The sequence below is a fragment of the Tachypleus tridentatus genome, chromosome 7 (assembly GCF_004210375.1).
Source record: "Tachypleus tridentatus isolate NWPU-2018 chromosome 7, ASM421037v1, whole genome shotgun sequence".
NCBI classification, from domain to species: Eukaryota; Metazoa; Arthropoda; class Merostomata; order Xiphosura; family Limulidae; genus Tachypleus; species Tachypleus tridentatus.
In genome coordinates, this window is record NC_134831.1 from 11,119,395 (window position 1) to 11,363,949 (window position 244,555).

Genomic DNA, 244,555 nt, shown 5'->3' on the forward strand with positions numbered 1-244,555 from the left:
AAAATGTTTTTATCCCGTGACCCACAGATTGAAGGCCATGACCATAAGGCTACATCAGGCCCTATTTGTTAAAATACTTGACTGAAATAAAAATAAATCACTGAAGATAGTATGTGTAAAAGAAATGTGAAAATATCCCTATCTAGTTGTTTGAAATAAAGGCTGCTGAAGGTTGTAGATGATGAAATAAAATACACGTTGAGTTCACATTAAAACTTATACAGTTGCCACAGTGAACTGCCAAGTGCAATATTACCACAACTAACATACTTCCCTTAATTAAAATTAAAACACCACTTGATTTAATGAAATTGTTTAATGGTACATTATTCAATGTGGAGTATATATAATGAAATTTAATTTAAAAAAATGTTATTTAAGTAACTTTTTAAAAATACGTCTTAATGAATTTAGTAACAATCTTGACCCATAGAGGTATCTGTCTATCGGGCTTCTCGAACGTCTGCTGGTCAACCAAGGAGGTATATTGATAAAGGTTTTGTTGTTCCTATCAACCATAAAAAAATTAGATAAAGAAAAGAACAGGGCCTCTAACACTAAAATAAAAACACTAGGTTAAATAGTAACATAGAATACAAGTTAGGTTGTTATGGTGTAGGATTTATTAAAATTATTGAAACAATACTTTTGCTTCCCAGTTTAGACTGTTATGATTTAGGATTTATTAAAATTATTGAAACAATACTTTTACTTCCTAGGTTAGATTGTCATAGTGTAGAATTTATTAAAATTATTGAAACAATACTTTTACTTCCTAGTTTAGACTGTTATGATGTAGGATTTATTAAAATTATTGAAACAATACTTTTACTTCCTAGTTTAGATTGTTTCATATATTCACATACAATTACACCAGTACTAACTCTGTGCAGCCCTAATTTAGAATTGAGAGTTCAAAGGGAAGGTAACAGTCTAACAGGATCCACCTTCAGTTCTTGGGCTTCAAAGAGTAGAATGTGACCATTAATCTTATAATACACATACTACTATAAAGTGTTTGTTTGGCAACATGATGCAGACAATCAACTTAGGATCACAGTCTGGCATATTAACCACTAGTTGGTAATTAGTATTTTGTAATATATATAACAGTTACTAATTATGAATTAGATTTAGATTATCCTATAGACTACTAATCATAATAGCATGAATGGCATTCTTCAAGTCAACTTTAGGAAGACAATGACAAACAATATTTTCTGACTCGATCATTTTATAAAATATTACCTTGTGGAGTTGTTTCCTTAGGTTTTCATTACGTGTGATAATAGCTACTTGTGCTTCGAGGTCTCTATAGACTGATCGGTATCCTTCACAAACACATGAAAAAGTCTATTAACACCAATGTACTTGTCAGCACTTAACTTCTCCATTACTGATTATTATAAATATGTTAAATTAAGAAAACCAACAAAAAACTTTTACAACAAAAACATCATGTATATAAAAATTACAGCACAGCATGAATTTTAATGATTCTTGAAAATAATTATTATAGAAAACATGACATATTGAAATTACATTCACTTAAGGACCACAATGAGATATTATTTCACCAAGAGAAAGAATTGTGGAAATATTTTAATATGGAAATCTACTTAGTATCACACATAGGGCATTCTTATAATTTATGTTTCAACCCAGAATCACTTGATGTGAGTAATGTAAGTGGAGAATGTTACAAGTGCTTAATTGTTGTATTTTTAGCTACAATTTTAAACATGCAATTTAAAACAAAATAAGTTTCCATTTAATTTTATTTGTCAAACTTAAAATAAAAATTCTGTAATAACAAACTAAAAAAGCCTGTTTTAAAATAACACTTATGTATAAAAATTAACAAGATTTGTAGAAGCCCCCCCCATCAATAATTTTAATATATAAAATCATGAATAAATTTGATCTCTAGATTTCTTAACGTGTAACTATGTAACCAGAATCCGAGTGCCTACCAAAGTTCGGAGATCCAATCAACGTGACTGAAGGCAAACTTTCACCAGGATAATACACCCACAGACCTTTCACGTGAAATGTCCAGTTTTCTTGTTCGTATTCATGTAGTCGTATTCTTCTCTCTTGATGTTCGTGACGCACACGTTCATAAAATTTCTTAGCAATGTATGTATATGCATCAGGAATGGCTCCAGATATTCCTTTAGCTCCATAGAATCCATTAACCTATAGATCACCAATAAAACTGAAGAAATTCTAAGTGTCGACTGTAGCCCTGAAAACTAATTTCATCATATTAAAACTAACACATTCACATGAGTAACCTTATTTACTACTTTACTATAGAATATCATGAATATATTTATTAGGATGATACCATAAATAAATACAGATTTAGGGTACCACAATACCAAGCTGATGAACAGCATGTGGCATTACATATTTGTCTGCTAGATGGAAAAAGAAACATACTAATCTATTACATTACATTATTTTATCTGGGTTGAAAAAAGTTGTGCACATTCAACCAAGATGGATTATGTAACACAACCAAAAAAATCCTAGTCAAGGATTATGTAACATGACAAGGCATTTCTACTACAGATTGTTTAACACAGCTAAGAATGGTAGTAATCTACACTACTCAATAATTTAAGCTTCTCTTCAGAGATGGTTGTCTGAACTGTAGTTTAATTTAAGTATGATTATTTTAAAACATAACTCATATGTTATCACATAAAATATTTCAAATGTTCTTTATAAATTTAATGAATGATTTAACAATACATGTGATATTAAAAAAAAAACAACTAATTAAACTTAACGTTGTAACAATTATTTTACAAAAAAAATCCAACAATGATAAATAATACAATATAATAATTTTACAATCATTCTCTATTTAAAACATAATAACAATGACTTCAAAAGATGAACCTTTGGTGAAGCAACAAGAAGATCAAATTCTGCTGGTGAAGACTGAAGAATAATCTCTTCATATTTCTCTGTTAAATTAAAGTAACCAGAGGCTAATTTGATGATGGAACCAGAAGGTACTGTAACTAGTAAACGTTCTGTAACACACTCATCTTGATATACACCTAACGGATACATCTGTAGAAGAGGGTAAACAACTGTGTCTGATTCATAATTGGTTGCAAAATGTGATGAGGTATTTGTGACTAAACTGTAACTTTTGTTACAGAGAAATTTTGATAAACGTTGGTACGCCTCCTGTGAAAACTGACATGGGTCACCTAAAATAAAAACAAATCTTGTAAAAAAGTAAACAGGTTAAAACCAGTAAACCATTCCTCTGTTTTAAATGTATCATTCTCGAGAAATGAAGTATTAATAACACGAAACAGTGTACAATTTTTTAAGTTTATGACATGAAAAATATTGAGGTTTAAAAACTGTAGTCAAGAATGAACTGAAGTTTAACCTGTTTATGACAGAGATACAGTGTTTTAACCTCAAAGTCTTTTTCACATTTGCAGTAAAAACAATATTTTCTATTGTCCAACATTAGCCTTAGCAAAATTTCAATTGCAAATACCAGAGGAAATATAAAAAACATGTATCATCTGTTACATTTGTGTTTTTACAAACAAATTTTAGTGAATACACAAACACCAACAGCTAACCTTATATTCAGGCTTAATTAATGTTGTTAAAATGTTCTACCATATATGCCATTTAGTGAAGAAGAATCCATTGTTAAAATAACACTAACACTATACATCCCAACATCAACTTCACATGTGAACAAGAAGCAATTAAATATAATTTCTTGACCTCAAAATTACAAGAACTGATTCACGATTTAAAACAGGAATCCACCAAAAAATCACCCATACTGGAGTATACATTCCTTGGGACTCAGCACATGAAACAAAATAAAAACTCAACATACTAAGAAACTATATAAACACAGCCATAAAACTATGCTCACCAGTTAAAATTAAGGATGAATTAGACAAAATAAGACAATACTTCATCAACATCAATAAGTTTCCTCCACAAAGCGTAGAAAACATTATACGCACATACCTAGACAGTAAGCAAAATCAACCAACAAATGTAAATATATCTCACGAATCAAAAAATCACGAAACCATATATTCCCAACATCAACAGAAAAATAACCAACATTTGGCAAAAACAAGTAACAAAATATGACATTCCAGTTAATACCAAATGTATTCAAAAACCAGGCACAAAACTAAAATCTATACTATGTAAAAACTACACTGACAAATACCACACCAACATTATTTATAAAATACAATGTGATAACTGCCACAATTTCTATATTGGAGAAACAAGTAGAAAAATGGAAACCAGATTCAAAGAACATAAAAAGTCACCTTCACACGTTTTCGAACACTGCAAGTCAAATAAACACAACATAACACTCAAATACTAAGTAAAGAAACAAACATAAACAAATGCAAAATTAAAGAAGCCTTACTTATACAACTCCAGCCCAAAATAAAGCAATACAAAGGAACACCTTTATACGTATATTAAAAATAATATAATAAATAATATAAAATTATATATTCAAACATCTAAGCATGCCTTCTACATTCCGAAACACTCAGTTACACAAATCTGTAACATTAAGTTGTTACTACTTTATAGTAACTCCTCTACTTAAATATTTTCTCAACCCAAATGAGCCGTTTTTACATATATAATTTTCTAGACATCACTAATAACTAGAAGTATATCCTTTAGTTGAAAGACCTATTCAAAAATGCCTACTCCTGAACTGAATTTCTACAATAATTAATGAGCTCTGATTAATGAACTTCTGCACTTTAGTTGGAAATTATTTGAAATTAAATACATCTTATTGTTCACTATAGAAGTTACAAAAGTCAAATTTAAACAATCAAAAACAGAATTTGGAAATGCTGAAAACTGAAGAACATAATAATTAGACAGTGATTAATATGTAATTTCTTTGCATACTCTAATCCTACATTATATGTATTTAATACATATCTGTAATGTTTATAAAACAAAGGAAAATGATTTTTTTCTTTAAAGATTTTATTTTCCAGTTACTGAAAAAAAGAAAGAAAAGAGTACATCCACTTACCTTTTTCAGGATGAACACTCCAGTTTGGATGAAGGGATAAAGTATCATCCGGCATCAGCTGAAGAGAGAAAGAGGACACTGTTTGGATTAAGTTGTGAAAATAGTCTGCTAATGCATCACAGTTGTGGAATACAACATATCTATCCTGCCTCATTGTGAAGTAGTTGTCACTGAGGTTGGCCCTAGAATCTCACACCAGAAAAATTATTATTACTCATTCTTCTTACCAAATTCTTCAGAGCTACAATAGACAAATCAAATAGAACTCAAATGACACAGGAAGAAATTATTTAATTTTTACACTACAATTTGTTTTAAAAACATTTTTTTGTTTACACTAACTAACACAAATATATATTCCTTACATAATTATTAGATCAGTGTGTTTATTTCAAGACTGGAATCTTCAAACAGTATTAATATGAAATGTTCTTTGGTGCAAGTATTTTTCTCTATCATATGAATAACTGTTTATTCAAACAATAATTTAAATCCTTCCATCATTCACATTTATTTACGTGGAATATACACATTTTCTTATAAAGTGAGAGTTAATTCATATAAAAGAATTACCCACTGAGTACCAAGGTGTTGTCAAAAAGATAAATCTTAAGATGTGTTAAACTGATGACTTCATTCCATCTTTCTGGTAACATCTTCTTTATCCAGCCTCGCAAAGCCGGTGAATGATAGAGAGACACTTGCACTTGACCTGGAAAATCTTGGATTAAGGGCAACAACAACATCCTGGAGTTTTTTACACCTCTTGACCCTCGAGTCACATCAAGTAATACTTGTATTTTTACTTCACAGCCTGTGTTGGTAAGAGCTGTTTGTAAGCTGGATACCTAGAGTTTAAAGAAAAGCTGAATAACAATAGTAATGACAAAACTCTTCAAATATTACATTTCAAGTTACATAAATGTATATCACACACAACAATATGATGACCTGTTCGTGGTTTTTAAATCACATAAATTTGTTTCATTTCACAAACGTTTTTCTTAACTCCCTTCCATAATTAAGAACATTTTAAGAATGTTACACTATATAAAGGTAGCTGTGACAGGTTCGTCCACAAAGGGTAAAATAAAACATTGCAACTATAAAAAATTGATTTTAAATTTAAAAGTTTGAGAATTTATAAAACAAAACACTAAGGTATCAAAAAGGATATATGAAAAATATATATGGTTAAAAATGTAAAATTTAACAGTAAGAATTTCCTTATACACATTAAGGGTAAACAAAATGTTAGGATGGAAAGGATCTTTGAATATGACAAGGAAGGCTAGTATCTGATTATCACAAGATGGCTGTGCAATTAATTTTTTTCTTAAAAATATACTAATTAAGATTTAAGCAACTTCACCCTAAACAGATGGAAAAGATCAAACAAGATGATTACATTACTTTTGAACTTTTTGAGAAAAATATAAAAGTTAAAAGAATGATAAGGCTCCTTATAATACTTTATTTGTTTACATCATTATTTGTTTACATACACATGTACTTTCATTGTAGCAAAAGTATGTGCAACTATCATATTTATCTGTTGTATGTAGTTCTGAGTGTGCGAGTTGTGACAGAAATCATTAACTGGAATTTGTGGATTGTAGTTATCCAGAATTAGTTTATGTAACCACAGTTAAGTCAATAATAGAGGTTCTCATTGGACAAAATTTTATTTCCTCTTTAGAATGACAGTTGGCTTGAAGAGATTTTTTTCATGCATTTTGTTAGCCAGTGTGAACTCGTATTCATGTTTACAATTTGTGCTACACTGAAGGTACTATGAATACAACAGAGCACACATTAGCTACAAATCAACACTGCAACCAGTTACTAATGAATATTACTAATTAATTTACACCCAATATTCTAATAGTTGTGATATGTTGCTAACTATTTTCCATATTTCCAAGAAAGTATGACATCACAACGTTCACACACCAGGCACCACCCATAGTCTTTATTATGCAAGTAGAATTGATTTTTATTATGTTTTAATTTACTAAGCTATTAGTATTTGAAAATGGTAACTTTCATCAAAAACATAACACAAGCAGTTGAATTTAACAAGTTCTACATTTATACAGTGTGCTCATAAATGTACACCTGATTATGGTAACATGAACTTACCAAATATGGAGTCTTTTTGTTTTGTCCTTCCATGAATATATTTTTGTCTTTGCCATTTAAACATTGGTTCTATCTTTTAACTTTAACACGTTACCTTGATTTAAATTTAAGCCAGAGTTGGTTTTGGATTCACTTGAAAATAAAACAAAGCATTCTAGAATTTATATAGCATTCAAAAAAGTATGGATAAAAAACTGAAGCCATAAATAAACTTGGTTAATTTAAAAAAATAAATGACAAAAAGTTTTGTTAAACTAACAACTGAAAATTATATTAATAAAAAAAACTTACATTGAGTGAAACATACCAATTTTTCTTCAAGGATTCCTGTTCCTATGTATAAAGAGGCAATGGTAACTCTTTCTTTGGCTTTTCTGGCTAATTCCTAAGAAAAATTAAGGTTGAATGTATCTATGCATTCTTAGTACTTTCATTTTAACAAAAAGATGTTCATCTTGCTTTCTTAAACAAGAAATACATTTACCAGCCTTTTTTTATGTTTCATTAATCACATAATTTAAAACAACACTAAAATTGTTTTTATAATACTTACAAGTTACCATATGATACGTTTTACACTTTGGTAAGAAATTCAAAGGAATATTCAGGAGATTGAATCACATAGTGAAGGAACAACTACAATAATTTATTCTACACAACTAGGTAACAAGTCTGTCTGCTGGCATAACTGTAAGAATACAAAATGTTTAACACAGAATGCACACCTAATAAAAGTAAGACAGCAATAACAACAGTTTGTTAAAATATTTCACACAGTTGAAATCTGTTACATTATAAGTAACTAACTGTCTACCAAGATTTATATCTGGTACACAATGATAAGACTTAATGTTTAGCTAAATAATAATCTTTATAGACTGTATGATACAAACTGTGACAGAGTAGGTGTTTAGCTAGGCAATGATCTTTATACACTGTATGATCCAAACTGTGACAGAGCAGGTGTTTAGCTAAGTAATGACCTTTATGTGTTGTACGATCCAAACTGTAACAGAGCAGGTGCTTAACTAAATAATAACCTTAATACACTGTATGATCCAAACTGTGACAGAGCAGGTGTTTAGCTAGATAACAACTTCTGAAAAGTTGTAAGATTATCAGGATTCTGTTTATTAAGTACAAAAAATGGTAATGCTACTCAGGAAAAGTAAAAAAAAATAATCCACAATTACGATATACTAACTTTGAGTCTTTCATAGAATTCTGATGGTTGGCAGAGTACCTCCACATTGTCTCCAGATATATGGAAGCTTGGTCCAAAGTCTGACATCCACTTACAACCTGTAGGCAAACCATCTTTCTGCTTATGAAGTGGGTTGCTGGTTGTTGTGAAGAAAACTGGGAGATGAATGCTGCATAATGTGATACTACTGCAAAAAAAATACACACCAGTACAGATAAATAAATATCTATGCAGATAACTCATGGTACAGTTACATAAATGATTCCTAAAACACCTAAACCCCTTTTCAAGTAGTTGCAATTTAATTTATATTTTACATGGGTAGTTCAAACCTGAAGAAGAAAAAGCAAAAACCAGTCACATTTTTGTAAGTTATGAAGGTAGGTATATAGGCATGGATCCATTGAAACATTGAAGTGTCTCATTTTTCCTCAAGTCTGTAATTATGGAGTTTCACCAAGTACTGACAGTTTTAATTACCAATTATATGTGGCTTGATTACCTTATGCTTTTACCAAACCATTTACATTTGATCTTCAGTGTTACCTTTTTCCTTGTTTTGCAAAATATCTTGAAAATGTTTCACATCATCATTTAACTCATTATCTGAACCAAACAATTATAATCATTAGTTTGTTGTCTCAAAATTAGATTTCTCAAAGTTATGAATTAAAATTTTCTTTTTTACCAAACAGGAGCAGTGCCAGGTCTTCCATTATGGAGCCCTTACATCTTAGTTTACTTATGTAAAAAAGAACAGTATCTAATAAAACAAATTAAATAAATAACTGACCAAAAGCAATATTCTATAATACATCAAAAATAAAAATACTGAATGTCTTTCTTTAAGAGTCTTGCAAATGGAAACCATGGTGCAATGCAAACCATCCACCACATCACCCCATGTACTTCAGTCAAACATCAAGCCTACGTATGTAATGACCACTTCTTTCATTGTTTTTACAAATGAACTCTTAACAACCACATACCCCTCAGCAGGTAACAATAAATCTATAAAAGTTAAAGCACAAAACAAAAGTTAAAATTATAATTTTAACTCGTACATGTTTAAAAGGCAACTATCATCTTTTTCTTCAAATCAAATAGGCTTAGTTAATCTCACACCCTCTCTTTCAAAAATTCTACTTTTATTACATACATTGTCACCTGTCTTCTCAAAACAATTCTATTATTAAGTGCTCTCCAAATCTAACTACGTTTCAGTAACTTCTATTTCATCATAGGCTTGCATTTAAACTAGAGCCATAAACTCATCCATTTTATTTCAAATACTCCCAATGTTAGAATAATAGCAACTAAACTTATTCTTAAAGTTTCTCCATTTATCTCTGAACCAGACATACTTATTTTTAAAACTATTTAATTTTTATGCTCCAAACCTCCAATAACACAAGTGGAAATGAGAATCTGAAAATCAAGAGTCATGTGTATAAGACTTGTATTTTGGTTGTTTTTCAAAAGTACATCTTTTTAGTTACAAATTAATTTGGCACAATATTATCTTGGTGATATACATGACAGTTTTACCTTTCTTTGGATGGGTTTGTACATTGTAGATGTAACCACACATAATACATATTACAATGTGATTTTACTAGTTGCTTTGGAAGATGAAAGGATGATTTCAATAAGGAGATGAATCACATACTCTTTTACTTGTAATTAACTTTGTAAAAACGTCTTTACGAATTCTGTAAAAGTAAAAATATCTGTCTTCTCGATAATTATATTTTTTAAAAGAAGACATAATAACTCACTTTAGAAACCCTGTTTTTTGTAATTATACAGTTACTGGGACATAAAATTAAAAACTTTCTTTTCCTTCAGTATCATCAATGTCGTTATAATTGTACTAAAAATTCGTAATCACGTGTAACATTAACATTTCATGTTATTAAAATCCACAAACACTGAAGCAGTAACATTACATTATAGTGAAAACGTATTGCTTTTACTGTGTTACACCGTTCGTTGATAAAATTACAATGTACAGTTACAACCTGCAACACAGGGTATATCTAATACTAAACACAAAGAGTAACCATATCTTAAGTTACTTTTTAATTTATAACAGGATGCTTACCTAAGAGTAAATCTGTATTTAAAGCGAAAAGTTTGAAAACAATTAAAAACCAAAGGCTGCAAAATTCGACTATGTAACATCTCTTTTTTTTTTCATTAGATTCATCTTACCACGTGACCGATAGATTCAGCAACACTATTTTTCACGGAAGTATATATACTCGCAAATTTGCGAAATTGTATTATAATTTTTATGTGTGAACCTTTCAAAAAACAAATCTCGCAAGCATTGTTAGGACAAATTTTGATAATATACAAGGAAATAAATATGTTATAAATTGTTTCCAATTTAGCAGTTTTACGTTTAACCCAAAAATTTGCTTTCGAGAAACAAACTAGTTTGGGGCCTGGCATGGCCTAGCGCGTAAGGCGTGCGACTAGTAATCCAAGGGTCGCGGGTTCGCCCCCGCGTCGCGCCAGACATGCTATCCCTCCCAGCCGTGGGGGCGTTGTAATATGACGATTAATCCCACTTTTCGTTGGTAAAAGAGTAGCCCAAGAGTTGGCGGTGGGTGGTGATGACTAGCTGCCTTCCCTCTTGTCTTACACTGCTAAATTAGGGACGGCTAACACAGATAGCCCTCGAGTAGGTGGGTGGTGATGACTAGCTGCCTTCCCTCTTGTCTTACACTGCTAAATTAGGGACGGCGAGCACAGATAGCCCTCGAGTAGCTTTGTGCGAAATTCCAAAACAAACCAAAATAATTATATTTTTTTCTTTACTAAGGTCCACCCATACAAGAGTAGCAAGTTCACAGACTCATCATGCTAAAACCCGGGATTCAATTCACCGCAAGCTATTTGGGTGGAGACTTTCACTTCCAGACGCCTAACAGTGGCACAGCGGTATATCTGTGAACTTACAACGCTAAAAACTGGGTTTCGACACCCGTGGTGGGCAGAGCACAGATAGCTCTTTGCGTAGCTTTGTGCTTAATCACAAACAACAACATTTCTAGATACGGCTACGGGTTTAATTGAGACAGCAAATAGTTAAATGTGGCTTTTATTTAAAACAAACAAAACTATTTATTCAACAATATATATTTATAAATCTAGTAAATGAAAAGGATAAAATTTTGTGCATTTTGTACGTCTGTTTGTTATTTAGTACAAAGTTACATAATGGGGTGGCTTTATTTTGCCCCCGCTAGTACAGCGGTATGTCTCCGGATTTACAACGCTAAAATCAGGGGTTCGATTCCCCTCGGTGGGCTGAGCAGATAGCCCTTTGTGGCTTTGCTATATGAAAAACACACACACACGTCTTTACTTTGCCCACGTTGGGTATAAAAACCTGATTTTTACTGTTATAAGACCTCAGACTTGCTCCTGAGACAACGGGAAGTTACGTTTTAGTAAGAGGAAGTTCTTTATAATAAAGTAATGTATGACAAACACGAAATCTGTTTTTGGTGAAATATTTTGACATTCGCTTTTCTTCTTTGTTTTTACTGAGTGGACAACAATATTTATTTCATTATCTTTTATGATACAGAAATAAACTTTATTCTAATATCTTAAGAGCGAAAACAAAGAAAACAACGTAATAACAAGTCAACCACACACATATATATTTATTATATTCACTTCCAACGAGGCCTTTTGCTCGATGCCAGGGCTCATCAGGCTATTTTATACTACTTCGATACAAAATAGCATCCTTTCCTTTCTTGTCTCTGATGTAATATATATATATATATGTAACTACTCAGTTATTTGTCCAATTCAGTTTAAACACAGAAATTCACCTAAGTAAATACACCTACCTTTTCCTCATTCTAGCTCTGCCCGGGCCTTAGTTTACTAGTTGATAAATAGCCACATTTTCATGCATGGCACATCACTCATAATTTTCCAAAATTGAAGAATGTTTTTTCTGTCGGCAAATTGAATAATGATTTAGGGTTCTCCTCCCCTTGACTACAATCAAAATGGATGAAGGTCAAGTAGTTGACCTGGTTTTATGTGATATTATTGTATTTTGTATTTAAAACCAAGTTATCTTTTGTTTGATAATTTTTTCTTTGAACAGACTTTGAATTTTCGCTGAAGCTTTAGTTCAATATTTTGATTTAAACTTTGTATTGAATGTAACTTAAGTAAGGTTCTCACAAATATTTCCTTTTAACTGGCAAAACAAGACACACTTTTTCCTGTGTTGTTTTATGTTAGTAACTGTGTTTGTGGTTGCATTAATGTCTTAATAAAGACTGTTGTGCACATTGAATATTTTGACTCTTTCTTCCTGACAAATTCAGTCAGAGTTTGCAGAGATATACATTCTATAACTTGGTATTCTTCAAATCTCACGTTAATAGACCTTAATGACTGTTACAAGGGAAATTCTTTTGTCAAACAATACTATAGAATAGTACGAAGGAAGAATTTTGATGTCATGAGTAAGAAATTGGTGGAATTGCATAATTGTGGAGCTCTTTGTTCTCTATGATCGAACTTATGAATGCTTCATTAACTAGTAACCCTAAATCTACACAGGATGATAGGTATACAACCTGGAGGGGGATGAATAAGGAGTCAAGGCAGACGGCTAGAACTGAGAGAAGCCTCCTCCTGGACTTCAGACTTTGTCTGACACAATGGACGTCCCTGACAGCCGTGAACTTGCAGATGTGATCTTAGGATAGGGAATAAGGACTTTCTAGAGCGCCCAACATGCTCTAGAAAGTCTTTGCCAAGACTCAAGGCAATAGTAGATTCAAGATGTATGAAAAGTACTGGGAGATAGAAATTAAGTGAATCAGTCTCTACAGAACCTCTGAATATTTACCATCCAGTGAAGACAAGCCCAAGATCAGGTCGAGGCCATCCACCTAAGTTCAGTTGGTGGTCAAGCTCCACCATTACAAACTTAGTTATCAGCAGACAAGATGGCTGGTATTGGCAGAGAATGCCACCAGTGATTGGCGGAATTGAAAGAGACAGGCGATTAATGAACGTGGAATCAGAGGTGACGTTGAATTAGTCAGGGAAATTCACAAACATGAGATTTTTTTGCCATGTGGCTGCCATGGGTCGCGTAATAATGCAGGAGACGGCTAACATCTCATCATTCTTTAACCCTGTGGTCGGGAGCCGACACAAAAAGAAAGTAGGATTTCTAAAACCTGGATACGCAGTGGCTTTCCGTCACAGTCTGACACAGATTCCAAGTCTGTCAGAGAGACCCATGTCAAAAACATGTTGTGGAAAAGGGGCAGATCTCTTCCCTTAGCGTATAAGGGGATAGCAGAGAAAGAACTAGACCATTCTTTGCAATATTTAAGACCAAAAATTAGCAGAATGAGTGACAGGTGTTGCTATGCCTGATTGTGATTCTGCAAGACTCAGTATTTGATTTGATCAAGTGTTCAGTAATCAACTGAGATCCACTGCTGATTTCTTGACGCATTGGTTGAAATAATTATCCATCTAGGATTGTTATAAGGTCGAGAAACCAGTAACTGAAAGACCTTATGGTACTTTCTTTCTAAAATAAAACGTATAGATGGCATTTTGCAACAATCACTCAATTATCACAAGCTAGAATTGTCATTGTTTAAAAGAAACAAGTCGTGATCCTCACTTTTGAAACAAGACATGATCATTACTTTTCAAACTTTAAGTGATATTTTGTCTTATAATATATGCATTACGTTGAGTAATGTTATGCTCAATTATCAAAGCTTGGAAAGATCGAGAAACCAATGAGTGAAAGAACCTTTCTACACTTGCTTTTCAAGTTGTTGAAAATTTTTTTCATTGTAAAATGGCAGCTTAGTGTTTCATGAAGATCATTCATATTTATCAGAGTTGCAGTGCTTTTCTCCAATTGATCGTTGGGTCCTCTAGAAGAAAATTCACATGTATACTTGATTGTGCACGTTTTTTTTTTATATACACTGAGAAATTTTTGTTTATTTACTGTTGCAGACTATGAATTTCAGTGGAATATTGGAATGTATTTTATTTTTCTGAGGTTACCGATATTCAATTTTATGTGATGCTAACTGATATGAGTAGATCAATTTATGTAACATCTTGCGCTACAACTCTCAACATTCCACAAGTGGAGGCCATTCCGCATAGGAAAACAAATTAACTATAGATAGCTGAAATATATATGCAAAAACGGCTCGTTTGGGTTGAGAACATATTTTACATAGAAGAGCGAACAACGTTTCGACCTTCTTCGGTCATCGTCAGGTTCAATTAATTTACCTATCTTTATATATGTAAATATATAAATGTATATAAAGCCGCTTAGTACACACTCGGTAAATGCTCAGTTTTTCTCAGTGCACCCGATCTTTATGTGATGTAAAAGTATTGCATTCAAATCCCAGTCTACTTGGGACAAATAATAATTCTGGTGAGAAGAATATTGTCTGGATAATTTAGTTTAGCTAAATTATGTTCATAATTATTTATTTTGTGAGGCCTATTAAATACTGATAAATTGTACCACATGGATCAGGTGTCACGTTACCAAACTAACTGACAATGTGTACTTTATGAAATTTTTTAGTGTATTTACGTAGCAGTATGAGTAAGTTGAAAATATATGTATGTGATATGCATTTGTGATTACATATGTGTGTAACGTTTTGCATAAAGCTGCACGACATTCTACACCAAGCCATTCGTAGGTGTTGTCCAACACAAAATGAATAAATTACTGAGAAAATAAGCAGTAGGCAGCCATGCATTGAATGGGAATGCAAAAACGTGATCAGGATACTAGGACGTCGCGTTATGAAGTTAAATATGGTTACTGACCTCCAAAGCATTATTTGAAGAAAAAGCTCACAGATTGTTTTCACTGAGAACGTTTAAGTTCCGACAATTAAACATTTTCCAGGTAGTGGATTTAATGAAAATGAATAAGAGCAACAGTTGAGGCCATTTCAAATTTTTAAGAAAACAAAATTTGTCTTGCGTTTTACGAATTTTGGCTTTGCTAGCATCCTACAAGATGGCATATAGAGTTACAAAATGTAAAAAGCTTCACACCATCGCAGAAGAACTTATTTCACCGGCTGCAGTGGATATGGTACACTTTATGGTTGGTGAATCTGTGGGAAGACTGCTATCAAAGGTGCCTTTATCCAACAATACTATTAGTCGTAGAATCCAACACATGACCAAAGACCTTAACGATCAGCTAATTAAAAAATGAAAGGGAAGGAATTCGGGTTACAGCTAGATGAGGCAATTGGTGATAACAAGGTTGCTCCTTTGATTTGCTACACACGGTTCGTGAGTGATGACAAAATTGTGGAAGACTTTCTCTTTTGTAGAAGTATCACTTCAGGTACAAAGGCTCAATACTTGTTTGAGATCCTTGACACTTTTATGTGTAAAAACAACTTAGATTGAACTAAGTGCGTGGCGTCTATACCGATGATGGTAGGCCAGGCATGGCCAGGTGGGTTAAGGCGTTCAACTCGTAATTCGAGGATCGCGGGTTCGAATCCCGGTTGCACCAAACATGCTCGTCCTTTCAGCTATGGAAGCATTATAATGTGACGGTCAATCCCATTATTCATTGGTAAAAGAGTAGTCCAAGAGTTTGTGGTGGGTTGTGATGACTAGCTGCCTTCTCTCTAGTCTTACACTGCCAAATTAGCTAGCGCAGATAGCTCTCGAATAGCTTTGCGCGAAATTCAAAAACAAGCAAACAAACCGATGGTGGTCGCTCTGTGTCCGGCTGTTATTAAGAATTGCAGGCACTTTACGAAGCAAAGCTCTTGATTCACTGTGGACCAATTGCATAATCCACAGGGAAGTCCTTGTGTTAAAGCACCTAAGTCCTCCACTGCACCTAGTCCTGGAGAGTGTGTTGAAAGTGGTGAACCTTATAAAAACTCGGCCACAGAAGGGGAGTTTTTTAAAAAAACTATGTAAGGATATGGGATCTGACCACGCATCTTTGTTGTACTACTATAGCTCGCGATAGCTCTCCCGTGAGAATGTACTGTCCCGAGTGTTCAAATTACGACAGGAACTCTACTTTTATCTTGAAGAAAAAAACGTGAGTGTGCTAAAAACTTCTTGGACACTGATTTTTTTTGTCAAAATTAGCATATCTGTGCGATCTCTTCGAAAAACTCAATGCGTTGAATCTCTCTCTGCAGGGAGGCAACACGCACATTCCTAAACTCGCAGAGAAGGTTTTTAGTTTTCAGAAAACAGTTACTACTATGGAAAAGAAAAATGAATGAAGAGGGTGGAAAATACTGTTTCTCCCGTAGCAGCAGTTTATTACATCCAATGAAATTGGTTTGACCCGTGAACTGAAATTTGTTGTTGAGAAGCACCTACACAGCTCAGTGAATGGTTCGAAATTACTTTCCATTCAAGGTTAAGACCCCCTCTGAATTTACCTCTGCAGAAGAAAAAAAATTTATTGAGCTGTCTTGTGACAAGATTTTAAAAACAAAATTTGGCAACATGGAACTAATTGAGTTTTGGATATCAGTAAAAGATGAATATCTTCTGTTAAGTGTTCAAGCTCAGCGAATCCTAACTCCATTTACGACGTTATACCTCTGCGAAGCTGGGTTTTCGGCGGTTGCTGTTGATAAAAAGCAAAAATAACGCGAAAATCTATATGGAACAGGAAACATGAGTGGCCGTGTCTAATCTGATTCCAAGGTTCGAGAAGCTGAGCAGTGCCCAACAGTTGCACACATCCCATTACTAATTGTGGTTATTTAAAAATGAAATAAAAGTATTGTTTTTGCTTTCAATTTACGTGTATTATTTTTTCAAACGGCTACTAAGTTGTTAGGACATAAATACATATTAAGTTGTTTGAACCTAACTACTTAATAATCGGAACTGTTAGGTTTTTCTTTTTGCCTTGGGTCGCCGTGAAAAATTGCTGAGACGCTAAGAGCGCCGTGAACCGAGAAAGTTTGTGATACGCTGGTCTATGCGATCAATTTAGATATTATTCGAAGTTCTAGACATCCTAACGAACCTCTAGTGGAAATAGAAGGAATTGCACCTGAGATACAAAATGGCGTTAGCTTCAGCTAAAGCTTTGTTGGATGAGTTAATGGGAAGAGATCGTAATTTAGCTCCTACTGATCAAAAGAAAGAAGCAAGTTGGAGTAGCTCACAGGTATTAAATAACTTATTATGTGTGTAACATAATTAATAAAAACTCCACGTTATAACAGCAAGAGCAATTTGTTTTTTAACTGGTTATGTTGGTAATATTAACTAATAGTGCTAATGGCTAATGACGTACTGGTAATAAAATGTAAAGGTATTATTAATATATGTAATTAGTAATCCTACGCTACGCCTAGAATGTAATAATGCTAACGGTAGGACTGTCGGGCTAGGAAGAGTAGGAGTAAATATCAGTGTTAAACCATGTTAGGCTTAACTTTTGTACATATTACTTTATTAATATTGTATAATTGACATGTATGTATACACCTTGTAAATTACGAAATTTATACGGTAATTTAGTGACTTATCTGTTATTTAATCTATGTTAACAATTCACTTTTGAGGTTACACTGTTATTGGACTGAGTGAGCAACGTGTTATATTACACTTCCACATTTCATCTTGAAAGTGTTAAATGTTTTTGGAAAATGCAGCTTGAAGTGCTACGTGGTGTTTTGTTCATTGTAATATAAATCATGATAGCATTATTTTGATGCTTGTGTATATATAAACATCATTGTAAAATAGTTTTAATAAAGAACAGAAAGATGGCCTTTTTTTTTTGCCCTTAAGAGACAATTTTAAAATGTCACCTGTTTCCATAAAGTTCTACTATCTGTGTAAGGCTGTGGGTACCTATTCCATATTTTTTTCTTTCTACATACACTACACAAATCATTGAATAAAGAATTTATGTGCCTGTTTTATAAAGGAAAAAATGTAACATTTACTGTATAGCCTCATGAATTAAAAATTTGAATATATACCATTGAGGTATTTACACACAATAAAGTTTTATTTGTACTTACTAAGTTTTTGCCATGTGTGATAATTTTTAATATATGTTTATTTCTTTTTTTCATATATTCTTATTTTAGGTTTGCAAACATTTTCTAGTGAAATTCTGCCCAAATGACCTGTTTGTTAATACAAAAGCAGACTTAGGAATATGCAGTAAAATTCATGATGAAAAGTTGAAAAGAGAGTAAGTATTTATTTTGAATGGAGAAAATAAACCTGTATTTATATATATATGTTCTGTTCTTAACTATCTCAGACTTTAAAATGAGCATATTACATACTTGTAAGATTTACTGTTTTCTATAAAGTGGCTTAGGTTTCAGCATTACTTGTATTAAAGCATAAGATAGGTATCTTTGAAGTTACCATACAAGTTCATGCTGAGTGCATGCAAGTTATATCTTAGATTAACTGGAACCATCTATTTATTATTTATTAATAAACCAGTTGTCTGCTGTTTTACCTAGCCTGTAACAAATACAGTTTTGTGTGAAATCTTTCTGTAACTTTTGCCTTTTGTTTTTGAAGTTTCTTTACTAAGGTATAATTGTAATACTTTTATGAACTTTGTAATTATATGTGATTTACTTGTGTGTTTCTTTTACATTATTGGAAGAGGTCAAGATTTTACTATATTTTTGATGTAACCTAGTAGATGAGATTGCATAAGGTTAGCCCTATTAGATTGTTGCATGAGTTTTGTATGTTAGAAGTTTGATGATGTCGTGTTTTATTGAACAATGGTACAGTCATTGGGGTTTTTCTGATAAATGTTACTAGAATCACATACATTTACATTTAATGTGCGTATTCGTGGGTGCCATACTTTGAAGGCTGTCCTGAAAAAAAAAAAAAATGTGATTCCCAGGATTGTGTTAGTTTAGGTAATTGAAGCAATAAGGAAATTATGCTATGTAGCAAGTGGAGAAAGAAAGGAAGTGGATTAAAGAAACAGGAAAGTGTAGAAAAATGGAGAATGAATGGAGAGCATGATAAAAAACACTTTGGAAATTGATAACAAAATAAGTTGTAGCAAAAATGAAATAAACAGTTGGAAAAAGATTACAGTTAATTAAACTGAAAATACTTTAGTATGTTATTGAAGTAGACTTAAATACAAACAAGTTTAGTTCAGTATCAAACGCTGTAAACACGGGAAGTGTTGAGACATAAATTAATTCCATTAAAGGTGACCATATTTAGTGATTGTACCAGTTTGGTTAAGGTCATCAGTTGAATTAAAGTTTAAAACTTTAAATTAAACTGAAAATTGTGCTGTTTTTAGCTATGTTTTTGATTTTTTATATAATAATTTTTCTCTGGTTTTTCAAAAAATTCTTTTTTTGACTTTATTATAACCAGAAGTCCAGTAAATATTCTTCAAATGAAGTGTTAGTTCTACCAAGTTTATAATTAGTTCCTAACGATTTTCTTATTATGGTAACAGTTTGGCTTTAAACACAAAAATTGTGTACTTTGTTTAAAGGGTTTGAAAAAGTATAAAATAATTGACTCAAGCTCAATGTATCAGGACAGTTGTTTTACTTTCACAACAAGAAATTAACTTTTTTGTTACCATGAAAAGTAATGAAAATTTTTAGGTGTTGAAATTTCTTAAAGTCTATTTTGTTGCTAAGTTTTCTTTTTTGTTTCAATTATGAGAACAATCATAACAAACAAACAACTTTGTCTGCCATCAGTTTTATAAGCATATTCAGCAGTGTAGCAGCTAGAAACAATTCATATAGATAAATAATTATGGATATGTAAAATAGGTTCATATTTATTTGTTGTTAGGAGGTTATGATGATGAACCAGCTGTGTGTTCAAATATTATAATGTATTAAATAGCAAAAACGACGTTCCTCATTAATTGAAAGTATTTTCGATAACAAATAAGACTATTCTCATTATTAATATAGTTTTTAGAGTTAACAGTATTATTTAAGTGATAAAAAGTTCATTAGATCCTGTAAAATTAATTAGATTTCATCCATAGCTTATATTATGATTAGGCATGTTCCTAATCTATCCTATAAAACCATTATTTGAAGCAAAATTTTTGTATAGATATGAAAAAAGAAGTTTACAACTCTGGGACTTTTTTAAAAACTGGTGATTGTGATATTAAAATCAAGTTAGAAAATTTCCTGCTCATTTTCTTGGGTGACATTAACATTGTTTTGTCCTTGTGTTAGAAAGAAGCATCCAGAAACTGCTGTTTCAGTTTGTACATGTTCCAACATAACTTTTATAACAAAGTACTTGTCTGTAAATTACATTAGGTTTTTATATTTTGCCAGTGTGGAAGTGAATTTTAGTCAGATAACAGTCTGTTTGGCAACTTAATAAAAATTAGCTATATGAACTACAAATTTACAAACAATGTATATAAAGAAAACTTTACAATTACAGTGGTTTTAGATGAAACTTTCAAGTTTGTAGTATGAAAATATGGAATCTTTGCTTATATTCAGAGAACATTCTGAAAATTACATAATACAAGACAATTATTGTTGTATATATTATTAATCAGACATCTTTTTATACTCTTACATGTATGACATTATTTTTAGTCATGTTTCACACTGGGCATGTGTTAATTTTGTGTGCTGGTTAACATTTTACATATTACAGACCCTGTTTTCATAAAGACTAATACTTGAAACTGTTTCAATATTTAGAACACTGTACAAGTGTTCAGAAATTGTAGATCATGTTTCATTTTCAAGGTATAACAAGGGGACATTTGACCCATCTTGGTCAGTTAAAGTAAAAAAATGAAACAGTTTGAAACTTTCTGTAAACTGACCTGTTAAACTTTTATCTCCTGAGAATTTTCTAAAGCTCTAGTAATAGTTAACTTGGGATGGAATTAATATAAGTTTAAGTTTTGAGCCTTGTGTGTGTGTATTCTGATAGTTGGTTACTAGTATGAAAAAGATACTGTCTTTCTGTAAATGTTGGTTTCCTGATGAGGACATTGTAGACAAGTATATACATTGAAGCAGGTTAACATGTTTGAATTTAACTTTATATTTCAAGTCTCGGTTATAATAAAGATATAAGGTTCTGGAAGTTGACTGATTTTTTTTACAAATACACATGTTACACATAGTGTGAACATGCTGTTAGATGAGAAATAATACTGTATGTTAAAGTGATGAGAGTTTGGAAGACTTATTTTGTGTCATTGGTTGTTAGTTAGAAATGATATGTCTTTGAAAATAAACATATAAGGAAACAGTATTATTTGTTTCACTGAATATTCATATGCTGTAGTATTCTACTGTGATGATTTGATTGAAATGTTGGGACTGAAGTATACGGTTCTTGGTCTTGTAAATAGGATTTATTATTTAATGTGTTTATCTAAATTGTTTGTTTTTTCTGTTTTTTAAATATGTTCTTTTACACACATACACACCAGCAATGCCAGTGTTGGATGTAACACATTTTCTAATTGTAAAGATGAACCACATAAACGATGTGTTAATAAGTCACTGATGCAGGAAAATATGTTTGGTATTATGATTATAAGCAGAATATAAGTTACATGAAACGGTTAACCTAGGCAACTGCAATCCTTTGCTGTTTATATTTAGGAAATTTTAATGAAAGTATTTGAACATACATATGATGTACAGCAAGAAAAATCATATCTATACAGGTTTTCTGTCATTTGTAGATCATGAAGTATAGTAGTTTGACAAATGATGAATTAAAATGCTGGGTGGTTTTGTTTTTATTATTTTCTTGGGTCTGAATTGAACCCAAGAGCTGAAGGTTTAAATTACTTAAAGTTGATAATAGGGCACTTTTTAATAATTTTTGCTTCTGTTTTTTCTTCTTTCACAAACAAGACTTGTCCTCAATGGTTATTACCTAATGTTTATGGGATGGCCAATAGATGGGCACCAGTTTTGTGATATTTTCATCTTTTCCTATGATACAATTTGAAACCTAAACTTCTTTAACATGAGGTGGTTGCTCTCCAACTGATTTGAAGGCCTAATCTACTAATTTGTAACTTTCCAACAACTTAAACTAACAAAATGGACTGATATTGAGATAGAAAGTGAATACTTGGGGTTACTTGTGGAATGAAACATCTGACCTTAAATTATTAATTTTTGAAGATGCGAGTAAAATGAAGTATATAAATTAACATTAATTAATTAAATTAATTCTATAGGAATGTGTTTTTACAAAACTTGTAGTAGTGTTTGATTAATTGACAAAGTTTATAACATACGGGCAAACTTGTTGATCAAGTGAAGACTTCTGAGTGATAATCACTTTAAAATGAAAGAAATACAGGATGATCATAAGGACAGTTCAACATGTCACATCTCACAAACAATATGGCAAAGGGAGATGAAATGCACAGTGATATGAAGAGCATTATATAGACACAAATACCATAGTTGTCATGTTGGCAACAAAGGCATCAGTGTGACCTGATGTTTCATCACTCACAGCAACTGTTCAAAATATGCAAATTTTATCTGGTATGCTGGACACATCTGTACTGTTGCATCTGTGTGACATCAGGTATTATAGCAATGACACACCTCATCTGTTATGCTGAACACTTCTAGATTGTTGCATCTGTATGACAACAGATATTATTGTAATTATACATCTCATCTGTTATGCTGAATGCTTCTAGACTGGCCAACTTCAGATAACTGATGGTGGTTCTTGTACTTACCTGTTAGTCTTCCTGGTTGGTTATGATAATTACCATTATGCTACAGAAAGTCCTTTACAACTTCTCTTACTGTAGTTTCTCTCTTAATGGTGTAGACTAGATGTCAACATTGGTTTTATGCTATTTATTTTTTATTTTTATTTTTTTAAGCTCTTTTGTTTTACCTCATTTCCTTTTATGAATTTTACTACATTGACTTTTACCTTTTTACTGGATGTTTGGTGCAGTTAGCCTAGCTGCTTTGTGCTATAAAACACTAAATCAACCAACCAACCAACTTCTAGACTGTTGCATCTGTGTGACAACAGATATTACAGCAATGACACATATCATGTTATGTTAGACACATCCCTGAGACATCCTACAGTATGAATGGCTACCTCATTCACTAGAAAATTGATATGAAGTTATTTTTTCCTGTAAGATGCATCTCACCTGTTTGCCAACATGTGGAGTGGCACTGTACTGTCACTTTTTTCTGCTTCGACATGGGAGTGATATTGGTTAAGAGTACTGCATGGTAATATGCAAGTTTGAAGTACATGTGATGATGATTTATCGAAACACAAAAGTAAACTCCAATAAAGAAGTTAGCTATGAAATACGACTTACTGAAATGTGAAATTTGCTAATTACCTTGTATTTAATATGTATTCATATAAGAAACATAAGGATAAAAGTAGTTTTTAAAAAAGAGCAGTTAGTAAACCATTGAAAGTTGTTTTTGAAGAGGGTGATCAGTTTGGTGAACTAATGAGTAGATGGTGGCCAGAGATATTTTGAAATATAACTTTTTAAAAACTCATAACCTGGCGTCAGTGATAATATCAGATGTAGTTTGTAGAATTGTATGTTGGTTGTAGATTAGAAATAATTGCAGTCCACATTACTACAAAATATTTCTGAAACTTCTAATGTTTGGTATTTTTTTTAAAGATTAATAAAGTGCAGTGTTAATTCAACCTGGTTTAAAACCCATTCCTTTCTTATGTCATGTGGACTGATGTTTGTAATAATTAAAGTGTAGTCTCCTTCTCGGAAACACACCTCATTTTATTCTTGTCATATACTCAGAGAACTAAGAAGTCTTAAAAAAAGTTAAAATTGCTCATAAAAATTGACCACTACATAGGCATTGTTTTCATTGTATTGCTATAATAATGGATAGTTCCACAAAAATAAAATTCATATCCATTTTATTAGGTATGAGGATAGTGCCTCTTTTCAACAAATGGGGTATGAAGATGAATTTATAAGGTTCTGCCAAGGGATGCTTTCAGATGTAGAGAGAAGAATCCAGAGAGCAAGAAGAAGGCTTGCACTTGGACATCAAGAAGGAGGGGTTAGTTGTACGTTATTTATTCCACACTTGTGTAGTTTTCTGGAAATAAATACATATCCTAATGATTAATTCTAGATTAAATATAATTTATTTAGTGTCAATAACTTCAGCTAGACAAGAAAAACTTTATGGTTATATTGTAAATAATCTATACTTTCTCTGTTATAATTTAATGCCAGTTTTTGTAAATCAATGAGTATATATATATATATATATATATATCTCTTTTAATTATGGTTATGCTATCTACTGATTTTAATGTTTGACAGTATAGGTGTCTGTTTAAATGTACACTTAAACTGTATATTTTCATTCTTATCCTGCTTTTGCATCATTTTCAGTGACTCCTCTTGTGATGTAACAAACCAATTAATAATATGTAATATGAACTTTGTGTCATGTTATTAATGAAGTGCATCTTTCTGGGCCTGGATAAAAACACAGTTGGATGACTTAGTCATCCTAACTTTATTGTGCCAGTAGTAAATTGATAAACAAGGACTACTAGCCTAGTCATTCTAACTGTATTGTGTTAATAGTAAATTGACAAACAAGGACTACTAACCTAGTCATTCTAACTGTATTGTGTTAATAGTAAATTGACAAACAAAGACTACTAACCTAGTCATTCTAACTTTATTATATTAATAGTAAATTGACAAACAAGGACTGATAAGTGAAGGGAAGAATATTAACCAGTGTTCTGTTGAAACATGCTGTATGTTCTTGAAATAAAAACAGTTCATTGTGTATAAATTGTTGTTTGTCAGTTTAATTCTACCCTAGTCATATAACTATATGTGAATGTAATTCACTTCTTGCAGATAGCTGCCGTGCCATTATCAAAAAACAGCGAAGAGAAAGTTCAGGTGTTAAGTGATCGTATCAATGAATTATTGATACAGGTAATGATATTGGTTATTTTAAAGCCTAACTATTGTCATTAAATACTGTGGTGGAAACATAAAGGCACCAAAATATTGTTTTTTATAATTGATCTTTATGCTTATAATGATATTAGATAACAGAAAACACCTGGTGTCCAAAATGTGTTTCTAAATTTTCCTGAGGAGTTTTCATAAAATGAGAAACATGATATATTTTGTTATTTTCTTATTTTGTTGTACTTTTCAGTATTCAATATCTATCAGTTTGTGTCAAAAGCTTGAGACTAGAGTTAATTTAATAAGAAAGTTATGTGTGCTTAGGGAAACTGAGAAGCCCTTATTATTAACAATTGATTTGAAGTATGTATCCATCACTTTCTGTGACATATAACCAATATTTCTCTTGCTACTTTTTAATGTTAGATTTTAGTCTTTACTGATTAAAACATATTCTAAGATAGTTGGTTAAAAGTGGATATTTTTAAGGATTTTTCTTGATGCAGTAAGTAAATAGACTTTTGCTTGAATGTGTCTCTAGGTGGAAGAACTTGGATGTGAAGGTAAAGTGGAGGAAGCACAAGGAATAATGAAATTGGTAGATCAGCTGAAGGAAGAGAGAGAAGCCATGAGGAAAGGTTCTGAACCAAGCCATTGGCTACAGGTTAGTTTGTGTTTCAGGTAATCAGTGGTAATTAAATGTTTTGTCTTGGAATCAGCATCTCTTTGTGGGTTTAAAAAAACATATTCACATTGTTGTTATAACATGATATGGTGCTTATTTATATGCAAAATCGGCTCGTTTGGGCTGAAAACACTTTACATAGAAGCGAACAAGCGTTTGACCTTCTGGTGGTGAATGTGTGCTCTCAACAAGTTGTCTTCACTGATGATATGGTGCTCTTCTTGTCAACTGTGTGGTAAACTTTAAAACTTTTACAAGTTTCTTTAAGCTATAACATTAACATATTATACATTGATTTCAGCTAACAGCAGAAATCGCTGCAGCCCAAGAAAAACAGATGGAAGTGTGTGAAGTCTGTGGGGCTTTCCTGATTGTTGGTGATGCTCAGCAGAGAGTGGACGATCACTTGATGGGTAAACAGCACGTGGGATATGCTAGACTGAAGTCTGCTGTAGAAGAAATCTTGGTAAGTCATTAGTTAGAAAGTTAAATTCAAGAGATGTTCTCAGTTATGTAAGATTATTAAAAGTAGAATGTAAATTTATTAATGCCATTTAATGTTGAGGTTAATGTTTAACATTCTTTGCTATTAATAGAAACAGAATCTTTGCAGAAATGTCTCTAAAAATTGATGTATTGTAATAGTTTCCAAACATTGATTTTATACATAAATGTCATATAAACTGCAAACATTTTTTTTCTCTCTTGTTCCTCTTAAGATATTTTATATTTCTGTTTCTAATGTTTCTCTGTCTTCCCTCATTTAAACTGTAACTTTTTAAAGTTTATTTTATTATGTTGGATAATGTGTGAACTTTCATTTGATAAGTAGCTGTTTTTAAAACTAGGTTCCATCCATGCTTTGTAATCAGTTTCCAAACATAAAATGTCTTCTTGATATAACAAACACCACTTTTAAGTCCATGTACAGGTTATGTTTATTTCAAAGGAACGTAGTTGATAAGATTTTTAAGTTTATTTTATAAACTGTACATTAATAATTAGATTTCCCATCTTGCAGCCAGACAATGTAGCAGTAACTTATTACAAAAGAAAGATTATGAACATAGATTTTGGAAATACAAAAGTTAATGTTTCTTGTTTACCGTTGTGTAACATTAATCAGAGGTAAGTAAGTGAGGTATGTGGTTGGTTAGTGTTACATACTAGTTCAGAGTAAGAAAACCAAAATTTTTTTTTGTTATTAAAGACAATTTAAATCAGAAGTTAGTGGTTTTTAATAATTGAAAGTGTTTAGTTGATATCCTGTTGTAAGGTGTCTGTACAGACACTGAGTTATTGTTTTATGAATATCCTATTGTAAGGTGTTTGTGCAGACACTGAGTTATTATATAATGGATGTCCTATTGTAAGACGTCTCTCCAAACATAGTTATTGTTTAATGGATGTCCTATTGTAAGGTGTCTGTGCAGACACTGAGTTATTGTTTAATGGATGTCCTATTGTAAGACGTCTCTACAAACATAGTTATTGTTTAATTGATGTCCTATTGTAAGGTGTCTGTGCAGACATTGTTTAATTGATGTCCTATTGTAAGGTGTCTATGCAGACACTGAGTTACTCAACAAATTGATTTTTCTTCAACTTTTTAAGTCATTCTCAAACAATACAACAATAGTAGGAAATTTAATTCAGAAATCTAGTAAAAATCCACTGTTATATAAGGGAACTTCAGTGACTGTGCTGTACTCAGCATAGTGCTGATCAAAGGGAGCAAAGTGCTAGAATAGTTACACAATAAATAATTTATTAAAAACAGAACCACTCTAAACAAATTACATATTTCGGGGTTCTAATGTGTTGCATGAGTGCCATTTTAAATTATTGTTATAAGTATTACATTTGTAGTTTGGGTGTTAGACTTTTTTTTTAGAGCTATTCTTTCATATTATGATATTTTCATAAATATTTGATGCAAGCTGTTTTTGTAGGTGTAGAATCCAATTCAGTTTATTTGCAACAAACAACTTTGGTCTAAGATGTGTACATAGAACTGTATAACTTTCGTTGTAGTATGTATTGTTATTTGTTTTAAAGAGGTTAGGGTAACATTGTGTTGTTTTAAGCTGTTAGGTAATAAAAAGTTACTGCATGTCAATTGACTTAGAATTATTTTGAAAACAAGATAAAGCAAACTTGTCTGATTTTAAGTGTTGCAAATTTCTCATGAAGTTGAATATTAGCTAACAGATTTTGAATACATTTCACTTTGTGTAAATCCAAAATTAGAAAACTTGTTTTTGTAGCCTGAAAGTAACATATACCCATCAAAAAATTGTTCATCTGTTTAATTAGCATGTACATTTTTAATGTTTTCATGAATCATCTTCCTGAGGTTTAAATGCTTTACATGTGTTTTTACATGAAATTCTGGGCATTTGATGTGTTTCAAGTAAAGTAACTTTTGTAATCATGTTCTAATTGGAATCTCTTGTTTCTCTGTCAGTGATTGATAGCTTGTGGTAATTTTAAAAATTGATAGTATATTTGGAAACTTCTCAAATGGTAACTTAATTATTTTATTTCTTTGTAAAAAAATTTCAGTTTGTGGCTCTGGGAGTGTTTTCTTTATAAAATTCTGAAATCAACTGTTCTGAAATCAATTTACTGTAGCATTAAGAAGTTTTTCTGTTTATTGTTTAAGAAAAGAAACATACGAACAACCTATCCATATAAAAATACACATTTCTCTGATCAACTAGAAAACTTGGTTTAAACTTTCTAGAATATTGGACTATAATTGAAATTACACCATTACATTTATAGTTTATTAAATGTTTCTAAGTTTATATCAGTTACTATGGTTTGAAAAAACAACTTGAAATTATATTTACAATGTCAATTGCAGTTTTTTAGTATTTTAATTATTTATAATAATTTTGATCTATAATTACATTTTTATTCTCTGATTTAATTTAAAGAACAGCTTCCAGGAGTAGATATTTTCTTTTAAAAAAACATTATTCTGAATCAGGCAAACATTACTCGAGTTTTGTGAAAACTGAGCTCTAGTCTTGTTTTTTCAAACACTTCTCAGTCTCTGACCATGACTGTAATCTCTTCATATAAGTGTGCTTATCTTTTGGTCCATTTTTTACGTTATGTCTACTTAGAAGATGTTTGGGCATAGTATTGTTTTAGAGCTTGAATCTGTTGGTTTTCAACTTTCCGTAGTTCCTGTTCTGTTACATGGCTGATATATCATTTCTATTGTTATTTCTGTAGCTCTGAAATTTCTGCAACTTCATAATACCCCTTGGATTGCTAGAACAGCAACTAGAAGTTACTTTGGTTATCTTTTACAGTAGACATGTTGTTATGGTAACTGTGTATTCTAGATTTTAAATATTCTGTTAGACTTGGTAGTTCTCCTGTCAACAACAGCTATTCTTGCTGCACAAACTTTTATTACTTTACCAGATTTTTTTTTTTAGATATAATGCAAATTATACATACCATTACATGAATGTTTGACTATTAAGTGAATCATTTTTATGATTTTTAATGGTATGATTTCAGCACCAAAGAGAAAAAGAAAGAGAGGAACGAGAAAATCAGCGAGAAAAAGAAAGACAGGAACGTCGCAGGAAACAGGAGGAGGAGGAGAAACGGAGAGAAAAGGAAAGAAGGAAAAAATTAGAAGAAGAAGAAAAAAAACGTAAGGAAAAAGAACACGAACGATACAAGCGTCATTCTCGGAGTCGAGAGTGGGAAGGGAGAAGAAGTCGTGATAGAAGAAGTAGAAGTCGAGAACACAGACGTTCGCATAGCAGTAAGGAGAAAACAAAGCAGAACAGAGAAGATAAAGAAAGGTTTGTCATGTTTGTTGTCATTATCTTGAAATAAAAAGAAATGTGGGACATTTGTAATTTAAGATAGTGGTTTTAAGAATACCATTTAAATATTTTTACTAATGTTTTGATTGGAAATGTATAAAGTAAGAGTGTTGACTGCTCCTAGTGCAAAGTGGTTTTCATCTTTAAATAAAATACTTTTCTTCATCTGAACATCTTCCAGTTTTATTTTTGTAACCTCTAAAAACCTCCTAAATATATAATGAACACTTTTTCAGTTAAACTTTAATTTATGTTTTCTAGAATATTTAGTGTCTTTCTTGTTAATGGAGCAAAGTACTGCTACATTCTGTCATCACTTGTGTAGTTTATAGAAAGTTTGAGGCTTCAATGAACAAGTAGTATATATAGTTGACAGAGTATGGTTACATTATAGTGTTGCTGTGTTGTTTTTAGAAAGTTCGAGGCTTCAGTGAACAAAGTATAAATATGTAGGTGACAACGTGAAATATGTAGCAACTTAAGTGAAGTCATAAAGGTTAGAAAACATGAAGTTAGCAGGCATGTGAGTGTTTAGCCATAATGGGCAGTATTTTAAAATGAGCTTCACAGTTTGAAATAAGGAGAATAATTTGTCTTGTTAAAGAGTGTTATAAAGTAACTGAACCCATTTGTGTGGACTTTGATGAAAAGGAGACAATCATTTAAAGCTCGGGATACAACTGTGGTAACCCATGGGGTAATGTAAGTGAATTTTATCACTGACACTACTATGATGTGAGTAGAGAAGAAATAATTTATTGTGTCATTTGGGTTCTCAGGTAACTGAACCTGTCTTTGTGGACTCTCTAAGAGAAAAGAGAAATATTTAATGCTTCAGATATAATTGTGATATCCTGTAGTGTAACAAATGTTTGACTTGTTTTGAATATGTTATTTTAAAACAAGTGGATTTTGTGCTGTCTGTCAATTGTTCATATTTATTGTCAAGAAGTCACAGGTACATACTGTAAAAGAATCCTGGCATTATATGCGTAAAATCCTGACAACTGGCTTTCTAATTGGCATAAGAACCTTAAAATAATTACATTAGCTTTTTTGGTAAGGACTCTGCAAGATCGACATTCAAATTGAAAATAAAATAGACAGTACTGTGTACTGAAAACAGTATAATGTAATATGTTGTTTGGTTTATTGAAACTTTGTATTGGTTATGCGTGATGTATTATAATATGTGACTGGTGTGTGTGTGTGTGTGGCAAGTGGGTCTAGAGAACAAATGCCACAATTTTCATAAAAAGGGAGATTGGAGTTTTATTTGAATAAATTCCTTTAATAAAATTAAAACTTGTATAATATATTAATTTGGATTATTAACTACATTTTGATTCCAAGCATATTTGTGTTGGTTAATAAAATTTTGAATATAGTTTTGTAAAAGGTTATGACATGCTGACTTTGACCTATCTGTGTTGAGAGCATTTAAATGGTTTAAATTCAGTTTGTATATTTTTTAAGGTTAAATTGTTGGTGATATTGGCTTTGATTGTTTCATGAATCTGTACATACATGTCAGAAAGATTTTAATATTTCAACTGTCATATAGGTAACTAAGAGAGAGCACAAGTATAAACATGGTTATGAGTTCTCTGTAAAAAATAATGAAACAAATATTGGGAAAAACTAAGTTTTCAATGCAATGCTGAGTGCACTCTGCAAAAACTTGCTTTATCATTTTTTGTCTGTTCAATTGTCATATTTCAGTATGACAGGAAAAGAAATGTTTCTTGTGAAACAAAAGCAGTTTGAGAGTTCTTGAATCCTGATATAGTCAAGTACAAAATTAGCTTAAGTTACAAAATTTGTGTTCATGATCATATGCAGTTTTATTTGCTGACATTGGTGATTGAAAAATAAACTGGAAATAAGTGCTGAAAAAAAAGACAATTTATGGTTTTATAAAATAAAACATTATGGAAGCTTTAGAAGAATCTAAGAAGGTAAAAAAATAAGTGATTGAAATATTGAAATTTTAAGCAAAAAAATCTTTTAGTATTTCCAAAGCTAAAAATTATAAATGCTATATAAAAATGAGAATTTATTTTCTCTTAATCTGTAGAAAGTTTGTATGGATTTTCAAACAGTTTCTTAAAATGTTGTTTAAAAGCATAAGAGAAAGCAAATAATGGGTGTACATCAGATTGAGGTACCTTGGCAACTTAGAATTAAATTTTCTTACATATTTTTCTAAATTCAGTTTTCGTTTGTGTACCAGTATGGAAATATTTTTACTGTCTAACAGAATGTTTTGAATTATTCTTGTGATAATGGAACTTAGTTTGTGTTTTATTTCAATATTTTACTTTTAAAGCATGATTTTGTATTAACCACACACAGAATAACATCAACTCGTATCTTACTTTGTGTTATACTTTAATGTTTCATAAAGCAAATCACGACAACGTTCTAGAAGCAGATCTCGGGAACATAAGCACTCCCATCATTCTAATGCTCAGTCTAAGGACAAGAAAATAGAGTCTAAACATAGGGGAAGATCGGACAGAGACTCAAAGTACCAGAGACATAGCAGAGAGAGTCCTGAATGTTATAGAAGTGATTCATGTAATGATACTGGTAAGTCTGAGTTAGTGTATTTAACTCTGGCTACTGGAACTCATCAAATTAATTACCGTGTGACTACTTTGAACTTAAAATCATTATAGTCTTGATTCTACTAACTTTTGATGTAGTATGTATATTTTTACAAACTTCTCCATGAGTGTATTAAGTCTTTTTTTTTTTTCTAAGTGTGAAGGGATTTTCATGGTAACAGGAAAAAACTATCTCAAAAATCTGATTTCATTTGCATAATCTCTTAAACCTCCTAAATACATTTCAAACGTTTTTTTTTTTAATTAAAACGTTATATTTTATCTGTTATTTTCTCTAACCTAACCTTATAGAAGGCTGGTCTATTTGACTGACCTTGTAACAGCTATAGAGAAAATCAAAATATTTCTTTCTTTCTGGAATGACAACAATTTGAAACATGAAACTTCATTTATTTATCCTAAGTAGCTTTAAACTTGTAACAATATACATATATTTATGTATAAAGTTTATTGTTTTATGGCCTTTTAAACCATGTTTAACTACTGCTTGCACCATTATAAGTTGTAAGTGTTGTGGGGGAAACATTCAGCTCATGTTACAATATGAAATTAGGCTACACATGAGCTAATCTGAGCTGCTTGCATGTGTGACTAGTGAAACATTATATTATTATTATGTACTTTAATTAAACTAAAGACATTCCTCTTTTTACATTTTAGATGTATATTCTGTATTTATTATAATAAACATATGAAAAACAGTAGTTAATGGTTTTTTTCTGTGAATAACACTTGACACTACTTTTTTATACTTACGGTGGTAATAATGCACTAAATAATTTTTATTTAATTAAATAATGTGCCAAAGAATGTTGAATAATAACACATAAACAGACTTTGTCTCATAACTATAACAATTTTTCTGGTTTTCAATCTACATGATAAAAGCTAGTCAGTATATTTTCGATAGGAACAAAGCTTATACTAAAGGAGGAACTAACAATTGTCTCTGTAGAAAACAACATAATACATCATTTGATAGCTAAAAACCTCAGCTTTATGTTGGTTATAAATCATATTAAGAGAAAACTATTAATAAATCCTGAACAAGAGGATGTGACAGGTGGTTTTCTGTTGTTGGCTCTGTAACAAAACAGGCTATAAAAATTATCATTTGTCTGAGCAGTTATAAGTTTTATACTTAATGGATTGGTGGTAAATAAATTAGAGAAGAGAGATGCTCAGAGAAAAAATGTTACATTATGGGAAATTCATGATTTTTTAAAAATATTTCCTTATAAAATTAAGAACTTAATACTTATATTGATTATTAGTTATGATTGTATGCTATATTAATTGGTATAACATAGACAAAAATAGTTTATTTGAATTTTGAATATGAGTCACAAAACATCTTGTGATGTTCTTTATAAATGATATTCATACTGAGTGGGTTAAGGTCAACAAGGAATCTTGAGGTAGGAATAAATAAAACTAAAATGGTTCCAAGTACAAAAAAGAATAAAATATGATTTGGTTTAGCCATTACAGTATTTAAAATATAATACCTAATTTTTTTTGTAATCTTCTGGATACTAAGTAGCATGTTCATATCCAGTTTGTTATAATTTCCAGGTTATGCCAAATATTGTGGGTTAAACTATCAAAACTTTATAAAAGGAGTGTATGTATATAAGTTTCAACTAATGAACAACTGTTAAGAAACTTATGTTGTTATTGTTGTTTTGTTTGTTTTAGTTGAAAATGGAGATGTGCGAGTTTCTGACAATGATGTAAGTTTGACAGCAGAAAGATAAGATTCCTCATTAGTGACGTGTAGTGACTTTTATTTTTAAAAAGGTACGTAAATTCAATTTTTCTTTGACATCTGTATTTGAAAGAAGAATTATTCTAGTATGTAGTTCTCTTGCAGGTCTCCAGGACTCAGAAGGTAGGTCACTTGAGTTATGTACTCTGTAAGTTGGTTTAAACAGTTGTATGATTATAAAGTATGGTGTCTTATCTTTTATTTGTTTCATTTTTATCACTGCTTAACTTGCTGTTTATTTCTGTTCATTCTACATAACACTAATTTCTGTGAAAATTGTAGTTTATTATAAATAAATGAAGGGAGAATCTTTGAGTTGTAATATTTTATAAGAGTATCAGTATGTGTTGTTTTACTTTATTATTAAGTTAATGTTGGTCAAATATGTACTTGTTGCAGTCAGTGTTTTCATTGTCTCTTTCAGTCATTTATTTATTATACAAGTATTTCTGCTATTTCTAACTTGAATGTAGAAAAGAAAGTAGAGGATTAAACTTTGTTTGGACTACAATTTAATAAATTGAACAAGACAACTTGATAAGGGACATCATTTGGGAAATTCCTGAAATAGTTTATTTGTCAAAAGATATGAGTGTAAAAATACACATGTACAGATGTTAGCCATACATCCAAATGAAACGTGGTCTCCTTTTAAATTATGGATTTAACAATGAAAATCTTGTATTTATTCAATAAAATTCAGGTTCGTCCATTTACTTTCATCGTGAAATAGTTTCTCTTTTTTAGCAGTGCTACAAAATTAGTAGCTCTGCAAACTATAAATATTTCTGTTGTATGACATCAACTGAACAACTGTGTGACCAGGTTAAGTTTGAACATTAATAACAACATCCTAACACAAAAGTGTTTGTTTTATATCTTCAGTAAGTTGGAGTTGAATATAAAAATAACTGGTGCATAACATTTATAATCAAATTAAAGTGTCGTATTAGGTGTTTGTGAAGTGCTCTGGGCTTTTGTTATTCCATAGACAATACTACTATATATTAAATGTGCATATATCTAAACAGATATTAGTAAAATGATATTCTCAGTGACATATGTACACAAGATAAATATTTCTTCGTATACCTTCATACAATTTGGCAACTTTTCAGTAAACATGGAAAGTGTTGCACATAAAAAATTAAACTTTTAATAAAGTTTTTAACGTGAAACTCTGAAGTGTTTACTGAGTATACATGTGGTAAAGATCTGTCTGTGAAACTACAAATTCTTTACTGAGTATACATGTAGTAAAGATTTGTCTGTGAAACTATAAATTCTTTACTGAGTATACATGTAGTAAAGATTTGTCTGTGAAACTATAAATTCTTTACTGAGTATACATGTAGTAAAGATTTGTCTGTGAAACTATAAATTCTTTACTGAGTATACATGTAGTAAAGATTTGTCTGTGAAACTATAAATTCTTTACTGAGTATACATGTAGTAAAGATTTGTCTGTGAAACTAAATTCTTTACTGAGTATACATGTAGTAAAGATTTGTCTGTGAAACTGTTTAGGGTACATACGTGTAGTAACGATTTGTCTGTGAAAGTGTTAAGGGTTTATACGTGTAGTAAAGATTTGTCTGTGAAACTGTTCAGGGTTTATACGTGAAGTAAAGATTTGTCTGTGAAACGGTTCAGGGTTTATACGTGAAGTAAAGATTTGTCTGTGAAACTGTTTAGGGTTTATATGTGAAGTAAAGATTTGTCTGTGAAACTGTTTAGGGTTTATAAGTGAAGTAAAGATTTGTCTGTGAAACTGTTTAGGGTTTATACGTGAAGCAAAGATTTGTCTGTGAAACTGTTTAGGGTTTATACGTGAAGCAAAGATTTGTCTGTGAAACTGTTTAGGGTTTATACGTGAAGTAAAGATTTGTCTGTGAAACTGTTTAGGGTTTATACGTGAAGTAAAGATTTGTCTGTGAAACTGTTTAGGGTTCATACGTGAAGTAAAGATTTGTCTGTGAAACTGTTTAGGGTTTATACGTGAAGTAAAGATTTGTCTGTGAAACTGTTTAGGGTTTATACGTGAAGTAAAGATTTGTCTGTGAAACTGTTTAGGGTTCATACGTGTAGTAAAGATTTGTCTGTGAAACTGTTTAGGGTTCATACGTGTAGTAAAGATTTGTCTGTGAAAGTGTTTAGGGTTCATACGTAAAGTAAAGATTTGTCTGTGAAACTGTTTAGGGTTTATACGTGAAGTAAAGATTTGTCTGTGAAACTGTTTAGGGTTTATACGTGAAGTAACGATTTGTCTGTGAAACTGTTTAGGGTTTATACGTGAAGTAAAGATTTGTCTGTGAAACTGTTTAGGGTTTATACGTGTAGTAAAGATTTGTCTGTGAAACTGTTTAGGGTTTATACGTGTAGTAAAGATTTGTCTGTGAAACTGTTTAGGGTTTATAATTGAAGTAAAGATTTGTCTGTGAAACTGTTTAGGGTTTATGAAACTGTTTAGGGTTTATACGTGAAGTAAAGATTTGTCTGTGAAACTGTTTAGGGTTTATACGTGAAGTAAAGATTTGTCTGTGAAACTGTTTAGGGTTTATACGTGAAGTAAAGATTTGTCTGTGAAACTGTTAAGGGTTTACTGAGTCCGTCTGAGCTAAATGGCAGTTTTTTGCTAAATATTTAAAATTGTTCTTTGATCTTCAAGTTTTTCTAACTATTTTTCTTATTAGCCTTTAAAATCTCCTAAATGAATTTGTTTTGACAAACTCTTTTCCTTATCTCTTATTTTCTCTACCCTAACACTAACTGTAGCACATTCATCAGTAGCAAAATTTGAAAATATCAAATAAAACTTTTTTTATTTTAATGACTGTAGGTTGTAACAGATAATTATAATTATTTATCTTAAGAATGTTAGGCTTTTATCTTTTTACAGTTGCTTTCTTTTCATAATTTTTGGTTTGTTGAACTCTGTCTTTCTACCGCAGTACATCACCCATCAGGTGTGTGAAGATTTTAGAGTAATTAAAGTTTTAGGTTACATCACATGACACTTAACTATGCACATTCTACTTGTAGTTATTAGGAAACATTTTTCATTCATATTTTCTTGTATAACTTTGTATGTTTTTAATTTTTATATTTTAGTTAATTTTGTTAAAAATATATAATAGTAAGTAAAAAAAATGGAAAAAAAAACAGAGTTTAGGACTTGATTTAGCTTTAGACAAATTTATATTTTTTTACATGACTTTTTTTATTTGAACTACTTGGTTTATAGTCCAAAATGTAATTTGCGTGGCTTTCTGAATGAATGTTAATAAACCAGGAATGTGTCACTTATTTGATTATATTATACAGAAACAACTGTTAATTTATTTAGTTTTCTAACAGGATTTATAATTAAGTTAAAAAACTTGGATTAGTGTCTTCAGTCCAAAACTGCAAAGACGTAATAACATACTATTTAGCAACTGAAACAAAAGAGACTATTGTGTAGTATATTTAATATACAATTTGCTCTTTTTCTTGTTTATAAATATCACCAATAACCATGTTGGAGAGAATTAAAAACTAGGCATGATAGGAGGGTTATGACATGTGGGAGTGACTTTTTGTCTCAGTAAGCAAGAAGATTTGAGGCTATAAATGTGCTTTATAGTTTAGAAGGATTTGTACTATAAATGTGTAATCTGTATCAGCTAAGAAGGTCATAATAGGAGAGAATCTAAAATATGCAATTTGAAGTGTTGTGTGACAAAAAGAAATGAAGGTTAAGAATTACTTTAGATATATTCTTTCGAAATTTTGAAATTATAGAACTAAAAGCAGAATTATAAACAACATACTAATGCCAGTCTGGTTGATTGTATATTGATTATAAAGTTGTTTTGACTATTCGGTAACATTTCATAATGTCTACTTTAAACCTAACCCTTACTCATAGGGTTAAGTACAAGTTGTTCAAATAACAACTTGAGTGAGTTAGAACTCCATATTCATTCTCTCTTTTGGGGGTTAATAACGTTTATATTCTGTTTGAAAAGGAAAAGTCTGTTTGTGTGGAATGATAACAGTTATTAATCTTGTAATAAATAATGCTTGTCAGTAACTTTTAAATGTATATTGAAAGTAATATTGTACTGAAAATGGACTGACACATTTGAAGATGCAGAAATTATGGTGAAATATTCCAGAACATGTGACAAAACTGATCCAAATTCTGTTGCATGCAACAACACTATTTCACATTTGATGGCATGCAGCAACACTTAACCTGTTTCACATTCCAGACCATGCAAGAACACTGTTTCAGATCACATAATTCCACTGTTTAACATGGTTATATCTTATTGCACTAAATTACTGTTCAATGTTCTTCAATGATACAAGCAATAAAATATACATTGAGTTATTCTATGTTCTATGACACAGGATATTACTGTTTTCTGATATAAAGAATCATTCAGTTCCACATTTTATTATTTTCCTAAGTTCCAGAAGAAATTATAATGTTATCTCAAAATTTAGACCATGCAACAAAATTTTAAAGCATGTAGCAACACTTTTAGAACACATAAAACTACTGTTATTAAATTCTGGAAGAGCATTATTGGATTACAAAAATATGCAAATATTATCAAAAATGAATGTTTGTGGTAAGCTCTGTTACAGTTTAACAGAATTGTTAAGATAAAACAGTGTATTATTCTGTTTATATTTGACAACATTTCAGTGTAATAATTCATAAATTATACACATTTTCATAAATAAACTTTGTATATCTGGAAGATGGTTATAGACTTTAACAGAATGTGTTCCTATACTAGATGACTGTAGATTTTGATAGACTGTGTGTGTATGTTAGATGACTGTAGCCTGTGTTTGTATGTTAGTTAATCTCATTTCACACACACACAAAAAAAGTTAAACACTAATCAATAGCTTCTTGTGAAGGTATTCAGAATACAGATTCCTTGACTATTATATTTATTATATTATGTTTAGTATAATTAAAGTAGTATCTTTCAGATTTTACATTTCATTGTAGACAATTTCCAATACTTTAAAAAGTAACACAAATATTTTGTATAATTAAAGTGGTAACTTTCAGATTTTACCACAGTTCATTGTAGACAATTTATAACACCTTCAAAGTAATACACATGTTTATAGTGTAATGAAAGTCCAACTAATACTGATATTCCTATTATTATCATCTGTAAAATATATATAGCTTTTAGCAGATGCATTGTTTTGAGAAATGTGAAATATGACAGCAGTGAATCATTTTAGAAATTTAAATTTTGTTTACATTTAGTAATTATTATATCCTTTATATGGCTACTTGAAGTTTTCTTTTTAAGGTGTGAAATATAAAACAAATTTCAATATTTTAGGATATATAAAATAGACACATTAAGGAATAACTGTCAATTATTTTTCACCACGTGATAAATTATCTGGTATAGGCTTAGCTTGTCTGTTGTAGGTTTATTTTACTTGCTTATACAGTTAGTCTAAGCTACAGTTAAGGAACGGTTGTGCAAACTATCAGGTGTGTAACAGTCGAATCATTAGACTTGCAGTACGTAGCATACAAAAGATATTAGTTCCTTTAAACTGTAAGATATGCAAAAGCGTCATGTGGTAGTTAACCCTTAAACAGCAGTCATCATCACTTGATGCTGCTCCCCACAACATTCCTGCTGTTTAAAGGTTAATCAAGAATAAAAGTATGCTTTATTCAAAACTAGGGAAACACACTATATAAGTTCTTTATAAAATAAATTATAAGTAACTGCTACAGGTAAACAGTGGTATCCACTGCCCAAGAATTTCTTTTTGTTAACTCAAGTTTTCCGGTACACTCGCCTCACATGTAGCAGGTGTGTTGAGGTCGTTGGTGGCGACCACGATGTGAAGAAACATGCATCCGACCTTGAATTGCTTTCCAGGAGTCCAAGTCTCATCAGGTGACAGTAACTTAAGTCTTTTAATTACTGACCATGGATGGCTGTTGTCAGAAGTTTGTAGGAAGGTTTATACAAAAATTAATACTTTGGCTGCTGAAATTATTAATTGTAAATGAATTTCTATATAATTGGCTGATGGCTAACATATTTTTTTATCAGTGCAAGTCTAGTTCGTTAAGTTTCAGTAGTATGCTGTTGAAGTATTAATTTCACTTGTTATTTTTGTGTAGTTAAATACAAAGCTTAAAATATAACTATAGTACTACAGTGCCTTGTTAAGATTGTAGAAAATGAATCTGTTTTCTTTTTTTCCTATCCTGGCAAATATCTGTTTTTAGCATCAGTTCTTATACTAGCAGGGTGTGATAGTTTTGTTTCTTTGAAGCCAGCCTGTCGTAGAGAGTGATAGAAATAAATTGGAGTGAAGCAGGAGTACCAGCCTGGCCATACTCAAGAGGTGGGGTTGATTGATATATTTCTTACGTCATGGGAATGTAGTGCACGTTGTAAAACAGTTTCTGAAGATTGCTTTTCAGCTGCTCGCTGTGGTCAAAATTTAAATTGTCCTCATATTAGACATTTTCAGAAACAGCTGGTCCTGTTGTTATCAAGGAAATAGTAGTAAGAACAGAATAACTGATTTTATTTCAGCAAGGTGACTAACTAGTTTCATCTCAATAACGGAAGTATTCTTTTATGGGAATTTGATATGTTCTAATATGATTTACTGTTTGTTACCTTGCAGTGAAGTTTCATGTGACTGAACCAGGGAGGGGAGATCTGCACATGCTGTGCCTGAGGATTTTGCTCCTTCAGTATTGTTTTAAATAGAATAAGGTATGGATAAGAATGTAATAAACCTGAATTTTACTTAATCTCTCCAAAAGATACAAGTGATTTTTGAATATGTATGTGTTTAATTTAGTTTGTTGATGTAAAAGAAAACATTTTAACCTTAAGTTCCATTACCTGAAATGATAAAACATTTTGTAACAATATAAATATAGTAAAGTGTTACCACTGCTCTACTGAACTGTCAAGCTGTTGTTATTAAAGGTTTTTTTTTTGAATGTTCATTTTCTGTATGCTGATTTTTTTTCTTTTGACAAACAAAATGTTAAGTAACTGCCAACTAAAGATTATGTTGTAATAGAGTACTTGAACAGTAAAAGTTTGACAATAGTATATTATACAAAATTTTCCCAAGAATTTATCATCTATTGGAAAAAAGATGAATAAAAACACACCATGCTTTGTGGTGGTGTTAATTACAACACACAGCTTATTTCATCATGGAAATTCATTCACCAGACATGTGGTTACAACAGCTGATTACACACTAGCCCACCTGCTATTTCGGGCAGATGAAGATGAAAAGTGATGAACAAAGAGGAATAGTTTTTCTAACAAGTTACTTAGGGGTGGACTCTTAGCTTTTCATTTATTAACTTCAGGGAATTCACTGTACATAAAAAAACCAACAATTTCTAAACAGTGTTCGGGGTTTGAAACTGTACCTGATACTAAGAAATAAGACCACTATTTGATATGCGTGTCTTACTTACATCTCTGTAAAAATGGTTTATTGTATTTCATATGTGGGTAGAAAGTAACACTGCTATTTAGACCAGGAGTGTTTTTATAATTATTTTAGGAATGTTCATGTCAAAAGTAACAAACCTTATATATATCTAGCTTTTCATTGAATGCTTTCTATCTTACCCCCCTCAACAGTGGTGTTTTACTTACTTCACAACTTATGCTGTCTTATAAAAGAATTAAGTTTTAAGCCTTGAAGATCATACAAATATTTTTGAAAACAGTGTTGTCGTGGGACAGTTTGTAACACTGAAGAATTTCCTAATGATTATCATTCAAAAGATTCATACTGTAGTCGTCAACAACAACAACAAATTGAAATGGAATATTCTGCGAGTAGCCCTACTGGTGGTAATTATAAATAATTTTATTAAAATTTACATTAAACATTTGTTATATAATTTTAAGAAATGTAACAATTTTTGTGTTTATTAAAGAAAATTCATGGCCTTTTTCCTAACATTTCATTGAGAATTAACTAAACTTTATAAAAAATAATCCAAACACTGCTTCAGCAACATGCAATCAGGGTATGAAAAAAGTAAAACCTTAAATATAACTTTATTGTTTCTGTTTATAAAACTGAAATTTGGACAACAGTCTACATAATTTACTTTTTGCACAAACTACCCTTTTTATCATATACTTTAAAACATGACTGAAGTATTGAAAATGTGTGGTCTCAAACACTTTTATAATCGGTTTAATGTTTAGATTTCATTAAAAAAAAAAAACTGTCAACCTTAATTTCAGATAAACATGTATTTACATTTTAACGAGTTTTAACTTCAAGGTCTTTCAGTGAAATCTTCCAAAAGTTTAAGTATCCCTTTTAACACTTTGATGTAATTTATTCCTAAACTTAATGTATCAGTTTCACAGAAGAACCAATTTGGCCAAGCATCTTGTGCATTGATCAGATCCTCTTCCAAATGCAGCTGGAAAAAAAATTACTTATTTATCTGACTGGCTTGGTTAATCCAAATCTTCAGACTGTATGCTGTCCTTTGGTGCACGTGATGGTCCAGGTAATGCTAATTTATCATCTTCTGGATCTTCCAAGAAAGACTGTACTAAATTACCTAGTGAAAAACAACATCCGAAGTAATTTCTTACACTGTTTTCTGTTAATATATTCATTTTAATGAAAATAACAATCTGTTTATAAATTTGAAGCAAATTAAGGAATACGTGTGAAGAATTCCACACAACCAAGCACGTGTTTAATTTCATTAAGTACTGTAACCCTTTCTCCACTCAGCAGATATGGGCCAGGTGTCCTTAACGTGACCATTAAGTTTTTCATGCACAAATGAAATTCAGAGTTGTAGTATCTTCACAACAGCTTTCAATGAACATTGCTGGTCTTTGTATTTAAGGAAGAGGAGGAAAAAAAAAGTTTTTACTAAACATTAGTGTGAATGTATACAAGCAGAGGGTTGACTATAATTAAAAATACTTCTTAGCTGGAAATTTTTCAGATTTCATAAGTCTCTAATACCTCCTAAATAACATTCTTGTTATGTTCAGTATCTGAACTCTTTACTGTTGGTTTAATTTCACTCTTAATGACTATAAAATGGGAAACAATCCTCTTTAGTACTAATTCTAAGAACTTTTCACAAGAGTTTCTACATCTTCACAGGTGAATTATGAGAACATTCCCTTAGTTTATCATAATTACAACTCAAAGAAGGATTTATAGCTTGTTTACGGTACAGAGGTTACAACAAGAATCATGTAAGGTAATAAAAGTGCAAGGATATATTTATGATGTGGGTTTGTAGAAAGTCCAGACTAATTAAATAAACTTGGTAAACACAATTATCCTCTGAGGGTGGTTAGAATTTACTAGTGTTGGTGTACAAGTTATGTACACATCAATATTCAGTTTGTAGTTTTCTTAAAACACTATGAATTCATGTGCAGAAAGACAATGACTTCTTGTATTTGCAATGTTTCAAAACTAACTTATACTTGCTAAGCCTTCTTTATTCTCTCAAGTGGAGGGGAAAAGAATGTAAGAGATTTTAGTAACTCGTTTTAGAAAAACAAAAACAGTTATGACGCTAGTATACATACATAAAATCATTATTGTACCTAACTTTTATGTGGGCGAATGAAATCCAATTTGTATTCAGAGCAACAAGTTACTTAAGAGATTTCAATATCCTAATCAAAGTACAGGTTTCCGTCACCAGCTAATTACAAACAATTGTCAGATTTAGATAGTTTGGAATTCGCTGTTTCTTGTTTATAAACATAAATGGGTACAAGCAAACAAAAATTTTCAAAAGAATGTAGTAGTAGGTGGGGCTACCAGCATAGCAAAAATGTATAGGTATCTTAGCAAATCAAAGTTGGAAGGTTCTTATTTAAGTTTTAACTTGTGAAAGTCTTAAGTCTTCCTTTCTAATTCCTTAACCTCATAGACTGTATGGTAGACATAAGATGTGTCATGTGATGCACAAAGAAGCATTATTTTTAAATATTTTATTTCAAATTAAAATATAATATATGTATTATAAAGTATGCTGTGATGCCAATTTTGTTCACATGAAATGACAAAATTTGTTTAAATTATGAATACATCTATAACATTCTGACATGCACACTTTGACGTAACTTTAACAAGCAGCTTAAAACAGCTATATTATCAAAATGTAGTTTATAATTAACATTTTGTAGGAAGGGAAATATTTACATCTTCAATCTTTGCTTGTTAGCACATGTATTTTCATTCTTCGTAATATGGGTTTTAATGTGTCCAATGAATTAGAAACAAACTATACATAATGAGAGGCTAGCATAGAGATTAACTTCTCCATTTGCTGAGATAAATAAATTTATCACACCTACCCAAGAGGCTCTTCCAATCTTAACTTTAAGTGGTAACTGTCTACACTGCTTATATTCATTTGAGGGATGTGTTTATAACCAACAGAACGTATTGTGCAGAACTCTATGTTGGTTTGTTTACTTTCAGCAGTACACAAGAAAAGATTATTTGCTGAGTAGTCATTTACTCCAAGCAATAAATGGAATTTGTTTTATCCTATTTGTAGCTTAGAAAACAAGATAAATTGTAGTAGTTTTTGGATGTTTACTGTTTCTGGATGTTTAAATAAAAATTATGTTTGGTACTTCCAATTAATAGTAAATTCAAGAGATCATAAACCTATACATCAGTAAGTTGTATCTGGAGCTCTAACTATTAACTAAATAAATAATTTAAAATAGTATAATCAACTCACTCAAAAATCCTTGCTGTTTGGGAGGTGGTGGAGGTAAACCAAAAAATATTTGTCCAATCTTGGAGAGATACTACAACATACCAATGAACAGGAATATAAAAATGTGAATACATCACCAACATAACAATACACAAGCTCAAAGCTACATGGAAATCGTAACAGACAGCTTTAGTTATCATCAATAAACAAGTTTTTGAATGTATGCAGAAATTAGTAAACGAAAGGGAGGGGGGAATTAACTTTTACTTTTAGAACTCGTGAGTTGTAGTTAATGATTAAAATTCTTGAAACAATTTATAAAATGCACATCATATTTATAAGGACATTTTATAAGTAATTCAGATACACCAAACAAAAGGCATGTTTATAAGTAACAAACTTACTTCGGGATAAGTTGGATCTCTACTTATTGAAGGCTGGTATTTTTCACATAAAACATTAAAAACTGCTAACTTCCCACTACAAAAGAAACAATACAGTAAAAACCGTTAACTTTTTATGTGTCAGAGAAACAAGGTAAACATTCCTAACTTTCCTAACAGTACAGTAAAAACTGTTAGCTTTTGTGTATTAAAGAAGCAATACAGTAAATGTTACATTTCATTATATCATAGAACACAATACACTAAAAATCCTAGTCCAATATGAGCCTAACCTTGAATAAGAGTAATCTAGTACTAGCTAAACATAACTCAGTTTTAATAGGATAGTTAGTCCCATTTTATAACCAGCTTATACTTTCAGTCTGATGCAGATTAATAGATAAACATTCATTAATTTAAAAGTTACTGTGAATGTATATTTATTCTAAATAGAGCATAATTTTAATGGGAACATTTTCTTTTTTAATATTATTCTATCATTATCAAGTGCCAGTTATTGCTTCAACTCCTATTATATACTCTTCAAAAAAAGAAATGCAAAAGGGATATTTTTGTTAAAGAGAAATATATGTAATAACGTTACAAGCTCAGAGTATGTGATGTTACACGTGTTAAGGCACTGACTGTCAGACCAAAATTACAATAAAAGTTGTGCACTTTGAAAACGAAGTAAAACATCTGATTTTTCGCCAAAATGCATGCGTGTCCAATAAATTTGTTTGAGAGTTTTGCAAGTGCAACATGTGCAAAATCACTATAAAAGTGACGGGTTCTCGGTTTCCATAGCTCAGTGTTAAACCACCGACACGCAATACAGTTACGCCAAGACTGACTGAAGCACAAAGCAACAACACCATTAGTCGCTTGGAAGCAGGCAAATCTCGATCAGATGTTGCCAGAGCTGTGAATGTCCACCCAAGCACCATCACAAGGCTATGGAATCGTCACCAACAACATGGATCAACTCGTGACCATCCACGATCTGGCAGACCTCGTGTGACCATGCCCGCACAATGTCGCAACATCCGGTTACGTCACCTTCGGGATAGGACCACCACTGCCTCAACCATACCAGGGCTGCGTAGGATTTCCGATCAAACCGTACGCAACCGTCGACGAGATTCTTAGGCCCCATGTGCAACCCATCATGGTGAATGTCAACGAAGTTTTACAACATGACAACGCCCATCCTCACACAGCCCGACTCACCACTGTCTTCTTGAGACACCACAACATCAACGTTTTTCCCTGGCCCTCCAGATCACTAGATTTAAGCCCCATCAAACATCTTTGGGATGAGTTGGACCGACGTCTGCGACGGCGACAACCTCAACCGCAGACTCTACCTCAGTTTGCAGCAGCTTTGCAAGCTGAGTGGACAGCCATTCCACAGGATGTGATTTGTCATCTCATTGCTTCCATGGGCAGGAGATGCCAAGCAGTTATTGATGCTCACGGGGGGCATACTAATTATTGACGTTGAGTGACGTTAAACTACACCTAGTGAGCGTGGACTTTGCACATTCACTGCTGAACATCCAAAGTCTGCAAAGGCGAAGTTTCACACATGTCATACAGAAATACCCTGAAGAAAAACTTGTTAACAATATGTCTCAAATTTTGCCTTTTGTGTTTCTTTTTTTGAAGAGTATACTTATTATACACTTTATTTTTATTATACATGAGATATTTTATGGTGATGATAAATAAAACTAATATAATAAACAGAAATATGTTGGCAATGTTTAAGAAAATCTTACCTTTCTACTGCTAAAAGTAAAAACCAGACAAAATTTAATAAAGGTAACAAATATGGAGGGCCTTGATGGACACTAGGGTGCTTTTCAGTATATGAGTAAAAGACTACCGACGCTGTTGACTTGTTTTTAAGGCACAGGAATCTACAATAAAGTTCAATTTACACAGTCTAAGTACTTAGAAATGTTTTAACATTTAGAGTAACAGAATACAAAAATTACTAACAAATACATTTAAATCATTCTATTTCATTCTACAGCATCTGGAAACACAAGACTGAACATACCACTATGGTAACTCAAATGTCACAAATGTATATTACATCAAAATGCATCTTTACCTTGACAGTTCTGAATAAAACTTATACAGTGCAGAATCTCCGAACCTTTGGAATGTTTTATTTTAAAATATTTAACATTTTAGTTTACTTAAAATCACATTTTGAAGTGAAACAATCCATAGCAGACATGAATACACTACAAGCAATCTACTGCTAAAGAGGTTTGTCCTACAAACACTGAAAGACTGGTGTTGCTCAAACTATGATATTTTATAATAAAAGACTGTCACAGTAAAACCTTAAAAGAGGAAGAAAATTATGTGAAAAATAAAGCAAGGATATGTATATCCTGAATAGAAGATAGATTCATAGAAAATATAAGCCTATGCTTTAAGATTGTAAGAAGGTTCTACAAAAACAAACATACATAACAGTACAGCAGGACTTTTGTTGTTTGTTTTGGAATTTCACACAAAGCTGAATGAGGGCTATTTGTTTTAGCAATCCCTAATTTAATAAAAGACTAGAGAGAAAACAGCCAGTCATCACCACCCAACACCAACTTTTGACCTACTCTTTCACCAACAAATAGTGAGATTGATCATAACATTATGATGCCCCTATGGCTGAAAGAGTGAGAATCTATGGTAGGATGAGGATTTGAACCCACAATTCTCACAGTGCAAGTTGAGATCTATACCCAGCTTTTTGTTAATTATGTGAATATTACACATGAATACCAACTTTTAAATGTTTTAAACTGCAAATAAAAATTTAGTTTACAATTTTAATTAAAAGTTTGCACCCTCCACATCTGAACAGTGCTCTGTTATCACAACAGGGTTAAAGCACATATGATGATTGATTACAGATTGGTCTGTAGATGGCTAATACTGCAGTTATCATGGTTAGTAATAAGTAATATCCATTAAAGATTTATATGCACTGTAATGTGGGAACACAGAAGTGTGTGTATCAAGTCAGACGAATACACTAAAACTACACCAATATAGTTTTTCACCTAAGCATACGAAGCACTAGAGTTCCAAGTTCTTTCAAACAGATCATATACAATTTTACTTCTACAGGTTCTGCAGTTTTTCCTTGAGATATGGAAAAAAAAAGTGTAGTATTCACATCTGTGTACATCAAAAAAACTTAATACAGACAACCTAAAAAGAAAAATATAGATGAAACAAACATTACAATAACAGATAAAACTCACTGAAGAACAGCCTGGGTTATAAAGAGATCTGCTTCACTGGGATACCCCTTGTTGACATGGTACTCTACCAGCATGGAAGCACATCCATCACCATCTGACGAATGGATGAAGTGATAGCGAGATTGTGCATAGTTTTTTTCTGTAAGAAATGTGCTTCAAATGAAAACAAACCAGACTACACTATAAGCACTTCAGCCAAGAGCTTTGTTATCTAGTTACATCTGCTTATGTCAAATTCTAAACTTGTATCACAAGGAAAAACAAAAGAAATCCTGTATGAAGAATCTGTAAAAATGCTTCTATCTTACCTTAAGTAAATGTTTCTTTGTAGTATTATTGTAACTTGTACTAGATTTTTTTTTTTTAATAGGTTTTTGTAATTTGTTCTTGCATGTGAAAAATAAATGTTCATTCTACTTTTGGCTGAAAAAAGCAGAAGTATCCTGAGCAAGCAGTTACGTGTTCTAATCCCTCTTACTGAATCTACAGTTAATAGTTACAATGCCCTTTCATGTTAACTATGTGTATGCAAAAAAACAAATTTGTGTAACATGCATTACCAAGTCCACACAAGGATAAAAAGAAATACAATCCACCACAGGACCCAAAGTTTCATTGTACAGAAGTAACATTCAATGAGAAAAGGATTTCTATAGTTAAAACTACAGCAAGTGTGACATGAACATCAATAACAGTTTTAAACTTAAAGTACTGTGAAAACTTCTAACAGATTTACAATACAGTCTTTTTGAAGAACAAACAACAAAGCTATCATTTTATTCTGTCGTGGAAAGGTTCATACAGCACTTGCCTTTCCATAGTATCAAGGCTATGTGTTGATGTAGGTACGGGTGACCCCTACGATGGGAATCTTCACCTTGAGATGACCACTTTAAGGCTCCAGTAAGAAATTTAAATCTCTCAGGGGACTCTGGCAGCATTAGTGAAAAAAGTCTTGCTAGTTTATCTAGATTTTCAGAAAAGAATGCTCATATCAAAACACATACACTGTTTAGAATGTATCCCTTATTACTTCAATTAAGAAAATGAACAAAATACTTATTTGTGACGTGTCTTTTAATCCCAGAATTACTTGATTTGTTAACTCGCTAAACATTGGTCATTTTGGCCAACCTTGTAACCATGAATTTACACATTCTATAATTTTTAAATGTTCTAAAAGAATCTTCACAAAAATTAGCAAGCTATTAATAAATATAACAAGGATGTTGTACACATACACACAAAATCAGTATTTTAAAAACATTATTTGTAATAAAGAATTACCTGTAAATTTACAAATCCTCTACAGAGTTAATTCAAGTGTAAAGTTATATTTTCTAAAAATTACTTTTGTCTCATATTACATTTTTCAAAATAATTTGTACAGATCTTCTAACTGAATAAAGTTATGTTTCTTTGGGGTAAAACTATATTGTATTTTTTATTTTTTTCTTACCTAACACAAACTGCTTTGGTCTTGGTCAACTTGTAACCACCTTGTAACAAACAAATAAAAAATTAATCTGAATTAACCTTTCCCCTTTTAACAGTGACTGCACATTGTAACAGAAAATTACACAAAGATTTATTTCTTTATAGTTGCACAGACACTCTACATGAGCAGCAGTAACTCTTCACGTAGATCAGACAATGTGTGAAAAATAGAGGTTATGTCAATCTCCATGTCTAACATTAAGTAATGATGGAACAGTCTCGGACTTAAATTCAGACAAACAACTTCATTAGTTGGTTGGCACACAAAAACTACACTATCTGTACCATACAACAGGTAAAACAAATTAAAATATGTAAAAAGGAATCATGTTAAAACAAAGTCCAACTTCCAAATTAAAAACTTGAGAGTTAAACATTTAAAAAAAACAACTGAGGTGGACAGTGTCACCATCACCAATGACATTATCTGATGTCAAGGGTGAACCCATGATAAAAATATGTATAAAATGGTGTTTCTCATGATCATAACAACAGTAATATGTGGGCTATTGTGACCCAAGTGTCAGAAAAACCACACATTGGTGCATCAGTCCCAGATAAAAGAAAACAATGAGTTAAAAAACTGTGACCAATGCATGGTCTAGTTAGGAAACTTCCTCTTTCTGATCCTTACAGAAGCAAGATGGCCAAAGTCCAACAAGGGTTTGATCTGCAAAAGCTTGGAATTATGTTTCTCACTCCAAGGCAACTGCCAACTGGCACAGAGATGAGCCTTGAATACAGGACAATAGTCCATATGTATGGGACAAGAACAGCCATGATAGCACCAGAACAGGCATACCCAGACGTGGTGTCAGTGAGCTCATTCACACGAATACTGATATGACCCGGTATTCAAAGGAACTGGATAGAAATGGATGGTAAAGACAAATGGGCCAATCAGTTTTGAATATCAACAAGAACAGGGTGAGAACTAATGCAAAGTGATTCCAGGGCCAGTAAAGAGCTAAGTGAATTGGTATACATAGTACAGTTCATGTATTACATAGCTTCTGTGGGATCTAGGGCAAGAGAAATGGCATACAGTTTGGCAGTGAACACAGATACTGTGAAGAGGATCCTGTGTGCAACCATCAGACTACAACAAACCATGGCAGAGCCCAGTGAGTCAACTGATTTCGAACCATTCGTATAAATTGGAATGGAAGGATGGTTTGAAAGATGTTCAACAAATAGAAAATGGTACTTACAACTGGAAGTATCCACCTTCTTTAGATGACTCAAAGTAAGGTTACACGTGGGGATGCTAATAACATGTGGTGAGATGGGCTGACCTATGGAGAGAGCAACACCATCCAAGGAAAGACCCAGTTCAACCAAATGCACCTGGATATGAAGGCAAAAAGGGACAATGGCAGACTGTGTATTCTGAAAAAATATGATCTACTGAGGAAGAAAAATACAAGCCCAGGTGGGATGCTGTGGTAAGGATTAAAGTTTTGCAGCATACAGTGAAAACAGTTGCAAACAGCAGAGGTGTAGAGGAGATTCACAAGACTCAGTGTACAAATGCTGGACTGAAGAAGTGCAGAAAGTCCCCATGCAGAACAAAAGCCCCTGATGGTGAACAATGTCCAACATCTTCAAGACCAATATCCTGGTAACACCATAGACTCACAGACCACTTTTAATAAAATAAGGTTACAACAGAAAAGTCTACTCCCAAGAGGTGGAAGAGAGGACACGGAGGACGTTCAGTGCTCTTTTACACTTCACACATTACTGTTTGATGTGTGGAATGAAAATCAGCTTACGGTCAAAGATAAGCCCTGAGAAATGCATGCAGACTGATACATAATGTGGAAGTCATTGACATAGGGACCATTTACAACTGTAGGGGGGGGGTGACAATTAAGACAGCCCTGAGGGACTCCAAGTTCCTGTAAGAAAAAAAAAACAACAGAAAAGTGTTGAACCCACAGGAACTTGGAATCACCTGCCCATTAAAAAATGTTTAATACAAATGGACAAATGGCCATGCAACACATGCGAGTAGAGGTCTCGTGGGATGCTATACCTCCAAGTAGTATCATAAGCTTCAAGGTCAAAAGATACAGAAACAAGTTGTCGCTTCAATGACTGACATTTCAAGTCGAATCAGGTGGCTATAGTGGTTTTTTGTCGTCAGAGAGACAGAGAGATGGCACAGTATCTCATAGTGAATATCATCAGGTCTGATTGATATACTCCAAGACCAATCAAGAGTAAGCTTTAGTTCCACCAGTGAAAAGGGAGCAATTATACTCAGAGAGAGATGATCAGCCTGAAAGAAAAGAGGTGATCACTCTGCTCCAAGTCTTGATGGCTAAGAAGGTGGGAAATGAAGCATAAGTACTAATTGCATGAGAAAAGCTTTTGCTGAGAGTACTGGCAATGCTCTTGGCATCAGCAACTTCTTGGGCACTGGAAAGCAAGATTAAAAGTGGGGAGCAGAAGTATACTGCCCTTCTGAATCTTGTCTCATATGATTTTGGAATTGGTAGTAGAAGAGATGCAATATGTGTATTTATTACAAGATTTCTTCTGGCTTTGATGTCTCACCTGCTGAGCATGTACATGGGTCTGCTGGAAAACAATGCAGTTTGAAAGTGCAGGATAACTATGAAAGGCATCCCAGGGCCATTTTTGAGACCTCTGTGCCACGAGACAGGTGGGACTCTACCATGGATAATGTGTTGAGGTTTTAGGAATAGACTGAGCAGTTTCTTGAACAATACAATCAAACAGTTACTGCTACTACACAGTCATCTATTGATGGCTTACAGACAACAGCAGGATCAAGTTCAGAGAAGGCAGTGAAAGAGAGCTAATTGGCCTGGTCCAGCTTCCACCACAGCACATGGGTCAAGTAGCATTGACCACAGCCAAACTACCTCAACATGACATTATCACTGCCCTCTTGGTTACTGTCAATCCCCTAGGAGAAATGAAAGAAAAGTGAAGGTGAGGAAATAAAGAGATAAATCGCAGTAAAATACTGCCTAGGTGCATGAAAATATGTACAAGTACCAGTACTGAAGAGAGAAAGGTTATGATCCAAGAACATACTCTACAAACGACCCTTCCCATCAACATTAGCACCACCCCAGAGGGGATAATGTCCCTTAAAGTCCCCCAGGGTTAAAAAGGATACAGCAAGTGTTCAAAATAAGAGCATCAAGGTCTGATTTATCATAGATTTCTCCAAGAGCTGGGTAGAGAGAACAAACAGTGATGGTATGGCCCAAGGAAATATGGATGGCTGTGGCTTCCAAGGGTGTATCAAGTGACAATGCAGGCACATGCTGACCAGCCAGCTGTCCCACCAATCCATGCACTCATCTATCACATGACCTGTCATTTATGTACAAAGAAAACATGAAAGGTGACTGTTTTTCAGCAGCTTTTACAAATGTTTCCTGTAAGAAAAGACACACAGGATAGTAAGAATCAGTGCTTTGATGTCATTCAAATTAGAACACAAACATTGATGGTACTGTTTTATTAAAGTGGTCATTTTTACTTATGTGAAGCATAACTGGGTGGAGAGCCCTTCCATTTTTGGACCACTTTGTTTCTCTTTATAAGAAGGTCTATCAACCTCCATTAATCTTACCCTGGGTGGAGAGGATATGTCTTTCAGTAGATCAAAATTCTGGTGACTGAAGGCATAAACAAATAATTGTTCTGCAACTCAGAGCTGAAAAAGAAAATGAACCTGAGGAAATGCCAGAAGCCAAAGGATGTGAATCCAGGGAGGCACCAAAAGGAATGATGGGGATAGAGATAAGTGGTAACATTGATTTGTCAACTCCCTTAATGACAAAGGGCAAAAGATCGTCGTGTAGTTTGAAAACAACTCTGTCAGAGACAGAGTTCTGTCTGCACTTCCACTGTAACAGTGGAACAGAGTAGAGCAGCACATGTTCAAGATGAAGTGGTGGACAATAACTTGTGAGCCTTAGGGTAAAAAATATTGTGAAATGGTTTCAGATGCTGTCTGTACTTATTTTTCTTCCATCCACCTAGGACAAAAATTAAAATAAGAGGGATGACAACCACTACAATTAACACAATGAGGGTCCATTTAGCACTCATAGGCATTATGGTCCTTGCCATTGTAACAAACACATGTCAAGAAATCACAATATGATGAGTTCGAGTGATGAAAGCACCAACAGTGGAAACATCTGAGAGGGTTTGGAATATGTGGCCATATCTTGCAATTTAGATAACCTGCCTTGATGGTGACAGGTGGATTTGGTGACATAAACATCAGAATTTGGATACTTGTGAGCATCATAATTCCATCTTTGTGAGTGGAGAAACTCCTTGGGTGGAGAAAGCAGCAAAGATCTCCGACTCAGAAACATTCTTCAAATACCTCTCAACAGTAACTCATTTTGACAAATTCAAAATAGCATGGGGAGAAACCTCAAAGGGTATATCCCAAATGGCCTTCAAATACAAGAGGAGTTCACTGTTTTGGAGTGGATGTTTCCACCAAGGTGTCCCCAGAACGTAGCTCTTAACCAACTTAGGAGAGCTAGCAAACCCCTCTTGTCTCTTCTAAATAAGAAAGGGGAGACATCTGCCCTAAAGATTTGTCCGATAAAGAATTTAATATCATAAACTGAGGTACAGGTGTTGAAGAAATTAAAGATTGCTGTTCAGAATCTTCAAGATGTGGTTGTTTACTCATGATCTGTTTTCATTATTATTTTACTTTGAGTTGGGAATCCATACTAAAGAAAGAATATTTTGGTACTCACTGGCCCTAACCACCATAGAGCCCCCACAAGAAGATGCAACACAATGCCAAAAAAGGACAGTGTAGCAATGCCAGGGTTTTGTGAGCACTATACCCAAACACCAGCATCAGATTTCATGTCCACAACACCTGTTGAGAACATCCAACACTGGTACTTGGTTGACCCTAGCCCAAATGGATCAGCCAATTGACCCAAGGGAGGGGGGCACTCAAAGGGTGCCTATCTACAGGAATTCAAGGTCAAAGTGGTGTGTTTGGGTTAGACCCCTCAAACACCAGGATCATCTCCTTCCCTTTACAGGTCACCATGCATGGCAAACATGTGGGTGGATGTTTAGATCCCAAAGGAGGTGAACTCAAAGAACAGAACTTTCCCTGGGAGATCCCCTCACCACGTTCAAGAATCCACACCAAAGGGTTTGTTGCAAGTAAAGTTTATGACACGACTGTTTGAGACCTTTTTTTTCTGACTACTGATTTCTAACACTTTTCACCAAGTTAGCCTTTAAGAGTTGGTTGATCCAAGCTAATTAAAACCAGCTGTCCAAGTGAGAGGACATCTCCATACACTACTAAGTGCACTTTTTAGATTTCAATTTCCAAAACCAGTTTATAGTCTAATTACCATCAACAGTGTGTGTCTTCTAGATAACTAAAAACAAATGTTGTTTTGTATACTTTAGAGCGAGAGCGCGCGCGTGTGTGTGTGTGTGTGTGTGTGTGTAAGTTTAATTGGGAAATTATTGAATATTATAGTAAAGAGCATAGTTCTTAGTACAGAGTAATTAACAGAAACCATTGACTCACCAATATCTTCTGAAGTAACAATTGAACCTGCTTTGATTAAAACATCCACCACTAAACTTGCTAAGTCTGCTCCACTATTATGCTGGAAACAAACAAAAGATAACAGAATTAGAAGTAACAAATATTTAACTGAAAAGTCAAGGCGATTGATATGTCACCATTTTTTAAAAAACTTATTAAATGGTCTTAAACTTTTACTGTATATTTTATGAATGTTGTCCTCACACATCCACCCTTGATAAATGTAAAATTTGGAACTTAAACCAACTCTGCTTTTCAGGAGATCAACAGTTTCCCAGTAATGTACTAATCCACTATAACTAATGGCAAGTCATTATGCAAATGAACCATCATTTTAAAAAAACAACCAAACTGCTTTAATTTAAGCGTAGCTTTTTTTTTTTCAAATCTTAGATTTGCGTCTTTTCATCTTATTATCTTCGATACACAGCAGACAGTAACATACACCTTTATTCTAGAAGTTACTCAAACAGTGTTGTACACTTGATCACCCCTCATATTTATGACAGAATATGTTGTATCTCTGGAATCCTCCTAACAATCTTCTTCTGAAACTTTCCTAGCAAGTAAGTCAATATTCTTTCTCATATAGAGGTCAAAACTGTATTTTTTGAAATACATCTATAAATAAAAACCTAAAATTATATTAGCTTTGTCACTAGTAACATTTCCTCACAGTCTTCAATAGTTTGTCAATAGATATACAAAGATTCTTTTATACAGCATTGCTATTTAGTGCTTTCTCACTGTGTAAAATGTATCATCCAAATTATTTTAAGTGTATATCTAATAATTTACAAGATTAAATGATATTATACTTGTAAAGTCTACCAGCTAATTTAAATCATTTTATAATACATCAATACCCTAAACACAGAAATACCTTAGAGATTAAGTAATCCACTGGTTACAAGGGTCCTCTCATATATATATTTATTTGGTTTCTTATAAAATTAAATATTTATTCCTAACCCAAAGACAACCTTATTTGACAGTTCACAGATCTAAGTATTACACCTAATGACAAATGATTACAAGTGTGACTATAATACCCACAGTGGTCAAAACATTGGAGTTAAACAACCAAGCTGAAATCATTTAACTGTTAAAAGAATATTATACTTAGAACTATGTAGTTTTAAACCAACACTTGTGAACTTCTCAGATTTTCATTTCTGCAATTATTTGTAATACCTGATGGAGCTTCAGAAGAGTACATGACCCTTCATACAGCAGATCTAACAATTCCTTGTAATTCTTCTGTGATAGATACCTACATGGAATTTCATGAAAAAAAAAAACAGTAGTTAAACATGCCTAAAAATGGACACTAAGGTTTCACAATTCACACTACAATAACTAAATTGTAAAATCTACATCAATGACCATACTACTAAATAAAGATTCCTCAAATCCAACACAAATGAATAATAGCAGCATACACTCTAGGCCTGTTGCTTTGAAGACTCTCCTAATATAACATAGTTATCTGATAATTCATAAATTATAGAAGTTTTTGATTCAAATATTTCAACATTTCTATAATTGCCTTTCATTACTTTAATATAAACTTTTATTCTTTACTTTATGGTAAATACAAAAAAAAAAGTAATAATAATAATGACTATACACAGATTAGTTTAATGCTTTACAGTAAACACCATCTGTTTGGCAACAAATTATGTTGTAGTAACATTCACTTAAAATAAACACATTTTAAATTAACACTTAATTGTCTTCTTCATTTATGTTCCTAAATGTTAAAAAATTAACAAGTACAGAAATATTACAGTAGAAACTTCAATCTTATTGTGTACACCTTTAGACAAGTCACAAGTGTAAAATATAGATTATCTGATATAGGATATTCCACATTCAAACAGTAGTGATTTTTAACTGCCATTTTCACAGGTATAGTTCTTAATAAACACTAATGTTTTAGGAAATCATGCAATATTCTAGGTAATAGGTACAGGACTTTAGTGTTTTATGTAATTACAAAACAACAACAAAGTAATAAGGAAGAACACAGGTTTTGGTTGTCATTCATACAACCAACAATCCAATTCCAACTGTCATGTTATTTCATATATTTGATCAAGGAAATCACAAGTTGACAACATTTGGAATAGCTGTAACCTGTTTCAAATTTAGGAAGTGACAATAACAGCTGGTTAAATGATAACAGGAGAAATATTGCTTTATATAAAGAGCACGTTTGAAACCTAATTCAACTAGATCATCATAATTCATTAATGTAATTTATGATTTTTTTGATTTTTTTTTTATTGACAGTTGAAGAGATCATGTGTTCATAAAAATTGTTTTTATTTTAAACAGTTCATATGGATTCAAAGTAAGCAATAATTAAACTAATTCTACCAAACAAACAGAGAACATTATATTTCTAGTACACTTTAAAACTATCAATTTGTATAAACTCAACTACTGTTCCACATAACACACAACAATATTCCTTCCATATCTAAACCAAATATGAAAAGTCATGCTGAATACATGAATGTCCAATCATACTAATATGTTCATGGATGACAAAGCACAATCTATGTAATACACACATACACAAACCTTAATTTGGATTTTGAAAAGAAATATGCCAGGTCATAACACCATCTCCCACAATATGTCTCCTCCTAAGAGGTACTCAATATTCAAGATATTATACACATATCAGGCCACAAATCTTTTAAACCTGTCTTGTGTGTCCTCATGGCATTTGTAGTGTTTGTTGTTGTTTTTTTGTTTGTTTTTGAATTTCACACAAAGCTACTCGAGGGCTATCTGTGCTAGCCGTCCCTAATTTAGCAGTGTAAGACAAGAGGGAAGGCAGCTAGTCATCACCACCCACTGCAAACTCTTGGGCTACTCTTTTACCAACGAATAGTGGGATTGACCGTCACAGAATAACACCCCCACGGCTGAAAGGGTGAGCATGTTTGGCACGACGGGGATGTGAACCCGCGACCCTCAGATTACGAGTCGCATGCCTTAACACGCTTGGCCATGCCGGGGCCACATTTGTAGTAAAAAGCATTTACACCAGTATATTCCAATATTAAAATTGTTTGAAGTTTCTGAAGCACAAATACAAGAAGTTTTATCAAATAACAACTACAAACATCTAAAGATTCTGATAATCAGTCAATACTCAAAACGATTACTGGCTTTAAAACTATATATATATATATGGATAACAAACTGTAGAAGACCAGTTTCTAAAATAAACCTAATAAAGCATTAGCCACAACTGTGTAGACCTCAGTTACGACGAAATTCATAAGGGACCAGAGCCTTAACATAGAAGAAATGTACGATATAGATATTATATACTATTGTTACCAAGATTAATAATTAATGCTGTTGGGCTAATGTCAGCATTCGTTTGTTGACTAATGCCAGTTACTGCTTTCATATTCCTTCTTCAAAGTTTACGATTTCCTTTTTTTTTTTTTTTTAATACTAAATGGCAAATATTTAACATTGAGTGTAATGAGTAACCGACAGCTAGCTAAACAAACCCCATGGTACTAGTAATAATATTAATAAAAGTAACAAGTTTAATTAGGCTTAAGTCAGTTATACAATAATCGGTAACTTACAATAATGTGCAGAATAATTATAAAACCAATAAGAAGCAGAACTCTTACCGAAAATATATAGTTCTGTACATTTGATGGGCTTCGTAATAATTACCTGCCTCAATATTAGACTGTAATTTACTCAAAATCCTATCCACGCCACCCGCTCGTTCTCTACTTCTGGCTGCCATATTGACGAGGTAAAACTAAAAGCTCAAAACGGGAATTTAAATAGATTAATATCAATCATACTGAAATCGATACTGTAAATGTAATATAGGTATGTCATACAGTTGATCATGCATATATTTATATATGTATTATGAATTTTATAGGTAAACCCCTTTTGACAGTTATAAACTGTCATAAAGAAAAAATTAAAATTAATTAGCTCTTTGATTTTTTCTTGTTGTTAGACGCAAAGCTAGCTTCACGATACGTTAACAATAGTCTTTCCACCGCAAGTATCTAAACTAGAATTTTAGAGTCATAAGCATGCAGAATTTTTGCTGAACTACCGATTAAGGGGGGGGGGCTCGTGTATAATCTGTATTATATTGTTTACAGTTCCATCATCGAGAGCATATTGTCACACTTCAAAAAGAATGTTTCACAACAAAAAGAAAATGTTAAAGAAACCAGTTATAAAACTCCCAATATTGTTATTTGAATTAAATGAATTCATACTTCAAGTGCCTTCACACCTGTGCATGAAACAACAAAAAGGCCAAAAGTTGTGCATAAGTTTCTTGTAAAGTATTACGATCTAAGACTAGTAATCTCTGATGAAAGTGGCACAACAGTATGTCTGCGGTCTGAAGACTGCGGACATACAACGCTTGAAATCAAATCTCAATATCAGTGGTGAGCAAAGCACAGGTGACCCATTATATGGCTTAGCGCTTAACTTCAAAGAAACTGATAAGAAATATCTACAATATATCTATTGTGCAACGTTTTCACTTATGTATATTGTTTCATATGAATGGTTAATAACAGTAACAATATTTTATCCTATAAAAAGAAATATACATTAGTGCTAATATACTATATTTATTCTACACTAATTGACTCAGGCATAATTTAATTACTGGTATCAAAATTTTGTAATTATGTTTTTGTAAAATCCATAATTTTCTGAAATTACGATACTGTTTCTAGTACTAGATTTTTTCATGACGTTAAACAAGTCATAAAAGTATTGTTTTACATTTTTTACAGTTCTTCCCTTAGAACACCAAATATAACATAACATACGGATAACGAGATACCATTAATCCTTCAAGGCTATCCTTGTATATCACATTTGAGAAAAGTAAAAATTTAAAAAGAACTCTTGTGATATTCTGTCCTGGAGGATAGTTCAGATAGTTTATTACAAAGTGAATCCAAATTCTAAGTCGTCAGAAAACTTATAACAAACAGACGACAGGAGTTCACTTGAGTGTCGTATCTTAGTATATGGCCCGGCATGACCAGATGGTTAAGGACTCGTCTCTTAATCCGAGGGTCGTGGGTTCGAGTCCATGTCACACTAAACATGCTCGCCCTTTCAGCCGTGGGTTCGTTATAATGTACGGTCAATTCCACTTTCCATTGGTAAAATAGTGGTACAAGAGTTGACGGTGGGTGGTGATGACTAGTTGCCTTTCCTCTAATCTTACGCTGCAAAATTAGGGAATGCTAGCGCAGATAGCTCTCGTGTAACTGCGCGAAATTCAAAACAGACCAAAGGAGTAATGCTATAGCATTACACAGAGGTCTTGTTGTGCCTTCCTTTTCAGAGCGCATATACTACTCATGTGACCGAGGGTCATTCAGATATAAAAATAACTGAGAATACATACATTCAAGGCATCATCCGACTTGCTGGTAGAAAATAGCGCTGTCCCTTTTTTATACAATTTATCCTAGGTTACAGAAATATTTGCTACAAAAAAGAACAAATAATACCATAGGGGAATGACCCAAAACAATAGACAATTAAACTAAAAGAAACTTAGCAACATTCCTTGACCACCATTTTATTGTAAAATATACAGATAAGCACAGGAACTTGCGTGTGGGAATTTTATTGTATGAATTTATTAACTAAAACAGGTAATAAATATGAGGCACACATTTTTATATTACACATATCAACTTTCGTTTTATCTTCAGGCCACTCTGGCCATTCCTGAATTTAAAATTTAAGGTCCAATGAAATAACCTTACACATTGGCTAAGAAACTGATGTAGCAAACTCTAAGTCTGGTAACACGCTTAAAAATGACTTCACAGGACAAACAACACAAGCCTTTAACATCGTTATAATTCCTATATTTAGACTGATTCACATTAAAGAAGAAAATCATTTATCAATGAACAAAATAAAATACAGTATAAAAGCAACTAACTTTTTACACAAAAATGGAAAATTTTTTTCATTTGACCTTGTTCACAATCTTGAGACAGAATATAAGTTTTTGCAATTTTCACCTTATAGAATACACAAAAGAAACCTTTCAACATAGGTGAACACAATATGAAACAACTAATTTCTTTTTACTCATTCTAAACATAAGTAGCCAGATTTATAATTGGTAAGTTATAAATGAGAATGGTAATGCCACACGTAATTCTTTCCCATAGACTAGGATACAAAGAAGATAACAATTTTGTTATCATTACGAATAGTCTTAGCTGTATAAAGAAGAAGAAAGCTCCTCAAAGGTGGCAACGAATTTACAATTGTGGTAATTATTTAGTAGATGATTTATTTTGTCCTTTTAATGTTCTTGTATATCTGGCCCAATTGAAAACAAAGTCATTACACCTCCATCTTCGATGGTTGATCCTGGTACTTCAACTAGTGATTATTTCCTTGTTGTAAATGGTCCACGCCTTCATCTATCTTGTAGCATAAGTCTAGAAATTTAGCTTCAAAATGAAAATACATTGAAATTTTAGTCGTCAAGTTAGACTTTTGTGGTGGTGTTGGTAGATGCTAACTGTTGAATCAATTTAAACTCTCCGAAAAGTGGTATTGGATGTACATATCCATACATTCACGTCAGTTAATGTTGAGGGCCACGTCATTGGTGGCTATCTAGATGACATTGAAGTCGTTGGTGCCAATAGAGTTTGACCCTCTCAATGCTTACATTATTTCCTACTAGACTAGAGCTTTGTATAGGTATTTTATGGTGTTTGGATGTAGTTATCCTGTCAAAGATAGAGACAATTAAATGCCAGCCTTATTTCTTCACAGCGCATTCTATGATAGCGCATCTTATAACTTTTGTAAAGATTATAAGATTTGTAAATGACAGGTAGGCTCCAGGTATATCTAGTTAGATATTATTAAAACTACATTTCACTTATGGAATAGGTTGTCATTGATACTAGTAAAAGCTGGCACTTTCAAGTGTTTAAGATTGTAATCGATTTTTTTTTTTTTGAAAAAAAAAGGACGGGTTTTAATTTTTACTTTTTTCGAATTGGGTGAAAAAGGATAACATTAAAGGACTAAATCCTTCTTTGTCACCTGTATTTTATATTAGAGCACAGTTTTGTCTAATTTTTCTACATAATCAGACTAATGAAACAACTGGATTATTCGCATTACCACCTATTACATTTTTTTTATTTTATAGCTGAGGAAAGGAAAATGTTTTTTTTTGAAATTCACACAAAGCTACTCGAGGGCTATTTGTGCTAGCCGTCCCTAATTTAGCAGTGTAAGACTAGAGGGAAGGCAGCTAGTCATCACCACCCACCGCCAACTCTTGGTCTACTCTTTTACCAACGAATAGTAAGATTGATCGTAACATTATAACGTCCCAAAGTCTAAAAGGGGCGAGCATGTTTGGCGCGATGGGGATGCGAACCCGCGACCCTCAGATGACAAGTCGCACGCCTTAACACGCTTGGCCAAGGAAAGGAAAAAGTGTCTCGTCATAACGCTATAATCTTATATTATATTGGATGTAAGTTTAAGGTGAGCTGATAAGATAAGTTTAAAAAATAATATAATATTTTATTGAAGACAAAAATATATTTGAAATCACAAAGCTATTACAAAAGTATGCTAAAAGTAAGAAAAACATCAATTACATGTACACTGAAAAATACACGAAGAAGAAAAGGCGTGTCCCAGTAGTTTGCATTCGGAACTGCGAATCTGAGGACTCACGTTTCGGTTGCCGCAAAATCGTGATTAGCAGTTTCACGTCGTGAATCCTACTAATTGATTAGAGTAACCCCAGTAGTGGAGATGGATACTATTGACTAGTACTTTTACCTTCATTAAATAAAAAATATGGACAGCTAGCATCCTTGTAGAGTTTTGCACCAATGTCCCGTTTAAACTTTTAATTTTTTTATTACAGGCTACAGCTTTTACACTAAGGAGCCCCCCTCCCCAGTGGCATGACTGCTGATTCGCAGCTCTAATAACCGGCTTTTGATACTCGTGGTGGGTAGATCACATATTGTGTAGCTTTGTACAAACAAACAAATACAGTAAGGAAAAATTGATTTTTTTTTTTTTAAACAGCTACTTAAACTTAACACTCAACAATTTAACAGTGTATTTAAATTATAGAATCGACAATGATAATGATGCATATACATATCAATTCGCGGGAATTGACATATTATTTATTTATAGCTGAACAGAAAAGGAAAACAAATAGATATGAATATCTGGAATTAAGCTATTTTCTGTTATATCACCGACGTTTTTAGTAAAACCTAAACCAATTTAATGAACGAAGACTCTAAATTAAGAAATTAATAATTTTTATTTTTAGTTTTATTGACTGTGTATTTGATTTTATACATTCTGTACATAGACTAACAACAATACTAGTTTATATATTGTTGCTAAGCAACATTACATAAAAACCATAGTTTGAAAGCTTTGTTAACAAAACACAGTGGCTTTTCTATATATTATAATTTTTTATTTAACTGATTTTAACCAGCAATTACTATATGAATATACCAGGAGTTAATTTTATTAATGATCTTTTTTTTTATTGGCTCACAAAAGTATTTACCGATGGTTTATTGTCTCGACTGCACTTTTCTATCTCTTTGTTGGTCAAGCTTGATTTAGCAAAATTTGTTTATTTCAGTTAGCAATAAAATCTGAGGTTAGGGTATATATACTATGGGGTGGGGGTGGTTGTACTTGCCCCGTCATTTTCGAAAGGTTACATGCTATAATAATTGGCCTGGCATGGCCTAGCGCGTAAGGCGTGCGACTCGTAATCCGAGGGTGGCGGGTTCGTGCCCGCGTCGCGCCAAACATGCTCGCTCTCCCAGCCGTGGGGGCGTTATTCTGTGACGGTCAATCCCACTGTTCGTTGGTAAAAGAATAGCCCAAGAGTTGGCGGTGGGTGGTGATGACTAGCTGCCTTCCCTCTAGTCTTACACTGCAAAATTAGGGACGGCTAGCACAGATAGCCCTCGAGTAGCTTTGTGCGAAATTCCAAAAAAAAACAAACAATTTAAGCTATAATAATTATGAAACAGTAAATTTTTAAAATTACGTCATCGAAGAGTTTAAACAATCAACTGTCTTCGTTTGTCGCTATTTCATTTAATTTTCTTTTTCATTCTATAATAGTTTCAACAACTTTTTTCTTTGTTTTTTTTACACTCCTCCTAACGTATGCATTAATCATTTGGTCCGTTACCATCACCAACAGAAATAGTGAAATTTTTTATTCCCCTAGCGGGTAAACTCGAGCTTTACGTATAAAGAGTATTTAAACTTTAGGCCTCACTTCTCTTTTTATGCGGGCTTTTAGAATTTGTATTGAGATGTAATGGTATTTTGTGATTTATAACCCACGGAAAGGTAAATAATTAATGCATTTTTTGTGGGTATGTTTTTGAAGTAATCGTCTTGACATTTGATGTTACAAACGTCGTACTTTTATACTCATGTACAATAATGTACATTAAACGTCTCCTTTTGTGTTCGTATAAACGAAAAAGATCCATTGTAAAATTAGCCAATGGAAATACTGAGTTTCCAGGTGAGCAAACATGCATGCATGTACACTGAGTAACCCACATTACAGTTTTAATTATATTGATAGCGATAAATGAAGAACAAAAACAAAATCAGGAAGCTCTGATGGAAGAAAAGAAAAACGAAAAACAACGAAACCAAATGTCTGATGAAAAGAAACGGGAATTACGAGAACAAAAAAGAATTTGTGAAGCTAAACGAAGAAAACAAATGTCTGATGAAAAGAAATGGGAACTACGGGAGAAAAAAAGGATTTACGATGCAAACCGAAGACGAGGAATTTCTGATGAAAAGAAACAAGAATTGCGGGAGAAAAAAAGGATTTCTTATGCAAAACGAAAAGCAGCCATGTCCGAAGAACAGAAAGAGAAAGTTCGGGAATTTCATCGAATATCTGAAAGATTTCGGAGGCAGGCAATGTCCGAAGAAGAAAGAGAGAGAATTCGAGAATGCCATCGGATATCTGAAATGTATAGAAGGCAGGCAATGTCTGAAGAACAAAGGGAAAAAGTTCGCGAGATCAATCGTATATCTCAAGCAGAGCGAAGGCAGGCAATGTCCCAAGAACACAAAAGAAGTTTGGGAACGCCATTAGATATTATCTGAAACATACAGAATGTGGGTAATGCCTACGTAATTGACCTCTTACGTAAGTAGTTGCGCAAGTGCCTTAAATGTATAAATTGTAATACACGGCACTGCGTTTTTATTATACTGTATACACTTTGTGCGTTTTAGTATAATATTCTACAAAGTAACAAACGTTGTGTATGCTAAGCTCGAATTTCCCACTTAGTGTTATAGTTTGATACGTTTTGTGTTTTCGATTATGAAGACTGTAACCGAAATGTTTGGCAGCTGACTATTTTACACAGTTATTTATATGCATTAACCCTCTTGAGCTACAATCTCGCACGCAAGTTTAAGTTAAAATTCATTATGGATTACCCCGTCTTAAGAACTAGCACTGACAAGCAGTAGCAATTACGCTTACAAGTTAGTCTAAATGACTGTTTACGTCATATTAGTTTCAAAGTCTTTGTTAGGACTAATTCGTTTGTACCATTAAAGAGGATTTTATGTCTTTACTTATAAAAACCATGAGGTTAAATGTAGACCAATAGTAATATTACTAATAGGGTGATGCCATGTGAGCAGTGTTACTTATTTTATATATGCATGCTGTAACAATATAACTTATGAGTAATAATGTTACTGATTGTTGCAATACTAAAGTAAGAAGGTACCATAACTGATTATTATGTATTGTATTTCCAATTAGATTCGACGGTTAAAACTTGCATAATAGTTTTATATTTATAGAAAAAGATATTTTTCTTTTATTACTGATATTAGTTTGATTTGTTTATAGTGCAAAATATACTTTATTGTTAATTTGTTCTTGCTTGAGAGAAGGTTGGACAAATCAGAAAAGAATGTACTTTAAAGGCGTTTTTAATACAGTTTTTCTATGTTTCAATTTGCTAGTTTAGATATTCAACAGTACTAGTTGCTTGAAATATCACACGGAAGATTCCAAGACGTGCAAACTGATAAAAAGTATGTTGTTATTCTTGAACTTTTGTTTTATACAAATTGAAATATGTTGAGACATTTATATTAAGATAAATAAAAATAATCTGTATTTCCAGAATGTATCTTTATTAGCTTAGTATTTCCATGTTATATTTAAGGTTCATCAAGACGTTTTGATATTATAGAAGTCCACAGATATTAATATATGTGTCTGAAGCGTTCAGATGTGTTAAAATATTTTAACGTTATTTAACTTACAATGGTAACTTAATAATGTTTAAATCAACAAACGTTTTAAAATGGTAATAGTGGAATAGGTTGTTATGTATATACCTCCTCATACTTCTTTTTATAAGTATTACTTGGTTCTATTACATCAAAAATAAAACGTTTAAAAATATATTTAAACCATTATGAAAGTGTATGAACTTTGTGAAAGTTTAAACATCTTAAAATCTTAAAAATACCATCAGTATTTCTACAGTTGAAATAAACTTTTATATTTGTTCATCTTTAAAGTTTTGGATTCTTTTTCTAGATTAAAACAGATATTTGAACTTTTGGTCAAAAAACTGTGGCAGATATCTTGACATCTAATAAGATGTTACGTGCTTGTGATATACCACGTACATGTCAAGTTTCTCCTAGTTACATCAGTATTGTTGTGTGGTGCATAAAGATAGAGAGAGGTGTTAATATTACTTTTAAATAATTGTTCAAGTAATAATAAATTTTAGTGTTTTGTAAAGTTAATAAAAATTACCTATAACGTTTTTGCTCATAGCTCTATTATTTGATCAATTTGAAATGTAATTACACCCATGACCATCTTGTTTAAGTCCTAGAAGACTAAAATTTCTGGACTGTAGATGTGACTATCACTCTGTAGTATAATAATTTGGATGTATAATCTAAATTTAAACAAAAATCAATAAAAACTGAACTAGCCAAAAGTTTGACTTGAGTCTGTTAATTATTTATTACTTTGTTTTTCTACTCCTTGTGAAGTCCATATATTACAAAGTGTAATACTGGTTACTCCTTAATTTATTAAACAGTTAACCTTAATATGAAAAGATTCAAGTTATAATCAAAGTGTTATCTAGAAAATTTATCAGCACATGCATGGTGACAAGACAATTTACACACAAGTGTTTCTAGTTCCCATTGTAGTTTAACTCTGAATTTGTACTAGTGCAGTTAATACTAATGTAACCACAGGAGTTTTTTGTAGAATTAGCACTGTAACAGTCTGTCATCTTAAATTTGTTTTAAAAGATAAACAATTTCATTAATGTTTAGAGAACACTTAGTTATATGGTGAGGAGTTATTTATATTGTATGATACAGTGGGTTTTGTATGTCCAAGTTTGTGTCCTTATGGGGAAAGTGAAAACTGGAAACAAAGTCCCAGTTTTCTGGATACTTACTTGTACAAATACAGAAGTGTTTTATGTGCTTTATAATAATAATAATAATAATTACTAAGAATTTAGTTACTTTCACATTATTTTATTAATGTTTTTTGTTTGTTTTAAAAGAAACGTACAAGTAACTTTTACAGAAATAATTCTTTATATACTTGCATTACCATGTTGTGTTATGTATGTTATTTTTAACAGTATATCAAATTTTGTGATGTATTTGAGCTGTAGTAGACTGCTGTCATGCTATCTTGTTTAAAATTAAAGGGTTCCTTTAACATAATTAACTAAACACAATCTCAACATTAATCTGTAGCATTAATTTCTCTGTGTGTGTCTGTTTTATAATCAGTTTTTAAATAGGGTTAACCATTTGAAAGAACTAAGAGATTCTTCAAGTTTAGAATAGAGAATATTCCATTATAATTCTACACTGTACAATTTTGTACATAGCTCTAAACTTAAAATGGACTTGTAACTGGGAGGAGATAATGTTACTCCAGTCCACCAGCCAGGTGTGTGTCCTGGCTTTTTATCACCAGAATATGGTAACACTAAACAGTCATTTGTTAGAGGTTTTGAACAACAATGTGTACTTTTTTGGTATGGTAGGGCAATAGCATATATTAAATTAATAATATATTACTGTTAGATAACTATAGTTTTGTATAAATTTTAGGACTTTTCAACCAGGATGGATGAAGAATCAATGTCCATTGATTCTCCAGTACAGATCAATTTAGGCACCTCCCAAGTTAGTTTTTCTGCTACTCCTAGAAATGATATTGCAGTTGTATCATCTTCATCGTTTGGCTTGAGTCAACAGCTCGGGACAGTGCCAGTTTCGAGTAGTAGCTTGGTGACACGACAGCCTCCTTCGAAATATACACAGTTACTTGCAGTGATTGAAGAACTAGGAAAAGATATCCATCCAACTTATGCTGGAAGTAAAAGTTCTGCTGAGCGTTTGAAACGTGGAATTGTTCACGCTCGCATCTTGGTGAGAGAGTGCCTGATGGAAACAGAAAGAAATGCTAGGACTTAAATAATTAGTTTCATACTTTTATCTTTTTGATTTGCTGTTACTAGGTATTTAGCTCATGTAGTAGTGTCAGGGTATATCTTTGTGAGGAAATATTGTACCTCTTTTTTATCATTTAAAAAAAAGCAAACCTTTTTACAAATTTGAATTTTTTAAGAAACTAAAGTGTTCAATCTGATGTACTAAAATTATGGTATATATGAATTGTAAATGTATTCTTCAAGAAAAATTGCTATTTGTAATAGATTGACTTTGGATGTATGTTTTGTATAAATATTCTGATGCAACATTTGGCTCATCTATTTTTATTGAACTTTTATGTAGATTCCTTCTGTCTGCTAAGAAAATATGCCCATTTTGGCTATTGTTTTGTCCGTATTGATTTAACAACATATTAGTGAAAACGCAGAGGTAGTGAATTGCTTCTTTGCCCCATCTGATTTCTAGATGAGAAAAAGCATGTGATAACATTAAGATAAACCATAAGTATATTAAATGAGTTAAGTCTTGCTTTTGATTATTTTAAATGTTTCATAAAGCATAATGTTCTGAATATTGCTCACACATCTCTGACTGAACATTTTGTGCATTGTTTCAAGTAGTAATTCCTTCTAATTATTTCATTATTTATGTTTTAGTTTGTTTATTACATGTTTTATTTATTATTACATGTAGTAGATAAATGTGTAAAATGATCTAGTATTAAATCTGTAGTGATTTAGAACTTGAAACATTTAAACTTGTAAATTTAATCTTCAAACCAGTTTTCTGGATCTGTAAAGGAAATATTATATGTCGGTACTCTTTCACTAACAATTTATAGTTGTCTACATTGAAGTCTGTAACTTTGTTATGAAGTGCTTTATTATTGTACAGTTTCTCACTCTTAAGTGTGAATAATTCATTGTTGTCACAGGTGATTAACTGTCAGAACTGTTATTAGTATCCTACTGTTTATGATCTTGTGTTTTCTTTCCCATTTAATTTTTACTTTTCTCTTGTACATTCAGGGTACAAAATAGTATAGTGGATTTGATTAGCAAGTATTAGTTAGCATCTTTTTAACTTTCATTTTAACATGTTATGGAAACATAAAAGGTTTTAACTCTTTGTAAAGACAGCCACTAATGACAAGGGGTAAATGGTATGTTTTTACTTCAATAACATTTTTAACCTTCAAACCCTAATACTCAATAGTCCCATGCATAGAATTTCTTAAATAGTTCCTAGTTTATTAAGTAATACTTAAAACTACAAGACATAAACACTTTGGCTGTAACAAAGTAATGCAACAGTCAGTTAACCAGAAAAAGAAGTGATTTGAAAATATAACAACTGATCAAAGTTGTCACTTAATTGATCAACTTGGATGAATTTGTAACCACTCTTACCACATAGTTATAAAGTAAAAGAACAAAAGTGATAATTATGGCACATTACTTGCTTCATCCATGTTGTTGTTATATATTTTTGGTGCATTATTTAATTAAAGACAGATTTATTGCACAACTATCATTAATATAAAAATGTTGTGTTGGGTGTCAGTGATGGCAAATAAAAATAAAACCTGCATAAGTACTTTATTTTTTTGTTTTTAATGTGTATTATTTATATATTATAAAAGTAATTAAATATGAAATAGGAAACTCTTTATGTTAAAGTTTGATTAGGTAAGACAATATAATAAACATTTTCAGGAGGCTGTAAACCAGCAACTTCTTGTATCTCCTGCATAATGTAATTTGATAGTGTAATGTGGGGTGCATGTTTCCCAAATGATTTACAACTTCTGTTATAAAATCTCACAAATAGTTCTAGTAGTTACATTTCAAAGTACAATAAAACAGATTCTATGTTAAATAAATATATACTGTTACAAGTTTAAAGCTACTTAGGATAAACAAATGTAGTTTCATATCACAATTTGAAGTCATTATAGAAAGATGAAAAGATTTGTCATTTTTTTTGTTATTATTTTATGGTTACAAGATTGGTCAAAGTGACTGGCATTTTAGAGTTAGTGTAGAGAAAATTATAATGATAAAATAAGTTTTACTGCCAAAATAATGTTTGAAATGTATGTGGAAGATTTTAGAGATTACACAAATGACTTTTGAGATGAACAAAATATGTTTAATCTTGGGATGATCAAGAAAAGAGTATGTATTCATGGACAAATCTTCAGTAAAATATTTCATTAAAAACCTAACTGTGTGTGTAGAAGTAATTTGTAATCTTTACTAAAGTCTGCCAGATTTTATGAAGATAGGCATATTGTATTAAAAGTTTATAGCATATTACTGTATACAAGTAAAATGGTTATGTGGTCAGTCCTTGGACATGACCATATTTGAAAGAGTTTATGATCTGCTCAATATGCAGCTCATGTATTCTAGATAGATACTGTGCTCTAGTTGGTTGTGGGTAACAACCAGGCACGTTCCAAACTTGATGAATGGACTACTACAAGGTGTATGTGATACACACATTACAAGGTTTGTTCATATGCTGTTTGTCATGAATTTTGGAGAAACGAAGTTCTTCTTTGGTATACTAAACTGAAATGTTATGAAACTTTCACTGTGTTGTAGGAGGTCTTCAACAGAAGACAGAGGAAAAAGGAATAATTCATACATTATAGCTAGGTAAAGAGGGTTGATCAGTGATTCAAAGCCAGGTGTTTTGTCCACTATATATATTGTACAATATTACTCCCCATTCAAGTTTAAGATATCTAATGAAATGTCATCCACTGTGTTTTATTTTTAATATAAAAGTATATTAGTGATTAGAAGATGTGTCTAAATGTTGTTGTTGATGTAAGTCATTGAGTAGGAGGTAAAAGACAATAGTACCAATCATTTTGTTCATGGAAGAGTATGCATTTCAATGTGTTAGATAATATACAATATTGATTTCAAATTTTGAATTACAACTTGTGATATAGAATGCTTAATTTTTATATTCATCTAACTGTCCCACTGTATTTAAAGACTTCAAAAGATACCTGACATTTGTGATGAAAATCATATGAACTGTGTTTCTGTAATTGCTAAAAGTGAAAATGAAGTTTGTATTCTAATGAACCAGTATGATCTTAACCCTAAATCAACATACCTCATCATATTCTAATATTATAGAGCAAGAATATATATTTTTATTTATATTTTGAGTAAGTTAGACACTTTAGATTTTGAATTTCATTTCAATGTATACCATACATTGTTTTCATCTCCTTTCGATAATGAAACTGTTATTATGGTTTTCACGTGTATCTGTTGAGCAACATTTTTTAATTAGTTACCAGCTGTATAAAAAGTTTTCGAAAAGCTATTTAAACCTTAAATCTGCATGGTGGTTTAACAGTAAATACAAGGAGCCACTTAGCTGTTTTAATCTGAAATCATTGGTGTTACAGCAAATTTCATGCCTTCTGTTTCAATACATAAATACCAATGCTACTAAGTACTGATGCTAAAACTGTTTTAAGCTATGGTAATCGGAACAAATGTTTAATACTGATAAAAGTTAACACACACTTTAAATAATATTGAGTAAACTTACCCAAAACAATAGAAGGAAAAGATACTTAAATTCTAAAATTGGTAGATTGGTAGATGTTTACTGTTAGTAAACTTATTTCCTTCATCTCTAATTTTGTCTTAATATAATAAAGAAAAATGGTATTTAGTTATAGAAGTAAGGTAACAATGAAATAGTGTCTGAAACATAATTTTGATAGAGAACAGAAACAAGCTAAATGTCAGGAAACTAGTTTTTCTCAAAATGTCTTACATTCATATAGTTGTTGACACATTCATTCAATATAAGGGGATCTCCCAGAGTATCAAATCTGAATGCTGACTTCCTCTGTGTAACTCTTAGATGGCCCAAGGGGTACATGCCAGTTTTTCTGTTGTAAACAAACAAAATTTTTTTTATACAATATTGGACGAATACCAGAGGTATGTGGTCATGAAGTGCAGTGTTATGTTTTGAAAACTTCCAATAAATGTTTCCTTTATGTACTGAAATTTTTATAACAGCATATAATAATAAGCCTTGATTGTTAAGACAGATACCCATTTCCCTGTAATGTAACTTGTTTGCTGGTCAGTTATTATTGTAATACATGCATTTGATGAAAACAGAGATAGGAATATCAAAACAGTCCTGTCTCCTTAGCCAGTTTGTTGGATTTCTCATTTGTTTTAAGTGACAGGTTCAGGTTGGTGTTTAATCAAGAAGTTAGTTGTCGAAATATTAAACAATATCAGAAGTTATTGACAAAGGTTTGAATCTTGTGCCATTTTACAGGTGTTTTTATTGGTAGATGTCAATTTTTGCTATGCATTTGTCTTCTGAAAATACTGTTCTCCTAAATAATTTTGAATAAAACTTTTATACCCAACTTAATAAAGAAAAGAGGAATGAATTGCTTGGTTATTTCATCAGTGTTCTGTCAGTTGTGAACATCAGTGCATATGAATAATTATCAGTAATAATAATAGTCTTAGGTGGTTTGAATCAAATTATAATAACCAATTTTTATGATTATCTGACCCATAATGTATAAATATCTTTTCCTTTGTTATAATTTTGGAACATAAATTCCATTTGACATCATTCTAAGTTTGAACTTTGATGTTGCAGTTTTTCTTTTTTAGCCTCCCAGTTTGAGGAGCTGTGTGACTGTTTTTGTGATTGGTCAGTTTTGGCCTTTTCCAGAGGTTTGCTCTGACGTTTGATGAGTTCATTTCCTTGTCTGATTCTATTCTTGTGTTACTTGGCTTTCATCTTCATCATTGTTTTGTAGTTTCTTACTACAAGTGATCTTTGTTTCATAATTTAGTTAATAAAATCCTTTCTTTTGATGACAAGACTTAGTTTTTGTAAATTTCAGTTTCACCAACAATATAGAATTAAAAATGACATGAAAACACACTAACAAAAATCTGTGGAGATCATAACTGTGTTAATTCAAGACTTTAATTCATATTTTACTACAAAATGTCCACACCATTACGTAATATAAATGTACTTTAATTGAATGCTACATTCTGCCGCTTAGATTAGCAGTAACAAACTTATTATTAACCAAATAATCCACCATCTTTGGAACTATTATAGCTGTCCATTTTACTTTATTATAAACAATTAAAGAGAGCAGACTTAGTAATATTACTGAGACTATTGGCTTGATGGTGTTAAGGATATATAACTGATAGTTTATTATAATACTTACTATAATTTGTAAAATAATTTTACACCGGGCGTGATGTGCTTCCAATGTTTCTTTATCCTCAGGGGTTAGAAATTATCTAAAATTCTGAATGCTAAATGTTTGTTGGTTTAGGATCCAATCCAGATGGTATTGCTATGGTAACTAGGGTATTACGTGTAAATATGATTTGTGATGATTGGGGTGAGTCTTCGCAGAATGTCATCAATATTATCTCTCAGTAAAAACAAGAGACATGGTTATCACGCTGTTTTGTACAATTTCAGTTGAAATTTGGAAAGTTGTATAGAAACTCTTACCATTACTTAGTCATGATATATTGATTGTTGTCCTTGCCTAACAACTGACGTTGTAGATGACAAAAGAAGGTAGTGTAGTCTGGTGATTGGACAGTCTGACATCTCGTACTTTCCCTTCTTACATAGAATAAATTTGTCCCAGTGTGTCACACCTTAAAAACCAACATGGGTAATCAGGAAGAAAGAGTAAAATGTTTGGGCATTACGTTTGATAGAAAACTAACGTGACAAGAACATGTAAATAGTTTAAAAAGGACGGTGTGGTAGTAGAATAATAATAAAAATGTATAGCGATTACGTAAGATCATAATTTGAATATGCAGCTCGTTCGTGGTCGTCGTCATCATTTTTTAAAGTTTTTACTAAAGTTATAATGCTATATGTATTGCTAAAAACTTCTTTGAACATAACCGACATTTTTACTCCGATAATTTTCAATCCCAATCTGAAATCAAATATTAAATATCTCACTCAAGAATTTTAGTTTACAAATATGAATTACTACTTCTTAAAAGAAATTCAAAATAAAACTGTGTTCAGAAAATTTAAAAAATACAACTTTCCAAATATTAATTTTGTTATGAACTAACGAGTTAGGCTTACAATTTGAATTATAAAGCAATAAAGTGAAAATAAATTAAATTATTGGATTTTAAATCGATATATCTTCTATATTAAATTATTAATACAATATTCTAAATATACATCTAATTTATATATTGACATCAGATTTTAATAACGATTCGTTTTAATGTAATTTTAGTCTATTTACTTTCATTGTTTCATACATTTTATTTTTTAGTGTAATGCGTGTTAATACAAGATGGGGCGGAGGTAATTTAATTCCAAATTTATTTAAATTTTGGAATAAAAAAAACAAAAGTAATAACAAGAACAAAGTTATTGTTTATGATGGTGGTGGTGGTTTTATAAGTTAGCTTCACCCATCCACAGGAGTAGAGATAAATCGGTCACCCTCATAAGTACTGAGTCTAGGTGTACTGGTCTATACAGTCGTGAATACCAACAGGATAGTACTCCAGGTATTACTAAGCACAGCCAACAACGATAAATACTCCTAGTTGTTTGTCTGTGTATGCTGGTCCATATGGAAAAAGTTCGTAAGTGTGATTTGGTGGACACTGTTCTAACATGGATTACGTCTTTCGTGTAAGTGGGTGAAGAATATTACGGCTGTTATGAGAAATAAAATATGTTATTACTGTAAAATATTTTTGTTTGTCTCAGTTCAACGGTGATCTTTTCATTAATCCAGCATACGAAGAGAGTCTCATACCAAGCTGGCCACAGATAATGTTTCACTTCCAAATGAATGAGAATAGGGTAAGATAAAAAATTCTTCTGGAAGCTACACAGGTATGGCGTTGACCGATTGGCTGTGGTTTCAGAAGGAAGTGTAAATGCATTTAGGAAACAGTCAAGTACACTGTTTTCTAGAACCACAACCAGTGGGGCAATAATTTATACTTTTCATCTTTGTTTATGACCTAAGTAGTTGTTTAATAACAATGTATCTTAATAGCAAGGCTTAAAAGTTATGTTTTCAGAACTTGTTTAACATTTTATAGACATGTAAAATTTATTATTATTGCACGTAATTGTTATTGTAGAATTTTAGCAGGTCTTCTAGTAGTTTGTTGTTGTTTTTTTTAATTTCGCGCAAAGCTACTCGAGGATATCTGCGCTAGCCGTCCCTAATTTAGCAATGTAAGACTAGAGGGAAGGCAGCTAGTCATCACCATCCATCGCCAACTCTTGGGCTACTCTTTTACCAACAAATAGTGTGATTGACCGTGACATATCACCCTCTCGCTGAAAGAGCGAGCATGTTTGGTGCGACGGGGATTCGAACCCGCGACCTTCAGATTACAAAATAAAATGTAATCCCTACAAGATATTAAAAACAATGTCGGTTTTTTATTTATTAAATAACTTTAGATAATCTGTTTTAAAAATTGTTATCCGATTTAATTGCTATGAAATTTTGAAAAAAAAGGGTAATTAACAGAAAACTACAAATTACGAAAAAATGATATTTTATATATGACAAAACATTTTGTTGTTAGACAGAATGAACAACTCAAAAAGCATGTGAAGTAAAATAATTAGTAATTTAAAGACGAAAAAATTATATTTGGGTAGACGAAACAATTTTTATGAAGTAAAATGCTCAGTTCGTGTAATGATGGCCAGGCATGGCCGAGCGCGTAAGGCGTGCGACTCGTAATCCGAGGATCGCGGGTTCGCGCCCGCGTCGCGCTAAACATGCTCGCCCTCCCAGCCGTGGGGGTGTATAATGTGACGGTCAATCCCACTATTCGTTGGTAAAAGAGTAGCCCAAGAGTTGGCGGTGGGTGGTGATGACTAGCTGCCTTCCCTCTAGTCTTACACTGCTAAATTAGGGACGGCTAGCACAGATAGCCCTCGAGTAGCTTTGTGCGAAATTCCAAAACAAATCGTGTAATGACTAGACATGTTGTTGGATAGACGAAACAGTTCAAAATGTATGTGCAACAGAATGTTGTAAGGGTAAAAACAGACTTACAATACTTTAGAAAGATCAACCAATAAAGCTAAAGAAGATAAAGAAAATGAATCTTCTGTAAACATTAAAATATCTGAAAGATTTGTCATATTAAAATGACCATCTTCTCCTTAAATGTACTAAATTTATTCTCCCACCGAAGTACTTCTAATTATCGCAAAAACTATTATTAATATGATTTGATCTAACCCATTTACATTTTATTTTGTCGCTTTGGCTTAGCAAAATGTATATAAAAGTAACTGGGAATAAATTAATAAGGCTTTTTAACGATGTGAACATTTCAAATTTGCAGAAGACAAAATGCGTTGGAAAGTAGGGGGTGAAGAACATAAATAGGTCTAGACATGAATGTTGCGCACGCGTATTATCTAAAATACCAGTATTCCATTCTATTGTGAGTAGCACGCTGCACGAGATTTCGAAGCGAAGGCCTGATTTTCAAGTACAGCGTTAGAATAGGAGCATATATGTGAGTTATTGTGATGAATTTAAGTGAATGATTATAGAAAAAAAGAGTCGTGTACCTATATTTTATTATAAACCTTACAGTGTGCATATAGTTGGTATTAAAGAATCAGTGTTTTAAGTTCTGTAATTGTAGTTTTAACATCTTATTCAATTTCAAGGTTCACGTGTTTTAGCGGTAGGCCTAACATTTGTAACTACCAAACTAGTAACTTGGCTAGGATTTAAATTAAGAATAAAATTCGGCGAATAAGCCTGATTAAAAGATTTCATAACAGTTTACATTGTTTAAGTAAGTAACTATGGTTATTCCCACGTTAGAGCCCAGAGGTTTAACTTGTAATATTACGCAATAAAGAATGCGACCAAACGTAAATTCAAGACTGCTGATATGGGTATTAAATTTTTAATTAAAATTAAGTGCAGAACAACGTTTTGACCTTCTTAGGTCATTTTTAGGTTATTGTTCATACCTCTAGCATTATATGTTTGGCTGTAATATTATGCAATCAATACGTAAACTAAAATCTGGTAAAATAACAGCAGTTGTTTATGGTTATGGTGAAGGAGAATGCCCTAACTCTCCATTTAATATTTTACCTGTACAAGTAGCTTAAATAAACAGTATAAAATATGTGAAGAAAAGCTTATTTAAAAGAGCAATTGAGTAATAGTTCAAATGAAAAACCATAGAGGAAGTACAACTATGATACATAATGTGTATAATCTATATGATAAATTATGTAATGCTTGTTTTTAAATATGTAGTGTAATACATTTATCTTTTACAGTTATTTACTTTATCTAAGTCCAAAATTGACAACAAGAATTGAAGTGTTATACTTATTTGCTTAAAAATATTTGGAGAGTTTGTGTGTTTTACCAAAACCTTTATTTTCTAATATAAAATGATATTTGATATAATTGATGCAGTTACATCATCAGCAGTTTAACCACACTCTTTGGTGTTAAGACTTGACATTTACAGGTCAGTAGACTGGCTAGCAGGTACCATTTCTAAAGCAGCAAGAATCAAAGTGAAAAGTTATAAATCTAGAACACTGATTCATGATTGACTGTACTAAGTCTAGAATTTAAACTAATTATCCATTTATGTGTAACTTCTGCAAAAAGTGTTATAGCTGTGCAAGTTTATTAAATTAGCATCTCTGTAACTTATTGCAGAATATGCTAAAAAACACCATAGAAAATTAACTTTCTATAAATATTTACTTAGAATAAGGTACCTCCCTCATTTAATGTAGGTATTAGTTACTGTTGTATTCAGTAAAAAAACTAAAAACTTTTGAAAAGAAGTTTTCAATGTCAAGGACATTTTTTTTAACCCTGAATAGGTAAAGGTGTTTGGGTGTATGTATTCTAAAATGCTGGTTACAGAATGTAATTTTAATTTTACTTTTTGCTAAATGTAGAGGAATTTATTATAAACATTTTAGAAATAATTTTATGATAATGGTTTTTAAAATGCCTCTCTAAGACCCATTCTGTTCATAAAATTTTTTAAAATTTGCTGGTCCAGCATATTCAAACAAGGGGAGTGTATAACATAACATTTTCTAATCAATACACATCCAAAAAAAAAATGGATAAAAATTATAGCAAGAAAAAAGGCTAATTCAAAATAGATGTTTTAATATTTGCAATATTTTGGGCTGGGACACCTTTCATCTGGTAATTTTAAAACAAATGGAATACTGTTTACATTACAGTTATGAAAAGTGTCCCAGCCCAAAATATTGCAAATATTAAAACATCTATTTTGAATTAGCCTTTTTTTTTTTTTGTATCACAATGGATTTTTAATTCAATTTTCAACATATACAGTCACTGTTTCCAAATCTTGTGGTTAACATGCATACGTGTTGTAGTACCCACCTGAAAGCCACACTTCAGAAACCAGTATGACTGATGCCTGAATGTTGTGTCTCTCTGCAGTTGTGATGTTGAAACACTGAGCAGAGCTATTTGGTATTTCTTAACTATGACATAGTGGTTCTCTTGGTAATTTTGAATCGGCCATTAAATAAAATTAGCCAGGAATTCCATGTGATCCTCAGTTTAATATTTTCTCTGCTATGTGCAAGACATCATCTCTCTCTTTCTCTGGGTATATGAGAGAAGTGGGTTGTTTGTTACAGCTAGTGTGTGAACTTTGTTGTTGAATATATTTGCTATAAGCTTGGACATATTTTAAGTGTCCTTCTTGTCTAAACTACTGTACATCATGATTTTAGGTATGAAAATCATTGTTTTAATTAGTGTGCACATTTTTCAGTCTATAATGTTATTTATTTACATTGTATGCAAAGTAAGAACATGATTTAATATCTGGTTGTGTAAAATCTTTTACAGTGGATCGAGATGTCTCAACTGAATACCATTTATCATTTCTAAAGTTCATTACAAAATTCATATTATAATGTGGATATGAATTTTAAATTGTATATTTATTTTCTTTTGATTGTTTTTAGCTTAGTGTTGTCTTGTTGATTTTGTATTGTATCTACTGCACTTTTGTTTTGTTGATGTTTTGAATGTTGTAAGACACTGTAACCTGAAATAAATTTTCTTACCATTGTATTATTAATATTATGATAGTTTAGATATTTTCTATTCAAATATTGAAGGAACTAAAGTAATTACTATGTCATGCTTGTTATTAAAAGTTGCTCTTTCCCCATTAAGAATGGCGGACAGCGCTCCAGCCGTTGGCAGAGGAGGATTTCGAGGTGGTTTTGGAGCTGGTGGTCGTGGCAGGGGTCGTGGGCGAGTACGTGGTCGTGGCAGGGGAAGGGGACGTGGTCGTGGAAAGGAAGGAGACAAAGAATGGATACCTGTCACCAAGCTGGGAAGATTGGTTAAAGATGGGAAAATAAAATCACTCGAGGAAATATACTTGTTTTCTTTGCCCATTAAAGTAAGTGTGATATAACGTGTTATAGCAAATGTTCTTAATTGATGTATGATATACAAGTTTTATTTTTATTGATAAACAAATGAAATTTCTAATGTTTTTAAAAGTATGTATTGCTAAAAAATTTGAGATTTAAAATATAACAGAAGGACGGATAAATATTCATAAAAGCAGAGTTTAAAAACTAAATTGATATTAAAGAATAGTTAATTCTCAAACTGAACTTGTTTCTAATAAAAACTTTAACAAAATATTTAAATATAAACTAAGGCTAAGGTGTCTGTCATCTAATCCTATCATATTTAAATAGAATAACATTTTATAGTAGTAAATGTTGATATGCAGTTAATTTTGACACAAGGTTTTTTATTTCTTTTATATAACATCAAAATGTTGCTAGTTTGTCATTTGGCAGAGTAAGGATTGAACCAACTTAAAGGTTGGTGACCTTTCTTGGCAATGATTCTAACAACTGTTAAAACTATTGAAGGGCTAACAATAAACTTGGCAAATTTCTTGCTTCTACTTATATTGTAAATATCTTTAGTAAGCTGCCGGTTTTTTGTTTATAACATTTCTAAATATATTTATACCAGTTATTCTAATATTAAATTACTTACTTATGTAAAGAAGAAAACGGTGGTGTCCATAGATCTGATTTGCTAATGCTTTGGTTTGAAAACTTTGAGAATGGTTATCATTTGTTTATTTGTGAGCCATCTTTGTTACAGAGGTTGGTAGCAATGGACCACCAACAGTCTGTTTTGTACATTGTGAGATCAATACTTTGAATTTAACCTCTCATTACATTATTTATTTTTTTCATTGGTTTTTTTCCTGTTCTTGACATGTAGTCAAAGCATACTGTTTTCTTTGTTGTACTATGTCTAGGAGTTTTCTTAATCGTAATTGGTTTTTCTGTCCATGATCCCTTCGAAGTGGATTCCTGTACATGGTGAGGGGAGGGGGGGGAGTTCTGTACTTTCAGTTTACCTTCTCTGGGATCTAAACATCCACGTGCATGTTTGTCGTGTGTGGTGACCCATGAAGGGGAGGAGAGGATCCTGGTGGTTGAGGGGACCAACTTCAACACACCACTTTTGCCTACAATTCAAATGAGTGTCAGTGTAGGATGTCTTTAATAGGTGTAGTAGACATTGTCTAATACTGGTGTTCAGGTATAGTGCTCACGAAACCCTGGCGTCACTGCAGTGACCTTATATGGTGCTGTAGTGCATCCCATCTTAAAGCTCCATGGTGGGTGGGGTCAGTGGGCACCAAAATATTTATTATTATTATTATTATTATTATGGATATCCCTCAAATAAATGAAAACCAGCATGACAGCATAGAGAAAAATCCGACTACTGGCAAACGACCACTCGTTGATGACTGTACAGTCAAACTCGCAACTTGAATCTGTCCTGTGATTTTTAATTATACATTCTTTAACTGAAAAACACTTAGTGCAGATGTCTCCATTTTTTATTCAGAAGGGTTCAGAAGGGCTTGTGGGCTCTCCTAAATTGGTAAAAATATTACGGTCTGGGGACATTTTAGTGGAAACATCTTCATCACAACATTCCAAACTCCTCTTGAAATCAAAGGCCATTGGGGATATACCCATAGAGGTTACTTTGAATTCTTCCAGAAGAGGTATAGTTGAGAGGGCTTTAAAGACTATTCCAGAGTGAGAGATCCTTGCAGTTTTCACCAGCTAAGGTGTTACAGTCGTGCACTGAATTTTTACTCGTAGAGACAGCATTATAGAGCCTACAAATGTTCTAATATTAACATTTACAACATCACATCCTCCTACCACAATCAAGGCAGGATATCTGAATTGTTAGATACAGCCTTATATTCCTAACCCTGTTAGATGTTTTCATTGTCAACGATTTGGTCATTCGAAAACACCCTTTCATGGTTTCTTGACATGTGTCCATTGTGCTAGTAAAGACCATGATGCTTTTGAATGCCAACTAGAACTGCATTGTATTAACTGTAATGTCCACATCCTTTCTATTTTACTTCTTGCCCTAAATGGGTAGAAAAGAAAGAAATGTAACATCTAAAGACAATTCACAATATTACTTACCTTGAGGCTGGAAATTACTATTCACAATTCCATCTCGGACTTGTGCTGCTATAATCCATTCCACTACTACAATAGGAGTCCATACAGACCTTTCTGTGCCTTTTATAGAATCCTTAACAGAGTATCTTAATCTTGTACCTTCCAAAATCAACAAAGTTAACGAATCAGTATCTACTTTTATCTCTGTCTTTACCATTTCTTCCAGTCATTGCCCAGCTTCACCTTGTTTAAGCCCAGGTGTTTTCTTGGGGGTCTTCTCTTGACACCCTAAAAATTAAACCATTTGTTCATGTCCTCAATCTCTGGGATGTATGTATACAAAATCCCATTTGCCTGCTTGATCCAGAGCAGAGTCACTAAAGAGTGACCGACTCACATCCAGTAAAGGAAAAAAGTGCAGTTGCAAGCAGAAGGTCTGTGCCATATTCTCCTCCAAAATAAATAAAAATGGCCATGCTAATCCAATGGAACTGTTGAGGTTTTCAATCAAATGTGAATGACATTAAGGATTTGATTGATTTTTATCTTCCCAAATGTCTTTCTTTACAGAAAACATTTTTAAAACCTACTACTATAGTCACAATTCGACAATACTCCTTATACTGAAATGACAGGTCATGTGTAGGACAATGACATGGGGTAATAGCACTTCTGGTTGATCAGCATATGCCCACCCAGTCCTTATCATTGAATATGTCCTTGGAGGCTGTAGCCATCAGTAACTCCTTGGGTCATATCATCACTGCTTACTCTCTGTACCTTACCCCTGGGAAAAATTATCATCCATCAGATCATGATGCCCTCATTGAGCAACTGCCAATCCCCTTAATTTTTGGGGATTTTAATGGGCATAATCCCCTCTCGGGTGGTTCTAGTATTGATGTGAAGGGTCATGCTATAGAGCATATACTCCTGAATCACTATTGGCTCTTACACTTATTTTCATGCACCCATCAGTCATTTACTGCTATAGATCTTTCTATCTGCTCCCCTTCCCTGTTCACTTGCTTTTCTTGGGAGGTTGACATCAATTCACAGGGTAGTGATCATTTTCCTATCATATTAAGAGAGATTGGCCGTGATCAGTGCCACCTGACCTGTGTGCCTTAGTGGAAGTTGGACCAGGCCAACTGGCCTTCTTTCACTGCTCTCTCAGAACTTGTTCCTGCCATCTTATGTAAATCATTGATAGATGATTGTGTAGCAGCAGTAACTAACTGTATTGTCTTAGCAGCTGCTCAGTGCATCCCAGCCCTTAGTGGAATTCTGCTGTTCTATAACATAAAAAGCTGAGAAATGTGCTTTGGATAAATTTCTTGGATATCCGATACTTACAAACCATATTGAATTTCAGCAAGCCCATGCACAGACTCAGCGAGTTAGATGTAAAGGCCAGAAGGAATCTTGGATTAAATATAACTCCAGCATTTCTTCAACCACCAGTTCAAAGGTCATATGGGACAAGATCCAGAAGGTGAGTGGGTGGTATACTTCTGACCCTCCTCTCTATCTTAATATTCATTGGCTACAAAGTTGTTGATGCTCGGAGCATTGCCAATACTTTTGGTGAATGTTTCTCTCATGTATCTAGCTCTTCAAACTCATCTCCTTCCTTCTTAGCTATTAAAACAAGTTGAACATCTGCCTCTTTCCTTTTTGACTGATCATCCCTGTGATTACAATTGCCTTCTTACATTGGTGGAACTCAAACTTGTGCTTCATCGGTCTGGTAATACATCAGTTGGACCTGATGATATACATTATGAGATGCTATGCCACCTTTCTTCTTCTTCTCTTACTATTCTTCTGACTGTCTTTTTTTACCGGATATGACAGGAGAATGTCTTTCATGATGCTTAGCACCAAGCTATTGTACTCCCTATTCTTAAACCTGGGAAGGATCCAAAGATTCCTTCAAATTACTGTCCCATTGCTTTGACAAGTTATCTCAGTAAGACCTTAGAGAGGATGATTAATGCTCGTCTTGTTTGGTTCCTTGAATCAAGCAACCTTCTTTCACCCACTCAATAAGGGTTCCGAAGACAATATTTCATGATAGACCACTTAATTTGCCTTGAAACATCAGTTAAAGAAGCCTTTTTGAAGCAACATCTTGTTTCTATTTTTTTTATTTAGAGAACTTATGATACAACATGGAGATATGGTATCTTGCAAGACCTTCACTCATACTGATTGCATGGCAACTTACCCCTTTTTTTATTAAGCACTTTTTAGGGAACTGCTGATTCCAGGTCCGTGTGGTCTCAACACTTTCCCGGTTTTTTCCCATAGGAACTTGGAGGCACTTCAGGGCTGTGTTTTGAGTGTCACACTTTTCATTATAAAGATAAATGCCATCAGTGAATAGCTACCCCCTACAGTTGCAAACAGTCTTTTCATTGATGACTTTCACATCTCATGTCAGTCATCAAACATGAGGTTTATTGAGTGGCAGCTACAAACTGCAATCAGTCACATACTTAAGAGGACCACAGCAAATGGTTTTCAACTTTCTCTCTCTAAAACTGTTTGCGTACATTTTTGCTGCTGATGAGGTATTCATCCAGATCCAGAACTTTGTACTGATGACGGTGTACTTCCTGTCATCCCTGAGGCAAAGTTCTTAGGTCTTATATTTGACTGTAAATTAAACTTTATTTCCCATATTAAGCAACTTTGTGTCAAATCTATAAGAGCACTGAACATCCTCCATGTCATCTCTTCCACCTCTTGGGGAGTGGATCGATACTCCATGCTTAAAATTTATTGTGACCTTATCCAATCCAAACTTGACTATGAGTCTATGGTTTATGGTTCTGCCAGAACCTTAACACTGAAAATGCTGGATCCTATTCACCATAAGGGGCTTTGGCTTTGCACTGGGGCCTTTTGTACTTCTACAGTCTAAAGTTTGTATGTGGAGTCCAATGAACCCCCTCTGTATATTCACAGTTTGCAACTGTCTCTTATGTGTACTTCCAAACTTCACTCTTTACCACAGCATCCTACTTGGGGTTGTGTTTTCCATCCTCAGTGGGCCACACTTTTCCATAATAGAAAATCTATCATTGTTCCTTTTAGCCTTCATATTTGGGCACAATCAGAAAAATTGGATATATCTTTGAATAGCATAGCAGTATCAACAGTTCAGCCTCTTCCACCATGGTTAATTTCTATCCCCAACTGTGACCTATCTTTGAGTCATCTGAGGAAGGCTGGTACTCCCAATTGGAAATATTGTTCTTTATTTTCTGAACATCATTCAAACAATCCATCCATTTTCATATATACAGATGGTTCAAATTCAGGTGTCTCTGTAGGTTCTGCCATGGTTTGTTACAGTTTGGTTGTAGCACACACAATCCCCTCTACGGTTTATGTTCACTGCTGAATTGTATGCCATTTCTCTTACCCTGAATCATATGAAAACTATGCAATATACAAATTATATGATCTATACTGATTCACTCAGCTGTCTGTTGGCACTAACATCATTCCATGTTAGTTACCATCCCATTCTTATTAATATTCAAAACAAACTGGCTCATCTCTCTTTATCACCTATCTCTGTCCACTTTTTTTTGGATACCAGGTCGTGTTGGTATTCATGGGAATGAGCTAGCTGACAGAGCAGCAAAGTCCATCTGCTGTGGCTCTATCACCACTGTCCCTGTTCCATACATGGACTATGGCCCAGTTATCAAAACCTGACTGTACATCAGTTGGCAGTTGACCTGGAGTGAGCAATGAAATAATAAGCTTTTTCAAATCAAGCTTTCTCTAGCTCTTAGCTCTTTGGCCATCTTGTTTCTGTAAAGATCAAAGGGAGGAAGTTATTTTGGCTAGACTACACATTGATCACAGTTTTTTAATTCACCACTTTCTTTTATCTGGTACTGATGCACCAGTATGTGGTCTGTGTGGTGCTCAGGCCACAATCGTACATCATTATGATGCCGTCGTTACAACCAAGAACAATGACACCATTTTAGTCATATTTTTAAGGTAGGTTTGCCCTTAATGTTTACCATAGGTGATACTGACTGTCTCACTCATGTTTTTACATTTTTAAGAGCCATTGGTCTTTTTTAACTTAATTTGACGTTTTTATTGGACTATTTGCTGTCGTAGCATGATTTCTTTTACACATTTTAATTTTTATTTGGACCTGAACCCAGGACTGGAAAGGCCAACTTCAGGTGACTGACAGCAAGTGTGAACTTAATGCTTCAGTCTTTCTGGCAGGTCTTAATATTACATATTTTATGTATACTTACCTTAATTTTCATATATCATTATAGTATACTACATCTTGTTTGGCACAGATAGTCTAGTAGCTTTGTGCCAATAAACATGAAATACCTACCTACCTATACCTGTCCATGATATTCTGCCATGTTTTTGGTATATCCACATTTCAATTGCTTCTAACATGTTCACCACACTTTGATTGTCCAAGCCTGTACCATATGACAGTGTTGACTTTCTGTATTATTTGATTAATGTTTTTTTGTTTTTTTTCAATATGTTTTTGAATTTGTAAACATGTAGCAGAGCATAAAATTTATGTAAAAATGCATTTATTTCTCTATTAGGAGTGTGAGATAATTGATTTCTTCTTGGGTTCTGCCCTGAAAGATGAGGTCTTGAAGATAATGCCAGTTCAGAAGCAGACCCGAGCAGGACAACGTACCAGATTTAAGGTACTTTGTGGGGAGAGAGAACCTGAAATATGTTCTTTGTTTTTAGTTGTGCAGTTTAAAGTAAACTTCAATTTATACTAATATTCTGTTAAGCTTGGATCCATGTAGATGTTTATTGGGTTTCATGTGGATATAGATGATGCATTTTACACACTGTAATTGTATTTGTAACTTCTAATAATCTTCAGTTTTATAAAATTTGAAGTCCTATGGTAATTTATGACCATTCTGTATATTTGCTGCAGACAAACTATAAGGAATTTAAGATTTATCTCCAGAATTTTATTAACCATTGTTAAGAATTGTATCTGGTTAAGCAGAATGGTCTAGTGATAACATTACTTGCAAGTTAAAGGCTAATTAATACACACACAACTTTACAAACAAAGTAGACTAAGATTTTAAAATATTTCCTATCAAGAAAATTAAAATATTTGAAATAATTTATAGGCTTTTGTGGCCATTGGTGACTATAATGGCCATGTTGGGCTTGGGGTAAAATGTTCAAAAGAGGTGGCCACAGCAATTCGAGGAGCCATCATTTTGGCAAAGCTTTCTGTTATTCCTGTTCGTAGAGGTTATTGGGGGAATAAAATTGGTAAACCCCACACCGTACCATGTAAGGTATGTATGTACTCATCTCTAGCTGACAGTGTAAGGTATGTATGCATGTTCTGTTGGTTTATCTGTGAAAGTTTGACATTTGAATTGCATTTGTGTACCAGTTTTTGATGCTTGCATCTTGCATACAAATGTTATGTTAGAATACAGTTGATAGATTGTATTTGAAATTTATAAACAAGGTCTATTGTGAATTGTTTAAATCTGAATCTGTAATACATGGCATTTACCATTTCAGTCTTGAAAATAAGTATTTATGAAAGGTACAATAGGTAGTGTTCTTGATGTGTAATTGAAGAAGTTACATTTGTTTTGTTTAATTACAGTGTATGTTTGTACTGAACATTTTGTTACAAACCAAAAAAACAATCTCCTTATATTTCATTCAATGGTTAGTCTTAAAACAGGTGTTTGATGTACTGTGATATCAAAATTATACACTCAATGGCCACTTTATTAGGTACAGCTATCTAGTGCTGGGTAGGGATCCCCTTTTGTTTTCAGAATAGTCTGAATTCATTGTGGCATGGATTCAACAAGGTGCTGGAAATGCTACTTAGGAATTTTGGTCCATACAAACTCTAGCATCACGCATTTCCTGCAGATTTGTCAGCCACATGTTCGTACTACAAACCTCCCATTCCACCTCATCCCAAAGGTGTTCTCTTGGATTGAGATCTCTGCAGGCCATTGGAGTACACTGAAGTTACTGTTATGTTCATCTGGCTTGAGATGATGCATGCTTTGTGACATGGCACATTATCCAACTGGAAGTAGCCCTTGGGCAATTGGTAAACTGGCAATAAAAGGATGCACATAGTCAGCAACAATACTTGGTTATGCTGCAGCATTCAAATGATGCTTAGTTGGTATTAAAGGACCTAATACATGCCAAGAAAACATTCCTTCACACCTCCAGTCTGTATCATTGACACAATGCAGGATGGAATTCTGGATTCATGCTGTTTACATCAAATTCTTACCCCACCATCTGCATGTTGAAGCAGAAATTGAGATTTATCAAACCAGGTGATGTTTTTTCCAATTTTCAGTTGTCCAGTTTTGGTGATCCTGTGCTCACTGTAGCCTCATCTTCATGTTCTTAACTGACAGGAGTGGAATCCAGCATGGTCTTCTGCTGCTGTATTCCATCCACATTAAGGTTTGACACATGTTAAGATGCCCTTCTACACAACACTGTTGTAAATAATGGTTGAATAGGAGGTTTTCACCCACAGAACTGCTGATCACTGGATGTTTTTTTTGTTTTTTGTATCATTCTCTGTAAACTGTAGACTACTGTGAAAATCTCAGGAGGTCAACATTTTCTGAGATGCTGGCTCCAACAATCATTCCATGGTTAGTCTCTTAGATCATGCATTTCCTCATTCTGATGTTTGGTTGAACAGCAAGTGAACCTCATGACCCTGTCTGTATGCTTTATATATAGAGTTGTAGCCATGCAATTTGCTGTTTGGATATTTGTGTTAAAGAGCAAGTGTGCCTAATAAAGTGGCCACTGAGTGTATATTAGTATGTATTTTTTAATTTTTTTTTTAAATAAGACTTGGACAATATTTACAGAGCTATGTATCAACAGGTATGCTGCATGTGTTTTCTGTAAGCCTACTTGTAGTGTTTAATGTATGTAAACTCTAACAGTGACTTTGCTGTTTTCTTTCTAAGTTTACTGTTATTGTGTGTATTTGTTTTAAGTATTGCTTGGGATTACTTGTTTTCTGTCTCAATGTTTTTATTGAAAGTAAAGGTCATGATGATCTGACCTTTGACAGATAGAACATATATATCTTCTCAAGTTATTCACTGGACATAGGAATGGTTGTTACTGTATCTTTCTTACAGTCAACTGAATTTTATTTACTGCTTGAACTTGATAGGTTACAGGAAAATGTGGAAGTGTTCTCGTACGTTTAATTCCTGCTCCTAGAGGTACAGGAATTGTGTCTGCTCCTGTACCCAAAAAACTGTTGACTATGGCAGGCATTGAAGATTGCTACACATCAGCTCGTGGGTCCACTGCCACCCTTGGAAACTTTGGTAAATGTTTGAATTAAAAACTTGTAGAAATAAAAGCTAAATTCTGCTAGTTTTACATATAGTTTAAAATGACTGGTTATTACTGATTTTGTCTTTACAGTAACAAATGAAGTTAAATTATTGTTTGTTTACACTGCAAAACAGTTTTTAATCCCAGAATACTTCAGTTTTTATCCAAAAATCTGTATTATTCCACAAATAGAAAGTATGAGTCTGTCAAATAAAATATTTAATATATTCACATTTCTTTTATCTACCAGTAGTATCTATATTTGTAGATAAATTAATGGTGGTGTTTGAAGATAAATATTTTATCATGAAATAGTTGCTTTATCAAAATAAAGCATAATAACAGACACCCATTTGTTTCTCCAGCTAAAGCTACATACCTGGCCATCCAGCAGACCTACAGTTATCTAACACCTGACTTGTGGAAGGAGAACATTTTGACCAAGTCACCCTACCAGGAGTTCACGGACTACCTGATGGCATCACAGAAGGCTGTGGGTGCTGCCAGGCAGGAGCAACCAGCCTACTGAACTTTGGATATTTTATTTTTACTTTCAACAATAATGTAGCATTAAACCTCATGGTATTCCATTTATGTACTGGTCTTAAGGAAAGGAAAAATAAAAGTTTTTTTTTATGTAATATAATCTCAAATGTTCATTAGACTAAATTATATTTAGTGCACTGGTAGGAAGGATACAGTAAAATGTCTCGAAGTATGTGTTCGGAGAGATGGAAACAAGTGAGTGAAAGATATGTCAGAAAATGATCAAAACATCTCTTGTGGGGAAGAATTATTGGTCAAAAATGACTAAATACAAATTATATACCCTGTAATTAAAATAAGTAGGTTGTTTACTTTAAAAAGAGAGTTGTACTTCAGGTTACTATTGAATGGAAGATTTTTTTTATTCTGTTATGTCATTAGACTTTTAAAACATCCAAATCACACCAAATATTTTTATATGGTGTTTTCAGTTTTTGTAAAAATGTTATTACTTGCATGTTAAACTATTAACTTGAAATTACGTGATCTTGTAACTGAAAAATGAGGAAAATTATTGTTGAAGGTCTGAATGTCTGTAAGATGAAATCCACTGGTTCCATATTGAAAAACGAATTGACAGTAGGAAAATGAAACCAATTTAAGTAATTAGTATTATTACACTTAGTATAATTTAATGTGTAATAAACATTTTAACAATGGATGAGGTTGGACACAAAGTTGCATTACTTCAGACATATCTTGCCTTATTTAACAATGTCACAGAAACGTACGGTAAGGTTGGTTGTTGATAAAAATAAGTTCACAACTAAATACTAACTTGAAATTAAAAATATAAAACCACATCTTAATTTTTGGGGTGTGGAATAATTTGTATGATGACGTTGTTTTTTATCGTTAAAAAATGTTTCCTCGTACAAAAACTGCCTTGGTGGGAAGGGTTAGCAGTTTGCTTCTTACAGTGCTTGTTTACCATGTGAGAAGTGAAGCTCCAGTTTGTGAAAGAATTACTTCAATTGTAATTATCACTGCCGTTTGATTTATACTTTTTCACTGCAGATACATGTTTTATTATATTTAGTGAGTAAGATAATCATATTAATGTCTATATAAACTGCCATTTGTTCTCTTATGAACTCAACTCGAGATTAAATTATTTTGGTTTTTACCACTAGGTTTACTTGTAATTGTTGGAATAACTCATCCAAACTATGTATTCGACGTTTGTAAAATTTAAGTACATTTTATAAAGACAGCTTTGAAAAGTTCGTGGAAACGAACAGAAACAGTGCCTTTTTCTCTAAGTTATCAATAACAATTAATTTGAATAAATACAAAGTCCAGCAGCTTAAGGTACCTGTATATTTTCTTCACCTATATAATTTTCTGTTGATTTAAAACTGAGAATAAATTGTATAAAATTTAACTTGGAAGTTAAAAATATAAACTGGTTTAAGTTTGTTAACATTATTCAAAATGTGAATGTTTTCATTTATCTGATCTATATAAAAGCCAGTGTGTCACGTCACACTTGATTTTTCGTAACAGGAGTTATGAAAGCCAAAATGATTTTATCCAGATAGTTCATTTACTGTCCGCCCATTACGATTTTTGGTGATGGGGTGCAAGAGGTTTGTGAAACCTTAAGTGTAGTGAGTGTTATTGTAATAAGCGTGAAGACGTAGTGTGGTATCGCCTATCTTGGAGCCAGGTGCCTAAAATTTATCACGGAAGTAAGAACGTTTAAGTTAATTTTAGACTTAAATTCTTTCTTATTTAAGCTATTTTCCATTATATCACCAACGTTTTAAATAATAAAAACAGATTTCACTTTCAAAAATCAACAAATATGTTTTGTTGTCCATGCATTTCATTTTATACTTTCAGTACACAGACTGACAACAATATGGAGTTGTAGTTTTATTGTTAAGCAACATGACACTTTGAGCGTAGCCTTATATAAACCCACTGGCTTTTTTCATATATTAGAAGTTGTTACTCTGATTCCTACCATTAATTATTCTATAAATATGCCACGAATTCACTTCATTAATCTTGATTTTGATTTGCTCACAAAGAAATGTAACGACGTTTTGGCTCGATAGGTTTATCTTGATTTCACAATATTTATTTCAGTTAGCTATTAAAGGTGAGGTTATGGTATGCCATGGGGTGGGTGATATTTGCTTCATAATATATGACGGGCTATACGCTAGTATTATAAATACATTATTATAAGTTTGTCATATTTAGTTTTCTTTTACAAAATACGATGCGATTAGGAAGGTTAACGTGTGCTATCACATACAAACGCCTGAAAATTTCAAATGTATCATTTTTGAACTTATAATTATTTTGATACGAATTCAATAGAATTCAGAAGACCCTGTATAGATATCTTCACTGTGAATGCTAAGGGCAACGCAAAAAAGTTTGTTCAGCGTATTTTATTTTCTAATACAAGTATTTCTTCTTTCTGTACTGATAAATTAAACCCATTAAAAACTAAAAGCATCAATTCTCTTTAACATCTAAAAGTCTCATGAAATCTTTAAGTCTTCCAGGTAGAGGTAGTAGTTCTATATTCGAGTCGTCTAATTGTTTCCATCTTAAAGCTAACCAGCGTCTGATACAGTTTCTACTTAGCCAACTTAACCTTGGTGGAGTTATTCGAACTTGTTCTATCCATGCACAAAACTTTCTATCGTTCTGCCACGACAACGGTAAGTTTGACTGAATCAACCAGTCGGGATTTTTTATTTTAGCTCCACTATAAATTAATAATGTGAAAATTCTTCGGTCCGAATGTTGAATGGTCCAAAATAAAGGAGTCCTGTCGTCAGAGTCCGCAACATTTACTCTACATCCTCTACGTATAAGCATTTCCGCAATATCACGACGACCCCTGTATTTTGTTGCCAAATGAAGAGGGCATTCACTCCAAATTTCTCCCACATTCACGTCAGCTTTGTTTGCTAACAACAAGTTCACTAAGTCAGATCGTTTTTCTTTAACAGCTGTCCAAAGAGGCGTTTTATTAAAAAAGTCACGCTTGTTTACATCGATGCAAGGATTTTGAAGTAAAATTTTCACCACAGCCAAATTGCCAAGACGACATGCACTGCACAAGGGCGGCTCAATTCTCTCCAAATGATCTTGACTTCGCTGGTTGACGTCAGCCCCAGCCTGAACGAGTACCTTCACCACATCATCGTAACGTCGATAGATGGCTAGGCCTAGTGGGGTTGTTCCCCGGATGGAAGAATTCAGGTTAACACCGGATGCCACAATACTTTCTACCTCAACCATATTTCTCTGCGCTACAGCGAGATGTAGATCTGAAGCAGTTGGCTTGTTGGTAAATTTAGGACACATGATTAAAGTATGTAAACTTACCGCCATTCCCTTTTGAATCCTTTGTTTTTGGATTTTAACTTTATACGACCTTACTCGAATGAAATATATCTTATGCGATATACCAGCTCCCCTAAAAGCAGTTACGAAAATATCTATAAACTTGATTACCGAACGAACTCCTAGAGAGCTAGATTTCTCTTACGCAGTATCTGTGACGTCAACTATATCGCCTCTCCTGCATGCTGGGATTAACGTATTGTCACACTTCTCGTACTGATCAAAATGATGTGGTATCTGTGAATAAAACCTCTGCAAAGAACGAGAAAGAATAATAAATAAATTCCAGCTGTTTAAATACAAATTTACATGTTCTTGGATAAAAATATATAGCAGAGCTGTCCAAAAATAACGTATCAGCGGCAAACAAACTAGCTTCTATTTTAAACTCGACCAAGCTAGGGAAATATCCCGCATTCTGGTAAACGTAGCTTATAGACGTGTGGATTGGATAAAAATATTTAGAAAACAACTATAATTACGAAACTCCACCGGTACAGAATACAAGCTAAAAAATAAAAAAAACGTTGCAACAGCTACATGACGAATAAATTCACTATAGTTTCAAACTGAATCCTAAAATTTCATAAACGGGTATATTAATATTTTGTTATATATTAGAGCAGCGTCTCCAAATCTTTCTCGGTTCACGGCGCTCTTAGTATCTCAAAAATATTTTTGACGGCGCCCCTATGCAAAAAGAAAAACATAACAGTTCTGTTTATTAAGTAGTTAGGTCTAAACAACTTAATACTAACAACTTAGTAGCCGCTTGAAAGAATAATAGACGTAAATTAAAAGTTAAAAACAATATTTTTATTTCATTTATAAATAACCACAATTACTAATGGGATGTATGCGCCTGCAGGGCACTGCACAGTTTCTTAAACCTTGGAATCAGATTGGACACCGCCACCCGCATTTCCTGTTCCATTTTGATTTTCGCGTGGTACTTGCTTTTTATTACAACATCCGTCGAAAGCCTAATTTCGCAGAGCTATGACGTCGCTGAGCTTTAGCACTTAGCAGCGGATATTCATCTTTTACTGATATCCAAAACTCAATTAGTCCCGTGCTGCCAAATTTTGTTTTTAAAGTCTTGTCACAAGACAACTGAATATGATTTTCTTCTTCTGCAGAGGTAAATTCAGATAGGGCCTTAGCCTTGAATGGGTCTAGAATACATGTAAACTTCTCCATATCTTCTAGAAAGTAATTTTCAAACCAGTCAATGAGCTGTGTTAGGTGCTTCTCAAAAACAGATTTTAGTGCGTGGGTCAAATCAACTTCATTGGATGTAACAAACTGCTGCAACATGGGAAACAGTCTTTTCCACCATTTTGCTTCTCCACAGTAGTAACTTTTTTCTGAATGCTGAAACCGTCTCTGCGAGCTTCAGTGTGTGTGTTGCTTCCCTGCAGAGAGATTTAACGTATCCAGTTTTTCGAAAATATCTTGGAATAAACAATCTGTTTAGACCTTCTTTTAATAGAAGGTTCGTGCAGCTAGTGATAAGTTTATGACACCAGAAAACAAGGGGGTGTCATAGCTTGTGAGTCTATTCTTCAATGTTTTGGAAATGTTGACTCTTAATAATATAATTTGAAAGATGGAACTAGTTACTTCAAAACGATATATTATTGGTTCACATACGGTAAAGTACCACCACAGAAGCTTCTAGAAGAAAACACTAAAATATTACTGTTTTGTGCTAAATCACAACTTTAACCATTAAACATATGTACGTTCTTAGTTAGAATTAATGCTTTATTCCAAAAGAAAAAAACAAACAAGTCTATTTTGTGCACAAAACATACACAACAATTCTGAGGTCAATGTCAAAGCTTTATTTGTGGTACTGTGTCTACATGTACCGGTAATAACTTATAAAGCTTCGCTACGACTGAGTTTCTCCTGCACAAGGAATATCAACAAATACCGCAAGTTTGGAAAATGTTTCTATATTCTTGTTTCTACAAAGTGTGTGTTTTGTGTACAACACAACAAGTGTATATACGTACTTTACTGTTTCACGTTGGAATTACTTAGTTTTTTTTTTTTTAAATTTCAGGTCACTGTTAGCTCCCTTTCATCAACAATTTATGACAAAATTATTATGAAACAGTCAGTACATTAGACAGGCTAATTACCAGGTTGGCATGTGGAAGTCTGCCAATGTTCCTAAACCAGATATGTCAAGGCCAACAGAAGATCATGGTTGGAAGTCAGAAAATGTCCTTCAACCAGCTATACCAAAGTCAACAGAAGAGCATGATTGTACGGTTGTCACGGGTAAGCTAGAATGTCTGTGGTTTGAATGAATAGTAACAGATTTATTGATGTACATTTATTTTAATGCCTACACTTCTTTCTTTATAGTTCTCTTTTGCATGTGAAATAAGTATATTACAGTCTTACAGACTATGTATTGAGCAAGTCCTGTCTGTTCTCGAAATTTTTAAAACGTTCGTCTGCATAAGAATCAACAGTGTGCTAGATGAGTATGTAATACTACTGGACTGATAGTATTGTCGCGAGCTTTCGTGAAGATTCTAGAATCTTGCGTGATTTGTACAAAAAAGCAGTCAGCCGAGAGACAGAAGGAGAATATTATCGGACAGCTATAGGCCTAGGAAGTTATAACTGTGATTACAGCCTATCAATCGAAAAACTAAAAAACATGACCAGGAACGTTATAGATATCGAACGTCACAAATCTTTCAATTTCAGTGAATTATTTTTGACGTTATTATCAGTTAGAAGGGAGCTTAACTGTTGTAAGGCCTTGAGTGAGGTGCGACAACATCAGCTCAGAATTAATTTGTTCGTCGTGGAATTGGATTATCAATAAAATATTCAGTTCCAGACTGGATAAAAAACTTAGTATTGTCTGTAAATTTGTTAAACTGTTGTATATAAACCATCATTTGTAATAACTATTACACAATGTAACAAAAGTTTTACTTTTCATTGTTCCTGGGCAGAAGTGTTATTTCCCAATTGCTTATGCCTAAAGTAAATGGAAAAGACCTATTTTTATCTTAAAACTTTGCTTTTGTGACCTTGGTAACGAAATTTTCAAATTTACCCATTTTCCAGAACATTGCAGGTAGATTCAGTGCTGAGTAGCTGATAGAAAATTTTCTCGAACTTACAAGAATTTTCAAGAACTTTCTAGAATGTTATAGAACTTACGAAAATTTTCAACAACCTTTTAGAATTTTCTAAAACTTTCCATGTTAATATATATGCAGGGGCTCACCACTTCAATTTAGTTCTTGCTGCCTAAGTGAACAAATAGACCTATCTGATTTCATCAAAGATGGCATCAAGAAGCTGCAAGCAGATGTATTCTGCTATGTATGTGGCCAATTTATCAAAACAAGAGCAAAATAGTACTCTGACAGCATCTGCTAAAATGTGCGAATCCTACGAGGCATATTTCGGCATGTCTGTCGGGGATCAAGACAAACCCTGGGTACTTCATTTTACCTGTGAGCACTGTAAAAAAAGCTATAGAATGTAAGACGGACAATTTTTGTTTGCTTGAATAGTAAGATTTGGTATTATACAAATTTTAGATCTTTTAAAATGTAAATATATTTTTATTTTTTTGATTTCTAATAGTATAGAAAAATATCACATATAAAATATTTTGCATGAACCTCTCACACATTAGTTGTGGATGAAATAAATTTGTACACTGTACAACAAAGTTTTTGTTTCTTGCACACTGTTGGTTGTTCCTCATAGATTTTTGGCTAATCACAAAAATCACATCCAAGTTTGCCCATCACGTACCGTTTCATCGAAATCTTTAGTTTTGTCATGTTTTTTCTTATATTTGTGTCCAAAACTTTTAGTTTCGACCTGTGAACAATGTTTTGTGCAGTTTGGGCATGTCCAGGCATGAAATCAGGCCAGGTTGGAAGCTGTTCTGTGGAAGTATGCAGCTCTGGCAGGCCGGAGCCAGCTTTACACTGTCTCAGTAGGCTATAAAAGTGGTTTGCATACACAAATGCTGCTCATTGGATTAATATAGACCTTATAGTGTGTACGTATTGTTTCAGAATATAGCATTGCCTCAGTAGCACTATAACAAGTAAGTTAGATGCTATAGACGTTTTACAGGACGATTGGCGTCGGTCAATATGTCTCGTCAACGTTGTAACAGCCGCGATACATTCTGCTATATTTGTGACGAGTATACGCTTGTTCATCAGAGACGCTCAACGACTGCTCTTGTGAAGAAAGCATATCATCTGTACTTCGGCTGTAAAATTGGTGATCAAGACCAAGAATGGGCGCCTCACATTTGTTGTGCGACATGTGCTGTCTGTCTGAGAGCTTGGCTCAGAGGCACTCGAAAGACAATGCCATTTGCTGTCCCGATGATATGGCGAGAACAGAAAGACCATGTGACGGACTGTTACTTCTGTTTGACTAGTGTGTCTGGTTTCTCTGCCAAAAACAAGAAGTCAATTGAATACCCTAACCTGCCTTCAGCAATGAGACCCGTGCCACATGACGACAGTCTTCCAATTCTGAAACCACCAGAGGAATGGATCTTAGACGAACCAGATGAAGAAACTACAATGCAGGGAACTGGCAGTGACATTGATCCAGATTTTGAACCGTGCTCCTCAGGCGATCCACTTCTCATAACACAGTCAGAATTAAACGATCTGGTTAGAGATTTGGGTCTGTCAAAAGCAAAAGCCGAGTTGCTGGGTTCGAGACTGCAGGAATGGTGTTTGCTATCACCAGGTATGTTAAACCTCAAAGCTGTTCTGTTACAGAATGACAACGTTTACACTTCAATACCTGTTGGCTATGCAGCACACATGAAAGAAACCTACGAGAACATGGAAATGTTGCTGAAGCACATCCAGTACAGCAAGTACAACTGGAATATCTGTGGTGATCTGAAAGTCGTTGCTCTGTTACTGGGACTGCAGCTCGGCTATACAAAGTACTGTTATTTCATCTGTGAATGGGGCAGTCGTGCCAAAGAGTCACACTATTCTAGACAGAGCTGGCCACTTCGTAAAAAGTTAGTTCCAGGACAGAAAAATGTGGCGCATGAACCGCTTGTTGACCCGGCAAATATTTTGTTGCCTCCTCTTCACATAAAATTGGGACTTATGAAGAATTTCGTGAAAGCAATGAACAAAGAAGGCAAAGGTTTTCGTTATTTAAGACAGATATTTCCAAGAATAACTGAGGCCAAGATCAAAGAGGGCATTTTTGTTGGCCCTCAGATCAGATATGTTATGAGTGACAAGCGGTTCGAAGATCTGTTAGTTGGGCCAGAAAAGATTGCCAGGAAAGCCTTCAAAGACGTTGTTGACAATTTTCTTGGCAATTACAGAGCCCCACATTACATTCAGCTGGTAGACAAACTTCTCAAAGCATGCAAAACAATGAAGTGCAACATGTCACTCAAGATTCATTTCCTCCACTCACACTTGGACTTCTCCGCAAATCTCGGTGCTGTCAGTGACGAACACGGTGAAAGGTTTCACCAGGACATTGCTACAATGGAAAAACAATATCAGGGCAACTGGAATCCGTCAATGCTTACTGACTACTGTTGGACACTGCAACGTCATGCACCGGACATTGAATACAAACGAAAATCAGGAGCAAAACACTTAATTACGTTGAACTTAATAGCGTATTAGAAACATAAACGGAATTAAATACGTTATTGCCGGTAAACTGTTAACTGTCTATTTCTTAGAGTTTCTACGTGATGAAGCAAAACCAACACTATATTTGTGCATACCCACCAGGTACCTGTCACAATCAGCAAAAACTTTTCAAAAAAATTGTTGTGCAGTGTAATCAACAGTTTTATACCCTTGTAATGCACCAGAAATAAAAATAAAATACTTTCAATCTAAGTTTGTTTAAATTTTCATTTTTTTGTAATCTTTTTAAATGATATGGAAGACACGTTAAGGGTTCAAATAGATTTCAAATGTAAAAAAAAAAAAAACTGCACAAAATACATTTTAAAAAAGATATTACAGTAACACAGCCACTTGAACGATTGAAGTAGGCTTAAAAATCGTCATAGTATTTAAATCCTTCACATAAGGGTTTGTAAAAATTTCAACTTTCTTCTTGCTCACGTGCGAAAACTTCAGACAACGATAAAGCCAATACTCTTCCCAAAACCAAAGGTAATCAAATAATAAACCACAAAACACACAAAAAACAACAACAAAATAACCACAAGTACAATAATCCCGAAACAAAACATTATTACTGTTTACCATGTTATTCGGGATTTCTAATTCTTCAAGTCACTTACAGAATAAGTTGTGACGTGACTTGTGCTGCTCCTAATCTAAGTTTGAGTATATGTGCCATCCATTCTTCAACCGGTAGGTTACGCTAGTTGAGTGTATGTAATATACTCGGTGTTCTTGTTATCAGTAGCTGTAGGTTACACTAGTTGAGCTTGTGTTATATACTCGGTGTTCTTGTTATCAGTAGCTGTAGGTTACACTAGTTGAGTTTATGTTATATACTCGGTGTTCTTGTTATCAGTAGCTGTAGGTTACACTAGTTGAGTTTATGTTATATACTCGGTGTTCTTGTTATCAGTAGCTGTAGGTTACACTAGTTGAGTTTATGTTATATACTCGGTGTTGTTGTTATCAGTAGCTGTAGGTTACACTTGTTGAGTTTATGTTATATACTCGGTGTTCTTGTTATCAGTAGCTGTAGGTTACACTAGTTGAGTTTATGTAATATACTCGGTGTTGTTGTTATCAGTAGCTGTAGGTTACGCTAGTTGAGTTTATGTAATATACTCGGTGTTCTTGTTATCAGTAGCTGTATGTTACGCTAGTTGAGTTTATGTTATATACTCGGTGTTCTTGTTATCAGTAACTGTAGGTTACGCTAGTTGAGTGTATGTAATATACTCGGTGTTCTTGTTATCAGTAGCTGTAGGTTACACTAGTTGAGCTTATGTTATATACTCGGTGTTCTTGTTATCAGTAGCTGTAGGTTACACTTGTTGAGTTTATGTTATATACTCGGTGTTCTTGTTATCAGTAGCTGTTGGTTATACTAGTTGAGTTTATGTAATATACTCGGTGTTCTTGTTATCAGTAGCTGTAGATTACACTAGTTGAGTTTATATTATATACTCGGTGTTCTTGTTATCAGTAGCTGTAGGTTACACTAGTTGAGTTTATGTTATATACTCGGTGTTCTTGTTATCAGTAGCTGTAGGTTACACTAGTTGAGCTTATGTTATATACTCGGTGTTCTTGTTATCAGTAGCTGTAGGTTACACTTGTTGAGTTTATGTTATATACTCGGTGTTCTTGTTATCAGTAACTGTAGGTTACGCTAGTTGAGTGTATGTAATATACTCGGTGTTCTTGTTATCAGTAGCTGTAGGTTACACTAGTTGAGCTTGTGTTATATACTCGGTGTTCTTGTTATCAGTAGCTGTAGGTTACACTAGTTGAGTTTATGGTATATACTCGGTGTTGTTGTTATCAGTAGCTGTAGGTTACACTTGTTGAGTTTATGTTATATACTCGGTGTTCTTGTTATCAGTAGCTGTAGGTTACACTAGTTGAGTTTATGTAATATACTCGGTGTTGTTGTTATCAGTAGCTGTAGGTTACGCTAGTTGAGTTTATGTAATATACTCGGTGTTCTTGTTATCAGTAGCTGTATGTTACGCTAGTTGAGTTTATGTTATATACTCGGTGTTCTTGTTATCAGTAACTGTAGGTTACGCTAGTTGAGTGTATGTAATATACTCGGTGTTCTTGTTATCAGTAGCTGTAGGTTACACTAGTTGAGCTTGTGTTATATACTCGGTGTTCTTGTTATCAGTAGCTGTAGGTTACACTAGTTGAGTTTATGTTATATACTCGGTGTTGTTGTTATCAGTAGCTGTAGGTTACACTAGTTGAGTTTATGTTATATACTCGGTGTTCTTGTTATCAGTAACTGTAGGTTACGCTAGTTGAGTGTATGTAATATACTCGGTGTTCTTGTTATCAGTAGCTGTAGGTTACACTAGTTGAGCTTATGTTATATACTTGGTGTTCTTGTTATCAGTAACTGTAGGTTACACTAGTTGAGTTTATGTTATATACTTGGTGTTCTTGTTATCAGTAACTGTAGGTTACACTAGTTGAGTTTATGTTGTATACTCGGTGTTCTTGTTATCAGTAACTGTAGGTTATGCTAGTTGAGTTTATGTAATATACTCGGTGTTCTTGTTAGCAGTAGCTGTAGGTTACGCTAGTTGAGTTTATGTTATATACTCTGTGTTCTTGTTATCAGTAGCTGTAGGTTACGCTAGTTGAGTTTATGTAATATACTCGGTGTTCTTGTTATCAGTAACTGTAGGTTACACTAGTTGAGTCAATGTTATATACTCTGTGTTCTTGTTATCAGTAGCTGTAGGTTACACTAGTTGAGTTTATGTTATATACTCGGTGTTCTTGTTATCAGTAAGTGTAGGTTACGCTAGTTGAGTGTATGTAATATACTCGGTGTTCTTGTTATCAGTAGCTGTAGGTTACACTAGTTGAGCTTATGTTATATACTCGGTGTTCTTGTTATCAGTAGCTGTAGGTTACACTTGTTGAGTTTATGTTATATACTCGGTGTTCTTGTTATCAGTAGCTGTTGGTTACACTAGTTGAGTTTATGTAATATACTCGGTGTTCTTGTTATCAGTAGCTGTAGATTACACTAGTTGAGTTTATATTATATACTCGGTGTTCTTGTTATCAGTAGCTGTAGGTTACACTTGTTGAGTTTATTTTATATACTCGGTGTTCTTGTTATCAGTAACTGTAGGTTACGCTAGTTGAGTGTATGTAATATACTCGGTGTTCTTGTTATCAGTAGCTGTAGGTTACACTTGTTGAGTTTATGTTATATACTCGGTGTTCTTGTTATCAGTAGCTGTAGGTTACACTAGTTGAGTTTATGTAATATACTCGGTGTTCTTGTTATCAGTAGCTGTAGGTTACACTAGTTGAGTTTATGTAATATACTCGGTGTTCTTGTTATCAGTAGCTGTATGTTACGCTAGTTGAGTTTATGTTATATACTCGGTGTTCTTGTTATCAGTAACTGTAGGTTACACTAGTTGAGTTTATGTTATATACTCGGTGTTCTTGTTATCAGTAGCTGTAGGTTACACTAGTTGAGCTTATGTTATATACTCGGTGTTCTTGTTATCAGTAGCTGTAGGTTACACTTGTTGAGTTTATGTTATATACTCGGTGTTCTTGTTATCAGTAACTGTAGGTTACGCTAGTTGAGTGTATGTAATATACTCGGTGTTCTTGTTATCAGTAGCTGTAGGTTACACTTGTTGAGTTTATGTTATATACTCGGTGTTCTTGTTATCAGTAGCTGTTGGTTACACTAGTTGAGTTTATGTAATATACTCGGTGTTCTTGTTATCAGTAGCTGTAGATTACACTAGTTGAGTTTATATTATATACTCGGTGTTCTTGTTATCAGTAGCTGTAGGTTACACTTGTTGAGTTTATGTTATATACCTCGGTGTTCTTGTTATCAGTAACTGTAGGTTACGCTAGTTGAGTTTATGTAATATACTCGGTGTTCTTGTTATCAGTAGCTGTAGGTTACACTTGTTGAGTTTATGTTATATACTTCGGTGTTCTTGTTATCAGTAGCTGTAGGTTACACTAGTTGAGTTTATGTAATATACTCGGTGTTCTTGTTATCAGTAGCTGTAGGTTACACTAGTTGAGTTTATGTTATATACTCGGTGTTCTTGTTATCAGTAGCTGTAGGTTACGCTAGTTGAGTTTATGTTATATACCGGTGTTCTTGTTATCAGTAACTGTAGGTTACACTAGTTGAGTTTATGTTATATACTCGGTGTTCTTGTTATCAGTAGCTGTAGGTTACACTAGTTGAGTTTATGTTATATACTCGGTGTTCTTGTTATCAGTAGCTGTAGGTTACACTAGTTGAGTTTGTGTTATATACTCGGTGTTCTTGTTATCAGTAGCTGTAGGTTACACTAGTTGAGTTTATGTTATATACCGGTGTTGTTGTTATCAGTAGCTGTAGGTTACACTTGTTGAGTTTATGTTATATACTCGGTGTTCTTGTTATCAGTAGCTGTAGATTACACTAGTTGAGTTTATATTATATACTTGGTGTTCTTGTTATCAGTAGCTGTAGGTTACACTTGTTGAGTTTATGTTATATACTCGGTGTTCTTGTTATCAGTAGCTGTATGTTACGCTAGTTGAGTTTATGTTATATACTCGGTGTTCTTGTTATCAGTAACTGTAGGTTACACTAGTTGAGTTTATGTTATATACTCGGTGTTCTTGTTATCAGTAACTGTAGGCTACACTATATTAACTGTTATTGGTTCATGTTTGTGAATTCTTGATGTTTTTGTTCTAAATGACTAAAACTGAAGGACTTTTTTGTATGATTAAAATATAAAGAAAACTCTGAACTGAAAAAAGTCTGGCCAACCTTGCTTTATTTGCAATGTAAATGAATGAACAACAAAGTAATTGTCACAGTTGAGACAATACAGTAACTTATAGGTGATAGATACTTCAAGCATTAACAATAGACTTACCCTTCCATTATTTACCATTATATTGTTTTGAAGTAAAATACTTCAAACAGTTAGAGTTGATTCTAGGAATGTCATTGTTTCCCAACTGAACAAAATCCAAGTAACTAAATTTTTTGTGATAACATATTAAGAAAATACACTATAATTGTAAGAATGGTTATCTTAGTCCCCATACATACATGAACTAAAACTGATTTTAAAAAATCATATATTTCTTTTACCTATATTGTAGAAAGTTTACTTTTATTCCTTTATAAAACTTGCTGTTGGAACTAAGATACTGTAAAATTGACATGAGCATTAAGAACAGCCTTCACTTCTTCCAGCCTCCCAGCCAACCACGTACAAAACTACCAATACCACCACCTTTTTTCTGTTCCAAGTGTTCTTCTAAAGATGGGAATTCCACATAATTCAGAGCAAGGTCGAAAAACAAAGGCTTACAGGGGATTGGTTTAAAGTCTGGAGGGAAAGGAGCTAAGTTTGGTTGTCGAGACAAAAGCGTCTGGTCTTCACAGTACTGGTCTAAACGTTCAATGAGCATCTGAAAACAAAACAACATCTGACCAAACTACTCACTACTTTCATTTCCTGCACTGGCGTGAACTTAGAATATTTTTAGCTTTAGTAGGACTAAGAGAAAATTTTAATTTGCCACGAAAAAAAAGCAATTTTGAAAAAAACTATTATCATCAAAATAATTTCTGATATGTTTTGTTAAAACTGTTAAATCTTTCTAAACACATATACAGTTATACAGAGAAACAACTTATGATAAGAATTATGTACCCTACAATGAAAGACAGTCCTTGGTATTACTAAGTAAAAACAGTAAACATCATCACAAGTGAGATTTGGTATTTTCAACAAAATAATAACTTATGGAACATGTGAAATATAAGGCAAGGTCAGAGGTTGAGACATTCATTAGAACAAACAACCAGGCAGAGGGAAAACAGTCACTACCACTTATATTAACTGAGCAGGGTGGTTTACTCTCACATATATAACACCTTTAGAGATAAATATTCTGTGAATCACAGTCTAGTATTTTAACCCCTATCTACAAAGAACACACTGAAGTTATCAGGGTGAAACTGTATCAGGAGACAGTTACTCTTATTACTTGGGATAAGCACATTGGGTTATACAAAACAGAGTAAACTTAGTACCGCTACTGTTTATAGTTCAAAAGGCAGACCACACTTTACAGTGAACTACCTATACATTCTACAATAAACTACTTCCAGAGGTAGAAAGAATATGTTATAATAATAAGCTCTATAGAAGTATGTCAACCTCCTCAGGTTAATATAAAGTTTGTAAATTATTTTCTGAACACTTGCTTTGTAGGAAAGCTTTAGTTAGCTGGTGTATTAACTCAATAATGTCTATGTTGATATTTCAAAAGTCATGCCCAATAACTAACGTTTTCTCTCAAACAAAAATCAAGTTGTGTGCAACAAGTTTTATAAAATATATTTATATCACTTTAAAATATTTGTATTATATTTGTTGGAAACTGGAAACTTAAAACTTTAAATGCAACACAAAGTTAGAAATGTCAAACCTTTTTATCTTTCAGTGACGTTTTCTCTGTAGTTTCATCACTTCCAAGAATTCTCATAGCATGTGCCGAATATTTGCATCCTTCTGTTAATCCCTGTATTTCTTTTAGTGAAGAATAAAGCTCCTGAAATAAAACAACAACACGGACAATATTTTGTTGTAAGAAAGAACAAAGTTTTTATAAATTTACTTATACAACAAGCGACATGGTACAGAAGTCTGATATTTACCTACATTGTTTTAACAGTTACTCCAATTATATAATACTGTTTTCTGATCTAAGGTTGATCCGGTTTCACACCACTAAATGTTACACTTACTTATCCTTTTCAAAAAATTTCCCTAGTTTCATACCAATAAATGTTAAGTTATATTAACTTAACATTTTCCAAAAATTTTCTCCAGTTTCACACCACTAAACATTTCACTTAACCTTTTCATATCCCACGTCGATAAATTATATAAAAATCTTCCCAGTTTAACACACATGTACAACTTGATGATTGTGTCCTACTTTGTTTTCAGTACCAGAATGGCACCAGTTAATAAATTACAGGGCTTGTCAAAAGTATTCTAATCATTACGTTTGAAGTGGTTTTAAATAAAAAGCATTCTAATGCAATACAGAGTTAGAAATGTCAAAACTTTTTATCTTTAGGTGATGTTTTCTCTGTAGTTTCATCATTTCTGAGAATTCTCATAGTATTCTCTTAGTTAGTTTTAAGTGGAAAGTAGTGTAATCATTACTTCTAAGTTGGTTTTATCTCTTGGGGTTTTTGAGTTTTTTTTAAACAATTTTTACTTAAAAGTTTGTTTATGTGTTAACGTTTTGACACACAGTCTTCTCTAGTGAAAGACAAGAAAGTTACCTTGTTTAGTGACATATCTGTGAGAGCATGCTGTGTATACTCTTCTACTCGCTGATACAGTGCCATGGCTTCTGTCCACTTATGTGCTGCTGAGAATGTTTGTGCAATGTAATAGCACCTTTAGAAAGAATGAATATAGATATTTTTTTTTAAACAGGCAGTTTATTTAAAATTGAAATAATTCACTTTTAATCAGAACAAAAATTGTTTAATTTAGACAAATACTCATTCCAGTCTCATTATTATGTTGTTATAAAATGAAATAGTTAGCTACTAAGTAAAATACTATTGGCAAAATTACATCTTCACATTTGCAGGTGTTTTCCTGTATCTTGTCTTATACCTAACTACTTGTAATGCAAGTTAGTGTTACACCTAAACCTGATGTATTACATTTAACCATTTCACTGCTTGGGGTGGGTGGGTGGAAACCCTACCCCATACCCCAAAAAAATCAAAAACATTTCTACTTTCTGATGTAAAGTACAGTATACAGAAGTGAAGAATAAACACCAGAAAGTCATATAACAACTTCTGTGTATGCCTGGTGGTGTGAGGAAGGACAAAGAGGTCAGTTAGGTCCAGAGTAACCCTCAAAGAATATGACAGTAAGCCCAGAACTTACATTTTTAAGATGAGGTGCCATACTCCTTGATCTTGAATAACACAACTACATCATACAATTATAACCTTATCACACCAAGTTAAATCACTAAAAGTACTTGCATACATCCCTAATAATTACACTGTACACATTTTTTTCCCAACTATGTAAAGGCACTGGGGTGGCATCTATGGGTCCCTGGTACAAACAAATTTCAGTTTAAATTTCAAATAGCAGCAAAATAACCTTAAATATCTATAGATGTGCAGAACAGTGAAATGGTTACTAATAGACAAATTTCATTTAATCTGAGTTCAAATCTACCAATTAATAGATATTTTTAAATCTTAGCTTCTGTTTATTATTAATTACAAAAAAGATTTTTAAACTTTCTTTTTATTTGTTCATTACCTCTGTATAGCCCCATCTTATTTATTGTTAAACTTTGTTGTTTGTGTAAAGCGGGCTATCAATGCTATGTCCACCACAGTTATCAAAAGCCAGTTTTTTATATAAATGCACAAGCTTACCACTGAGTCGATAAGGGTTGCATAATTCATGTTTTTTAATACTTGAACATCACATAAATCTCAAAGTTACATATTTGCCCTTATATATATACACACACGTTTTTAACACACTACTCCTAGAACTTAAACTACATTTAGGACACCTGTACTGATGTACTATATTCTTAACTGATTTCTAATGTTTATCACCTGCTTTCCAATATACGATAAAAGTATATTTTATCTCATCACTTCTCATGCTAGAAGGCACTCTTACTTATCATGAATAATTTGATTTATAGTATCTGTTAGAAAGTAATTTTTTTGTTATTAGAAATGACTTAATATTTAATATCTTATAAAAATCCTTATTTATTGGTTAAATTACATGTTTGTGAATCAGTATTTTCACTCTGTTTCAAAGTTACTAAAGTTAACATACAGTCCAGACATAAATATCTTTTGGTGAGAAAATTTAATGTACATATTTTCCAATATTGTTATGAAGAAAGTCTAAGAGAGGATGTTTGTAATTACAAAGATGTTCAACACTGAACTTAATACTGGGATGTTTACTATAATATACTGGTTTTAACTGTACACGACATTCTTGAAGTTATCTGTTTCATGTTGACAAAGTAACATCCGAAAACTATTGGGTTAAGTTTGTCCCATCTCATCTACTTTATCATAAATCTCATTATTAACCAAAAAGTAAGGTTCATTAGTTGCTTAATTAAGTATATGTTAAAACATGTTTTGAAGGCTTTATTATTATTATGGTACAACAGTTCTAAGTACACACAGTCTCATACAGTGGTATGTTGGTATACAAACACTATCAAATCTAGTATAATAAAACTTTTGACTGAAGGTTAAGTTCTTATGAAAATTCACAACTATTTTATATTGTTTATTCCTTTCAAGAAGTTTTACTGCTTTGACCAGAACTGATATAATTCATGGTTATTTCATAACTAAGAACCAGATAGTTCACAGTTATTTCTTTACATGAGTATTTCCTAAAGATTTAGCAGGTGATTTATAACAACACTCATATTAACATGCTAATTTCATCATACAGATTCCATACAATCAGAATGACTTACCTAATCGCTTTATATGCTAAAATCTCTGCTTGAATTTTCTCAACAAACTGTGATCCAGGGTCAATTCCTGGCAGCTGAATTATTTCTTTTAAATTCTAAGGAAATAGAAAATAATCTGTTAACTTCAAATATCACATCTAAATCACTAAATCTAAAGTTATTTTAACGATAACAAAAGAGAGAAGTAACCACAAAATGTATTCATTAACCTCTTCTCACAAGAATTATTATATCATAATTTCCTTTAAAGGCAATATTCAGCCATAAATTAAAGGAAAAATACAGTTTTTATGTTTATATAACAAAGTACAGACTATTTTAAAACTATGTATGCATGCATGTAATAAACAAATGCAAGTAACACCCACTAACAAACATAAAAGTGATAGCAGGTTCATATATCAGTCATAGACAAACATGTTCTGATACCAATATTTGTATCATGTCCCATAACTGTTGTATTACTCACATATTTCATGATTTATAATCAAACTGTACTCACCATATATTAGAAGTCTATTTTACTTCTAGTCAGTTTCTTATGCTAGATCTTACTTATACTTCACATGTTAAACTCAATTTATAATATTTATTTACTTGTCATCAAATGTTTTTCACCAAACATTGCAGTACATGAATTAACCTTGTATGTTTTATATAAGCAAACCTTGTTTACATAAACAGATTATAGGAAATGACATTAAATATTTTATTGTTTTTAACAACAGTTCAGTATAATCACACCTCACATGTTAGTTTGGCCAAAAAATGACTTTAGAGAAGTGTCACAAGAAAAATAAGAGGCTATTTCCTTCAACTGAAGTTAAATTTTTCAATACTTAAAATGAATCTCTGAATCACTTACTATTACAATCAGGAGAAAAGTAGATTCTAAAATCTCTTTCTAAAGTATGCAAATTCTGAATAATAATGATTTGTACCCCATTGGAAAGTTTCTTTTTCTTCTTAGATTCTTGAAGACAAGCACTGAGTGTTGGTAATAACTCGTAATTACAGTTTTGAGAGCAGTGTGCTTGTTAATCAAAGTTTTTTTTATTATAGCTTCTATTTTTTATCAGCTCTATATATAATTACAGCTGCACCTTGAAAGCTTAAATTTAGTCCATTCAAATGAGTACATATGTCAATAAATAGGTCACAACAGTCAGCCAAGAAGATTCATGGAAGAGTTCGCTCGACCGAGAGCTTTGCCACAAGACAACCGGAGCACATACGATTGTATGAGATGTTTATATTTACTACCTATATCATCACAAATAATATTAAAAAACTTAGTGGGTGAGCATTTATAAGCTGACGACTCTTACTACTGTGTCCATTGTTGTCTTTTGCTTTCTATCCATTCTTCTTGCAGCCAATGCTTCTTTGTGTGTACAGCAAGTCCATGTAACTGTATGTGCCAGCCTTAACATGTGCAACAAATCCAATGTTCTTAACTGATACTACACAAACTCCTAAACTTATTCCATCATATTTTGACTGTTCAGTTGCATTTGTTGTTAAAAAACGTGTTCTAATTGTTAAATACAGCCTTAGATGTAGCCATAAGAAGTGGCAAAATAATGAGATCTTCGTAAATCTTCCATGAAATTCATTCCAAACGAATGCAACCAATTTGGGACAACTAGCAACATCTGTAGTTTCATCCAATTACAGAGAATAATAGTGGTTTTGGTGTACTCTTGTAATTAATTGACTTTTAACATTCCTGCCATATCTTCAATTCAATGTTTAACAGTGTTGAACAATAGTGAAATCAAATCAAGGTCTTTAGCTACATTATTTCCATCCATTGCATCTGAAATTACTTTTGCAGCAGGTAAAATTAGTTTCTCTCCAAGAGTATGTGCACTTCTGGTCTTTTATATCAAAAGAGATGCTCCATATAAAACATCCAGTTGCTATTTTTTCTAATAATGTTTGTTTTCTACACATTTCACATATTTTAATTTGAAAACATTCAACAGGTTCACTACTATATTCATTATGTTTTGTTTCGAAATGCGTAAGAAGCTCTAATGGTTTCATGGCTTAGTTAGATTATACATCATAACACACTGACGTTTTTGATCATTTTCTAATCCAGCACAAGTAAACCTAAATATTCATCACAGTGTTTATGCCTTTTCTGTTTTGGTTTATGCTCCAAAGTTCCAACATCAGACCCTGATGTAATAAGGCTACCACTAGTGTCACTTAGCTTGTGGTTTGTTATTACTCTAGATTTAAGATACTGGTCCATAATTTTATAAGTGACTTAAAAAATGTCAGAAATTCTAAAAATAAATTATAACTCACTGTTACCAACTCCAGCAGTATCCATGCAATTATGGTAATAACTATTACCTGTGACACTAACATATACACTGTAATGGTGTGTCAATCCAACCAGAAATCAACCGTCTTGTTTCCTGCGATCACCTGCAACAAGTGTCAGGCAGGCAACAAATTTACATAATACAAGTTATGTTAATCACAATTAGTAATATGGGATTTATATATATTACTGTATTAGTTGTATAATGTCATTGCTTTTAATTTTATAAATTTGATGTATTACTGCAGACTCCCTTGAATATTATCACAGACCCACCACCTAGAGATGCACACCATAGTTTAGGAACCTCAGGTGTAGTGAATTACCACAACATGATCACATGTAATGGAGTAGTGAATGTCAACTAGCTGACCCCATGTGATGGTCTAGTGAATGACCACTAACTGACATCATGTAATAGAGTAGTAAATGACCACTAGATGATGCCATGTAGCGAATTAATTTTTCCAAAAATAATGAATTATATTCAGGTTCCTGGAAGCAGTGACAGAATAAAAATTTAACAAAATGTTGGTAACTTAAAGAATTGATAACTTTACTGACATGATTTTTTATTATAAAACCAACAAACTGTAAAGAAAGAATGTTTTATGCATTGCTCTGGGTTAAACTGAATTCTCATATTTTCATGATACTTCCATTATATAGCAGTAGTGGTGTTATTACCATAAGACATTAGAATAACTTTAAACAATACAGGTAACCACAACCACCAGAAAGTTTGATAACCATGCCTGTATGTTCAGTCCACAACAACACACCACAACCACCAGAAAGGTTGATAACCATATCTGTATGTCCAGTCCACAACAATATACCACAATGACAAGAAAGGTTGATAACCATGTCTGTATGTACAGTCCACAACTACCAAAAAGGTTGATAACCATGTCTCTATTTTCAGTCCACAACACACCACAACTGCCAGAAAGGTTGATAACTTTGTATGTTTAACACATCAAACAGCAGCAGACCTACAATAAACTCATATCAATGGTATTTGAAAAAGGTTAAACTATGATCTGTTGAAAATGTGGGTTTTATTAAGTTACCAACTGTTGACAGCATGGGTTTTGTTACATTTTTACCTATTAATAGTATTCGTTTTGTTAGATTTTCACCTGTTGACAGAATGAGTTTTGGTACTGGTTTAATTATCTATTTTTGGCTAATATAATTCCATAATTAAGTCCTAACCTGAATTATTATCTCATAAGGCCGGATGAGATCCTGTGGTTTGTTTTTTTTCTTCCCATCACCGTTCCTCTCATCGGAAGAAGAGAGAGCACTCCTGAGTGAATCTATCATCAGAAGGTTCCGATCTACCGTTTTGCTCAATCTAATATAAGACAAGTAAGAGTGAAGGAATGCAAGACTTGAAACTGCCGATCCATCCCCAGCCTGGCTGCGAGTCTTAAAGCTCTGTAAATAAAGAAATAATTATCACATAGAAACTTACATGGAAACAAACTTTTATTATTCTACATAATAACTCTTAAATAACAAATACACATTTCATGAAAGGAAGAAACACAAGTTGAAAATATTCATGCAAATAAAAGTTTTGATTAGAAATACATGAAGATTATGAACTTTTTAAACAAATGCTAAATTTAAATACATACAATCAGATAACATATATACTGATGTCAGAACATTAATATCTCATTATTTCACTTTTACCTGATCAGATTTTAATTCATCTCGAAGAATCTGTAGAGCATCTTTGCATTCCATGAGTAACCTTTCATAAACTTCAATTTTTGTTGTTAAATCTGGGGCTCTTTTCACTTCATTCTCCACTTCCTGAGCATTCAATAAAAACACTCGCACTTTTTCTTGTTTGACAGGCACGGTTCGCCCAAGCCAGGTTACCTCTGATAAAGTAGCAGCCTGCTTTTCCCGAGTCTGGGATATTAAATGCTAGGAAGGAGTACCAACCAAACTCAAAAACCAATTCAATTTTTTTATATAAGAATATCTTAAAAAGAAACATGCAAAATATAACTGGAAAGATAACAAATATTTGTGAAGGGATATGGCTAGGATCATTATTTCTCATGGAGATAATAATTTAAAACAATATTCAATAAACTGAATGTTTAACTACATACACTGCATATCTCTTGTCATAATGGACTTAGACCTTGGGACCAACCTTCAAGTCATTTTGTGTTTGTTATAGTCTTCATGATAAAACTTTTAAATTAGTAATCACGTACTAATCACAGATCATCAGTAAATATAACAAGGTTTACATACACAAAATTTCAAAAATTTTTTACTGCATCTTAAGGTTTGTTAAGCAACATTTTTATCATGCCTTTATTTCAGCATGTTGCCAATCTAACATGCAAAATAATATTCGTTTTAAGATTAAAAATACTTTTATGCATCAGAAAATTTTCAAGTTTCACATGTGAAATCCCTATAATGTCCAAATAGTTTTTATCAAATGGTTCTTTAAAAAACAACAACCATATATTATCTTTTAACTTCACTAAAAAATATCTGTATGGGATTTGGTAGATTTGACCAATCTCATAACTACTGTAAGAAAATTAGGAAATAAGTACAAAGTATGCTTATTGTGTCCTTGAATGACAAATTATAATGAAAAGACATGTTTAGACTAAATAGTTTAAATCATATAACATAGTATATTTATTATATTGACCCTTAGCTGCAGATGGCTAACAACAGAGAAGTTACAATGATGAGGCACACATACACTTATGTTACCGTATCCAATAATACAAAACTGATCTTCAGTCTCTATAAAGTGATTCTGTCTTGGCTGTGTTTTAGTAGACTACTATTTTGTAATATACAGTTATATTACAATTATTATATTTTATATACTTATATAAGTTATTACTATTTAGAAATTAGTTGTTAAACTTATTTTTTCTTAATACACAGAAAAGTAAATGAAGAATTAACACAAACAACTATCTCTCCTAGCTAAGACCTTGGTACCACTGGGTTGCTGCTTGACATAGATTCCTAAACCTTTTAATTAAGGTTTTGTGCATGGAAGATACGAAATATTTTTTTTAGGTTTTATATATACAGTTAGATAACCACAAAATATCAAATAACTCCACTGATACCACAGAATTCCACTACAATTTATAAAGTTGAGTAACTCAGCTGTATTTCAGTCTGAAAAATAGTATATTTTGAGCAGACTAAAAACACAATCTACCTTCTTGAAATTTTGGTTTAAAAGAACAATATAGTGTCCTGATACATTAACACTCCTACGAAAAGTGGGGCCTAATAGGCCCCAGAGCAACTTGAAAAGTTATTAATATTAGGCTAATAATTTTGTATTTAAATGAAATTTAAATGATATTTAATGAAATGAAATCAAATGAAATGGCAATTTCATTTAAATACAAATTTATTAGCCTAATATTAATAACCTTTCAAGTTGCTCTGGGGCTTATTAGGCCCCACTTTTCGTAGGAGTGTTAAGAGGGCTGAGAAAGCCACTAGAACACAGTGGCCCCCTGCTAACCTCTTTGATTTTTGGAAAGGGTCCCTTATATACACTTAAATATATATATGACAAGAATAACCAATTGAAAGCTCAAAATGTCCCAAAATTATTTTTCCAGCCATTTTGAAATATTATGGTGTCTTTTTTTTCTTTCAAGAAAACCTTTGTGCTGGTAAGTTGAATCTTTTAGCCTGTTTGTTTTTGTTGTTTTTTTTCCCATATAAAGCTCCATTACTACATGACATAAATTATAATTGATTTCTATGATATTGATATTGTAATTTATTATCTTTTTGTTACTCAACAATATATATATAACATAAAGATGTTTTATATCCGTCACGTGAAATTTCTTAAGGCCTAGTAAACTATGACACGCAGTAACCAAGTACAATAGTCATAACTAGAAGACATAATTGTTCACTTTACTTCCTCATATACTGTTTCATATTTTTAGAACAATAAGTTTAAAATTTTACTTGTAAATAGTAACAACACATATACATATATAATATATAATAACACATACATAATGTATTATCACTGAATTGTGACTGTTTTACAAAATACTAGTCCACTAAAACACAAACAAGACAGATTACCTTATAATGACTAATGGTCAGTTTTATATTCTTGGAAAAGATAACATGAATGCACATGCACCACACAATTGTGACTACTATCTTAGCCAGCAATGACTGAAAGGTTAATATAATAACCATATATATACATAAATGTATAATTTATGAAATTGGAGCTATTTAGATTCAATACTTGTGTTATAATTTGCAGTCAATTCTAGAAAGAAATAACCATGATATATATTTACTTCCTGATTCTTTATGGTAGTTATAAGATCGGTCAATTCTATCAAACAAGTACAGATATTCTGATTCAGTAGCAAAAATAAAAAATAAAGTTTTTTTCTTAAATAAGATATGATATGAGGTTAAAGAGATTTCACATGTGAAATTTCAAAATTTTCTCATAGATGAAAGTATTTTTAATCTTAAAATGAAAATTTCTCTGCATGCTGCCTGGTCAAAATTCTCAAAAAATAATTTACAAAAAAATATTTTAAATATCTCACTACTTTCTTTTAAAACCTGATTTTGTTATGAAAGCCTTGTAATGTTTATTAGTAACCTTGGTTTATGTAGTTAAACATTAAATATATAAACTGTATTTAACATTTAACTACATCAGACTTATAATATTTCATGAAATGATAACCCTAAAACTAAAGCACAAATTATCACAGATATATAAAAGAAAACTAAACTGTGAAAACTTACAAACTTTCTAATAATGAAATTTGTTAAACAAAAACTACCAGTTAAAAATGACAAATATGGTGGAGAGTAAATATTACTGGAGTTAAATAATATAACATTTGCTTTATAACTTAATAAAATTGTTCTAAACAGCATTAGTTTAACAATTTTTCAACAATAATATTTATACAAGAGAAAGTGGACACAACTACAAGTCATCAAAATGTACTGCTGTACATGCAACTAGAAGCCTGCCAGCAACAACAAATCAAGTGATGTGAAAGTTTAGCCTAAGTTCAAGTGTTCATGGAAGGATTGTTCTAGAACAATGGGACAGAACTTACATCCAGATCTCCAGCTAGAATGTCTTCTCCAACAGACTTCCCTGACAATCTCATCTGCACCAAATCATTGATGGCAGATTCATCTCCAATATTGTAAGCACAGTAACGAATGTTGGGTGAAAGTTCATCAACTCTCTGCTTGTACAGTATTACATCATCTTCACTAAGAGCAGAAGCCAGCTTTCCATAGATGGTCCTAAAGGGTGAAAAAACACTTTTAAGTCACTTTTCTTTTTTTAAATAAATACTATATTATAAATCATTCACGTACAAGACAGAACACAAAAACTGAGCCATTACTCTCACAAAACTGGCTTAAGGCTTAATTTGTTGAAATATGCATGAAATAACAAAACTGAAAGCAAGTAGTCTTTCAACAGTTAGATATCTTTCCTTCATATTCAGCGTGTATAGGTCTTTCCATGTTGTTCAGCAAAGTGTAAATGAATAAACTGAATACATAATGAGTAAAACATCTGTACATATTGCAGCTGTCCAAACCTGTTGATTACACTTCCAATTACAACTATTAATTCTTATCCAAGAGCCAAACTTGCACATAAAAGAAACATTTGAAGAAGGAATTAGTCACAAAATTTCTACACACACGACATGCTGGAAGTTAGGCAAAAAACAGTTATTTAACTCTTCAGAACAGGTCAACTCTGGATTTACATCTTAGGAAATATTTATATGCCTTCTCACAAGCTGTACTAAAGATTTAATTAACTAAAAATCTGATAGCTTTAATGAAACATTATTACTTTTATTAAAAAGTGTCAAATGTTTAATTTTCACATCCAGCTACCTAAGTGTTCCAGTTGAAACAAGTACTTCATAACACAATGTTAATCCACGATTGTGCTGTTGAACATGACAAGTTTTTTCTAAAGTAATTATCTGTCCCGTTTTTTAATATTGAAACTATCAAAGACATTTTGGAACATTGACTAAATTCTGTTTATGAACCAGTGTAAATACTGTATATCTAAATTATATACATACATCTTTGTATAAGTGTTATAGGTTTTCTAACTTACTGTGATTTCCCAAAGCACTCCATGGCTGGTTGCCACTGTTGCAGCTCAAAGTTCAGTGATCCTTGAATCCAAGCAGTGTATGCCTATTTTTATAGTAACAACAAACATTTTATTCATATAGATGTCACCATGAATCATGAGGATATGGAATCATTTTAAAACAGAATATTCAAGAAACATGTATGTTTTAATACTATGAAAACTCAAATACCAACATTCATAAGTGGGAAGAAGAACAGTAGTATTTTAAAAGATACAAATTAAGAGTTGTTTAGAACACTATGTACAAATAACAAAGTAGTTCTGATAGAAATCAAAAACATCTTAAAAACCTTTAACTTTTGAAAATAAGTAATATCACAGAATGTTAATGTAGTTCAGTGAGGTTGTAGACAAGATTAATAAGTAATATCACAGAATGTTAATGTAGTTCAGTGAGGTTGTAGACAAGATTAATAAGTAATATCACAGAATGTTAATGTAGTTCAGTGAGGTTGTAGACAAGATTAATAAGTAATATCACAGAATGTTAATGTAGTTCAGTGAGGTTGTAGACATGATTAATAAGTAATATCACAGAATGTTAATGTAGTTCAGTGAGGTTGTAGACATGATTAATAAGTAATATCACAGAAGGTTAGTGTAGTTCAGTGAGGTTGTAGACAAAATTAATATTGGAAAAATTTACATAACAGAATTTGCATAACATGTAGTTCATACAGCACTTTCCATCACATAGAAAGTTTGGAATAATTAAATTAGAACTTATAAACAAACTTACAGGATTTATGAAAGTACTAATTCAATACCAGTAGAATATTCAGTGTGATTGTGTCTGACAACCACACTCACCTGAGATTCTAACTTTGTACGAGCATCACACTTGGAACTACTACAGAGTTGTTCCAGTTCTTCAGCATGTTTCACAGCTTTCTGCAGCCGACGAATGAGATGGAAGCGCTTCCTCGGTTCTGTATTAGCTTCATGTTTCAGCTGCATGGCGTAAGCCCAAGCTCTTTCTGTTAACATCAGTGGCAGGTAAAGGTACCTAAAGTAATACACAGTGAAGAAATTAAACTTCTCTGACCACTAACAGTTGAAGAATCAAGCATGTTACATAGTTGTGTCAACTGACCAGTTTGATTCTTCATTAGTTAGCAAGCATCTTTCACATACCCAGTGTAAACCCACATATCAAATTTCTAAATCTAAATTATAAACTCTAAACATTTTATTTTTACTCACAATAACAACTAATATTTTGTAACAGTAACTTAATGTAATTCACAATGAACAATAAAACTACCTTTCAGTCCATTTTGCTTTATATATATAAAGGTACTTTGTAAGAGAGAAATGTTGGTATAATCCACTAAATGGTGTTCAAAACGTTAGGAAGCGTTTCCTTTATTGACTGGCCAATAATGCTGTTTTACACATCAAACTTTCTGTTCTGGACAGTATGTTAAATCAGTTTGTTTCATTAGTAACATTTGTTGAAAAAGATGTAAAACTGTTAATCAAATATTAACTGAAACTTTTGGAAATGAATAAAAACCTTAAAATCCTTATGATGGGGTTTTTTAGGGTCTTTGTACATTAATGTTGTTGTAATTGGGTCTTTTCTTGAGGGTATTTTTTTTGGGGCAACCTCTGATATGGTTGTCCTTAAGACAATTACCTGTCCAGTGATTGTAAATTTAACTAACATTCAGTTATTTTACATATTAAATTGTAACTGAAGCTAGCACTAACATTAACTTATACCAACACTATTAATTACTAATACTTCAACTCTTACGTACTCTACATCTCTACTGTCACAAAACTAAATACTCATTTAAATAATTAACTAATATATCAAATTCTCTACAGCTACAAAATAATAATAGAAACAATAAATTTAAATTTTTCAGACACATAAATTATCCATCTAACTTGGGTAATGTTTATTATACTTCTTTATTTCAATAAAACTATTATAACTTAGTATCCTAAAACCTAGTACTATGCCTAAAACATCAGAAATTAATCCTAATGGCCTTATTTGAGATAAGATTCAGGCAGAAGAAAGTGTACTTGAAACGTATCATTAATGCACTAAGGCTGTAAGTTTAATTTTAACTGTATGTAAAGAAACAACACCTAAAACAAGGTGTCCATACCTAACTAATCTAATTAAAACACACTAAAATAATTATTTGTTTCAGAAAAACACTAAGCCTAAAATTCATGTATTTCTAATTTCCACATTGTATATGATGTATGTGCATGTTGATGGGATATATACCTAATGCGTATGTGTCTGTTTAATATCCACCACCAACACCAGTCAAATTTAAATCTCTGCACACGTTACCCAGTTAATACGTCTTTGTGTGTCTAACAGAACAACTTATTCATGCAATAGCACTAAAAAGTGACTGAACATCATTTTTCTTTTCCAATTATTCTGCTTGTCTTAAAATAAAATAGTAGATATTATCTAAATTAAAGATAAAAAGTATTTATAGAGCATAAAATTGTTCTAAAACTTCAGTCGTGACTTTTATAAGGATTTATTCACACCTGACATCAGTGAGGACATCCTCTGTAACTTTTTTTGGATGGAAACGATGTTTCGTTCCTTGAATAAAGTGAAGTGACTTCCTGATCCGTCTAATCCTCTTGGTACAGTAACTCCTGAAAATCAACAAATCAACTTCAGTATACCAAATGCCATATTCAATTATTATAAAATAACCTGCTGTACGTTCATATAATAAACATACAGCATTCTATCAAATTGCTTAAACCTTTAAATAATTAACATTTAGGTGTCACATTCAACTTTCTGCTGTGATTTTCTTCACTGAAGATAAACAGCAAAACATTTTGTTCTTGTCACAAACATTTTCAACAACATTAATATAGTTTTCATTATTCATAAGAATTTAGTGAATACTTATAAGCAGTTATTGTACTGTCAGGAATAAAAATTTATTGTTTTTTAATTTTGTGCAAAGCTACACAAGGGCTACCTGCACTAGTTGTCCCTAACCTAGCAGTGTAAGCCTAAAGGGAAGACAGCTAGTCATCACCACCCACTGCCAACTCTTGGGATACTTTTTTTTATCAATAAATAGAAGAATTAACCATAACATTATAATGCCCCCAGGCTGAAAGGGCAAGCATGTTTGATGTGACAGGGATTTTAATCCTCGATCCTCAGATTAAAGGTCGAGCACACCAACCACCTGGCCATGCCAAGCCCGTCAGGAAAAAAAGTAAGATTTTGTACAAAAAAACATTTAGAATATAAATGATAACAATTACACATAATACAAGAAGACTGAATTTTGAACACATGAAAAATTACATGACTTTCACACACATTACACATGTTAACAAACTTAATAAAATACTGTTAATTCAGAATACATAAATATATAAATTCCATATTTTGTAAGAAGCAAGTCCAATAAACAAGTGTTTACATATTTTTTGTTTACTGGTGATTATTACACTTGAATAAATAAGTTGATAAACAACTTGGATAATTTTTAAATAGCAATCATAACAATATGAAGTACATATGAATCTGCTGAATATCATAAACTATACATATAAATAGTTATATGTATACTGTAAATCAGAAAGTTAACAGATACAATACATGTTCAATTCCACAATGCAACTAATAAAAACAATGTGTATTGTACCTCACCAGACAACTAATAAAAACAATGTGTATTGTACCACACCAGACCAGAAATAAAAACAATGTATATTGTACTGCACCACACAACTAATAAAAACAAAGTATGTGTTCAAATTTTGGAGATTGTTGAAATCTTTTCTTTAGTTTTGGTGTTACAACTGTTTAGTTTATTTCTGTTATTGAAGCTCTGAGTGTCATCACAAAACAAATTATCACAGATTGGGATATACATATAAAAGAAATACACACGACACTTCAAGCATCTTACCTGTACCGCTGGTAGTCTCCATGTCGAAGTCCATGTTGTTGCTGGGAGTCCTTTACCAACTGGAGAACTGATTCAGTTAAAGATATAACTATACACAACTGATACCAGACATTCTATAAAATACTTTTAAATATTATAGCAACTATCTTATTCAGTTTTGACTCCAACTGTATGATCCCTAGTAATGTATCTCAAGACAGCTGGGATGGGTATTAACACTTTTACTAATAAAGCAGAGAACAATGTTTCGACCTTTCTAGGTCATCTCTGTTAACATGAATTTTTACTTCAAGTGGGTTTCTTGTCACCAAGAGTTTCCTACTAATGTTTTAATGTCACATGACAGTGAAAGAGATATTAAACCATTACAACTTTTTCCATAAATTAAAAAGCATGCTATGCTCAAAATACTATTTTAACACACCTAACAAAACCTAAATTATTAGGACATGAGAACTAACTGATTTTAAAAATTAGGAACTACAAATATCTGATCAATTACTAATCAATTTAAAACATTTTTGTTGCAAACACTTTGGACAGACTAGTGGTACAGTAAGTGTAAGTGAATAGGATAAATCAACAAGACTAAACTGAATCTTTGTTATAAATGGAAAGCCTTAGTGATCAGTGCTTTTTCTTATTTAATAACATTGAGGGAACTATAATTAATAAATACAAATTAATATAGATAGAAACCATTCACTAGGATGACTGAAGAAATTAATTTTGGCACAGTGTTTATTAAATGGTTTCTTTATGGACATATTGATTAAAAGTCAAAGTTCTCTCTCTCCACAAATCACTAGTTACACATCACTTGAAATACTGTGTGCACTTATTAAAGAACGTATTTTGCCTTAATGAAAACAGTTCAGAGAAAGGTTCCTCATAATTCCAAATCTTTATGCAACATGAAATCATTATTTAATTATTTGTCTCAGTTTCAAGTTTATGTAAAGATGCATGAAGGAAAATGCAGATAATGCTGGCCAACAATATGTCAGTGCATCTGTCCTCAGAACAAAGGTCAAACAACAGGTCACGTACAACTCTTTCACGAAGGGCATGGTAAGATTCCTTATTATTGTTTAAATTGGTCTGGAATAATGTGCATAGATGTTACAGTTTAGTTTGGTGTATATGAAACACAACTGTGCTATAGACACTAAAATTAAATATTTTTACGTAAAACAAAATATAAAAGAAAGGGTAGTTAGGGTATTCTGCAGCAGTGATATGACTGTTTTTGTGTTTTTTCAGTATATTATTATCAACTTGTTTTTTTACAGTATATTAACTTTTTTGTTACTGTTATGACATTTAGTTTTTTCTCAGTATATTATATCAACTTTTTGTTATTAGTATGACACTTCTGAAACCCACCTGAAATAACACTGTATCTCAGAATGGCTTGTATGGGTATCAACACTTTTACTGACAAGCAGAGAACATTTTGACCTTCATAGATCATCTTCAGGTTAACATTAACTGTTACTGGTATGACATTTCCTTTTCCAGTACATCAGCTTTTGTTTTGTTACTGGTATGACATTTTTTTCAATTGTATCAACTGTTTTTGTTACTAGTATGACTTTTTCACTTAATGGACTAATAAACTGCTCCAAATTTACCATTAATCAATTATGCTGTATGTGGAAAAGTTTTTTTGGTTTTTTTTATGGAATTAGGTGTAAGATAAGTAACGTTTCTATTTGCTTAACTAATACTACATTATGTTATATGGTTATACTATTACTAATAGTTTAAGTTGTCAAATAAGTCAACCATATGGAGAAGTAAAATTTACACAGTTTTTCCTTATACAATAAAATTTTATATCATCTAACTACCAATTTATTACACTTAAACCAAAAATAACTTTTATGATCAAGGTATTTTATTACACCATATAAAACACACCTTTATAACCCCCATCCTATAATTTACAGAAAACTAGGTAGAAATAGCCACGTATTAATTTAATAATTTTAGCCTGATTTGGCCAAGCTCGAGTTACAGTACTTTGCCGTCACCTTCAGTAACTTATATTAATAATATTACTCCAATTCGAAAATGGGTGAGTTATAAGTATTATGGAAAATCTGTAGTTCACAGTTTTGAATTTTATCACAAATTATTCAAAGTTAAGAGTGAGTTAACTGCTTCAAAAATATTTGCATGCGCAATATTTAATTTTCTTTGAGCTAGAAACATGCAATTCTCATTTCGTTATTTTAAAACACAATCAAAAGGATACTCTCCAAGGTAAAAGTTTTCTTGTGAAAAATTGTATCAGTTACTTTTTGGTCAGTATTTTCTATATCTGCAATATTGCAACTCTGGTTTTCTGCAGCCATCGTGGTCGTTGACGTGCCAATTAGCGCCATCTACTTCTCTAGAAAGAGACGGACAGGATTATATTATTAACACGTAATGTACATTTCAGGATGGCAAAATTTCCTGATGTATTGCCGATTTCTGTGGAATTTGAATACTGAAATCGAACACACAGTACAAAAACAGAACAGCGTAAATATTTTCAAGTGTCTTTTATTTTTTTACATATAAATACTCGAAATGATTGTTTGAAAATTCAATTTCGGCTACATTTTCCGGAAAAGTGTACCATTATCCACGCTGCTTTTCCTTCTATCAGTCATGAAAATAAATGCAAATAAATGACAATTCTTTAACAACTTTGTAATCTTTTTAGATAAATACTTATGTTGACATTCCGACAAGTACAGAATCCGTAATGAAACATCTGTTTGGGCTTTTCCTTCAGCTGCTTGCATTTTCTCCTCTTTTTCTGTTTGATTTGGCTGAACTCCCTTTTTTATTTTCTTGCCATCAAGAAAGTCGTCAATGGAGTTTATCACCTTTATCATTTCATGTCTTTCTTATAGAATATTGGTAGAATTTCAGTAGATTCGGGAAAACACCTAAGTTAATTCAGTTGTGTTATAAGAGTATCAATGCAAAATAATTTAGTCAATTATCTTTCCCCGGGTTAAATAACCACGTGGGATTGAAAATAAATTTGCACCGCGGAGGTATACACTCCGTGTTAATATCACCAGTACATTATAATCAAAATAATTGAAAAATCAAAAACTGTATGCTCGTTTTCTAAAATATACAAGTTTTTCTTGCCCATGATAACTACATCACTGATTGGATATTTGCAAGGTAGTGCTTTTACCTAGATATTTTGTGATGACGTGGAGTCCAACACGAATTTATTTTTGACGGACACAAAGATGAAAAGATTTGAGAAATCAAAATTACACTGCTTTTCCTTTCTAATTCAAGGAATATTTAAAACTGCTTGTGTATTTAAACATTAAAATATAGTGCTGATTGTTTCATCGATAGATTAGTATATTCATAAGGCTAAGGACTTTGTTTTTTATTTATTTTACTCTGTTGCGATCATAAATGTTGCTTAAATGTCTTACGTATTTAGCGTCAATGAACAAGCAAAAATATCAGCTTCTCTTACCCGCCGAACAAAATAAAACATCACAGTTATTCACCATTTCATAATTAGTTTAAAATTACCAATATGGTAGTATTATCTCAATATCTTTGACATTTAAGTCCAAATGTGATTTTCACAAACAAAAAAATGAAATACTCAAAACAATTGAACCCTTCACGTATTTGACTATTCTTCTTCAGTTTTGGTTCTTCTTTCTAAAAATATGTTACAACTTTTATGTGTGATCTTGTGCGCTAACTGTTTTATCAAAATTTGTATGTTTAAACATCATATTAGGGGCTGAAATGTTAATTCAATGACAGTTTTGCTGTCCCTTCAGGTTCACAAAGAAAGAAAGAGGTAACTGACCGGAAGCTGACCACATGTTTGGAATGGGTTGTGTAACTGAGTGTCGGAATGTAGAGCGCAGTGTTAGATGTTTGAATATATAATTTTATTTTATTATATTTAATATAGGTATAAAGGCGTTCCTTTATATTGGTTTATTTTGGGTTTAAGTTGTTGTATAAGTAAGGCTTCTTTAATTTTGCGTTTGTGTATGTTTGCTTCTTTATTCAGTATTTGAGTGTTTTCTATGGTTATGTTGTGTTTATTTGACTTGCAGTGTTCGAAAACGTGTGAAGGTGACTTTTTATGTTCTTTGAATCTGGTTTCCATTTTTCTACTTGTTTCTCCAATATAGAAGTCGTGGCAGTTATCACATTGTATTTTATAAGTAATGTTGGTGTGTTGTTTGTCAGTGTAGTTTTTACATAGTATAGACCTCAGTTTTGTGCCTGGTTTTTGAATGAATTTGGTATTAACTGGAATGTCATATTTTGTTACTAGTTTTTGCCAAATGTTGGTTATTTGTCTGCTGATGTCGGGAATATATGGTATGCAGCAGTATATGGTTTCGTGATTTTTTGATTCGTGAGATATATTTACTTTTGTTGGTTGATTTTGCTTTCTGTCTAGGTGTGTGCGTATAATGTTTTCTACGGTTTGTATAGGAAACTTATTGATGTTGATGAAGTGTTGTTTTATTTTGTCTAATTCATCGTTAATTTTATCTGGTGAGCATAGTTTTATGGCTGTGTTTATATAGTTTCTTAGTATGTTGAGTTTTTGTTTTGTTTCATGTGCTGAGTCCCAAGGAATGTATAGTCCAGTATGGGTGATTTTTCGGTGGATTTCTGTTTTGAATTGTGTGTCGGTTCTTGTAATTTTGAGGTTAAGAAATGATATTTGATTGCTTTCTTCCTGTTCACATGTGAAGTTAATGTTGGAATGTATAGAGTTAACGTGATTGCAAAAATTAAGTATGTGTTCTGTAGATCTGAATCCCGCAACCGTGTCATCTACATATCTGTACCAGTATAGTGGTGGATGTAATGCTGTGTTAATTGCTTGTGTTTCAACTTGTGTCATAAAAATATTGACTAGAACTGGTGACACTGGGTTGCCCATGCTTAGGCCATTTGTTTGTATATAGTTGTGGTTGTTAAACATGAAGTTTGTGTTTATCGTGGTGAATTCTATGAGGGTTGCTAATTGGTTGCTGGAAATGTCTATAGTTGGGTTAGGGTCTCGGATATAGAGTTCTAAGGCTATCTTGCAGGCTTCAGTGGTTGGAACTTCTGTAAAGAGGGATATAACATCGAAACTGGCCATTAAGGCTTTATGATTAAGTTGATTTAGATTAGACTTGAAATTAAAAGAGTCTTTGATGAATGAGCTGGCTTGTGTTACATATTTGGAGAATGCCCATGCTATGTATTTACCAAGATTGTAATTAAACGATTCATATGTGGATATTATTGGTCGTAATGGACAATCTGGTTTGTGAGGTTTGGGGATGCCGTATATTTGTGGTGTGTGTGAGTCGGTTTTACGTGGGTAGGAATAAAGTGTTTGTGAAATTGTGTTGGCTTTTTTTTATTTTTAGTAGTAATTTGTTCAGTTGTGTCTCATGTGTCTTTGTTGGATTTGTGTGTATTGGTTTAAATTTGTTCGTGTCTGATAGGATGTTCTTCTTTCGTGTTCATTATGACTATAGCGTTACCTTTATCTGCTTTTAGAATTTTTATGTTTTTGTCTTGTTTTAGGTCTTTAATGAAATTAATGTGTCTTTTTGTAAGATTGTTTTTTAGCTTTCTGTTTTGTGAAATTATGTTGATGGTTTTGTGAGAAAATTATATATTCAAACATCTAACACCGCCCTCTACATTCCGACACTCAGTTACACAACCCCTTCCAAACATGTGGTCAGCTTCCGGTCAGTTACCTCTTTCTTTCTTTGTGAACCTAACGATGACCGAAGAAGGTTGTTTGCTCTTCTACGTAAAATATTTTCTCAACTCAAACGAGCCGTTTTTGCATATATATATACACAGAAGAGTTCTAAATTAAACTGATATGTTGTGATAGTGTTTCTGTAATTAGAAAGTACTAAAGTATTCAAATAAATGAGAGATTATGGAAGGTTTGTTTGTTTTGAATTTTCACGCAGGGCTACACAAGGGCTATTTGCGACAACCGTTTCTAATTTAGCAGTGTAAGATCAGAGGAAAGGCAGCTAGTCTTCATCACCCACCGCTGACTCCTGGACTAATTTTTATCAACGAATAGTGAGATTAACCGTCACTTGTAACTTCAAAACGACTGAAAGGGCGAGTATGTTTAGTGTGACGGGGGATTCGAACCCACGACCCTCAGAGTAAAGTCTGGTTTGGTTTTGGCACAGCATAGATAGTTGAGTGTTTGTTTGTTTTGAATTACGCGCAGAGCTGCTCGAGGGCTATCTGTGCTAGCCGTTCCTAATTTAACAGTGTAAGACTAGAGGGAAGGCAGCTAGTCATAACCACCCACCACCAACTCTTGGGCTACTCTTTTACCAACGAAAAGTGGGATTGACTGTCACATTATAACGCCCCCACGTCTGGGAGGGCAAGCATGTTTGGCGCGACTTGGGCGCGAACCCGCGACCCTCAGATTACAAAGCGCACGCCTTAACGCGCTAGGCCATGCCAGGCACCCTGAGTAAAGTCGAGTACCTTAACTACCTGGCTATGCTGGGTCTTTGTTGTAAGGAATAATATGTGTATAACAAGACCGTTAAACGTCGTAGAGCTAAAAACATAACATTTCGCTGATGGAGTTATTCACTGACTGGAATTATCGGGCAGCTAAACTGTACATGGATCAACGTTCTACCTTATAAAGTAAAGCTGTGCTTATGAAAGAAGACCTTTCTAACCCAAACATCCATTGCAATAAAACTTGGCATATATCTTTATAATATTATTAAGAAAATAAACAAGAACTGTTCTCATAAATCAAAAGTTCATACAACTTAGATCAATGATTGCTTTCATGAGAAAGATGGCAAAAGCACGCTGGAACCATGAAAAGTGCATTTGACCACATATCTATCAAGTTCCTTTGATATCTTTCATCTCTCCTAGAATCAGGTCTTGAAAGCCGACGTCCATATTGTCTGATCTTAAATTGATCTTGTCTTTATTTTCAGAAATTTGTTTGTTGTGATGTAAATTGAGGTCCATATCTGATTGTAATGTGCATTCGTAACCATTAGAATGAATATGATTGGTTAAGCAGTTACAAGAGCAATGGTAAATTGGAACATCGTTTTTAGAGTGTGAATGGACTTCACTACAAAAGGAGTAAACAAGTGTTATCTAAATTCGTCGCAACCATGAAAGTACGAGTTTTATTTTTGAAATTAGTTTTAATTAAGTTGCAATCTATGTTTTGTTTTTTATTAATATATTTTGTATTAAAGTTGGCTTGGAGGTATATTGGTATCAGTAGGTCAGGCCATGGCTTTAAATCTGATAGTTTCGTGAAAATTTAATAAACAATTTGATCGATATAAAACGTGAGTTAGAATAAAGTGGCTGATTTTTAGTATATTCTTTGTAGTGGGTTGAATATTGACTTTGCAAACATATTAGACAGTTTTTATATTGATATGTTGTTTTCACTGGAATATTAAAAATACCAAAAAACTTTACACTTATGAGACAAAATTAGGAAATCAGTCAATTTTAAATTAGCGTTAGTTGTGAACTTAAGCCTGTCAATGACATCAGTTGCTAACACATGGAGCTTGAAATTCAATAAATGAAACACTTTCTTCACTACTAAGTAGACCGGACTTTGCAGTTCACTTAATAATAACACATTTATTACCAAATAAATTCTAATGAATAGCTCATGAAATGATAAATTCCTTACATAATTAGGCCCAACGTGACCAGGTGGTTAGGGCGCTCGACTCGTGATCTGACAGTCTCGCGTTCGAATCCCTGTTACACCAAACATGCTTGCCCTTTCATTCGTGGGAGCATTAAAATGTGACGGCCAATCCCATTATTCGTTGGTAGAAAAGTAGCCCAAGAGTTGGCGGTGGGTGGTGATGACTAGTTGCCTTCCCTCTAGTCTTACACTGCTAAATTAGAGACGGCTAGCGCAGATAGCCCTTGTGTAGCTTTATGCGAAATTCAAAACAAAAACCAAACCAAATCTTGTAATAAAACAAAAATCGTCATATATATAAACAGCCTGAATTAGAATTTTACAATGCATGTGTATTCCACTGTTTTAACAACACCCTGACTTAAAAAAACGTAAAAATGTTTGTTTTTTTCAAATTAATATCATTATTGTTAACTTGGGTTCACACTTACTGATGAGGAGTGGAGTTATCCAGAACTGATATAACCCAAAAACACAAGCTGGTTATACTGTAAATTGTGCTGAACTTTCCTTGGACTTAGACTTTCAGATTAAACAATTTCCGGAAAACTAACGTTATTTATTATACCTGCTACTGTTCGGCTATATAATGTAAATAACTATATAGCCGCCTTTGACACTTTTCCTTCGTTTCACTCATACAGTTAATGGATTTTTCACACAGTGATAATAAAGCACGTTCACACAAACAATATGTTGGACAGAACACGTTACAACAATGTTAATAAATAAAACTCGTAAAGCAAACTTTCTCCTCTTTTATCCTTGGAAGACTTACCACAAACAATAGAAAGCACAAGTTGGTAATTTTTAAAAGCAACCTAGCATAAACAACACGTCTCTAATTTATGTTAATATGACACAGGGTAAGAGAAATAATAGCATGATATAAAATAAAAGAGTGTGGTCAACAAACTAATTAAGAAATATTTAATAACGGTAATGATTTTATATTCAAAGACTTGGATAAAATATTATATTAAGAGTTTCTAATAATGAATTAAAATAAATTACCAAGGCTTGATCAAAAACAGTACATGAGGCTAAAATATTAATTCTAATCACAGCATACTAAAACACTCGATTGTGGATGGTTTTTGGTTTTGTTTTAAGCATAAGAACGTTGTTTTTACTAACACAGAGGGCAGACAGTGAAAGTGTCCATATATACGTACACTGCTAACAACGACGACTTTACAGGGTTTAACCCCCCGTCTTCATCATGTCTTACTGTGTGGAATATTATACTTTTAACATTTGTAACTTAAAAAAAAAAAGTTTTTGGAGCGGTAACCGAACGAGGCTGTAAAAATCTTCTCCTGATCATAATTTGATAGATATATTTCTCATTAATTTGTAACAGATGTGTTCATTGATCTACCTAGCCTAGCTAGACTCGACGTCATTGAACCAAAGCCTAACTTCTCGTGCTTATTGATTGACTCACGCAAGCAAAAACGTAGACGAAGCGCACATGGGAAGGAAGAATGAGAGAGAGAGAAATGGAAACAGTGATATATATGTTAGTGGGACGGGTAATTGGAAAATTGTGATAAACACGTCCTTAATAAAACGTATTTTTCTCTTTCCCGAACCCATTAATTAGGTGGAAAAACAAAACATATTAATATCAGAGGCATATTTGGCCGATCGTATATTTAATTAACATTCACCTTTTTCCTCAGATCAAGTATAACAAGGCCTTTTACTGAAAGTTGTAGTTATAGGCTCGCAATATGCAGGTTTGAAACCCCTCACTGAACGTGCTCGATCTTCCAGTCGTGGTTGCGTTATAATCTTATGATCAATCTTAGTTTTCTGTGGTAAAAAGTTGCCCAAGTGTTGGCGGTAAGTGGTATAGACTAGTTATCGTCCTTCTAGTCTTTCACTTCAAAATCATGGCCAGGTAGGTTAAGGCGTTCGACTTCTAATCTGAGGGTCGCGGGTTCGACTCCCCGTCGCACCAAACATGCTCGCCCTTTCAGCGAGAGGACGTTATTATGTGACGGTCAATCCCACTATTCGTTGGTAAAAGAGTTGGCGGTGGGTGGTGCTTACTAGCTGTCTTCCCTCCAGTCTTACACTGCTAAATTAGGGACGGTTAGCGCAGATAGTCCTCGTGTAGCTTTGCGAGAAATTCAAAATAAACAAACAAACACTTCAAAATCAGTGACGACTAGTGTAGAAAGCTCGCAAGTATCTTTGAACGAAATTCAGCAAAAGTAGTGCAAGATTAAGTAATCCAGGTGGGAAACGAATTACTTGTGAACAGAAGTTATCTTGAAAGATAGGGAACTGTAACAACTAGTATAGACGATAATGTTATTAAAAACAATATTATTTTCAATCATTCTATAATTTTCAAAATAAAAACAGTAAAGAATATTTATTTATTCTTTTCTTTATTTTCGGATTTCTTTTATTGTTGAAACTGTGAATTAGTTTTATGTTTATAAAAATAATTGTCCCCCAGTAAGTTTACGTACACAGAATGCTAACGTTCGGGTTTTATTCCCCATGATGGACACAGCACGTAGCCCAATGTGATGTGGCTTAATTCTAAAACAAACAAAAACATAAATAATTAATAATACGAGTGGTTGTTATTGTTCAATGTTTTGAAGTCTGGCGGTGGGTGGTGATGACTAGCTGCCTTCCCTCTAGTCTTTGCTAAATTAGGGACGGCTAGCGCAGATAGCTCTCCTTTAGCTGTGCGCGAAATTCAAAAGAAGTTCTGAAGTTTGATTAGAATGCTTTTTTTATGTTCTACAAAAAGGTGGTGGAAGAGAGACGTATTCGAAACGAAAGCACTAATTAATATAAAAATTATTCCACTGCTGTAGTGGGTTCTTTAACATGTGTAAATACATCTACACACGTGAATAAATATTTCACGAAATATACATCTAACAGTAGTAATACATAAATAGGGAAGAAAAGTTTGTCAAAACATTCCCGTCGTAAAATATAAAATTATTCTGTGTTTTACAAAGTTATAGTTAATAGTTTGGATACAGGCTATTAAACAAAGGATTTGCTTACTTGTACTCGGAAGTTTGTCAGAAATGTCACCCACTCTTTGCTTTTATCCATAAAAGTTACATCAGTAACTGATTTATTACCATAATGACAGGGTATATATCCTTCTTATTTTGAAATCAAACTTCAAGTAGTATTGCAATTGTTAGGGAATTGATATTTTTATATATTTTTCATTTAAACAACCTATATAGCTTCAATTACGTGACGAAGGAGATGATCTTTAAGGATAATAAAATCTTTGAAAATACATTTTTTTATGTTTCCATCTTTTCACGGATAAGATGTGATTATTGAGCTAGAAGAGATATACGGTTGAATTAACTCGTGAAAACAAGAACAATATATTTGTCAATTCCCGTCATTGCTATTATTTTATTGTTATTAATATATTACTTCTCACAACCTCATGCAGCCCATTGAATTTCAACTAAAAACACTAAACTAAAAAGGACGAAATTATGACAAGTCAGACCAAAGATCTGGTCTCGCGTTAACATAGCAAGGAACGACAAAAGTGATTGGATGAAATTTATCACGTGCTTCACCGGTCTGCTCATGACATTAACGCTGAGCAGCAGGGTTGCTGTCAGACGGTTGGTCGTTAATTGTGTGAAAAGGCCTAGTAAGTTCAAGGGGTGTACTAAGAAGTGTAGCTGAGGTGTTAGGACAAAAGTGTTTGCCTTCGTCGTTTGTTCTGACAGTTTTGAGTTGGTAAAAACATTTCATTTTGAATTAATAACGTACTGATAGTTGTAGATATGTTTGATTTATTGAAATTTTATACCTTTTTAACGATACTCGTGGTCATACAAAAGCGAGTGGAGACTGCTCGATACTTGTGATGTATTACTTCTCGTACTTATTCATACCTGATAGTTTGTAGATTAATTGATTACAAACATTATCTCTTCTGTCTTACAGCGCCTTGTTACTAGCATTAAAATTCGCTCACTTCTACTTCATGAAAAAATCGCTATACGAAGAATAACCGGTATTTTTCACTTGCAAAATGAAATCGGAATGTTTGGAAGAGTTTCCCTGTGGCTGAAATCAAATGTAGCTTTACAAGGAGTGTCCGGCACTTCCCCATTCAATCTTCTTTCTTAGGCTGGGGTGGAGAAAGGAGGGAGTGAAAATAAAACTATGGATGTTTTAGTACTTCAGTTTTTCTCAAACACTGATGATAAAGTTGGTTAGTGGGGGGGGGGACACTTTCAATATTTCACTCGGTCGACTTATTCTTTTGTCTATAGCTTTCACATTTCCCATTTGCTTGTCAGTTTGTGTAAGAGTAAAACTTTTTGTTTATCTATTCTTTATTACAGAAGAACACAAAGTAACCTGTTTTGTGTGAAAGTGGCCCCCACAGAATATTTTATAATTAATTATTTGTGAAGGTTTTCTTTTCCGATGTTGTTTCACCAGTTCATTTAATTTTGTAAGTTTTAATCAGTTGACAAGGAAGACAACCGTTTAGTAAGATACGAGAGAACTAAACACTTCACGTCGTTTTGATTTTCGCTTATTCTTTTAGGTGTTGTCGAACATACAAACTGAAATATAGTAATAAGACAGTTTTCTGATTTTAGAACTAATTTGATAAGAAACATCGTTTGTTGAAAACTTTTGGTCGTACCGTCGAACTCATCTTAAGTGTTTTAACTGAGAAGTTTAAAAACTGTTTCTCTCGATGCCACAATAATTAAATTATCAAAATTTAACATGTATTATGGTAAATAGTTAAAGTGATGGTTCGTGTTTTTTATATATTTTTTATTCATTGAGTGATAGTTTTCTTCTTTGTACTTAAGAAGCAAGTCATTTGATTTTGAACCTAGAATTACGTCCCGAATTAAATTTATTTCGTTATTATAGAGCTCCATGAATCACACAAAATATTAAGTGTCGGCAATATTGAATTCCATTAATTCATGTTTGGGTTTCATGTGTATTTTGTGTAGGAATTTTTTTTTTTTCTCCCAGTTATATTTATAAGTTAGTCAGTCATTTTCCCTGAATGTGAGTGGCATAAACTTGAAAGCAAGCATGTAATTATAGTTAACAGGCTCGCTCTACATATAGGTTTCGCTTTGCCAATAAAGGTAAAATGGAATATATAATCCGTGATGGAAAAGCCCTGATGGCTTTTTTGACTCGCCGCGCCCTCTTTTATGATGTAGTTTAACCTTTTACAGGTGTTTTTGTTATATTTTAAAATGTCCTCTATGGGAGGCCTCGTAAGCAACATATGCTACTCCAACGTACATATGAAGCGAATATGAACTTACGAAAGTAAGGACATGAATTATCTAATAGGAAAAGGCAAAAGTACCATAACATTCAGTCTGAGTTTATATTAAAGGACATATAACGGTTAATCCATGTAGCTTAAATTCTCTACCAAAAGAAATGTATTGAGGCCCCGTATAATTTTGGTGTGTATATAATAATTTTTGGAGGTTTTTAGCCTTTCAGTTATCACTACATAATAACCTAAAACAGCTTAGATATGTGGATAATACTTTGGTATATCGCCCAATTTATTGTTCGTTATTATATAGTGGACCTACTATTGAATTGTTTCCTTCTACATAGTACATAACTTGTGGCATGAGGCTTAATGCATTCTTTGATACGTTTAACTTCCTGTGGTGTTTTATACTACGTTATTTGTTTAACTTCTTCTTTACAGGGTTTCCTACTACTCCGAGTTTGAAAATTACTAAATGCGTCATTGACACACACACACACACACACACACACACACACACACACAGAGAGAGAGAGAGAGAGAACGAACTGTATGTGAAAATGTACAATAAGTAAATTGTAACAATTCATGTACAAATTCTTATTTAAACTTGCTATAGGTTTTAATGTCAAAAATTAAACTTTTTTTTTTTTTCAAAGTAATAATCAAAGACGTCGCTACATACTAATACATGGGGTCCTATCCCAATTATATTTGACGATGCCCCTACTCCCCGGTTGGTGTATTGGAAAATAAGAATGGCGAACTATAATCAATATCGTACTGAAACCCGAAAATGCCCGTGCCGATGTGACTGAGCCTCGAATCCTTTTATTATGTTAATAAGGCCTACTACCTCTGGTCTAGTAATGTTCGTTATCGACTCGTAATTTTTTCCCAACACCCTCCCCACCTTGAAACTGCTACATCTTTTATGAAATATCTCATTATGCAAAATTCTCTCCAGAATTTCTGCCAGATACATCGTGTTTTTTGTGCATTCTTTTTTAAAAGAATTGTAATATAAACATAAAACAATTTTCTTATTGATAAGACCTACTAGTATAACTTCAAATTTAGTTTTGGACATTTTAAACAATTGCATAGGTTGTAATATCGACAATAATAACTACTTCCATAAAGAAAGTGTTAACCTGTTTTATCATCACTCAAGATTCTAAAACGCTTTTAAATGGTTTATACACACATGTAAAGTGTACCGAGTTAATCCTAAACTGTTATTCTAATGTGGCTTCCCCTTTTATCTGAAATTTATTTGTAAGAATGAAATCAGATATATATATTGAAGGTTCGTTATGTACATACAAAGTTCACTGTGTTTAGTTTTAAAATCAGTGTTAAAAGTAGAGAACTTGGACAACACTATAGATATAACTCCCGAATTTCATTCAATTTGCGTCGGCTGTCGAATGTTTGATTGCGCTGTAGACAAGGTTGCGAGATCAAAGGAACGTGATTCTGAAACAACTTATAAAGAACATCTTAAACTTCTTAAGTCCTGAAGCATCTTAACCACGAATGTGGTGAAAATGCAAATCTCAATGTTATACGTAATTCCAATAATGAACCAGATTTACATACTAAAGTGGCGAAAGTACCCGATTTTGCTTGGATTATTAGGTTGATATATTCTAGATAACTGTCAGTTGTGTTTCCTGAACCTACTTTAGAATTTCACAACTGGAAATGGTCTTCAATTTGTAGCTTCTATTGGTATATTCAAATGAATCGCAGTCTTTGTTTCAATCTCGGCATGTATTATTTGTTCATTAAGATTTTAGTGGTGGGATTGCAAAGGGGATGTGAGACCCTGTAAGTATAGTGAATGTTGATATGATTTAAAAGAAACTAATAAGTCTGAAGTAAAGATAATGTGAGATAATCTATTCCAGAGCCAAGTGCATAAAATTTATGATGGAAGTAAAAATGCTGATCTAATTTTAAATAATTTTAGAATTAACTTATTTTCTGTTATATCACTAACGTTTTTAATATTAAAAAAGGAACTTCTTTTATCAACGGACTCCAAATTAAGAAATCAACATGTTTTTTGCCAGTTTCATTAATTATACATTCATTTTATATCAGGTCATCCCTTAAGTAATGTCCAGTTTTAGGTTCAGAAAGAGAAAGAATTTCAAATGCTTTTATTTAATCAATAATGTATGTTTCATTATTATTAATTAATTCCTGCCAACGATTTACAAGCTTCTTAGTGGCAATTCTATAAAATTCCTGGGGTTTGGAGGAAAAGAATGTAGAGAGGGTAGCTTTGACACCTTCATGTGTTACAAGCTCTTTTCCATCAAGATAGTTCTGCAAACTTCGGAAAAGATCATAATCAGATAAGGTAAGGTATGGAAAATAAGGATGTGGAAGTTATTCCTAATCTAGCTCTTCAATCTTTCTAGGGGTGATCCTTGCTTTATGGGGTCGTACATTATCCTGGTGTAACACCACACCTTTTCGATCGATCGATCGAAGCAGGCCTCTTTTCTTTCAGTACAACATTCAAGCGCTCTCTCTGTTGACAGCTGAAGTCTGATATAATCGTTACATTGAGTGGCAGCAACTTAGTGGATCATACCAATATTCCATCATACGCTTAACAAGACTTTCCTTGGGTGGAGATCTATTTTGGGCTGTGTTTTATCCAGTTTACATGCACTGAGCCACTGTCTGCTGCGCTTAACACTTTTATTAAATATCCATTTTTCATCTACAGTCGCTAACCTGTCCAAAAATGTCTCGTTCACGAGAATGCAGAGAAGTGCAAATGTCCGTTCTTGCTCTAAGATTGACTTCTGTCACATCATGGCGACCCATTTTCCAGGTTTTGACACCTTTCCAAGCTATTGCGGATGACGGTGAATTGTTGAATGGGTTGAATTAACCTTCTGTGCTAGTTTCTTAACTGTTAGAGCACCATCTTCAAGTGTAGGCAGCAAGTCATCGTTGGGCTCAACAGGACGACCTGAAGGTGGCGCATCATTTAAGCTGTCACCTGGTCTGAACTTTTGAAACCACCTTCGACATTTTCTTTCATTGACAGAGACTCTGCACCATAAACACCTTGAATGTTTCGTGTAGTTTCTGCTGCACTATTGCCTTTCTTAAACACTTAAAGCATTATACGCCTAATGTGCTCTTCAGACCCATCCATCTTCATAAGGGTTTATTTGATTAATGATTTGAAAAAGTGGAGTTGGGTTAGTTTATTTGTCTGAACATTATTATACACGTTCTACTACATATTTTAGTAATTAAATCCTTCTACAAAGACGAATGATGATGCACTTTCTGTATTAAGTTTTCGGACATTACTTATGAAATGACTTGATACTTTCAGTACATAGACTAACAACAGTATTAGGTTAATATTTTCATTGCTAAGCAACGTGACGTAAAATACATTATTGGAATGTAGTATTCCGAAAATGCAAGTGCAATGGTCTTTTTTACATATTAGTGTTAGTCAAACTGATACTACGGGACTGTAGTACTTGTCATTTTTGATGAACTAAACGTCTGTAATAAGTCTTATTTCTATTTCTGATGTAAGGAACCACTTCTTTTGTCCTTTTTTTTTTTTCTAGGTCGCCGAATTAAAAATATGCAAATGCATGCGTGCACGTACGTGGGTAAGTAATAATACCCATGTGCACTTGGTGTGAGTGCAAAATTCTAGGTTTTTAGTTTTCCTTTTGGAACAATGATGGACACGCACAGACATGCCCTTTTATCATTATATATTGTGCTATCAAAAAATTCAGTGAAAATGTAATTCATCAGCAACTGAAGTTCTGACAATTATTTGACTTAGTTCACATCGTAAGTTATTTTTCATATAAGTTTATTAATAGTGCCTAGTCTTCTTGACGACCCTTGGTATACGACGGAAGACTTCCGTGATTTTGAATATAGCAGATGTTATGTGATTTAACATGGAACCTTCTTTGCATTCATCAAAGTTCTTACAATCATTAATAAATATCTGTAACACAATATTGTACAAAATTATCAACTCTGGCGATACAGGCTCAAGAAGATAAATAGTTTATTTAACAAAGATTATCAAGCTTCTGTGAATATTTAAAGGAATACAGATAGGAAAAAAGACGTTGATGGTGATAGTAATTTTAACATCTGATTATTTTGGCAAGAGAATTTTCGTTTCTAAGCAGTTTATCAGAGCTAAACAATGTAATAATAAAGAAATGGTAAAGTTATTCATAAAAGTGAAAACTAGAAAGATGACTAACGTGAAGTGTGCTAACAGAACCTAAAATCAACTTTCCAAAGAGTATTTAAACATGTTTGTTTTAACTCGTCAAGGTGAAAATAGATTGTTTCGTCAGGTGAGTAACCTCGCCGTTAAGGATGCTTTCGGCTGTAATACCAATATCTGGTGAGGCTAGTTCAATTGAAATTTAGGTTAGTTATAAATATTAATTATAAAAGACAAGTATTGGTTGGTCACACTCGATTTCTTTGAATTTCGTGAGTTGCACGGATCCGATTCCATTTCTTTCTTCCTATAATATTTTCTCTTTTGATTGCCCATTTTAATTGAATTCAATTTCTAACATAGACATAAATATTTCCTAAATTGTGGAACCTTTTTTATTATGTGAAAGCTGTTAAGGAAGGAGTTCCTAGAACCAGATAAAGCATCGCGTTCATGTGAATGACACCACATACTTCCGTCATCGACAATGCAGAAATGCTTTCATACTTTATCAATGCTTATATATACGAGGGCTGTTCAAAAAATACGCGGACTGTTTGAATTGCGCGGCTCCAGTTGGTTCCAGGGGAATCCGCTTGGTGTCGCTAGGTTCGCACAGATCAGCTGATTACGACGCCATTTCCCGATTGCAGATACCTTCATTTGTGTATTAGCTACGCGGTTTTAAGTGAAGTGCGATTTTTTCGTTTGGCGGATTTCAGAATGAATGACCTGAAGGAGCAACGACTTGCTGTAAAATTTTGTGTTAAACTTGGAAAATCTGCAACTGAAACTTTTGCTATGCTTAACACGGCTTACGGTGATGTTGCTATGAAGCGTACGGCATGTTTCAAGTGGCATGAACGTTTTAAGGATGGTCGACAGTCCATTGAAGATGATGAGCGTCCTGGACGTCCTTCCACGTCAACTGACGACTCACACGTCGACAAAATCAACACCCTGGTGCAGGCAAATCGACGTCTGACTGTCGGGGAGCTTGCTGAAGAGTGTGGGATATCAGTTGGATCTTGTTACGAGATTTTGACCGAAAAAATTGAAGATGCACCGCGTTGCTGCAAAATTCAGCCCTCAGAACTCGTGAGTTTTTGGCCAAACACTCGATCACTGTTCTTCCCCACCCCCCCACACCCCTACTCACCTGACCTTGCTCCTTGCGATTTTTTCTTGTTCCCCAAACTCAAAAGACCCTTGAAAGGAAGAATATTTGAGACGATTCCCGAGATTAAGACAAATGCGACGAAGGAGCTGGAGGACATTACAAAAAAAGCGTACGAGGACTGTTTCAACAAGTGGAAACACCGTTGAGATAAGTGTGTGCGTTGGGGAGGAGAGTACTTTGAAGGGGTCCCAGACCTGTAACTTCTAAATAAAGTACATTTTGTTTTATGACGTCAGTCTGCGTATTTTTTGAACAGACCTCGTATTTGCTATATTTTTGAGTGCCAGCAATACGAAGTGTGGGGGCGCGCGTAACTCGACTCGATTTTATTACTCATCAGGATATGTACGAGCTCACCCTTAAACTGATTATTTTGGGCAAGATCAGAGTTACTTAATCTATGAGACCTTTAGGGTGATCAAATGTATCCGTCGAAAGGGTTTGACTTTGAGTCCAAAACTGTAATTAGATTTCAAATTTGTTGTAAGATGACGGAGCTGCAAGCTAAAAATTGGCAGAAAATTTTGCTTTGGAATTATTACAAAAAGGCCTTTGTTAAAATAGATTGAAGATACCGATTATCTGTGTGGAAGAGGACGGCTTTGTCTCAGAAGAACAGGTGTGTATCTAATCACGTGGTTATGGTGTGATTTTTTTAATCTTTTTATTTAAAGGTTCGGTTGTGTGTAGTGGATTCGCGAGCAATGTGTGGCATCTTCCTGGGAAATCTTTATTTAATTATTTTGTGTATTGTTAGTTTTGGTTTCCCGTCATTTTAACATACTTCTGCGTTAGTACATTTAAACTAACGATCTTTTATAACAAAAATACTTATGCTAATTTAGATCGTTTTCCATTCACCTCTGGTGTCCTTCTGTTCATAGACCCTTCCTTGTTCTAATACTATCATTCCTTCCTTTCCTCTAGAGGTTCTCTTGAGCACCCCTAGTGACACAGCGGTATGTCTGCGGACTTGCAACGTTAAAAACCGGGTTTCGATAGCTGTGGTGGGCAGAACACAGATGGCCCATCATGTAGCCTTGTGCTTAATTAGAAACTAAGCTTCTCTCTAGGAACCTTCCCCATCGGTCTGCACGTGCAAAGTTTTCTTCCTCTGCATGACTCCACGTTCCTCTCCCATCTCTCGTAGAACCTCTTCATGTCTGTCTTTCAGTTAAATTTACTTGCGTGATTCTTCGCTAAATCCACAATCTCCTAGTTGTTCACAACCATTTACATTTGTCGCTGATTTTTCTTTGATAGAATAAGTCAATTAGGCTGGAGTTACTGTACCAGAAGTTCATCTTTGTTTATAGGAATAGAAATAGACTGTAGTGGTTTACGTCAATTAATCTTGTCAAGAAATGAAGCTTTAAAGTCTAACAATATCAGCCAGCTAGCTGAGTCCTAGTTTTTAACGAAAGGCCTCACTGGCACTCAGTACGGTTGATGTAGTACATCTTATTCTTTTTATTGTTACTTTCATTAACTGCATTAGTTAGAACTATTGACTGTATTTATCGTGAAATTATAAGAGTTTGGTAAGGAAGCGCGTTCTTCTAATATAAATCGCTCTTTGCCAGCTTATTATAAATGTGTATATTTCGACAAAACCTTGGGCCCCGGTCTGGCCAAGTGGTAAAGGCACTCGACTCGTAATTTGAGGGTCACGGGTTCGACACCCCGCCACACCAAACATGCTCGCCCTTTCAGCCGTGGAGGCGTTATAATGTGACTGTCAATCCCGCTATTCGTTGGTAAGAGTTGGCGGTGGGTGGTGATAACTAGCTGTCTTCCCTCTCGTCTTACACTGCTAAATTAGGGATTCCTAGCACAGATATCTGTGGTGTAGCTTTTCGCGAAATTCTGAACAAACCAAACGGAACTTTGGTCGAAACCCGTTTGTGTCACCCCCTTCCCAAATAAGTCATTTCGTTATGCTAATAAGGTGTGCGCCAGCTTCATAGTGTGTGCATGTTTTAACAAAATGGTTGAAGTTTTCTTCTCTGTAATTAAAGTAGTTCATGATGTATTTTATGTGACTGTTTTCTAGGATCCAGATAAACCAACATGGCAAACATCAATGGTGTTGAGGATTCGGACCTAGCTTTGAAGTGGAACATTGGACTCTTGAACGCTCAATATAAGTACTTGACCGCAGAGACGTTTGGTTGTAAGGTCAACGCTAATGGAACTGCTCTGAAAAAGAAACAGATGTGGAGCCTGGAACCCTACGGAGGAGACGACGCCTCCGTGTGTCTCCGAAGCCATCTTGACAAATATATGGCTGTTGATCAGTTTGGGAATGTCACCTGCGACTCGGACGAGAAGGAACCCGCTTGCAAGTTCGCCATTGTCGTCGCGGATGACAAGAGTGGTCGCTGGACCCTGAGAAATGTTCTACGCGGGTACTTTCTTGGAGCCAGTACCGATAAACTAGTGTGTTCGGCCAAGGTACCCGGTCCACCAGAGACGTGGACAGTACACTTAGCTGCTCGACCTCAGATTCTTCTAAGATCCCAAGGTCGTCGGCGCTATGCCCGTCTTTCCACCGACATGGACGAAATCCAAGTAGACGCTAATACTGCATGGGGTGAGGATACTCTCTTTACCCTTGAATTCCATGATGGCAAGTATGCGATCCACACGTCGAACAACCGCTACCTCCAGGCGGACGGCAAGCTGGTGGAAGACTGCAGACCCGAGTGTCTGTTTACTCTAGAGTTTCACAACGGTTACCTGGCCCTGAGAGATTCCAACAACGCGTACGTGGCGCCCATTGGTAGCAAAGCCGTCCTCCGGACAAGATCCCAAACAGTGACGAAGGATGAACTGTTTTCTCTGGAGGATTCTGCTCCACAAGCTGCGTTCGTTGGATTTAATGGAAGATACGTGTCTGTCAAACAAGGTAATTGTTCAGTAGTATGTAGATTTATTAAGTGGTTTTAACATTCTCATGATTAATTTAAATATTACGTTGTTGGTAAAAGCCAGTATTAGTGTGCAAGATTATGGAATCTAATTAAATGGAAAGTAAGGAATAATTTCTGACTCTTGCGACGCCCTCTATAATAACTATTGTGATTGCTCAAAAATTATTGGAAGTTAATGAGCCAAATAAAATCGAAATCCTACTCTAGTGACGTCATGCAGCTATTTCTTATTTTGTTATTCAATGATGGATAAATACAACAAGTTATAACTGTTGTCTTCTACTTTTCATCTTGTTAAATGTCCCTTAGTACTCTTGATAACTTATAGGATTTTCTATGCATATTAATATTTGTAACATACTTGTGTTTATATGGATTTAGGTTTATTAAAACAATGTATAGAAAACAGTGGGGAGGAGGGAATCGTCCCCACCCATAGCCCACAGACGCGATATCAACCATGCCTCCAAGCTAAATACTTTCGTGGCACTGGCTGTCACTAGATTGTATGTGACTTGAATATTGAGAAATAAAAACTTTGTTCCAAGATTAAACGTAATTGAAACTATTGGACTGTTTCTCATTATGTTCCAGACATAAATCTACAGTTCAGTTATGAGGTAGACCCATCTCGCAAACAGTCGGTCTGAGAAACTAGTTTAGTAACACAAATCTTTTAAATAGTAGCCGACTTTCATGTTTACGTTGCTGTTTTTGTCTGTTGACTGACATACGCGCGCGCAACAATATATATTTCCATAAACATATTTCCATAAAATGTTTACCCCCATGTTTTTGTTTTCTGTTGCTGAATCTGACCCTCTCCTCCTTGTGGCGCAGATGACCCTCGAGTAGCTTTGCACGACATTGAAAACAAACTCATCCTTGTGTCAACGAACCGGCTTCTAAATCTAGACGTCTAATGTTCGCTTCCCGTTGCTACAAAACTTGCGCTCTACCCTTTAGACTCGTGGGTGCTTTAAGTGACAATCAATTTGTTACTCGATGGAAGTATTTCGGGTATTTGTAACAATATTGTAGTAATGCCACTTTAACAATGACGAAACAAATTACCAGTAAAGTCACGTGATAGTGCAACTGGATTTCGCTTAGCTTTATGGAAAATCCAATAAGATAAATAGAAAGTTTTAGCAGATATAAGCCATTTTTTTTTGTTAACGGTGTTTTTGGCCGTAACTCTTAAAGTGCATACTGGAATCACTTCTTGGTTAGTTTTTACTTGTTTACAGGTTGCACTATTCTCTAAGGAATTGTACTATTTTCTTGAATTCCAACTTATTTAGAACGAGTTCTGTAAAAGCCTAGAACTAAGTGATCACAAAATGTGATTTTGATCCTCTGACAAATATTTCACGTCCCTCCAACACACAGATTAAACCGATGGTCCCTGAATGATGTTCAAGATTTATAGTAAAAATGGGTGAGCGGCAAAATAGTTTTATTGAAAGCATCAGATGGTCTCGTGACAGTTAACGATCGGTTAACTTAATCATTGTAATCTGTTTAACGCAAACATATAATGATTAAGGGCGCGAACTACATCTCGCAATAAAAACATGTGTAGTTTAAGATCCCACCCCTTTCGTTTTCTACGTCGATTAAAAAAAAAAGAAACAAAAAAAAAACTGTAATGTGCCTGCTGGTGGTTAGGGTGCTGGTCTCAAGATCGACACTCGTACCCGGCGTTGCTCACCCTTTTCAGCTGTGAGGGTGTTTATAATATGACGGTTAATCACTATTTTGATTTAAAAAAAAAAAAGTTAGTTGGCGCTGAATGTTGTTGACTGTCTGCCTTCCTGGTCCATCACTTAAGTTTATAGATGACTAATGCAGATAGCCCTCGAGTAGTTTTGCACCAAACTAAAACCTCTTGCGTACTGTATTGAATTATTTGGATGTGAAGCAAACTTGAACCGTAGGTATACATTACTCCTGATTTTTATAGCCCCTCCTCCCCCTGGTGGCTCAGCAGTAAGGTAAATATCAGAGATGAATATTTGTGGTGTGTAATGCAGATAATCGATTATGTAGATATGATCTTAACAACAAATTAGAACTTAGCGTTTACTCTTTCATGGCATACGATCCTCGTAATAAATAGTACATCCACGTTAGTTCTTTAATTCGTCAGAATAACTTCAACACATTAATTTGTACACTAATCAAAAAGCATATGCGATTTAATCTTCTCAAAATCTTGAGTGTAACACACAGGTTGTGTGTATCAGCTGCAAGTGAACTCGCAGAGAACCAGTTTGAGTACTACCACAAGGGTCGAGACGTGCGGTGTTTACTTTTCATCACTGTGTGTTACAGAACATCTGGTCAGTTTTTAACACAAACATAATTTAGTTGTTAAACGTTACTAGAATGCAGTAATTGAAAGTACATTAGTCGCTTGCTTCCATGAATGTATTTCTTCATGTATACATCCAGAGAACAAACTTAGACCTACCATTAAGACAGCGGGGAACAAGATCCCCTGATAGTTTGTTCCTGCTTTAATTATTCAAGGTAAGGAAGAGTGGTTATCATCGCCATTAAGGTGATGAACAGCTGGTCCAAATGTTGTACATCTGTTACTTGTAATAATTTATTTCGTTACCCATTTCTAAAAGTGGATTCCTGAACTTCTCACTAGTTTTAACATCACATCTGCAAGTTTTTTTTACTAACGTAGAAGATGGAGGTCCTTCTGTTTTTACTATCTAGTCTACTTTCACATTCGCCTATCTTTTATTGTGTTTCTTCTATGGCATGATCTCTTATCTCTGTTTGGCCAACCTTGAACCTTATGACACACCACTAATCTCGTGTAATTAGTGAACAAACAATGTTTAACCCACTGTCTTTCCATAACCCCATCTTCTGATCATAACACATTGTTCCACACCGACCTCACTCGCAGATGTTTCTGATTACTAACATGTGGTGCCACCATCGGAAGACGTAAAACCATTACTTGTTGGCTGAACAGATGTGTATTTTATAATTATGTAATCTATCAGTTTTTTTTTGTTTTTTTTTACATTTTAGGTTACTGTTCAACAACTTGTCACGTAAAAATTATTCAACGTAATTACTACTTTCATGACAGTGAACTACGATGACTTACTTCCTTATAAATCGGACATTTCTTGTATAAAACTATTTTTAAGTGTTTCTTGTATTTCCTAGTTAGCATCTCTTTTATTAGTCTATTTTAAGTGTTAAAACTGAGGTTTAGCCCATGTTTCCTGTGATTCCATCTGCTCTGTACAGTGATAAGTTTACAAACTTGTAATGCTAAAATCCGAAGCTTGAATCCCCGAGGTGGACAGCGCTTAATATCTATTCTTTAGTTTTGTGCTAAAACCATGGTGTTATGTCTGTCAGATGTGTTTCTAGTAACACCCAAAACCAGTTCAACACTCCAAATTTCTTTACTCAGGAAAACCATTCTATTTAACATGCAAATAGAAATTTTAGTTATAAAGAAATCAAGATTAGAATAAGCCCTGTATGATCCTTAAAAAAACCCTCAAAAAACATGAAAGTATTGTGTTGATGAATAGTGACTATCTGCTGTGCTGTTAATCTATTTACTGTTTAGACTGCATCAAGTACAATGTTGTCATTTACTTGCTGACAACGTTGAGTTAGTAACACGTGCTTGCCGACTGCAAAGGATAAAAACGTGTAAAAAGAAAACTTCAGGAACGACTAGCTGAAAGGGTCAAGAGAAATAGAATTTCGCTGTACCTTTCCCAGGGTATCTTTATGACCTATCTGTGCCCTTTGTGCCCAGGGAACTTGGTTCTATTCAATTTTATTACATATGCATAGCTATTTGATAGCTCTTTTACAAATTATTAGTAATATAGTTCAAATATTCGCAAGTTTTAATAGTTGTTCCTTCTATGTCAAAATTCAAATGATTAGGTCTAGTTCGTTCACTCTTCTTTTAAGTCAGAAATCCATATATTTTATGGTTTATACATTGGTTATTCGTGGGTCCACATATTGTATAATATGGATTGTTTTTTTCTCGGTGATCATAAGCTAACAAGCAAATTTATGCATCACTTTTTTAGGGTTAGCGTTTACTAGTTCCATTCTTAAAACACTCAGTGCTAAGTAATATTAAGCGCTACTTACCTGTATTAGAACTGGACTGTTTGATGTTTACGTAGAATCGACTCTAATATAAAGCAAACATTAAAAAGACTTTAACAAAATATGCTTGTATTGTAATGGCCTGTAGACATCCATAAAAAGTCTCTTGGTACTATGTCATAATTAGGCTGTCGTTATATATTTCTCGCTATCGACTGCATGGTGTAGAACGTAATTAAAAAAAAAACAACAAACCTTTTTGGAGGTTTCAACGGTAGCTGCGTGGTGTCGATACCTATATTTTATTTAACAGGTTTTTAATCGGCTGATTAATTTTAAGTCTATCATAAAGATCCGCTCGTGTTCTATACATCTGTTAATCTTAATTTGCTGGCTTTTAGGAAATATTGTGGAATATAAATCAACATTTTGTTCCATTTTTTGTGTTCTGAAATGGCACATGGATTATTTGGATTTTGTTTTTATAGTGTCGTTAATATAGGTATTTCCTTTATGGAGGAGTGTAGTAATAAGGTATCTGGGCTTAATTTTGTTTGTGGTTTGGGAGCGAGATTATATTCGCAAAGATGAGGTATTTTGTCCATAGTAGCAGGGCCATTTTGCAAGTGAAGACTGAAGGATGCTGCTGACGTGGACGATAGTCCAGAAGATGGAAGGGACGACATCAGGTAGTGGACTGGGTTTTCATTTGCCCAATGCATCAACAGGGCAAGGAACAGGAAGCTATGATGTTAGATGCAAACCATATTTTTTTTGACCTTCAGCAATGAGGAAAGAAGCATGTGAGAATACAGCTGTTCATAATAGTGTATGTATAGTAACTGGAAAAATCGTGGAAGCACGTGCCCCTTCTGCTTTAGACGCCTTAATGAGGAACTTGTGTTTCAAGATTTAATAGGAAAAGTATTCAAATTACTGTAAGTAGTCGCGTTACAAGCTAGGCCTACTTTTGTATCAGTTTCAATACATACTGCGACCGGTAAAAATCTTGCTAATTCGTAAATAACTGTTGGTTCAGTGCGTTCTTGAGTAAATATTTTAATGTAAATATTCAGGATTCATTTTACGCCAGTGCAGAAAGGAAATTATTTTTAGAAACTGTATTGAGTACTAACGTGAAATACTAAAACTATAAACGTTACGTATCTTACAAATTCGAAGATAATTTTTTCTTTATGTAACGTAACTTGCATGTTAAATAAAGGAAACTGCTGATTGTGTTGAAAAGATAGGCTTACAAAATTATTGGACTGAACGTCAAAGTTTTTCTGAATTTTTTTTTGGGTAGATTCTGTGTGAGGTTCGACGAAGTATGAAGATGGATAAACAAAATTTTTAGCCGGTTGAGTGAATCTGTGCGTTTTTTCACATGTGATGAAGTATTCCGATCTGCGTCAGCATATTAGGTTACTTCTCGTCTTTTAGTGTTTACAAGTTGTTACAGTACTTAAACGTGAAAAAAAAACACCAAAAAAACTAATTTGTCATCGTTAAATTGGCTGGATGTAGAATAACTTTAACTAGATATATCAAAAGAACTCGCCAACGAAACATCACCACCACCAACAACAACATCATTATCATGGAGGTTTATTGAGTGACTTCTTTACCTGGGAAGGTCAGATTCTTTGACCTCTTCTTCCATCCTGTTGAATGTACTTGTTGGTGTAACATGAATGTCAGAAAAAAACGTACTTTTACTCCTTTCACGGTAATGTTAGTATAGGTATCGGCAGATGCATTCGTGTATTGGGTACAGTATAACTGTAATGTTCTATATCTCTATATCACACGGTTCTGTACTACATGAACAGTTCAGAATGTATCGCACATTTTCAATAGTTTTAACCCGAGTATGACAACAAATGCAGTTTTCGATGTTACCAGTTTAGTCTAAAACTGTTGTTCAGTCTAGCATTTCTTATGTTAAGTGGCGAGAGATGCTTAGGTCTATTCTCATCAAGTATGTAGGAGCGGTCTCGCTAACACAGTAGGTCGTTTTTATGCCAAATTTTCTTTAAATTAACTTAATGAATTAAGCGAGAGTCTATCAGAGTTTGCATATTTGGATAATTATGCATAAGTTTAGATGTGGTACTTCGTAATGTTATAAGTAATGTGTGTAATTTAATCGAGTCTTGGATGCTGTATTGATCCATGTTTGGTTGTCAGGTATGACTGGGTGTATGTGTATGTTAACATTGTCTGTCTGGTACGTGTTTCCATGGCTTTTACTTGTTACACTTTTTGCATAATTTATTCGTTTTCAGACTTTTAATATATTAATGTTTAACCCACGTTAATTTAGAATCGTAGGTTAGGCCTGAACATTTTGTTAAAGTTGTTGCTTTATATATAATGTTGGTGGGTAATTTTTAAATATTGTTTGCTTTGACAATATTCCTAGTTAATTTTTGGGTATATCTTATTTATTCAGTATTTTTAACAACGTTGTCTAGTGTCTGAAGGGTTAATCCTACTATAGATGTGATGAAGACTACACTTTCCCTTATCATAACATCGTTTGGGAATTGGGATGAAAATACTGAGCTTAGGTCTTTCAGTGGCATATTGCTCATATACATGATGTATAGAATAGAGCCTAACTACTACTCCTTGGGGGAACGCTCTCTTCTGAAGCAAAATACACAAATAGTTTCCCCTAACATTAACTTTACATATTTTTTTTATTATCCATAAAGTTTGATAACCAGTGTATAATTTCTCGCTGTGCCAGACAGTGTTGAATGCTTTCTCGATGTTGAGATGACGTGCAACAAGTCATTGGTTTTGTTGAAGCTGTCAGTTAAGTCTGATCAGGTGATTAGTTGTTTGTTTAAACATTCTAAACCCATCTGAGGTTTCTGGTAACTTTCAGTTACCATCTACATAATTTGATAGTATATCCCCAATTACTTTTCAGAACTTTTCCTTACACAACTGGTCAAACTGATAGGACGGCAATTGTTTGTTACCGATTTTTCTTTTATGAAACAGTAGTACAACCGCTTGTTTCCAGGGATACGGAATCTATCCAGAGTTTTTACAGAAAGGATAAATAGTGCACTAGATGTTAATACAGTTTGAGCGCCTTTTTTGAGTAGGGTAGTCGGTATGCCATTTTGTCCTGCTGTTTTTTGGTAGTTATTGCTTTTATTACTTGCGATTGTTTTAGTGAGTTGATGTTTTATCGGGATTATATTGACATCACTGTTCACTTATGCGTTTAGTGTGTCAGCAGGAAATGTGGGTGTCTATAGTTTTATTTTAGCTGCTGTAATTATTGATCTTATTGTAGAAGTTTCTATTCATTTCGGGTTCCTGGTGTGTCTTAAATACGCTTTTTAAAAAGTTCTTTATATAATTCTGCCTTTTTGGAGTTTGTGTATGCTGTAATATTTTGTTTCGAGTAGTGGATAATTACTGTTAGGGTTTTCTGTTTGTGAATTGTTTTAAATGTACCCAGAACTGTTGTAGATCCTGTTTTGTCGTTTAAGTGGGAGTAGAAGTGATGAGTACTGGAATATAATTTCTTAAAATTTACTGTGGGCGTTTTGATCTTAATTGATTCGCGAACAAAAAAAAGTTTCGAATTTCTATAGTTTACATGTATTTAAGTTCGTAGTAACGACGTGAAAAGTGTAGCCTAACTCGGTAATAATTTCTACAGTGCTTCATTTCTGTTATATCTTTATACTTTCTAATTCCCCCAGTTTAAAATGTTTTAAAATCATATATCGTAAGTTATTTGGTAGATGTACCCAAGTGGTTACCGTACTGAGCTGTCGACCTGCAGGTCCAGTGGTAAAATCGTGAGTTCTCAAAAAAAACTCTGTACTTTCAACGTGGGTGCTTTAAAATAGGCGCATTTAAATGCGCAAGTCGTCAGGCTGTTGTATGTTTGGAACTAAAGGCTGTGCGTGAACGATAGTGTTCTCTAACTGTTCAGTTACAAGACTATATGCACGAAGCCAGTTTCACCTCGTGAAAAGTTAGAGATGCCAATGGGTTAGTCACAGTTACTTTATTGGAGGACTTCGAGGTAATCTGTGAGTAGAAATTAGACCAGTTAAAATAAGTTGTCAGTTAATGATCCTTGCTTTGACCCTTCTTGAAACTTGTCCCATAAATATTTCTATAATTTCTCTCGCGATCAGAAGTGTTTTCATTTACACCACTAGAGTATCTTGTTCTCCTAATGGAACTGGATATTCTGGAACAAATTTTCTGCAATAAACAAACTCATCTCTTCTTCCTTTATCTCTCAAACTTTGAGGGTTATTGTATGAACTCTTGTTTTAATTATAGGTTAAGTAAGAAGTTTAGCACGACTGTCGGGCGCTCTGAAATTAAGATTTAGTGTAAAACAAGGAAATATAATTAGGGGTAACAAAAAATCAATATTCAAGATTTATTTGCATATAATATAGTATGTAGTAACCACTGATGTATTTAGACTTTGACACCAGGTTCGAATATTTGTCCTTCTAACGTGTTCAGAAACTGTGAAGGCCACTTCGTAATTTGTTAACCGAAGCTGCTCAACGTAGTTGCATCTACAATTCGTTACTTAGGCACGTGACAAAGAACGGTCCTTTGCGTAATAAAAGTGCTTTACGTAATTTTAGGCTGTTAACGTACTCAGTTAAGTGTTTGTGTTCCAGAATATTCAACATAAAATGAAATCGTGGTCTAATTTTGATCAGGAAATGTTTGTCAAACCAGATATAAGAAATTTATATTGCACCCATAACTTAACGAATAAGGACTACCCAGATCTTCAACACTTAGTTATAATTTTGTGAATTTGTAATCATAAATAAATACAGTGAAGCTGCAGTGTAGTTCGCCATGACTCCTCCGTGTCCTTTTAGGTTGATTTTTATTGCAATATTTGAGAATCTCCGACAGGTTGGCTTTTCCAATAAACGTACGAAGCGTGAATCGCCGCGAACAGTGAAGGTGGTCAAAGGGTTTGTTTTTTTATTTTTGGAATTTGTTTTTGTGTTTTGAATTTCGCGCAAACTGCTCGATGGCTGTCTGCGCTAGCCGTTCCTAATTTAGCAGTGTAAGACTAGAGGGAAGGCAGCTAGTCATCACCACCCACCGCTAACTCTTGGGCTACTCTTTACCAAGAAATAGTGGGATTGACCATAACATTATGACGCCCCCACGACTGAAAGGGCAAGCATATTGGGTGCGACGGGGATTCGAACCTACGACCCTCAGATCACGAGTCGAACGCCTTAACCCATCTGGCCATGCCGGGCCTGTATTTGGAATAAGTTCCTAATAAGTTATGGTTTTATTAATGTTTGTTCCTGATAGAGGGGACATTACACATAGAACAGCGGAAATCTCTCTTGAAGATGTGGAAGTCCACCCAGAAACACGAGCTCTAAAGTGGTTTGTTCGGGGACAGATTACGTGAATGTTGTACTTGAGATAATTACGTTTCACTAGACAGTTGTTTGTTTCAACTAGGTGTGTAAGCTAAAAGTTGTAATATTTCGGATAATCTGTGTAGTCTAAGCTATATCGAATTTTATTTTTTTAAAATGTTTTCTCCACCACAAGCAAATGCTGTCCATTAACTTAATTTGAGATTCGAGTCCTTGCATATTTTATCCCCCCCCCCACACACACACCCACTTAGCCCAGTTACGTAAACCGATGGTGAAAATACTGTTTTGAAATACATGTCCAAGTAAAATCAAGACGCCTTTGCTTAAAAATAAGTCTGGCGCTTCATCATTTGAGAGGTCGGAAAACTTTTTTTTATAGATAGGCGTGGCTCATGTTTATATAATTTGTTTTTATATTAAAAAACGTGCACAAGTATATAATGTAACCAAAGTAAATTGTTTTTCTCAAGTCCATACTGCTCAATCACACACACACACACACACACACACACACACACACACACACACACACACACACAAAACGGACAATTCCCTATATAATACATCGAGGTAAGGTTAATCTCCAAATGTGACACGATCGTTAAGTTCATTCAGAGGTAACCCTAACTTGAACCTGTTCAATATCTATTGACGAAACGTTACTAATAGTTTTAACCACAAAACATATTGTGAGGTCAAATAATCCGAAAAGTAATATATATTTGAAGATAAGCTTCGTTTTATTTTGGTAAATGATCTAAATATACACCATTCTATAATGTTGGAAACGCAGTGAAAATAGTCACTGATACGTTGGACCAGTACGTTTGACTTATTTCACAAACTACACAACAGGTACGGTTGTATTGTGTTTAATTACCACTTCAGCGATACTTGTGAAATGACTTGTACAAGTTTTTGAATATCGTGGGATAGGTTTTCTCATCATCACAGACATGAAGGTTAGCATGCTGAACTGTAGATGGGTTCCAGTGTTCGCGTCCCGTTGCCTCAAAATTTTACTTCACATTTTGGCACCGTGATGGCGTGGTAAGAGTGACAGTCAAGGTAGAATGTTTGACTAAAGTGGTCCAATAGTGCTATGGGTATTTTTTACGAGCTGCTTTCCTTTTTGTCTATCTGTTCAAAATTATGTACGGCTAACGAAGATATCAGTTGTGTAACTACACAAATATCTACACCGAAACGTCGCCGGTCTACTAATTATATGTAAATAAAAAAAATTATATAATTAAAATAAGCCTGTTTCCAGTTGTATCTTTTAGTATTAAGGCTGCAGTATGGGTTAGGGACTTGGTGGTTATCGCGCAGGCCTCGTTTAGAAGTGGGCCTTTCGTAAGCTGACCCTTGGGTTCTAAAATTGTTAATTTGCATATTTTACACGTAGGCGTTTTCAGCGTTGTGACTGAGAAACAAACCACTACAATTATCTGAAATATTTACATGACCTGAGCAGGTGTAGCACTCAGATGTCACCTGCTAGTAAAGTGATAAAAATAAAAGGCTAGGTTACTTGCATACCTTTTGATATGAAGATCATGCGATAATTTAATGAATTATTGTGTAGTAGCTCCACACGGACGTGTTTCTTGAAATAATGAACGAGAGACAATAATCGATTCAGTGTGCTGGTATTTAATCAATGATTTAAATCAATACTTCGCAGCACGTGCTGCTTAGACACCTATCCGCGTGATCTGTAAACGTTAAATAGGAAGTTGTGCACGTGTGCTGTATCGTAAAGAAAACTGTTCGTCGTTCTCTCTGTATGTATGTATTTATATCCATAGAGATGTAGTGTTGATAGTTTGTGAAGTATTCATGAACTGAGGACATGCTTTACTCGTGTTAAACTGTAGATGTAGGTAATAGTTGTGTAAAAATGTAACTTTCAAGTTTAACATTTTAATTATTTTAACTCGTGTTACGTCACACTGTTTGCATTACACGTTCTGTTACTCACTGTACCAACGTTAAATCACGTTTCTGTAGTTGGAAACGTGAATTGTACAAAAACCAAACCATAATGGTCTAAACTGTTGTATGTACAGGACTTGCAAGTCATGTGAAATCACCATAACAACAGCTTCGAATCGCGTGCTGCCCTCTTACTTTTGACTTTAATGTACATATTGTTTTCTCCGGTTTTTTTTAGCGTACTTGTGGTTTTAGAGGCTTTATTTCCATAAGACACGGGGAGCTTCTCCCCTAAATTTTTTCTCCCTATATATATTCAAATTTTAGTTTTATAGCTGAACTATAATTCTAGATTCTCTTAAAACCATCTCATCGTAGACATACTAGTAATTAATAGTTCGCATAACCACACTCTGTTTATGTACATAGTATTTCTTCGGCGCTCATATGCTTTGCATCTTTTCGTAAAATATACCCACCATCTTTTTAAAATAATGGTTGATTCTTTTTGTAGGTGTTGACGTCACAGCAAATCAAGATGAGATATCTGATCATGAAACTTTTCAGTTGGAGTTTGACAGAGCCACCGCAAGGTGGTACATCCGAACCATGCAAGACAAGTACTGGACCCTGGAAAGTAGCGGTGGGATCCAAGCTAACTCGCACAAGGGGTGAGTGCTAGTTTAAATAATAACGAGACGCTAGCGTTTCTTCTCTTGCACGTGATCTTGTTATTCTAGAAACGATTAATTGTAACATTACTGCTGAGGAATGACTCATGGATTTTTCTAACATTCCTGATGATTCACTGAATAATTTTAAGTATATACTTGCTAACTCAAGTTATCCAAGTAACTGAAGTACCACTTTTAAAGTTCCTAATCAACGCCTCCAATTATGGATACTGCGATTATCTCTGGTTCTGTAATCTAACTGTACACAGGAAAAACATCATCCAGATTTCTAAATCTGTCGGTGAAATATCTTAGTGTTGAAACAGTCTCCTGATTTCAGGAGCTTAAGAGGTAGTTTGATAAATACATGAATGGTAAAGGCTGGCTTTTAACTGTTTTTGTTTAGTAGATGGAACAACCTGGATGAACTAATAGGTGCATTGTTGTCTCTAAATATTATGTTTGGCATTAAGACTTTATTTTGGACAACGGAAGTTTAACCTTTATTTGGCTTAGTAGTTTGTTTTGGTCACCAGCAAGGCTTACCCTTTTTTGGTTTTACTCTGGTCACCAGTTACTTTACCCTCTGTGTTCGTATTTCTGAAGTAACTGTCCAAACATGACGTTTTGTAACAGTCTCCTACAAGCTTCAAACATCGAATTACAATGACTCGCTGTTAAAATTATGGTATAACTTTGTAGTAATAGCATGCGAAGTATACATACTGTTGAAATAAACCTTTACAAAGACTGAGAGTAATGGTGTATTACCAACTTTAAGACATTCCAGAGTAAGAAATTGAAATATTAGCTTGAAGACTGGGTTGGAGGTCTGACCTCTCAGGGGATGTAGACTACGGTACACCAAGAACTATACGGTTTCTGCAGTTAGCTAAAACAAATGTATCAGGAACTCTGGCAGATTGGATCTGGGTGGGGCGTTACCCCTCAGTGGTACTTCAGGCCTGTGGGAGAACCATCACAACCTAATGCTTGTAGAAAATACTGCTAAGCATGTTAAGTAAACAGCTGGGGCTAAATTCCCCCTTGATTTCGCGTTAGGCTAAGTTTAAGGCCTAATATCTGTTTTGTGAAACCCCTGACACGTACACACAACTGCTTTCGTTTTAAGCCAAGTAATAAACTACTAAACTATCACAAAAAACAATGTCTGCACCTGATAACGACCCTTACCAAACGTCCACCACCTTGATTAGAAGTGTTAAGTGTGTGTGTGTGTGTGTGTGTGTAAAGATGATTGGAACTGCAGTGAATTTTAATAGCTACGTTACGTGTATAGTTTGTATTTATCTTTTATATTTTTCGAATTCATTTTTTGTAGTTTTTTTGATATTGTAATTTTGTGTATAAAGAAAATTCAAAGTTTTCAAAATAAAAGAATGTATGATGATAAATCTTCATTCCATAATGATTTTCTCGGACATCTTACCTCATGAAATCTGGTATTATTCAATACAGTAATCTTCAGGTGGGTTTATTACGGGCCACGTTGTGTATACAAAGTGAACAAAAGCACTTGAAGAACAATTAACACGAATACGGATTAAAAAATATTGCTCCAGGTGTACACGTTACTGGTTTTTTGTTGCAGGTCTTCCAACAGCTTGTTTGATATGGTATGGCAGGGAGACGGTAGTGTTACCTTTGTGGCCAACAATGGAAAGTACGTTGCGGCCAAGAAGAGTGGTCACCTGTTTGCTAACAGTGATAAGATAGATGACATGGAAAAGTTCTATTTCCTTTTGGTCAACAGACGTAGTTTGGTCCTAAAATGTGAACAAGGCTTCGTAGGTTACAAGACTCCAACCTCTACAAAGCTAGAATCAAATAAAGCTTGTTACGAGACCATTATGGTGGAGAGAAACGAGAAGGGAATCTGTTATTTCAAAGGTAAGTATATGTAAGAATACAGCAAAGGTCCGACAGACTATTGTGATCTCACTTAGGGTACATTGTATTATTTGTACGTGTGGTAATATTTATTTACAAACGTCAGACGGAGAGGCGGACTAGTTTTTTTTTTTTTTTGTCATGAAAAGTCATTTAATCAGAGGCTCGTACTGGGAATTGAGAAGTGTGTGTTGGGGGGGGGAAGGAGTGTTCATTGATAGGTTTAGTGATAATTATTAATTTGTGAGTGTGGGGGGGGGAAGGAGTGTTCATTGATAGGTTTAGTGATAATTATTAATTTGTGAGTGTGGGGAAGGAGTGTTCATTGATAGGTTTAGTGATAATTATTAATTTGTGATTTTATTAAGTTAGATTATTGCTTTCTATCAATAACTCTCATTTTTGGCATGTGGAACTGGCCCGTCAGGAAGTTTTTTGGTGTTCTCCATTATAAATACCGTATAGATGCAGGGGCAACTCATCGTAACCATCAACTATAATCTATAATTATTAACTACAATCTATAATTATTCGATCATGTAAGTGTAAACATTCGTGAGATAGTTACGATCTGATCTGTCGCAAATCAACATGCTCAAACGCATGATTTTTAAACATTATCTTGCATTCATAAAACTGCAAAATGTTTTATTTTTATTAACATGCTAAATCCGTTATGTAAGCTTGTGGCTTTGTTAAATGCTAGTTTGAAGCTCGATAAAAACAAGTTTTTACCACAACGAATCAGTGATCTAATTGAAAATTTGAATTCTAAGAAACTGAAAGTTAAAAAGTGTTAATTACTGAACTACACTAGAACTACCATACATGGATACACGGTAAAAGACTTCTCAGTGCATCTAGGATATGACAGACGCAGTAATGGTATAGGCGTTATTAATGTCACCAGCTATCATGAATGAGGACTGTTACGATGTGAAATAGATTAAGTAAAGTTAGGCGAACATTACTTAAACGTAGTGAAAGTTGAGGATCGCATGTTAACCACTTGAACGTAGGAGGGAAAAGATGTCACGACAAGTGATCGAGTATCGTTACCCCTGTATGACGTCATCTGTCACTAGGAGACTGATTTATTGTTGGAAGTGTCTAAAATATGGAAAAACGCAAGTGGAATAACGTTAAGAGAGACTAGTTATGATGGTTGTAACAAACTGTATATTCACAAGTCTCTAATAAACTATGCGAGATGACAAAGTGGAGGTACCTTCTGAACTGAGACACTACACAAACAAAATACGTGTATTCAACATAGTACAGGGTGAGTCTTGGATGATGAACTGTAGGTGCGTTGTGAACTGACAGAATACACGTGTATTTAACATAGTGCAGGCTGAGTCTCACAATATTCATTATCAAAGATGAAATCTAGTGGAAATCAGTTTTACAAGATAAGTTCCAGGAAATATAATTAGCCGATTTGTTATTTTTTAACCAACGGACCAAGAAAAGTATACATAGGAACCAGCAGGCCTTGTTGTTCAGTTTTTCTATTAGGTTAAAGATGGGAACCAGTAGGCCAGGCCGTAACGTCTCTAGAGAATCTATTTTCTCGTCGTGTTCCGTAAATTTTAGTTTTGGTTTTTAAATGCCTCGTAAGAAGCTAATAACGTATTCGTCTCGTATAAACCTCTGTATATTTATGGATTTATCCTCTGTTAAAAAAAAAAAAAAAAGTTGGTGGTAAAATTTTTGTTTTATTAAGCCTTTTGTTCTTGCCGAGTAAAACCACTTGTCTATGACTAAAACAACTTTTACCCGCATCTAGACACATCTATACAGAAGACGTTTCAAAACGTATTCTTCCAAAGTAGAACGTGGATATCGTTCCGAATGAAAACAGACATGGATTGTGACGTTCCTTTACTGGTTTGTAGTCTTGCTGGAACTTCGGAAAGTTTTTGCTGACCACACGTACATATCCGGTTTCCGTCTTGGTAACAAAAGATTGTCGCCTTTTTACTGTACATGTAAAGAACAAAGACTATTTGGAACAATCGAGTAGAAATGAATGTTTCATAAATTAACTGAAGAACAGGAAATGCAAGTTAATCGACTTTTAAAACTAACTTCAGGAGTACAGATGTCAGAATTATTGTGAGATTTAAATTTATGGTCTTTAGTTGTGGTTAGTATTTGACCAAAGATCAGTAAACATTACTTTATCCCAGTTTCCGGTAAGTTTCTATTGTTGTTTTTCTTTTATATAACTATTCAGAAATCATAGCAATCAATATAATCATAATTACATTTTCATAGATTACTGGTCTTTTATAAGTTCAATAATAAAGAAAAACGATTTGATTACAATATCTATCACTGAAAGAACTAAAAGCTTGGATGTATTATTGAATGTTACTTCACTACATTTCAAGAATGTAATCACGAAACACCAGTGATGTATCTTGTATTCAGAATGAATCATCTAAGTAAGATAATACTTCGTTTTATTTCTCCAGGGTCCTCTACTGGTAACTACTGGAGAGTAGCGGAAGACGGTTCTATCGAAGTGGACGCTTATACTGCCGATGGGTTTTACATCGAGCTGAGAGAACCGTCCAAACTTTGTCTGAAAACTATCCATGGAAACTACTTAGTCGCTGATAAAAACGGCGCCTTCAGGGTCAACGGATCCGATCCCAGTTGCGCCACCTTGTGGGAATATTAATAGTGTACTGCAAGTCGTCCTCTCCTTGATGGTGGTGTTTTACTGCCGTTGTTTGCTCATTGCTCTATTTTATAATGTGAATGGAAGTGGTTTGTAAAGTTGTGTGTACTTTGTTTTATGGTTAACGTTTTAAGCCTAGAGCTTAGTACTTGGTGGTCACACAATCCGACCAATAGCGGTTAATTTAATTTGCAAAACAAATCTACTTTTCTATCATATTTGTCAGTTGCTATATGCATTAGGTATTCCAAGGTTACATGTTTTATTCGTTCACGAATTTAAAACTGTTTCTTTTCCGCTAGAAATGGAGTTGTCATTGAAATAGAAATCTCTTTATAGAAAGAACTGTTAGGTTTATAACATGATAATTCGAGATGTACGTATTTAACAAATATGAATAAATAGTTTTAAATGCTGTATGGTTAAATGAATTATTTAATTCTCAGTTATTAGCGTAATAAAATTTAAATGTATTTTTATTATAGTAAAACTTCAATATGTAGTTTGATTTGAAATAGTTAAAATTAACACTAAATAACGCTTGTGTAAATGCAATTGAACTAACTTTATCCAATTTATTAAGTTTAAGCCTAATTAACACCCACTTTCAGTGAATTTATTGTAAATAATGAAACCACATGAACATAATTAAATTTCAAGAAATAATGCATTTACTTAAATTAAATTTTTTAAAACGAGAAGAGATTATGATGAATATTAATTAATTTGAACAAAAATCGTGTGATACGTTGATTTTGAGTACTTCTATCATCTTACTTGGTTTTGTTTCAGATAAAAGTACGTTCGAAGCTATTGTACTGTCGTTCTTGATAATCTGTTGCCTAGCGTATCATAACAACCATTTGTAGAATTGTTACATATGTTGCCATTTTTTGTCATTCAAGATAAACTATCCTTCTCTTGATGTCTGTGTGTGTGTGTGCACGCATAAACCAAAGTTTTAAACCTGAAGCAACGCCTGACCTCGTAAGTGTTTTGACTGTTAATTTTAATGTACTTATCAAGGTCAAAGTATGAATTGAGATTAAGAATTTATTTTCTGAAAATAATGCTTTTTTGATGTATTTCAATTAATTACTGTAGTATGATGTTTGTGGTTGTTGCTCGCTCGTCCCTGAATTTAAACCACCACAACAATATAACATCCACATTAGTGTTAAAGTTGAGTAATATTTGGTTATGTTTTTATAATTACTAATTAATACTTTGTGCATTAACTGTTATATACTGACATATCCAGTTGTACTTTTCTAAAAATGTTTTTACTCTTTGTTTAAATTAACCTCAGTTTTTATTGTTTTTATAGTAAACACGTGAAATGTCTATTGAATAAACAAATATACATGTTTCGTGACGTCATCTTATTTTAAAAAGTTGAAGTATAACGCATTGTATCTATTATCGTAAATAGTGAAAACAAATGATGTAATGAATGTTATATAATAATTATTCCAATAATAAATATTTGATTCGTTTTCAGTGTGGAAATTATCTTCATTAAAAACATTATATCCTTACTGATTAAACAAAGATTTTAATAACTATACTGCTTTGAAATTGGGTAATAACTACTGCATTATTAATATTTTCTTTTTATGTTTAGGTTGTTCAGAAATAAGTTCGTTTTGAACTGCGAAGTTGGAAAAGTATGAATCACTATTTTAAAACATTCTTTAATCAAAGTAAGCACAATTTGCTTTAACACACTTTTACCAACGTGTAACGATGCTGTTTATGCTACTGCTGTAGAAATTAGTCTCTGTGGTCAATAAGCTCCTTGAAAGCTTCTTCTGCAGCTGTCTGATTTTAAAAGCGTTTATTGTTCAAAAAGTTGTCAAAGTGCTTGAAAAAATGAAAACCTGTAGGGGAATGGTTTGGGGAATAAGGTGGATGAGGCAGAACCTCGATTCTCAATTCGTTTAATGTTTGGAGCGTCATCCTTGACAGGTCTCATAACATCGAATTTTGTTGCTCTTCAGACAGCTCATGTGGAACCCATTTATCCAACTTTTTGTCTTCTCAATCGCACTCAGATGGTTGGCAGTGCTTGATTTGCTTGTGCCTAGCTTTTGTGTAAGCTGATGTACTGTTATGTAAGGGTCTGTCTCAACTGCTTCCCTTAATGTTTTCATCTAAGGATGGCTTCCTTCCACGACCTTCGTGAACTTCAAGACTCATTTCAATGTTGAAATTTTACGTTCAGTAACAGATCCATGACCGAATGCCTTGTTCCATTTATTTTCGGTAGCTTTTCGTCCACGTTTGAAGTTTTATAGGAAAATCAGACGAAACACCTTGTCCATGCTGCCTTGGGGGTTGCAAAACTTACTTTGAGTAGAGTTGAAACAGGGGACAACTAAGAAACCTTGTAAGCGACAAATATTAGATTAAACCAACCAACGATAAGTTACTCAATATTCAGCTTCTAAATGTCATCGTGAGAATTCCGACATTTATTTCTGGACAACCTGATATATAACTTTTTCATAAAAGTAAGAAACTAAGAGGGAAAAGAAAAATGGATTGCTTTTTCGAAAGAGTGGAGTAAGTTGGGTATTTTTATTCTAGTGTTAGTGTACGTAACGTAATTTTCAAAAAGATTTATCAACTTAATCTTTCTAAAGTAAGACCATTAATTAAAAAAAAAAATTTCGAAACGACCGTGCAAAGCGCTTGGTTTTAGACGTTATAAAATATCGATTAAAATTCAATGATTTATCAAGTTTTCAAAAAGATAAGCCGCAAATTAAAACTTCATTTGATAATTCCAAACATAAAATATTCAGTAACTTTGCAGATTTCTAAAATTATTCATAAATCTATAAAAGTTTTGTAAAAACTGTAAAGCATGCCGTCAGTTATAAATTCGTCGTTCCAATCGTAACACCATAATCCAATTATAGTTTTTTAACTGATTTTAACTGTAGATGGAGCTGACTATTTTCACATTCACAAATTAATTTATACTTAAGCATATTATTACCGCTAACTTGGAAATTATGAAAGATAAACTAGTATGTGAAATACTTAAAGGATCTAAATACAGAATAGTCGCGAAGTATGATAGGCAAAATATTCTAACATCTATGAAAGAATATTGATGAATATATTTTAAAACAACTATATTACATCTTTTCCACCTAGATGGTTTTTCGAATGGAAGTTTTATGAATTTAAATAGTTTAAATTATCCCGTATAAAGGTATAGAAATATCATAGATTTATCATTAGTTAACAAATAGAACTTCAGAATTGCAAGAAAATACGTTATAGTTCCCATTGATAAGGCTAATTGTGGTCGTATTTGTGAAAAGTTTTATGCATTAATTATGATAAAGAAATCAATAGTACACAAACATTTAAACTTATTAACCAATATAAAGATACAGTAATTAATAAATGTATTAATGCTTATGAAACAAAACTTTTTCAACTAAATTATTTTGCACATTTACCTTTTTTGTATGCTATACCTAAACTCCATAAATCTCCGATTAAATTTATTTCGTTAAAAACAATTACTAGACAACCGACTATCTTAATAAATTACTTCATAATCTATTTGTTAAAATTAGTGTTTAGTTTTGGATGATAATATAAAAATAATCGACCCATTTTAGAATATCTAAAACTGAACAAGTAAATAATATTTAAACATTTGATTTTAATACTGTACACCGCAATTCATTAAAATATTTAATTTTTGTTATGAATTCCTTAATAGAAAAGTTACTAACTTTTTATAGTACTGAAAAAAGGGAATGTGGCTATAAAACAGTATTTGCGTATATAATAATTATATATTTTTCAATAACCAGGTGTTTAAAAAAGTAAAGTTCCAAGGGGAGCTAATTATTCCACTTGTATTGCAAATTTATGTATTTATGAAAGTAGATGTATTGAGAACTTCGTAAACGCGTACATTTTAGCTTTAACTTGCAGATATGTAGATAATTGAATCAGTATAAATAATTTTGAGATAAATGTTTTTAACAACATTATCCGGTAAATTAGAAATTAAATATTCCAATGTCTAATGGGGAAACATATTTACATTGAGAAATTAAAATAATTGATAATGTCAATCTAAATAATTTTAGAGAATAAAATATTTTCTTCTCCAATATATGGTTCACCCTCATTTTTAAAAGCAATATACCGTATTCTTCTCTATGAGCATTTTAATTTTTCAAGTATTCAGATTTTGTAAATTTGTAATAAATTACAATATTAATGTAAAAACTAATGAATTTAATATAGAAACTGACAATAAAATTATTAAAATTTTATGATAAATATAATGTATTAAATGTATAGAAATAATAATTAACTTAGGAAATTTTACTGAAAGTTTCAGAGTATTTTTAGTTAATCATCATTTAAAAAACTCGACACTACTTTTATGTGGATGAACACGTTGTCTTATAAAAAGGCTTATTCAAAGTCTATAAAGTTGATAGCAGACTTGATGGGTGGTGGTTGGGAGTTAGTGGGTAGTTTAGATAACTGGTTGGGACCCTTAATACTACTAAAATATTGTCTATTGGACTACTTACCCCTGTAATGGTGGCTCGAATGTCAACTTTAGGAAGTGAGTCTGTCTTATCCCGTAGTGGTAGTACCTTTATTGTTATTACTTTTTTGAGATCAGTCACCTTCCCACAACTTGCAGCCAGTGAAGGGTGGTATAGATGTGGGACGTTGTGTGCTTGGCTATTCGCATCTTCTAATTTTTTCTTTTGATTACTTAATTATTATTAGTGAATTTATTCATGTAAGAATAGCGAACAGAGGTGAAAACTGATAGACTGTGTATCCCCACCACAATGTGGGTTCTAATATTACGATCAATTTCAACACGTAGGTCACATTTTATATCCCACAATATAGCCTGTACTCTGGGAATCCTTTCGATTGGTACTGTTGTATTTTTATTTAGGCTTGTTTTTATTTATAATAAATTATCTTTACTCAGACGTTTGTATTTATTGTTTTTAATGCAGTCCTTTTGTTTTGATTTTGTTTTGTTTTATTGCCTATTCAGTATTAATATTGTCACGTATATAAACAATATTTGAAGTTCTAATCTCAGCACCCTTAACGTAAGACTAATCGCTTTGGTGTAACAAGTAGAATAAACTTTTTATTGTAAGCATTGCGTTTATAAACGCTGCATCGTTGACTTCGAATAGATTCAGATAGTTTGAATACCTTGGTGAGAATATAGTGTGAGAAGTTAGACGAAAGACTGCAGGATTGATACTGCGTGGGTTGAAGGTTGAGAGGGTGGCATATTAAAACCACTTGTGAGAGCACAGGATTAGAGAAAAGCCAGTCGTTTCAAGTTGCAGGAAGCAATCTTCAGTTTTCATCTTCCCACATCAGGTTCTTTCCATTACACTAGAAAACACGATACTACTAGACAGGATAGGCAGATCAGAACTTTGATAAATGAAGACTACTTTCAACAGCAATATAACTGTTTACTAGAATTAGAATCAGAAATACATTAACGTTTCTACTGAAAATATTTAAGTGGTTAATTTTTAGACAAAATATTGGTTTTATTTCGTGCTTGGCGTAAAATTATTTTAGTCACGAAAGATCAGCACATTTCAACGTAAACGAAGAAAAACTACATCAAATTCAACTTTTTTTTTTTTTTTCACAATAAGGTATTTGCTGCTCAATCGATCACAGAGCCATCTGTACTACTGGTGAGTCCACCATACATCGTATCCAGCGGATGATTTTTTCAACGTACCCAGCCTTACAAGGTTACACCCACACTTGTGAAAGTTCGGGTTCTGCCATATTACTACATATTTCAATATTTAATTATTTGACGTTTAAACAATCCTCGGTTGCATGGCGGCGACTCTGGAAGTTTATAATGTTAAAAATCGCATTTCGATACTTGCAGTCAGCACGAATAGATAACATATTTTGTTGCATCGTCTCAGTAGACACGTCGAAGCTATTACATTGCTTTAGCTGGGAAAGAAGCTTTATATGACTGAGGAAACGTGGACTTTAAATTTACAAACACTGTGCACCAGAAGACAAACCGTCTTATAAAATTAGATGTATAAAGCAAAATCCACAATTAACACATTTGTGAAACAGATATACAGTTTCAAATATTTATCCAAAGTTAACATTTTATATTGGAAAGACTGACAAAAATTGTGGTTATTTCCTGAAAGATTAAATCGAAACTGGAGCTTGATATTCAAATGTTTCGTACATTACCATGGAAACGGTAGTAGCAGAATATTCCATAATTTGTGTCTATATAAAGACGCGAGTTCAGCTCGTGTTTAAAGTTAATATTTTTACCAAATGAGTACGTTTTATGATTTTGTTATTTTAAAACCGCATCTTCGTAAACCGTCAAGAAGTGACGTAGTCTAAAACTTGTAGTCGTTAAGATCGTTAGTCATCTTCCAAACTTTTAAGCTGTAAACATAATAAAAAAGATCAAAATAAAACTGATTTTGAACATTCCTTTATACTACGCTACGGAATGAAACGTTGTTGATGAGCTGAAATTTAAAGTGAAAAATCGCATTATTTTAAGATGTATCGATATTAAAAAACAAATTCACAAATATACCGATCTTAAAAAAAACAAACTCACAGTATTATGTCGAGTTGTCTCATTAATATTTTAAATCATAATTACCACTTACGATAAAATATAACGTTCATGAGAATGTGTACACAGTTTAAACCTCGCACAATACAGATAAAAACAAAATTGAGAAAGATAAATATATTGAGATTCTCAACGGCATTATATAATTTTATGTCAGAAATTGTGTTGAAACTATTTCGGTTTGATAAATAATTATAAGAAGAAAGGAAATCATTACAATTGTTATAACTCTAAAGTAAAATTGGAAGGTAAGCTTCCAGTGGGGCAGCGATATGTCTACAGACTTACAATGGTAGAAACAAGGTATCGATGGTTATGCACCCTTGTGCAAATTAATTGAAACAAATAGTAATTTTACAATATTTTCAGCATGGTGGCCGGTGTAGGCTCGCTGAACCCGCTGATTTCCTTTAATAGTCATTTTTTCACACAAACGGTGTCATTAGCTGTGTTTTGCAGTACGGTCGATCTATTTTTGGGATATATGACGAAATTTTGAAGAATATTACATCATTTGAAATTGTGTCAAAAGGGCAAGGAGACTAGTCAAAAAACAACTTCTTAACCAACTGGTTGAAGAAAACACGGTATCAATGGGGTAACAATGAGGTCTGAAATGCAAGAACAATGGAGGAAGGTGTTATTCAGTGACGAGACTCGTTTCTTCTTACTGAGTCAAAGAAGTCTGCCTGTTCGCAGATCTCCAGGTGAGAAACTTCGAGAATCTCGCATCAATCGGTTCATAAAATATTCCTTGAAGATGTTTTGGGGTTTTTTTAGTTACTGTGACGTCGGAGGCTTACATATCGTAGAAGGTATGATGCGAGGACCACAGTACATCGAAGTTTTGCAGAAAAGAGTCGTTACAGAATTGAAAAAGAGATTTCCAAATGGATCTGGCGTTTTTCAGCAAGATCTGGCTCCATACCATACATCGGACTTACTCTCCGGACTTACATCCTATTGAAAATCTTTGGGTGATTTGTAAAGAAAGACTTCGGGGAAAAGACTGTACTACGAAAGATAAGCTAATTGAGGCCATAATTGAGGTGTGGTACCGCGATCCAAAAATTAGTAAAGATTGCAATCAACTCGTGAGCTCGATGCCAAAGCGGATTAATGATCTTCTGAAAAATAAAGGCGGTCATACCATGTATTAATTTGCGAATAATTTTTGGATTCTCGGAAATAAAACGCAAAAAATTGAAAAAATCTTATTTTTTCGTCTTGTTTCAGTTAATTGGTACAAGGGTGTACGTAAAATGAACCTTAATTTTATAACATGTTCGAAAGATTTAGTAGAAGTTGCTTATTACTATTAAACGTATATTCTTATAATCTTTGATAGAGTGTAACACTAGTCGTTTTAAGAATGCTTAAAAGTCGCGGAGGGGATAGGTTTGTTTGGTTCAGTTTGTTTTGAATTTAGCGCAAAGCTACACGTAGGCTATCTGTTTTAGCCGTCCCCAGTTTAGCAGTATAAGACAAGAGGGAGGGCAGCTAGTCATTACCATCCACCGCGAACTCCTGAGCTACTCTTTTATCAACGAATAGTAGGTTTGACCGTAACATTATAACACTCCCACGGCTGCAAGGGCGAGCACGTTTGGTGCGATGGGGATCCGAAACCGCGACCCTCAGATTAGGAGTCGAACGTCTTAAGTCACCTGGCCATGCCGGGCCTACAATATAGAAAGAAGAACAAAATAAGCCATTAAAGCAGTAAAGCCAGATACTCTAAACATGGCTTAGGAAAGAAATCTTGATAAACTGAAATGTTTTTATCAGGTTTGTCTGAGAGAAATACATTTTTTTTGTACAGTGCAATTGTAACTACGTTTTTTTACTTTGCCAGTGACGAGCTCGCATAACAGGCTTCATTGTGTAGTTTCATAAATATTGTTGGACACTCAAAAAGAAAAAGAGAATAAAACTAGCATTATATGTTTAATAAACAGGGTTTCGTTACCTGTGGTGAGCAGCGCACAGATAGTATTTTTTGTTGCTTTATGCTTAATAACAAAGAACAGGAATAAAAGGAATTGAAACATCAACAAAAATTAAAATTTATCAAAGAAAATGTGTTCTGTATTTTATTAATCTAATAACGTATACATATTTTTAAATCTTTGTAATTCTAATTTGTGAATACATAGGAAAATAACAAACAGCAAAAATTAGCCTAAAAGAAGCAACGATGGAAAGAGCCGTCTTCATGGATTAATAACGCTAAAAATTTGTTTCGACATCCACGGTGGGAAGAACCCAAATAAACTATTGTGTAACTTTGTACAAAGATTCATCAAAGTTCTTAGGGGGATGTTACAGAAATACGGCGCATGAAACAAAATCTGAAGTCAATAAATTTGTTTATGAAATGGATATTTCAACTTTATAAGTCCTTGGTCTATTTAGTTCTCCAGCTATATTTGGAACTGGTAAGATATCTTAGTTTTCTCTTTAGTTAAAATATGCTAGAGAGCAACTCGTAACTGTTAAGCTGGATGAATTTAGTGTACATATTAATATAGCAATGTGAGGATGTGCACCAATAATTAAACCATGCTTTTGTGCAGAAACTTTAGGTTGTTGTTTTTATAATTAACTTTTAATGTATTTGCATTGTAACAACTCGTTTATGTGAAATATCGAAGTTATTGAAAAATCACTTCAAACCACACTGATATGTAAATTAAAGTACAAATTGTATAGTTTGAAACTCGGAATGTACAATAAACCAGTGTTGATTCTTTCCGACATTGAATATTGTAATGTGTCTTTCATTATTTTCATTTTTGTTTGTTTGCTTGCTTGTTGTTAAGCACAAAGTTACACAAGGTGCTATCTGTACACTTCTCATCACGATTATTAAAATCCAAATTATAGCATTATAAATGGTAAGACTTTCTACTTAGACATCGACGTCGGGTGGGGTGAGGGGTACTTTGACATGAAATGTTTTTCAAACGTAACTCTCTTGACTTAGATACCAGATATTTTGCTAATTAAATCAGTATATTATGGTGCTTATTTAGAAAAACGATGATTAACTTAACATAAATATCGAGTGGGAATGATTATCTTTTGGATAAGCCTACAAATGTCGTTATGCAGTAGATAATTACGAGAAATAAGGCCTTTATGTTATTACACGCCCGATAAATATAAGTAAGCGGCATATATTGTTTAAATCTATGTGTTTGTTCCCTCGTTTTTGGTTTTACATACACTTACAATTCGACAAAGAAAATATTATAGAAAGTTGAAAACCTAGAAGAAGAAACATTGCACTAGGCCTCTTGATCAGAAGGAGTATGAAATCTTCTGGTTCTCAATACATATATTACAGATGCCCTTCAGTATGCGGAATTATAATGCTAAAAACTGATTTTCGATATTTATGGTAAGCAGAACAATAATGGTCCATTGTGAAGCTTTATGCTTAACCACAAAGAACAAGCAAACAAACATATTGCAAGTATTCTGCTCAACTAATTAAAAATCTATATTTTGTTTCTTCTTTCCCATTTTCATGCCTGACTAAATTCTGGAATATTTGTAAACTAATAATTGAAATTTGTCAAATGTCTTATATAACTTATTTTGTGAACATAAGTTGACAACTTAAAATTATTCGAAATTATCAGCGTTCTGTAGAGAGCGCTTTTTTAAATTTTGTCATTGTTTGTTTTACGCATTTGTATTCAGTAACTACGGAAAAGGCAAGAACGATGTTCTGAGTAAGAAATACTCACACAACTACTTTTATTTTGAGGAAATATTAACCCAAATAATTAAGTCCTTATATTATGTCTCAGTTGTTTGAATAACACAAACAGATTACGCAAGAAAGACGGAACTGGATTATTAAAGTTATGGAAATACACAGGATAAGGTATCTCAAATACTTTAGCGCTCTCTATAATTCAAGGGTTTAATATAGTGATAAGAAATATGCGAATTATAACGACTAGATCGTTCATTGAAAGATACGTACAGTACTTATGTTGAGAGATACTTGTCATAGTTATATAGAGGGAGTAAATGTATATATACGAGGTCTGTTCAAAAAATACGCGGACTGTTTGAATTGCGCGGCTCCAGTTAGTTCCAGGGTAATCCTGATCTGTGTCGCTAGGTTCGCACAGATCAGCTGATTACGACGCCATTTCCCGATTGCAGATATCTTTATTTGTGTATTAGCTACGCGGTTTTAAGTGAAGTGCGATTTTTTCGTTTGGCGGATTTCAGAATGAATGACCTGAAGGAGCAACGACTTGCTGTGAAATTTTGTGTTAAACTTGGAAAATCTGCAACTGAAACTTTTGCTATGCTTAACACGGCTTATGGTGATGTTGTTATGAAGCGGATGGCATGTTTCAAGTGGCATGAACGTTTTAAGGATGGTCGACAGTCCATTGAAGATGATGAGCGTCCTGGACGTCCTTCCACGTCAACTGACGACTCACACGTCGACAAAATCAATACCCTGGTGCGGGCAAATCGACGTCTGACTGTCAGGGAGCTTGCTGAAGACTGTGGGATATCAGTTGGATCTTGTTTCGAGATTTTGACCGAAAAATTGAAGATGCACCACGTTGTTGCGAAATTTGTGCCTCAGAACTCGTGCGTTTTTGGCCAAACACTCAATCACTGTTCTTCCCCACTCCCCCTACTCACCTGACCTTGCTCCTTGCGATTTTTTCTTGTTCCCCAAACTCAAAAGACCCTTGAAAGGAAGAAGATTTGAGACGATTCCCGAGATTAAGGCAAATGCGACGAAGGAGCTGGAGGACATTACAAATGAAGCGTACCAGGACTGTTTCAACAAGTGGAAACACCGTTGGGATAAGTGTGTGCGTTGGGGAGGAGAGTACTTTGAAGGGGTTCCAGACCTGTAACTTCTAAATAAAGTACATTTTGTTTTATGACGTCAGTTCGCGTATTTTTTGAACAGTCCTCGTATAAATATATCATCATCACAATTTGGTAAATATAAAAAGAAGAAAAAATAATTTTGTATTTAATCAGTTAAATACAGGACATTACTTTGTATAATACATTATTAAATCTATAAAAAATAAAATCACATGAAAAACACGCTTTAGTTATTTATTACTCTTCACATAATTATTATTTTTTCACTAATCATATATTTAGGTTCTTTTTTGGTAATCAGTTGTCATTGTTGTTTTTATTACGGTGTAGTTTGGATCCCAACTTTTTCATGGGATAAGTTAAATTTTTAGTTCTGAAAAAAAAAAAGTTACTGAAGCATATTATTGTCAAAAAAAAAAAAAAAGCAAAGGGTATTCCATATATTATCAATAATAAGGTTGGTGTACCTTTAATTTTTTGAATGTTAAAGTTGATAACACTACCTCAGTAATGTTGTTTAGAAATTAGGGAAATATATCTTTCTTATTGCGGAATTAAAGAGGTTTAAAATTGAAGTTACCAACAGTTTCACACAATTTTCAATTTTAAAAAATCAATATGCATTCTGGTTATTATCGTTAAAACGTTACAGGTGGCGTTTTGTAGGTGAAAGTGGTGGGGAATTAAAATCGGTTATCGCAACGAGAAGGGAAAGATGGATCGATCAGAATTGTGTTTTTATGGAAAATCTATAGTATATGTAAAGTAATAATAATTATTTTATGTGCCTTGATATTTAGCAATTTGATAAATTTGGGTTAACGTATGAATGTCAAGGTTAAAAACATTAACTTTTATTCAAAGAGTAACAATCATTTGTAATAACTAAAAGTATACTATAGCAGTATAAATTAGTATAACTTAAACTAAACTCAAACATTAAACTGTTAAACTTAAAGTTATAAACTAACAGCGTAGCTCTGAACTACATTGTTTGTAAATAAAATAGTTATAGTACAAGTAATACTTTTAATATTTTATTTGTCGAAATCTTTGCACAATTTATCAGACCTAAATAACATTTTCATTGCAGCAGAAGAGTGGCATTGCTACTACAAGTTAAAACATATTGGAAATATTATTTCTTAGTTTTAATACGTACATATTTTAGCTATAATTAGCAAACATTTTACACGTGTACTTAATGTTCGTAATCTCAGTGCTAGGAACGTTTCTTCTTTTCATTCATCATGTTGTGGACAGTTAATTATTTAATTTTGAAGGTATGAACCACCAATCCCCTCTAGTTATCACTAACAGAGATCATATAACATCAAGATAATTTTAAATGTAACTATAGTTACAAAATATGATGTTCTTAAAGCTCTAGTTACAAAATAAGTTTTGTCATTATCCATTAATTTTGTTCACTCATCAACTAAATAGTGGAATTTACTTTGCAGAGATGTAAGTGTAACAATATGACTGAGAATATTGACTGTATAATGGAATATTCATTTCTTGTTTGTAAAGATGTTATATTATTGTTAGAAATACTGCTACTATATTCTGGTTATTTTAAATATTGAAATATATAGGATTTATTGAGCCATTTCAGTGATCATTCTGTGAACAAAGAAACATTAAAAAAATTTAAATTTTGTTTGTTGAACCATTAACATATACTTTTTTTAAAAGTTACTGTAATAACTAAGAATTGTTAAGCATTGGGATCAAGTTTCAACCAATTTAACTGGTGGATTTATTTTTATATATAACACTTTATAAAGAAAACATATTCAACTGGTTAGGTCTACTTCATAACTGAACACCTTTTGAATTTAACTATAAAATATTAATTGTTTTCTGTGGTAGAAATCACTAAAGTTATGTATGCTACTGAAAAGAAAACCTAATAGTGAGACATTTGTATGCAATTGTTTCTGCTTGTACTTTCACTTCTATACCTCTTGACTTGTATCATTTGATAATGTAATTAAACACCACTCATTTTTATAAAATGGATTCATTGGTCAAAATCTAATTATAGTTGAACTTATGTAGATGTGATGAATTCATTGATCACAGCTTTTGATCATTTGGAGGCTTTAGACATGATTATTATTAAATGAAGCTTTGATATTGATTCACAGGACAATAAAAGGTGTATAAGAAAAAAGAAAAGACTAATCAGTTTTATGGTACTGTAACTTGTATAGATTTACTTGTTCATTAAGTTGTGGTAAACTTGATGGACAAAATATTTAAGGTGATTGATTTTGGATTATAGAATTAATCACCTGGAACTTGAGAATGGAAGTGCAATTTGAAGTCTTGGAAATAAAAGTGCATTCCTGATTTTAAAGGTAGAAGAAATTTGACTAATGACAAATAACAGCATCATTAATTATTACTTTTTCCTAATTGAAGTTCTCCATTTACAGAAAAGGTTGAGCATAGTGGTACTTATTACTTGTACAATAAAGTAATTTTTAACTTTTAATTCAGTATCAGTTTATAATAATACTTCAGTGGTGTTATTAATGAGACTATTACTTTTTATATGATTTTTCATATAGTTGAGTAATGTTTATTCAAATTTCTCTACTTGTACACCCTTAAATGTATGTACTAACATAATTTGTTACATTTAGACTGCTCAAAGATTTAAATCTTGTAAATTATAAAATGTTTTATTTTTCATTTATTTCATATAATTTAAAGACTACTATATATTTGTTTCTGTTTGTTGAAAAAATAAGTAAAAAAGTAACTTTTACAAATACACAAAATACATAAATATTAAATCAGTTAATCAGAAACATTCATTTTGATTACAGACTTTTGATTATAGTATAGAAGTAATAGAAAGTTGATTTAATATTTCTTGCATTGCAGTGTTGTATGGGCTCGGGCCCGTCATGACCAGGTGGTTAAGGTGTTCAACTTGTAATTTGAGGGTTGTGGGTTCATATACCCGTCACACCAAACATGCTAGCCCTTTTAGCCGTGGGGGCATTATAATGTGATAGTCAATCCCATTATTCGTTGGTAGAAGAGTTGCCCAAGAGTTGGTGGTGGGTGGTGATGACTAGCTGCCTTCCTCTAGTCTTACTCTGTTAAATTAGGGACAGTTAGCACAGATAGCCCTTGTTTAGCTTTGCATGAAATTCAAAGACTGTCATATAAAATATTTTAATTTCTTGAGATGTTTTTCAAGAGACAGACAGAAATCAATACATACGATGAGCATAGGCATTCGTACTCCAGGGCTTCATACAACACAGAAGCCCCCCACCCTTTATTGATGTCTGCAGAAATGTTTCTAAGGAGGGTCAAAGTTTTTGAGGATGGGCAGGGTGAGTAGAGTGAAATTGTGAATTGAATAAAGACTTCATATTCATATGCTGAATGAATAAAGAATTATGTTTCTCATTTTCCTGGGGCAGTTGTTCCCTCTCTTGCCCTCTTCTTTTGGGATGCTCATGCTAATGAAGTATGCAAAAGGCTTGGATAGCTCCATATGTTTTTTTTAAGTCTAGTATAAATTATTATTGCTAATTGACGTGGAATACTTGAACAGTATGTATAATATTCAACTTATTTCTTGGAACTTATTGCCTTCATCATAAAAAGATTTAAAATATTAACTACTGTAGTTTCAGTGATGATATTTTTATTTTGTGTTATTGTTCAGACGAGACACTTGTTTCCATGGCCGATGAAGAAGTATCATCTGATTTTTCTGACCCCGATCCTGACGAAATTACCAGATCACTAGCGGTAATTAGTTCATCTTCTGAGTTAGAAACAGGTTATTAAGTAAATGTTTATAGTTAACTCCAGATTATAATTCAGTTCTCATTAAACAAAGGTAGAGTAAAATGACTTTGAGGTAATAGTCTTCACCAAGATGTGTGCATTTTGGAGACTTAAGTTAATTATAAGAATTTTTAATTTTTGCAGCTGCCAAAATAAAGACTGGTTACTGCAGGTTTTAACTTTGGGGAGTAAAATTTTATCTAATCAATACATTCTAACCATTAAATGTTTATTTTATGACATTGTATACTCCTAATTAGATTAGTACATAAAATTATTTAATTATCTACAAGCTATTTTTTAGTGTGTTTTTTTGCTTTGTTTAATACTTATTAGTAAATGAGTATATTGTTTCAAAAGTTTCAGCTTTTAAGTTCAGGATTTTGACATTAAGAGAATTATATTCAGATGTTTATTTCTTGTTTCAGGGTTTGGATGATTTGGATGACAACTTATTTGGAAGCAGCTTAAAAACTCCGAAAGCTGATGGACTAAAGGTAAACCCTAGTAGGGCAGAGAAAAAACAAACTCCAAGGAGGACATCTATTGGTGAGAAAGTGTGTTTTACAAATATTAGTGAATATTATTTTAAACTTAAACCCTTACTGGTTTGTGAGTTCAAAGTCAATGATAAGTTCAAGTTGAAAACTAGTAGATGTATCTTATAGCATTTGAAATAACAAAATTGTTTTGAAAAGAGTCTTACAGATTTTTAAGGGATGTAATCTTTTTGTTCTTTACTCCTTGAAAACTACTCTTTAGACATTTTAATACTTAACAGAATTTAAACAAATTAAAAAGATTGTTTTTTTTGATGGACTAGTTCATACATCTTTCACATAAAGAAAGGTGTAAAACACTCTTGTTTATATTTGTGTTTATTTTTATGTTCTCCTTTGATATGCATTGACTGCCAAAATGATAGCACAGTGATTGGTTTTATGAATCTAACATATATCATTAGAAACTGCACAAAGTGATAGTGACCATAACACATAATGCCATTCCTTCTGGCTAACCTTCAGGTTCTACAAGGCCTATCCAAAAGTGCCGACAAATGATAATGAAATAAATTTTACATTTTAAAGTTTGCACCAGCAGTGAGCTAACAAGACATTTTTTGCACCAGCAGTGAGCTAACAAGACATTTTTTTGGTTCAGTAAACTCTATTGTATTGTTATCTATTCATTTTACAATGACTTACTTGTAGAAGTAAAACTTCTTCAAACAGGTTTTGATGATGATGATCCTCTGGCTGGGTTGTTGTCTGATGATGAAGATATTCCACAGGAGGCATCTTCCAGTAAACGAAAAACTTCATTAAAAACAAAAGATATGGATCTTGAAGGAGACAACCAGAAGAAGGGTTTATGTTAAATATGTGTTTTACACCCATTACACAATGGTGATAACTATCTTTGTTGTGTTAAATATGTATTTTACACCCATTACACAGTGTTGATAACTATCTTTGTTGTGTTAAATATGTATTTTACACCCATTACACAGTGTTGATAACTATCTTTGTTGTTTTAAATTTGTATTTTACACCCATTACACACTGTTGATAACTATCTTTGTTGTTTTAAATTTGTATTTTATGCCCATTACACACTGCTGATAACTACTTTGTTGTGTTAAATATGTTTTACACCCATTACACATTGGTGATAACTACTTTGTTGTGTTAAATATGTATTTTACACCCATTACACACTGGTGATAATTACTTTGTTGTGTTAAATATGTATTTTACACCCATTACACAGCAATGATAAGTACTTTGTTTATTGTGTTAAATATGTATTTTACCCACATTACGCAGTGGTGATAACAGTGTTTAGTGTTTAATATTACAAGTACTTTAGTGATTCTGTTAAGTTTGTTCTATAAGTTATTTCCAATAGTGACTGTGTTTAGTGTTTAAGATTACAAGTATTATAACTTGTGTACCTTTCCATAAAAGAACATATTTTTCATTATAATAATTAAAGTTGTTATAAAATCATTTATGTTATCCACAGTGTCTTGGTGTATTTTTCATCTGCCCTTGAGGATGTAGGATTATGAACACTTAGATAGTATTCTGTTACTTCTGTAGTCGATACTAAGTTTCCTAAGTTATCACTTTCTACTCTCTACACTGATAGTTTAGTTTCTTTTCGCATTACCATGTGTACATGTCTTTCCATTAAGGTTGCATGTTGTGGGTTATACAAGATTATCAATTTAAGAGTTATTATCTCATTTATTTAGTGATTTAATATTCAATGGTTATTTAGTTTTTATACAAGTGTTAAATTAATCACTGTAAAAGTGGTAGTTATGATAAGTTCATTATTTAACTCTGTACAAGTTGTACATTGTGTGTGTGATTTAATTGTCATATTAGGCTTTTGTAATATTGTTGATGTCCTCTTACTTGAAGCTTCAAAAGTTATCTCATTACATGTAATGTCATTTCTAGAAGAATAGATATCTCTGGATTTTTCTGTTATGTATTATAATTATATGGAGATACAAAGAGGAAGTTAAAGTTACTGAAAATATATTTAAGGATAGCTGGTATGGATATTAAAACTTTTATTAAAATAAGGTAGAAAACAATGTTTCAACCTTGGTCATCTTCAGGTTAACAAAGAGAGTTTACAACTGACCGTTGCTGGGCACGTCTCGAGGATGAGAGTATAAACTGGTACAGGATTGTAAGAGGCTTTGCAGTTGATGTTAGGTTATTAATTAGTATAGATATAAAGGTTTTCCTTTATATTGGTTTAATTTTGGCTTTAGTTGTTATATAAGTAGGGCTTCTTTGATTTTGCATTTCTTTATGTTTATTTCCCTTAGTATGTGAATGTTTTCTATGGTTGTATTTATTGGATTTGCAGTGTTCAAAAATGTGTGAATGGGTCTTTTTTGTGTTGTTCTTTGAATCTAGTTTCCATTTTTCTACTTGTTTCTCCAATAAAGAAGTCATGGCAGTTGTTGCATTGTATTTTATAAATTATGTTGGTGTTATGTTTGTCAGTGTAGTTTTTACATAATATGGACTTTAGTTTTGTACCTGGTTTTTGAATAAAATGGTTGTTTGCTGGAATGTTGTATTTTGGTACAAGTTTTTTACAAATATTGGTTGTTTTTCATTGATACTGGGAATATATGTTATGCAACAGTGTTAGGTTTTGTAGTTTGTTGTATCTTAGGAGCTATTTGAGATAGAGTTTTACTTCAAGTGGATCTCTCATCATCATGAAAGTTAGTGAAAGTAAAAGATTACATGTGAATTAACTGTAATGAGCAATTCTTAAAATATATTTTACAGACTGTATTATAATAACAGATAGAGAACAATTAGTCTTGTCAAAGAGTGTTCTGAAGTAACTGAACCTATCTGTGTGGACTTTGACAATTATTTATAGTTATGGATGCAACTATAGTAACTAATAGTGTAACAAAGATTTTATACATGTTTGATTTGTTTTAAATATATTATTTTAAAACAATTGAATTGTGTGCTATTTGGTTATTGTTAAAAATTGATTACCTCCAAGTGACAGACACCTACTGGAAAGAATCCAGCCCAATGAAAAGGTGACACACATTTACCTACAAATAATTACTGTTCCTCAATCAGCATATTTGTCTTTACATCTTAGATGTCTAAGAGTTCAGCTCATAAGTTTAAATTGTTTGGTTATTTTATTGTTAACTGGAAGACCCTGAGGTCAGATGTACATTATAGGATGTTTTTTCATTTGATAAGGATTAATAAAAGTTTTTGTTTTTATTAGATTTTAAAATTGATCACATCTTTTTATTTTTATGATTTAGATTTTTGAGTCAAATCTGAAGAAAGTTTCTTTTCAGAGAAGGGTTTAAGTCATGAGGCTTCTATATCACTACCTAAGAAAGAAGAAAAGATTGAGGAGTCTCAACCTAAAAAAAATAATTCACTTCCACAACAATCTGGCAGAAGAGGAGTGAGGAAGCAGCCAAAGAATAACATTGGCTTTGAAGCTGATGACCTTGATATATTAGGAGGAATGGGCCTAAGTGAAGAAACTGGCAAACAGAAAGCAGACAAACCAAAAAACAGATCATTTCTGGATGACCTACTTGGGAAAGAAACAGAAAGAAAAGAAAAAAGTAGGATGAAGGAATTTGTTTTAGATGACAAATACAAAACTAATAAATCAGAAGGTGATTATCAAACAAGCTAAGCTTTATCTCCAAATTCATTTGAAAATAAGTTAATTATCCAATAAAAATGTGGTTGTATTTTTTTAGTAATAATTCTTAGCTGTATAAAGATGAATTCAATTGGAAGCAAAGTATTACGGTAAGACAGTGTATTTAGTTGGTAGGAAGATGTTTATAACAGGAAGTATTCTGGTAAAGCAGTATATCTAGCTGGTGTTAAGATACTTGTAAACAGAAAGTACTGTTGTAAAGCAGTATATTTAATTGGTTTCAAGATGCTTATAACAGGAAGTATTGTTGTATGACAGTATATTAAGCTGGTGTGAAGATGCTTATAACAGGAAGTGTTGTTGTAATGCAGTATATTTAGCTGGTGTTAAGATACTTGTAAACAGGAAGTATTGTTGTAAAGCACTATATTTAGCTGGTGTGAAGATGCTTATGACAGAAAGTAATGTTGTAAAGCAGTATATTAAGCTGGTGTGAAGATGCTTATAACAGGATGTATTGTTGTAAAGCAGTATATTTAGCTGGTGTGAAGATGCTTATGACAGAAAGTAATGTTGTAAATCAGTATATTTAGCTGGTGTTAAGATGCTTGTAACAGGAAGTATTGTTGTATGGCAGTTAATTTGGCTGGTGTGAAGATGCTTATAAAAGGAAGTATTGTTGTATGGCAGTATATTAAGCTGGTGTGAAGATGCTTATAACAGGAAGTATTGTTGTAAAGCAGTATATTTAGCTGGTGTGAAGATGCTTATAACAGGAAGTATTGTTGTAAAGCAGTATATTTAGCTGGTGTGAAGATGCTTATAACAGGAAGTATTGTTGTAAAGAAGTATATTTAGCTGGTGTTAAGGCAACAGGAAGTATATTGTAGAGCAGTATATTTAGCTGGTGTGAAGATGCTTATAACAGGAAGTATTGTTGTATATTTAGCTGGTGTGAAGATGCTTGTAACAGGAAGTATTGTTGTATGGCATTTAATTTGGCTGGTGTGAAGATGCTTGTAACAGGAAGTACTGTTGTTAAGCAGTAAATGTAGTTGATGTTAAGATGCTTATATCTGGAAGTATTGTTGTAAGGCAGTATATTTAGCTGCTGTAGTTTCTTAGATCTTTTTATTACAATTAACTTACAAAATGATAAAGTTTCTCTACAGTTGTGGAGCAGTTAAAAGATATCTTGGAAATAAAACAATGTATGTTATGGAATGGCCAGATAAATCACCTGATATCAATCTGATTGAAAATTTATGTGCTGAGTTGAACTGAAAAATGAAAAATATATATGTAAAAACGACTGATATGAGTAGAGAAAACTATGTAGAGGAGCGAAGTGGGTTTTCTCGTTATCATGGATAAGTTAAACTGAGTAACGAAAGATCACAAGCCAAACACAGATGAACTTTTTGAAGTACTCAAAGAAGGATGGTAATCAATCACTCAGGAACATCTGTACAAAGTTACTGGAAGCATGCCTTGTCAATGTAAAGCAGTACTGAAGTCCAAGAGAATACCGACTAAATATTAACTTGTGAAACTGGTTTATGTTATTTTGAGTTTCATATTTGCATTCAATTATTGCAGAGAAACGTGTTTGTCCATTTTGTAGGCTAATTGTAATAAGATGATATAAGAGGCTACAGCAGGTACACAACACTTTGTATGATAACATGTAACTAAAATAATGAAATGTTCAGGTACTTATGAAAACTACTGTTAAAACTAAGATTTAAGTTCATACTGGAACAGATCTTGTTAAGTGCATTCTAAAAGCAAATAATTTTACATATTTTGCCATTATGAAATAAAAAATAAAACAAATTAACATTTTTAAAATGGCCTACCTTTTTTGTCCACCCCTTCTAAAGTTTTCATCTCATAGACTGGTAAACTACTGCTGTTTGTAGTTAATAAGTCCCTATTTTACTGTGATTGTTACAGTCACTTATTAAATTGATGTTTGTAATTTTCTACTTTTGCTAGTTACCACATGATCCATGTAGAGATGTTGAGCCTTTATGTTAACTGTGATCTATCGAATAATATGTATTTATGTTTAAAATGTGAATAATTACAAAAGATGTCTGGTCAAGTTAACTTGGGTAACAGCTCTTTATATTCACGTAACTTTTCTAGCAGGATTACTGGTTATATGATGTAGAATTCAGAAAACAGCAGTGTAAGTTTTACATTGTGTTCTAGAGAATAATGAATTCCATTTTGGTGGTTACAACCCATCTTCTGCCTCTGAACAGCAGTCTGGATCAGGACTAAGGAGATTGGTCAGGTTAGAAGGTTCATCTGAAATGGATTGTTTGTTTAGTTGAAAAATTCAATAAAGTTAAGAAAGCAAGGCTTGGGTTGTCTGTTGGATAAATTGGTTAAAATATGTTTTTAAAATTCTTGATCAATTGAAATGAATATACTTCAGTTTAAATAATGACATAGAATATTTTACTAAATATAATATACTTAAATATTCACAATAATGACATTATATTTATATAAGAATAGAGATGTCAAGAATTCTGTTACATAAGAATATAGTTTGTGGTCCATTGTGGCTCAGTTATATTTATCAAAATTTGAATGCAATAAATTGACCAATTCAAGACATTTTTATCAAGTTCTTTGGAAAGAGGAATAAAAACTGATGTAAGTAATGTATAGAACTAAGTAATTAATAAAATTTGCTGATTGATTACATTCAGATAATTGATTATTATTTTCACAAGTGGAGTTAAAAAGAAAACAATTATAATGGTAAAAAATCAGACATTATGTACCTTTGCATTTAACAACATTTGTATTTCAATTAGATAATTAGAATAATGAAAAACAATCCTAATCAGATATATACTCTTCAAAAAAAAGAAACGCACAAGGCAAAATATGAGACAAATTGTTAACAAGTTTATTCCGGGTAGTTCTGTATGATGTGTGAAACTTTGCACATTCACTGCTGAACATCCAAAGTTTGCAAAGGTGAAGTCCACGCTCACTAGATGAAGTTTAACGTCACTCAACGCCAATAACGAGTATTCCCCGTGAGCATCAATAACTGCTTGGCATTTCCTGCCCATGGAAGTGATGAGATGACGAATCACATCCTGTGGAATTGCTGTCCACTCAGCCTGCAAAGCTGAGGTAGAGGTTGTCGCCGTCGCAGACGTAGGTCCAACTCGTCCCAAAGATGTTCGATGTGGTTTAAATGTGGTGATCTGGAGGGCCAGGGAAGAACGTTGATTTTGTGGTGTCTCAAGAAGACAGTGGTGAGTCGGGCTGTGTGAGGACAGGCGTTGTCATGTTGAAAAACGTTGTTGACGTTCACCATGATGAGTTGCACATGGGGCCTAAGAATCTCGTCGACGGTTGCATATGGTCTGATTGGAAATCCTATGCAGCTCTGGTTGAGGCAGTAGACGTCGCAGTGGTGGTCCTATCCTGAAGGTGACGTAACCGGATGTTGCAATCTTGTGCAGGCGTGGTCACACGAGGTCTGCCAGATCGTGGATGGTCACGAGTTGATCCATGTTGTTGGTGACGATTCCATAGCCTTGTGATGGTGCTTGGATGGACATTCACCACTCTGGCAACATCTGATCAAGATTCGCCTGCTTCCAAGTGACCAATGGCGTTGTTGCGTTGTACTTCAGTCAGTCTTGGCGTAACTGTATTGCGTGTCGATGGCTTAACACTGAGCTATGGAAACCGAGAACCTGTCACTTTTATTGGGATTTTGCACATGTTGCACTTGCAGAACATGCAGATCTCTCAAACAAATTTATTGAACACGCATGCATTTTGGCGAAAAATCTGATGTTTTCCTCCGTTTTCAAAGTGCACAACTTTATTGTTATTTTGGTCTGACAATCAATGCCTTAACACCTGTATCATCACATACTCTGAGCTTATAACATTATTACATATATTTCTCTTTAAAATAACAAAAATATCCCTTTTGCATTTCTTGTTTTGAAGAGGATACTAGTTGATTATGACATTATCTGATGCTCACTGGTAATCAACTATTATTGATTGAGTTGATAGCTTAGCTCTACTGATGTGTAAGGTTTGATTGGTAGCAGTTGAAATCAGAGTATGGCTCACTTCTACTAAAGTAAGAAAGAAATATTCCTTGCTTATTTGAAAGATTTTTTAGATTTCGGAACAATTAATAGTTGTTATGTAAGATCGATGTTATATTAGATGTATGTTCTATTACATTTATGTTATGTTAGATCTGTGTTATGTCAGATTTATGTTGTCACATTTATGTTATGTTAGATCTGTGTTATGTCAGATTTATGTTGTCACATTTATGTTATGTTATGTTAGATCTGTAACTGTAAATTGTATTATTTTACAGGTTTTCTGAAGAGTTGGGACTAGATTCAGAAGATAAACCTGAAGCTGACCTACTTTCACCTAAACAAAGGCGATCCATCAGAAGGAAACAAGATCCTTTGCTCCCATCTGATCAGGGAAGGCATAAAGGTGATTTAGGTGCTGGTAGGAATAGAAGCAGTGGACTTGACTGGCTGGAGGGGTCTGATAGTGACATTGGATACAAGCCAACCCTGGAACGTGCTAGATCAAGAGATTCGGTGCCGACCTTTGAGAAGGAAACTATGAGTAATAAGGCTTCTGTTGGAAGAAGAGGTGAACTGGACTGGTTAAGTGGATCAGATAGTGAATACAAGTCCAATGTAACCTCATCTTCACATAAGCTAACAGGAGCTAATGAAACCATGGGGGAAAGCAAAAGTGTTACACCAATGTCTGAGAACAGGAGTGCAAGTGATAAGCTGGTCAGTGATAAAAGGAGGGGTAGTGGATTTGACTGGTTAGGTGGGTTTAGCAACGAAAGGGAAAATATGGTGTCTGGGTCATTGGGTGGTTCTGGAAGACGGCGAGACCGTCAACAATCCCAGACACCACAACCTGATTTGTTAGGTTTTGATGGGGAAATCAACAGTCAGGGTAACTTCATAGTTTCAAAAACTGAAAAAACATCATTTGTTCAGAAAAATGATCCAGTGGACTTGATTGAAAAGCCACGTTTTTTCCAGGGAGAACCAACCAATAAAAATCTTGGAGGTATTAAGCAAGACGAATCATCTGGAATAGACAAAAATCAAACAGAAAATGGTGAAAGTGATGATTGGTTACTTCTAAAGAAAAAGTTTGAAGCAAATAAAAGTCCTGTCTCTCCGAAACTGGTCCCAAAAACTGCCACGCCAAGTAAATCACAGGCCAGTGTTGAGTTGTCTCCAGCAAATCGTGGAGTGGAAAAATCTTTAAATCAGGAAATTTCAGACCATAAAAAAGAAGATGTAGCAGTTGGTGTCTCACCTTTTGTGTCTACTTACCATGCAGGAGTTATTTCTACACCCATTGTGATGAATACCACTCCTAATCCAATAGTACAAGCTAACCATATTGAACTTGAAGGTTTGGTAAGTTGTATTTGTATATTATAATGTATGGTGGATATCAAGCTATAGATATGAAATGATATATACTTTGTGTATTATAATGTATGGTAGATATGAAGCTATAGGTATGAAGTGATATATACTTTGTGTATTATAATGTATGGTGTGGGTATCAGGCATCAGATATGAAGTGATATATGTATATATATCTGGTCTCTAAAGCTAAGTTTAGTAAATAAAAAGATTTTCAAACTACTGTCACATGTTTCTGTTTATATTGTGTATCATCCAGCTAATCTGACAAGTAATGTAACATTTCTGTGTTCTAATAATAATACTAATACTCTCTTACAAGCTAGTGTGTAGAAAACAAAAACTCCAGACACCTTGAAGTTTAAATAAATTTAAAAATTGTACAAAACCTAAAGCATGATTTGTGAAACATTTCATATTCTTGAAGCATCATTAAACCTAAACCTAGAAGATTGTTAGGTGTTTATAATTTTGTCTGATAACATAGACTTGTGAATTTAAACTTTATAAAAGTTATTTCTGTTTTAATAACAGATCTTCCATAATTCAGCTAAACAGATTTTGAAAATATTTATTTTGTTCTATGATATAAGAATTTTTTACAAATTGGGAAGAAAAACAAACTTAGATCAAATTATTTTCTTTAAAACAATAAACATTTTTTATTATTATGTTTGTAAATAAAAGTGCAAACTGGAAGAACTCTGATGTGAAATGAATATAGATCATTATTTATTATGGTATTTTTTTTGTGTGAAATCTGTCTTAGTCTCAAAACAGTGTTGTGGTGTTCCTTTTACATATTGTGTCTGGAGCATTTTGTTTTCATGACCAGCAGCAACCAGCCATCATGCTGATGTTCCTTCTTCCCTGATGGCCCAGCATGACTAGCTGGTTAAGGCACTTGGTTCATAATCTAAGGGTTGCGGGTTTGAATCCTCGTCGCACCAAACGTTCATCCTTTCAGCCGGGGTGGCATTATAATGTAACGGTCAATCCCACTATTTGTTGATAAGAGTAGCCCAACAGTTGGCAGTGGGTGGTGATGACTAGCTGCCTTTCCTCTAGTCTTACACTGCTAAATTAGGGATGGCTAGTGCTCGAGTAGCTTTGTGCAAAATTCAAAACAAACCAGATTCTTCCCTGATACCTCCTCTCACTGATGTCTTGATGAAAACTTTCCTTTCCTCTTTACTGATGGTTCCATGATTTTCAGGGAATATTGTGAGTGTAAGAAATGAACTTTCAAACTCATATTACAACCCAAGTCTTTCAATTTATTGAGCATGTTATTGTCAATATTCTTATAATTTGAGTCCTTGTATTCTGAACATTTGTCAATAACACCATTACAGGCAGTTCAATCCATGCTTGTTTTTCAACTTTCCTCATTGTCATTTTGAACTGTTCACCTAAAGTTCAATTTTCTTATCTGAGGCCCAACAAAAATCCCTTCTTTAAGTTTCACTTCTGAAAGAACTGGTAATTTCCAACATAGATACTTGAAACAGTTGCTGTCTTTGTATAAGGCCTTTAGGAACCACTTCATCAAGCCCAGTTTTATGTGAAGTGGAGATAATAGGACTTTGTTTGGGTCAACCAAACTTTCACATTCAGTGTTTGTTACCTTGTATCAGGTTGGCTCTAGTGTATCTTTATCCAGTAATGAAACTGTATCAAGAGACTGGTGAAGTAGCTACAGGTACACCAGGTCCATGAGCAACAGGCCTTACAACAGACTGAAGGCTTGAATAAGAAATTTACTTTTTAGTTTGAGTGTTGTAGCCTTGCACATTACATGAGTGAAAATATCGGTCATCTCTGTGGTTTCTAGGCCCATGTCAGACCACTGGAATTACAAGACAGCAAAACATTTTCCATACTTCTAGTTCAATGTCTCAACTCTTCGACACAAATGGTGCAGACTTGATTTGTCTTCGTTCTCAAGTTTTTTTTTCAAAATATGTACAAGTTTTTTTGATGAATTATCTCATATTTTTTGCCATTATTTCTTAACAGCAAAATTGACCTCAAGTATAACAGACCATGTTTGGGTCACTTACACAACCTCTTGTTGCCATGGCAACAAATGAATAATATTGTAAATAAAAAAATTTAGATCAGAGTGCACGCACAAACAAATAGTATCCAGAAATGATACATCATGCAGTGTGTTAACCATTTTATACTGGCTACTTATTTCTTATGGGTATTAAAACAATTGACAAGACCTATATCATGATTAGTTTAAAGAAAGTTATAACCAGTGGCTAGCATTTTAAACATAACAAAACGTGATCTGATTTTATTGAAAATGATTCATTTATGTAAAAGTATAAATGATTTGTGAAAAATCTGTACATGATGGAGAAAAATGGATATCATTTTCAGATTCAGTGTATATAAATAAATGTAGAATATGTAAAAAATGTCATAGGTCTGTATTATTATTGTTATTGACTTTTATTGTTTCTGGACAATTATACTCTTTTAAAGGCTTTTGATAGTTTCTTTCATATTTTAAAAACTTGAGCAGTCAAAAGGTATAAAAGTCAGTTTTGTAACACATGATATAACTGGAGTGTTTGAAATTGGTTCAAATATATCTTCAGGATAAAGAAAATTATGTAGCTGCATTTATTATTTATAGTTGGAGTTGATACTGTAATTTAGTCACAGTCAGTTGATTGGAATGTTAGAAGGATGAACAACTGACACTCTCTGTCAAAGGATTACATACATAAATCCCATATCTCTTCTCATTAGATTAAAAGATAGTGTAAAAGTGATATAATTTTATCTATAAATTAAGGTTTACATTATTACATTAAATTGTAATTTGAAAATAAGGAGAAAGCAAAAGTTGCTATGAAAACATTTTAACAATAGATATTTGATACACAACTGTATATTTAAAACATTTTTTGCAGCAAAAAAGTCTACATTTAGAAAGAGATCAACTACTACAAAGTATGGAAGCCATGAGAACCAGATATCAAGAAGAAATTAACCACCTTCAAACTTTTTATCAGTATGTTTACTTACAATAAGTTTTAGTAATTTATCTGAATGAAGAGGCATTTTGAAAAGGTTATAATTTGTCGTGTGTGTTGTCATGAATCAAACTTTTCATAATTCTGTGGTGAAAAGTCTGAGCATTCTTAATGCACATCTGTGTGAAGTAATTCTCCACTTGAACCAACTGTAGTTACATGTGTACAGTGTTGTCAGGTTACCATTAATGTTATTCTGTTGTCCTATGAATTGATTGTGCAGAATTGCATGGCCATAAAAGCTCGTAGTTTGCCAGTTTCCTGCAGGAATTTGTTAGTAAAAATCAAAATTATTCCAAGAGCAAATTGACATTTAACTTTGTTGGTGATTGATTAATAATTTCATATTTACTCCCTATGAACAGATTTAGGTGCATGTGCTATACATACATGATGTTACCATATCTAGATATGTATATGTTATTTACCAGTGAACAAATATAAGCATGTGTATATTATCCACCTGTGAACAGATTTAAGTGTGTATGCTATACATATATGATGTTACCATATTTAGGTATGTATATATTATTCACCTATTAACAGATTTAGGTGTATTTGCTATACATACATGTTACCGTATTTAGGTATGTGTATATTATGCACCTATAAACAGATTTAGGCGTGTATGCTACACACACGATGTTACCATGTTAACAAAGTTAACCTGAAGATGTTCTAGGAAGGGAGAAACATTCTCTGCTTTATTAGGAAAAGTGTTAATACCCATACCAGTCATTCTGCGATACAAAAGTGTTAATACCCATACCAGCTGTTCTGAGATACAAAAGTGTTAATACCCATACCAGCTGTTCTGAGATACAAAAGTGTTAATACCCAAAGTGTTAATACCCATACCAGCTGTTCTGAGATACAAAAGTGTTAATACCCATACCAGCTGTTCTGAGATACAAAAGTGTTAATACCCATACCAGCTGTTCTGAGATACAAAAGTGTTAATACCCATACCAGCTGTTCTGAGATACACTTTTATTTCAAGCAAGTTTCTCGTCATCAAGTGTTGCTATATTTAATGGCTACCAGGAGATATCGTTGCTCTTAAGAACATTGCAAGCTTTAGACCAATAAAGTTTTTGTTTCTACCCTTTATTCCATAATTATTGGATCAGTGGTATACCTGTACAAGGTGCCTTCCTGCAGTAGAAAAGTAATTTGGTTATACATTTATTTTCTTATAATTGTAAGAATGATTGTGGCTAATTTGGACTGCTATTTTGGCTAATGCCCCCTCCCCCCGTTATTGTGAGGGCATAGTAATGGATACTAACATTGATTTTTTTCCACAACAAGTTTTCTGAAAGTGGTTTAGTGATACAAAACACAATATTGAAATATAACCTATAGTTAGTTCTATATCTAAGTAGAGTTCACTATTTCAGAAACCAGCAGAAGAGTACAGAAGAAATTTATCAGCAGAAAGAAACAAGGTGTGTAAAATATATCACTTATTTCATCATAGCTTTAAGAATTCATGGTTGTTTCATTTGATTCAACTTCATTTATAATGAATTATTATCATCATCTTTAGTTATTACTATTGTTAAACAGTTATCTTTAGCAATTACTATTGTTAAACAGTTATCTTTAGCAATTACTATTGTTAAACAGTCATCTTTAGTTATTACTATTGTTAAACAGTTACCTTTAGTTATTACCATTGTTAAACAGTTGAAATAGTTATCATCCTCTTTAGTTATTACCATTGTTGAACAGTTAAAATAATAGTTATCTTCATCTTTTGTTATTACCATTGTTAAAATGTTAAACTAATAGTTATGATCATTTTTAATTATTATCATATTTAAACAGATGAAATAATAATCATATTTAGTTGTTACCAATGTTAAACAGATAGAATTATTACCATTGTTAAACATTATACAGTTTCAATGAATAGTTATTATTGTCTTTAGAGTTTATTACTATTGTTAAATCTTCAACTATGTATAGTTTTTAACCATTGTCAAACATTAAACACTTGGAATGATAAGTTATTAATCTTTTTAGTACATACCACACATATGTTATCAGTAGTTTTGTTAGGAAGTGATTACAGTTAGTAAAATTACATCTTTCGTTCATTATGATCAAAATTAGTAGAGATACAAATGCATAATAAAAAGTAGTAGAAGTTGTTAAAATGTTATAGAAATTTAGTACAAAAAGTAGTAGAAGTTGTTAAAATGTTATAGAAATTTAGTACAAATGTAGTAGAAGTTGTTAAATGTTATAAAAATGTAGTACAAAAAGTAGTAGAAGTTGTTAAAATGTTATAAAAATGCAGTACAAAAATAGTAGAAGTTGTTAAAATGTTATAGAAATGTAGTACAAAAAGTAGTAGAAGTTGTTAAAATGTTATAAAAATGTAGTACAAAAATAGTAGAAGTTGTTAAAATGTTATAAATATGTAGTACAAAAAGTAGTAGAAGTTGTTAAAATGTTATAGAAATGTAGTACAAAAAGTAGTAGAAGTTGTTAAAATGTTATAAAAAATGTAGTACAAAAATAGTAGAAGTTGTTAAAATGTTATAAATATGTAGTACAAAAAGTAGTAGAAGTTATGAAATTGCTATACAAATGTACTACAAAAAGAAGTATAACAATTTCATAACTTCTGCTTCTTTTTGTAGTACATTTGTATAAGTTATGAAATTGTTATAATGTTTTCAGAATAAAAGAAGATTATGAAAAAAGAATTAGAGAATTACAGACTTCAGTCAGTGAACTAGAAAGAGAGAAGTCTGAGTTAATTATCTCACAGAAGCAGAAACTAGAAAACCTTGAACAGGATCGAAAAGAAGAGGTGGAGAGACTGAAAAACATTCACAGGTACTGAGTAGCTGTAAGAGATATAATGTCTATTCGAGCCTATAAAACAGTTAAGCAATATACAAGTATTGTCAATATCACCTTTCACATGCTGTTTACAAGTAGGTCTTTTCTTGGTTTTGAAAATGATTGAAATATCTTTATGCTAATTCATAAAATCTAATGACTTCAGTTATCCATTTAATTTCATGTTAGTACACTAAGAAGCAATTTATTTTTTTAAGTTATAAAAATCTGTAGGCTTCAAAAAGTTCATAAAAAACATAAACACCAGTATTTATTAAAGTTTCATTGTATTGTCAGATTAACTTGTTATTTTATAAAGTTATGACTGATGTTTTATGCTTTGGTTTGTAATTTAAAAATGTTTATTATATGTTATTATTAAAGACCCTGGTAATCAGTATAAGTATTTTATCATAAAACCCTATGACAATTTATATTTTAGATCTAAATCTGTATTATTATCAAGAAAGATTTTATATTTCATTAACTAACACAATCAAATTAGTAATCTGGTTTTACACATAGTATGTACAAAAAAAAAAGGAATATATTTCTTTTATTTCTTTTAGCTCTACAGTTGCATCACTGAAGAAAGATCACGAGGAAGCACTCTCACGCCTGCAGAGGCTAAAGAATCAAGAAATAGAAGCAATAACAAGTACCCAGGACTATAATAGGTACTAATACTACTGGTAGGATCCTTGTACCCTAGACTATAACAGATACTTAGTACTTCTGGTAGGATCTTTGTACCCAGGACTAGAATAGGTACTAATACTACTGGTAGGATCCCTGTACCCAGGACTGTAACAGGTATGTAATACTGCTTGTAGGATCCTTGCACCCAGAAGTGTAACAGGTGTGTAATACTACTGGTAGGATTGTTTTAAAGAGGCATTCTTTATGTTTACAAAACTTGAAATAATTTTGTCACCTCTCCAGAAACTTGTGAGATTATTTTATGTAGAATAATGTAGACAACTTTACATAAACAAATGTGTTGAAAAAAGTAACAGCTAAAGGGCTAATGAACAAGAAATAAGTGTTGTAAAAACTAACAGCTAAAGGGCTTATGAACAAGAAATAAGTGTGTTGTAAAAACTAACAGTTGAGGTAAAGTATTTGTAAACAAGAAATAACTGTTATAAAAACTAACAGTATTTGCAAACAAGAAATAAGTGTGTTGTGGAAAATAACAATTAAGGTGAAGTATTTGTAAACAAGAAATAACTGTTGTAAAAACTAACAGTACTTGTAAATATGAAATAAATGTGTTGTAAAAACTAACAGTATTTGTAAACATGAAATAAGTGTGTTGTAAAAAACTAACAGTATTTGTAAACATGAAATTTGCTTGCTTGTTTGTTTGGAATTTCGCACAAAGCTACTCGAGGGCTATCTGTGCTAGCCGTCCCTAATTTAGCAGTGTAAGACTAGAGGGAAGGCAGCTAGTCATCACCACCCACTGCCAACTCTTGGGCTACTTTTTTACCAACGAATAGTGGGATTGACCATAACATTATAACGCCCCCACGCCTGGGAGGGCGAGCATGATTACGCCGACTGGTGCGAACCCGCGACCCTCAGATTACGAAGCGCACGCCTTAACGCGCTAGGCCATGCCAGGCTCCTAAACATGAAATAAGTGTGTTGTAAAAACTAAATATTTGTAAACATGAAATAAGTGTGTTGTAAAAATTAACAGTATTTGTAAACATGAAATAAGTGTGTTGCAAAAACTAACAGTATTTGTAAACATGAAATAAGTGTGTTGTAAAAAACTAACAGTATTTGTAAACATGAAATAAGTGTGTTGTAAAAAACTAACAGTATTTGTAAACATGAAATAAGTGTGTTGTAAAAACTAAATATTTGTAAACATGAAATAAGTGTGTTGTAAAAAACTAACAGTATTTGTAAACATGAAATAAGTGTGTTGTAAAAACTAACAGTATTTGTAAACATGAAATAAGTGTGTTGTAAAAACTAACAGTATTTGTAAACATGAAATAAGTGTGTTGTAAAAACTAAATATTTGTAAACATGAAATGAGTGTGTTGTAAAAATTAACAGCATTTGTAAACATGAAATGAGTGTGTTGCAAAAACTAACAGCATTTGTAAACATGAAATAAGTGTGTTGCAAAAACTAACAGTATTTGTAAACAAGAGATAAGTGTGTTGTAAAAACTAGCAGTTGAAGTAAAGTATTTGTAAATAAGAAAACAATTCAGTAATTATGTAGAAGTAGTGTTCATACAGTTAGAACAGTTATCTATACAAAAGAAGTTATACAGTTTGCACAGTAAATACAAAAATAATCTTTAACCAGTACTAAAAAAACTGACCTACATACTGGTTGTCACTATATTGTGGTGTAATGAATGTGTTGACAAAATACTCTTTGTAGGTCATTGCAAGCCCTTATGGACCAGTTACAGGCAAGAACACTTGAACTTAGTAGCTTGCATGCCAAAGTAGATAGTAAACACCAACAGACACTTGAAGAGAGAGAAGAATTACTTCAAAGAAAAGATAAAGAACTGCAGGGTTAGGTTTAACTTTTAAGAAGTTTAATATTTAGTTTTATTTTGGTTATATATTGGTGATTGTTTAGTCAAGAACTGAAAATGTGTAGTGTATTTTCTTTTTAAAAGTTTAATATGAAATTAATCATGTTATATTTCTTCAAGATATTTACATAATATAAAAAGTAAACTGTTGAACTTTAAATGAAAATGTTTAGAATGTTAAATTTGAAGATGGCACGCTACATAAAAATGTTTCAACTTTTTATATATATGTGGTTGACTGATGCAACTGACCTCATAACCACTAAATGATAAAACCTTATAACCTTGGTGATTTGAAAAGGTGCACTTTTTGTTTTCAGGGGAAAACTTGGAATGTTGGTGTAGTCAAATGAGTGTTATATTATGGGAGTTGAGTTACATTGTGAAGGTCATCTGGTTTTTTAAGAAATACTTAATATATTTTTCCATGTACTGTTGTGTGTTTTATTCATAACACAGTGTGAACAGTGATGAGAGTGTTATGTGAAAAGGTGTTAGGAATATTTTGCTTTAGAAATGGTTAAAAAAAGAAATAAATATAACTGTACTTAAGTGTTCACGTGAAATAAAGGTGACACCTCAAGACTGATTAAAAAAGAGATATTAACTAATTGATTTATTCAAACAGGCAGGGAAATTTATTTTATATAAATAATAAATTTTAGAAAAATTAGAGTTCACTATACATGAAAGAAATGATCAAAGAATAAAAGTTAATTTTCCTACAGAGGTGAAACCAGTGATCAGAGATCACTGATTCCAGGTTCGAGACTGATTTCACAAAATGGAATCAATTTGTATCTTAGAATCGCCACACGAATATAAGATGCTTATTCTTTCTTTCTCTCTAGAATGTAATAGGAAAGTATGTTTTTAATCTTAAGTAACTTGAGATTTATAACAGTTTATATCTTTCGATTTTAATGCGCTTTGAATCTTGCCTAATTGTACAATGAAAGTTGTAAATCACTTGGTGAACATATAAATCAAGTTACTGTATTAAATGAGGTAATGCACAAGCTACTCTTACAGTACACTTTGTGGAAAGTTGTTATGATTTCTAATCATGTAACCTAATAAGTTCTTATTTCTCATTTTGTTTCTTTATAACAATAAATAAAAATATACATGATAAACAAGAAATATAGAACTTATTTTTGATCTTGTTTTACTGCCATCTGCTGGCAAAAATGTTTAAGCTTAGTTTTTTTTAAAAATAAATATAATTTTTATTTACTTAGATAATACACCCAAGAATGTACAATAATGACCCATGCAAAGCAATCTGTTCATAACTATTATAGTTTAATTGGCTTTCTAACTATGGCATGGAATCTATTAAATAGTTCCCTAATTGAAACACTGTGAAAGAACATTCAAACTGAAAATTAAATAGACACGACTTGCCTATACTAAAAACAACATGTGCCATTTGATAATTAAAAAACATTGTTTTTCTATAGACTATAAAGGATGTAGAATATTAGGGATATTTAATGACAAATTGTGTCAGAGAGAGAGACAATGTGACAGTGTGTCAAGAAAGCCTGACTTTTTAATGTATGTCTCTGTAAACAAAAAAATATTGAAAGCTATAAAAATCAGACTTTGCCTTATTAATATATATATTATAATTAGTAATTTATGTTAAACTGTGTTTCTGAGATGGGTGGTAACTAAATCAAAGAATGGGCAAGAAGAAATGTCACAATTCTTAAAGAAGGAGAGATTGAAGAGTTTCAAATATTTCCCTTTAAAATTAATAAATCAAGTCTTGTATAGTATTAAAATTTGATTGATTGTGTATTGATGACAACTTTATTTGTATAGACTGATAATAAAGTATTTTACATTTTGAATACAACTCTAAAAAGTGGAGATGTGAACTTTAACGTACCTACAGCAAGACGCTTAATATCACGTTTGAATCACACTTATAATGTTTATTTTTGATCCAAACAATTCTGATTGACTAAGACACTAGTGTTACATAAATTTTATATGGTACTTCTAGATCAAAAGTTCACAACCAAAGATTGTCTATTAATAAATTAATCAATCTTTTAGCTTTGGAACTGAGACTGCAGCATCAGCAGGAAGAAGCTGAACAGGAACGGGGCAGACTGCAGGTACTAATTCTCCGATTAGAGTCTCGACTTCAGCAACAAACAAAGGAAGGAGAAGAGGTAGTTGTGTAATAATGTATTTCTAACCAAATAAAAATATCTAGTTATATAATTAACATTTCATTAAGTTAGTCATTAGTTTGTTTTTATTACTCGACTGAAATGTTATACAAATAAAAATATTCAGTTACACAATTAACATTTCTTTAAGTTAGTCATTAGTTTACCTTTGTTTTTATTACTGAATGAAATGTTATATAAATAACAAGTAAATAATTCTGATGAGAGATGTCTACTGAAAATGTTGATTGAATTGATCACGTGACACTTTGTAGATCATTACTTTCAAATTTAACTAAAATTAAATTTTGTGAATTAAATAGTCTTTCATAAATAGTTTAGAATAACTCTTTAGCCTGATATTGTAGAGTTATTTTGCATATAGTATGATTTTTTTAAGCCAGATGTAAGATAAAGGTTGCATACTCCAGTGTTTTGCCATGGGCTTATTCTTACTTGACCTTTTTCCTCTATCATGCTATCTGGATTGGTGTTATACTTTTTCTGAGTGGAGTATTTCTCACTCAATAAAATGTGTATTAAGCTCACTTGTCTGTATTCTGTTACCATAACCACTTGCTGTTCTGTTATTTACACATTATAACAGAAGCTCATATTGACAGTACAAACAATGAGGTGGATTGTAACACAAACATCCCCTTACCACTATTGACCAGTTGAAGTGGTGTCATCTCACCTTCACTGTACTGACTGGTTGCTGTTGTCAATCTCCCTTTGTTCTACTGACCAATTGAACTGATATCACCTTAACTTTATTGACTGGTTACTGGTGTTACTTCACTTTTGTTCAACTGACCCATTGAAACAATGTCACCTCAACTTTACTGTACTGATTGGTCACGTGTTACTCTATCTTTGCTCTATTGACCAGTTGAACTGATGTCACCTCAACTTTACTGTAGTGACTGGTCACTGGTGTTACTGTACCTTTGCTCTACTTACCAGTTGAACTGGTGTCACACCAACTATACTGTGTTCATGGGTAATTTGTTTCACTTTACTTTCACCATAATGTTAAGTTCATTGTAACTGTATTTACTGGTTAGACTGGTGTTACTTTTACTGTACTTGCTGGTCAGATTGTTTTCAGTATCTGCTGGATCAGTCACTGTCCATTACTAACTGACGTGCATTTCTTGTGGGTTTAACTAACAGGAGAGGTGGAAACTCCAGCAGGAACGAGTTAGACTGGAAGTTCATCAACGTGCCCTAGAGGATGAGAGAAAACTGATTGAAGAGGAGATTGAGCGAGAAAGAAAGCAACTGAACATATCCAAGGTACATTGTTGTATACATCCAAGGTAAAATGTTGTATACATCCAAGGTAAAATGTTGTATATATCCAAGGTAAAATGTTGTATACATTCAAGGTACATTGTTGTATACATCCAAGGTAAAATGTTGTATATATCCGAGGTACATTGTTGTATACATTCGAGGTACATTGTTGTATATATCCGAGGTACATTGTTGTATACATTCGAGGTACATTGTTGTATACATTCGAGGTACATTGTTGTATATATCCGAGGTACATTGTTGTATACATTCGAGGTACATTGTTGTATATATCGAGGTACATTGTTGTATATATCCAAGGTACAATGTTAACATGTCCATATTCCTGTCAAATGTTGTTATTATGGACAGTGTCTATGCTAAGATTACAGTATGTAGATTTTTGTGTTAACTGAAGTTCCATATATCAGAATGTATCACTTAATTTTCCCATTATTTTTTACGTATATTCATAATTATGATGTAATATATTTATATTAGTATGTTTTATTACTTCAGAAGTAAGGATTGTCAGCACAGGCAGCTTTCGAGTAGCTATGTGCAAAATTCCACAAATAAACAAAAATACAAACACAGGAAAGAAAGGAAAAGATGAAACACTTGCTTATTTGGGTTAACAGATCTCATGTTGTGATCAGCTGAAAATGGTAGACTTAACATGTATCAACCAAACCAGGTTAATGAGCTGAGTATGTCTCTAATATGTTACCAAAGTCTACACCAAAACATACACAAAAAGTCTAAACCAGTCATCTCTCACACCAAAATACACAAAAAGCTTACTTCATATCAGTTGACGAGAGTTGACATAGGTCAAAAATACATTTTCAGTTATGAGAATGTACATGGTGAAGTCCTAGTAATACAATGTCTGGTAAAAAGATGAAGTACAATAGAGTAGTAAGGACTGGATATTTAATCTCCATTGTAGTCCTTACTGATATAATTGTTATATGTGTGTGTAGCTAAGGACTAGGTATTTAATCTCCTTTGTAGTTCTTGTGGATATAATTACTATATGAGTGTGTAGCTAAGGACTAGGTATTTAACCTCCATTGTAGTCCTTACTGATATAATTGTTATATGAGTGTGTAGCTAAGGACTTGGTATTTAATCTCCATTGTAGTCTTTACTGATATAATTGTTATATAAGTGTGTAGCTAAGGTCTAGGTATTTAATCTCCATTTTAGTCCTTACTGATGTAATTGTTATACAAGTGTGTTGGTAAGAACTAGGTATTTAGTCTCTATTTTAGTCCTTATTGATATAATTGTTATATTTGAAGACTAAATATACAAGTTTCAAATCTGTCCTTAGATTGATAATGTAAGTGTCACATGCATGTGTGAATCTATCTTTTCAGTTAGCTCAAGAGTGCTAGTGTGGTTTTTAACTTTTTCAACATGGGCTTGGTGAATTTGACCAACCACATGACCACTTTGTACTTGTTCAAAGTCGTCATAGATTTAATACTTTTTTAATATAGTATGCGTACCTTCATGAAGTTTGGCAGTTTTAAAGTAAACATTACAAGTCTTTCACTTACAAAAAGATCATATTTTAGTGAGGTATTATTGAAATATGGATTATTCACTCTGATTTTGCACTATACTAGATGGTATAACACAGACAAAAAGTAGTTCAATAAATTTTGAATGTAAAACACTAAAACTGCATGACAAGCACAATAAATGATGCCTGGGCAGATAGGGTTAAATTAACTTTGGTGTTTTTCTTCCCAGGATGCATTGCTTCATGAACAAAAAGAAGTTTTTTCTCATCTAGCTAGAGAGAGAGAAAAGGTAATGAAAGAGAAAACTGAATGGGAATTTATACAGCAACACCGACAGGAGCAAAGTTCACAGAGTTCAATGAAAAATGTTCAGGTACAACATCTGTTATCTGTTGTATTTCATGTTTCCTTGTACTTCACATTCTGTAAAATGTTTAAAAAATCTGTAATTTTGATCTTTGTTTCAGGAAATTTCTGGCTATGCAAAACTTGCAATAGTTTATGATTTGGTAGAACAATGGTAAAGAACGTTTTAGGTCAGAATACAGTAATAACAGAAAAGTTTATCTCAGAATTACTGGTATGGGTATTAACACTTTTATTGATAAGGAGAGAATAACATTTCAACTTTCCTAGGTCATCTTCAGGTTAAGAAAGAGTTTGCAAGTGACCATTGCCAGATACGTCTTAGGGGCGAGAGTATAAACAGGTATGGGATTGTAGTGGGCATCACAAGTGGATGTTAGGTTATTAATTGAAGTGAGCATTACAAGTGGACGTTAGGTTATTAATTGTAGTGGACATCACAAGTGGATGTTAGGTTATTAATTGTAGTGAGCATCACAAGTGGATGTTAGGTTATTAATTTTAGTGGGTATCACAAGTGGATGTTAGGTTATTAATTAGTGTAGGTATAATGATGTTCCTTTATATTGATTTAATTTTGGTTTTAGTTGCTGTATAAGTAGGGTTTCTTTGATTTTGCATTTATTTCCCTACTTAATATCTGGGTGTTTTCTATGGTTATGTTGTGTTTATTTGATTTGCAGTATTCAAAAACGTGTGAAGGTGTTTTTTTGTGTTCTTTGAATCTAGTTTTCATTTTTCTGCTTGTTTCTCCAATATAGAAGTCGTGGCAGTTGTTGCATTGTATTTTACAAATTATGTTAATGTTGTGTTTATCAGTGTAGTTTTTACATAGTATGGACTTCAGTTTTGTACCTGGTTTTTGGAAAAAATTTGGTGTTTACTGGAATGTTGTGTTATAAGTTTTTCCAAATGTTGGTGGTTTCTTTGCTGATGTCAGGAACATGTAGTATGCAGCAGTATAAGGTTTTGTAGTTTGTTGTATCTTGGGGTTTGTTGTTGTTCTAGGTGTGTGCATATAATTTTTCCACAGTTTTTGAAAAAATTTGTTGATGTTGATGAAGTGTTGTTTTATTTTGTTGATTTCATCATTAATTTTATCAGGTTAACATAGTTTTGTGGCTGTGTTGATTTGGTTTCTTAATATGTTGAGTTTTTGTTTTGTTTCAAGTGCTGAGTCCCAGGGAATGTATAGTCCAGTATGGGTGATTTTTCTGTGGATTTTTGTTTTGAATTGTGTATCAGTTCTAGTGATCTTGAGGTTAAGAAATGCTATTTGTTTGTTTTGTTCCTGTTCACAGGTATACTTAATGTTGGGGTGTATCGAGTTAACATGATTAAAAAAACTAAGTGTGGGTTCTATTGTATCATCAACATACCTGCACCAGTATGGTGGTGGGTGTAAGGCTGAATTTATCACTTGTGATTCAATCTGTCTCATAAAAATGTTGGCTAGAACTGTTGACACGAGATTCCCCATACTTAGGCCATTTATTTATAGATGGTTTTGGTTATTGAAAAAAAAGTTAGTTTTAGTGGTAGTGAATTCTATAATGGTTACTAATTGGTTGCTGGGAATGTGTATCAGTGGGTTGGGGTCTTGGATATGAAGTTCTAAAGCTATCTTGCAGGCTTCAGTTGTGGGGACTTCTGTGAAGAGGGAGATTATATCAAAACACCCAGATACTAAGTAGGGAAACAAATATAAACAACCCCTTGGTGTGGATTACTGTACGTGGTGAGGGGACCTCCCAGGGAAGGTTCTGTTCTTTCAGTTTACCTCCTTTGGGATCTAAACATCCACCCATGTGTTTGCCGTGTGTGGCAACCTCTGAAGGGGAGGAGAGGATCCTGGTGGTTGAGGGGTCCAACCCTAACACACCATGTTGGCCTTGAAATTCTGTAGACGGGCAGCCTTGGGGTGGCCCCTCCTTGGGTCAGTTGGCTGGTTCACTCAGGCTAGGGTCAACCAAGTATCAGTGTTGGATGTTGTGGACATTATTTCTGATGCTGGTGTTTGGGTATAGTGCTCACGAAACCCTGACGTTTCACATCTCAACACAATGAACTTCTCTTTCATTCAAAGGCAATTGGGGATACACCTATTTAGGTCACCCCTCATGCTACTTTGAACTCATCATGAGGAGTTATTGTTGAGAGGGATTTGAAGAACATCACAGAGTCAAAGATTCTCACTGGTTTTTCCACCCAAGGAGTTCCTGCAGTGATCCATATATCCACTCGCAAAGATGGAATTATGGTGCTGACCAATGTCCTCATTCGTACATTTACGTCATCACGTCCTCCTACCACTATCAAGGCAGGTTAGCTTAATTGCAGAGTACGGCCATACATTCCAAAACCTCTCTGATGTGCCAACTTCAGGTGATTAATGCTGCTGTTTGAACTACCCGTTAGTAATCCTGGCGAGTTATTATTAAAATTTTGTCACACGTCTTTTAACATTTTTATTACTTTACTTTTTGAAAATAGCCTTAATGACACATAACTCGGAACCAGGACTGGAAAGACCAACTCAGGTGACTGACCTTGGTTCTTGTACTTGCCTGTTAGTCTTCCTGGTGGGTTATGGTAATTACCATTATGCTACAGAAAGTCCTTTACAACTTCTCTTACTGTAGTTTCTCTCTTAATGTTGTACTACTAGATGTCAACATTGATTTTATGCTATTTATGTTTTTAAACTGTTTTATTTTACCTTCATTTCCTTTTATGAATTTTACAACAATTCACTTTACTTTTACAATTTTACCGGATGTTTGGCACAGATAGCCTAGCTGCTTTGTGCCATAAAACACTAAATCAACAAACCAACTCTCCGATGTTCTCAGTGTCAGCGGTTCGGTTACTCAAAGACGTTATGTCATGGTTCCTTGAGATGTGCTTGTTGCAGTGGCAAGGACCATGATGCCTACAAGTGTGAAACGGACCCTCATTGTATCAATTGCAATGGCTCTCACCCATTCTACTTTCGTCCTTACCCTAAATGGTTGGAAGAAAAAGAGGTGCAGTGTTTGAAAATGATTCATAACATTACCTCTCCTGAGGCTCGAAAATTGCTGTCCACCACCTCATCTCGGATGTATGCTGCTGCACTTCATTCCACAACTACAGTAGGAGTGCAGACAGATCTCTCTGTGCCTCCTAAAGAATCATTCTCAAAACAAATGAAAAGTCTTTTGACCTCCATGGCTAAACAAGTTGATGAATCAACTTCAATGCCTATTTCTGTCCCTTTTTTACATCTCGCCAAACCCCAAGATCCACATCCTTTGGTTCCAGGTACAGGCATTTCCTCGGATACATCTTCTTCTCCCACCACAAGATGCAAAACAATCATTTGTTTACATCCTCAGTCTCTGGAATCCCCATCCAACAGCAAAGACCTGCCCAACGACCCAGGGCAGAATTCATGGAGGTCGATTGATCTCCCTCAAATAAGGACAGTAAGGAAAAAAGATGTGGTCGTAAACAGAAGGGTTCTCCACCCAATTCGCCTACACGTAAATAAAAATGGTCACCCTGATACAATGTAACTGTCAAGGTTTACGCTCTAATCTGGATGACATCAAAACACTGATTGCTTCCAACCATCCTGTTTGTCTTTCCTTACAGAAAACATTTTGGAAACCTGCCGATACAGTCACCTTTCGGCGGTTTTCTTTATACATAAATGACAGGCTGTGTGATGGACGAGTGCATGGAGGGGTGGTACTGTTGGTTGATCAGCATGTGCCTGCCCTATCTTTGCCAGTCAACACACCTTTGGAGGCCATAGCCATCTGTGTTTCCTTGGGTCATACCATCACTGTTTGTTCTCTCTACCTGTCACCTGGAGAGACATGATCAACCAGACCTTGATGCTCTCATTGAACAGTTGCTGTCTCCCCATTTAATCCTGGGGGACTTCAATGGACATCATCCCCTCTGGGGAAGTGCTGATATTGATAGGAGGTGTCACTCTGTAGAATGTATGCTCTCTGTTCACAACCTTTCTCTTTTCAATACTGGTTCTTCTACTTATTTTCATGCACTTAGTCAGTCCTTTTCTGCTATTGATCTCTCCATTTACTCCCCTTCACTATTCTCCCACTTTTCATGGAGGGTGGACAATAATCCATGAGGCAGTGATCATTTACCTATAATCTTGAGAAAGTGGCTATGGTTGATGCAGCCCAACCTGAGTGCCCCGGTGGAAGCTGGATCAGGCAAACTGGCCCTCTTTCACTGCTCTTGCAGAACTTGATCCTGCCATCATCTGTAAGTCATCAATAGACGACCTTGTGGCAGCAGTAACTGACTGTATTATACAACCAGCAAACAATGTATTCCTAAAACCTCGACACGTTTTCCAATGTATCCTTCTCCATTGTGGAATCCTGCCTGCCACATGGCACAGAAGCCTCAAAAACAAGCCTGGAATACTTTCCGTAGATTTCCCATACTCTCGAATCGCATCACTTTCCGGCAATCCCGTGCACATGCTCAATGGGTAAGACGTCAAAGCCAGAAAAGGAATCTTGGATTAAGTTTATAGCCAGCATATCTTCTACCACCAGTTCCAAAGTAATATGAGACAAGATTCGAAAGGTCAGTGGGCAATATCACTCTGTCCTCCTCTCAATCTTGCTCTCTTAATGGCCAGGAAGTAGCTGATACCTGGAGCATTGCTGATACTCTGGGTGAAAACTTTTACCAGGTATCTAGCATTTCTGCTTCTTCCTCCACCTTCTTAGCCATCAAGACTTGGGTAGAGCAATCACCTGTTTTCCTTCGAGCTGATTGTTTCTGTGACTATAATTGTCCCTTTACACTGATGGAACTTAAACTGATCCTTCATTGATCTGGCAGTACATCGGTTGGACCTGATGACATACATGATATGCTGTGCCATCTATCTCCTGCTTCTCTTGCTATTCTTCTGATTGTTTTTAACTGGATCTGGCAGGAGAATGTTTTTCCTGATGTCTGGTGCCAGGCTATTGTCCTACATTTTTCCAAGCTTGGGAAGGATCCCAAGATTCCTTCAAATTATCATCCAATTGCTTTGATGAACTGTCTCTGTAAGATCTTAGAGAGGATGGTTAATGCTAGTCTTTTTTGGTTCCTCGAATCCAACAACCTCCTTTCACCTACCCAGTGTGGGTTCCGATGACAGCTTTCCACCATGGACCACCTGATTTGACTTGAAATGTCAATCAGAGAAGCCATTTTCAAACAATATCTTGTATCAATATTATTTGACATTGAGAAGGGTTATGATACAACATGGAGGTATGGCATTTTGTGAGACCTCCATATGTATGGGTTATGTGACTATTTGCCTGTTTTTGTTAAAAATGTTTTGAGGGACAGGAGATTCTGAGTTTGTGTGGGTTTTACACTTTCATGCTCTTTTGTACAGGAACTTTGAGTCCCTCAAGGCTGTGTTCTGAGTGTCACACTTTTCAGTATAAAAAATTAATGCCTTCACTGAACGACTTCTCACTATTGCATATGGGCTCTATGTCGACGACTTTCACATCTCATGTCAGTTGTAGAACATGAGGTATATTTGAGCTGCAGCTACAGATTGCTCTCAATTGTTTACTGAAGTGGACCGCAGCAAATGGGTTTAACTTCTCTCTCTCTAAAACCGTTTGCATGCACTTTTGCCACCAACGAGGTATTCACCCTGATCCTGAACTCTGTATCGATGAAGTTTTGCTGCCTGTGGTCCCTGAGACTACATTCTTGGGGCTTATTTTTAACGTAAGCTGACCTTTATACCACACATCAAGCAGCTATGGGGGAAATGCACAAGAGCACTGAACATCCTCCATGTTCTCTCTTCCACCACTTGGGGAGCAGATCAGTGTTCTATGCTAAAGATATATCGTGCTCTTATTTGATCGAAACTCGACTATGGATCACTGGTCTATGGCTCTGCCAGACCATCGGCCTTAAAGATGCTAGACCCTATTCATCATAAAAGACTTCAGCTCTGCACTGGGGCTTTCTGCACTTCCCCAGTTCAGAGCTTATACATAGAGTCTCATGAATCTTTTTTGCACCTTGCCATTTGCAACTGTCTCTACTATATGCTTCAAAACGTTGTTCCTTACCAATGCATCCCACATGGGGTGTATTTTCATTTCTTGGTGGGCCATTCTTTTTGAAAACAGATGGTTTGCTATTGCTCCTTTTGGCCTTTGTATCCAGGTGCAGTTGTATGAATTGAGCCTGCCCTTGGATAACATTGCTGTATCCACTGGTCAGCCCATCCCACCAGAACTTCTTACAGTCTCCAAATGTGACCTATCTTTAAGTCATCTGAGAAAAATAGACACTCCTGATTGGAAATACTGTCTGCTATTTGCTGAACACCTTTCGAACCATCCTTCCATTCCTATTTATACAGATGGTTCAAAATCAGGTGACTGTGTGGGATCAGCCATGGTTTGTTGTGGCTCGGTGGTTACACGTAGAATCCCCTCTACAGCTTCTGTGTTCACTGCTCAACTGTATGCCATTTCTCTTGCCCTGGGTCATATAGAAGCTAAGCAGTACTCAAACTGCACTATTTATACTGACTTGCTTAGTTCTATACTGGCCCTGGAATTGCTTCACATTGGTTCACACCCTGTTCTCATTGATATTCAAAACTGACTGGCCCATTTCTCTTTAGCATCTACTTCTATCCAGTTTTTCTGGATACAGGGCCACATTGGTATTCATGGGAATGAGCTCGCTGACACTGCAGCTAAGCCTATCTGCTCTGGCACTATTACCACTGTGCCTGTCCAATACATGGACTGTGGTCCTGTAGTCAAGGCTCGGCTCCGTGCCAGCTGGCAATCGACTTGGAGTGAGCAATGCGAAAACAAGCTTTTCTAAATAAAACACTGTATTCGACTTTGGCCGTATTGTTTCCATAAGGATCGGCAAGAAGAAGTTCTGACTAGACTACACATTGGTCACGGTTTTTTAAGTCATTGTTTTATCTGGAACTGTTGCATCGGTGTGTAGTTTGTGTAACACTCAGATCACAATAAACCACATTTTATTTTCTTGTCATCATTATGATTCGCAACAATGGCACCATTTTAAACATGTTCTGTCCCAAGGTTTGTCCATAATGTTAGACAGTGTTATTGGTGATGGTGACACTGTCCACCTTGGTAATGTTTTTAGTTTTTTAAAGGCCATTAATCATTTTAATGCCATTTAAGTTTTTTAATTTACACTTTACATCTTTTGAGTGTGGATCCCTTTTAAAAATCACAGTTCATCTAGTTCAATTTGAAATTAGAAACTGACCGTAACATTAAGTAGCTCGAAACTAGGACTGGAAAGGCCAACTTCTGGTGATTGACGGTGGTTTTTGTACTTACCTGTTAGTTTTTCTGGCGAGTTATGATTATTACAGTCACACTACAAAAAGTCCTTTATAACTTGAATTACTGTAGTTTTTCTCTTAACATTGTAGACTAGATGTACACATTGGTATTTTGCTATTTATGTTTGTTTTAAACTTTGTTTTGTTTTACCTTAATTTCCTTTTATGAATTTTACTTAATATACTTTTAACTTTTATACTGGATGTTTGGCACAGATAGCCTAGCTTATCATAGCCTTTTCACCATTGATTATCTACAGGAAGAGGCTGAATTACAGGCTAAAAAACAGTCCCTGGAGAGCAGTAGGCACCGACTGCAGGTCGAGCAGGAGAGACTACAGCAGGTAGCACAGAAGATTAGAATTGAAGAAGAGACACTGGAGAGAGAAAAGTACCACATAGAGCTCGAGAAGAATAGGTTACACGAGTTAGGCCTACAAGTCAAAAGACAGTCTGAGGAGATTGAAGAAATGTGCATGGTAGTTAGTCCCTGATGTCAGTAATGTACTTAATGATTGTCAATATAGTTAGATAACACTGATACTCTTAATTTGTGGATTTATTAGATACCCAGTGAAGAAATATAAACAAATAACTGAAAGATGTGCAGCTGTGTCAGTGGTAAATGATCCACATAATTTGCAGACTGATAGTTCTTGTTGACATTTACTGTTTAGTTTACAGGTCTTTTGAAGTTAAACTATCATAAGGTTCTGGTGTTTAATTTTGGAACATCAGTTATAAACTGAGGGAGGTTTCACCACTGTAGAAGAATTGTACCTGATGTTGTTGGTAGATAGATGGGCTGTTTGCTGTGTTCACCAAGGAAACTTGAATACTAGATTTTAACCTTGTAAGCTTGTAAATTTACCACTTTTCCATTGATGGATCAGATAAATATAAGATTTGTTTTATCTTCTACATAATTTAAATACGGTACTTGTCTTCCCTCACAGGATTGGCTCTTTGCCTTCAGTGCTGACCTCTATATGAGACTTTTTTCTATGTGCTTCTCACAAGTCTTCTACTCCCTATCCTATAGGATTTGAAAGATTCCAACATGCCTTGTGTAAATTGTCATGCATCATTCCATAACAACTTGGACATTACATGATCATGTGTTGCATACAACTTCCTCTACACTAGTCTACCGAACATTTTGTGTGGCAGCACTTATGTTCAGACAGGCTTATTTCTTTGTTTAAAGCTTTGTGTTCAGTTTTATTTCTGTATGAATTGGTTGTTTGTTTTTACAAGTAATGTACTTTCATTCAACCTATTTCATTTGTGAATGTCAGTTAATTCTAGTCATCTTATTTTCTGCACATAAATTTGGTATAATTGTTTGTGCAGTGCATTTTGGGGTTAATATTACAACTTCAATGATTATAGCAGCAATCAGCATTTTCTCTTGGGCCTCAGTTTTGAGTGACCTCATGGGGGATTTATCTGCCTTATACATCAAGAGATTGAACATTCTCTCTGGGCATTTCCCAGGCTTTTCCAGAAAAGTCTGATCCTGTATAATTTGATGAGGATTTTGATCGTTTTTTCCCTCCACCAGATTTTTCCTTTTCTTCCATTTCTAACTTGAGGAATCATTTAGGCCTAACTGCAGTGTTATGGATTTTGTGTCTCAAGTTTTTTATCCCTTTCCCCTATTTTTTATGCACCTTCTTGATGTTAGAATAACACATAGGTTCAAGAAGTCTGGGGCCTGGCATGGCTAGGTTGTTAGTGTGCTCAACTTGCAATTAGAGGGTCCCAGGTTCGAATCTCCATTGCACCAAACATGATCGCTCTTTCAGCAGTGGGGGCTTTGTTATGGTCAATCCCACCATTTGTTGGTAAAAGAGTAGCCCAAGAGTTGGCAGCGAGTGGTGATGACTAACTGCCTTTCCTGTGTTGTGGTTGCCTGTACCTCACCTCCAGGCTCTTGCAGTTGATACCTTCAGCCAGGATTGGTCACACAAGAATCTTTATGTATACCCACTCATTAAGGTTTTCATTATGGAGAGCTAGTGCAGATAGACTTTGTGTTGCTTTGTGCAAAATTAAAAACGAAACAAAACAAAACAAGAAGTCTGAATGGAAATGAATAAAAAAAACCTACAATGTGAGTGCTTTCAAAAGATGGATCTTTTTCCTTAAGGAGCAACCTTATGCATCTTGTCTTTCCTTAATGCAAGATATTCTGGTTTATGTTTATCAATTTGCCTCACAATTACATGAGGGGATTGTCATACCACACCCTCTGCAAACTTCAGGTCAATTTGCACCTTCCTACCATCATGTTGACTATCCATTTTTAGGCCAGTAGTTCTTAGGTTCATTATTGCCTATTTGGAGGGTGGCTCCTGATTCATCTTTCAGACTTGCACGTGCTCAGTATTATGGCATGCATCTAACCCTTACCCATTTATTATGGTATCTTTCTTCCATACACCTTCAATCTGTGGTTTTTCACAGAAATCCATAGGAGTTTCTGGAGATATCTTTGCCCTCCTCTCATTCACTTTAGCCCCCATATCATCTGCTCTGGTGTTACATACATGGTTTCTTTGTTGTTGGAACCTTATAGGTTGTGATGCCATATTGGTTTGGATTCATTTACCCTCAACATATATGAGGGATTTATGTATGGCCCTATTTTTGAAGCCCTACATTTTTTATATTATCCCAGAAACTACAGTCTCAGGTGACGTTGATCCAACAACATTCCACCCTTACGAATATCATTGTTCATTTGTCTTTTTCAGAGTATCATTTATTTCCAGTTATTTTTTCTTCTCCTTTCCCTTACCAATCCCTTTTACTTGAGGTATTTCTCATTGTTTAGCTCAATGATGCACTTCCTGTAAGCACCAGTATTGGTCACTAAACTGTAGGTTCAGGTTCAGTGGGAGCTCAGCTGTTTGAGTTTCTTCATTGCTGGTATTTCTTTGTCAGTGATCAATCTTTGCTTTATATTCTGTAAGAAGGATTTGTTGTTCTGTTTCTTTCCCCACCTCCAAACTCTCCTTACCTCTATTTCCTTCTTTTCTCCTTGACATCCTTTGACCATCCAGTGCATGTTGGAAGCAGTGTGGGAATAACAGGCCATTGAACTTGTTCTCCATCCTTCCAAGGGTTTTTATTTCCACCTTTCAGTTGTCCCTAATAAAACTGGGGATTGGTAGCCTTCAACTGCTTCATTTTCCTGCTCCGTTTCATCACGGAATCTTCACTCATCTTGATATGAGTGTTTTCACCAATTTGTCCATCTTCTCAGGGCTCATTTTCAGGGATCTTTGCTGTTGGTGTGGTTGCCTGTATCTCACTTCCAGGCTCTGGTAGTTGATACTTTCAGCCAGGATTGGTCACACAAGAATTTTACCCACTCATTTGATTACTTCATTGTATTATTTCTATCATTCATTCCACTCCTTGTTGGATCTTCCCGATTGTACCTCATTGGCCAGTTCAGTACTGGTTTCCATGGTTACAACAACAGCTCCATTCCCATCCTGTCCATCTTCCACTTTCTCCCTACCTTCTTTGTCAACCTCAGTAACATATCTTACTTTCCCATCCTTCATGTCCTGTGTCTTGCCACCTGGCTTGTTATGGTCCTTAGTGAGAAGTTTTGGTTTCACACATCAATCTGCTTCCTTGTTAGCTGGTTCCATTCATCCATTTTCCATTGCATCAAATGAAAGTGGCAGATATTCTGTAGTTGATCTACCTTTAAGGGTTTTTCACTTATTAGCCTACCTTGGCTTGTTTGGGGGAATTTCTCACTTTAATTCCTGTCTCCTCTTTTGGGATATCAGGTGGCCTTATCCCATAATTTTTGTGTTTCACAAAGTTTTTATCTTCTACTGTCCTTTCCATGCTCATATGTTCCATCCAGATATGTTGCTTTCCCAGGCAACCTGCTGTTTCAGATTGGGATGTTAATGTGGTTTTCCATATCACTTGAACTACTTTCTTCATTTTCTGTTTCATCTTTCCCTTAACCCTTATTTCCTTTTCATTTAGCCCATGGATGTTGAAGGTTGGGTTTATTTGCCATTGACATTTCGCATAATCTTTATTACCCTACCTATCTTCACCTTTATCCAGATCATTCCTTTTTCCCTCAGCAGCTTGGGAGAGTTGTTTTTCCTTTTCCTCCTATTCTTTTCCATTTCCCATCTTTATCCTTAACTGGATCTGGATATGCTTCTGTATCTGGTAAGTACTCTTCATTATTATATTGCCTATACTGTCTCCTTCCAGAATACATATTCCAGACTCTTCTCCACCATGCCAATTATCCTCCCTTTATGATCTTTCACCTTCTACTTTTACCAGTTGGGTGGGCTTTATGGTTTGATTGACCTATTCCTCCTTGTCTTCTTCCTCCTGGACTTTGTTCCAGGTGTCTTCCCATCAGATCAGAGTCCTCACCTCTTCCCTTACTTCTTGTCTTCATTGGCCATTGGAGGACTTTTGCAATCCAACATGTGGGTTGCACTCAGTAGATTCCTCTTCTTCTATCTGCATCATATCTTGGTTTCCTCCTAACACCTGCAGCTGTTCTTCATATTTTCATGTGACTCTGACTGGAAGGTTTCTGTTCATACTTTCTTTTCTTTTCAGGTGCTTCTTCTATATTCATCATTAATTGAATCCTGCTCTGTGGCAAGTGGTGCCTGACCAGGTATTCTTTAATTTGATAGCCACACTGTACAGCATTGACAACTCCTGGTTCTCTTTGAATTAAAGATGGAGTGATCCTCATCCTACCCTTCTGAAGATGTTAGTACCCCTATGGCAGGTTTTGAATGTAGTTGACTTACTGAATATGGTTCAACATGCCCTTGTCACGTGTTGTGAAATTAAGTTACAGTATGTTTCTATGGTTGGGATTGCTTTGCTGACATATTCTCTCCTACTGGGATGTGCTTTCTTCATTTTCTGCTCTTATATCTTGCACATTCTACATTTAGGCAAGGCTCAGAAGTGGAGCAGTTTCCCTCTTCAGATCTGATTCTGTGATTTTCAGAGGTATCCTCTATATAGTTGTGGTATTCTAGCTACTCTTGTGAGAGGAGTTTAACTCTGTTTTGGAAGTTGCAATTTTCCTACACTGGAAGTGTATTTCCAATAGATACTTACCTCTTTTTACACTTCCCACACTTCCTCCCCACATTTCTCTGGTTCTGACACCTTCTGCTGAACTTCAAATGATAGTTTGTAAAGAAATGTAGAAGGAGTGAATCGTGTCTGTTGGTAAGGAGGTGGTGCAGTGATAGTTTGTAAAGGAGTGTAGAGGAAGTGACCCATGTCTGTTGGTGAGGAGGTGATGCACTGATAGTTTGTGAAGGAATGTAGAGGGAGTGACTCGTGTCTTTTGGTGAGGAGGTGACACACTGATAGTTTGTAAAGGAGTGTAGAGGGAGTGACCTGTATCTGTTGGTGAGGAGGTGATGTACAATGACTTGCAAGGAAGACATGTTGGAATCTTTCAATTCTAAAAGGGAGGTGCAGAAGGCTTGTGGCATGGGTACATTAAACATTTTCATATAGAGTGCAGCACTGAACAAGAATAGTTAATATTGGGAAAGTACCTGTCAGAAATACATTTTCAGCATAGAAAAATTCTAACTTTTGAATTTTGTCACTTTACTAGTGAAGAAGATTCATAGTTAGTATTGTATGTGATAATTTTGTAATTTAGAAGTTAGAAAGCTAAAATCATTATTTTCCCCTTCATACATTAGTTTCTTGTCTCTATCTTTGTAGTGACCACTTATAAAGTGGTACCACAGCAGATCAAAATACATTTAAACTTTCATGTAATTTTTTCTTGTGTTTATAATGTGTCAAGTGCCTAAAACTTTGTTTAACAGGATAAATAATTATTTGTTAAACATCATAACACACTACACACATAAGTATGCTTGATTGTTCAGTAGTTCTTAGGAGTAAGGAATAAAATTATTTTTCTAGTCTGCTATTCAAGCAAGAGAAGAAGGACAGCTGGCTTTAGAGAATGCTCAACGGCTCGAAGCAGAACAGAGGAGACACCATGAGCAGCTTCAAGCACAGCTACAGATGCTGCGAAGGAAAGAGCTCCAGATCACACAGGTAATCTAGGAGATTGTATGTTACAATTGAGGTGAAGTTGGTGAAATTCTGTTGTGAGCAAATGTGTCTTGTTTGTAGTAAATCCTGTAGATACCAGATGAGTGTAGAAACTTTGTTTATTAATATGAGAAGGAGAGGTGGTACAAACTTTAGTAAATGTTTATTCACAGTCTTATAATCAGGAAGTAACTTGGGTGTGTTTAAATGATGTGTTTATGTATTAAGTGATGTGTTTAAGTGTTTATTTCTTAGTGTACCTATATAACACGTAACACAATTAAACTTGATACATTGTGTATTTCTTTATGTACATATGTAACACATAACACATTTAAACTTTATACATTGTGTATTTCTTTGTGTACATATGTAACACGTAACACATTTAAACTTTATACATTGTGTATTTCTTTGTGTACATATGTAACACGTAACACATTTAAACTTTATACATTGTGTATTTCTTTGTGTATGTATGTTTATGTCGCATCTAATGAGCGGGTAATGTCAGATTAAAATGTCATGAGACGTTTTGTACAGTGCTGTCAGTGATGAGTTTATGATATTAGAATTCAGTGGTGGGAAGAAAAAAAGCTCCTTAAGTATCACAATGGTAAGTTTGATGGATTATAAGGCAATAGACAAGGTTTTGATATCCATGGTGGGAAGATCACAGATTACTCAGTGCAGGGCTTTGCACTGACCAACAAACAAACACATGAATATTTATAAACATTTACTATACATAGTTTGGTACCACTGTTTGTTTGTTTTTCATATATTTAATTTCTCTCTATCTAGTAGTCATAAAACAAGCTATGAAAACACAAGATTACAGGTTTTATTATCGCCATCATAATGATGTGAAAATCTGAGAAAGACATTAGTTGATGTCATTGTGAAATTTTAGTTAGGAAAGCAAAACAATTCCATTATTTTTTGGGAAGAAAGATAAATTTAATATAGTTGTTGGGGTTGTATATTTAAAGGTTATAGGGTTAATATTAACCAGTAGCTATCACTGGCTTCATTGTATTAGGAGAAACAGACTTTAGCAGAAGAACGCCGAGACCTGGTACAACTAAAGAATTCACTGCTATGTTCAAGTTGTGGCTCGACCCTGTCGAAAGTTTTACCCTGTAAGTGGACAAACAATACACCAGTAGTAGCCTTCCTTACCCATTTGTTTTGGTCTTACTTTTTAAAGTATAGCTTTGGAAATTTCTTGTTTATAATTTAACATTTTTATAATAGAACATATACTAATATTTAAATTGAGCACAGAACAAAATAAAACTATGCCTATTTTATAAGGATGAAGACATTTTTATTTACAAAGATTTAAATCTTTTATAGCACAATCTGGAAATAATATTATGATTATATTTTTTAACTTATGTTGTTACATCAATTGTAAAGATTATGGGATATGTAAAGGAAATAATAAAAAAAAGTTACAAGTTGTATGAGACATCAAGTCATAAATGTAAACTACACTTGACAAAAGAAAGTGTAAAGATTACAGGATATATAAATACTTGAGCCTAGAAGTAACAAAGGTACAAGTTGTATGAGACATCAAGTTATGAATTACACTTGACAAAAGAAAGTGTAAAGATTATGGGATATGTAAGGGAAGTAAAGTTACAAGTTGTATGAGACATCAAGTTATAAACTACACTTGACAAAAGAAAGTGTAAAGATTATAGGATATGTAAGGGAAGTAACAAAGTTACAAGTTGCATGAAATATAAAGTTGTAATTGATACTTGAAACCCATGATACTTGATGAAATTTCATGATTATAAAATTGAGGAAAAACAAGACAGTCGTACATTTCACAAGTATTTCATCTATTACAACTGTGGTTTTGTCAGTAAAGGTGAAAACATAGCTGTATTAAATTATGTACTTGTGAAATGTATAATTGTCTCATTTTATCTCAGTTCTGTAAATCTTCACTTTACACTCAGCCATTCATCAAATATAGTTAGTTGTAAGTTTGTAGTTTTGATACGTCCATTATATAATGTTTAATCTTTGTACTTTCTAAGTTTCATCTCTTAACTGAATATGGTTTATTGATATAACAGTACTGGTACTTATAAATATAACATTGCTTCAAGGTTTTAGAGAATAAGTGTATTCTAATGTGTATGAAGATATTTTGTCATCCTCTCCACTAATTAGTTTTTTTCCTTTGCTTGTACTTCTTTGATTTTTATCTGATAAAATATTTAAAAGCCTGCCATGTTAGGTTCTGAAGAAGAAAACTATTTAAACATTTTTATACACATGTTGGTTACATATAACAGGTGTCTGGCAGAAGAAGTGTCACCCAGATCTTAAAGCAGTATCTGTGGAAGATAAACCTGTGTTACAATTATTAGAATTAGGTGATCAGTTTTAATATTTGGTTTCAGTTCTTGCAGTTCCAACCAGTTCAACTCCAGTGAAGCATCAAGAGAGATCTCTCTATAAACACCCAGATCTTCTTTCTAGTATCGGTGTTATAGATGATCCTAGTGTTATCATATGGAAACTGAGGGCTGAAAAGGTGAGTTAATAAATCAGGTTTTACATAACTGGTAAAAAACAAATCTTTTGATTATTTGAGCCTAAATACATCTAATAATGTTATCACTGTTTATATCCACTCATCTTGATAGGGTGTGAGAATTGGCTGTATAAAAAGAAACCGTATTTTTTGGAAGACTATATGTTAGTAAACAACTCTAGATAGAATGTAGTTTTATTCTAAGACATTTATTTTAGTTCTGAAGCATGATATTGTCCTTTTTTTGTTAGTTTGACTGTATGATATTCTTTTTTGTTACTGTTTGACTGTATCTTTCTCAATAATTTCTTAGTATATTTGTATGTTTTAAAATCTCTTCATGGCCAACCAACATTATTGTTTACATATATGAATTAATACATACATTTTAAAAGATTAGAAAATAAGAAGTAAAGTTCAACTTAGTCTTAGCAAATACTGTTGTTTGTTGTCATGAGAGAAATTGTCTCCCAGTTGTTAATGTTTTTGATGAAAATATTATTGTTGTGTTTTTATCTCTGATACAATGTGCAGGTATTTCAGTGTTAAATCAAAACAGCTGCAATGGGATGTGATTCATAAACTCTTTAACAAAAGGTTCTTTGTTTTGTTGATGCCAACATCAACGAGACATTAATTTTTTGTCAGTGTCCCTTTTTTAGCTGTTTTGGTTTTGCTATTTACTAGTAATTAAATTACTTTTCAAATGTATATATTACAGAAAACTTCTTGAGCTATTTGGACTGAATTTTGACTTTGTTTTGATATAAAAATGGCTACTTCTGAACTTATACATGCCATCATTTTGATGTGCATCTTTCTTAGGATGTGCAATCTAGGAACAAAACATTTTAGATGCAGAGGAAAATGAAGTTAAAGTTGTGTATTTTGAGAAGAATGAAAAACTGTTTGCTTTACAAATCTGATGTTATAACATATTTTCTAGGATAAAGAATTCTTAGAAGAAGAAGGATCCTTTTTGGAATCACTAAAAAAATCCAAAATGGAGTCGTGAGAAGATGTCATTATGTGTGACAGTAGAGAACGTAATCTAAACATGTTTATTGATGTTATCTGAGAGAATAGAGATGGTAATGCAGATGCATATACAATGTTAGTGTATGTGACAATAGAAAACACTATATACATACTATATTAATGTTAATGTCTGTGAAAATAGAGAAGACATACCAAGTTTTTGTACCTTTAAAGAACATGTTTTGTTTGATATATCTATTTGGTAGTTGGTGTTTAATTAGATGTTTGCTGTTCCCTTCTAATACAAAGCACTTTGGGTGTAATATACTAGTTGTTTATTGTTCAAATCGATGATACAAAGTATTTCAGGGGTAATATTAAAATATTGGTCATTTAAAGCTAGTTCTGTTAATTTACAGAACAGAAGTGAGGCTGGACCAGTCTTCATGTTTGTAAATCATTGTATTGTAATTCTGTAAAATTTTTTAACACCTCTGGTAATAAATCAATCAGGAAAAACAGTACCTCATTCTCTAGCATGTTGTAGCAATTCTGATTGTGTGCTGTCAACCATTTTTAGTGAAAGAACTCGTTAAGAATGGAAGAGGAAACAGACTCCAGCTAATGCTGTCAAAAGTTAGCTCTCGACATAAGGTTCAGTTCACTGGAAGATACATTTGTTATAATTTCTGTTAGGTAGAGTCCTGGCTCTAGAATAGGTAAAATTCAACATAATTACATATTGAGAAGTTTATTTGTTATATAAATAATTTATTTTTTTATAAGACTTTCTGTTATTAGTAATGTGTGTGTGTGTATATATATATATATGTATGTGTGTGTGTGTGTGTTTTTTGTTATTTTGAAATATTTTTTATCCTCAGGCTTTCATGTAATTTAAGTCAATACACAATAATTGTAGGCCTGTACTATATTTAATAGTTTAATAATATTACCCGGTTGTTAGTTTTAATACATAAAGTAAATAACTGCTAGATGTCTTTGTTGTAAAAGCTGTGGTCTTGTCAACATAAAACTAGTTTAAAAGCTATAACTGATCAATTACCAAGAAGTTACTGTTGTAACAAGCAATGCTCTATAAGCACCAAAGTTACATGAACACGTGTGCACACTTATAATTATGTGTTTGTCAAATGAAAACAAAAGTAACAGCACTTAATTTAGCTATGAAGCAAATTAGTAAATTGATAAATACATATATAAAGACAGAAATGTTAAAGTGAGGTTAACATCTTTAAGCATAATTGTTTTGCATCTTTGGGGATAAATGACCCCTCTACGAATTTAGAAAACATTTTTTCTTTGCTCTGCTTAGCCCACCATTGGTTATCATTTGAAAGAATATTTTAAAGTTTTGTATGGTTGGGCAAGATGGATGTCCATGTGTGTTAAAAATAGCTTCCTGATTTCGTTATTATACTATTATGATTTAAGCCTGAAGTTGTAAGGTTACATGCGACTTTTTTATTATATATAATTTCTTTGTATTTTTGTAATACATTGTTTTCATTCTAGTCATGAAATTATTTGTTCAATATAGCTTTAACTTTCAAATACAGGATTAGTTTATATCATTCAATATTGGTGGGGTTTATATATTACTTAACGTGAGTAATGTTGTGTTTTAGACTGTTTAAAAACTCAGTGTAAACACTGAGTGACCTTTCTCAATTTCTGTTTAAAATACGTAAAGAACCACAGTAGCAAATATTGGGATTAACTGTGATACTGATGATTATTTTTTGTTTACATTTTCTGAAACCTATATATTATTGGGAACTTTTAAAACCAGTCGTCGTGGACCCACAACCAGCTTGGTGCATGCAGTTTAAAAATGTTCTGGACTCCATTGTGGGTTATTAATGTAACTTTCAAGATCCGAATATATCTGAAAGTTGTCTAATTAAATGTTTACTATAAATTCAGGATGTGTTTGTCTGGTAATTTTGTCATGAAGTCATCAAACCATTACGTCACATGATAACACAGGGTATTAATACATATGATAGATATTACACTAATATGTGATATCAAACACCCAGTAACAAGAAATCAGACTGATCGTTATATGAAAGTTGTCGCTGAAAAGATTAAATCATTAAAACTCCCAAAAGTACCTTAAAGTTCAACATATTAAGACTTTAAAGATGGCGTTGTTGATCACTGTAGCATAGAATTCACCAATATTAAGACTCTAAAGATGGCGTTGTTGATCACTGTAGCTTATAATTCACCAATATTAAGACTTTAAAGATGGCGTTGTTGATCATTGTAGCTTAGAATTCACCAATATTAAGACTTTAAAGATGGCGTTGTTGATCACTGAAGCTTAGAATTCACCAATATTAAGACTTTAAAGATGGCGTTGTTGATCACTGTAGCTCAGAATTCACCAATATTAAGACTTTAAAGATGGCGTTGTTGAACATTCTATCGTGGATTTGGTTCCCTCGTCTCTAATAAAAGTTTTAAAATAAACTACGATTCGTAACTATGTAGGAAAGATTAGTTGAAACAGTAATTTAACAAGCCTATACTTGTAAGGATTTGAACTTTTTAGGCCTAATGAAAGTTATGAAAATCACATGATTTTGTCAGATTAGTTAAAATTATTTATCTTTTATTTAATCTATGAATGTTAGACATTTTATTAGTTGAAAGTCCATAATTACAACATTCTCACTAACTTTGAATCATTCGCTTCGAAAACAATCTTCACTCGAGCAGACTAGATAGAATGCACAACATTATGTAGTAAGAAAGTTATAAAACCAACTTTAAAAGCTGTCACATGGCAGGTTTACTTTGATCACCGTGAATTATAGGCAGCGTGGATTAGATATTACTTAGATCTGGAAAACAGCTACATTCTACAGCGGTATAGTAGTCAATTAGTGGAACGGAAAATCACCCATTTATAACAGGTTAACTCCATGTGTACGTTTAACTACTTATATGGCGGGAAAATGAGCAATCAGCTGGGAACGAATATGCTTATGAGTAAAATATAAACACCATTCAGATAGTAATTACGTATGTATTGTTATATTTATTTCCCAATACAAAAATATCGAACAATGTAATGGACTGTTCGCATAGGTTTACAATGATACAGAACGTCACTGCCTGCACCAGTTAACTTTTGGCAATGACAGTGCCATAGTAACATGGTATTGTGTAAACAGATTCGGATAATTTACCAACGCTATCTACTTGAAGATATTTTGGTTGAACGTTGATTCTTTCGTAGCGAAATGTTTAGAAAATACATGTTTAAACAAAGGAAAGATGGTGACAATTCTAAATAACAGTTTTGTTTTTAAGGAAATAAATACTTTGTTATTACCATACAGCACCAAAACTCTGTAAACACTATTTTACTGACTTCTACAATAACTGTCTCAGTATTTCTCAAAATAACCCTTTTATACCTAATTGCAATTATAAACGCTTGTTTGTAGCATCGAAGTATTTCATAAAGTAACCAGTTTGTATGGTAATTGCTCTGTCCTGTCATTTTAACCATTGTAATCGTGTTTCAAAATAATCTAAAATGCACCCTCTGGTTTCGAGAATCGTCCAGACCTCCAGAGTTTCGACCTTTTTGAGCTCACACCCACGAACAGCCAAAAGTTTTTTTGATGTTTTCAACCATGTCTTCAACTAAATTATTAGTTGCAATTCATAGTAATCGGAATATGTATTGAATTACGATGCTTTAGTTGACTTATAAGCTGGAGATGAAGTTAAGGTCAGTTAAGAATCTTTTTATTGTTTCTATGTTTTCAGAGCTAATCAAGTGACATTTCAAACGTAACTTTCCTACTTAACATACACAAGTTTTCCATTACAATTATATTATCCAAAGCATTTCTATAATATTTAAGACAGTTTCTGTATACTTTTCGTTAGTGAAAAGCTGCTTAATTATTTTATGTTATAAATATTAAAAATAAATAAATATATACAGTTTAGAGTTTCAGTCACGATGACCTGTTAAAAACCGTATTGTATTTAATCACGTACATATATGAAAGTTTTGTGCGTCCTATTTATTAAAATTAAAACGTGTGACGCTTACGTTGAGAAGTCAACATGTAATACAAGCTTCTGCAACTAGAAGGAAAATATGTTTATTAAAATAAAAAATTGTGATTTTGTTTAGCATTTTTATTTACTAATTTTCCCGTTAGGCTTCCAACACGACATTCTAGCTGTTGACTAGTGCTTTTAGTAGTTCTTAAGTAACATCTTACATAATAAACATATATTGGTTTTTTGTAAACACCTTTTTATTTTGCCTGTGTTCTCACAGCGGCAAGTTTTAGGGCTTATAACACTGAACATCGTGTTTCTGTACACACAGTGAGCAGATAACAGATAAGCGGCATAATAAGGCCATTGTGTGCACTTAACAGCAAACAAACAAACCTACCGATGTAGTGGGGGAGGATGAGTTTCCAATCCTCTTAAATTATATTAAAACTTGGAAAGTTAAAGAGATACAATTTTTTGTTGATCACTAGGTAATGAACTCTGACCTTGAACTAAACTCGATAATATGTTTATTTTTCTTAGAAAGTTGAAAAATGGGTCATGGTCAATTTAAAATTACAAGACACGAAAGAGCAGTTACACTGTTTTTTTTGGGTTTTTTGGAATTTCGCGTAAAGCTACACGAGGACTGTTTGTACTAGTTGCCCTTAATTTAACAGTGTAAGACCATAGGGAAGGCAGCTAGTCATCACCGCCAACTCTTAGGCTACTCTTTTACCAATGAATAGTGGGATTGATTGGGCGAGCATATTTGATGCGACGGGAATTTGAAACTTGATACAGCGTCAAATAAGGAACTACTTTGACCTGAAGAAGAAGAAACCTTAAAGAGAAACTTTGATATATTAGCCCGAGGTTGTTAACCAAGTATTCATTTTTTCGAGCCGTGCACAACTCCATAGACATAAAACTTCTGACCGAGTAAACGATTATTCTGTTCGTAAATCTGGGTTGCGAAACGTAAAGTTATGTGTTCGAGATAGAAAAAGGTGAATGTGCAATAACGATGAGGACTTATATAATGCTAAAATTAAGGTTTTGATCCCTTCATTGGGCACAGAACTGAAAGTTCATTGTGTAGCAAGAAATGATCGCTATTTTGATCTTACATTGAGAAACATACCAACCATGAGAAACATAAATTTTATTTTTTATGCAAAGATCTGTGGAATTTAAAGCTAATTTTAACGAGATACATGAAAAAAAACAACAACAAAAAACTCGTTCGTAGTCGGGAGAAGCCATAATCTGAATATTTGATCATAAAGTAATTGAAGTTTTAAAGTTGAGTTACCTCTTTATATTTCCATAGTGATTTTAAAACATTGCTATCAGAACCAAATATGGTCGAATCTGCTAAGTCAGTATTCTACTAGTAAATTATGTAATGACCGAAATAGCTATGTGTTTAATACTTCCATAATTAATGTAGAATATACCTTTATTCGGGCATATTTATATTTTTTTTCTTCTAAGTTTCCATAAAGTTTCTGCACGCAGTTAATCACATCCGTATTTACTGGATTATTCAAGGTCGCAAACATGTGCTAATTCTCTTTACACAGGTAAAGGTTAAACACTGCAATCTTTGTCCTTCAGTCTGGAGCGCGTGTGTTTGTGTAAAGACTTCTTGGAAGGTAACCTATTCAAACAGTCAGCAAGGAAATCAGAGCACTATATTCTATGTGGAACATTTATTGAAAATCGCAACCCTGGGACTTGTGGGATATTTGATTTGCTTTGTTTTTGTTTTTCGCTTTTGATTTTTTCCTTGATTTCAATCTTGATATTAGCTTCTTATTACTGCCTTTCAACTCCCTTCAATCCTATTAGCCAGAAGATACAGGAGGAGTCTAACCAGTTTTAGTTTCAGTAAATGTGTTTGTGAATAATGAATTTTATGTTTTAAACTAGGATTGTGTTTTATTATTTTCTCTCTTTATTGTATTCAATTTGTTGTTTGCTTACCGGCACTGAACTTGTATTTTGTATGGATTTTAGTTTCCTTTGAATAACACAAAGAAAGTAATTTAAGAAGGTAACATTTTGGTGCTGTGACTAAAGGATTTATTATTAAAGAGCTTAGTTCAACATATTTTTCTGTTGAATCTGTGGTAGTCAAGTTTGTAAGTCTTGCCATCATGGTGAGAGTAATGTTGGCGTTCTCAATCTGTCCTAAAGACCAAGAGGATGAATGGCCCCTTAGTGGGTAGTTTTTGACCCCTCTTGTACAACCTTTAATGTTTACATCCCATATGCAAGAGCATACGACAGTAGAGAAAAATTGCAGTGGCAGTAAGTTATCACAAGATCTATTGGTGTGATATCCAAGGTGAACGTGGACAATTATCAGCGTTGCATTAAACTATGTGAGGTCATCGATAGCTGAGGGCGAGATACATGCGTTAAACGAAGCTATGCATGTTTATTTGTGGCATCTCATTACAGTACAATGGAAAAAATATGCTGATGACATTGAAAGTAGACCTAAAACTGTCCCAGTACTTGATTAGAATTGTATGAATTCTACACTAATTTGTCTACTGCCCCTCTACACTGTTCTCTTCAGATTGTAGCAGTGAAGAACTTACCTCTACTCAGTGTTTTATTATCGGCAATGTGGGACTAAGTTTCTCAAAGACAGATACACCACTGACTGCGCCAACTGAGATGAAACACATTTTTTATGGACGCACTATCGTGAAAATGCATTCCATAGTTTGAAATGCACCTTAGTCAAAGAACCACTGTTGCCTATCCTTGTCGAGGTTGTCTATTCATCCAAGATGAAAATATTACTGATAGTGGAAAGTTTTGTTACAGGTATAGGTGTGGGTGAAACACATGATTACGTATGTCGAGGGCTCCTCTTTGCTGACGATAAAACAAAGAAAGAAACGCTTATAGATATTGTACTTTTAAAATATTAGAGCCGCTACTTGTATGGAGTTGACCATCAGAGTGAACCGTGTACCACTTAAATACTTGTTGCAACTTGTACAACACTGGCAATATTGCATTTGAATGGACATCTGGAATGACCAATCAGGAACTTCTAGAAAAGTAACTGTAGGACCCAGACCTAGCTTTGTCGCTAGTTTTCCTACAGAGATGTAGCGTGTGGTACTGATGCGTGCAAAATCTGTCACTTGTATAGAGTCAGTCATGTCATTTTAACACTATTTATTTTATTTACCCTTTTCTTTTTATTATTTTATTTCAATTAACTTATTTACTAGTGCAAGAAGGTGTGTTGTACCATCATCAAAAGACACCGAGAGGAGGTAGCTAACTTGTGATGTAGCTAGTGGCAGGAAATTCTTCTGTTAATACAATAACCTAAAGTTAATATACGGATGTTGGTCTTCAGGCTATGTTTACATTTGGTAGTTTAGACATATACTTGCTGTGCTGTTGAGAGGAAAAAACAACTGCCTCAAGGAAAACTCAGATGGAAAAGAATCACCCTAGTAGATACATCTGGTCCTCTGCACAAAACGTAAAGAGGTAATTGGTTTGTGTTAGTCTTTACTGGATACTTTATCAAGTGAGATAAAGCTCATTCATTGATTGATATGCTAACTGATTGTGGTTATTTCTGAAATATTTGTTAGGTTTTATTTTCCGTACTTTAAATATAGGTTTAGACCCGAAGCTTTATCATACGCTCTCGTAGCATTCTTTAATAACATTTCCAAGTCCACGCCTTCATAAGGTTAGCTTATGAATAATCTTACAAATTATTCTAAAATAACAATTCCAAGTCTACGTTACTTCACAAAGTTATCTTATCAGTAGTCTTACAAATTATTCTGAAGTAACATTTCCTAACCTGCGTTTTGCCACGAGGTTTGGTTATCCGTAATCTCCTGTAGTATTCTAAACTCACATTTTTTTTTTAAACTTTGCATAGGTAAAAATTAATTTTAAACTAAAGTCATAATAGGTTGTCAGCTGTGTCAATCGCAACCAATCAAACTCCATACATTAGGAATGTAAGTCCGTGAATTTACCGGGGGACAAAAGTAAACAGCACACTAACTCATTTCATAATAAAAAACAGAAGAATGTGCCAGAAAGTTGATGTCTGAGCAGTACTTGTATATCGTATAACATTGTGCTTTATAATGACAGCACATCTCAACTTTCCAATCCAGTCCAACAATCGATCTGTCGCAAGTGAAATTGTGCAATTGCCAAGGTCAACCAAAATCATTTGTGCTGTTGGAAAACAAAACTTGGTCACTGGAATTTGAACTACAGAAATAAGAGTTTCTCTTTCAAATTTCTCTTCTGAAACAGATCAACCGTTTTGTGTAGCTGAATGAAACAAATTCTTTTCCTGTGCTACAGTTGATTTAATCTAACCTGCCATCTAATGGAAAGTTGTTAAGGTTCAACAGTATTTTCTGGTTTCTCAGTTGACATTTTGAGTATCAAAGTAACTAACTCTATTATATGCTGCTCTGGTTTGATTAACAATTAAACAATGTCCACGCGTTTAGCAGGTTTTCACGATGTGTGGATTTTTCAATTTTAAAATTTTATTGGATGTGAATGGCAAGGAACATGATATATCTGATCACCTAACACAATTGTTACGAAAAATGTGTTAGGAGTGGGTGGAAAAGAAGTAGTGCTCTATTTCCATTTGTGCAGTACCAGAATATGTTTTGAGTAAGTTCTGGTTCTCGTCTGGAAAACCAGCTGTTGCGTGAGACAAGAGTGGAGGAGAGGGCAAACAATCAAGTTCTGGTTCTCTTCTGGAAAACTAGCCGTTAGGACAAAAGAAGCATAGACGAGGGAGTACACAGCTAAGTTATGATAGTAACAAAGGTCACGTGCTGCCTTCTCACAAATAGTTATACACTTTATTAATAATAAAAAGTTAATAGGACTTGTTTTGGGACAAGGAACTCCAACAGAGAAGCAACCTGTTAGTACAGTAGCTAATGATATCATAATAAAGAAACATCAACAGCTAATGATATCACATGGTATTCTAAATTCATATTTCTAAATCTACGCACCGTCACGATCTTAGCCAATCATTAAATTCACAAAATGGTTCTTTACCTCAGTAAGGTTTTCAAAATTTCTTAGTGTTTGTTAGGTGTGAAGACAAAAACATACTTCATTTCTCTCTCTCTTAAAAACTTTTGGACATTTTGTAGCGTTTCTTATGTAACCATTAGTTTAAAGTAGTGTAGCCAAAATAGAATATAAAGTTTTAAGTCACAGCTTAACGACCAGTAATTATAACACAAATCATTGTTTGTTAGAACGTACAAGAAAATCTAGTGAAATAACAATAAAACTTGGAACAAAGTGGCGAAACAAGTCATGATATATAGGTCATAGGACGACAAAAACATATTCATGCAGTTTAAGGATAACACGTCACTAAACCTTAAAATAACAATAAAACATTCAAAACGTCCTCTTTCCATTCATATATTTATCAATCGTGCCTTAAAGTCACTTAAATACTGTCAAGATTTATATTAGTTACCGTCTAATCTTACCATTCTCACGATTAAATACGAAACAAAAACAAAAAACGACGCACCAACACTATTAATTCCCTCAATAAGTTTTTCTTTATCTCTTTTTGTTTCAAGAGGAAACAGTTGCAGAGGTTTCTATTTATCTTCATATGATAACCGTTCCATCCTAGATGCCATTTTAGTAACCTTCCTCTGAACTCTTTCCAACAATTTAATGTCATTCCTGAGGTAAAGAGCTCAAATCTGAACATAATACTCCAAATGTGGCTGACCAGAGACCTGTACAAGGAAATTATAACCTCTTTAGACTTGTATTTAATATTTCTGTAGATACAACCTAAAATCTTATTTGTCCTACCACTAGCATCAATACATTGCTTGGATGGCTTTAGAGACTGTTAAACAGTTACACCAAGGTCCTTTTTCTTTCACGACACTGTTAAGATTATTTCCATCCAACTTACGATAACCCACATCTTGCAATTATTATTATTAAAAGCCATTTACTATTCACTTGCCCATTTCAACCAATAATTCAAATCTCTTATAAACTAATAGCCAGCAACAGTCGAAAACAAAATACCATCACATATTTAAATAACTTTTCACCATTTATTCATGTATGCCATTGATGCAAATTTAGAAAAAACAGCGGTCCTGACAATGAGCCCTTAAGTATCCCACTTGTCCATTGAATTCAGCTCAATTTAACCCATCTTTGTAACAACCCTCTGCTTTCTCCCATTCAACCTGTTTTCTATCCAAAGAACCTACCCCACACCTACGTAAATAACTTGTTCACAAGCCTTTTATCTTGTATCTTATCAAATGCCTTTGAAAAATCCACATACACCTTATTTACACCCTCACCTTCGTCTACAAGAACTACAAAAAATGTTGTTTGCTGGGATCGAATCATTTCTTGTAGTATATGATATAGCGCTCTATTGATTTCTCGAAAAGTGTAAATAAATATTAACAATTATAATTGCTATTCTAATTTCAGTGTTACGAGAATTAAAACTATTAGACTGCTGTTAAATAAAAAATATTTAAAACATCATATATTTATAGACACACACTGGGGCTTAAGCCTAATAGAAGCTAGTAATTCGTAATGTTTCTTCAGAGTTACAACTAAATCTTACTCTCATCAGTTGGTTTGAATGGCTTTAAGAAGAAATATGCTGATAATATCAAACTGTTATGGACACCGAGATGAATGAGACTGGCCATAAGGTACAAGAAATAACGTATTTCAGTTTATGAATGCAAAATTTCATATAGTAAGGCATAGTACTTTCCGTGGGCGCCATTTTGAAGACAAACATACAAACTTTAGACAGCAGGGGACTTACGAAATTGATTAATAAAATCAAAGTCATTTCATCAAGAAAACATTCAGAAATTTCATTACATTTCTTTCATTTGTTGTTAAATAACAATAAAAATGTCAACTGTTTCGAGCCCAGAATGGTCAGGTAGTTAGGGTGTTCAACTTGCAATCTGCGCCTAGCGGGTTCGAATCCTCGTCATACCAAACATGTTTGCTATTTCAGCCATGGGGGCGGTATATTGTTACGATCAGCCCCACTATTCTTTATTAAAAGAGTAGCCCAAGAGTTGGCAGTGGGTGGTGATGGCTTTCCTCTAGTTAGATTATAACTCTACTGGTTTATGTATTATCAACTTAACTGTGACCTACATAATTTTATGTTCAACGTGACATTCTTCTTGATTTGGCCATTTAGTTGAATTATCATTTGATATTTACAGTTCAACCAACCCAGGTATAAACAGTTTCCATAACCGGTAGTGCCAGTGGCAGATAAAATGTTGTTCACAAATTGTATGTGTTTACCTAGAAGAGTTGGTTCCTTGATAACAAATAGAGTGTCCTTGAAAACCCTCTCCTATTTCAAACCTATCCAATTAATTCTTATGTTCACGGAAAACAGGAAGTTACATACAAGCAACAAAACAATTTAAGATGAAGAAATCGTGATAGTAGTGAAGTTAACATATGCGGTAGTAACTGTGATGAAGAAACACGATATATGTTGTAGTAGCAATGATGAAGAAACACAATAGGTATTGTAGTAAGTATGATGGTGAAACTCAATATATGTTGTAGTGGCCATGATGAAAAAACACAATATATGTTGTAGTAGCCATGATGGTGAAACTCAATATGTATTGTAATAAGTATGGTGGTGAAACTCAATATATGTTGTAGTAACTATGATGGTCAAACACAATATATGTTGTAGTAACTATGATGGTAAAACACAGTATATGTTGTAGTAACTATGATGGTCAAACACAGTATATGTTGTAGTAACTATGATGGTCAAACACAGTATATGTTACAGTAACTATGATGGTCAAACACAGTATATGTTGCAGTAACTATGATGGTGAAACACAGTTTTTGTTGTAGTAACTATGATGGTCAAACGCAGTATATGTTATAGTAACTATGATGGTGAAACACAGTATATGTTGTAGCAACTATGATGGTGAAACAGTATTTGTTGTAGTAAGTATGAGGGTGAAACACAGTATATGTTGTAGTAACTATGATGGTCAAACACAGTATATGTTGTAGTAACTATGATGGTGAAACAGAATATTTGTTATAGTAATTATTATGGTGAATCACAATCTATGTTATAGTAACCATGATGGTGAAACATAATATATGTTGTGTTAAGCTTGTTTTATGCTTTATCTTGGCTGTAGTTTTGGTTTTATATCTCACAAACTCCATAGAGGCTTGCAAGACAAACAGGGACATTCAGAAACTTTTGTTTCTTTTCCACCCCACTTGTGGAATTAAGATTTTGTTCTAATGGGAATGAAGGAAGACAACACGTGACGGGTATGATGTATACTGGAACACCTGTGATATGTTTGATTGTTAATTGGTCAGGTGGTTGTTACAAGCTATTCTAAGTTAAGTTAAATTAACAATACGCGGCGTTTAGAGAAAGCTGAGAAACGTGACAACAGGAAGAGACAAGAAAAGGAGAGGCGGTTTGGACATTGGCTAGGTGGTCCTTGGGTGTCTAGAAAGATCAAGAGATCAATTTAAAAGTGTTAAACTGTAATGGAAAGTGATGAACTAGAACATGACTTTATGTTAACTTGTTAATTTGAACATTAGGTTTAAGTGACTTATGGGCAGGCATCACAGGATCCAACAGTTCAAGGTTACTAATTTTGCTCGGATGGGGGGTGTCCTAGCACGGCCAGGGCGCAGAATAAAATGCTCTGACCGTGTCCAATGAAGGCTGTAGGGAAGGATAAACTATGGTTAGTACAAGGTTATAACTATCTGCGAGAAAGATAAATTTATTAAAGAGGTGTGAATGATTGGCTAAAATCGTCCTGGAAGAGTGGGTTGTTATAGCAGAGTAAGTTGTTGTAGTATAGTGGGTTTGTCAGTTGGTGGTTTGTTATAAGATAGTGAGCCTGTCAGTTAGTGAGTTGTTGTAGTATAGTGGGTTTGTCAGTTGGTGGTTTGTTATAAGATAGTAGCCTGTCAGGTGGTTCGGTTGGGTGCTAGCCAGTCGTGGAAGTAAAGATCTAAATCGAAGGAGTCTTCTTAAAGGGTCAACAGGCTCATCATCTAGTTGAGGGTTCTCGGTTTCCTGATTAGCTGTAGGAGCAGGATCGGTGGGTGTAGAATCATGTTTTGACTGAAATTGTCTGTACTTCTTGGGTCGTGAAAAGGATTATCATGTCTTGAGCTTTCTTTGTTGTAACTTCTGGCTATTTGGTTTGGAGTCTATCATGGGTCTGCATAGTTTTATCCTTGACTTGTGGCATGGATAAACAAACATTAATCTTTGGTGGGGCTGTAGTCGGTATGAGTTGAAGGTAAAGAGGGGTGGCATGTTTATTGAACTGTAGTGCTGATCGACATTCAGCTCTAAATTGGAAGAAATAAAAAAAACAACAACAATGGTGTAGTTAGATACTTGTCTGTAGGTGGTTATCTCCTTCATGAACTACTCGTCTGGAGGTGGTTACCATCTTCAGAAAAAGACTATTTGAGCTTTTAGTTGTGGAAAACCTGACATTAAAGTTGACATTCCCAGGTTTACACAAATAAGTAGGTAGTGGACTGATGACAAACTCTGTCTCTACGAAGGATTCTATTCTTGGTCGGGCCAATAAGAACTTTGGGTTTAAACTAGTCGATAAAGGTGATGATTTGATGCTGGACGAAGTCCAGCAGTAGTCCATCCAGGATTACCGGTGGAAGCGGCAAGTTTATCGGTGACGAACAGGTTGTCTGTGAGACATCTTAGTAGGTATCAAATCATACATCTGATCAACATCGCTACAAGACTCGTAATGAACAAATGTTACAGTTGTTGCACGAACCATTACTTTATACGCAGCTATATCTTTCACGGTTTCCGAATCAGTATGTCAGTTAGTCTCTGGATCCATGGTATGACAAACTGGATCATGCACCAGAACCAGTCACGGGATGCAAAAATACTTACACCGGAACCCAAACACTTTCGTTGTAGTAAGAATAATGCTGAAAGATATATATGTTGTGGTAACTATGATGATGAAACATAATGTATAGTGTGGTAAGTATGATGGTGAAACACAACATATGTTGTAACAACCATGATGGTGAAACACAATATATTTATGGTAACCATGATAATGAAACACAATATATGTTATGGTAACTATGAAGATGAAACACAATATGAGCTGTGGTAAGTTTGGTGGTGAAACACAATATGAGCCGTGGTAAGTTTGGTGGTGAAATACAATATATGTTATGGTAACTGTGATGATGAAACACAATATGAGCTGTGGTAAGTTTGGTAGTATATTCCAATACAAGTTGTGGTGAGCATGCTATTTAAATCTCAGTTTACTGAGATTATCATGTTAAATAAATATAACACACACACTATGCCTAATTTATTTGTCGGTTCTAACATGGAGTTCTACCTATCTAGAAATGACTGGTTTACCGTTGTTTATCATCAAAGAATGAAGTTAGCACACATTTGAATATCTGGTGATTTCTGTTCCGGTTAATCGTGTTCCTATGTTTGTTCGTCGTGATAAGTTCTCCACCAGAAACTCTTCTGATAACAACAACATATTAAAACGATTAAAACCTTGGCCCAGTTTCTAGTTTAAACCTGATTTCAAAGAAGAAAGAAAAGCTGTTCGCTTTAATAGTGATGTTACAACCTCGCTCTTGAGCGACGTCTATCGATTTAAAAGTTGTTTTTTATACATATTTTTAAGAAGTATAAACAAATTACGAATAGGGTAAAATAACTTTAAAGTTTCTTAAAGTTGATGTGACTTTACACTTGAATGTTTAGTTGATAAACTGTGGAAATCTCAGCCTATGGCTATCTAACTGTTACCATGCTACGCCCTATTCTATTTAGTTCAAGGTCACGATAACAGTTTTCTGGTCACACACGAACTTAAAGAGAAAATGCACTAACATTGTAAAAACTTTCGCTTCAGATCAATTTTAGATTTCTAGCAGAAAAAGGTGTCATGCAAACTGAAGGAAACGAGATCGGCTGTAAATCTTTTATTTCAACTAATAAACAGTCTCTATAGTCAGCTCTTAGGGGTGGTTTAAAACTGAAATGTGACAATAATATGATGCACATAAGTTTGGAAATTCGTCGGTAATTTTACCGTTGTTTTGATCAAGTTGGAATTGTTATTTAGCGCATTGTTTTTGGCGGGTTCGAATCTTTGTCACTCCAAACATGCTCGCCCTTTCAGCCGTGGGTCCGTTATAATGTGACGATCAATCCCACTATTCGTTGGTAAAAGAGTAACCCAAGAATTGGTAGTGGGTGGTGATGACTAGCTGCTTTCCCTCTAATCTTACATTGCTAAATTAGAGACAGCTTGCGCAGATGGCTCTAGTGTAGCTTTCCGCGAAATTCAAAGCAAACCAATTATAATTTCTATTCACTATTAGCTAAACGTCAAATCACTAATAGATATAATTAAAAAAGTAACAGTTAGGTAGTAATAACCAAAATAACCCGAACTTTTTCGGAAAGTTTTCTTCATATAGGTCTCCCGCTGGTATAGCGGTAATATTACGGATTTACAACTCTAAAATTAGGGGTTCGATTGCCCTCGATGGACTCAGCAGATAGCCCGATGTGGCTTTGCTATAAAAAAAACATAAACCTGCCTTCGTAAAGATCCGGATATTTGTCATCACAGAACTAATTGTCATTTAATGGCGTTTGAAGACCTACGAAAAGCGTTTTCGTTCTTTATGTTTCAAAAATGTATTCAAAATGTTTTGGTCAGATATAAAATAAATAAACAGAACTAACTGATATTTTAAAATTGGTTTTATAACAAGATTTTAGGATATTTCAAAGGATCAACGAAAAGCGTGTGCACAAAACCTTGAAACACGTGGTGACCTTTCAAAAAACCTAGTTTATCAGTGGAGGAACAAGTGGGTACCATGGTCCAGGGTAAATTTAATTGAAGACTTTCAGTTTTTACAAGATCTTTGTTTTATAGTGTAATGATTGTTACAGAATAGTTTGCAAGGTATATAGACTATATACACAGAAAATATTTACTTATGCATTCATATACAACTTTCTAAAGTGTGTCTGTTTTTATTAACGATTATCAAATTTTTCAACTATTTTATATATTTCACGTTGATTCCGTGATTAAAATAAGTTTGTTTTGGTTTGTTTGTTTGTTTGTTTTGGAATTTCGCACAAAGCTACTCGAGGGCTATCTGTGCTAGCCGTCCCTAATTTAGCAGTGTAAGACTAGAGGGAAGGCAGCTAGTCATCACCACCCACCGCCAACTCTTGGGCTACTCTTTTACCAACGAATCGTGGGATTGACCGTCACATTATACACCCCCACGGCTGGGAGGGCGAGCATGTTTAGCGCGACGCGGGCGCGAACCCGCAACCCTCGGACTACGAGTCGCACGCCTTACGCGCTTGGCCATGCCAGGCCGTTAAAATAAGAGGAAAAATAATATATAAATGTAAATACTACATGGGGCCACCTTGTGGCTCAAGGTTAAGTCCAAGGGCTTATAGCGCTAAAAATCTGGACAGAACACAGATAACTATTTATGTAGCTTTGTGCTTGATACCAAACAAAATGCTATGAGATTACCACCCCCTTAATTGTGTTGAAATGAACTGCACTAGAGTACAGTCACATGCTGATAATTTAGTTGTCATTTAACCAATCAGAAAATGGCACACCAGTTCAAGACCTATAAAAGTACTATGCCCAGTGGCAGTGGTGTGATTCCCAGGTGATCGTAGGTGAAACCTACTGCCAGTATAATTGAAAGGACACTAAAGATGGCTTTCGTTTTTCTTTAGTGGTATGTATTCCGCCCTACCTTAAAAGCTGTCCTAGGACTGACGTGCACTTGAAAAGCTTGTAAAAATCGAAGTTTGAGGCAACTTTTGCCAAGATTCCATGTTTCAGTAGGAGCTGAAAAAGACGTAGCTGACACTGTTAATAACAGAGGTTGTTGCAGTGGCGAGTAAGGGTTAATGCCTTCTTCTGGAGGCGAGCAGAGATTATTTGTGTTTGGAGGGCTACTTGTCTCTAAATTTTATCAAGGTGGATTAGTAACCCAGATCTGAATCTCGTTAAAGAATAAATCTTTCACGTTTTAACCAACACGTTCTGTATATCTATTTGTTCTGCATACTTTCAGATTTTTACTGGGGGGGGGAGCTAGTGAGAAAGCAACGCCTACTCTTTGGGGGCATATGCACAGAACTGCCTGCACTCTATCCATCATGGGAAATCGAACCCAGGATTTTAATGACTATGAAGCCGTAAACTAAATTTACCGTTTACTTACCTTTGTTTGTTTGTAGTTAAACACAAAGTTACACAATAGGCTATTTGTGCTCCGTCCACCACGGGTATCGAAACTAGGTTTCTAGCATTGTAAGTTGGCAGACATACCGCTGTGCCACTATGGGGGCTTTACCTACCTACTGATGTAGAATAAATTACTTAGACATTACATTACATTTTTGTGTTTTTTTTTTAATTTTCCATATCTAATAACAGTATTATAGTAATATAGAAAAGGCCTAAAAAGTAATTTTAGTGGAATAAAAATTAACTTCTGTAAAATTAGTCAACAGATTGACTAGTCATATATATTGAAAACATTTCTAGGGAATGGTTTATGTGTCCAAAGGTATTCTGTGGTAGGGTTATGTACTAACAAAGTAACTGTCTAGAATAATTACTCTTAGTACTGTATACACACCTTTTCATATCTTGTACTTATAAAATATTTAAAAATTAAACGCCCCCAAGTGGCACAGCGGCAAGTCAATAGCTGTGGTGAGCTCAGTACAGATAGCCACTTGTGTAGCTCACCTTTTAACTACAAATACACCCAAACTAAACATTTTGGTCTCCCATGAACCTATTATCATAACACTCTTCACGTGGTCCTGACCTTACTAACAACGTTGAACAAATCAGCTCAATGACTGAAAAGCATTCTGTTATCCGTTTGCTTTTAAATAAAGTGCACAGTTATCGAAGGCCGGTTTTTAATGTTGTAAGCCTACGAATTTACTATTATTCTACTAATAAATCTTTTTTTTTTTTTATTCAACTCTGCACAAGTATCAAAGAAAGGAAGTTTACTTCATTACTGGTTTAAGGCAAGAAATAAACTACGACAACCATAATCCTTGAGCAATATTCATGGTATCGTTAAGAGCAAATTTAGAAATAAAACTGGCGAAACTAGAAGTTTCACAGCTAAATTAAACAAATATACGCGCATATGATAAAAGTATAAAGTTCGATGATCAGCTCTTAATCACACGTTCATATATCACTACGTGAATTTAGTATAAGATCGCGTGCTCTTGACCTGGTATTAGGGGCACCAAATATCGCCTTGCGTTAAAGTAACTACTGTAGTTAAAGGTCTTGATCTGAGTTTGAGTTGAAAATATTGAAATACGAGGAACAGTAAAAACCAAGTAAGTTAGGCTTAAGGGCAAAGCCTATTTCATATGCAAAGTAAGGAAGTAGTGACCTTGGCATCATTAAAGGTTAAACAACCTCTTGGATGTAAAATATACGACGTGTTTGCACCTGTAACCGTTTCTGAGAGTCCTGAAAACATAACTTGGATAAACGATAGTCCATGCGAAAGGTTTAACTACATCATTATATCAGGTTGCTCGTTAGGTTTTTGTGTTGTGCTTGTCAGTTATTAAAGAAAGCCCTTGTTCAACAAGTGGGTAAACAATTCAAGTTTTAAATAAAATATATTTAATGTGTTGCGTTTATGGAACTATTTTTATAATCTACAGTGACGAAGCATCAGTAGATGGGTGAAGTTAACTAACAAGAGTAAGAGAAGTAAAACCCATGTGAGATGTGTGAGGTTAACTAATGAAGGTAAGGCAAAAAAGAAGTGAGAGGGGAATACATCAATGAACTTACCTGCAAGTATGAGGTTAACTAACAAGAGTAAGGAAAGTAAAACCCACGTAAACATACAACAATCTTATCTAAACACTTCTAAGAATACACAGAAACTGAAGGTTTTGGAGTCATGTTTTCAATTCTACTATTTCTGAACTGAAAGCAAGCGTACAGAAACAGTAGTTGGTGATAATCCGAACTAGAAACTACTTGTTCAACGATGGACAGGGGTTACGACATCCTCTTTCGTGAAGGGGTCGAGGTGGGCTAGATAAACAACTGAAGGAGTTACACTACGCATCTGTGAGCACCTGATAATCAAGAAGTGAACTAGGTTTAATAGGAGGCTTAGGCAGATCTTGGTATAAATTCAGCCTCGGTAAGCCTCCTTACTGCCATCCCTGAAGGTGGATAGTACTGAAATAAAATAGTTTTGTTTGCTTTGAATTTCGCGTAAAGCTACACGAGGGCTATCTGCGCTAGCCGTCCCTAATTTAGCAGTGTAAGAGTCGAGGGAAGGCAGCTAGAAATCACCACCCACCGCCAACTCTTGAGCTACTCTTTTACCAACGAATAGTGGGATTGACTATTACATTATAACGACTGAAATGGCGAGCATGTTTGGTGCGACGGGGATTTGAACTCGCAACCCTCGGATTAAACTAAAATGACTTGGACAGTAGACTGGTGTAATGGTAAACAAGAACGGAGAGAGTTTTCCCTAAATGATCACAATGGTTAGTCTGTGGAGTTAAATAAATAAAAGTTTTCCCTCAACGCGCTAGCGTAGTGAGATTTAAGTGTTTTCATAATTGTTGAAAATGATTTTGTTTATCTGTTATGAAGAACAAAACTACACAATTGATTATGTTCTACGTCCATATCAGAACCTGATTGTTAATGTTAGAAGCTGTTGAACTACCTGGGAATACTACTTCATTTTCTAGAATAATAACAGTATTAAAAAACAATACATGTATCTACATATGTATCTTTTAAACGTTGCTTCTTTTAAACCTAAAATTGATTAAAATACTTCTTGTTTGTCATTGTAGGTGACAGCATAGTGAACATAGGTTGTTAATTAAAATCAACAAGAAAAGTGCATCTCTAACATTGTGAGATAGTAAACATTTTTAAAGTTCATTTCAAAGATAGAACAAACATTTCACTATTTGCCCTTCAAATTGTTACAGCTAACACAAATACCAGATAAAATACTTTTCACTATCAGGTATGATAGTTTGTTGTTGTTTATTATTAAACACAAAGCTGCACAAACGGTTATATACGGTCAGTCCACAACGGGTATCAAAACCCAGTTTCTAGCAGTAGAATTCCAAGGAATACAACTTTCCCACTGGGGAACAAAATTCCGACAGACACCCAAAACAGTTTCTTAACGATTGTGTAAGGATTTTATTCTAATTGACGATTTGTCCTGGTTCAGGATGTATTTGGTCAAATCAAAAGCAGACCCTTGTCTCTCGAGAACCAATAATACAATAATTATTTCAAAATCTTGCTTAATAATCCCAAAACACAGTTCAATATCAGAGTCGTCATTAGTTACACCACATTAAGTGTAATAAACACAAATATCGACCTATTATTTACTCAATAAAAGGCAAATTATTTATTATTAGCTTCAGATGAATCGTTTTTGTAACAATAAAAACTCAACATTTTTATTAAAGTAAGTATTAATGAGAAAAATAACATAAAACTTGTTAAACGTGCATGAAAATACAGGAAGTTTAAATGTTTTGTCTAACACACGTGAATATAAGGAAGTTTTAACGTTTTATCTAGCATACGTGATGATAAGGAAGTTTTAACGTTTTATCTGACACACGTGAAGATATAGGAAGTTTTTAACGTTTTATCTGACATACGTAAAGATACAGGAAGTTTAAATTTTTATCTTACACATGTGAAGATACAGGAACGTTTAACATTTTATCTGACACGCATGAAGATAAAGGAAGTTGCTAACGTTTTATCTACCACACCTCCCTAAGTTATAAGGTTGTCGTGGAAACAAAACCATCTTGTAGAAGATGACCCCACAGCCGTCACGAAAGCTGTTACCGCGTGAGCATAAATTAAATTCAACAACAAGGAGTGTGAAAGAAAAGTTATAACCTTTAACCTCTCCACTTTATTAAAGAGCAGATGGTAAGTAACCTCGGTGGTTTTACCTGTCACACTGCAGTCTTTCTTAGAACTTCTTAAGGAATTATATTTGTTATTTTGTATTGAAAAGCATTTCAAACCAACTTTACATACTGAACAAATGCATTAGTTCACATTATGTATATTACGTAAAACTGTTCAACAGGTGATGTGCTTACCACACGAAATATGACAGAGCGAAATAAATAAAACGAAGTGGGGCTACATTTTCTTAATAATAAAGCCCTCCTCCCGTCTCTCAGCAGTAATTTTGTAGGCTTATGACGCTAAAAACAGGGTTTCTATTCTTCTGGTGAGCAGAACACAGATAGCCTCATAGTTTTGTTCTTAACAATAACAAACAAAGAAACTTAAAAATAAAGAAAGAGTGAGAGATAAGGACGAGAAAACGAACCTATTTGTTCGTATAAAAATGTGTGGAGGTAGAAGAAGCATTTTACTTTACCAGAGGTAATTACTTATTTGTTTCTTCTAGAATTTCATCTCAAAACTACACAAAGATCTGTCATGAACAGAGACTGTCTAACTTTGAATTGATTCCCAAAAGCAATAATTCCCAACAATTTTTCACACCAGGTCACTTAAAATTATGACTGGATCTGGACCGATCTATTTTTTTGGAAGTACTCCGTTCCCAACTACAGGTGTGCTTACCTTTGTGACACTTGATCATAGTTTGGGGCACAAATTAAGTTTTTAAATGCCTGGTTTAACCTGTGAGACCTCTTCTGGGATTATTGGCCTATAGTTGTTCACTGGCATGGCCTGATTTAGACAGTGAGACTTCCTTTGGGACTATTGGACTATAGTTGTTCGCTAGCATGGCCTGGATTAGTCGGTGGGACCTCTTCTGGGACTGTTGGACCATAGTTGTTCACTTGTATGCCCAAACTGTGCTACTCTTGTTGGACTGGAAAGTGGAACTTCACCTTCACTTTTACATTGTATCCATCTCACAATGTACGAAGCACGTTTGTGATTAAAGGGTCATGTACCATGACCCCTCAGATACCCCCTCCTGGCAAGCTAATCACGATCATTTGAAATAAAGTTTATATCTTACTGCTTAATTGCTGGTATCATATAGTAACATATTTTACTTGTACATTAATAAAATTTCACCACAAATATAAATTTGACTTCTTCTCCATATGGAGGGAGGCATATTGGATTTACTACCTTTCTTCCTTCCTGGTCTAATACGTTCAAACACTTTTATTTATCGATCTATTTTTAGTTAGACTCATGTTCTGACTTCAGAAGATCAAAGGTCAAATATTAATAACACATTTTGTTCTACATTCTTTTATATTTCGATGAGACTTTGCATAACAATACAAACATATTTGCGATTCGTGTCTTTCTTTTAACTTTACAGGGTGTAAAAATAAAATAATTTCGAATTATACGTAATAGGGAAGCCTGAACCCATAGATTTAGTTTGGATATGTAAATGTTACAATGCATGGCTATTAACAAATGGTAAACGTTACAAGAGGCTGTTATTAACAATGATAAACGTTTAAATAGGCTGTAATTAACAATGATAAACGAATAAAGGGGTTATTATTAACAATGATAAGCGTTTAAATATGCTGTTATTAACAATAATAAACTTTATACCGGGTTGTTACGAACAATAGTAAAAATTACAATGTTAAGTTATTAGGTTCTTATTTTGAACAACACAATTCCGTGAATTGTACTCTACCATGTTGAAGGTCTTATATGCCCCATATTATCTGACATGACTTTGTCATTGTGAATAAATCTATTTAGCACAGAAACTTTGTGTCTTCTGTAATGTAAGGTCACATGCTAGTAAACTTCAAGATGCCATTCTCATAAAGAAACCTCAAGTTGATATTCTGTCTATTCATATGAAGTATGTATGCTGTAGTTTATGTTTTTTCCATGACCCGGCTAGCTTGAATCTCAGCTTTGTATCTTATTTACGCTTTGTGTTTTACTGGAATGCTCCAGAAGAAAGTCCAATCAAAGATAATTGACAAATTTGGTGTTGTATAGTCGTTTATAACTAGTGCCCCCGCTAGTACAGCGGTATGTCTAGTTTACAACGCTAAAATCAGAGGTTCGATTCCCCTCGGTGGGCTAAGCAGATAGCCTTTGTGGCTTTGCTAAAAGAAAAACACACACATATAACTAGTTTTAAAAACGCGTACTGAAAAATGAACTTTTTGAAACAAAATAGTGTAGATAGTAAAATATTATCACAAATTTAATCTTTAACTGTTTTAAAATCTTACCTTATAATAATATTTAAACATCAAAATAATTTTGATATAACATATGTCTTGGAAAACAAAACACAAAGAGTCTTTCCACACAGTATATCGGCCTGATAGACTGAAAAAAAAAAATTGTTGATGCTACAGTGAACTAATCAAGTGAAAACAGGTTTCCAATGGAACATGGGACTAAAGGCAAAGGGAGCCAGGATACAAACCTATAGCAACAACGTGATTTTTAGTTTAATGTTATAGCCACTGATTTCGTGGAAAAGAGAACGAGTGTCAACATTACGATGAAGCTTTGTACAGGTACCTTCAACACATCTCCAGGAATGTAGTAAGCCTAAATACGCTAAGCTGTATTGTAATTGTTTATTTTGGAGGGTAGGCTTAGTGATTCTTCTTTATAACAATCCCTCTGTCGGTAGTTAAGATTCTACTCACATTATTTTTCAATAATGTTCTGAAAAGAAACAACAAAAATTAAAATATACTCTGTTTCAACTTTCTACTTTAGAGATATAGAATTTATGATTAGTTATATATTTTAGACGTATGTCACTGCTGTGAACATACTGTACACGAGCCACACATTCTGTCATAAAAATAAGGTAGAACTCTATTACATGCAGGTGAAAGGACAGTCAACTTACGCCGTCTTCCATAGTCTTTACTATTCCAAAAGCAGAAAAAAAAACCTTTTATTTTAGAAGGTATGATTTTACAGTCACTGGATTTCATTTAATTTGATAAGAAATGCATATTATCACTCTTTTGGTATCTGTTTACGCTCTTTCAATTGATTATTGCCAGAAAATGTGTTTGCCTGCCTTGGCGTTTTATAGTAACGGTTAGGCCTAGATTTTTGTGTGTGACATTATTATTATATTATTTACACCTTGTAAATTGTACTGTTGTTGTCACCAACCAAAATATCTATTAAACTTTACAAATAAATATTATCTACACAGATTTAAAGCAGCTCTAGGGAACAAAGACGACTGAAATAAGTAAATACTGTCTTACGCAGTACTGCGTCATTTGTGATATGAGAATATGTTCTCGTAATTTATGTTACAATAGCTAAGATATAGGCCATAATGTCTTTATAAAATATGGCATATCTCTCAACTGTTAAAATATACAAATGTACAGGTAAGTTGTGTAATTATTTTTTAAGTGAATCCTGCGTGGCCTAGGGGATAGTTTACACTGCACATGTATGTACAGGAGTGATGATGGAAAACATTTTAGTGTGTTAACCTTTATTTAGAAGTTATAAATAGTATAAGTTCAATGATATATAATATTAACACTTAATGAGCCTTTGAAAATACCCAGTGCTGAAATCTGAGAGTCTAGAGTTCGTTTCCCGTTGATGCAAAATGGTGCTTTCCAACTTGGGTTATAAGAGCGAGAGTCAACTCTCAACAGCCATCACTGAACATGCTCGCCCTTCCAGTTGTGTGGGCGTTATAATATTACAATCAATTTCGTTGGTAAAAGAATAACCAAAGAGATGATGGTAGCTAGTGTTGACTAGCTGATTTTCATCTAGTCTATCACAGCTAAATTAGTGTTAACGCAGATGTTCCTGGAGTAGCTTTTCGCGAAATTAAAAAAAAACTCCCACTGTTCGATGAGAGTAGCCTTCCATCTAGTCTATCAGTTCAAAATTAAGGAAACATAAATGAAGAACTGTAGATTAATACTACTAAAACAACATTAAAGAAATATAATATCAATTTATTCACAAAAGATATTTTTAAACCAGTTTTATAGCAACTCATCACAGAAGTACACTGTTTTAAATTCGTAAATTGCCGCCTTGATGTTACTGTTGTTGATATTCTTTATATAATCCAGGTCAGGCCCAGCATGGCCAAGCGTTCGACTCGTAATCCGAGGTTCGAATCCCGGTCGCACCAAACATGCTCGCCCTCCCAGCCGTGGGGACGTTATAATGTGACGGTCAATCCCACTATTCGTTGGTAAAAGAGTAGCCCAAGAGTTGGCGGTGGGTGGTAATGACTAGCTGCCTTCCCTCGAGTCTTACACTCCCTAAATTAGGGACGGCTAGCGCAGATAGCCCTCGAGTAGCTTTGCGCGAAATTAAAAAAAAACTAAACAAATAGTTCAGGTCAACAATACGTTCACACGTATTTCGGTATTATTCAGTTAAAAATTAGTTCATACGCTACACTAAATGTTTATGTGCATATATATAAAGAGAATATTAATACTTAAAGTTAAACAAAATCAAAAGGAAGGACTGTGATAAAAACAACAAATCTAAACCTCTGACTCATGTTAGTTTGTTATAAACAAAAATAAGGTATAGGCTATAATGCGGGATATAAAAAGTACTCTAGGTTTTGGAGGTGAGTGAAGAAGTAGGACCCACGTAGCGATGGGCATACACCGTCTACCAGTCTTAACCTACGTTAGCCATTGTCACATCAAGAAATAAAATGAAGGAATAGCAATATAAATAAAAATTAAAATAATATAAATTAGGAGAGCGAGATGTAGGTATACAAATCCACAATGTCCCATATCTATGTTACTCTTCACTACCTGCACACAGTTGTAGGAGGATGACTGCTCTCCAAATTAAAGAAAACGAAGAAAAAAAATAAATGCCATTGGAATTAAACTTTTTGGTTTGGGTTGTTTTGAATTTCGCGTAAAACTACACGAGGGCTATCCACGCTTGCTGTCCCTAATTTAGCAGTGTAAACTAGAGGGAAGGCAGCTAGTCATCACCACCCACCGCCAACGTTTGGGCTACTCTTTTACCAACAAATAGTGGGATTAACCGCCACGTTATAACAACGCCCCAACGGCTGAAAGGGTGAGCGTGTTTCGTGTGACGGGGATTCGAATCCGCGACCCTCGGATTACGAGTCGAATGCCTTAACCACCTGGCCATGCCAGACCATTAAATAAACTTATTTCTTGAAATTAGCATTCTAGACCTCATTCTGGTAGAATGATACTAATTTGTAGCCATTTTTTTAGCTAATAAATAAATTAGTTTTTTTAATTTACAAAATGAATTTGTGTAGAGAATATGGTGAAAAGTGCTTAGAACAGGACATGTGAGACATTTTTTGTCATTACATTTCATAATATTTGCAGCTTCATAATGACTATAATTAGCTCGCTGGGTTAAAGTATAGTTTATACAATATGTCATTAGTTAAGGCTATCACACTTAACTACATAAAGACTGAACAATGTATTGGAAAAATGGGATATAGTCAGCAAAATATCACATCTATTGAATATGTGTGAAGAAAATGTTAATACTGAAGAGTGATATAAAATAAAACAAAATCAAGAGGAAGGACTGCGTTCAACACAGGAAATCCAAACCTCTGACTAATGTTAGCGGTTTATAAACAATTATGTTACAGATATTCAATACAATTTGTTTTTGAAATATTAATATGAGGAGTGAAATAAATGATGTAATGAATAAGTAGGGCTTTAAATTCTTAATATTATTAATGAAGATTTTAAGGGTAAAATTATTAATTAAAGAATACATGTTTTATTGCAAAGCCGTTTTGGGTTATCTGCCTTGTCTACCACGGGGAATTGAACCTCGTAAGGCTATCACTGACCCACCAGGGGATAAGTAAGGAGGAATAAATTATTAATGTATAAATTTTTAATTACTTTTTGTTATCTTTTCTAAGTTTCTCATATATTTGTGTTTCTTAATATTATTTCAATTGTTTCTTGGTAAGCACAAAGCTACACGACAGGCTGTTTGTTCTCTGCTCATCGAAACCCAATTTTTAGTGTTATAAGCCCTCCGTGTTACCGTCGAATCATTGGGGCAGATTATTTCGTAAATACAGAGATGTAAACCAATCGATATGTGAAGGTCTGACATAGCCACAGTTTTGTATGAATTCACGTTCCCGGGACATGTAGATGGATTTACGTAATTGTCAGATATTCACTTTTCTGTTTCAATCCTCTCCTGCTATGCCTGGATATCTCATTTTACGATTTTGTTTCATATCAAACTATTATAGGTAAATCAGCACAGCCATCTTAGAAGGGGCAAATAAAAACACAGTCCCAGCAACATGTAAGGGCATCCACAAACATGAAACTAGAACTCAAGTGAGTGTAAAGTTTAGTAAAATAACTTGTAAGGACATCCACAAACATAAAACTAGAACTCAAGTGAGTGTCAAGTTCAATAAAATAACCTGCAAGGACATCCACAAACATGAAACTAGAAGCTAAAGTTAGTGTAAAGTTTAGTAAAATAACATATGAGGACATCCACAAACATGAAACCAGAAGCTCAAGTGAGTGTAAAGTATAGTAAAATACCTGCAAGGGAATCCACAAACATGAAACTAGAAGCTGAAGTTAGTGTTAAGTTTACTATATTAACTTGTAAGAACATCCACAAACATGAAACTAGAACTCAATATTTTATTTAAGTTTTTATTAGCTGTTACTTCTGCATCATGGATTAAAATGAAATCAAATTAAACTATTTATGCGCCCATTATATATTATATATTGTATATTACATACATTATATATTATGTGTTATATATTGTATATTATATACATTATATATTATGTGTTATAT

General features: G+C 33.5%; 10 protein-coding genes and 1 long non-coding RNA gene across 21 annotated transcripts; 7 read left to right on the forward strand and 4 right to left on the reverse strand.

Moving 5' to 3' along the window:
• Window positions 1-279: 279 nt before the first annotated feature.
• PGS1 (Phosphatidylglycerophosphate synthase 1) lies at window positions 280-10,694 on the reverse strand. 3 transcript variants are annotated; one of them, XM_076510260.1, is made up of 9 exons: window positions 10,534-10,694; window positions 8,430-8,616; window positions 7,533-7,610; window positions 5,668-5,931; window positions 5,084-5,141; window positions 2,911-3,230; window positions 1,974-2,199; window positions 1,249-1,331; window positions 280-508 (listed from the first exon to the last, which is right to left on the reverse strand). In XM_076510260.1, the coding sequence occupies exons 1-9, from the start codon at window positions 10,611-10,613 to the stop codon at window positions 389-391; spliced, it is 1,416 nt and encodes a 471-aa protein (XP_076366375.1). In that variant the 5' UTR covers window positions 10,614-10,694; the 3' UTR covers window positions 280-388. The 3 variants fall into 3 exon arrangements, with proteins under 3 accessions (XP_076366375.1, XP_076366373.1, XP_076366374.1); XM_076510258.1 differs by having other exon boundaries at window positions 5,084-5,272; window positions 5,661-5,931; XM_076510259.1 differs by having other exon boundaries at window positions 5,084-5,265; window positions 5,657-5,931.
• A 6,812-nt stretch (window positions 10,695-17,506) lies between these two features.
• LOC143255106 (luc7-like protein 3) lies at window positions 17,507-41,411 on the forward strand. 3 transcript variants are annotated; one of them, XM_076510268.1, is made up of 10 exons: window positions 17,507-17,661; window positions 18,596-18,702; window positions 24,436-24,574; window positions 25,399-25,479; window positions 26,000-26,122; window positions 26,445-26,609; window positions 29,684-29,976; window positions 32,408-32,592; window positions 34,329-34,430; window positions 41,083-41,411. In XM_076510268.1, the coding sequence occupies exons 1-9, from the start codon at window positions 17,557-17,559 to the stop codon at window positions 34,385-34,387; spliced, it is 1,257 nt and encodes a 418-aa protein (XP_076366383.1). In that variant the 5' UTR covers window positions 17,507-17,556; the 3' UTR covers window positions 34,388-34,430; window positions 41,083-41,411. The 3 variants fall into 3 exon arrangements, with proteins under 3 accessions (XP_076366383.1, XP_076366384.1, XP_076366385.1); XM_076510269.1 differs by lacking the exon at window positions 41,083-41,411 and adding an exon at window positions 40,220-40,339; XM_076510270.1 differs by lacking the exon at window positions 25,399-25,479.
• Window positions 41,412-42,285: 874 nt separating this feature from the next.
• Window positions 42,286-59,756, reverse strand: LOC143255107 (Golgi to ER traffic protein 4 homolog). Of its 2 annotated transcripts, none has more exons than XM_076510271.1 (9): window positions 59,601-59,756; window positions 57,127-57,205; window positions 55,912-55,993; window positions 49,648-49,803; window positions 48,837-48,975; window positions 47,334-47,474; window positions 45,574-45,649; window positions 45,191-45,260; window positions 42,286-43,018 (listed from the first exon to the last, which is right to left on the reverse strand). In XM_076510271.1, exons 1-9 carry the CDS (start codon window positions 59,720-59,722, stop codon window positions 42,912-42,914), a joined length of 972 nt encoding a protein of 323 aa, XP_076366386.1. In that variant the 5' UTR covers window positions 59,723-59,756; the 3' UTR covers window positions 42,286-42,911. The 2 variants fall into 2 exon arrangements, with proteins under 2 accessions (XP_076366386.1, XP_076366387.1); XM_076510272.1 differs by lacking the exon at window positions 42,286-43,018 and adding an exon at window positions 43,057-43,302.
• Window positions 59,757-65,231: 5,475 nt separating this feature from the next.
• LOC143255108 (uncharacterized) lies at window positions 65,232-72,666 on the forward strand. Of its 2 annotated transcripts, XR_013030440.1 has the most exons (3): window positions 65,241-66,205; window positions 67,045-67,116; window positions 69,196-72,666. XR_013030440.1 is itself a non-coding variant. In XM_076510273.1 (2 exons), the coding sequence occupies exon 1, from the start codon at window positions 65,662-65,664 to the stop codon at window positions 66,160-66,162; it is 501 nt and encodes a 166-aa protein (XP_076366388.1). In that variant the 5' UTR covers window positions 65,232-65,661; the 3' UTR covers window positions 66,163-66,205; window positions 69,196-72,666. The 2 variants fall into 2 exon arrangements, 1 of the variants encoding a protein (XP_076366388.1); XM_076510273.1 differs by lacking the exon at window positions 67,045-67,116 and having other exon boundaries at window positions 65,232-66,205.
• On the forward strand, window positions 69,211-69,561 carry LOC143254926 (uncharacterized). The gene has a single exon (XM_076509838.1). The coding sequence runs from the start codon at window positions 69,211-69,213 to the stop codon at window positions 69,559-69,561; it is 351 nt and encodes a 116-aa protein (XP_076365953.1).
• A 5,318-nt stretch (window positions 72,667-77,984) lies between the features above and the next one.
• LOC143255110 (small ribosomal subunit protein uS5-like) lies at window positions 77,985-91,204 on the forward strand. The gene is made up of 6 exons (XM_076510276.1): window positions 77,985-78,137; window positions 80,840-81,071; window positions 87,762-87,869; window positions 88,320-88,493; window positions 90,389-90,548; window positions 90,924-91,204. The coding sequence occupies exons 2-6, from the start codon at window positions 80,841-80,843 to the stop codon at window positions 91,085-91,087; spliced, it is 837 nt and encodes a 278-aa protein (XP_076366391.1). The 5' UTR covers window positions 77,985-78,137; window position 80,840; the 3' UTR covers window positions 91,088-91,204.
• Window positions 91,205-93,447: 2,243 nt separating this feature from the next.
• Window positions 93,448-94,604, reverse strand: LOC143255109 (putative ankyrin repeat protein YahD). The gene has a single exon (XM_076510274.1). It carries the CDS (start codon window positions 94,462-94,464, stop codon window positions 93,577-93,579), a length of 888 nt encoding a protein of 295 aa, XP_076366389.1. The 5' UTR covers window positions 94,465-94,604; the 3' UTR covers window positions 93,448-93,576.
• Window positions 94,605-96,505: 1,901 nt separating this feature from the next.
• LOC143255111 (uncharacterized) lies at window positions 96,506-97,884 on the forward strand. The gene is made up of 2 exons (XR_013030441.1): window positions 96,506-96,768; window positions 97,731-97,884. It is a non-coding gene; the product is annotated as an uncharacterized LOC143255111 (long non-coding RNA).
• Window positions 97,885-104,986: 7,102 nt separating this feature from the next.
• Window positions 104,987-124,671, reverse strand: Srp68 (signal recognition particle 68). Its single transcript, XM_076510277.1, has 12 exons — window positions 124,517-124,671; window positions 122,257-122,323; window positions 120,857-120,970; window positions 119,141-119,336; window positions 118,289-118,371; window positions 117,249-117,444; window positions 113,809-114,048; window positions 113,323-113,547; window positions 109,767-109,861; window positions 107,545-107,662; window positions 106,677-106,799; window positions 104,987-105,650 (listed from the first exon to the last, which is right to left on the reverse strand). Exons 1-12 carry the CDS (start codon window positions 124,644-124,646, stop codon window positions 105,420-105,422), a joined length of 1,818 nt encoding a protein of 605 aa, XP_076366392.1. The 5' UTR covers window positions 124,647-124,671; the 3' UTR covers window positions 104,987-105,419.
• An 8,964-nt stretch (window positions 124,672-133,635) lies between these two features.
• LOC143255113 (protein singed-like) lies at window positions 133,636-161,926 on the forward strand. 2 transcript variants are annotated; one of them, XM_076510279.1, is made up of 6 exons: window positions 133,651-133,774; window positions 141,308-141,362; window positions 142,797-143,651; window positions 155,671-155,827; window positions 157,443-157,741; window positions 160,222-161,926. In XM_076510279.1, exons 3-6 carry the CDS (start codon window positions 142,814-142,816, stop codon window positions 160,428-160,430), a joined length of 1,503 nt encoding a protein of 500 aa, XP_076366394.1. In that variant the 5' UTR covers window positions 133,651-133,774; window positions 141,308-141,362; window positions 142,797-142,813; the 3' UTR covers window positions 160,431-161,926. The 2 variants fall into 2 exon arrangements, with proteins under 2 accessions (XP_076366393.1, XP_076366394.1); XM_076510278.1 differs by lacking the exon at window positions 141,308-141,362 and having other exon boundaries at window positions 133,636-133,774.
• A 10,706-nt stretch (window positions 161,927-172,632) lies between these two features.
• Window positions 172,633-218,347, forward strand: LOC143255114 (uncharacterized). Of its 4 annotated transcripts, none has more exons than XM_076510280.1 (21): window positions 172,633-172,752; window positions 174,278-174,353; window positions 175,685-175,770; window positions 176,238-176,358; window positions 177,042-177,176; window positions 179,678-180,010; window positions 182,218-182,302; window positions 184,385-185,474; window positions 188,417-188,517; window positions 189,940-189,987; window positions 191,231-191,389; window positions 191,965-192,072; window positions 193,805-193,944; window positions 196,035-196,153; window positions 197,330-197,452; window positions 199,217-199,360; window positions 207,013-207,231; window positions 212,729-212,866; window positions 213,906-214,005; window positions 215,290-215,423; window positions 216,370-218,347. In XM_076510280.1, the coding sequence occupies exons 3-21, from the start codon at window positions 175,702-175,704 to the stop codon at window positions 216,436-216,438; spliced, it is 3,435 nt and encodes a 1,144-aa protein (XP_076366395.1). In that variant the 5' UTR covers window positions 172,633-172,752; window positions 174,278-174,353; window positions 175,685-175,701; the 3' UTR covers window positions 216,439-218,347. The 4 variants fall into 4 exon arrangements, with proteins under 4 accessions (XP_076366395.1, XP_076366399.1, XP_076366396.1 ...); XM_076510281.1 differs by having other exon boundaries at window positions 172,652-172,747; XM_076510283.1 differs by lacking the exon at window positions 172,633-172,752 and adding an exon at window positions 172,765-173,270.
• The last annotated feature ends 26,208 nt before the right edge of the window (window positions 218,348-244,555 follow it).

Excerpts from the sequence above, each read along its gene's own strand:
- LOC143255113 (XM_076510278.1), top strand. The coding sequence starts at position 142,814 with ATGGCAAACATCAATGGTGTTGAGGATTCGGACCTAGCTTTGAAGTGG. Across the intron at positions 155,828-157,442 it reads CAAGCTAACTCGCACAAGGG|GTCTTCCAACAGCTTGTTTG; the intron begins GTGAGTGCTAGT and ends TTTTTGTTGCAG. Across the intron at positions 157,742-160,221 it reads GGGAATCTGTTATTTCAAAG|GGTCCTCTACTGGTAACTAC; the intron begins GTAAGTATATGT and ends TTATTTCTCCAG.
- PGS1 (XM_076510258.1), bottom strand. The coding sequence starts at position 10,613 with ATGTTACATAGTCGAATTTTGCAGCCTTTGGTTTTTAATTGTTTTCAA. Across the intron at positions 8,617-10,533 it reads AAATACAGATTTACTCTTAG|TAGTATCACATTATGCAGCA; the intron begins GTAAGCATCCTG and ends TTTTTTTTGCAG. Across the intron at positions 509-1,248 it reads TAAGGAAACAACTCCACAAG|GAACAACAAAACCTTTATCA; the intron begins GTAATATTTTAT and ends TATGGTTGATAG.
- LOC143254926 (XM_076509838.1), top strand. The coding sequence starts at position 69,211 with ATGGATGAAGAATCAATGTCCATTGATTCTCCAGTACAGATCAATTTA.
- LOC143255106 (XM_076510268.1), top strand. The coding sequence starts at position 17,557 with ATGGCGTTAGCTTCAGCTAAAGCTTTGTTGGATGAGTTAATGGGAAGA. Across the intron at positions 17,662-18,595 it reads CAAGTTGGAGTAGCTCACAG|GTTTGCAAACATTTTCTAGT; the intron begins GTATTAAATAAC and ends TTCTTATTTTAG. Across the intron at positions 25,480-25,999 it reads TCAATGAATTATTGATACAG|GTGGAAGAACTTGGATGTGA; the intron begins GTAATGATATTG and ends ATGTGTCTCTAG.
- LOC143255110 (XM_076510276.1), top strand. The coding sequence starts at position 80,841 with ATGGCGGACAGCGCTCCAGCCGTTGGCAGAGGAGGATTTCGAGGTGGT. Across the intron at positions 87,870-88,319 it reads GACAACGTACCAGATTTAAG|GCTTTTGTGGCCATTGGTGA; the intron begins GTACTTTGTGGG and ends AATAATTTATAG. Across the intron at positions 90,549-90,923 it reads TGCCACCCTTGGAAACTTTG|CTAAAGCTACATACCTGGCC; the intron begins GTAAATGTTTGA and ends TTGTTTCTCCAG.
- LOC143255107 (XM_076510271.1), bottom strand. The coding sequence starts at position 59,722 with ATGGCAGCCAGAAGTAGAGAACGAGCGGGTGGCGTGGATAGGATTTTG. Across the intron at positions 48,976-49,647 it reads AGCCTTGATACTATGGAAAG|AAAAAAACTATGCACAATCT; the intron begins GCAAGTGCTGTA and ends CATTTCTTACAG. Across the intron at positions 45,650-47,333 it reads TTACTTTTAGCAGTAGAAAG|TGGGAAGTTAGCAGTTTTTA; the intron begins GTAAGATTTTCT and ends TTTCTTTTGTAG.
- LOC143255109 (XM_076510274.1), bottom strand. The coding sequence starts at position 94,464 with ATGGCGGTAAGTTTACATACTTTAATCATGTGTCCTAAATTTACCAAC.
- LOC143255108 (XM_076510273.1), top strand. The coding sequence starts at position 65,662 with ATGGAAGAAAAGAAAAACGAAAAACAACGAAACCAAATGTCTGATGAA.
- Srp68 (XM_076510277.1), bottom strand. The coding sequence starts at position 124,646 with ATGGCGCTAATTGGCACGTCAACGACCACGATGGCTGCAGAAAACCAG. Across the intron at positions 122,324-124,516 it reads GAAAACTTTTACCTTGGAGA|TTCTCCAGTTGGTAAAGGAC; the intron begins GTATCCTTTTGA and ends TAACTGAATCAG. Across the intron at positions 120,971-122,256 it reads GGAGACTACCAGCGGTACAG|GAGTTACTGTACCAAGAGGA; the intron begins GTAAGATGCTTG and ends GTTGATTTTCAG.
- LOC143255114 (XM_076510280.1), top strand. The coding sequence starts at position 175,702 with ATGGCCGATGAAGAAGTATCATCTGATTTTTCTGACCCCGATCCTGAC. Across the intron at positions 180,011-182,217 it reads CAAAACTAATAAATCAGAAG|AGAATAATGAATTCCATTTT; the intron begins GTGATTATCAAA and ends ATTGTGTTCTAG. Across the intron at positions 188,518-189,939 it reads CACCTTCAAACTTTTTATCA|AAACCAGCAGAAGAGTACAG; the intron begins GTATGTTTACTT and ends TCACTATTTCAG.